The sequence below is a fragment of the Simochromis diagramma genome, unplaced genomic scaffold (assembly GCF_900408965.1).
Source record: "Simochromis diagramma unplaced genomic scaffold, fSimDia1.1 OVJJ01000753.1, whole genome shotgun sequence".
In the NCBI taxonomy this organism is placed as follows: Eukaryota; Metazoa; Chordata; class Actinopteri; order Cichliformes; family Cichlidae; genus Simochromis; species Simochromis diagramma.
The window spans coordinates 18,297,670-18,582,767 of NW_024387523.1; the positions used below are offsets into that span (position 1 = coordinate 18,297,670).

General features: G+C 41.5%; 15 protein-coding genes and 1 long non-coding RNA gene across 29 annotated transcripts in view; 6 read left to right on the forward strand and 10 right to left on the reverse strand.

The window, feature by feature from the left end:
* LOC120727181 overlaps window positions 1–1,957 on the reverse strand; it is a 10,317-nt gene extending 8,360 nt beyond the window's left edge. Inside the window, exon 1 of the mRNA XM_040021380.1 lies at window positions 274–1,957. Within this exon, the coding sequence (XP_039877314.1) occupies window positions 404–1,606 (1,203 nt within the window). The 5' untranslated portion in view covers window positions 1,607–1,957 and the 3' untranslated portion in view covers window positions 274–403. The remainder of the gene's footprint in view (window positions 1–273) is intronic.
* A 21,966-nt stretch (window positions 1,958–23,923) lies between these two features.
* Window positions 23,924–25,774, forward strand: LOC120726514 (E3 SUMO-protein ligase ZBED1-like). Its single transcript, XM_040020144.1, has 5 exons — window positions 23,924–24,214; window positions 24,315–24,862; window positions 25,002–25,146; window positions 25,256–25,487; window positions 25,589–25,774. Exons 1-5 carry the CDS (start codon window positions 24,030–24,032, stop codon window positions 25,772–25,774), a joined length of 1,296 nt encoding a protein of 431 aa, XP_039876078.1. The 5' UTR covers window positions 23,924–24,029.
* A 12,924-nt stretch (window positions 25,775–38,698) lies between these two features.
* Window positions 38,699–41,862, reverse strand: LOC120726515 (ubiquitin carboxyl-terminal hydrolase 37-like). The gene is made up of 10 exons (XM_040020145.1): window positions 41,813–41,862; window positions 41,581–41,712; window positions 41,366–41,489; window positions 41,129–41,280; window positions 40,924–41,023; window positions 40,707–40,783; window positions 40,421–40,529; window positions 39,753–39,810; window positions 39,426–39,583; window positions 38,699–39,339 (listed from the first exon to the last, which is right to left on the reverse strand). Exons 1-10 carry the CDS (start codon window positions 41,860–41,862, stop codon window positions 39,334–39,336), a joined length of 966 nt encoding a protein of 321 aa, XP_039876079.1. The 3' UTR covers window positions 38,699–39,333.
* Window positions 41,863–48,543: 6,681 nt separating this feature from the next.
* Window positions 48,544–55,517, reverse strand: LOC120726365 (ubiquitin carboxyl-terminal hydrolase 37-like). Of its 2 annotated transcripts, XM_040019880.1 has the most exons (18): window positions 55,375–55,515; window positions 55,098–55,275; window positions 54,919–55,003; window positions 53,329–53,409; window positions 53,075–53,130; window positions 52,704–52,776; window positions 52,511–52,594; window positions 51,954–52,009; window positions 51,653–51,709; window positions 51,421–51,552; window positions 51,206–51,329; window positions 50,969–51,120; window positions 50,764–50,863; window positions 50,547–50,623; window positions 50,261–50,369; window positions 49,593–49,650; window positions 49,266–49,423; window positions 48,545–49,179 (listed from the first exon to the last, which is right to left on the reverse strand). In XM_040019880.1, exons 3-18 carry the CDS (start codon window positions 54,952–54,954, stop codon window positions 49,174–49,176), a joined length of 1,359 nt encoding a protein of 452 aa, XP_039875814.1. In that variant the 5' UTR covers window positions 54,955–55,003; window positions 55,098–55,275; window positions 55,375–55,515; the 3' UTR covers window positions 48,545–49,173. The 2 variants fall into 2 exon arrangements, with proteins under 2 accessions (XP_039875815.1, XP_039875814.1); XM_040019881.1 differs by lacking the exons at window positions 51,954–52,009; window positions 52,511–52,594; window positions 52,704–52,776 and having other exon boundaries at window positions 48,544–49,179; window positions 55,375–55,517.
* A 9,966-nt stretch (window positions 55,518–65,483) lies between these two features.
* On the forward strand, window positions 65,484–76,836 carry jtb (jumping translocation breakpoint). 2 transcript variants are annotated; one of them, XM_040020927.1, is made up of 6 exons: window positions 65,484–65,695; window positions 66,049–66,303; window positions 66,384–66,436; window positions 68,376–68,458; window positions 73,801–73,880; window positions 75,375–76,836. In XM_040020927.1, the coding sequence occupies exons 2-6, from the start codon at window positions 66,215–66,217 to the stop codon at window positions 75,529–75,531; spliced, it is 462 nt and encodes a 153-aa protein (XP_039876861.1). In that variant the 5' UTR covers window positions 65,484–65,695; window positions 66,049–66,214; the 3' UTR covers window positions 75,532–76,836. The 2 variants fall into 2 exon arrangements, with proteins under 2 accessions (XP_039876861.1, XP_039876860.1); XM_040020926.1 differs by having other exon boundaries at window positions 65,485–65,695; window positions 68,373–68,458.
* Window positions 76,837–82,682: 5,846 nt separating this feature from the next.
* LOC120726902 (gastrula zinc finger protein XlCGF7.1-like) lies at window positions 82,683–95,555 on the reverse strand. 2 transcript variants are annotated; one of them, XM_040020924.1, is made up of 2 exons: window positions 95,237–95,555; window positions 82,683–83,980 (listed from the first exon to the last, which is right to left on the reverse strand). In XM_040020924.1, the coding sequence occupies exons 1-2, from the start codon at window positions 95,274–95,276 to the stop codon at window positions 83,022–83,024; spliced, it is 999 nt and encodes a 332-aa protein (XP_039876858.1). In that variant the 5' UTR covers window positions 95,277–95,555; the 3' UTR covers window positions 82,683–83,021. The 2 variants fall into 2 exon arrangements, with proteins under 2 accessions (XP_039876858.1, XP_039876859.1); XM_040020925.1 differs by lacking the exon at window positions 95,237–95,555 and adding an exon at window positions 89,064–89,228.
* A 3,071-nt stretch (window positions 95,556–98,626) lies between these two features.
* LOC120726551 (regulating synaptic membrane exocytosis protein 2-like) lies at window positions 98,627–153,384 on the forward strand. 5 transcript variants are annotated; one of them, XM_040020209.1, is made up of 37 exons: window positions 98,627–99,447; window positions 104,519–104,551; window positions 104,689–104,790; window positions 105,048–105,258; window positions 108,594–108,763; window positions 109,797–109,977; window positions 110,645–110,879; window positions 111,129–111,410; window positions 120,199–120,266; window positions 120,385–120,504; window positions 120,620–120,719; window positions 120,827–120,950; window positions 121,053–121,099; window positions 121,212–121,300; window positions 121,386–121,421; window positions 122,204–122,334; window positions 122,477–122,648; window positions 125,368–125,527; window positions 128,080–128,148; window positions 128,400–128,535; window positions 130,222–130,329; window positions 131,907–131,954; window positions 132,068–132,133; window positions 132,226–132,285; window positions 138,468–138,577; window positions 142,452–142,877; window positions 143,045–143,086; window positions 144,400–144,426; window positions 144,616–144,638; window positions 144,730–144,827; window positions 146,302–146,448; window positions 146,617–146,798; window positions 147,218–147,353; window positions 148,061–148,173; window positions 148,384–148,485; window positions 149,651–149,790; window positions 152,631–153,384. In XM_040020209.1, the coding sequence occupies exons 1-37, from the start codon at window positions 99,293–99,295 to the stop codon at window positions 152,817–152,819; spliced, it is 4,638 nt and encodes a 1,545-aa protein (XP_039876143.1). In that variant the 5' UTR covers window positions 98,627–99,292; the 3' UTR covers window positions 152,820–153,384. The 5 variants fall into 5 exon arrangements, with proteins under 5 accessions (XP_039876143.1, XP_039876145.1, XP_039876144.1 ...); XM_040020211.1 differs by lacking the exons at window positions 104,519–104,551; window positions 104,689–104,790 and having other exon boundaries at window positions 98,629–99,447; XM_040020210.1 differs by lacking the exons at window positions 130,222–130,329; window positions 131,907–131,954; window positions 132,068–132,133; window positions 132,226–132,285 and adding an exon at window positions 137,299–137,448 and having other exon boundaries at window positions 98,632–99,447.
* Window positions 153,385–157,542: 4,158 nt separating this feature from the next.
* lrp12 (low density lipoprotein receptor-related protein 12) lies at window positions 157,543–166,381 on the reverse strand. The gene is made up of 11 exons (XM_040020215.1): window positions 165,809–166,381; window positions 163,746–163,802; window positions 163,511–163,646; window positions 163,176–163,378; window positions 162,838–163,085; window positions 162,031–162,180; window positions 161,731–161,952; window positions 161,377–161,643; window positions 160,621–160,823; window positions 160,409–160,541; window positions 157,543–160,207 (listed from the first exon to the last, which is right to left on the reverse strand). The coding sequence occupies exons 1-11, from the start codon at window positions 165,861–165,863 to the stop codon at window positions 159,278–159,280; spliced, it is 2,604 nt and encodes an 867-aa protein (XP_039876149.1). The 5' UTR covers window positions 165,864–166,381; the 3' UTR covers window positions 157,543–159,277.
* A 6,988-nt stretch (window positions 166,382–173,369) lies between these two features.
* On the forward strand, window positions 173,370–182,006 carry bop1 (BOP1 ribosomal biogenesis factor). Of its 2 annotated transcripts, none has more exons than XM_040021027.1 (16): window positions 173,370–173,538; window positions 174,428–174,616; window positions 174,740–174,817; window positions 176,094–176,248; window positions 176,328–176,445; window positions 176,605–176,706; window positions 176,786–176,998; window positions 177,116–177,277; window positions 177,368–177,448; window positions 177,527–177,596; window positions 178,284–178,416; window positions 179,167–179,353; window positions 179,448–179,739; window positions 179,903–179,987; window positions 181,365–181,477; window positions 181,522–181,610. In XM_040021027.1, the coding sequence occupies exons 1-15, from the start codon at window positions 173,473–173,475 to the stop codon at window positions 181,474–181,476; spliced, it is 2,043 nt and encodes a 680-aa protein (XP_039876961.1). In that variant the 5' UTR covers window positions 173,370–173,472; the 3' UTR covers window position 181,477; window positions 181,522–181,610. The 2 variants fall into 2 exon arrangements, with proteins under 2 accessions (XP_039876961.1, XP_039876960.1); XM_040021026.1 differs by having other exon boundaries at window positions 173,371–173,538; window positions 181,365–181,472; window positions 181,592–182,006.
* Window positions 182,007–182,381: 375 nt separating this feature from the next.
* Window positions 182,382–189,150, forward strand: wdyhv1 (WDYHV motif containing 1). 2 transcript variants are annotated; one of them, XM_040021029.1, is made up of 6 exons: window positions 182,382–182,813; window positions 186,390–186,489; window positions 188,127–188,177; window positions 188,269–188,414; window positions 188,498–188,599; window positions 188,711–189,150. In XM_040021029.1, exons 1-6 carry the CDS (start codon window positions 182,758–182,760, stop codon window positions 188,781–188,783), a joined length of 528 nt encoding a protein of 175 aa, XP_039876963.1. In that variant the 5' UTR covers window positions 182,382–182,757; the 3' UTR covers window positions 188,784–189,150. The 2 variants fall into 2 exon arrangements, with proteins under 2 accessions (XP_039876963.1, XP_039876962.1); XM_040021028.1 differs by having other exon boundaries at window positions 182,401–182,813; window positions 188,498–188,622.
* A 6,051-nt stretch (window positions 189,151–195,201) lies between these two features.
* On the forward strand, window positions 195,202–203,703 carry hsf1 (heat shock transcription factor 1). Of its 3 annotated transcripts, none has more exons than XM_040020983.1 (15): window positions 195,202–195,581; window positions 197,632–197,740; window positions 198,648–198,784; window positions 199,063–199,187; window positions 199,260–199,335; window positions 199,504–199,565; window positions 199,874–199,946; window positions 200,124–200,242; window positions 200,323–200,504; window positions 200,580–200,733; window positions 201,374–201,445; window positions 201,926–202,031; window positions 202,120–202,173; window positions 202,279–202,324; window positions 202,410–203,703. In XM_040020983.1, exons 1-15 carry the CDS (start codon window positions 195,462–195,464, stop codon window positions 202,577–202,579), a joined length of 1,605 nt encoding a protein of 534 aa, XP_039876917.1. In that variant the 5' UTR covers window positions 195,202–195,461; the 3' UTR covers window positions 202,580–203,703. The 3 variants fall into 3 exon arrangements, with proteins under 3 accessions (XP_039876917.1, XP_039876919.1, XP_039876920.1); XM_040020985.1 differs by having other exon boundaries at window positions 200,583–200,733; XM_040020986.1 differs by lacking the exon at window positions 201,374–201,445 and having other exon boundaries at window positions 195,203–195,581.
* A 2,373-nt stretch (window positions 203,704–206,076) lies between these two features.
* si:ch211-80h18.1 (uncharacterized protein LOC555593 homolog) lies at window positions 206,077–221,479 on the reverse strand. The gene is made up of 25 exons (XM_040019976.1): window positions 221,181–221,479; window positions 220,399–220,428; window positions 219,739–219,798; window positions 218,293–218,346; window positions 217,083–217,124; window positions 216,925–216,954; window positions 214,873–214,929; window positions 214,734–214,781; window positions 214,571–214,615; window positions 212,123–212,164; window positions 211,900–211,935; window positions 211,774–211,824; window positions 211,459–211,575; window positions 211,301–211,351; window positions 211,062–211,088; window positions 210,921–210,959; window positions 209,615–209,665; window positions 209,172–209,213; window positions 209,057–209,089; window positions 208,900–208,959; window positions 208,582–208,647; window positions 208,459–208,494; window positions 207,608–207,643; window positions 206,905–206,949; window positions 206,077–206,430 (listed from the first exon to the last, which is right to left on the reverse strand). Exons 9-25 carry the CDS (start codon window positions 214,575–214,577, stop codon window positions 206,396–206,398), a joined length of 774 nt encoding a protein of 257 aa, XP_039875910.1. The 5' UTR covers window positions 214,578–214,615; window positions 214,734–214,781; window positions 214,873–214,929; window positions 216,925–216,954; window positions 217,083–217,124; window positions 218,293–218,346; window positions 219,739–219,798; window positions 220,399–220,428; window positions 221,181–221,479; the 3' UTR covers window positions 206,077–206,395.
* Window positions 221,480–222,523: 1,044 nt separating this feature from the next.
* LOC120726414 lies at window positions 222,524–223,682 on the reverse strand. The gene is made up of 3 exons (XR_005694319.1): window positions 223,600–223,682; window positions 222,648–222,712; window positions 222,524–222,564 (listed from the first exon to the last, which is right to left on the reverse strand). It is a non-coding gene; the product is annotated as an uncharacterized LOC120726414 (long non-coding RNA).
* Window positions 223,683–231,393: 7,711 nt separating this feature from the next.
* LOC120727061 (myb-like protein X) lies at window positions 231,394–242,556 on the reverse strand. 2 transcript variants are annotated; one of them, XM_040021195.1, is made up of 16 exons: window positions 242,435–242,555; window positions 241,560–241,618; window positions 241,286–241,303; window positions 241,075–241,107; window positions 240,962–240,997; window positions 240,817–240,846; window positions 240,693–240,722; window positions 240,513–240,554; window positions 237,415–237,444; window positions 237,258–237,308; window positions 237,134–237,166; window positions 236,930–236,950; window positions 233,752–234,501; window positions 233,389–233,445; window positions 233,200–233,249; window positions 231,394–231,789 (listed from the first exon to the last, which is right to left on the reverse strand). In XM_040021195.1, the coding sequence occupies exons 1-15, from the start codon at window positions 242,443–242,445 to the stop codon at window positions 233,239–233,241; spliced, it is 1,212 nt and encodes a 403-aa protein (XP_039877129.1). In that variant the 5' UTR covers window positions 242,446–242,555; the 3' UTR covers window positions 231,394–231,789; window positions 233,200–233,238. The 2 variants fall into 2 exon arrangements, with proteins under 2 accessions (XP_039877129.1, XP_039877130.1); XM_040021196.1 differs by lacking the exon at window positions 236,930–236,950 and having other exon boundaries at window positions 242,435–242,556.
* An 11,807-nt stretch (window positions 242,557–254,363) lies between these two features.
* On the reverse strand, window positions 254,364–261,761 carry si:ch211-133n4.6 (uncharacterized protein LOC797776 homolog). The gene is made up of 9 exons (XM_040021539.1): window positions 261,570–261,761; window positions 260,616–260,677; window positions 260,490–260,516; window positions 260,358–260,390; window positions 259,674–259,706; window positions 258,935–258,967; window positions 258,707–258,739; window positions 255,962–256,003; window positions 254,364–255,694 (listed from the first exon to the last, which is right to left on the reverse strand). The coding sequence occupies exons 1-9, from the start codon at window positions 261,578–261,580 to the stop codon at window positions 255,465–255,467; spliced, it is 504 nt and encodes a 167-aa protein (XP_039877473.1). The 5' UTR covers window positions 261,581–261,761; the 3' UTR covers window positions 254,364–255,464.
* Window positions 261,762–277,461: 15,700 nt separating this feature from the next.
* Window positions 277,462–285,098, reverse strand: part of rnmt (RNA (guanine-7-) methyltransferase) — an 8,504-nt gene continuing 867 nt past the window's right edge. For both annotated transcript variants that reach the window (XM_040020716.1, XM_040020718.1), the window contains 10 exons: window positions 284,933–285,070; window positions 283,844–283,973; window positions 282,190–282,315; window positions 280,338–280,453; window positions 280,011–280,192; window positions 279,321–279,485; window positions 279,108–279,225; window positions 278,479–278,577; window positions 278,096–278,129; window positions 277,462–277,920 (listed from right to left, as the gene is read on the reverse strand). In XM_040020716.1, the coding sequence (XP_039876650.1) occupies window positions 277,883–277,920; window positions 278,096–278,129; window positions 278,479–278,577; window positions 279,108–279,225; window positions 279,321–279,485; window positions 280,011–280,192; window positions 280,338–280,453; window positions 282,190–282,315; window positions 283,844–283,973; window positions 284,933–285,070 (1,146 nt within the window). In that variant the 3' untranslated portion in view covers window positions 277,462–277,882. The remainder of the gene's footprint in view (window positions 277,921–278,095; window positions 278,130–278,478; window positions 278,578–279,107; window positions 279,226–279,320; window positions 279,486–280,010; window positions 280,193–280,337; window positions 280,454–282,189; window positions 282,316–283,843; window positions 283,974–284,932; window positions 285,071–285,098) is intronic.

Sequence of the window (285,098 nt, forward strand, 5' to 3'; positions counted from 1 at the left end):
AGCTACGTGCACGGGTGAGTGATCGAGTGATACTCACACCGAAGCACTGTAGTCAGCTTTATTTATAACATACCAAGAGACAGTTGCACAGCATTTCCTGTTTTTCAAGCTTACTTAGTATGTGTGTGTGTGTGTGTGTGTGTGTGTGTGTGTGTGTGACAGGATGTAATGGCATGTGATACAAAAATATATGAACATCTTAATACATTTGAAAGCTTTATAACGGAGGTATCTTTTAATAATAGACATCTGCAGTTTAAACGCAAAAGTTACTTCTATCATTCCCTGCTGTTGTTCAAATATTTTGCATCTTATCAACTTCTAGTCACTTGCGGGTAGATTTTCAACTAGAGTGTCATTTAGCAAAGTTAAATGTTCAACATTATAAATTCTTTTTCCTTATTTATATGTCGTCCTCTTCTTCCTCAGAGTCTGTGTCACTTTCATTGTTTTTAAGGAGCATCATAGTCTCTGGTGGGGATGTGACATGGGGAGTTATGGCTGTTGCGATAAGTCTGTTTATCAGTGCTCTGATACAAGGTATGCAACAGCATCCGCACAAGGTGAGTATAGCTGTGAATACTGCTACGGATACCAGGATTGATGACACCAAACTCCGATATTTCCCAAACATGTTCATCCAGTTGTCCCACGTAGAAGTGTCAACTCCAGAATGCTCCTTCATTTTCTCGTTGGTGATGGGAAAGATTCTGTCCCATTTTGTGCAGTTCTTGTCTTGAATGTTGGTATGGTTCATTACAGCTGTCAGGCAGTTTTCTTCCATAGGTGCAGGTACCACTCTCAGTATTGGTCTTGGTCCTAGGCAGACCATGCAGTCATCACTAGCATCTTGAGCTGCTTGTTCTGCCAGTAATAACCAGTTATTTGAGTGTCCTGTGATCCCTGTGGTGACTCGGAACCAGTCGTCTGGCTTTAGTTTTGGTCCCACTATTATGGCGGTTTTCATCGTTTTTGAGAGTGGGCCTGCAGATAAAGCCGGGCTTCCGTTTGGTTCGTCTTCTTCCTGTGGCGCCTCTGTGGATGATGGGACCATGCCTTTCATTATGTTATTGCATATTGTCACGAAGTGATGTGGATCCTTTCCGCTCTTGTAGATAAATAGGGTCAGGTGGTAGCAGTTAGAGCTACTTGCCAGCGTTGGAACCAGGTGGGTTCTTTTCTGTGATTTTGGTGGCTTCTCCAGCAATGGGTTGTTCAGCGTGTGGAAGTTGAGGATCAGGTGTTCGGCTGTCTTCGTCAAGTTCATTTGCTTTGAAAGGTTTCTTGCTGATTCTTGCAGTTGACTGCTTTGATATGGCGTCCAATCATTTCCAGTATAAGTGAAAACGGTGTCCCATCCTGGGTTGTTTCCGTCTGAACTGGATAGGTACCAGTCGTAGCCTTTCCAGGCTTCGGCTTTGTATCCTCCTACGTAGAATGAGTTAAAAGGTATCCATACGGTAGAGGTGAAGCTTGTCTTGTTGTAACACAGGTAGAGGTCGTCTGTTTTCTTTGCCTGTCCGTCTGTGTCATTACAAGGGTTGAACCCGTGTGTCTGGGAGACAACCAGCAGGCTCAGAAGAGCTGGTAATAGCATGTTGGTCATCTTGATTGGATGATTTTCCCTTGGGTGAGCGTCTCTTCTTCTTGACCTTGTGTCTCTCTCTCAAGACCCCCAGTGAGTAGACCCCGGCCAGAGAGGTGGGTTCACGAGTGTTGCCACCTGATCACCCTACCCCCCACCGGGCGAACACAAAGAGGTCTGGAGGAGACTAGGGTCTATGCTTTAGATAGGCTCTACCCTTTTGGTGTGACTTTGATGAATCCACGAAGGTCGTTCAGCAATTTTGCATGCCGTGGGCGTGGTGATCAGGACCTGGTAGGGGCCTTCCCACCTGGGAGTGCTCCAGTTTTTTCTTTGGAGTATTTTGATCAGGATCCAGTCGCCTGGTTTCAACCTGGAAGAGACTGGAGAAGAATCTGAAACTGACCTCTTTGTGTCTTTGACATATCATGCATGTTCTAATATACTCTTTTGCTGAGGCTTCAAAATCTTTTGAGTAGAATTGTTTAATTCGTTGAGTAGAATTGTTTACGCTGCCGCTTTGTGCAAAGATTTAGGTCATGTCATGATATCGTCTTGTAATATTGTTCCGTCTTTTAACCAGGAGGATTTTTCATTTTTTGATGCTGCTTTTTGTTCGTCTTTCAAAACATCTATTGATATCAGAGGGCAGGGGGTTAATGTAAAAGCGTCTGCTTCTTTTCCTGCTGCCTCTTTTGCTGCCTTATCTGCAAAGTTATTCCCTCTAGTAATGGCTGAATTATCTTTCTGATGTGCAGCGCATTTGCATAGAGCTAGGTGTTTTGGCAACATAATTACTTCTAAAAGCTTTTTCAAAAGTTCACCATGTTGTACTGGGGTCCCTGTGGATGTTACCATTCCTCTGTTCTGCCAGATTTTAGCAAAATGGTGTACTGCGGCAAAGACATACTGGCTGTCTGTGTGGATGTTTACATCCTTATCTTTGTGTAATTCACAGGCTCTGATTACCGCTATTAGCTCGGCACTTTGTGCTGAGTATGAGGAGGTTAATGGCTGTGCTTCAATGACTGTATCTATTGTTGTCACAGCATAACCTACACAGTTTCGGCCAGTGTTGTCTTTACTTGCGGACCCATCTACAAAAATATCTAAAAAGGATGGTTGTGGTGTGCTATATATATCGGCACGTGGTTTCGTTTCCTCGTCTAGCTTGTGAAGGCAGCTATGTGAGTCACCATCTATTTCTGCAGGAAGCAATGTGCTTGGGTTAAGCTGGCCGCACTTCTCTATGGTGATGTGCGATTGTGATAGCAAAATACCTACGTATGATAATTGTCTTGCATGTGTCAGATATGATAAGTTTGCTTGCAGCAGTATTGAGGTGACTGCATGTGGTACTTTGACTATTAAAGGGTGACCCAATATAATGTCTGCTGACTTTTTCACTGCCTCTGCTGCAGCCGCACAGGCTTGCACGCAAGTGGGGAGACCAGAGGCTACACAATCAAGTTTGCAGGAATAAAATGCCAATGGTCGTTGTTTATCCCCAAAGGCTTGTGTCAGTACAGCTTTCATATATCCAGAGCTGCCATCCACATGTAAATAGAATGGTTTGTCATAGTCTGGCAATGCTAGGACAGTGCTGGTTTGTAATGCTGATTTCAGATCATGAAATGATTTTTCAGCGTCAGGTGTCCATGTCAGTTTGTCTCTTAAGGCTAGATTTTTCCCATATATTAAGTCTTGTAGGGGTTGGACTCTGAGAGCATATTCTGGAATCCAACTTCTGCAAAAGTTGCAGAGACCAAGGAAGCTCATCATTTGCTGCTTTGTTAGTGGTTTTGGGTTTTCTTGTACTGCTGTTTTTCGGCTGTCTAACAGTTTGCGGCCTTGTCCTGTCAGTTCATGACCTAGATATATGACCTTTGACTGCCACAGCTGCAGCTTGTGTTGTGAAACTTTGTGACCCTGCTGTGCTAGGTGATATAGCACGGTGAGGGTGTTTGCCTTGCAGTCTGCCTGCGTGTTTTCGGTCACCAGAATATCATCTACATATAGTAGGAACTTTCCTGGAGCAGGCAGAGTGCAAGTAGACATTGAGTGCTTAAGAGCTTCCGCATATAGTGTTGGACTATTTTGAAAACCTTGTGGTAAGCGTGTGTATGTGTATTTCCTTATTCATTGCTAGACAGCTCCCTGTGCTGTCTTCTATGCAGCTTCTGCTCTAAAAACAAATAAATAAAAATGTGTAACTCGCTCATTAGCTTAGTAGTGTCCACATATTTAAATCAGCTTCTCAATCTTGTAGCTTTAGCTGTTATCTACAGGGTTTGGCTTATTAGTTGTCGTTATAAATGTGCTCTACATCTCAGTAATATTTATCTAGGATAAATGACAAGTTTTCAAGCAGGTTAAGTGCCTCTATGCACCTAATTGGTTTAGATATTTCCTTTATTTTCTTCATCTCATATGTCATTATACTGAGTTTGAGCAAACCTTAAGCTTGATGCAGACTACTTCATAACAATTATCCATCTCACATCATACTGACTAGGATACTTCTTGTCATTAATATTATATTTTTATTAATAGTGTCATCTTTTTCTTTCTATATAATGACAACAGTATATTACAACATTTTATCAGTGTAAATCACTATACTACTACTGAGCCAATTTAATAGTTTAGGATCATCTTACTCAGCAAACAGATAATTTAGAATTCATCCAATCCGTACAAATTTGCTTTTTCTCTGAACAGGTTTGTGCCTACTTTTTAGACTGGTCTTCTGTTTGCCTCATCTCAGATCCAACCTTCAGTCACATTCATTTTCTCTGTTGCCTGTCGAACCAAGTAATTTATTATTATTTTTGTTTCTATATTTTATTTTGTATCCATCAAGGGCTCTGGGTGGGCTGCAGTCCCACCCGTCATCCAGGCTGGAGACATTTACCTTTTCACACACTTTCCTTGGCTGAACAATGAGACAGCCTTAATCTACCTTATGCATCTCTCTTTTTATAGAAAAGGTTTTCATGTGAATGATTTCCTTTTATTTATTTTATATAATCTGGGCATGATCATCATGCCAACTATATTTCATTGTTTAGTTCTGTTTGTAAGGTTCCTCTTAAAACAGTTACTGCAGAGGGACTGCAAACCATTTGGTTTCAGCGGGTGGCTTCTTAGCCTGTTTGTTCTGCTTTTCTTTTCTTTTCTTTTTTTCTTGGTTAGTTCAGTTAGTTTAGTTTAGTTAGTTCAGGTTTTGTGGGTTTGTTTCCCATGGTTATTTTTTTTTATTTTATTTTATTAATACTGCCAACACACACTGTGGGGCTTGGTGGTACTAGGGTTGGAGGAGGTTATTGAGGCAGCCTTCTACCCTGAGCTAAACTCAGGGCGGCCCCAATTTTATGCGATGAAGCGCAACCTTTTCTCTTCCCCACCACACAATACCTCACAGGAAAACAGAAGAGTAGTACAGAGACCTAGAGTCTCTATTCAAAGGCGTACTTACTCTTTACACACATACATTACGCGCTTAAAAAAAACCTGCTTTTACTCGACACTCCTTCCCTTATTAAAGTTTTTAGCGGGTGCGATCCACACAGGAAATGCAATCCCGTCTTATAGGTTACTTTCTAACCTGCCCTTGTTAAAGTGTTTAGCGGGTGCGATCCACACAGGAAGTGCAATCCCGTCTTATAGGTTACTTCCGAACCTTCGGTCCACACAGGACCTCTCTTAGTATCCACACAGGATTCTCTTATTATCCACACAGGATTCTCTTATTATCCACACAGGACTCTCTTATTATCCACACAGGATTCTACGGTCATGAGTGTCGTTCTAAAGTCGATTTATTCTAAACGCATGATGTTCATGACTGTGTTATATTCACCTTCAAAGTAGCGCTGTGTTCTTTCCCGGTGTAATCGAGTCCTGCCGCCGTGAAGCCTGTCTAAGACACTGGCCAGTAGACGAATTTTTACGACTCTGGGCTTTCCTCGTCTTCCTGGAAGCGAGCGTTTACAGTGCAGGCGATCACAACGTCAGGATCCGATGACTCCGTCTGTGGACAGTTAGATGATATAATAATATCAGTCAACTCTCCGGCTCGGAGGACCAATTAAATGTCAGTGGTGTGTGACATTTTTAAATACGATGAAGGAATACAAGACAGTCAAAAGGAGTTTTATAGAGCTACGTGCACGGGTGAGTGATCGAGTGATACTCACACCGAAGCACTGTAGTCAGCTTTATTTATAACATACCAAGAGACAGTTGCACAGCATTTCCTGTTTTTCAAGCTTACTTAGTATGTGTGTGTGTGTGTGTGTGTGTGTGTGTGTGTGTGTGTGTGTGTGTGACAGGATGTAATGGCATGTGATACAAAAATATATGAACATCTTAATACATTTGAAAGCTTTATAACGGAGGTATCTTTTAATAATAGACATCTGCAGTTTAAACGCAAAAGTTACTTCTATCAGAAACCGTGACCTAGGACAAGCTGATGGCATAAGATGTAAGTACAACTCCTCCGGTTTCATATGCAAAAAAAATTATTGCGCAAGCTTACGTGGTTGCAGTGCTACCGGGATTTAAAAGTAGTTGCGCAAAACGGAGCGTGCCCGCTCCGACCGGTTTTAAAGGGTTAAAGCCTGGAAGTACTGACCTTACTTTGAGTTTGATTCCGTAAAAAGTGACAAAAACATTAGCTGCTCACTGCATGGGAAGAAAACATTCTTTTTACAGCGAAACTCCCCCCCCTCCCCTAAACTTCCGAGCAAGCACTGAGTACGCTGCCAGATCCTTCCACTGACTGCTGCGACACACCTGCACCAGGGCAAACCTCCGCCTGCCCCACTCCTGCTATACAGGTGAAATAGAGCAAATAGAGAAATAGAGCAACAGGATCGCTGAGTCTTTGATTTTATTTATTTTCTGCTGTGTTTTACTTGCATCTATTTGAAAGAGTGAGTGTAAATGGCCTGCATTTGTATAGCGCTTTTCTAGTCCTTAAGGACCACAAAGCGCTTTACACTACATTCAGTCATTCACACACAGGTGATAGCAAGCTACATTGCAGCCACAGCTGCCCTGGGGCGCACTGACAGAAGGCGAGGCTGCCGGCCACAGGCGCCACCGGGCCCTCTGACCACCACCAGTAGGCAAACATGGGGTTAGTATCTTGCCCAAGGATATTTGGCATGCAGCCTGGGATCGAACCACCGACCTTCTGATTAGTGGCTGACCTGCTCTGCCACCTGAGCTACAGGTGTGTAACTGGTGTGATTCTGCGTTGTGTCTGATAAAAAAGGTAAAAGAAAGAAAGGCCTCCAAGTAAATAACTTGCCCACTCCAGCTCCTCTCCCACAGGGGAATTGTAGAAAAGGGCTGGCATTTATTTTTACATTAACTGCTTATAGTCACAAACATTCATGTAAAAATAATACTCCTGACATTTTACTTCTACAGTAAATTCAGTGGGATCCAAATAATACAGGCTGATCCTGCCACGATTTGTTTCCCCGGTTCAAATCACGGACTAACAGTATCCCACAGTTGTTATTTTTTTGAACCCATTTTGCACAGAGAGGCATATTTTGAGAAATGTACTGATGCAATGTTGAATATTATTACACAGAAAAAAAACCACTACACGTAAATAATTACACCGTGACGCCTCTGCATTTCTAAATTGAGAGACAGTAACTGGTGTGTATGTAAGCGTGTAAACCTGAAGATAGAGACAAAATACTGATACTGTTAATCTGACTATCTCCCATTCTGCAATTCTCTCATGTAAACATAAAGTGCGCACAGTGTGACATGAAAAAAGGCACATACCTTTGATGTTGAGTGACGGGCTTTGTTTCCTCGTCCACAGTATACACACAAAAACGGTTAAAAGAATTCCGTTTTCGAGTGATTCGAACGCCGTTTACATGCTGACGTAAGGCCCAAAAGCATAGAAAACAGCTGCGTTTTCAAAATACCCGTGAAGTATGGATGTAGCGTAAAAGAGTTGGGAGATTATTTATTACTACCTGTAATTTATTGCGTTTACTTGCATTTGCTTAATTGTTTACTAAATGTTTAAGGTGTGAATAAATCGCAGTGGAGTTTGAAAACAAACTATGGGTGTGTGTGTGGTGGAGGATGTGGTGTGTGGGGCGCGAACATTTTCCTTGTAAAGCAAAGGGGGGCCCAGAAAAAAAATTTGGGAACCACTGCTTTAAACGGGTAAAATGAAGTGGCAAACCACTCGGCTTTATGATGTGAGCTACAAGACTACTCTGATGGGCAAAGTTAAGTGGCAAACCGTCATGCCACTTAAATTGGTGGCTGGAATTACTCTGTGACAGCAGAAATGTGCATAAAACTACTTACGGTAGACGTTTTGCCAAGTAGGATGGTTTGGTCAGAACACCGTGCAGCATTTAACCCTTTAAGACCTACCATAGACCAAGTCCGCCAGAGCTTATATATATTTTTCATGCTGTAGTGCCATTTTTGGGAGCATTTCAAGTTGCTATACATCAATATAACCATTATAGCCAAATTTTAATAATATGTCTGCATTAAGTGCATAGAAATTACATAAAGTGCAAGAAAGTGCAATAAACTACAAAAAATTGAAATGTTTTTTTTTTTAACATATTTCTAGTTAGAGAAATTTAAGAGGCTTATCCCTCAAAACTGTAAATACAAAAAAGTTGCACAAATAGTTTCCCACCACAGGAAATTTATTTTGAGTGTCTTCATGTTTTATTTTTGAAATACACCAATTTTTATACACTGCAGGAAAAACGAAAACAAATATTATAGTCCAATTTGCAAAAAGCAGCATATGCATCAAAATAAATTATTTCCAGCAGTGCAATTTGAGTTCTAAGCATCCCAGACACGACACAGAAAGTCATAAAGTCAAACATAACTAAAACACCAGTAGGCTCATGAGGCCCTGATGGTAAAAACTACCAAAAATTCTTTAAAATGACGTCACTTCCGGTTTCGGGGCAGGTAATGCATAGTTCACGCTGACGTCTATTGTAACTAGGAAGTGGTATGAACGCTGATCGGATCGGCAAGCGTGTTTCTGGAATATTATGTTTTTGTTGCTGCAAGTGCTTTTTATATTTTGGAGCCGTGGGAGCGGCCATGTTTTTTTGCACACAATGCATTCTGGGACGATGACATGTATTGGTTGTTTTCAGTATAGGTGCTTTCGTTCAGCTAACCTGTTTTGTTTTTTAAAGTGTAGCAACGGTATTAATTAACTTGCCTTTTAGTGACCTGGTTACAACTTGGTAGACCAGCACTATCCGGTCTTTGACTCTGACGTCAGAAGCGGTTTTGGATATGGGCGACATGGGCGGTTGCCCAGGGTGGCATCGTGGTAGGGGGGCGGAATCTCGGGCATCGGCAAAAAAAGAAAAAAAAATTGCTCTGTGGTGGAGCACTGGATGGCTCCACTCACACCCAGTTCTCAGGAAGTGTTATTGCTGTGTTTTTGGAGGGAAAAGTGTTCAGTTGTGTGGTGATGAGTAATAAACGAGGAGTGTTAATCGAGAGCTCTCATGTTGTCTGTGTTTACCTCCACAGCTCGTGCTCATGCTGCCCCGACATCATGCCAGCGCATTTTGGGACTGTCATAGGCACCGATCGGTTTTCTATTGCCCATTTGCTAGGAGTAAGGGCGCCCTCTATTTGCGAGGCGCGCCTGCTGCTTGCAGCCGGGGCGGCGGGGGATTCTCTGGCTGGCTGGAGCAGCATCTAATAACCAACTCGCAAAATAAAACAAAATAAAAAAAACCCAACAAACACGAAAACACCAGACATAATGATACAGACTTATAATTTGCACCGATGTTTTTTCAAAATTCTGTATGTGATAAGTGAGCGCGAGAGCCCTCGGTGCGCCTGCTCGCTGCTGAAGACAAAGTAAACTTTATTGTCATCTCCGCTATATACAGTACAGTATATAGAGAGATGAGAAGAAGAGGCTCCAGTTACAGCAGTGCAAGTAAACAAACAATATATATAAGGAGAGTAAGAAAATAAATATACACTTTAGGACCAGGGGTAAAGGGATCAATAACAATTTAAAATTTATATTTTACAGTTTGATGATTTAAAGTTTCACACACAACCTGTCGAAAGGGGAGGGGGACCGGCTGCTTCCCAATAGAGCACATTTCATTTATAATGTTGTAAATCCAAGTCCATTATCTATTCATGATTTGAACCCTGGGTTGTGTAAAATCCCAGAAATAAACCCTAGACAAAGCGAATCTGTGGACTAACGTGTAGGTCTATTAGGTTATGTTGTGGTGATCCTCATGTTAGGGAATGGGTGTTCATACTGGAGTGCAAAATTAAAACCAATGGAAGATGGACAAGAAAAGTTCAAAGCCATCAGGGGTTCAGTTTTCAGTCATCCTTCCCTGTTACTTCATCCTACTCTCTTGCATGTTAAGCACTTTGGTACACCACTGGGTTTTAAATGTGCTATATAAATAAAGTTTGTTGTTGTTGTTGTTGTAATATATACAGATCACTCAGTTCTAAATATCAAGGATTAACAGAGGTGATTATAAATAAATATCAAGAAAATTGACAAGAATATTACAGAGTAGAAAAGAGCGTGTGCATAAGTAGAGGGAGTGTTCGCCCAGAGCGCCAAACAGGCTAGGACTGCCACTGTGTGATGTTATTAGCCATGTCTGGGCCCAAACTCCGCTGCAGGTCCCAAAATCAAATGATCACTACAGCATTAATGAGAGTTGAAAAACTGTCTAAATTTGTTCATCTGTAATAAAATGATCAGTGTGGCTGGTATATAATGATGTGCTACGTGATCGCTAGCGCAGCAAAGCTATGTTAGCATAACATAAACAGTAAAGCTGGAGGACGAACGCTAACGAACGGAGGACTTTTTTCCACTCAATCTAAGTTAATGTGAGGGTTCCCAATGGTTAGGGGCAAATGCAATCGCATGGCAGGATGCTGTAAACGGACCAAACGTCAGTCAGGAGAACTACCGAGATAATCCATCCACGATACAAGATTAGTCATTAATATACAGAGATCCGATTACTTTTTTCAAGTAATGAGTAAAGTGAATGTCACCTACAAGCATACTTTAACTGCTAAAATTAAATGGCAAATCGTACTACTTTTGCTAATCTGAGCTAGAAGCATACTTTAATAGCTAAATTTAAGTGGCGAACCATCCTACCTTTGTGAATATGAGCTAGAAACATACTCTGTCAGGTAAAATTAAGTGCCAAACCATGCTACCTTTGTGAATGTTACCTACAAGCATACTTTAACGCAGAGGTTCCCAAAGTGTGGTGCGGTATGAAAAAAAAAAAAAAAAAACACTTGGACACTGCTAGCATAATTGACAGGTTTTTGACGGGGCTCCCGCACAAACGCAAAGCAGGAGATGAAGCATCGCCAAATATGTTTCCAAACCAACTTCATTCCAAGCCAAATACTAGAAATTATGATGAAGCATATCTTCCCTTTGACTTCACCTGGACAAGTGCCAAGGTAGGTCTCTGCAACAGAATTAGTTTCCCTTGCGTCGGGAGCACACGTTGGGCTCTCCAAATCACGGACAAACAGAATCCCACATTCTTGATTTATAGTTCACAAACACTTCATGTAATAAATAAATACTCCTGACATTTTACTTCTACAGTAAAGTTACAGTGGGATCCAAATAATATCAGGCTGATCCTGCCACGATTTGTTTCCCCGGTTCAAATCACGGACTAACAGTATCCCACAGTTGTTTATTTTTTTGAACCCATTTTGCACAGAGAGGCATATTTTGAGAAATGTACTGATAGCAATGTTGAATATTATTACACAGAAAAAAAACCCAACTACACGTAAAATAATTACACCGTGACGCCTCTGCATTTCTAAATTGAGAGACAGTAACTGTGTGTGTATGTAAGCGTGTAAAACCTGAAGATAGAGACAAAATACTGATACTGTTAATCTGACTATCTCCCATTCTGCAATTCATCTCATGTAAACAATAACGTGGCGCACAGTGTGACATGAAAAAAGGCACATACCTTTGATGTTGAGTGACGGGCTTTGTATTCCTCGTCCACACGTAAACGTAAAAAACGGTGTTTTAAAAAGAAATTCCGTTTTCGGTGATTCGAAACGCCGTTTACATGCTGACGTAAGGCCCAAAAGCATAGAAACAGCTGCGTTTTCAAAAATACCCGTTGAAGTATGGATGTAGCGTAAAAGAGTTGGGAGATTATTTTATTACTACCTGTAATTTATTGCAGTTTACTTGCATTTGCTTAATTGTTTACTAAATGTTTAAGGTGTGAAATAAATCGCAGTGGAGTTTGAAAACAAACTATGGGTGTGTGTGGTTGGAGGATGTGTGTGTGGGGCGCGAACATTTTCCTTGTAAAGCAAAGGGGGGCCCAGAAAAAAAAATTTTGGGAACCACTGCTTTAACGGGTAAAATGAAGTGGCAAACCATCCTGGCTTTATGAATGTGAGCTACAAGCATACTCTGATGGGCAAAGTTAAGTGGCAAACCGTCATGCCTACTTAAATTGGTGCTGGAATTACTCTGTGACAGCAGAAATGTGCATAAACTACTTACGGTAGGACGTTTTGCCAAAGTAGGATGGTTTGTCAGAACACCGTGCAGCATTTAACCCTTTAAGACCTACCATAGAACCAAGTCCGCCAGAGCTTATATTATATTTTTCATGCTGTAGTGCCATTTTGGGAGCATTTCAAGTTGCTATACATCAATATAACCATTATAGCCCAAATTTTAATAATATGTCTGCATTAAGTGCATAGAAATTACATAAAGTGCAAGAAAGTGCAATAAACTACAAAAAATTGAAAATTGTTTTTGTTTTTTTAACATATATTTCTAGTTAGAGAATTTAAGAGGCTTATCCCTCAAAACTGTAAATACAAAAAAGTTGCACAAAATAGTTTCCCACCACAGGAAATTTATTTTGAGTGTCTTCATAGTTTTATTTTTGAAATACACCAATTTTTATACACTGCAGGAAAAACGAAAACAAATATTATAGTCCAAATTTGCAAAAAAGCAGCATATGCATCAAAATAAATTATTTCCAGCAGTGCAATTTGAGTTCTAAGCATCCCAGACACGACACAGAAAGTCATAAAGTCAAACATAACTTTTAAAAACACCAGTATAGGCTCATGAGGCCCTGATGGTAAAAAACTACCAAAAATTCTTTAAAATGACGTCACTTCCGGTTTCGGGGCAGGTAATGCGATAGTTCACGCTGACGTCTATTGTAACTAGGAAGTGGTATGAACAGCTGATCGGATCGGCAAAGCGTGTTTCTGGAATATTATGTTTTTGTTGCTGCAAGTGCTTTTTATGCAGTTTCTGCAAAGCTATAAGTGGAAGGAAACCGTGACCTAGGACAAGCTGATGGCATAAGATGTAAGTACAACTCCTCCGGTTTCATATGCAAAAAAAATTATTGCGCAAGCTTACGTGGTTGCAGTGCTACCGGGATTTAAAAGTAGTTGCGCAAAACGGAGCGTGCCCGCTCCGACCGGTTTTAAAGGGTTAAAGCCTGGAAGTACTGACCTTACTTTGAGTTTGATTCCGTAAAAAGTGACAAAAACATTAGCTGCTCACTGCATGGGAAGAAAACATTCTTTTTACAGCGAAACTCCCCCCCCTCCCCTAAACTTCCGAGCAAGCACTGAGTACGCTGCCAGATCCTTCCACTGACTGCTGCGACACACCTGCACCAGGGCAAACCTCCGCCTGCCCCACTCCTGCTATACAGGTGAAATAGAGCAAATAGAGAAATAGAGCAACAGGATCGCTGAGTCTTTGATTTTATTTATTTTCTGCTGTGTTTTACTTGCATCTATTTGAAAGAGTGAGTGTAAATGGCCTGCATTTGTATAGCGCTTTTCTAGTCCTTAAGGACCACAAAGCGCTTTACACTACATTCAGTCATTCACACACAGGTGATAGCAAGCTACATTGCAGCCACAGCTGCCCTGGGGCGCACTGACAGAGGCGAGGCTGCCGGCCACAGGCGCCACCGGGCCCTCTGACCACCACCAGTAGGCAAACATGGGGTTAGTATCTTGCCCAAGGATATTTGGCATGCAGCCTGGGATCGAACCACCGACCTTCTGATTAGTGGCTGACCTGCTCTGCCACCTGAGCTACAGGTGTGTAACTGGTGTGATTCTGCGTTGTGTCTGATAAAAAAGGTAAAAGAAAGAAAGGCCTCCAAGTAAATAACTTGCCCACTCCAGCTCCTCTCCCACAGGGGAATTGTAGAAAAGGGCTGGCATTTATTTTTACATTAAACATAAAGTATGCATTTACATGTAACATATTTGACATAAGATTAAAAAAAAACAACAACATGAAATCCAATATACCTGATAAAAAAGGTAAAAGAAAGAAAGGCCTCCAAGTAAATAACTTGCCCACTCCAGCTCCTCTCCCACAGGGGAATTGTAGAAAAGGGCTGGCATTTATTTTTACATTAAACATAAAGTATGCATTTACATGTAACATATTTGACATAAGATAAAAAAAAAACAACAACATGAAATCCAATATACCTGATAAAAAAGGTAAAAGAAAGAAAGGCCTCCAAGTAAATAATTTGCCCACTCCAGCTTCTACAACCAAATACAAACAGTGGGGAAGAGGGTTAGCTCAACCCACCACAACTTCCAAGCTAGCAAGGAGTATATATTCATGCTAGCATTTAGGGCGCCTAAAACACATTTATGATACACACACACTACACACTTATAACATCTAACAAAAAACAGGCTTAATAATGACAATAATTGAACTAAAATCGCAATCAGAAACATCGGGGTGGCTAAATATGAATTATATATGTGTTTTAAAGGGTTGGAAAGAAATGACACCCACCTCTCCCACAGGGGAATTGTAGAAAAGGGGAGAGGCCAAAGGGGTACACTGTATTTCTAGGGTTGCACCAAAGAAGAAGAAGAAAAGAATGAGGAGGGGCTCTAGCTGATAATGAACATAACTACAGTCTTGGAGGTCCTAAAAGTCAGGTATAAAAGGAACAGTTTGGGGGTTTAGAACTCATTTTGTGTAATTATAACAAGATGTGATTTATGACCCTGTTACATTCACCCCCCAAGAATTACACAAAATCCTAAAGAGTACACAAAAAAATAAAATAAAATGTATAAATACACCCACAACAACAGATACAGTGGCCTCAAACAAATTCACATCACATATCCAATGAATTAGATCAGCAACATAGCTTCCTCCAAGGAGGATAAGAGACCTGAGACCCGCTCGGTCTCAGGTCTCAGGACACACAATAGACAAAATGAGGTGCCATTTACACCACACAAAACAGGCCATAATATCTATGGGCGTCACCATCAGACTGCACAGACTGACAAAATACAATCAACTCTGTGCCTCTATTATTCTTTACCAAAAACAATAGCAATGGACAACATACAGCAATAAACAAATTCACACATCAATAACCGCTGCTTGAACAGGTTCAACACCAAGGAGTGTTTCGAGTTAAACCATTGATTCAATCAAGCGCCGAACTGGTTTAATGATTCTACCAAAACGTGTGGTATGTCCCTGATCCAAGTCCACATCTTCGGGTTCAAGAGAATGAAAACTATGGGATCCAGCAGAGGAGTCTGGGGAGGCTCCATCACCAGCCAGCCCACCAAGATCAGGAGCACCCATCATAGGAGGGGTCTCATGAACGCCATCTTCGACTGGGTCAGCGGTGGATTGCTGATGGATCCATGATAGTGTGCGGTCATCACACTCGCCAATGCTGGAGACGGAATCCACAGTACGGGTGGCAGGAGGTACGCTCCTGTGTCCCCAAAAGATGTCACAGACCCATCCAGGTCAGACTCAGGGGGGCCACTGACAACGGTCACAGCAGGATGTGCAGCATCGTCGTTCAATGTTGTGTCCAAGGGCAAAAAGTTAACTTGAAGGAGCAGGTTGCGATGCACCACACGCTCATGACCTTCTTTGTCTCTGATACGGCAGATGTGAAGAGCAGGATCCAAGTCGACTACCGTGTACACAACAGGTCCCCATTTGTCAGAGAGCTTCCTTTTTCCTCTGACTCCCTTGTTTGCCAACAACACCTGGTCCCCTAGTGAAAGAGGCAGACCCTTCACCTTTCTGTTGTACTGGTCAGACTGGTATCTCTGCTCCATCGTGATGTACTCCTCGGCTTGGAGCATGGCAGAGCACAGGTCATCCATCAGTGACTTGACATAGATATCATAGTCACAAATGGTGTCATCATGAAGGACATCCCGAAACATGAGGTCATCTGGCAACCTTGGGACCCTCCCAAACATCAGGTAGAATGGCGCAAAGCCGGAGGTCTCGTGTGCCATACAGTTATACACAAACGCCATGAACTGTATCATCTGCGGCCATTTCTGCTTACATCTGGGGGGGAGGGACCGTAACATGTTTCCAAGGGTGCGATTAAATCTCTCTGTGGTACCATTACCCATGGGGTGGTATGGTGAAGTGTGGGATTTGGCAACGCCACCCAAAACCAGAAGCTCTGCAAGCAGCTCACTCTCAAAACTAGCTCCCTGGTCAGAGTGAATGCGCTGAGGGAAGCCATGCACACAGAAAAATCCATCCCAGAGCTTTTTAGCAACTCTCTTAGCTGTCTGATCCGGGCATTGGAATGCATGTGCTAATTTTATGAAGTGGTCAGTAATCACAAGGACATCCACAGACTTGTTGTTGCTGTCCTCAGCGACCAGAAGTCAATGCACACAGGTTCCAGTGGAGCACAGGTCTTAATGCTTTCTAACGGGGCCCTAGCTGCTGGCTCTGGGGTCTTGCTGAGAACACACCTGCAGCAATTTCTCACATGATCGCGCACATCCTTCTCCATATCATTCCTAGAAGAAACGCTGACGAGCCAAGGAGAGTGTGCGAGGTTGACCTTGATGACCAGCATTGTCGTGTATGCCAGACAGCACCACTTGTTTTAGGGAGTCAGGTACCACAAACTGGAATCTCTTGTGTTTGGCCAGTGGGTCCCTCACAACTCTGTAGAGGATACCATTGAGGAATGTGAGCTAATCCCATTGTTTCAGGAGCAGCAACGTATGTTGGTGCTCTGACAAATGGGGACCTGTTGGGTCTGCGCTTACGCTCAACATAGCGGGCTACTCTGGAGATTACAGGATCCCCTGTTTTATGAGACAGGAGATCAGCATGGGACAGCGCATGAGAGACATCACAGTCAGGTGGACTAATGGAGGTCAGGTGACCAGCGAGGGATGTTGCATGCTGGCGAGAAGCAGACTCCCACTCACAGAGGGAAGACACGTCATCAGTTGACAGAGACACATCAAGCACAGCAGAGGGTGGAGCACTGCGTATCGATTGAGGTTGACAGGTCAAACGGAAGGCATCTTGGACACTGGCATCTTTCACATCACTGATTTGCTCTAGCAGCTCAAAGTTGGGCTCCGACAGGAGGTGCTGGGCCAAAGGCCTCACAAATGGTTCCCTGCTCAGGGTGTCTGCCATGATGTTCAGCTTTCCGGGAGCATATTTGATCTCAAAGCAGTATGGTGCAAGCTTAGAGACCCAACGCTGTTCACAGGCATCCAGCTTTGGCTTAGTCAGAATGTATGTGAGAGGATTGTTATCAGTCCAGACAGTGAACCGGTGACCCTTGAGCCAGTGGCTGAACTTATCGCACACAGCCCACTTCAGAGCCAAAAATTCAAGCCGGTGTGCTGGGTATTTGGCCTGACTGCGGCTGAGAGACTTACTAGCAAAGGCTATAGGTCTTGCTCTCTCCTCACCAGCTGGCACCTGGGATAATACAGCACCCAGCCCATCCATGGAAGCATCAGTTGAAAGGATGAATGGCCTCTCAAAATCAGGATGTGCCAGCACCGCACAGCTGAGGAGTGCACCTTTGAGTCCCTCAAATGCCTTCTCGCAAGCAGGAGTCCAGTCTTGAGGGGTGAGCTTACGAAAGGTTCCAGGTTTCCGACTCCCATGGCAGCCTTTAGTCCTCTTCTGACCGGCAGTTAGAGCAAAGAGTGGCTTTGCAATACGAGAGCACCCTGGAATGGAATGCTGGTAAAAGATCACCATGCCAAGGAAGGATCTCACTTTCCTCTGAAAAGGGGTGCGACCGTCACCATCCATAAGCTCAGTCTTCTGAAAACTGGCGATAACCCTCACTTTATCCCGATCAACCGAGACACCACCAGCATCCACGACATGACCCAAAAACCTCACAGAGCGTCTGAGAAAGTGACATTTTTTCTGCGTCAGCTTCAGATTGCTAGTCCTCAGGCGAGAGAAAACAATCTTGAGACGTTTTAGGGCCTCCTCTTCTGAAGGTGCAAACACCAGCAGGTCATCAAGATAACACAGGAGGCTGGAAAAGTTCAAGTCACCAAAGATGCTGAGCATCATCCGCATAAAAGATGCTGGGCTGTTGCATAGACCCTGGGGAAGTCTTGGCCTGTACTCATACAGGCCAAGAGGTGCAGTGAAAGCCATGTACCGTCTGTCAGACTCATGGAGGGGAATGTTGTAGAACCTGGATGTGAGGTCCATGGTGCTGAAGAAAGCATTCCCACCAAGGGCAGCAAGGCAGTCAGCCTGAGGAGGCAGTGGGTGAGCATCCTTAACGGTTTTGGCATTGAGCCAGCGGAAGTCAGTGCATATTCTCAAGTCACCTGACTTCTTCCAAACCATTACCAGTGGTGCGGCGTATTCGCTGGTGGACTTACTGATGATGCCTTTCATCTCCATGTCTGACAGCACCTCTCGCAACTTATGATAGTGAGCCGGGGGTACTCTGTGATAGGGAAGCCTGAAAGGGTGGTCGTCAGTGAGGTGGATATGATGGACAAAGTCTTTCACCTCACCACAGTCCAGTTTGTCTCTAGAGAACACATCTTGGTAAGTCAACACAAGCCCCACCAATTTCCTCTTCCACCCATCTGACACTTCACAGCCCCCAATGTCAATATCAGCCAACCCAGCGTCTTTGAGTAGCTGTGCAGAGTCAGGCACGGAGTCTGATGAGGGAGGAAAACTGGTATGCTGGTCAGTCAGAGTCTCGCAGAGACCTTGAGTGATGGGCAGGTCCTCTACAGCAATACAAGGAAAGACATCCGCAATCTTAGCATTGCGACGAAGTGTCACAGGGCTCTCTGTTGGGTTAAGGACTTTCATAGGGACCCAACGATCTCCCCACATGGGTGTTATAATGCGCCCCACCATTATATTCTTTGGAGTGGAACGGGCTGACGTGGGTTCCACAACGGCAGTACTTTCTGGAGACACAAGGGCAGAAGCTGGCAGCTTTCCCCAAACTACATATTCTTTTTGTGTCACGAGAGTGACACTCTTCCGCAACCTGACTGTACCTACTTTATCTGGCAACACAGGAGCAGACCACCGTGAGATACAACTCAGCAACTGCAGGAAGTCTTCACAATCATTGCCAGTGTAATTGGAGTTAATAAGCTCCCAGTAATTTGTATCAGCCTTCATCTTCTGAATGATGGGCCGGATCACATTGCTCCCCACAATGAGTTCATCTTTTTTTGCCCAGGAACCGCAAACGTTGGCACAAGCAACCTAGACCCATATATTTCCAAATCACAGATGCATTTGGGTTGTGTGAGAAGGCCACCGCAACCAACCAGCACCACATTTTCAGAGACCTGCTGCGGAATCAGAGCAACACCAGCAGCTCTTAGCTTGTTATCAGCCTCTTCACTTAGTGTGCATGACATACTTCCTGAATCAAGCATGCCTGTTAAGGAGCACCGGCCACTGATGGACACTGGGGTGTAAAACAACTCACTAGCCCTGCCAACTCTTTGTGAACCCATAATAACAGTCTTCTCATCAGAGAGGCCACTACAGCAGTTAACATATATGGTTTCTGGATCTGTTGCATTTGTGAGGGTTTCATTAACACTGCCCATGCTACCCCTCTTGTTACATGGGCTGGCTAGTTTAAAGCAGCATTGGTGGGAGGAGGGACTGAAATGCTTGGTTTCTGGCGCAACTGTGGGCATTCACGCCTCATGTGTCCAGGGTCAAAGCAGCTGTGGCATAGCTTGTACAGCCTACAATGCACATGGGTTGTGTGTTCATGTGAGCCACACACTCTACAAGAAGCACGATAAGCACTGCAGTGCCCATGGGAATGACCCGTGGGTTGTGGGCACCTAGGACCAGTGGCTAGTGATGCAGTGCACATGGACAGAACCTTGTCAAACAGTGCTACCATCTGTTGAACATCTGGCTCAGCTGGAGGAGGGCCGGAAACTGGCAAAGATGGGAGCATGACATGAGGAGTCGAGGGAGGACAAGCCGAGGGCTGCTGAACACATACCATGTCACCAGAAGAGAGAGGCTGACATGTGTCTGCAGAGGGAACAGAGGGCATAGGGTACGAGGCTGGCTCATGTGTTACTGGGACTGCTTGAGCACTACTGGAGTGGGGCTGGCTGTTAACAGTAACAGGGCTCAGATGTGGGATAGACAGACATGCTGTATTATGAGACAAAACACTGTCTTACTTTCCTCACATAGTTGTCCAGACGGTTCTGAACCTCAGCCGCAGTCCATTCCTCAGGAGCCTTCAGTTGAAAAGACAAGGCAAGACTGTGATCAGGACAGTGATTAATGAACATCGAAACAACCTCACCACTGGGGTCCTCTACCAGTTTGCCACGCCTGCGGAGACACTCATCAGCAGCGTCAATAGACTTGTTCAACTGGATCCAGTAATCCATGGCATTCTCACCTGGTCGTGGCACAGTACTGTAGAAATCTTTCATGGGCAGGCTGGAATATGTCAAGTCGCTGAAGTTAGACCTCAGTATGTCAAACACAGGAGTGATAAGATCATTCCCATTCAACTCAGGGCGGCAACGAAGTGACACCTTGACCACATCTCTGGCTTTATAAACTAGTTTTAAAAAGAGACTTTTTCATTTGATTACATTTTACATGTTCTGGACACTCGGGTAAAGAGAGGGGCTGAGCTGTCAATTGATCACCACCTGGTGGTGAGTTGGATCAGGTGGCGGGGGAGGACGCTGGACAGACCTGGTGCACCTAAACGCGTAGTGAGGGTGTGCTGGGAACGTCTAGCAGAGGCCCCAGTCCGCGAGATCTTCAACGCACACCTCCGGCAGAGCTTCAACAGCATTCCGAGGGAGACTAGGGACATTGAGTCCGAATGGACCATGTTCAGCATCTCCATTGCCGAAGCTGCTGCATTGAGCTGCGGCCGCAAGGTGGTTGGTGCCTGCCGTGGCGGTAATCCCCGAACCAAATGGTGGACACCAGAGGTCAAGGGAGCCACCAGGCTGAAGAAGGAGTCCTATCGGGCTTGGTTAGCCTGTGGGACTCCGGAGGCAGCCGACAGGTATCGACAGGCCAAGCGGAATGCGGCTCGGGCAGTGGCTGAAGCAAAAACTCGGGTGTTGGAGGCGTTCAGAGAGGCCATGGAAAAAGACTTTTGGACTGCCTCGAAGAGATTCTGGCAAACCGTCAGGCGTCTCAGGAGGGGAAAGCAGTGCTCCACCTGCACTGTGTATAGTGCTGGCGGAGCGCTGCTGACGTCGACTGAGAAAATTGTCAGGCGGTGGAAGGAATACTTCGAGGACCTCCTTAATCCCACTGACACGTCTTCCGAGGAGGAAGCAGAGTCTGGGGATGAGGGGAATGACCCGCCAATTTCCGGGGGCGAGGTCACTGAGGCAGTTAAACAACTCCTTGGTGGCAGAGCCCCTGGTGTTGATGAGGTCCGCCCCGAGTTCCTGAAGGCTCTGGACGTTGTAGGGCTGTCCTGGTTGACACGCCTCTGCAATGTTGCGTGGAGATCAGGGGCAGTACCTGTGGACTGGCAGACCGGGGTGGTGGTCCCCATCTTTAAGAAGGGAGACCGGAGGGTGTGTTCCAACTACAGGGGGATCACACTCCTCAGCCTCCCTGGGAAAGTCTATGCCAGGGTGCTGGAAAGGAGAGTTCGTCCGCTAGTCGAACCTCGGATACAGGAGGAACAATGCGGTTTTCGTCCTGGTCGCGGAACACTGGACCAGCTCTTTATCCTCTCGAGGATACTTGAGGGTGCATGGGAGTTTGCCCAACCAGTCTACATGTGTTTTGTGGACTTGGAGAAGGCATTCGACCGTGTCCCTCGGGGTGTCCTGTGGGAGGTGTTGCGGGAGTATCGGGTGTCTGGCCCATTGTTACGGGCCATTCGATCCCTATACAACCGTTGCAAGAGCTTGGTTCGCATTGCCGGCAATAAGTCGGACTCGTTCCCGGTGGGTGATGGGCTCCGCCAGGGCTGCCCTTTGTCTCCGGTTCTGTTCATAATTTTTATGGACAGGATTTCTAGGTGCAGCCAAGTGGCGGAGGGCTTTCGCTTTGGTGGCCTCAGAATCTCATCTCTGATTTTTGCGGATTATGTGGTTCTGTTGGCTTCATCGGGTGAGGGCCTCCAGCTCGCACTGGAACGGTTCGCAGCCGAGTGTGAAGCAGCGGGAATGAGGATCAGCACCTCCAAATCTGAGGCCATGGTTCTCAGCCGGAAAAGGGTGGAGTGCCCACTCCGGGTCGGGGATGAGTTCCTGCCCCAAGTGGAGGAGTTCAAGTATCTCGGGGTCTTGTTTGCGAGTGATGGGAGAAGGGAGCCGGAGATCGACAGACGGATTGGGGCTGCAGCTGCAGTAATGCAGACGCTGCACCAGTCCGTCGTGGTGAAGAGGGAGCTGAGTGTAAAAGTGAAGCTCTCAATTTACCGGTCGATCTACGTCCCTACCCTCACCTATGGCCACGAGCTGTGGGTAGTGACCGAAAGAACGAGATCGCGGATACAAGCGGCAGAAATGAGCTTCCTCCGAAGGGTGGCTGGCCTCTCCCTTAGAGATAGGGTGAGAAGTTCGGCCATCCGGGAGGGGCTCAGAGTAGAGCCGCTGCTGCTCCACATCGAAAGGAGCCAGCTGAGGTGGTTCGGGCATCTGACAAGGATGCCCCCTGGGCGTCTCCTGGGTGAGGTGTTCCAGGCATGTCCCACCGGGAGGAGGCCCCGGGGCAGACCCAGGACACGCTGGAGAGATTATATCTCTTAGATGGCCTGGGAACGCCTTGGTGTTCCCCCGGATAAGCTGGAGGAGGTGGCTGGGGAGAGGGAGGTCTGGGCCTCTTTGCTTAGGCTGCTGCCCCCGCGACCCGGCCTCGGATAAAGCGGATGAAGATGGATGGATGGATGGACATTTTATATGATGGATTATGCAGAAAAAGTAGAATTGGGCTGAAAGATCTATCGCTTTATTACCTATTCAGGTTGTAAATCATGTTTTTAAAACGTAACTTAGTAACTAATTACTTTTGAAAATAAGTAATCAGTAAAGTAACGGGATTACTGGTTTGAGACTGGATGTAGGATTGTACATTTCCGGTAGTTTTACTTTGCGGTCAATCGCTACTACGAAGATTTACTCCAAAATCATGTCCAAAACTCGAAAACGGAAAGATCGCGTTAAGTTACAAAGAGCAGAAGGTGGGAACACTCACCACTGTTGTGTCATAAAAAATCTAATGATCAATTTAAAGAGTTTAGATCTATCAGTTGTTTACATCACTCAACACAAGCAGAACTGCATTACTGCATGCAGAAGACACATCGTCCACATTCAGAAGCACATCTCTGTATAGTGACTGGTCTTGTGATTTAAACAGGCAAATGTTCAGCATTCAAACTACAGGTGAAAAATAGTCAAACCAGATGTTTCCCCCGTTATGTTAATATCAGCTAGTCAAGTACACACCTACACAACATGTTAACAAACCGTGAAAAAAAGCCACACAAAAAATGGATGATTGCTGGTAAGGGTTTCTATACATTAGTATTTACGAAGGGTATGTTGTGACTAGGGATGGGTATCGAAAACCGGTTCTTGTTGAGAACCGGTTCCCACTGTTTCAATTCCTTGGAATCATTTGCCATTTTTAAAAACGATTCCCTTATCGATTCCAGTCGCCCCGAATGACGTCATCACGTTGAGTAGCTTCTTTTACCCAGTAGGAAACATGGCGCTTGAGCGGCACAAACGCTCAAAAGTTTGGTTACACTTTATGAGAAAGGATGACAACAGGGCAACGTGCAATACTTGCAAAGTAGAGATTTCATCAAAAGGAGGAAACACTACGAACATGCAAAAGCATTTGCTCAAAAAACACGCGATTGCTTTCAACGAATGTCGTGTTTTTGATCCGGCGTCCTCTCCCGTTAATACTGCAGGTAACTAATCAATTAGCATTGCATATTATGTTAGCGCGATTTACCTTATTACAAAACCTGCTATTACTGTGCGTTGCATTTAGATAACCATGATGAGAGAGACTGGCTCAGATGCTGGCAGTTCTCGCTGCAGTCTACGGGTGGCGTCTCCTTTCACAGAGGCAGGGAAAAGTAAAATGACACAGGCCAGGATAGACGAATGTCACCGAGCAGTGACTAAGTTTGTTGTAAAAGGCTTGCACCCTTTTGCCACAGTAGATGCCCCCGAGTTTCGGTAAGTGAATGTTTAATTGTAGGCTAAGTCAGGGAATGTCAAAGTTGCATGTTCTCCTCTTACCAGATGTTTCACCCGTTTCCATTTCTCTATCTTTTAGAGAAATGATAAAGACTCTGAACCCTAAGTACAAAGCCCCAAACAGAGACAGTTTAACCAACCACTTGATCCCTGCTTGGTATGCAGTCGAAAAGGCAAATCTGATTTCTCAGCTGAAACATGTGTTGAAGGCAGCCATCACTGCAGATGGATGGACAAGTTTTAGTCAAGATCATTACCTCACAGTAACGCTGCATTATGTCAGGAATGGCCAGACTCATGAAAAAGTCCTCAAAACCAAACCAGTGTACCAGGCACAGACAGGGACAGCTGTAGCAGAGGAGATTGATGAGATCTTGGAGGAGTATGGTATCAAAGACAAGGTTGTGGCAGCCACTGTTGATAATGCGGCCAACATGGATGTAGCTGTCAAAAAGCTACAAATTCTCAAGTTTCCATGCTTTGCACACACCCTGAACCTTGGAGCTCAGAAGCTCTACAACTGTCCTGCCATTTCCAACTGGGCGGCAAGAATTCGCTCTGTGATTGTATGGATGAAGAGGTCCCACATGGCAAAAGTGGTCCTGAAGGAGAAGCAAGAGTTGCTCAGTAAGCATAGTAAATATTTTTTAAGATTGCGTATATTATAATCATTAGATCATGATCAAATTAAATTTATAAACTAAGATATGTGGGACCATATCGGACCTTACATTAGCATTTAAGTTGTGAACGTGTTACCCCTCAGAGCTGCCCAAGCATATGCTGCTCCTAGATGTAAAGACCAGATGGAATTCTTTGTATTTGATGATGGAGAGATTCTGCGAGCAGTTTCCTGCCATCCAGGCTGCAGCCATCGATCCACGGATAAGAAAGTCCATAGAAAAGGAAAGGTGAGTGGTATTGAAAAATAATGATAATATGGCTTAATTTGGACTCAGGTTTTATTTTGTTTGTTTTATGCAACATATCTGTTGTATTTTTGCTTTGTTGATATTGCAGACTGGCTAAAATGGGCAATGATGACTTAAGAAAAGCAGAGGAGTTTGTGGTACTCATGCAGAAGCACTACACCTCCACACTAGCAGTGTCCAGTGACAAAAGTCCGACCTGTGGTGAGATTTTGCCCATCCTGCAAAAGCTACAGCAACACTACACCGTACAAGAAGATGACTCTGCCTTCACAAGGAGCATAAAGGACAACATTTGGAAAGATCTTTCCAAACGATACCAGGTAGAATTGATGATTTATTTATTTATCATAAATAAAATAACAGTTATAAATACTGAAGGATTGTCATGATGTCACATTTTCCTCCCTCTTAAAAATTTAAGGACGCTGATATCAAGAACTTCCTGGAGGAGGCCACCATCTTGGACCCCCGATTTAAATCCAAAGTGGAGAAGGATGAAGTCTGGCACAGGATCAGGGAAGCAGCAATTGCAGCAAAGACAGAGGCAGGTGCAGATGAGGTATTTCAATATGATGGTGTCTTTGATCCAAGATGGCGGCGCACGTAGTTGCAGCAGCTCAGTGTTCTGATGCAATGATCGGGGACCATTCTTAATTTCGTTGTTCTCGTGACAATGACAATAAAGTTTCTGATTCTGATTCACTGTAGCACATTTCCATTGTGAGAGTGAGACCTTTCATCTATGGATCTGCGGTACTTAGTTTGATTTGTTTGTTTATTTGCCACTTTCTACTCAAACACCTGGAGCAAGGAGACACACAGGGAGAGTTGTTCGAAGATGAGGATGAAGAAGACTATGTAAGTTTAGTTCATTGTGATAATAATTTAAATGTCATGGATTGTTCATGTTTTGCTTAATTTTTTATCATGTCCATTTAATTTCAGGCGCCACCAGTAAAGCAAAAAAAAAAAAAAAAAAACGGCCTTGGAGGAACTCTTTGAAGAAGAGGACAACGAGCTGCAGTCATTCCAACAACGGCATCCCGTTCTTTCCCTGGCCCAGAGAGTGGATCAGGAGATCCAGCTGTATAGAAGCCTAACCCCCATCCCCTGCAAGGATAACACCGCCCTATGGTGGTGGAGAAAGAGAGAGACTCTGCCCCTGCTGTCAGCACTGGCTGAAAGGTTTCTGTGTGTTCAGGCATCCTCCACCCTGTCTGAGAGGGTGTTCTCCACAGCTGGAGAGACCATAAGTCCAGAAAGATCACGTATCCTTCCTGAAAAAGCAGATATGCTTATATTTCTGCAAAAGAATTTTTAATTCTCCATAGTTGATGGATGCAGAATTACACAGTGCACAGTTCCATTGGACTTGAGTTGATTGTATTTTTTGCTGGCTGATATAGTTTTATTTTTGAGTGCCCAGCTCATATATATACTTTTAAAAAGGAGAGTGTGAATGTTACTGGAGTTTCTTGTGTAATTGCCACTGAATAATTTATGTTATACTTTGTTATTGCTCTAACAGAATATTTATTTTATTATTATTTTACATTTACAACTTTTTTTTTCCTGGGTTCTCGTGGCACCCCATCGAGGAGCAGTAGGCTGTGGATCGCTTAAGATCTCACTCTTGGGTTTGTAAGGTCATGCTACTTCTACATTTCTGTCTTGTTCAAAGATAAGATATAAAACAAAGTTCAAAGCTAATCGACCTGTGTGTTCTCCTCTTTTTAAAAATAAGAATCGATAAGAGAATCAATAAAGAATCAAATCGTTAAACAGAATCGATAATGGAATCGGAATCGTGAAAATCTTATCAATACCCATCCCTAGTTGTGACTTACCTTCCAAATTACAGTGGTCCCTCGCTATAACGTGGTTCACCTTTCACCTCGCTGTTTCGCAGATTTTTTAGCGCAAGTTTGCATGCTTATTTTTTTTTTTTTTTTTTATTTTTTTTAACTTTTTATTTTATTTATTTGAACAACTCACCTGTCCATTACGCATACAGTTTCTTCAGAATAACAGAATACAAAGAGAGTCACAAACTCAAGACAGTGAAATTAGAAAGAGAAAGGAACAAACAAATATATATATATGTATAAAAATATAAATACATATAGAATAATAATTAGAAAAATAAGATAAAGTAAAACAAAAGAAAAAAAAAGGAAACATGCCTGTGGTGTCAAACATTTCCATCGTTCATTTCACTTTTCTTTTTTTTTTTGTATGCCCATCTTCATTCAGTTCAGTCTTTTTTTTCCCTTCCGTTGTACGTCAACCATTTTCCCCAGTCCTTCAAAAAGCGTTCTTCCTTTAATTTCAGTTTATATGTAAGGTTCTCCATCTCCATAATGTCCTCCACAATTGCTACCCACTGCTGCTTTCCTGGTGTTTCTGTCTCAAGCCAGTTTTTGGTGATGGCCTTCTTTGCTGCCAAAAGAAGAATCTTAGCCAGGTAACGATCCTTTACATCTACAGTACCTTCCAAGTACCCTAGATACAAAACAAGGCAGGTTCTAGGAATTATATAACCTAATACATCACAGAGAGCCGAGTGAATTTTAACCCAGAAAGTGTGAATTTTTCTGCATTTCCAGAAAATGTGTGTATGGTCTGGTTCATCCCATCCACACAGCCTCCAACATTGTTGTTGTGTATTGGTTTGTTTATTTTTAATCTTAGGTGTAATAAAATAGAGAATTTGATTTTTCCAGATGAATTCTCTCCACCTCAATGAGCGAGTTGTATTCTTATGTTCTTTCCATGTTTCATACCACACCCTCTCAGTGATTTCTTCACTCAGCTCTCTTTCCCATTTTACTTTAACATATACAGTTGATTCCTGTCTTGATTCCATCAAACATTTGTATAGGGTAGACACTGTTTTTGGAATAACACTTTTATATGCCAGTATAATTATTTTTATAATAGGATGGATTTTGTCTTCCTCTATTTTTATGTTTTTATTAAAGTAATCTGTCACCTGTAAGTATCTGTAAAAATCCTTGTTTTTTAAGTTGTATTCCCGTTTTAATTCTTCAAAACTTTTAATTTCTCCTGTTTTGATTAATAAACAAATTGCTGTGATTCCCTTTTCATTCCAATTTTTAAAACCAAGATCAAATTTTCCTGGTCTAAATTCTTCATCGAAGGCTATCCATTTTAGCAAACCAAGCTTTTTGCCAATCCTGAACTCCTTTACTGTATCATACCACACATTTAATGTAAAGGATATTATCGGGTTCCTATCTTGGTCTTTAGTTACGTATTCAGGGATCTTTTTTATACCCATGTTTGTTTGAATTGGGACATTGAGTGTGGAGAGCTCCACATCCTGCCAGCGAGCCCCGTAATCATCACTACACCAATATGTTATCTGGCGTATCTGTGCAGCACGAAAATATTCTTTTAAATTAGGAAGTGACATTCCTCCTTTCTCCTTAGTAAGCTGTAAAGTAGTGTATCGTACCCTTGGCCGCTTGCCTTCCCAGACAAATCTAGATATATACTTATCCCATTCTGAGAATTGGGTTTGAGGTATGCTTATCGGAAGAGAGAGGAATAAATATAGCAATCGTGGTAAGATATTCATCTTTATCACATTTATCCTGTCACTAAATCCTAACGAATATGTATTCCATCTTTCCATATCCTGCCTTATCCTGTTATTTATATGTCCATAGTTACTTTGATATAGTTTGGCATAGTTTTTGGTTATATTTATACCTAAATATTTAAGGGTTTTTGCCTCCCACTTTATTTCCCATTCCTTAAGATTTTGAGTTGGTATACAATTAAACATTAGAACTTGAGTTTTAAGTATATTTACTTTGTAGCCAGAAAGCGTACCAAATTTTCCTAACATTTCTGTAAGCTGCATAAAAGAGTTTGTGGGGTTTTTGAGGGCTATCAACACGTCATCAGCAAACAGACTAATTACATGCTCTTGTCTATTGATTTCTATTCCTGTTATTAGGGAGTCTTGTCTAATCATTTGTACCAATGGCTCAATATACAAGGCAAATAAGGTTGGACTCAAACAGCAACCCTGTCTAGTTCCTCTCTCTAGTTGGAATGTCTTTGTCAATGAGCCGTTAACTTTTAGTCTTGCAGTCGGTTTGTCATAGAGAGATTTAATGCATTGGATTGATTTCGTAGTGAACCCGAACTTTGCCATGGTTAGGTACAGGAAGTCCCAGCTGACTCGATCAAAGGCTTTTTCTGCGTCTAAACTTATCAATGCAGCCGGTATCTTGTCTTTATGTATTTGGTGTATGATGTGTAGGGTCCTTCTAATATTGTCTTGTGCCTGTCTATTTTTGACAAAACCTGCTTGGTCCTCATCTATCAGGTCTGGTATAAACGACTGGAGCCTATTTGATAGGATTGTAGTATAGATTTTATAATCAACATTCAACACCGATATAGGCCTGTAATTTTGGCAGTATTCTCTTTGTTTTTGTGGTTTTGGCAGCACCGTGATAATTGCCTCCCTCCAAGAGGGGGGAATCACATGTTTAGTGTGAGTCCAATTAAGAGTCTGGTGGAGTAAGGGTATCAAGTCTTTTCCACATTTCTTGTACCATTCGGCAGGAAACCCATCACTGCCTGGTGCCTTGTTTGTTCGTAATTTTCCAATCGCTTTCTGAATCTCCTCTATCGTTATTGGTGCTGTCATGCGATCATTTTGTATTGTTCCAATAGAGGGTAGATCTAAGGAGTCTAAAAATGTTTTAATATCATTTAGGCCATTATTAGTAGGTGCATTTTGTAGATACAGGTCCTTATAATAATCGGTAAAGATACTTTCTATCTCTTCTAGGTTATGTGTCATTTGTTCTGTCTTAGAATTATACAATTTGTTGACTGTTGTTTCTGCCTGTTGTTTTTTTAAACGTCTTGCCAATAGCCGTGCAGCTTTAGGGCCTGATTCATAGTAGCTCTGTTTTACATATCTTGCTTTTACTTCCATTTCATATAAGAGTAAATTATTAATTTTCTTCTTAATATCTTTCATTTGTTGTTGTATCTTGACATCTACCTTGCGTTTGTGTTTATTCTCCAATTGTGACAATTCATCCACATATTCATTATATTGCTTCATTCTTTCTCTTTTAAGGTTACTTGATATTGCGATTAGTTTCCCACGTATAACTGCCTTCAAACAGTCCCATAGAATAATTGGATCGGTTTCACCATTGTCATTTTCTTCTAAATAAGTTTTGACATCTTTTTGTATTTGTTCTACCACAGATTTATTGCTTAATAGCCCCACATTTAATCTCCATATTGTGTTTTTTGGTCTACCTTTAAGATAGATTTTTAAGTAGATAGCACTATGGTCCGACACATCTGCCACTCCAATCCAACAATCTGTTATTATATCTCTATTCCCTTTTTGCATAAAGAAGTAGTCTATTCTTGAATATACATAATGTGTTGCTGAATGACGACTATAATTCCTCTGTAGCGGATGCAAAGCTCTCCAGACATCAAAATAGTTAGTGTTAGAATTTTTATTTTTCTTCAGGCTGGTTGTGTCCAAGTCACTATCTAATATCACATTAAAATCTCCTCCACATATGCATATACCTTGTGCTTCTAGCACAAGAATATCAAAAATCAATTTAAAGAATTCCTTATTACTTTCAGGGGGGGCATACACATTCATCAATGTGACCATTGTTTGATTAATCACACCCTTGACAATGACATATCTACCTTCCTTATCCTTTATTTCTTTGTGAGATTGAAACTTAAGGGAATTAGTTATGAGAATTGCAACCCCTCTTTTCCTAGAGTTTGTATGAGAGCTGTAAAAGGTGTTTTTGAACCCAAATTTCCTCAATTTTTCGTGTTCTATTTTTGATAAATGAGTTTCTTGTAGGAAAGTTATCTGTGTCTTCTCCTTTTTCAGTTTAGTCATAATCTTGGCTCTTTTAACTGGGTTACAGATTCCATTAACATTTAAGGACATACACTTTATTTCTTCATGTGCAGTGAGCATTATCCTTTTGTGATCTACCGGCTATCTTTTGAGACCCCCACAGGCACTCCATTGAACCCTTGTTTAAACAAAACATTTTCATCAACAAGTTACAACTTAGTTTAACTATGTACAGATAAGAGGACTTCAATAAAGCGGTACCAGCCACCTTCCCCACCTGTTGTTCCTCTCTTTGTTTTTGGGGGGTATGTCTCTCATATTGAAAGGGCCCCCCTCCAGTAATGAGATATGACTCACGAAAGATTGTCACACTCATACTAGTCATTACTGTGTCCATCCCTAGCCAACTTTGTGTTTCCATATAATCCTACCAGACACACCGTGAATCCATCTTGTTGTTATACGTCTCCTTATACGCCTCTCATGCATGGTTATCATTATACTGAAATTCTTGAAGTGTCTCTCGAGCTCGCCTGCTAGCCACCCCAGCATACGTGGGCCGGACCGGTTTCCATGTCGCTGCCCCGATTGACAGACATCCCTCGGTGCTCTCTCTCTCCCGGCTGTTTATCCCTTTTTCCACGTTGTATCCTCTTGCTTGCAGGTCGTTAGCAGCCTCCTCCGCGTTGCCGTAAGTTTTCACTCCATTTGGCAAGGCAAGGCAAGGCAAGTTTATTTGTATAGCACAATTCAACAACAAGGTGATTCAAAGTGCTTTACAGAGACATTAGAAACAAAAACAAATAAAAAGCATGATTTAAAATTGATTAAAACAAGCAAACAAACAAACTAATTAACAAACAAACAAAACAGTATATAAAATCAAAACAGATAAAATCAGTAGTTAAATGTAAGTTTTGAAATTTAAGCTTAACAGTGTGGATTTGGTGCTTTATTCAAATGCAGCTGAGAACAGGTGAGTCTTCAACCTGGATTTAAATAAACTGAGTGTTTCAGCTGATCTGAGGCTTTCTGGGAGTTTGTTCCAGATATAAGGAGCATAAAAGCTGAATGCAGCTTCTCCGTGTCTGGTTCTGACTCTGGGAACTGATAAAAGACCAGATCCAGATGACCTGAGGGATCTGGAAGGTTCATACTGGGTCAGGAGGTCACTGATGTATTTTGGTCCTAAACCATTCAGAGCTTTATAGACCAGCATCAGAACTTTAAAGTCTATCCTCTGACGGACAGGCAGCCAGTGTAAAGACCTCAGAGCTGGACTGATGTGGTCCACTTTTTTGGTCTTAGTGAGGACTCGAGCAGCCGAGTTCTGAATGAGCTGTAGTTGTCTGACTGATTTTTTAGGTAGACCTGTAAAGATGCTGTTACAGTAATCAAGCCTACTAAAGATGAATGCATGGACTAGTTTTTCCAGGTCCTGTTGAGACATCAGATCTTTTATCCTTGATATATTCTTGAGGTGATAGTAAGCTGACTTTGTTATTGTCTTAATGTGTTTTTCTAAGTTCAGGTCTGCATCCATCACTACACCCAAATTTCTCACCTGGTTTGTGGTTTTTAGGTGTATAGATTGAAGTTCTCTGGTGACCTGTAATCGTTTTTCTTTGGCGCCAAAGACTGTTACCTCAGTTTTGTTTTTGTTTAGCTGGAGAAAATTATGGCACAGCCAGTCATTAATTTCCTCAATGCATTTACCAAGAGCCTGTACAGGGCCTCGGTCTCCTGGTGACATTGTGATATATATTTGTGTGTCATCTGCATAGCTATGATAGTTTATTTTGTTGTTCTTTATAATCTGTGCCAGTGGGAGCATGTAAATGTTAAACAGAAGGGGTCCCAAGATGGAACCTTGGGGAACTCCACATGTGATACTTGTCTGCTCAGATGTGAAGTTACCTATTGATACAAAGTATTTCCTGTTTTCTAAGTATGTTTTGAACCAGTTTAGTACAGTTCCTGAAAGACCTGCCCAGTTCTCCAGTCGTTTGAGTAATATGTTGTGGTCAACTGTATCAAATGCTGCACTGAGATCCAGTAAAACTAGGACTGACATTTTTCCACTGTCTGTATTCAGACATATGTCATTGAACACTTTGGTCAGAGCGGTTTCAGTGCTGTGATTCTGTCTAAAACCTGACTGGAAGGCATCGTAGCAGTTATTCTGTTTTAAGAAGTAACTGAGCTGTTGAGAAACTGCTTTTTCAATGATCTTACTTAAAAATGGGAGATTTGAGATCGGCCTGTAGTTGTTCATTTGTGTCTTGTCAAGATAGACACAAATGGCCAGTGGATTCGCATCTTGCTGAGAGGAGTCTGGAAGCGGATGCCTTCTTTCTTTAGTATCTTTTTGATATTCACGTACGCTTTACGTTCTTGCACCATTCTCGCCGAGTAGTCGTGGTCAAAATAAACCCTGCTTCCGTCCAGAGTGACTATTTTCTTTTCCCATGCCTTTTTAAGTATCATCTCTTTAGTTGTGAATTGTTGGAAATTGACAACGACTGACCTTGGGGGGAGACCCGCTGCCGGTTTCGGGGTTAATGCTCGGTGTGCGCGTTGAATCTGGAGGTTGATGTTAATATTAAGCTCCTCTCTGAGCCAGGCTTCCAGAAACTGGGCCAGCGATTCTGCCTTAGATTCGGCTCCCTCTTGTATTCCGTAGATCCGCAGATTGTTACGTCTGGATCGCAGTTCCAAGTCATCCAATTTGGTCATCATCGTTTTTTGTTCTCTCATTAGTTCTGTCAGGGTTTGATTGGCCTCGTGGCTCCACGTCTCTATTTCTTCCGTGCGCGTCAGCGCAGCTTCTAATTTCCCTTCTTGTTCTTTAAGTTCTGTAGTCATGCTCTTAAACTTCTGGTCGATGTCTTCTTTGAATTTAGACAGTTCGTGTCTCATTTGGCCAGTAATTTCTTCTTTGAACGTCGTGAAGTCTGATTTCAATTCATTTTGGAGTGATTGAATTTGTTTGCTAATACAATCCAGTCCGTTTTGAAACGCGGCCATATTAGCTTCAGGTGCTAGCTTGTGCTCGTTGTTCGGATGTTTTATGTCTTTACCTTGGGTGTCCGTAGTTTTTTTTATTCTTTGCTTTTGTTGTCCCTCCGCTCATCTTCCAAAGTTGTTTTGTCTCACGCTTCAATTCGTGTTTTAGCGGAGTTTATCTACTTGGCTTACAAGAGATCTGTACTTATGCGACCATACTGCTCTACCGCCACACCGGAAGCCCCTTATTTATTTATTTATTTTTTACATCACATTGTGTCCTGATCGCTGCAGACGATCTCCTCCGTGACGTCTCTCCTGTACAGTACAGAATCGCTGCATCGATTGCTAGCAGTGTGACTCTGAAGTGCAGTGGATGTCGACGAAATGTTTTGCACTGTCAAAAAATAAAATTGGCTACTTGATTTCACATATCGCTGGTTATTTTTAGAACATAACACCCGCGATAAATGAGGGACAGCTGTTTACAAATACTGAGAAATATAACATTTGAATCCCTTTTCTCTTTTGCTCTGAGGCGCGGGGAAAAATATCGACAAGTCGATGAACATAATTTACAGATATATTGGGTAAATGCCCAAGACATCTATAGAAATGTTAATCGCGGCTTGATTCATTCACTTTCTTAACTTGTTTTGGACCGTAAACAAAGAGCGAATAGGACACCGGAAACAAATCTCCCCTGAGGAGTTTCCGCACCGGAAGTAGCATATGCTAACGTGCACATAGTCTTTTTTTTTTCTTTTTTTTTTAACGTGCTCATAGTCTATCACCTGATTTCAACAGCAGCTGATGTACGCCGTGTCCCAATTAACACTTGTGCTCCCCTTCGGGGCAGCTCCGGACCCCGGGGGTCCCAGAGTACCCCTGGGTCGCATTTCACAGGCCGCGCATCAGGGTTGGCTCCCGCGCCCCGTACACCCATGTTTCCCTCCCTGAATGCCACTCCCGTTTCAATTTTTCTCCTAGTTTCAGGCAGGCTCTATCATGTTCGTCCATGGGAGGCCGCTGTTAAGTATGCCTTCATAGCATCCCACCAAGTAGCCAATGTAGTGTCCTCTCGATTATTTGTCTGTTTGTAAAATTGTATTTCATCACTTATCAATTTAATAAACCCAGAGTCTTTAATTAAGGACACATTTAAATGCCATCTGCGGCTTTCAGGAATCTGTAAAATATTTCCAAGACATAGAAAAATTGGCACATGGTCCGAGAATACTATATTACCAATACTTGAATCTATAGAGTTATTCACTAAGGCTTCAGAAATAAGAAAGTAGTCGATTCTAGTATAAACATTATGAGGCGGAGAGTAAAAGGAATATTCCCTGCCTTCTGGATGCATTGTCCGCCAAATATCATTCAGACCTAAATCTGAGGTCATCTGCCTTATGGCAACTACAGATTTACTCTCTGTGCCTCTCCTAGGAAGTGATCTATCTAGGTCTTGATCCAGTATTTGATTAAAATCTCCTCCTACCACTATTTGTGCACCTCCTAATTCCAAAAGATACTGTGACAGGTTGTGAAAAAAGGCGCATTAGGTGCATAGATATTACATAAAATTATTGGTGTGTCCAGTAGTTGTCCATCAACCAATATAAATCTACCTTCCTTATCTGTTATTACTTTTGTTTCAGTAAAGCTAACTGCTTTATGAATCAGAACAGACACTCCCCTACTTTTACCAGTTCCAGGACTGGAAAAGACTTTACCTACCCAGGAACATTTAAGTTTTAAGGCTTCTGACTTACACATGTGCATTTCTTGAATAAAGGCTATATCAACTCTTGATAACTTTAGATATGTTAATATTTTCTTCCTCTTAATCCCGTTATTCAACCCCTTAACATTCCAGCTGGCTATTTTGAAATCTGTCTGTCTATCCATCTTATATGTTGTCTCCTTGACCTGGAGACAACATATAAGATGACACCGCCATGGACCTCAACCTGCAGGCTTTGTGTTACCTGTTTCTTTATACAGGAGCATGTAGGGGTGGACTGCCTTTTTATTTGATTACCCTTTTCTCATGTTTTTCTTAGTTAGGGAGATAAGACATTGTCACTTGGTTTTATTCTTTTCATAAATAAGTTTTGTACATCCTTTAGATACGGTCCCTTTTGTTTGTTGTTTTGGGGTCCACCCCGAAGCTATAGTTTGCTCCTTTCCTTTGTTAGAATTCAATCACTGTGAAAAATAATCACCATCAAAATTGTACTGGTTGTGTGATGTGCTGCTTGGGGTCAGACAGGGGTGGATCACCCTTATATTATGGTCTGGCCACCCTTAGAAAGGCCATAACACTAACTAAAATGAAAATTAAAACTAGACTTATAACTGGCTGGTGTCCTTACCAGTGACCTTGGGTCTGAACTGTGGGCTCCTCTTTCCAGGTGTTCGTACTGCCTGAGTGGGACCAAGATGTGCTGTCTTGCCTCTTTTGGGTTTTCTGCATGTTTCTGGCTCAACATGCAAGTATCCACTTCTTGACGTTCGCTGTTGGTTGCAGCCACTTGAGGTTTTTGGGCTCATTTGGGTTCTCAACACTGGGTGACTTTGATGGGAGTGAAAGCATCCTCACAACATAAATCACCACACTACCTGCTTTTGTTTCAGATTTTTTCTTTATCCTTGTTAACATGTTTGGGTACTGGGTTTACCTGTAATGCATTTTGTGCTCCAAAAGCTGTTATTTTGTGCAGCTGTGCTCCAAAAGCTGTTAGCATGACCTTTTTTATCATTAGATTGTGCCACACCAGCATCTGAGAGAAAAGCTTTGAGTTTGATTTTGTGTTTTGCAGGCACTCAGGAGAATAAGTCATGATGTTTCTTGTGTTTGTCATGTTAGTATCTCAGTGCTTGTCAATCACCAGTCAACAGTGTCACCACTGTGAACAACATCCTTCGACTGTTCGAGCCAAAACCTTGGAGAAGTCCCTGCAGCCGCTTCAAAACTCATCACTGAGCTCGATCTCTCTTTTAACACGCTGGAGACAACAATGAAAGATGACTTTCTTTCACATGCTGCTTTGAGGGCTTTGTTCGTGAATAACAACAGAATCAAAACCATCTATGAAGAGACATTTCACCCGCTGATTAATTTGGAGAAACTGGACTTCCACAAACCAGTTGGAGACTTTGTCTTCTGGATGGTTTCAGAACCTGATTTCTCTCCACTATTTCAATCTTTTGGGAAACAAATATACAACACTGGGTCCGGGAAACCTTTTCCTGCCACTGAGGAGCTTGAAGACCCTCCATTTTTGAGGAGCTTTCCTTCAGTCTGTCAGTGAAAGGGATTTTGTTGAACCTTGAAACTGCCGTGACCCTGTCCAAAGGCCAGCTGGCCACCTGGCCGGGTCAGTCATGGATATTCACAAATACCCCATAGTACTGGTGGAAAAGACATATCGAGGGAAAATCCATGTTCAGACCATGTTCAGTGTGTCGTGACACTTGCACGATGGAAGAACACACCCACTTGTTGGTGCCAGAAGAGCCACTGAGAAATTATTGTTTTAGCTGGCTCATTACAAGTCGATGGCTGCTCACCTGGAATAGGATAAAACTCTGGAGCGAATAATTGCCCGATTTTACTGGCCAGGAAACTGTTTTAGACTTAGAGCTTTTTATTGTCATTGTGCAGTTTCTTGCACAGTGAAATTGGGTAAGTGGAGAGCATAGAGCCGCTGTATCTGTGCGCACCACCATCTTGCATTTTTTGCATGTTTGGATATGCGCTGATGGTGTGCGTCCAGTGGTGTCAGCTGGTGAACCAGCTGGTCATTCAAAAAGCACCTTTATGCCCCTCACCATTAATGGAGGTCCCATTTGAGCGCATTGGCATGGACCTCATTTTATCGATGAGAAAAAGAAAGTCTTTAGTTCAGCTGTTGTTAACTGATCTTGACTTTGTTAATTAAACATTGCAAACCTGCCTTCAGTGTGTCCTCTACATGAGGTCATTTAGTACACCGCAGCACGGTGAGTTTTTTTGAGCTGATGAAGTTCAGCCAAAACAGGAAACTTGCAGCAGGAGACAGCAACTTGTTAAAATGTTCTAAAAGGTACAATCAAAGATTTTCACCCTACAGGGTTGTCAATGATCCAAGGATAAATGTCTAATTTGGTCAAAATTTTATAAGCCATTTCTGGAGAGACTGCAGTGGAAATGTTGTCACTTTTGGACTTTGCTACCTGCAGCTAAACATTTGCAGCTAAATCATTTATTTAAAAGCAGAAGCTGCAACTGATCGAGGGAATATTTGTCTGAAAACTTAAACTGAACTCCAAGGGTACCATTGCTCCAGCTCACCATCTTTACCTGAGTGAATCAGTTTGTTGAACAATCTAAATGATTCAGAAACTTCTGTGACATCAACTTAACTAAGGCTCATTACAAATTTCACAAAACACTACTGAATACTTTTAATATTTTTTTATTAGTTATTTTTGTTTTTGTTGTTATTTTGATTTTAATAAAACAAAATAAAATAAAGAATTAAATCATTTCTTTGTTTTTTTAAATTTAATTTATTTTACAAATAAATTAATAATAATATTAATAATAACAACAACAAATTAGTGCTGTCAGCGTTAACGTCATTAGGTAAAATGACGTTTACGCTGACAGCACTAATTTGTTGTTCCCAGAGAGCAAGCCAAACACTGGTCCAGAAAAGGACGATCTCTAGTAGATTTTGTTTTAACCTCCTAGGACCTGGTGTCCACATATGTAGACATAACATTTTGGGTTGTCTAGACCAAAATACAAAATTTTGCTCTTCAAAAACCTGATATCCACTTATGAGGGAGGACATTACACTGCCGCTGTTCAATCGAAATTTAAAATGAATGTCCTCATATGTGGATCTCATTCTTTTGAGAAACAAAAAAAAGATAGTCCGAATCTGATGTCTTTGTTTTTACCTTCATCAGGTCCCAATCAACCTAAATGGCACAGAGAAATTAAAAATGCATGCCATGAAAGTTCAGGTCTTAGGAGGTTAAAAATGTCCCTGCTGATGAGACCAGTGAATGTGGGGCGACGGTGGCAAGAAAAAACTCCCTCCTGGAGGAAGAAATCTTGGGAGGACCAGGCTCTCTGGCAGGACCCTTCCTCCTGAGGGCAATACTTACCTATACTTGTCCTCCACTGTGCGATGGTGGGCTGGGACGACTGCTTTTCCTTCTCAGCATGATGATGACCTTAACTTCCTTCCTTCCTTCCATTTCCTGTTTCAGAACTGAGAATGAAGACAAAACTGGTTAACAAGGTAACAGGACATTTAAAAATTCTCTCACTTCAGGATGAGATGCTGTGTCTTCTTACGTTTCTCTTGTAAAACAGGATGTAGGCCGACTGCTGCTGTTCCTCACAAACTGCAGATCCAGTTGTGTGGAGCACCTGTGCGTCATTATAGGTGAGCCAGCGATCTGATGTAGAGTGCTGACTCTCCTCGGGATGGACAGAACTACAGATGTAGTGTCCTGAAATCACATTAAGACAAATGAATCCAACTTCTGGAAGTCAACTGATTCAAGCAAACAGTGATTTTGACTTAGTGCTTCTTAGAACATCAAAAGCTTTTGTGTGTGAGTCCTTCACTGAAAAGTACCAAGTTTTCATTTTCTGTTTGTCACAAGTCTGTTGTTTTACCTGACTCTGTGCCTCCATAATGACTGATGACGCTGACAAGACTATAACAGCCACCACCCTGAGAAGGAACAAATCCAAAGAGTGTTAGTTTCATAAAGTCTCACATCAGTGCCATAATTAAGCTGATTTGCTGAGGCTAAGTCCACACTAATGCGTTTTCGTTTGAAATCACATCCTTTTCTCTCCGCTTTGACCTCCCGTCCACACCGAGACGGCGTTTTCCTCAAGGAAAAACACAGCATCTTGAAAACGCTCTCAAAAACGCATACATTTCAAAACGGAGTTGTCCCGTCGCAGTGTGGACACTCGAAAACGCAGACTTTCTAAAACGATGACGCATTTTAGTCATGTGATGCAGTCATGCGAGCAATTAAACAAAGATAAGCCGAGTGCATTATACAGCAGTTGTTTTGATTGCTCTCAACTTTGACAGCCCTAAAAAAGATTAATATCAGTTTGTACATGCTCCGGATAGCTTTTCTTCAAATTCTGTAATTCTCACTCACTTTTGCGCATGCGCAGGACTGGAACGTAAGCGTTTTCGGCCGTTTCAATGCAGACGCACAACTATTTGAAAATGACTGAAAACGCTAGTGTGGACACGGAGTTTTCAAATCTATCCGGGCTAGTGTGGACGTAGCCTGAGACGTTCTGCAGTCTGTTTTTACCTGATTGGATGACACCACCAAGTCCCTCTGCAGCCTGACGGGGTCATCCACCTTCTGAATTTTGTAGGTTTGTGTAAAGCCAAACCTCTTCAGATGCAAGATCAGAACTCTGGCAGAAAAGAAAAAAAACACAAACAAGGTAGAAAATAAGAAGAATGAGTGTCAAACACAAACAGAAGATGGGAGAAAACGACTGCTCAAATATTGTCTCGAAAAACTCTGATATTTGATGCGCCACAGTTTGGAAACCTGGTCAGTCGATCAATTCTGATGTGACCTTACTCACCTTGGCAGTGTATCAAAAGACGACTTCAGTTCTGAGGCCGTCCCTCCACAATCACAGCGAAATTCTATTTCTTGTTCCTGAACAACAGCACAGAGAAAACAGGCTTTATGGTAGAAAGAAATCTCAACATATGCACACACACATGCACACAAACACTAACAAAAAAGGTGTGTTAAGATCGCTGATACGACAACTCTATTGGAATTTGTGATCTTACCTTCAAGTATGTCTCTAACATGTTTATAATAGACCCCTCTGGAACAAGGTCAAGAGACAAGCTGGTGAATTCCTCTTGCTGTGATGATTGGTGACCACAGCTACACATTTCAGGAGTAACGTAGTTAAAGTAAAGATCAGGTACGTGGAAAAGAGGTATATGAAAATATTGCAACCAGCTCTGCGTTTCTGAAAGACAGGCTTACCTCTTGCATGTCCTCATGTTTTCCATTTTAAAAATGTGATGGTCTTCTACTGGGCAGGTATAACTTTGGCCCAGGAGAGCTGCGTTCCTCTCCAGGTGAGGTGTGAGCCTTTTGACCTCATTGAGGAATAATGTTAGGAATTCATGAGCGTCCTGAAAGAAAAGCAGAGAGATTTAAAACAGTACATCAAAATCAGAAGGTAAAGCAAAAAACGAAATGTCCAAATAGCTGACGCACTTTCTGTGCACTGCCGGTGTATTCAGGAGCTTGATTGCTGAATGCCTTCTTAAAAGCTCTTAGGTGGTGATCTTTAAGGCCATAATCTGTTGACTCGTGACAGTCCCTGACATCAATAAGCCTTCTGTAGAAAGGAAGGGTAAACAGACATTTCTGCTGTTAGATCTCTTTGTTCTTCAGGTTTTTGAAGAAAGTAGAAGGTTGACGTAGCACACCTTAAGAGCTGAGCTTCTGGATCTGTGCTCCACAAAACCTCCTGACGCCTGATGTCTCTTATGAACTCCTCAATGTTGAGGAGGCTCTGCAGGCAGGAGTTCATGTAGCAGGTGTTTCCGATGTTTGGAAACCTGACACACACGCGCAACGTTTACAGTATCAGTGTAAAATAATTCATTTTCTCCACTTTGACAAAGTGAGCTTTGGTCTTTGTGCACCACGTGTACTCACCCGAAGCGGTCTATAGTCCCAGTTTGACTTTTATTTTTTCCCCACCGCATGCTACACTGCTCCAAAAAGGTAAAAACACAAACACAAAATTAGGAAAGATGTCAAGATTCTGAGCAGTGCATGTGCATGTATGCATGAGCTTTGAAGTTGAAACATTTTGGAGGACGTCCAAAAGTATTAAAAAAGATGTAAATACACAAGGTGGAAGAAAAATGCCAATGAAAGGGAAATAAAACAGCTCCAACTAAACCACTGCTATAAATATCTCCAGCAGCATTAAAGAGTGGCGCATTTCTTTACCTCTGATGAGACGTAGAAGGAATTTCCTTCTCTGCCACGTTTTGTTTGTGTAATTTCTGTTTAGAAACAAGAAAACCAACATCAGTAATGGCATAAAACAAACATACCAAGGGAGTCTCTCCATGAAAAGTGTCCAGTTAGAAAATTTGGTATTATTTCATATTATTTATCACTTTAGTGAGCTGTCAGCTCATGAAGCAGATATATGGGAATATCTTTAAATAAAATAAAAACAATTTATTCATGCTTTAAATTGAGTTTTAAAGTTTGTCCTATGAAATACAAAATCCTTCATTTGGTTCTGATCAAAATTCAGTTTTTACAGAAATCATCCATCAAGCTTCATTAAAAGATTCAAAAATGCTTATTTACCATAAAAAATACATGTTCAGCCATGTTCAGTGTGTCGTGACCCTTGCACGTGGAGAACACACCCACTTGTTGTGCCAGAGAGCCACTGAGAAATTATTGTTTAGCGTGGCTCATTACAAGTCGATGGCTGTCACCTGGATAGGATAAAACTCTGGAGCGAATAATTGCCCGATTTTCTGGCCAGGAAACTGTTTTAGACTTAGAGCTTTTTATTGTCATTGTGCAGTTTCTTGCACAGTGAAATTGGGTAAGTGGAGAGCATAGAGCCGCTGTATCTGTGCGCACCACCATCTTGCTTTTTTGCATGTTTGGATATGCGCGATGGTGTGCGTCCAGTGTGTCAGCTGGTGAACCAGCTGGTCATTCAAAAAGCACCTTTATGCCCCTCACCATTAATGGAGGTCCCATTTGAGCGCATTGGCATGGACCTCATTTTATCGATGAGAAAAGAAAGTCTTTAGTTCAGCTGTTGTTAACTGATCTTGACTTTGTTAATTAAACATTGCAAACCTGCCTTCAGTGTGTCCTCTACATGAGTCATTAGTACACCCGCAGCACGGTGAGTTTTTTTGAGCTGTGAAGTTCAGCCAAACAGGAAACTTGCAGCGGAGACCAACTTGTTAATGTTTAAAAAGGTACATAAGATTTTCACCCTACAGGGTTGTCAATGATCCAAGGATAATGTCTAATTTGGTCAAAATTTTATAAGCCATTTCTGGAGAGACTGCAGTGGAATGTTGTCACTTTTGGACTTTGCTACCTGCAGCTAAACATTTGCAGCTAAATCATTTATTTAAAAGCAGAAGCTGCAACTGATCGAGGGAATATTTGTCTGAAACTTAAACTGAACTCCAGGGTACCATTGCTCAGCTCACCATCTTTACCTGAGTGAATCAGTTGTTGAACATCTAAATGATTCAGAAACTTCTGTGACATCAACTTAACAGGCTCTTACAAATTTCACAAACACTACTGAATACTTTTATATTTTTTTATTAGTTATTTTGTTTTTGTTGTTATTTGATTTTAATAAAACAAAATAAAATAAAGATAAATCATTTCTTTGTTTTTTTATTAATTTATTTTCAAATAAATTAATAATAAATAAAATAAACAACAAATTAGTGCTGTCAGCGTAACGTCATTGGTAAATGACGTTTACCTGACAGCACTAATTTGTTGTTCCAGGGCAAGCCAACACTGGTCCAGAAAAGGACGATCTCTAGTAGATTTTGTTTTAACCTCCTAGGACCTGGTGTCCACATATGTGACATAACATTTGGGTTGTGTCTGTCAATTGTCTTCAAACCTGATATCCACTTATGGGAGGCATTACACTGCCCTGTTCAATCGAAATTAAAATGAATGTCCTCATATGTGGATCTCATTCTTTGAGAAACAAAAAAAGTAGTCCGAATCTGATGTCTTTGTTTTTACTTCATCAGGTCCCAATCAACCAATGGCACAGAGAAATTAAAAATGCATGCCATGAAAGTTCAGGTCTTAGGAGGTTAAAAATGTCCCTGCTGATGAGACCAGTGAATGTGGGGCGACGGTGGCAAGAAAAAACTCCCTCCTGGAGGAAGATCTTGGAGGACCAGGCTCTCTGGGAGGACCCTTCCTCCTGAGGGCATACTTACCTATACTTGTCCTCCCGTGTGCGATGGTGGGCTGGGACGACTGCTTTTCCTTCTCAGCATGATGATGACCTTAACTTCCTTCCTTCCTTCCATTTCCTGTTTCAGAACTGAGAATGAAGACAAAACTGGTTAACAAGGTAACAGGACATTTAAAAATTCTCTCACTTCAGGATGGATGCTGTGTCTTCTTACGTTTCTCTTGTAAACAGGATGTAGGCCGCTGCTGCTGTTCCTCACAAACTGCAGATCCGTTTGTGGAGCACCTGTGCGTCATTATAGGTGGCCAGCGATCTGATGTAGAGTGCTGCTCTCCCTGGGATGGACAGAACTACAGATGTAGTGTCCTGAAATCACATTAAGACAAATGATCCAACTTCTGGAAGTCAACTGATTCAAGCAAACAGTGATTTTGACTTATGCTTCTTAGAACTCAAAAGCTTTTGTGTGTGAGTCCTTCACTGAAAAGTACAAGTTTTCATTTTCTGTTTGTCACAAGTCTGTTGTTTTACCTGCCTCTGTGCCTCCATAATGACGATGACGCTGACAAGACTATAACAGCCACCACCCTGAGAAGGAACAATCCAAAGAGTGTTAGTTTTAAGTCTCACATCAGTGCCTAATTAAGCTGATTGCTGGGCAACGTCCACCCTAATGCGTTTTCGTTTGAAACACATCTTTTCTCTCCGCTTGACCTCCCGTCCACACCGAGACGGCGTTTTCCTCAAGGAAAACACACCCTGAATGCCAATCCCGTTTCAATTTTTCTCCTAGTTTCAGGCAACAGGCTCTATCATGTTTCGTCCATGGGAGGCCGCTGTTAAGTATGCCTTCATAGCATCCCACCAAGTAGCCAATGTAGTGTCCTCTCGATTATTTGTCTGTTTGTAAAATTGTATTTCATCACTTATCATTTAATAAACCCAGAGTCTTTAATTAAGGACACATTTAAATGCCATCTGCGGCTTTCAGGAATCTGTAAAATATTTCCAAGACATAGAAAAATTGGCACATGGTCCGAGAATACTATATTACCAATACTTGAATCTATAGAGTTATTCACTAAGGCTTCAGAACATAAGAAAGTAGTCGATTCTAGTATAAACATTATGAGGCGGAGAGTAAAAGGATATTCCCTGCCTTCTGGATGCATTGGTCCGCCAAATATCATTCAGACCTAAATCTGAGGTCATCTGCCTTATGGCAACTACAGATTTACTCTCTGTGCCTCTCCTAGGAAGTGATCTATCTAGGTCTTGATCCAGTATTTGATTAAAATCTCCTCCTACCACTATTTGTGCACCTCCTAATTCCAAAAGATACTGTGACAGGTTGTGAAAAAAAGGCGCATTAGGTGCATAGATATTACATAAAATTATTGGTGTGTCCAGTAGTTGTCCATCAACCAATATAAATCTACCTTCCTTATCTGTTATTACTTTTGTTTCAGTAAAGCTAACTGCTTTATGAATCAGAACAGACACTCCCCTACTTTTACCAGTTCCAGGACTGGAAAAGACTTTACCTACCCAGGAACATTTAAGTTTTAAGGCTTCTGACTTACACATGTGCATTTCTTGAATAAAGGCTATATCAACTCTTGATAACTTTAGATATGTTAATATTTTCTTCCTCTTAATCCCGTTATTCAACCCCTTAACATTCCAGCTGGCTATTTTGAAATCTGTCTGTCTATCCATCTTATATGTTGTCTCCTTGACCTGGAGACAACATATAAGATGACAACCGCCATGGACCTCAACCTGCAGGCTTTGTGTTACCTGTTTCTTTATACAGGAGCATGTAGGGGTGGACTGCCTTTTATTTGATTACCCTTTTCTCATGTTTTTCTTAGTTAGGGAGATAAGACATTGTCACTTGGTTTTATTCTTTTCATAAATAAGTTTTGTACATCCTTTAGATACGGTCCCTTTTGTTTGTTGTTTTGGGGTCCACCCCGAAGCTATAGTTTGCTCCTTTCCTTTGTTAGAATTCAATCACTGTGAAAAATAATCACCATCAAAATTGTACTGGTTGTGTGATGTGCTGCTTGGGGTCAGACAGGGGTGGATCACCCTTATATTATGGTCTGGCCACCCTTAGAAAGGCCATAACACTAACTAAAATGAAAATTAAAACTAGACTTATAACTGGCTGGTGTCCTTACCAGTGACCTTGGGTCTGAACTGTGGGCTCCTCTTTCCAGGTGTTCGTACTGCCTGAGTGGGACCAAGATGTGCTGTCTTGCCTCTTTTGGGTTTTCTGCATGTTTCTGGCTCAACATGCAAGTATCCACTTCTTGACGTTCGCTGTTGGTTGCAGCCACTTGAGGTTTTTGGGCTCATTTGGGTTCTCAACACTGGGTGACTTTGATGGGAGTGAAAGCATCCTCACAACATAAATCACCACACTACCTGCTTTTGTTTCAGATTTTTTCTTTATCCTTGTTAACATGTTTGGGTACTGGGTTTACCTGTAATGCATTTTGTGCTCCAAAAGCTGTTATTTTGTGCAGCTGTGCTCCAAAAGCTGTTAGCATGACCTTTTTATCATTAGATTGTGCCACACCAGCATCTGAGAGAAAAGCTTTGAGTTTGATTTTGTGTTTTGCAGGCACTCAGGAGAATAAGTCATGATGTTTCTTGTGTTTGTCATGTTAGTATCTCAGTGCTTGTCAATCACCAGTCAACAGTGTCACCACTGTGAACAACATCCTTCGACTGTTCGAGCCAAAACCTTGGAGAAGTCCCTGCAGCCGCTTCAAAACTCATCACTGAGCTCGATCTCTCTTTTAACACGCTGGAGACAACAATGAAAGATGACTTTCTTTCACTATGCTGCTTTGAGGGCTTTGTTCGTGAATAACAACAGAATCAAAACCATCCATGAAGAGACATTTCACCCGCTGATTAATTTGGAGAAACTGGACTTCCACAAACCAGTTGGAGACTTTGTCTTCTGGATGGTTTCAGAACCTGATTTCTCTCCACTATTTCAATCTTTTGGGAAACAAATATACAACACTGGGTCCGGGAAACCTTTTCCTGCCACTGAGGAGCTTGAAGACCCTCCATTTTTGAGGAGCTTTCCTTCAGTCTGTCAGTGAAAGGGATTTTGTTGAACCTTGAAACTGCCGTGACCCTGTCCAAAGACCAGCTGGCCACCTGGCCGGGTCAGTCATGGATATTCACAAATACCCCATAGTACTGGTGGAAAAGACATATCGAGGGAAAATCCATGTTCAGACCATGTTCAGTGTGTCGTGACACTTGCACGATGGAAGAACACACCCACTTGTTGGTGCCAGAAGAGCCACTGAGAAATTATTGTTTTAGCTGGCTCATTACAAGTCGATGGCTGCTCACCTGGAATAGGATAAAACTCTGGAGCGAATAATTGCCCGATTTTACTGGCCAGGAAACTGTTTTAGACTTAGAGCTTTTTATTGTCATTGTGCAGTTTCTTGCACAGTGAAATTGGGTAAGTGGAGAGCATAGAGCCGCTGTATCTGTGCGCACCACCATCTTGCATTTTTTGCATGTTTGGATATGCGCTGATGGTGTGCGTCCAGTGGTGTCAGCTGGTGAACCAGCTGGTCATTCAAAAAGCACCTTTATGCCCCTCACCATTAATGGAGGTCCCATTTGAGCGCATTGGCATGGACCTCATTTTATCGATGAGAAAAAGAAAGTCTTTAGTTCAGCTGTTGTTAACTGATCTTGACTTTGTTAATTAAACATTGCAAACCTGCCTTCAGTGTGTCCTCTACATGAGGTCATTTAGTACACCGCAGCACGGTGAGTTTTTTTGAGCTGATGAAGTTCAGCCAAAACAGGAAACTTGCAGCAGGAGACAGCAACTTGTTAAAATGTTCTAAAAGGTACAATCAAAGATTTTCACCCTACAGGGTTGTCAATGATCCAAGGATAAATGTCTAATTTGGTCAAAATTTTATAAGCCATTTCTGGAGAGACTGCAGTGGAAATGTTGTCACTTTTGGACTTTGCTACCTGCAGCTAAACATTTGCAGCTAAATCATTTATTTAAAAGCAGAAGCTGCAACTGATCGAGGGAATATTTGTCTGAAAACTTAAACTGAACTCCAAGGGTACCATTGCTCCAGCTCACCATCTTTACCTGAGTGAATCAGTTTGTTGAACAATCTAAATGATTCAGAAACTTCTGTGACATCAACTTAACTAAGGCTCATTACAAATTTCACAAAACACTACTGAATACTTTTAATATTTTTTTATTAGTTATTTTTGTTTTTGTTGTTATTTTGATTTTAATAAAACAAAATAAAATAAAGAATTAAATCATTTCTTTGTTTTTTTAAATTTAATTTATTTTACAAATAAATTAATAATAATATTAATAATAACAACAACAAATTAGTGCTGTCAGCGTTAACGTCATTAGGTAAAATGACGTTTACGCTGACAGCACTAATTTGTTGTTCCCAGAGAGCAAGCCAAACACTGGTCCAGAAAAGGACGATCTCTAGTAGATTTTGTTTTAACCTCCTAGGACCTGGTGTCCACATATGTAGACATAACATTTTGGGTTGTCTAGACCAAAATACAAAATTTTGCTCTTCAAAAACCTGATATCCACTTATGAGGGAGGACATTACACTGCCGCTGTTCAATCGAAATTTAAAATGAATGTCCTCATATGTGGATCTCATTCTTTTGAGAAACAAAAAAAGATAGTCCGAATCTGATGTCTTTGTTTTTACCTTCATCAGGTCCCAATCAACCTAAATGGCACAGAGAAATTAAAAATGCATGCCATGAAAGTTCAGGTCTTAGGAGGTTAAAAATGTCCCTGCTGATGAGACCAGTGAATGTGGGGCGACGGTGGCAAGAAAAAACTCCCTCCTGGAGGAAGAAATCTTGGGAGGACCAGGCTCTCTGGCAGGACCCTTCCTCCTGAGGGCAATACTTACCTATACTTGTCCTCCAGTGTGCGATGGTGGGCTGGGACGACTGCTTTTCCTTCTCAGCATGATGATGACCTTAACTTCCTTCCTTCCTTCCATTTCCTGTTTCAGAACTGAGAATGAAGACAAAACTGGTTAACAAGGTAACAGGACATTTAAAAATTCTCTCACTTCAGGATGAGATGCTGTGTCTTCTTACGTTTCTCTTGTAAAACAGGATGTAGGCCGACTGCTGCTGTTCCTCACAAACTGCAGATCCAGTTGTGTGGAGCACCTGTGCGTCATTATAGGTGAGCCAGCGATCTGATGTAGAGTGCTGACTCTCCTCGGGATGGACAGAACTACAGATGTAGTGTCCTGAAATCACATTAAGACAAATGAATCCAACTTCTGGAAGTCAACTGATTCAAGCAAACAGTGATTTTGACTTAGTGCTTCTTAGAACATCAAAAGCTTTTGTGTGTGAGTCCTTCACTGAAAAGTACCAAGTTTTCATTTTCTGTTTGTCACAAGTCTGTTGTTTTACCTGACTCTGTGCCTCCATAATGACTGATGACGCTGACAAGACTATAACAGCCACCACCCTGAGAAGGAACAAATCCAAAGAGTGTTAGTTTCATAAAGTCTCACATCAGTGCCATAATTAAGCTGATTTGCTGAGGCTACGTCCACACTAATGCGTTTTCGTTTGAAATCACATCCTTTTCTCTCCGCTTTGACCTCCCGTCCACACCGAGACGGCGTTTTCCTCAAGGAAAAACACAGCATCTTGAAAACGCTCTCAAAAACGCATACATTTCAAAACGGAGTTGTCCCGTCGCAGTGTGGACACTCGAAAACGCAGACTTTCTAAAACGATGACGCATTTTAGTCATGTGATGCAGTCATGCGAGCAATTAAACAAAGATAAGCCGAGTGCATTATACAGCAGTTGTTTTGATTGCTCTCAACTTTGACAGCCCTAAAAAAGATTAATATCAGTTTGTACATGCTCCGGATAGCTTTTCTTCAAATTCTGTAATTCTCACTCACTTTTGCGCATGCGCAGGACTGGAACGTAAGCGTTTTCGGCCGTTTCAATGCAGACGCACAACTATTTGAAAATGACTGAAAACGCTAGTGTGGACACGGAGTTTTCAAATCTATCCGGGCTAGTGTGGACGTAGCCTGAGACGTTCTGCAGTCTGTTTTTACCTGATTGGATGACACCACCAAGTCCCTCTGCAGCCTGACGGGGTCATCCACCTTCTGAATGTTGTAGGTTTGTGTAAAGCCAAACCTCTTCAGATGCAAGATCAGAACTCTGGCAGAAAAGAAAAAAAACACAAACAAGGTAGAAAATAAGAAGAATGAGTGTCAAACACAAACAGAAGATGGGAGAAAACGACTGCTCAAATATTGTCTCGAAAAACTCTGATATTTGATGCGCCACAGTTTGGAAACCTGGTCAGTCGATCAATTCTGATGTGACCTTACTCACCTTGGCAGTGTATCAAAAGACGACTTCAGTTCTGAGGCCGTCCCTCCACAATCACAGCGAAATTCTATTTCTTGTTCCTGAACAACAGCACAGAGAAAACAGGCTTTATGGTAGAAAGAAATCTCAACATATGCACACACACATGCACACAAACACTAACAAAAAAGGTGTGTTAAGATCGCTGATACGACAACTCTATTGGAATTTGTGATCTTACCTTCAAGTATGTCTCTAACATGTTTATAATAGACCCCTCTGGAACAAGGTCAAGAGACAAGCTGGTGAATTCCTCTTGCTGTGATGATTGGTGACCACAGCTACACATTTCAGGAGTAACGTAGTTAAAGTAAAGATCAGGTACGTGGAAAAGAGGTATATGAAAATATTGCAACCAGCTCTGCGTTTCTGAAAGACAGGCTTACCTCTTGCATGTCCTCATGTTTTCCATTTTAAAAATGTGATGGTCTTCTACTGGGCAGGTATAACTTTGGCCCAGGAGAGCTGCGTTCCTCTCCAGGTGAGGTGTGAGCCTTTTGACCTCATTGAGGAATAATGTTAGGAATTCATGAGCGTCCTGAAAGAAAAGCAGAGAGATTTAAAACAGTACATCAAAATCAGAAGGTAAAGCAAAAAACGAAATGTCCAAATAGCTGACGCACTTTCTGTGCACTGCCGGTGTATTCAGGAGCTTGATTGCTGAATGCCTTCTTAAAAGCTCTTAGGTGGTGATCTTTAAGGCCATAATCTGTTGACTCGTGACAGTCCCTGACATCAATAAGCCTTCTGTAGAAAGGAAGGGTAAACAGACATTTCTGCTGTTAGATCTCTTTGTTCTTCAGGTTTTTGAAGAAAGTAGAAGGTTGACGTAGCACACCTTAAGAGCTGAGCTTCTGGATCTGTGCTCCACAAAACCTCCTGACGCCTGATGTCTCTTATGAACTCCTCAATGTTGAGGAGGCTCTGCAGGCAGGAGTTCATGTAGCAGGTGTTTCCGATGTTTGGAAACCTGACACACACGCGCAACGTTTACAGTATCAGTGTAAAATAATTCATTTTCTCCACTTTGACAAAGTGAGCTTTGGTCTTTGTGCACCACGTGTACTCACCCGAAGCGGTCTATAGTCCCAGTTTGACTTTTTATTTTTTCCCCACCGCATGCTACACTGCTCCAAAAAGGTAAAAACACAAACACAAAATTAGGAAAGATGTCAAGATTCTGAGCAGTGCATGTGCATGTATGCATGAGCTTTGAAGTTGAAACATTTTGGAGGACGTCCAAAAGTATTAAAAAAGATGTAAATACACAAGGTGGAAGAAAAATGCCAATGAAAGGGAAATAAAACAGCTCCAACTAAACCACTGCTATAAATATCTCCAGCAGCATTAAAGAGTGGCGCATTTCTTTACCTCTGATGAGACGTAGAAGGAATTTCCTTCTCTGCCACGTTTTGTTTGTGTAATTTCTGTTTAGAAACAAGAAAACCAACATCAGTAATGGCATAAAACAAACATACCAAGGGAGTCTCTCCATGAAAAGTGTCCAGTTAGAAAATTTGGTATTATTTCATATTATTTATCACTTTAGTGAGCTGTCAGCTCATGAAGCAGATATATGGGAATATCTTTAAATAAAATAAAAACAATTTATTCATGCTTTAAATTGAGTTTTAAAGTTTGTCCTATGAAATACAAAATCCTTCATTTGGTTCTGATCAAAATTCAGTTTTTACAGAAATCATCCATCAAGCTTCATTAAAAGATTCAAAAATGCTTATTTACCATAAAAATATTTAGAGAAACATCCTGCAAGTCTCTTCAAACTTACCTTTCTGTGAAAAAAAAAAACGTTTAAACATCTTTGAACTTAATTTGAGGACATAGATGTGCTAAATTGCTCTTAATTCTTCGCATTTAACTGTGATGAGTAAATGCTTGATGACAGTGACTCTTTCCATAAAACATACCTTCCAGAATTTAAAAAGAAACCAGCGACACTTTTTTTGTGTCTTCACAGTGTTGCTCTCTGCCTCTGCATCGCTGTCAGTTTGCTGCAGAGGACGAACAAACATAAGTTTATTAAAAAAGTAAAGTCACTTTAAATTAACAAGTGCAATTTAAAGAGAATGTGCATTTCATATGTTTTGTGTAAAAGCAAACCGAGGAACAGCAGAGGTGTCTCCATTTTCTCTTCTTCTTTTGACCATTTTCAGCAACACAAGCATCCGGGATGCTGATGAGGACAAAAGTGTAAATGTTATTTTTCAAAGTGGAAATTTTTAACAAGGAGTACATGCTGGAGATTGCAGATAAAAATTAATAACTGTAATGGAACAAAATCATGTATTTTGTACATTTACACTCTACATTTTCCAACGCTAATCTCTGAATCAATATAAATTATAGACAAGACTAGAAGTAGTAAAAAAGATGTAAATACAAAACACCAATAAAAGGGAAATAAAACAGCTCCAACTAAACCACTGCTATAAATATCTCCAGCAGCATTAAAGAGTGGCGCATTTCTTTACCTCTGATGAGACGTAGAAGGAATTTCCTTCTCTGCCACGTTTTGTTTGTGTGATTTCTGTTTAGAAACAAGAAAACCAACATCAGTAATGGCATAAAACAAAGTATATGGTAAGAAAATACAATATCCTTCATTTGGATTCAAAATTCAGTTTTTACAGAAATCATCCAAGAAGCTTCCTTAAAAGTTTCAAAAATGCTTATTTACCATAAGAAAACATTCAGAGAAAGGTGCTGCGAGTCTCTTCAAACTTACCTTTCGGTGAAAAAGTAGTTTAAACATCTTTGGACTTGATGTGATCGCAGCGAAAATCTCCTCAGCTTTGCAAAAGTTCAACTGAAAACAAGCAGTCAAAGGTTGTATATTTATAAACTTTCAGCATAGAACGTTCATACCCTGAACAGCAAACATCAGCATTATGATGTATGGGGCTCATTTGCATATTTTGGAACGTATGCTCATTTGAACTGTATGGCACTCGTCTCCAAGCAACTGCTACAAAATACAGGTCAAGTCAAGTGGCTTTTATTGTCATTTTAACCACGTGCAGAGGTACTGTACAGAGTGAAATGAGACCGCGTTCCTCCGAGACCCTGGTGCTATATATGACATATACGGACAAACCCAGGACTACATAAAGTGCAGTGTGCAAAAACTGCAAAAATAAACAAGACAAAACAGTGCAAAACTAGACAGAACAGGACGATACAGACACAAGACAATGGAAATGTGCAAAATGCTGAGTATTGTGCAAAAGTAACTTGGTGTTTGTATGTATGTGTATGAGTGTGAGTGTGAGATACTGCAGATAAGTGCTTGGTAGTGACATGTGTGAAGGTGTGCGCGTGCCAGTGCAGTCACTGAGTGTTCAGGGGTCTGACGGCTTGTGGGAAGAAACTTTTCCGTAGTTTGGTAGCGAGGGCCCGGATGTTCTGGGACCTCTTTCCAGAAGGCAGCAGGGTGAAGAGTGTGTTTGAAGGCTGTGTGGGGTCCTCCAGCAAGCGGGTGTTATAAGGAGGGGAGAGGGACTCCAATGATCTTCTCAGCTGCTCTCACAATCCGTTGTAGGGTACTGCGATCTAATACGCTGCAGTTACCATACCAGACAGTGATGCAGCTACTTAGGATGCTCTTGTTAGTCCCACTGTAAAAGGTGGTGAGAATGGATGGTGGGAGATGGGCTTTCCTCAGCTTCTGCTTGAAGTAGAGACGCTGCTGGGCCTTCTTGGTTATGGAGCTGGTGTTGAGGGAGCAGGAGAGGTTCTCCGCCAGGTGGACACCAAGAAATCTGGTGCTCTTGACGACCTCCACAGAGGATCCATTCATGTTAAGTGGGCAGTGATCCCACTGTGCTCTCCTGAAGTCAACAATCTCTTTTGTTTTGTCCACGTTCAGAGACAGGTTGTTGACTCTACACCTCTACAGATGGCCCGCAGTGCAACCCTTCAGCTTCCTACTAGATTCACCTATATACAAATTTAAAGACCTAGGAGACTTACTTCTCGTCACAGAGTTGTAGCATTCACAAGATTTTCAGAAAACTTGAACTCAAGGTCAAGGTCACTGATATTCAAACTGACCCCAGAACTTTAGTAGATGCACCAATGGTATCAATTCAAAATCCTACGCTTCTCGTTCCATTTTTATTTCACTATCTGTAACTAAGACAAATAAACAGTATTTGGGACACAAGTCACTATTAAAGTGGTTAGTGAGACTCCACATCTGATAACAGTATAATACACTGCTTATTTATGTAAAATTGTCATCAATAAATGTGTTCAAAACAGAAGCTACACTGGCTTTAAAAGTTTTTGTTAACTCTGACTACCTGTCTGCTCTTACCTGTTTCCTTTGCTCTCTGCTGTCTTCATCCTCCATCCAACTCTACAGCTATTGATAGGGATGACATGATGAAACTGAAGGGTGTCTGGGCACCGAAAAAAGAAAAGAAGAGAGATTGGATTAGGCTGCAGCTGGCGTGCCATTCTCTCACTTCAGGATGAGATGCTGTGTCTTCTTACGTTAATCTTGTAAAACAGGATGTAGGCCGAGTGCTGCTGTTCCTCACAAGCTGCAGATCCAGTTGTGTGCAGCACCTGTGCGTCATTATAGGTGAGCCAAGGATCTGATGTAGAGTGTGGACTCTCCTCGGGATGGACAGAATTACAGATGCAGCAGCTGTTTCCGATGTATGGAAACCTGACACACAAACAAAAGTTTACAGTATCAGTGTAAAATAATTCATTTTGTCCAGGTTGAGAAGGTGAGCTTTGGTCCTTGTGCACCACGTGTACTCACCTGAAGCCGTCTGTAGTCTGAATTTTATTTTCCATTATTTATCCACCGCCCAAATGTTTCACTACGCTACTGCAAAAAGGTAAAAACACAAACACACAATTAGACACTGAGCACTGGATGTGCATGCATGCATGAGCTTTGAAGTTTAAACTTTTTTTTTTATCATCAACAATTTTTATTTATTTCATTTTAAACTTCAATAACAGAGCTTAAGGATAACTACATAAATAAATAGTTTAAAAAACAAACAAACAAAAACAAAACAACAACAAAACACAACAACAACAAAAAAACAAAACAAAGGGAAGTTATCCTATTCTTTCTTCGCACACCAATTCCCACACCACCACTCTGTCATTACTCCTCTGTTCTTCAAGTTACAGAAAGCCAGCTTGTAAAGGGGGACCAAATACAATCATATTGATGCAATTTGTCTAAAAGGTTATTAAGAATGCAAAGCTGCAATTTGTGCCGTCAAACCCCAATGTTAAGACGTCGTCGCATGCTAAAGTCAGTGACCATGGCTATGCTAGCACTGAAGCTGCCAACGTGGGCTTAAACAAGCGAGAACAGGGAGCAGACTCGGCGCCGCCAACTCCATCAAAACAACCGCCAGAGGAGAAAAGAACAAAATCTTCAGAGAAGGAAGATGATATCTCCAATAAAACTATTTTTGAAGCCATTATGGGACTTGACAAAAAATTTGAAGCACAACTGTAGGATATCAAGGAACAAAACAGACAAAGTGCAGCTATGGTTGCCAGCTTGGCTAAGGCTGTAGACAGGGCCGTGCAGAGAGGTTTAAAGGGGCGGGTGCTCAAAGTTAAAAAGGGGCACATTGAAACAGGGTGAATAACAACAACATACATTCACCAAGAATCTAATATGGGCAACAAGGCAAAGCAAACGTAGCCGATGGTTTACCTGATGGGTACAATGTTGCTGTTGAGGGGTTGCTGTGGATAGTGCTGGAGGGCAGGGCTGTGTTGATCTGAGACTGTAGACATTAAAAAGTCCATAGGAGAGATGGTAGCTGATTAAACAAGTGTCATGAGATAATAACAAAATGCAAAGATTGGTGACAGCGCTTGGAACCATAAGGCAACAAAAAACTGTGAGAAATAATTTAGGCTCTGCCTGTGAATCACTCTTTGCTTCTCTTCTTCCTTCCATCCCATCATTTCATATATCACTCTCAACTTGCTGTCTATCTGAGAACAAGGCACAACTTGCTATTGCAATAAACTATAATCTAATTATCCACACCTAACAACTCTTGCACTTAATCTATAATAAAATGATGACAGAAAAATGTTATAGCCCTGCCTTTAGTAGCCTCACACAGCTCCTACTGTTTCCTCCTCATGTCCTTACCAGGCATGTCTGGACAATGTTATATCATGAGTAATAATTTAAAAAAATCCATTTACATAAAACAAACACATGCACGCACACACAGTGACATTTTAGACCTTCTTCAGAATACTGTACTATGGGCATCCATGGTGCTGATCCAGAATCCTTACATTATTATTTATTACTAGAGCTACAATAATAAAGCAATGAGGAGGGGGAAGTAATAAATATGAAATAATGTCATTATGATGATTCCATTTGTTTCACTATCCACTCTGTGCAGGGCAAAGCTTATTGCATTTTTAAACTGTAGAGATACAATAATTTTACTGCTGTAAAATCCAAATTTTGTCTTATTTAAAATATAAATCTAATATAATCTGCTTCTCGGGGCGATCGTGGCTCAAGAGTTGGAAGTTCGCCTTGTAATAGGAAGGTTGCCGGTTCGAGCAACGCTGTTGCACACACAGCACGCTCGTTTGTTTCAGTTCGTTCGTTGCAACAAGACAGCTTACCAACGTGTACGTAATAAGCTGATACTCCTGTGTGCTACACACTACAGTGTACGCTGTACACCTACTTACTGGTTTTGTCGCATCAGTCTGTGTCTCTGAGTTAACTTGTGTTTCTCCTACAGCTCCGGACCGCAACAAATGCGCGTGCTCTTTGTGAGCTCGTTCCCGGCTCGTAACCAGCGCGTTCTGCCGTCAAGGGCGATCATTGGTTAAATGTGATCATGTGACTGATGCAAGCCAGATCCTTTTATTTAGCAAAACTGTGATTAATAGTTAAATATTATTGTTGAGGGGCACAGACAGGACTCCGCACGCAGGCACACATTAAAAATAATAATAATAATTTTTTTTAAAAAGTTGCCTCAACAAAAGGGCACTTTGGGCACCCATCGGGAAAGGGGCGGGTGCTCAAGCCCCTCTAGCCCCCCCCCTCTGCACGTGCCTGGCTGTAGAGTTTAATGCTGCAGAGATAGTTGATTGCAAACTGAAAGTTGTTAAACTGGCAAATGCGAATGAACTGCTGCTTAAAGAAAACGAAGACTTGAAAAGAAGAGTGAGAGAACAAGAGCGCTACCGAATGAGGTGGTGCCTAAAACTGAAAGGGGTGAAGGAAGACAAAGACGAAAACATTAGAGTGAAGGTTTTGCAAACGCTTCAGAAGATTGCCCCTGACTTGAACTTAGAAGAGGCCGTTGATATTGTCCACCGCTTAGGGAAACGAGTTGATGGCAGAAACAGAAACATCATTATTCTATTCACACAGAGGCGAATTAAAGAAGAATTGTGGAGGCGCACCAAAGATTCTTCAACCTGCAAGCAAGAAGGCATCAGCTTCGCAGAGATGTTGCCGCAGGAGGACATACAAGATCGACAGCGCCTATGGCCTCTGGTGGAGGAAGCAAGACGTGCGGGTAAACGAGCCTACTTTCGTGGTCCATATGCCTTCATTGATGGACGCAAAGTTGAGGAAAGACAGGAGAACTAAAAATGACAAAACTGAAATAGTGGAAACTTGTTCTGAGGAGCTCAGCATTTAGTACTTTTTTTCTTTTTTCTCACGTGGTGAGTGATATTCTGTCTATAGTTCATGTTGAATGTTAACATTTGTTTTGGTTCTTTAAATGTTAGGGGTTTAAGAGAATCTGTTAAAAGAAAAACCTTATTTTTGTACTGCAAAGGTAAAAAATCAAACTGTATTTTTCTACAAGAGACTCATTCTTGTACTACAACGGACTGACTTGAATGGTCATTGGTTGATTGCTGTAATGAGAGTTGAAAGTTTGTTTTTCATTTTAGTCAACGTTTATGGATATAATAATGAAAGTCAAAATAAAATTATGTTAGAAGATTTAACTCTAAATATTTTTGAACTTAAAGGTCGATACCCTACAGAATACATTTTAATGGGTGGTGATTGGAATATGACTCCTGATGAATGGACTGATAGATGGCCCTCAAGGACAGGTAGACCACAAAAAAATAACCTAATTATAGATTTTTTGATAAATAACAACTTGACAGATATTTGGAGAGTAAGAAATCCAGGAATTAAGAGCTTTTCCTGGTTTAAACCAAATGGAGCTTGTAAATCTAGAATAGACTATTGGCTAGGAAGTGACATCATTCTTAGCCACACTGTAAAGGTTGTGATGTCAAATGCACCTCTATCTGATCATTGCTTTATTGAACTGTGCTTAGAATCGGAAATTAGACAATCAAATAAAAGAACTTATTGGAAGTTCAATGCCAAACTTTTACAAAATGAAGACTACTGCAACATAGTCAAAAAAAATTATAAAAGATATTATGGCTGATCAAATAAATGTAGGATATATCAGTAAATGGGAATTCATTAAATTCAAAATTAGAGAATTTAGTATTCAATTCAGTAAAAACATAAGTACGCCTGTGATTTTGAGTGCGATTACGTCGCCGCCACGTGACGACGGCTGTCCCAATTCGAAGTGTACTTCAAATTTTTTATTAACAATTGGAACAATACAGTCACAAACAACATAACACAATATAGTGAAAATGAACTCTCGTGGAGGATAAATAAAAAAAGAACACAGTCAATACAACAAAACTAACAGCAAGGATATGGGGGGAGGGGGCTAGACGAAAATTCACAGTATTAACGGGGAAGAATTAAAAAAAGAGCACAGGTTGATACACAATAGAGGTAATGATCAAAACAGTAGCAAATGGGAAATGTCATCATAGATTGTGGCAAATCTGCTTGACTTCAGTTTTTTAAGTGACATGAAATAATGTTTGAAGTCATTGATGAACCATGTAAAGGATGGTTTTCTATTCCTCCATTTACAACAATGTATATGGTATTTACCTAACAGGATGACAATGTTGATCACAGTAGAGACAGATGGATGTTGTTTAGCCATATAGAAAATAATATCAGAAACATTAAACTGGGGAATATCGTTGCATACTCCAAAGCTGTGTCCCAAAACGTCGGCTGCATCCTCCGGAGGCCGCATTTGAAGGCTGATTACGTCACAGCCAGGCGACGAAGGCTGTCCCAATTCGTCGACTCCTTCAAATCCGGCCGACAAATGCGTCTGTCACTACCCGATCCGTACCCGCATGCGCAAATCTTACACTTCCTCTCTTTGCCAACATTGCGACATTCAATATATTTGGCATTCCAAGATGGCCGAGTAAGTACACGCTTACTGCCGAGCTTAGCAAATGTAACCTTATAATACGGTAACAATGTGTTTAAAATAAACTGGATTAAACAATTTTTCAGGAACCCAACCTCAATTTGGAACTTTATTCCCAATTATATTTTCTCAAAAATTGGTGGTCTTAACTTTCTTTTGCGTTGTAATTACAATATCGATAAAATCCCTTTAAAACTATCCAACTTTCATAAACAAATGCTTCTTTCCTGGTCATTGATTTATAAACACAATTTTTCTCCACATAGATACTATATTTGGAACAATAGAGACATTTTATACAAACATAAATCTGTGTTTTTAAGTAATTGGTTTGATAATGGGATTCATCGTGTTGCACAACTTATAAATCCAGCTGGAGGTTTACTCTCTTACTCAGAATTTTTGAATACATATGGTCTTCCTATTCCACCAAAGGAATATGCCATAGTGTTTGATGCTATCCCTGCTGGGGTCTTAATGTTGTTTAGAAATCTTGTTGTTAGTGATTGGACCCCTTTACCACTGGATCCTGCTGTTACTTATGTCGGTCAGGTGTGTTTCCCTTCTGTAAGGAGGAAAAACAACCGTGAAATACGAACTTTGTTTCAAAAAGACAGAACTTGTGTCCCAACAGCTGTCGCCTACTGGAATAACTTATACCAGGACCTGGAATGGGAGAAGATTTGGACCTTACCGTCGAAATTTCTATTAAATAACAAAGTAAAGGAAATATCTTTTAAAGTTATTCATCGTTTTTACCCAACTAGGTCTTTTCTTGTACATTATAAAAAGGACATTGATGTTAACTGTACATTTTGTAATTGTGTGAAGGAAGATATTTCTCATTTATTTTGGTCATGCTTATACACGAATCTTTTCTGGCAAGAATTTTGTGTTTTTGTTGTTTCCTTTATCCTTTCTGAGTTCTCTCTTTGTTACGAGAAAATATTGTTTGGTTTCTTTAAGTACCCCATGCACAGGGCAAACGAATTTTATTTGATTAACTTATTGATATTATTGGCTAAATTTCATATACATAAGTCGAAATTTTCTAACGCAAAACCATCCTTTCGGTGCTTTTTAAATGAAACCAAACAATATGTTAAAACCATACAACATTCTCAAAATCAAAAAGCTGTCAAAACCGTAAACCTATGTTCCCTGTTCAATATCATGTGATTCTATAATAGACTGTGTCTATTTTGCTTTTTTATACGAACCCCCTGACATTGTGTTTGCTATTTTGTATTTGTATATCTGTATTTTGTGCTTTGTCAATTAATAAGAAAAAAAAAACAACCTTATAATACAGTAGCAACACTGTGTCAACTCAGACCTTAGAAGCTTTTACGGTATTTAAGCCAGAAAAGGACTGATTTTGATCAATTAAGAGACAAAATGTCACAGCGTGACAATAAAAGACCCTCGTCTAGCTCCAAGACGAAGCAACTGCTAAAGGCTAATGCTAGCCAAACAACCGGGTCGGTAAACCCACTGCTTGACAACTGCCATGACTATACGGCTCTTTCACTACCTCTCCCAATAACTGAGGACGTAATGGACGAGTTTCCACCTCTACCCGTCTCACCCAGGCAGTCTCCGGCACCAAAGAAAGCGATGCATTCAAAGGGAGATAGCGTGGATATTGTTGAAACTCTATCAAAGCTAATAAACGAAAGAATGGATAACCTTGCACTACAGATTGACGGGATCAGAAAAACTGTGGACTTTGCATGTGAAGAGATAAAAGATGTCAAATGCAGAGTGGGCACATTGGAGCAGAAAATCTCCAAAGAGGAAGAGCTTATGGATAAAAACCAGCAAAGAATCACAGATCTCGAGCGATATTCCAGACGGTGGAACCTCAGGCTGTTTGGTGTCAAAGAAGAGCAACAGGAGGATACATGGAAAGTTGCTGTTGAGATTTGTCTGGCTACGTTGCCTGAATGTAAAAACCAACTTTATGACACCATTGACACCGTACATCGGGTCAGCTCCAAACGCCCAAACAACACCAGTCCCAGACCTATTATCATCCAGTTCATCTCCCGCAGAACCAGAGATAGCCTGTGGAAAGCAGCCAAGACATCTCCATTCTTAAAGGAAAACCGGGACTTGAAGTTTGCTGAGGACCTTTCCAGAGAGGAGAGGGAGCGCCGGAGCAAGTTGTGGCCCATTATCGAGAAGGCTTGCAGAGAAAATAAAAAGGCCTATTACGTCGGATGCCGGGGTTTTGTTAATGGGACAGAAGTTTTCCCGTCTTCAGAATGAGAGGTGAATATGGGGGAAGCTAAGGAATAGAAAAGACCCTACAATGTTGCACAGTTGCTTGGACTTGGTTGGCTGTTTTTCATTGATCCTTCTGGTGTTTTGGATCATTAAGTCTATGCCTCATTTATAGTGTGAGGACACTTTAAGTTTCAGCACCTGAGTTGTATCCTAAAAAATATTTCGTGTATTTCTGCCGAGTTATTTTCATCCTTGCAATGCTCGGTCCCTTAGTGAGGTTTATTTTTTGTTAAGCACATAATATTGGTTCTTTAAATTTCTAGCTGTTTATTTTTTGTTTTCTTAATTGTCATTTTCTATTGTTTCCCTAAATGCCAGGGGGTTGAGACAGATCTTTAAACGTAAAGCCTTATTTTTGTTTGCTAAGAAATATAAAAGTCATTTTTGTTTTTTCCAAGAAAGCCATTCTGTATCTGCTGATGTGAACTTCTGGAAGTCTCAGTGGGGTAACGATGTTTGGTATTCGCACGGCACAGAGAGGGCAGCTGGGGTCACAACTCTCAAAGGTAGCTTCGAAGGTATTGTTCTACATTCAGATTGCGACTCTTTGGGTCATTATATTTGTCTGGTAGTAGAATACAATCACTCCATTTTCATAATTGTCAATTTATATGGCTATAATACCAAACCTGAAAATGATAATTTAATTGACTCTTTAGATACAAGGATTAGTTTTTGGCTCTCTAAATATCCCAGTTCAAACTTAATAATTGGAGGAGATTTTAATGTTTCACTAAATGACACTATAGATAGATGGCCACCAGCACAACATTTTAGGAATAATTTGAGATTGGAAACATTTATGGATAAATTTAATGTAACTGATATTTGGAGAGACAAATTTCCTGATGATATATCATTTACCTGGAGTAACCGTTCTGGTTCAAGGAAATCGCGTATTGATTTCTGGTTAATATCAAGTAGTCTATCAGAGGACAGTGTCACGGTCAATATCCTTACAACTCCACTTACGGATCATAGAGCAATATATATTAACCTGCAACTCTTTCCTACTATTGCAATTAATAGATCCTCATATTGGAAATTAAATAGCTCGCTTTTGAGCCATACAATTGTAAAATCTGAAATTACACGACTGTTAAAACACTTTATACACAAGGCTAATATTGAGAATTCCTATAGCACAAACTGGGAAATTTTTAAATTTGAGACGAGTAAAATGTTGAGACAGTATGGGGCAAAAATAGCTAAGTCAAGGGCAGCAGAAGAAGAAAATCTAATTGTTCAAATTTCCGCAATATATCAACTCCCACCAGACGAGGTCTCGGAGGAGGATAGATTACATCTTAGGTCCTTTCAATCTAAACTGGATGAGATTTACCGCCAGAAAGCTGAAGGAGCTTTCGTTCGTTCAAGAAAAAGATGGATAGAGGAGGGAGAGCAGAATTCTGCTTATTTTTTCCGCTTAGAAAAACATAGATCTAAAACCAATACTATTCATGAATTGAATATAAATGGTACGGTCAGTGATGATGCAAAAATTATCTCTCAGTTTTGTTGTAATTTCTACTCAAAGTTGTATGAATCCAATTATAACGCAAAGGTCGCTACCCAATTTATTGACTCTGTAAACAATGTTGAAATGATTAAAAGTGCTGATAGGCTTTTTTGTGACAGTCCAATTACTGAAAAAGAGATATTGACATCTATTGAATTTCTTAAAAACAACAAATCTCCAGGCACAGATGGGCTGGTGGCTGAATTCTATAAATCATTTTCTTCTCAGCTTGCACCCTTTTTGTTGCAGGTTTATAATGAAAGTATTGAAAGGGGAACTCTTCCTCCCACAGCCTTACTCAAGGACTTATTACTTTAATTCCCAAACCTAAGAAGGACCTACTTTTTATAGACAACTGAAGACCAATAAGCCTCCTAAATAATGATTATAAAATATTAGCTCTATTGCTAGCTAGAAGAATTAAATATATTTTGGACGATATTGTAGACGAGACAAAGTCTGGTTTTATGACAAACAGGCACATCTCCAATAATATTAGACTCGTCTTGGATATTCTGGACTACTCAGCATTAATATCTGATGACTCATTTATCCTTCTCCTGGACTTCTATAAAGCCTTTGACTCAATTGAGCATGAATTTATATTTCTTACACTTCAGAAATTTGGTTTTGGTGATATCTTCTGCAGAGCTATCAAAACTCTGTATTCCAATGCTAATAGTTCTATTAGAATGAAAAATGGCACCACTTCTCGTTTTAGTCTTAATCAAGGTGTACGCCAAGGTTGCCCGATTAGCCCTTATCTTTTTTTACTTTGCTCTTATTGGAATTTCTTTGTCAGTGACATTAACTGGAAAAGAGTATGGACAATTCCTAACAAGTATCTGGTAACGAATAAAGTGAAGGAAGTCTCATTTAAAATACTGCATAAATTTTATCCTGCTAATCATTACATGACAAAGTTCAAAAGGGACATAAATGTGAACTGTGGATTTTGTGGAAGCCATCCTGAGACTGTGCAACACCTCTTCTGGATCTGTTCATACGCTAGAACATTTTGGAAAGACTTCAGTAGATTCATTGCTGGACATCTCTATAAAGACTTTACTGTGAAATGGGAAAATGTTGTATTTTGTTTCTTTCGAAGGCAAAAAAAGAAGATGTTTACTTTATAATAAACTTGTTAGTTATCTTAGCTAAATTTTATTTTCACAAATGCAAATACAGTAAAAAAAAAACCTAATTTTAAACATTACTATAATGATGTTTTATGTTACATAAAATTGATTAGTGGATCACTTAACAAAAAGGCTATGAAAACTATTACTATTTGTAGTAATTACAAATTATTTGAATGTTTGTAATTCTTTGTATTACACCCCCTGGCATATGTTAATTTTGTTCTGATTGTATACATGTTCTGTATACTGTTTCTTAATAAAGTTTAATATTAAAAAAAAAAAAAAAAAAAAAAAGGATGGGTAGAGAATGATGACGTTTAAATCTACGTGTAGTTTCTAGCAAAACAGGATGAGGCTGCGCCTGCACTCTGCCCTTCAAAATAACGGTTCCTAAATCACATAAAGGGTTTAAGAGACAATAGGACATAAATAAAGACAAAAAGTGTTAAAATAATCTTTACAGTCCGTAAACTTTATTTAAAAAACCTAGCGAAAAATGTTTAGTGCGTTTCTCCCGGGGCACATGCATGCATATATATTATTGTATTTACATGAATATAACAGACGCTTTTCCTGGGAGCATTTTATCCTTGCGGGTAGTGAACTCTGTGGCGGAAGTGCTGCCTGTGAGTGTCGTGGTTAACTTGTCTGTGTGAATCCGGTAACAACAATCGATGGACTTCAGCTGCTCGCCGCCAACTCTGCGCTTTATTTAACAGCAGTGTCGAATCATCGGCGGTTCTGATGTTTAGGCTCCTCTTCTCTGCTTCCCTGCGTTGAGTCCAATATGGCGGGTGTTTTTTTTAAGAGATCGCGGTGAGTAGAGGCTAACGGTATTGCTAACGTGTTAGCAACTTGTTAGCATTAGCAGACTGATCAATACAAAGAAAATCACGTTGTAAGCCGCTTAAAGTCTGTGATATTAGCTCTTTTTTAAGTTATTGATGGGTTATTAATGATCAGCTGAGTGAAATATTGCTGTGTCTGTGTTAATGAATCTGCTCATTACTCATTTATTGATTAGGTTTGTTGCTGTTTTATTGGATGATTAATTTTATCATCCAGTCAAATAGTAATTAGGCTGTGTACTCTTATACTAAATACACTGAACTGTGATCATCTGCACTCTGATTATCGATTAGCAAAGTGACATATGTTTGTTTTTTCAGCTCTCAATAGCGTGGAGCCTTAAGGCTTTGATCAATGTGAGCATCATGGTAAAAGACTGACTACAGCTTGGACTGATAGCACTCGGCCACGAATCATAATTTTTCAATAACCGGTCAGGAAGCGGACAGCGTGGCGACGGCGTTGTGGTGCTGGGGCAGCAGACTGATGGAGGGTGACTGTCGGATCCCCGTCGCCTGCTGCCGCCCACGCGTCCTTGTACTGCATGCCCTGTTCTGGGGTCTTGTGTCACTCAGGTAAGTTCAGAGGTCATCCAAACCTGCAGGCAGCACTGTGGTAAAGTCATATGACTTTCAAAAATGTTCATGTGTTTCAGGGTGTTCGGAGCAGCTCTGCTGAGTGAGGAGAAATCTATAGGAACAGTTACAGGTATGTCTCAAACTCTTGTCATCTGTTTTTAGAGCTATGTTTTGTTAGCTTGCTTTAAAAAAAAAAATGCAGTTATTGTTCTTTCTGTATTAAAGTCAAGCCCATAATTATTCATTCCCTGGGCAAATTCTGACTTAAAGTTACTGTTATTCAACCAGCATGTGTTTTTTTTCTTTTACCAGAAATGACACAGGCTTCTCCTAAAATATTAAAATATAATAAGACAAGTGGCATCATTGTAGAAAAAAATATTTCTCAGCTTTTATTTACAAAAAGTGTTGCGTCTAAAATTATTCATACCCTTCACAACTGTCACAGTCTCTGGGAAAATCCAAAGTTCTATACTATTCCAAATAGTCCAAGCACTTATAAAGCATCCTAATTACCCTGATTAATTGGGAATAGATGTTTTAATCAACTCAACAGGTGAAAAACAGCAGCTCTCTGCAGTTGGCTTGTGGATAGTCATTGCTAAGACAAAGGAGCTCAGTAAGGACCAGGGGCTGTGCATTCTGGCTGCTCACAAGGCAGGAAAGGGCTACAAGGCCATATATAAATGTTTTCAAGTTCCAGTGGCTACAGTATAAATTATTATTAAAAAATACAAGATGTTCTGCACTGTGGAAAATCACAGAGGATATGGTCGGAAGCCAAGTGACACCTGTGCTGGCCAGGAGGATAGTGAGAGAGGTGAAAAAGAATCCAAGGCTCACTACCAAGATCATCCTGGTGAATCTGTGCTCTGCTGGTGGTTGTTGATCAATGGTCATGAGAATTTGCATAATTAAGATTAATGAACTGACCTCCCAGCCCATTGTTCCTTCAGTGGGCTGGCTTCAGTCATTATGCAAATGTACTGTTTATAAGATTGGGGAAACCTGCAGTCAGCTGAGACTGAAGAAGTCACTTGGATGAGTGACGAAACGTTTCTCCCACTGAAAACGCTACGTCCAGATGAACAGAATCAACTTCTAGAGAGACCAAGGATAATGCCACTTCTCCAGAGAGACATACAAAAGCCTGCATGGCTAAATGCTCATCTGGACAAAGAAGAAGACTTCTGGTCTTCTGTGTTAGATGAAACAAAAATTGGATTGTTTGGCCACAATGATGTTTCCTTAATTTGGTTTGTTTATTTGTTTGTTTGTTTTTAAAAAGATCAGAAGCCTTCAACCCTTAGAACCCCATCCCCGCTGTAAAACATGGACCTAATGCTTTAGAGCTCTTTTTCAGGCCATGTACCAGGCAACCTAATCCGGGGCTCTAGACTGCGACCAATTTGGTCACACACAATTTCTCAATCGTGTGACAAAAAAAAATCCTACATCGTAACAGTGCGACCAGCCGTTTGAGGAAAAAAAAGATTCCGCACAAAGACGTAAAGACAGCGTGGACCATATGTATCAGAATCAGTGAGATGTCGGGTGAGAAAGCCGACATCTCACTGATTCTGATGTGCCAGGTCCGCGCTGTGTGTTGTCTTTTTATGCACTAGACCAGGGGTTGGCAACCTTTCTGATGACGAGTGCCTTCTAAAATTTCCTCAGAAGTCAATGTGCTATATGATTGCATTAGCAATAAATTTTATAACACTCTATATGAACAGTTACACACTAGAATCTGGTAGTAATAATTATGGGCTTGACTGTATACCTCGCTGAGCTAACCAGAAATCCCATTTGTTCTATGTGTATCCCTAAATGGATTCCTCCTGCCTCTTCCTTCTTTGTTAACAGCATAAAGTGTGGCTTTAATTAAAGATTTCTTTTTTTAAAGAACTGTTGAAGAACTCATTCTGTGGAAACAAAGTCATGTCATGTGACAGGTTCACTAGTTTTAATCCAACAGCAATAATAATAATAATAATAATAATTTCACTTCCAGGTACACACAGAAAGTATATGCAGCCAATAACATATTGTTGTTGTCCTGGCAGCAGTTAAGCCTGAGGCCGCCCCCTGCTGGCTGTTGGAGGAGTTTGTGGTGACGGAGGCGTGCGTGCGCTGCAGCGACTTCAATACTGTGAGTCATTTCAGTGCCACATAGGGCAGCGTCAACTCTCAGGTCACCACTGTTCAGAAATCAGCTGATCAAGTCATCGGACAGGCAGATGAAGTTATCTGGCAGATGGTCATGTGTTTTGTTTTGTTTTTTGTGGGGTTTTTTTGTTTTGTTTCAATTATTTATTTATTTTATTTTACTTTAAAATACATTTTTATTTATTTATTTTTTAAATAGTTACCTAAAGCCCTTTTTCCATTAGTACCTACCTGATTGGCTGCTCAGTGGCATCATGAGTCAGGAGAGTCTTAGGCTACGTTCACACTGCAGGCGAAAGCGCATCAAGTCTGACTTTTTTGACCCTATGCGACCCATATCCGATCATAGTATGACATTGTGAACAGCACAAATCCGATATTTTCAAATCCGATCTGGGTCACTTCCGTATGTGTACTGTATTTGATGTTTTAGAAAGCGACTGCTGTTTGAATGAATGAATCAAGGCTTTATTGGCCACATGCAGGTTGCTCCGCAGTAGAATTGAACCCCCCCCCCCCCCCCCAACTTACACACACAACACAGACATCACATGGGAATACAGGTCGGAGATCGGCAGCATTACAGAAAAACACTGAAAAAGTACACAACAATGGGAAAGTAGAAGAGGAAAAAGAGACCTCTACTCATGCTGGGCTCCTGGGAGGACAGCATGAGAAAAGGAAACAAAAAAACTCCTCTGCACAGAAAGCACATAAATGTCCACAGTACAACATTATGGAACACGTGACTCAGTGCGTATCAGTGTATGTGTATGTGTGTGCGTATCCTTAGTTCAGCTGAGACAGTGTCCTCCGCCCTATCAGGCTAAGGAAACAGTCTGCCAGCCAACCCAGGTGGCCTTGCATGGAGTGGGAAGAACAGTCAACACACAGTCGTTATCAGGGAGTTTTTGTTCGGCTCCAGCCTTGAGCCTGCAGCTGGCGCCGAGGAGGTATCCGCATTATGATGTTGATGTTGTTGATTTTTCTTTTATGCGAGCAGCTCAGGAGAATTTCAAAGCTGTTCTTTAACACTCCGACACTGGTCTCTCAATCTCCCGTTGGAGAACCGCGAGCTTCCCCATGATGGTATTAAACTTCCGTTCCGTGGTGTTGTCGTTCTTTTGCTCAGATAGCCAATTCTGAGAACTCACGACTGCAGTGAGCTGCTCTACAATGTAATCCAACTTTCGCTCAAAGGTGTCATTTTGAGCAGGCCTCTCCTTGATGTAACCCAGTATATGCTCGGAGGTGTTATTCTGAGTATTCACGGCAGCTGTAAGTGTCTCCAAGGTCTTAACCATGCCGCTTTCAATGAGCCCGTTCTGAGAAGTCGCGCCTCGTCCCATCGTTTCAATCCCAGCGGGCAGCCTTGGGGGGGGGTTGAACAGCCGGTTCCGCTCTCTTAATTCTCCGATAAGCCAGGCCCAAGCCAGCTCCGATTAGCAAGAACCCTGTTATCATGGTTCCGAATAGGTAGATATCTTCAGCGTCCTTGATCGACAGTCCCGCCAGGCACACGACCCTCCATTTCTGCCACCCGTCCATCGTGTATCCGGCAGGGAAAGTCCCTCCAGGGCATGAGTCGTTTGGTACCGGGCCGCGAGAGTTGAGGCTCAGGTGTGAAATGTATGGTTTTCAGGGTTTTTATCGGTTTTCAGCGTTATTTTGTTATCGTTTTTATCGTTTACTCGGTTTTCCTTGGTCTTTTCACGTGTGCTATGAATAAATTTTCTTTTTTTCGGTACCGGTACTAGTTTTATTTTGTTGTATTTATCCGCGACACCTTAAAGGCCGGTCCTTGAAAATATTGTCGGGCATAAACCGGTCCGTGGCGCAAAAAAGGTTGGGGACCGCTGCTCTTAATTGTTGTGACACATGTTCGAAATGCAGAGAGGTGCGCTCGATTTGCCACACGGAGCAGCGCGAGAGTAAAACACGAGGGAGGGGCTAATAATCGGCTCAGTCATTTTTAATGATCGTTGAAAGCCCAGATCGTAATCAAGATTAAAATTCTGACAGAAATCTGCAACTATCCTTTGAAGCACCGCTCCTCTCTAAAACAGCAACAAGGACAATTATTAGGCCATATGTAAATAACAAAATTACGTTTCCCAATTTTCCTTCAAGTTATAAAGTTAAGTCTGGAACAAGTCTTTATATTAAGGGCCATCAGTCAAACAATACTGTTTGGTCTGGGTCTAAACGGAGCACGTTGTGTGTGACGTCTTCTTTTGCGCATGCGGGACGCTTGGAGGGTTCACACTAGAGTGCGTTTGCTGTCACATTTTATTTGTAGTGTGAAGGAGTGTGAGGATTTCATAAAAAAATCTGAATTAAGCATTAAGACCTGCAGTGTGAACGTAGCCTTATTCAAGAAAATCATACCAACCTCTTTTTGAAACCTGGCAATGAGAGAAATGGCTACAAAAAACGCTGTGCTCCCCTGAGTCTGATGAAAAGCCACAAACCAAGTAGCAGGCCTCGATGTCTACCTTTGTTGTAGTGTTCGTGTTACATATTAATTACATCACGGGAAGCGTGGACGCAATGCTATGTAGGGCTGCCACTATTAGTCGACTAGTCACGATTACGTCGACTATCATATTCGTTTAATAGTCGACGCGTCGTTTGAAGCTTTGTAAGATCACAAAAGCCGCAGAAGTAGTAGGATTTAAGAGTGTAATAACGGATTGAAACAGAAGATGGCAGCACTGCATGTACAAGGATGCCAGCTGCCGTTAAACCCCGAAGAAGAAGCTCTGTCCCAGAATTCATAGCGCAGCCCAGCTCAGTTTCCAACAATGGCGGCAGCTAGTTAGTTTTGATATTACTCTTATTATTCTTTCTGGGTCACAAAATACACGTTTAACATATTTTCAGACGAGAATGTAGCTGTATAAACCTCAAATATCTGCTCAGTTTATCAAGACACCACATACTTTCAAAAGCGCTCCGACATTTTCGGAGATGTCTGTTACCCACTAGCTCGATAGCGAGCCGGGGGCAAGGCTCACTAGAGCCCGTGAGAAGACCGGACTCCCGGCAAATCGTTTTCAAACCCACCGCTGTCTTTCACTACTCAGGTTAAACATGATACAGGGCTCTAGAGTGCGACCAATTTGGTCGCAAATACGACCAAATTTTTCAGTGGTGCGACTAAAAAAAAATATTTGGTTGCACCTGTGCGACCAACTGTTCGGGTGGCAAAAAAAAAAAAAAAAAATCTGCAACCTTCCCTGTGGTCAACAACAGACACGCATTATGCCCCTATCGTGGACTAAACCAATCAGAGATAGTAAGGGGCGGGACCTCTCTGACTGGCCGTGGTCCAGTTGAAAGTGCAGGTGGAAGTGGGAGGTGAGTAGCTTGAATAAAGCGATATCAATTCATTAAATCCTGAATCGACTTTTAAATATAACTGTGTTTTGCCAGAAACGCCAGACTCAGATTAAAGCTCACAAAACCATTTCAACAACAACCAAACAGCAAATGAGAGCAGGTACACGGATTCCACACAAAGACGTAAACACAGAACGGACCGACGCATCAGAATCAGCTTTGTCTTTCTCGGCTTTCTCACCCAACGGCCTGTAGACGGACACGCTGTCGGAGCTTAGCCATTCTGATGCGTCCGGTCCGCGCTGTGTTTACGTCTTTTTGCGCTGATTCTGAGCTGCAGGTTTTGTCTCTCCAACCAAAATTCACCGAGCCAGCAGCAAAAGAAGCAGCAAACTGCGCTTCACATTTGATCAATGTCGTCATGAATTTTGCTGTTTTGCTTCCACGACTATTAAAATCACACTTCATGCACAGCTAGCTCTCTCTCTCTCTCTCTCTCTCTCTGTACTTCAAGAACAGTTTCCCGTCTCCAATCTCTGTTTTCTGTATTATTCATTCGCTTATTACCCACCAGTCTACCGCTGTTTACAGCACTGTGGCTGCTGTCTTTTTCTTTTCTTTTTTTCACTTAAATGACCTCGGACAAGAAAGCCTATTTTTTTCTGTTGTTCAATACTGAAGAAATTTAAACTTTATATGCAGAACATTGTAGAATATTTTTAAGGTTATCTGCTATAAAAAGCCAGACCAGGAAAATCTCCTTCATGTTTTTCTGTGTTTTATTCTCAGTTACTTTCACACAAAGGCATCTGCTGTGATGTTCACAATTCTGATGAAGTCAGTACTGATAAATGATCAGAATTATAATATTTCTGACTGTCTGAGGCTAAGTTGAATCGAATCGGGACTTTGAAAACCGGAATCGAATGGATTATAGAAATCAGTGATGATACCCAGCCCTAGTGAGCCGCCTAGCCACGACAGAAGTGGATGTAGCTGTAATAGGAAAAGAACTATTGCTAACTTTTCTGTTAAGTTAAGGCCTGATCCTTCTGAAATTCATAGCCAGTGCTCGGACACGGTGTCATCAATCTTTGAATGTTGAAAAAGCACAGTGTATCCAGAAAAACACATTATATTATATAAATTATTATAAAATTTGTGTGCGCCTAACTTTTGTACCGGTACACCTAACTTTAAAAAGTTAGGCGTACCGGTACGCCCATGACAAAAAGTTAGTCTAGAGCCCTGTGATATATAAGTCACTTAGATAACTTAAAAATGTTATTGTTTGGCTTTTTTCAGTATTTTATTTGTTCCTGAGTAAATCGGTTTGGCTGAGATTAAAGTTATAGTTTTTACACAGCTGAATAAACGTCAAGCAGACAGCTGATTATCAGAAGTGTGAAATGCTCGAGAATATACTCCGGTGTCCTGTTATATTTTAGATAGCAAGAAGTTTATTAAACTTCACCAAAACAATCTGCAAATTTCATTAAAATTTAACAAACTATCATCTTGTCTTTATTTTGCATGCTGGTGCAATAAGCTGTACGTTTTACTTCCAATGGATGCATGATCTGCATGATTCGACTAATCGCAAAAATAATCGGTGACTAGTCGACTATCAAAATCATCGTTTGTGGCAGCCCTAATGCTATGTTGAAAACACATATTGGGTTCTACTCGATTGCAATGGAAAACCAGCCAATCAGAGTTGTGTTTTGGTGACTCCATCCGAATGGGTACTAATGAAAAATGGGCTTTTGGGTGAATCAAAGTAAAAATTAGACACCTCCACATGAGTTTTTTCCATCATATTTAAAATGTAACTTTAAATACATAAGCACAGATCAATCTTCTCTGTTTTCTGAAGCATCATCTAATTGGCCGTGTGTGTGTGTGTGTGTGTGTGTGTGTGTGTGTGTGTGTGTGTGTGTGTGTGTGTGTGTGTGTGTGTGTGTGTGTGTGTGTGTGTGTCAGAAGTCGCAGTTGGCCTGCAGACTGACAGGCTATGTAGAGCGAGTGAACTGCAGCCAGTCCAGCAGAGAGGAGTACAAAAGGTGAGTCTGGGTCCTGATTAACCAGACAGGCGACATGTATCATTCAAAATCATGATGAATGCAAGCAACAGGTGGGAGGACTAAAATCTGAGCAGCTGATCATTCAATTAAAGGAAATACTCTAATGGATGACAGCAAGCAAACAATAAAGGTCGCCAACCTTCATCATCAAAAGAGCCATTTTAGCCCCTCCGACCAAATAGTGGGAGGAAAACAAAGCAGTGAGTGTGGTAACAAACAGACGGATATAATTCAGAGAGGATAAAACATATACTTTTAATACAAGAATAAGATGTTTTAATAATAAGAAGAGCTTTTTTACTTTTTAGAGGTGAAAAAAATAATACTGGCATGTGCAGGCATACCTTTAAACAAAACCTAAATTTAACCTCTTAAGACCCGAACTCTTCCACGGCATGTTGTCTTGTGTAGTTAGTGTGTAGTGTAGTCGATAGTTTTGTTTTGTGTGTCAGAACAATGAGACGACTGCTGAATGTCACAGTTGCTGCAAAAAAGCCACCAAAGGCAGACTGCAGTGTAAACGCTGTCTGCCTTTGGTGGAAAAGGCAGACAGCAACATGAGTGATACACCTCTTTTTTTTTTTCTTTTTTTAAATTGACATTTTGGAATCACTATACAATACCATCAACTTCAGCAATTTGTCAGTATATATATGTGTGTGTGTGTGTGTGTGTGTGTGTGTGTGTGTGTGTGTGTGTGTATGTGTGTATATATACATACACACACACACACTTTTTTTTTTTTTTTTTGATTAAACCTCTTGTTGTCAGACCTGCAGAGTTTTGGTATGTGGTGTTCTCCTCTGTCTTAATTTGGACCGAAAATATTTTTTGGATTGGTACAACTAATTTGTGTGCCTTTGTGTGCCACCTAATTGTTCTGTTAATAGTTTTAAATGGTTATATAAAAACTGCCTGAGGCCTTGGCTGCATTTTTAGGTAAATAGCTGCATATAACTTTGTTTTTTCCAAAACCTGTGCATAATTTTAAAAAAATTACAATTTCTATTGTTACGACTATTTGCATTTGCAAGTTATGAAAATGATTCATTGAACATTCTTCTTTTTGGTTTTTACAGTGAAAAATATAACTTTTTTTTCCTACTCTGATTTGATCTTTTTTTTGTCTTAATTTAGATCAATCGTGCTAATACAGTATGTCAAAATGAAATAACTGTAAATTCAGACATTTGAAATTGTGCTGAAAAGAATGATTCCAAACAAGACAAATCAAAAATAGTCAAAAATGGCCAATTATACCCTAGACCCCAGAGAGTTAATTGCTATAGTCATTTATGGACTAGGCTACACATGGTTCATGAATAACTTTCACATCACATCAGAATATTTTGAACCCTTTATGGACTCATCAGCTAATAGATGAGCATGCACCTCAGCCATAGATTAATCGTCACTACAGGAACTGACGTTATTCCAATGAAGGTACTAATTTTTCTTCCTCCTCCTATTCAGCTGCCGCTCTGTTCTCATGGAAGAACATCTGTTCTGGAAGTTTGAGGCGGCCATGTTGGCTCTGACAACTCTCTTCGCCGTCCTCGTTGTCATCCGCCAGCGACGACTTGACCGCCTTGCCTCTGAGAAGGTCCGTCGCCAGATTGAGTCCATCTAGGATACCTGGACAAGAACTATGACTGTAGTGGTGTCTTAACAGTAGAGGGCAAATGGACCTGCAGAGACTGTTTTCACACTTAACTCTAAATTTGAAACAAATATAGGAAACAGAAAGTCTTGGCACAGAAACAAGGATGGCTGACATGCCCTGCCCTAAGAAATATGATAAACAGGAACCAGTCAAGTCAAGGGGTGGAGTCATGTCCGCGACATCATTAGAATTAATGAGATTGGAGAAGATGGATTGCGGCTATTGTTTCTGCTTCCTGTTTTCAATGCCATGGTAACCAGCAGCTCTCACCTTCTTCTTTTTTTTTTCTTCCTTTTTTCTGGTTGTTTGGTTCTTTGCTAAAATGTTTGGATCAATAAAGTTAGGGGATGAGAATTGATAAGAATTTTGCAATTCTGATTCCATTATTAATATCACTTATAAATTCGTTTCCTTATCGATTCCTTTATCCATTCTCTTTGGCTCCACTTTGTGAGTCACCACCATCTCTAAGCAGCATATCAAAGACACTGCAGTCACCCAAAATTATTACATGCTCAGATGTCAAATGTGTGTGCATGTTGCAGGTGTTTCCTCTCATTGTTTTGATCAGTGTTAGGGTCAATACTCAGTCATTCTTGCTCATATTACACAGAACCCTTTTATTTTAAAAGTAATGCAGTACGTTACTTAATTACACCCAGGAGAAAGACATTTGTTATACTACTCGTTACGTTACTGTCATGTTAGTCTGTAAAATAATCTGCAACACACTGTATCATAATTAGCAATACAAACCTGAGGCTACAGCCTGACACACTAACACAAATCCCTATCCTAATGTGGACAGCACAAAGCAAAGATGAAAACCTTAAAGGTTTTCACAAAGAGACCTTAAAGTGATTCTACTTTAGAAACATGAACCAGTAAAAACGGAGGCTGCAAGTTGTGTGGGCTGGGGTCAGCATTTACTCAGCTTTAACATCACTCGGGGTTCTTGTTAGCTTAGTGTTAGCATGCTGCCGAAGTTTTGTTAACGGTATAATGCAGTTGTTTCTGTCCTGAAGTGGTCTCCACTTTACCATCACGCTCTCATCCTTTGAGAACTGGTTCTCGATTCACATCCCTAAATAAAGTTATTCAGTACTTAATTTAATGCAGCAGAGTTCTGGTCCTTTCTTTGAAGCTTCACATCCTGTGTAGCTGGATGGGCAGGGCCTTTGACATGAATGTGGAGTTGGTAGTTGATCAATAGATATTTAAAGTGGAAATATGAAATTTGCTAATCTAAATAAAACATTTTCCGTTTTTGTTTGTTCTGTTTTTGTCTATATTTGTTTGGGAGTTTGTAAAGAGGAGTGGCTTTGTGTTCAGTAACAGAAGTAGACACATGTTAATGTGAGAAAGGTCATAGCCTCCTCATCCTCAATACACACACAGCTGACAGTTTGTTTTTTAAACATTTTCAGATTTCTTTTTCTCCAAATAATAATAGGAAAAACTATCCATCCATCCACTTCCACTTATTTAATTAATGGTCACAAGAGGCTGAAACCTTTCCCAGCCATAGGGCAGTGTATCCCTGGACAGCTCACCATTCTGTGCCAGGGCTAACAACAAGACCCATTCACACCTATGGGCAATTTAGAATTACCAGTTCACCCTCTAACTGGATATCTTTGGACTATTTAAGGATGCTAGAGCCGGCTGTGATCCTTTCTGGTTTTTTATTATTATTGTGCACAATCACGGGTTTATGCATCCAGTGGGACCTTGCTGTGGCTGATGCTGAAGCAAGAATTCTTCTCTTTGCTGTCGTAGGGATTTGGCTCAGCAATCTACTAGGGGTGCAACGATACACAAAATTCACGGTTCGGTTCGATACTTTGGTGTCACGGTTCGATATTTTTTCGATACAAAAAAAATGTTCATGCCTTTTTAATTTGTCATTTATTAAAATTATAAATATATATTTTAACTCAAAAGTACAGTTTTTAAATTTAACCCTAACCCTTGTGCGCGTTTTTTATTTTGACAGCGAATGCGCACCTGCGGACCACTTATGTGCAGCCCTGGTTATTTAGCTCGTCATATTGCAGCCACAGAAATTCTTTTGTCCATGAAACCATAAAGCTGCACTTTCTTTTTGCCTTATAGTCTGATTTGTCATAACTTCTCCGTTTTGTGGTAAGCTTTTCTTTGGCTGTCACTTCTTCACCCCGACCTGTCTTATTTGGCTCAGCAGAACTAAAATATATATCCTGCTGCTTTTACACACGGACTCACATAAGCTCAGCGATTCTCTGCGCGATCAACCTCTCACATGTTTAAGCTTGCTGCCGGAGATTTCACTTGTCATGTTTGCATAGTAAGCTAACGATTAATAAGACGATGTCAGAGGAATTGGTGCACAAATTATCATCACTCACAGATCAGTGCTGTCGCTCTCTATACACAGTTCGCACGATTGCAAAGTGAAAGCAAAAAAACAAGCGCAAATTCAAACGCGATTTCAATATGTCACATATTGACAGTGGCTCACCGATGCCAATGACATAATTACCCAGCTACATTTCTGAAAGAATGCAAAAGCATTGACATATATTTTCCTTCCTACAATAGCCCGACGGGCAGGGTAGCCCGTCTGAAAAAAATCGCTAGCCCCAGGACGTCGGGCTAGCGATTTTGCGAGCCCTGTATCTGATTGAGGAATTACTCATCTTTGGAAAAGAGAGTTTATTACAGAGAAATGTCTCTTTCCAAAATAAAAGCTATACTATCCGCTTCTTCTGGGCTATATTCTCAGCAGCATAAGGAGAATCATGTGCTAACAGCTGTCTAAATGACTCGGCTAAAGTTAGTAGCATGCTTGTTGTTTTTGTCTTTGCACTAGGATGTCGGCGTAAATGTGCAGTCATATTCGTTGTGTTCCCACTAGTGCTTTCAGGTTAATCTCGTTGAAATGACCTTAACCCCACAACACGGCAAATCTCCGTTAACGAGCTACCGCCGATCGCCCCGTGCATGGGGCTAGACGGCCAACACGTTAACGAGCTAACTGCGCTAACACACTAGTTCCCACCCATGTAATTAAGCATTGCGTGGCACATCCAACATACTGTTTTACTTTAGTCCATGACTCGCTTACCTTCAGGGTCATACGTCACATGAAAACCAAAATAATTCCAAACGCCAGATCTGAATGAGAGTGGGGGAGGTCCATCTTGCAAGGAGAGCTTAACTTCTGTCTTGCTAGCTTGCCCTGCGCTCTTCCTTCTGACTATGCTGTCTGTGTTGAGCGCTCAGTGGATCTGCGCTCGACAGTGCAGCCTAGGCGGAGTAGTCGAACGCAGATTCACTGAGCGCTCAACACAGACAGCATCGTCAGAAGGAAAGTTGATAAAATAAATTACAAATGTTGTATTGTTTGATACATATGCGTACCGAACCGAAAGCACTGTATCGAACGGTTCAATATCGATACGAATATCGTTGCACCCCTACAATCTACATCTGCATCAAGTATCCTTCACAAATATAATTAAAACAATCCCAAAAGTTCATTCTGCTCATCTTGAAGTAGCGTTTTAAGTGGGAGAAACGTTTTGTCACTCGTCCAAGTGACTTCAGTCTTAGCTGACTGCTGGTTTCCCCAGCCTTATAAATATCACATTGAAATATCACATAATGAGCGAAACTAGCACCACTGATTAACAATGGGCCATGGGGTCAGTTTAATGATCATTAATATGCAAATTTTCTTGATTATAAATAAATGGCTGCAAGTACCATACACAGAGAGTTGGGAAATGGTTGCAATCAAAGCATTGTAAAATAGTGAAAGATGTACCCTTAGGCCTTCTCTCCTGGATCACCTGGAGCATTCTTTAGGCACCTTCCCATCTTTGACAAATGTCCAGCTAGGATAACCACATTTACTCAGGGCTTCTTGATATGAAGTTCTTCTGCTTCCCTAGCTTTCTCTGTGGGGATGGTGTTCTCTGTGTTGTAGCGTCCTGATGACACTCAATTGGCCGACGTTTAACCAGTGGTGCTAGTTTTGGTCGTTATGCAAATTTAATCTTTATGAGTTTGGCATAGAAATAAAGAATTCTGTCTTTAAATAATGAATTGTAGAATACATTCTGCATTTGTAATTCATTTTTGAATTCTAATTTAATAAACAGATTTTTAAAATGCTTTTTAAAAACTTCATTTCAGAAAACATTTTTGAATTCCAATTCAATAAACTTCATTTCAAAAACCTTTTTCGAATTCCAATTTAATAAAGTGATTTTCAAAATTCTTTTTAAATTACCAATTCCACTCATTTCAAAATCCATTTGCCTTTCCTGTTGGCTTAGGGATTAACCTTTGGATTAGCAACTTCAACTTCCGTTGCCTACTGGTGGTGGTCAGAGGGCCCGGTGGCGCCAGTGTCTGGCAGCCTCGCCTCTGTCAGTGCGCCCCAGGGTGGCTGTGGCTACAATGTAGCTTGCCATCACCAGTGTGTGAATGGGTGAATGACTGAATGTACTGTAAAGCACTTTGGGGTCCTTAGGGACTAAGTAAAGCACTATACAAATACAGGCCATTTACCATTTTCATCTCTCCAGACATTACACACAGACCCTTTTTGCCCACCAGGTGTCAGTTCTCTATGCTTCTTTTCCCTCTTTGGCCCTCTGTCCCCCTTTAACGGGTGGACCATATATAAGATGACTGCTGTGTTTGGGCAATTGTCATAACATGAAAATAACAGACTATTACTAAGGCTAATTCTCAGATCACCCATTCTGGTTGTTTCCGGCTTTAACCTTTGTGCTCAGACTAGAACCTCTGTCTGAGGGGCTTTTGACATTCTTTACAGTTAAACAACTAATCTTCCGGGATGGGCGATTCTCTGCGCTCTTCTCCTCTTCCTTCTTCAAACCTCAGGGGTTAGAATATAGTGATGTGTTGGCCGCGAACCAAACGGCTCTTAGAGCCGACTCTTTGAAGTGAACCACACAAGTGGTTTTTTTTTTTTTTTTTTTTTTTCTCCTTTCTCTCACTCTCTCTCTCTCTCACTTTTTTTTCGCTTCACGCCGCACATAAGCCTTGTGTTTGCGCTGGGCAGAAGGGGGAGGGGCGGTAGTTACAATCGCAATCTGGTTGTTCAGTCTGACGTCACTAGCCGTGTCTGGGTCTAAACTCCGCTGCAGGTCCATATATCAAACGATCACTGTGGCATTACTGAGAGTTGAAAAACTTTCATCTTTAATAAAATGATCAGCGTTCTGCTCTACCAGGTGTAACAATTGAGTTTAACATCCAGGCATCCATGAAAACGTTATTTATGACATTTAAGGGAGTTAGAAGTTAGCAGGGAGTTAGCTCGCTAGCTTCTATCTAAATACAATATAGCATGTCCTGACTGCGGGGCTTTGGAAACAAATTAAAACGTACAGCTCTGTTATCACTTCCAGCATAAATGAATACAGAAAACTAAACAGCAGTGACGTTTGTAGGGTTACTGAAGTTGGGCTAGCTGGTATATAATGATGTGCTACGTGACCGCTAGCGACACAGCTATGTTAGCATAATATAAACAAGCTAACTTTTTTTCCACTCGATAAAAGTTACAGTGAGTGTTCTCGGTGGTCAGGAACAAATGTAATCGCATGGCAGGATGCTGTAAAAGGACCAAACTTCAGCCAGGAGAACAACTGAGATAATGCATCCACAATACGAGGTTAGTCATTCATATACTGCTGCATGGGCTGGGCTGTAGTTACAGCCTAAGGTTTTAAAAACTGAGCTTAAATAAATGATTAGCGGCAATAAAAGCCAAGGGAGGTCAACAGTGATCACTGACTGTTTTAGGAGCTTTTTGAGATCAAATAGAAGAAAATACATAACATTAAACATGTTTACAACACAAAAGCCATATTAAACGCAGACTACTTTAGACCCGGAAGTAGGATTCGTCGCGTCATCACTGAACAACCGGATAGCACAGGAACAGAGCGGGAGGGAGAGAGAGAGAAAGAGAGCCAGGGACAACAACATTAGAAAGGTATAGTAATCATCCACAACTATTTTCAGTTGCGGATGATAAAGGATTCAGAAAGTTTATTCATGCAGGCCCATATGACAGAGAATATGCATCTTCTTTTTGTTTTCATATTTTAATTTATTTATTGTGTTGTGGTTTGCAGTGTTTTGTGTTGTTTCACTTTAAATTTGTAAAAAGAAAAAGCTGAAAATTTAAATAGTTAAAAGTTGAAATGTGAATAGTTGATTTTTGTATTATATGATTTATTTATTACATTTTCTGTGGAGTGAATAAATAAAAGTATATTTACGGTGGCCCGTAGAGACAAAGCACATACAAACTTCAAATCACGTACGAACTCTGAAGCACGTACAAACTCCAAAACACGTAAAAACTCCAAAACACGCAAAAAATCCAAAACACTTAAAAACACGTACAAACTCCGAAGCACGTACAAACTCCAAAACACGTAAAAACTCAGAAGCACATAAAAACTCAAAACACGTACAAAAGACAACAGAAGTGCTCCAGGATGCTGGGCGCAGTGTTGAGCTTTTGTTACCTGGTGGCTACACAAGCCAGCAAGTACCAACGACCGGATTTGGTGTGTGGTAATAACAGGTAAATGAACTTTTTTTTTTTTATTATTTGACTATATATGAATGCTTGTGTATAAATACACAAACAATACACACATGCTTTCAATTGTGTACTTTAAGTGATGTAGGTAGCTCTGTTTTGGAAGTTCAGTTCATGCTAGAAATGTGTTTTGGAGTTTGTACGTGTTTTGTCTCTAGGGGCCACCGCATATATTTATATATAAACATATATAAATAAAACCACTTTCTTTTTTTACCTTAGTAATTCCTTTTGTGCATAATTTTATATTATTGTTAATAATAAATTAATTAAAGCAACAAAACAACCTGAAGAGCCGGTTCGGAGCCGAAAGAGCCGGGAAACAGGAAAGGGAAATGGATTTTGAAATGCAGTTTATTAAAGTGCAATTGAAAAAAAGATTTTTGAAATGCAGTTTATTAAAGTGCAATTGAAAAAAAGATTTTTGAAATGCAGTTTATTAAAGTGCAATTCGAAAATGTTTTTTGAAATGAAGACTTAAAAAGCATTTTAAAAATCAGTTTATTAAATTGGAATTCAAAAATGAATTTACAAATGCAGATTTTGTTCTACAATTCATTATTTAAGCACAGAATCATTTATTTCGATGCGCGTGGCTCTTGTGGTCCTCCATACCACACAAAACACAGCTCTAACAAAACTACTAAAGATGGATCACGTTTCACCACAAACTACGGGAACTCTACTTTCAAGACATTTGATCTTTGAAGTCTAAAACAACTTAAAAGATCAAATATCTTCTCTTTCACTAAAAGCCATATTCTGGCCACCTATGGAGGTTTTGCTTTATTCTCTCTCTCATTTGATGCCAATAGGGTTTCCATCACTCTGTGGTACTTTTAGAAAGAGATGCTGGGTACACAAGCACTACCAGTCCAGTGCTTAGAGGGCGAGGCATCAGAATTTGGTTTCTGGATGGTCTACGGTTTGCAGAACGACAGACACGCTGATGGTCTTGCATGTGATGCTTCCGAGTAAATGTTTTGTGACAGAAGCCACAGCTGAAACTTTTCTCACCAGTGTGGATCTTCATGTGAGTCTTCAAGTTTGTTTTACGACTGAATGTTTTATTGCACTCTGGGCAGCTGTAGGGTTTCTCTCCTGTGTGAATGCTCAGGTGCTGTTTCAAACTGCCACTGTGTGTGAAGGTTTTACTACAAAACGGGCAACTGAATGGTTTCTCGCCCGTGTGAGTCCTCAAGTGGTTCATTAGAGTAGTCTTGTCTTTAAAACCTCGGCCACACTCAGAACAGCTAAACGGTTTCTTCTCTGTGTGAATCCCCACGTGTCTGTGCAGGTTTCCACTGTCAACAAATCTTTTCCCACACTGAGAGCAGATGAAGGGTTTCTCTCCAGTGTGGGTTCTCAGGTGCCTGTTAAGATTTCTGCGATGACCAAATTTTCTCCCACACACAAAGCAGTTGAATGGTTTCTCATCATTGTCACATTGCATCTGAGGCAGTGCAGGTTCACAGGGCTGCTCACAGTCGGCATCACTGACATCTGTGTCTGAAGTCTTCTCATCAGGCTGCAGATATGGATCAGGATCTGGCCATCCGACAGAATCTTTAATGTCTTCAGTCTGGCTGTGATGAGGCTGTAAAGATCCAGGTTTTTCTTCATCCTCTTCACTTTTAACAGGGAGAGCACTAAAGGTGAACTGGGTGATATTGACTTCCTCCTGCTCCTCTTTAATGCTTGGGTCCTCCTGGTCCAGACTGGAGCTCCACTCTTGCCCCTCTTCTTCACCAACAATCACTTTTCGGATGCCTGGAGGTAAACCTGAAACACAGATATTGATATTGAGCTTGCGTTATCTTTAAACTACAAGTATTTTTATACATTGACAGTTTATTGGAGTTTGACTCTCTAGTTAGAAATAAAGAGATGATTGCTTTACATACTAATAGCATATGAAATTGACTTGAGAAGGTTTCACATCATGAGATTTCATAAGCATACATTACACAAGGCTAATATGTCAAAGGAGTTAAAGAAGAAGAACAATCATCTGGTTTGGTCAAGAGAAGCAGACGGTTACACAAAACTGTACCAACAGGATAACATCCACACCAGGTGAGCAGCAGAAGACCAACACATAGCCTAAGCTAAAACTAGAGTTTACTGTCAAACACAGCAATAACGCTGATCATATTGCAGCTACACCACAAACTGAAACTCATTTCATCAAGAGTAGGAATCAGATTGTGTTACTGTTCATATATCACATAAGTCCAGTCAGAGACCAGTTTGTTCTGACATCTCCGGTATCAGAGATGTAAGATTATTATTATTGTGCCTGTTTATGATTATTGCTGGTTGTAAACACAGGGGAAAAAAACAATTTTGGAGACTGCCTCAAAGAGATCCTGGCAAACCGGCACTGTATGTAGTGCCGGTGGAGCACTGCTGACTTTGAGAAAATTGTCGGGTGGTGGAAGGAATACTTGGGTGGACTTCCTTAATTCCACTGGCACATCTTCCGTGGAGAAAGCAGAGTCTGGTGACGAGGGGGATGTATGGGCAGAACTTGTGCCATCAGAAACTTAATTTGAATAAGTTAAATTCAAATTTGAATTGCTCAGATTGAATCTGAATTGTAACTTAAATACCGTAATTGTCGGGCTATAAGCCGCTACTTTTTGCACCAGCTTTGAACCCTGCGGCTTTTAGTCAGGTGCGGCTTTTCTATGGATTGTCCATGATTTTTGTGATATCGTAAGACGATTTGTTTTGTTTGTTCCGCTGTTGTACGGCACTACGTTGCTTGGCGGAAGGATCGGGGTTCAAGAGTGGTATGTTGGTCACATGTCCATCCGCCAGGCAACATAGTGCCGTACAAGTAGCGCGAAAAACAAACTTCAAAGTAGCGCTACGCGTTCAGCGGGAGTCGTGGATGATGAGCGGCGATAAACTTGCGAAAAGCAAGTTATGCTCAACTCCACCGGTGGATTCTGACAGCGTGGAAAAGTGTGAAAGCAGCCACGATCACCAACGGATTTCGAAGGGCTGGACTGCTGCATGATGAAGAGGAGGACACCGCCACGGCCCTTCTGAGGGTGTTCGACTCTGACACTGACAACGAGGATTTCTTTGGTTTTGAAAGTGACAACGAAGGAAAGAAGCTGAGAGTGGATGACGAAGCCATCCTGAGCCTATTCGTTTCCGACACTGGAGAAGAGGACTTTGGTGGTTTTAGTGCGCAGGAAGATGGTGGTGAATGACTGACTTTTCTTCTTGTTAAAGCCGTGTCACTGCACCTGAGCCTAAAAGGTAGTCCGAATCTATTTTTCTGGTGTGCTGTAGGTTAGTGTTATGTACTACATTTGTTACTCATTTATGAAGCACAGCACATGTGCAAGTATGTACCCATAACTTGTTTTTCAAAATATTAATAAAAGGGGTGTGTCTCCAAACAGCCATCTCTTTCCTGACAATTCGCTTTGTGCATATTCTCTTACATATGATAAGTCAACATTGAAACACCTGCGGCTTTTGGTCAGGTGCGGCTAATGTATGTACAAAACAGGATTTTCCCCTGATTTTAGCTTGTGCGGCTAATATTCAGGTGCGCTTTGTAGTCCGGGAAATACGGTAAATGCTTTTTAAAACTAAATTTGAATTAGCCTAATTTGACATTCAATATATTGGTTTAAAAAAAGACTGTCATTAAATTGAATTTTATATTTTGAAAATGAATTAATTTGCTTTGAAACTGTATTTTATCCTTTAAAAAGTAGCTCTCGAATAATTTCAGTTTCACTTCTCACTATTATGTTTCAGTTCTACAATTCAATTTCAGTTCCAAAATTCAGTTTTTTCGGACTTAATCTGGTTCCGGTTAATAGAACTCCATTTTACCAGCTTGTTACTGATGGGAATCTACAGCATCTTGAGCTGGATTAAGACCTCAGAAGTCATTCGTCATGTCGATTGACCTGCAGATAAACTCTCAGGTTGATAATAAATGTATTACATGTATAAGAACATGTTAACAAATGATAGCCGTACAGCAACTTTTATGCTTATTGTAGCTGTTAGCTAAAAACGCTAATTTAGCGTAGTTTGCCCTGGGTTCAGCTTTGACGAACAAATATGATTCCAAAGTTGTCATCTTGTACCTTCTAAGAGTCCTGTATGCTTGAGGAAACCGCTACAGTAGGGAAACATGCAAAAGAATGTCCAAACCATTGTATTTTAGGTTTATTCATGTATTACACAGCATCCCAACTCTCTAGCTAACCTAATAACTACACTAATCCGGATAAATTTGAAAACGTTTCAATTGTTTTAATCCATATTGAAAATGCTACATTCCTGTACTGCGCATGCGTGAAACGTAAGACAATTTGACCTGCATCATTTCCGTCTGCTGTTTATTTACTTTCCGGTAAGATGTCGAGGAAAAATACTTTATCCGGAGCTTTCTGGAGCATGTACAAATTGATATTAATCTAATAGGGCTGTCCAAATTGAGAGCAAACAAAACAACTGCTGTAAAATGCCGTCCGCCATCTTAGTTGAATTGGTCACATGACTGCATCATATGACAAAAATACATCATCATATTCGAAAGACTGTTTTTGCAGTCCACACTGACGCGAAAACAGCATTTTTCAAATTTATCCACTTTGGAGAGCATTTTCAAAAACCTCAGCTTTCCTTGACCAAAAACGCCATCTCATTGTTGACGGAAAGCCAAAACAGAGAGAAAAAGATGCATTTTCAAACGAAAACCTATTAGTGCGGAAATGGCTTGAGGCAGTTCAACAACTCCTTGGCGGCAGAGCCTCTGGGGTGGATGAGGTCCGCCCTGAGGGGGTGGTACCTGTGGATTGGCAGACCGGGGTGGTGGTAGTGCCTGTCCACATTCTCATGCTTTTCAGCCTCTTTATTCTTATGCTTGCTGTTTCACAAACAAACGGCTGCAGCTTTGCAGCTTGCAGCCACACACACACACACACACACACACACACACACACACACACACACACACACACACACACCAGCAACAATGACAGGGCCCAATACAGACTTTAAGCTGGTGAGACATGATTGCGGCTGCCATGCAGGTGCATCTGGCTTCCCTGCAGCAGCACTGCAGATCACTCCCCACCACATATTCCATTGCCCAACTGAGCCCCCCCATTTGAGTTTACTCCAAAGATTTTTGTACTTTTGTTGTGCTTTTCTTTCTATTCTGACTTCTCTGTTATGGAAAAATATTGTTTGGCTTTTTTTTTGGATTACCCTGCAAATAGGACAAACAAATTTTATTTGATTAATTTACTAATCTTACTGGCTAAATTTCGTATACATAAATCCACTTTTTCTAATGCAAAACTGTTTTTTCAATGATTTATAAATGAAACCAGACAATATTTTAAAAATGTACAGCATTCTCATAATATAAAAGCAATTAAAACTATAAACTTATGCTCCTCGTGGAGCTCATCGTGGACTACAGGAGGAATGCTGACCCACATCCACCCATCTACATTAAGGGGACGGCTGTGGAGCGTGTGAGCAGCTTCAAGTTCCTGGGAGTCCACATCTCCGAGGATCTCATCTGGATGATCAACTGCTCCAAGCTGGTCAAGAAGGCTCACCAGCGCCTCTTCTTCTTGAGGACTCTGAGGAAGAACCACCTGTCCTCAGACATCCTGGTGAACTTCTATCGTTGCACCATCACATGGACTCTTCGCCCTCCTGCCCTCTGGGAGGCGCTACAGGAGCCTCCGGACTAAGACCACCAGGTACCGGAACAGCTTCTTCCCCACAGCTGTCAGACTCCTGAACTCTGCCTCCTGACATCTGACCCACGTTAAAACATGGACTGAACATACACACACCCACAACCACCCACCCACACACCCACACACACACACACACACACACACACAAAATGGACAACTGTACCCTCAAACACACAATAATAACATGGACTGAACCACCACTCACAACCACTAGCACTTTATATAGCCTCTTAACTGCACTACTGTATAGTTCTGTGTAAATAATCATACGATCATTTTTAATTCTATAACTGTTTACAACTTGCATAGTTCCCATTTCTGTATAGCTGTATATCTCGTATTTCTGTAAAGTTCTTTATTTCATATTCTGTATAGTTTTTTTTTCATATTTATATCCTGTTCATAGCCTGTACATAGCTTGTACTCACTACAGCCTGTACATACTTGTAGCATATTCATAACATACTTCATACTGTGTACATATTACATACCGTAATAGACCCATTTCTGTAATATACTTACATATCTCTATTATTGCTAATATATATTGTAATATATCTATATCATGGCTAAAGCACTTCTGGATGGCTGCAAACTGCATTTCGTTGCCCTGTACCTGTGCATGTGCAATGACAATAAAGTTTAATTCTATTCTATTCCTTGTTTGGTATCTTCTTAGACTGTGTCTAATTGTTATTACACGAAACACTCTGTAACACTGTCTTCTGCTCGTTTAATTCTGAAATGTTTGAACTGCTAATTAAGACCGAGAACCCCCCACCACACAAAAGTACGCATATTGAGAAACGGCTCCGGATTAACAAGAATGCGAGTATGTACTTGTGTACTTGAGAAACGCCCAGTGAAATGCAGAAAGCACAGAAACTGATAACTGCTGGCACCAGGACCGATGCTGTCAGAACAGCGTCAGGAACTGTTTCAGTTAAGATCTAACGTTCTGCAGTCCTCCGCTCTCCTCCTAGTACGCTATGTACGCAAGTAGGAGCTAAGAGGAAGTGACGTAAAATAAGAGAAAGGAAAAGCTGAAATTAGCACGATGCTAACGTTAGCTTAGCAGCTCCGTTTCTAGCAACAGGAATTAAACTAACCTCCTCTTCTCGCCTCCATTTCCGCTTTTAATTCCACATCCGGCGGTTAACTATGTCAGTCCCCGTCTATTCTGTCCACAGAACCGAACTCTGGAGGACTTTCTGGCTCTGCGGTTCAATCTGCTAACGGAGGGTGGGTCAAGTCCTCTGAAGTGTCAGTTACTACTTCCGGGACACTTTTAAAAATAAAGCTACAATGACGCGAAATAAAAGTATATTTCCGGCGTGATTACAACAACTGGTACATCATACTGCAAAAATTGGTCAAATGCAGTATCACTGATACCAAGTACAATGCTAATACTTTTTACTTATGAAAGTAAAGGGTTATTATATTCAGATATTTTCATACTCACATGTTTGATGTTTTTTTTCTTGGTTGCATAAAATATCTTTTATTCCTTGCTTGCTTTTGTTCTGTTTATTTTATATTTCCATTCTATTCCTCTACTTTGGTTTCTGTGTTTCTTTAACTCCTCTATGTTTCCTTACAGACTGTCATGTCTCTATATTTTGTCTTCTGTCTATGTCAACTTTGTGTATGTTTGTTACCTTGTATGTTATATTAAGTTTTGCGTTCCCTTACTTGTTACTCTTGATTTGTCCGTGCTGTCTCCACCCCTAATTAGCCTCCTGTGTATAGAGATTGAAAATGTGACGTCATTTCCGGGGTAAAACCGCAAAGGATTGTAGGTACGACTGGCAAGCGGTACTAGCGCACGCAGGCTTTCACATGAAAACAGTCACACAGCGATAAAAAGAAACACAAAGAATGGCAAGAAGCTGTAGTATTATTAACTGCAATAGCCGGTCGCATGACAGCCATGGGAAGCCAACGGGTAAAGAGATCAGTCTTTATCGAATTCCGTCGTGGAAGAGAAATTGTTCAAGCCATGTTTCCGAAGTAACAAAGAGCCGACGGATGGCCTGGATTGCAGCCATTCAAAGACCAAATATAACGTTCCAGAGCACTCCAGCTCACATGTTAGTCTGCTCCAAGCATTTCCACAAAGGTAAGTCTTCTGTTATAGTTATTACGTAATTAATCATAACATCATTGTTGATGTAAGTTACAAATAAGTCTTATATTGATTTGAATTAAATTTGTTGCGCTATGCTGCTTTGTTCACTGTGGCTTTGCGGGCTAATATTTGTTGTGTTTTGTAGGAAAACCAGAATACAAAATGCTGGAATGCGATCCAGACTGGACACCCTCTATCATCCTGGGTCATACCAAGTTTAAAGCTGCTACCACAGCGAGATTTGATCAGTTAAGAGAGAGAGCAATATCGAAACAGCCACGAAAAGTCTCTCCCTGGCACTGTGTCACTGCTCAGTGCCAAGCGGGGATCTGTTATGACTCGGCCTTTCCAGCCAGCAGCTCCAACTTCCTTCTGGAGCGTCATCCGCATATCGCGGGTTTCTGTCACAGCGATAGCCAGCTGCCATGCTCGAGTGGTAGACTGGGTTCCCCTGGCATATTGCCCGCGTTTGCCAGCTTACACGCCAGTCTGACCTCGCTGCGGCGAGTGACAATTCTCCAGCCTAGTGTAGCCTATTCTGTCTGGCGTGTTGCCCACAGTGCGCTGTTCACATGGCCAGCAGGCCTCCAGTCATTGCTTGAGTGGGGCGGATTCTTCACTGTGACTGCAGCTTAAGCTGCTGCAGGCGATGTTTCCCTGGCGTATTGCCCGCGCTTCGCCGGTTTACGCGCCAGCCGGCCCTCGCTGTGTCAGCTGCTCAGCCAGCGAGTGTGTGTTCTCCGGCCTCTTTAGCCAGTCCCTGTCTGGCATATGAGCTGCTGCGGCTGCTGCGTCTTGCCGCGCTTCGCCGGCTTGCACGCCAGCCGGTCCTCGCTGTGTCTGATGCCTCAGCCAGCGAGTGAGTGTTCCCCAGCCTGCGAGGCTGGCTCCCTGTCTGGTGTTGCCCGCTTCTTGCAGGGTTGCGCGGCCAGTGGGGTCCCCACTAAGCGGCTCGGTGAGCTAACTCTCCTCACTCTGCTCCTGGGATTCCAGGTTCGGGCCAGCTGGGGATCCTTGGTGAGCGTGCACACGGGCTCGTCCTTGAGGCGACTTTTGTTGTGATTTGGCGCTATATAAATAAAATTGAACTGAATTGAATTGAATAGCCGACCACCCGTGCTTTCTGGTGTGCTTACTGCGTGCCGCGGGTTTACACGTTTGTCAGACCTTGCTGTGTCTGACACTTCGGCCAGTGAGTGAGAGCTCCCCAGTCTGCTATGCTGGCTTCCTGTCTGGTGCTTTGCCTTTGTGTCACGGGCTTACACGATCAGCACGGGAATGCTCAGTGAGCTGGGACTTTGTGTCTGACCTCGAGTGCGTGGTGACGGTGCTTGGAGTAGACCCTCGGGTCATCGCCTTGCTCAGCCCTCCACTCCAGCAGGCTAGTCTGCCAGCCCCCCTCCCTGTCTGTCGACAGCAAGGGGCGGCTTCGGCTTTGAGGATGGACAGGGCACATCCCTAGCCCTAGGGGTGGCTGTAGCTCAGGTGGTAGAGCAGGTCATCTACTGGTCGGAAGGTTGGTGGTTCGATTCCTAGCTTCCCCTAGTCTGCATGCCAAATATCCTTGGGCAAGATACTAACCCCAAATTGCTCTCCGATGCATCCATCGGAGTATGAATGTGTGTGAATGTTAGCTATAAAGCACTTAGAAAAATGTGCATGTGCGAATGGGTGTGAATGGGTGAATGCACAAGTTGTGTAAAGCGCTTTGAGTGCTCAGATGAGTAGAAAAGCTATATGCTATGAGGCCATATATAAGAACCAGTCCATTTACCATTTCTGTGGTGAGTGAGAGTTCTCCAGCCTGTAGCGCTGTCTGGCATTGCTCGCATGTCGTAGGCCTATGCGACCGGCGGGATGCTGCAAGGCAGCTTGGTGTGTTGCGCTCTCTGGCAGTCTGCCTGAGTGTGTCTATTGGTACGTTGTCATTGAGTCCCAGCACCTTCACTCTCGGCAGTTCGGTTACACTGTTTCCTCGCAGAGTGTCTTACAAAGTTACCCCGTACATATGGAATATGTAACGGTATGGAGAGATAGTCTCGATATGCTAGAGAACGTACGGTTACGGAGTAATCTTGGTTCTCTTACTATCTCTCCACTGTCAGGCTGCTCGGAGACACGTTCCGATCAAACTATCACCGGTGTCATGTCTGCACAGCTGCTTTATACGTGAGCTGTGGGGTGTGGCCGGGCGAGTCTGAGTGTCTTAAAGAAGTATCCACACGCCACGACCAAGGGCGGGGGGGTCGTACCCGTACATATGAAATATGTAACGGTGTGGAGAGAGTCTCTCATTAAGAGAACCAAGGTTACACCGTAACCGTACGTTCCTACCCTCTTGAGGAAAAGAGGGTTGGAAAATGGTCATAGACTTAGGAAAAGAGAAATGCTGTGCGCAATGAATTTGAACTAGTCTCCTTAACAATGTGACGCTAGATGTCCACCATATTGAAACTACAATATGCACTACAAAATATGCATCTTACTTTGCCACAGGGTGTTCAAACCCCATTGTTTTATGGGAGTTATATAAATAAAACAGGCTGCAAAAAATATCCCTTTGAATCAAAGGCTTGGATTTTAAAGGGGAAGGAACGGCAGTTTGCATGAATGGCTAAAAGTTCTTATTGCTGAACTCTCTAAACTCTTCACTCACTCCTCATGCTGAGTATTTAGAGCAGGGGTCGGCAACCCTGGGCATGCGTTCCAGCTGGGTTAACTGATGTCACTACCATGGCTGGACTGGCCATCGGGACATCTGGCCATCAGGCATGGGCTAATGGTGATTTTTTGTTTTTAAATGCCAATGGGTTTTTTTTCTGGTTTTTTTTGTAACGGTATAAACAATAAAAGGGGATGGACTGGCCAGATGCTGGCCGATGTGTAAAAATAACTCAGTTGTTTGGTGGTGGCTATGGCAGAGCTTCCACTGAGGCCAGCGGGTGGATGAAGGAAAGGGGAGGCAGAAGGAGAGACTCGAGGCGGCTGCTGGTCCGAGTGTCAGGTGAACTGAACTTCAGGTAAGAAGACTGCAGTTTGTCTGGGTCAGATATAAACCAAATTTAGGTGTAGTTTATTTTTGTTGTGCTGACTTTTGTACAGTCAGCTACTGTTACTGCTACTGTTAGTTAGTACGTTACTGCGTACTAACTAGCATGAGTTTCTATACAGCTGGGTGGGTGCTGTGATGCGATTACTGATAGTGAACTTGATTTCATTCATAAGGTTAGTTTGGTAGACTTGCCAACCGTCCCATAAAGAATGGAATCGTCCCATATTCAAGGAAAATATTATTCATTTCGTACTGAGCCGAAAAGGGACACAGTTTGTCCCGTACTTCAGCTAGAATCGATAAAAGACACAAAGCTGGAGTTGTTCTGCGTCTTTACGCTGTCAGCTGCCTCTTCTTCTCTCATTCTCTCCCCCATCCTCTCCTGTTGCTACTTCAATCATGAAACTGATCAATGATCAGCTGATCGGTATTTCTGACACAAGTCCCCTCTCTCTTGTTTATCGCCCACTTTGCGCCAGAAAGAGGAAACCAGCGGATGTCGCGCTAAACAACAGCAGCATGTTTAAGCTTGATCAGCTGTTGATAGAATTTATTTAATATTAATTTCTAGTATCAGCTGATGTTTGCTGGAGCCACAGCTGTAAAAGCTGCTGGTCATTATGTCGGTTTGGTTATCTGGTGAGGGGGAAACCAGGAGATGTCCTTACTGGATCATCAGAGCTGAACAGGTGATGGAGAAACAGGGTTACCTTTAAGGTGGCATTAATGAGTTGAAGGGAAGTTATGAACTGTTTCTGAGAGACAAATAACACCAGGATCATTTTCCAAGTAGCTGACAGCTGGTAACTGTGCAGTGACAGGTCTAGCAAAGTTTTGCCAGGGGGGCCAGGAAGGGTATTAACAGGGAAAGGGGGGCACAAAGAAATACTTTTCTTTCTTATTCTCATTTAAAATGTCTAGCTTTTAATAAATAATTATCTGAATCTTACAACCAAAGTTTTCATCTGATGTAAAATGTATAGAAATCATACATATACCAACAAGACAGTGTACATCACTGTCACAAAAGCATTTGTTTTCATTCAAATGCTTTATGGCTTTTCCTATAATACCTGATGGGCTGGGCTTTTGTCAAAATGTGTGTAACTTAATATAGGCCGTTATTAAATTGATTGCTAATGCAATCATATGGTACATTGACCTCCGAGGAAATTTTAGATGGCACTCATCATCAGAAAGGTTGCTGACCCCTGATTTAGAGCAAGCAATAACACAGTTGTCAAGGGGCCTGGGAACCAGTACATGGGAGTGGACCCAAATGCAGACACAATCGAGACAGCAATTTTAACAAAGCTTTACTGAGTACACAGGGATTCAAAAATCATGGAATGTGGGAACATAGCGAAAGTCTCTGCTGGAAAAGCACTGAAACAGAGGGAGAGAGAGAGATTGGATACAAAGCGAGGAAAGAGCTGTACTGGGCAAACCCCAAAAAGTTAATTCTGTTCATCTGGACATAGCGTTTTAAGTGGGAGAAACGTTTAGTCACTCATCCAAGTGACTTCTTCCATCTCAGCCGAGTGGAAGTTTCCTCAACCTTATAAACAGTACATTTGCACAATGACTGAAATTCACCACCACTGGTGAACAATGGGCTGTGAGGTCAGTTCATTAGTATGCAAATAGGATTCTAAGATTTTTTGATGAAATACAATAACCCCAATTTTATCTGAATTTAGAAGCAGAAAACTAGAGGTCATACTGGTCTTTATGGCTTTTAGACATTCCTGCAGTTTAACGAACTGGTGTGTGTTATCTGGATTTATGGATAGATAAAGTTGGATATAATCTCCATACGAGTGAAACTGTATGGTATGCCATCTAATGATACTGCCTAAGGGAAGCATGAATAACGTAAACAGAATTGGTCCAAGTGGAACTCCATAATTAACCTTAGTGTGTAAAAAGGACTCAGCATTTACATTTAGATAAGATAACATAAGAATCTATAGCCTATCACAATATAATGCATTTTCGGTAAATTCAGTGAATAGTTTATATAATCACCACATCAAAAGTACTATTTCTCATATACATTTAAATGAAATGATCAGTAATGAAATAAATATGGGCCTTACCTGGCATTATCCTATAGCAACACACACTAGATGACTCCATGCGGTCACGCAGGTGCTTTCCTCAGGCCTCCAGCTAACATTACTGCTCTTGTATGGTTGTTAGGAAACTAGCCTGTCTGCAAACGACAACTGCAGATGTCCAGTCTGTGGAGTGCACAGTTAAGCTCATAAAGGTATATGTTGTTCAGCTCCTCCACATATCTGTTGTTGTTTGGTGGGTGGCGACTATACCATGGAAAGTATTGCAAATCATCATCTAAAGCAGGGGTGGCCAACTCCAGGCCTTGAGAGCTGGTGTCCTGCAGGTTTTAGATGTGTAAATGGCTAAATTACCTCCTTAACATTTCTTGAAGTTCTCCAGAGGCCTGGTAATGAACTAATCATTTGATTCAGGTGTGTTGACCCAGGGTGATATCTAAAACCTGAAGGACACTGGCTCTCGAGGCCTGGAGTTTGCCACCCCGGATCTAAAGCAATGGAAAAATATTGCAGTAAACGGTAATTTTTGCAACAGCACAAAATACATGAGTATAATCGTCTATCATCTAATATATTTTCGTCATTTGCACAGCCCTGATTCAACCACAATCTGTCAATCTGAAGACCCTTCACACACTGGTGCCAGTTCACTTGCCCGTTCTGTGAGAAAGGGTTCTTGCACATGACTCTGCAAATGGCCATCCACATGGTGAAAAGCAATTGCAGGGCATGCAACAAATATTTCACTTGACTGTCAGGCTTAAAACAGCAAAAGTGCTGCGGTGAGCAGCTGGAGCTGGACAATGGTCGAACAGACTGTGCAGACCAAGAACCCAGAGAAAAAAACATTTTCCTGCCATGAGTGTGAGAACAGCCTGAAATATCACATGAGGAATCAGACTGGAGAGAAGCAAATCAAACTCCATTTGTGAGAAAGGTTTCACAGTGAATGCAGTACTGAACAAACATCTGACTACTCAATCATTTGTTAAACCCTTCAGTTACCACTTTTGCAGTGAGGAAGATATCTGGAAAGACATATTACTCAGCACACAGATTATTTCTTAATCTGCAGAAAACTCTTCATATAGTCTCAAACATAAAGTGACATATCCAGTGGCTGAAGCTGAGCTGCAGGAAGGAAGGTTCACACAAGACTGACTTCATACATGAGTCTATAGAATAAACCACAGGCAAAAAAGAGATACAGGAACATATGGAAGGCAAGAAGGACGTGCGGAATAAACTGAGACCAAGAACAGACACAACTGGCCAGTAAGCAGACTGAACATTCTTATGTGGTTTGTAGTGACACATTTGGTTCATTTGCAGTTCACTTGGATTTTTATCTGTGTGAAAACAAACCTAACCATGGGTAAAAGCTACAAGTTTACAAACTTGTAGGTCTGAAAACACCCTTAGATTCCAAACAGGAAACAGAGTTCCTCAGTCTCAGTTTCCCTCTGAGATTATCTGATTCTGAACGTTTTTATTTCTTTATGGGGGAAAAGTAAAAGTTGACCTGGCTTTTAGACCACACTGAGGAAGTGAATATGCTGCTGAGCCTCTTTCAGCGGAGTGTTTGGAGTTTGGAGTGTTCAGATAAATGTTCAAAATTCCAGGGTAATTCTGAATAGTCATTCATCTCTAAAATTCTTTAGAAAGCTTTTTCACTTGATCCAGAGTGCACCAGATGTAGTGAGATATTCATTCCCAGCTTATTTGTGAAAACATGAAGCTGACTTAGCAAATGGAATGATCAAAAATGCAGCTGTCCATCAGATGGCACTCTGTTGCAGATTCAGAATACCTTAATAATCCCTAAAGAAATTACATAAATTATGTTTATCTCAGATTATAATTACTGATCAGTTCCTGATTAATTTATATTCAAACAGCTGTTAGTGTTTGAATAAGAATAAAATGTGTATGTTTTTCTGTCATATACTCATAGACTTAGGGTGTGATTTGTAAAAACAGGGAGCACTGGGATTGGTTTAGTGGACTTTCAGTGGGAGTAGTGTTTCATCGCTCTAGGTGATGTCTTCAGTCTCTAAACCACAGTGCTCCCTTGTACTCTGTACCTGTCACAGCATATTGCTGTTGATAAACCTAGCACAAAAAGTAAGGACATTTGTCTTTGGCTGATTACTTCTTTGTTGTAACAATGCTTCTTGGCAACACATTTTATATTGTTGGAACACAACAATAAACAAGAGTAAATCAGCTGTTTGACTCTAGTAAAGAAGTTTTTCATGGGCTCAGGCCACATACTCAACTCTGCGACGCAACCCACAAATGCATTTTCCTTAAAAAAGTGGCACCATTTAAGGGGAAATAAACAGGCTTTCCAACAATATAGGATTTATTGCGTTTCACAGAAGCATTGTTACGATAAAGTAATAAACAAACAAACAAAATTACCTTGCTTTTGGTGCTAACTTTAAAATAATTAAGAACAAATACAGAATAATTAGGATTATTATAACTTTAATCATAAACAGCTTTGGCATGGACACTGTAACATATTTTTCTTTAAATAATATGCACAGTACTCTTCACATTTTCTTCTTTAGGCACATAAAACCCAGTCAATCATAATGCCAGCGTTGGCATACAGAAAATATTTATGCCAACATTTGAACACAAAAAGAACACAACACAATTTGGAAAGTACGGGCAGGGCGGCGCCCATCGGCAGCAGACTTTCCAGGTTGGCAGTTCATTATGCTGCCGGGTCGTTATCGCATATTTATTAACTTGTGAATAATGACTGACTGTCAGATTAGGGTTGACCTGTCTAAACAGCTGTACCTTCACGCAATGCCAATGAACAGTGAATTTCCTTAGACTCTTTTCACTGCAAATTCCTGCATGATGCCTCTTTTTAAAATTTAATTACCGTAGTTTTCACGCAGAAACAGCAGCACCTATAGCTTAATAGATATCACTTAGCTTAAAAATCACAAGTTAATGTCTTAGATAATATAATATATACTTTGACATAACTTGTGTTACATAGCACTACAGTCTTTTCGATTCGATTACACTGTATTATCGTTTATAATTATGTCTGTTAGAATTCACAGACGGCCTGTATTTCATGAATTCTACACTTTCTACTTTAAATTTAAAGTGGTGTATTTTTAATTTGTTTTAATGCGCTCTTACTGTAGCGTAGAGCTGCCACCCAGGCAAAAGAAAAATAGAGCTATATCACGTTATAACCTGAAAAGTTTGTTTTTCTAACGTTATACTTTTCATGTTTGTTCAATATACTATCAGTACAATATACTTTTCACGTTTGAACAACATAATCACTTTATTAAAGTATACATAATTATCACGTTTTAGCAAAAACATTTTAGGTTCTTACAATATCAATATTATAACGTACTAACGCTTTCTTTTGTCTGAGTGGCAGCTCTACGCTGTACCATTATTCTTTCACATTATTAAATATGTTTGTTATCGATCCATCAGTTGACTGGGTGACTGACTGATGACGCTGTTTGTAGCTTCCTCTGCAGCTCTATCTTTAGCTCCTCCCCCCCGCCCGACCAGCTGATCTTTGTTGTAGTACGTCACGTCGTGCCCCCCTCCCTCCCCGTCACGTGAAGATTTATTTATTTTCTCCTCCTCGCCCCTGCGCCTGTTATCGCCGAGAAGCACCGTACAACCACAGCGGGACACCGCGACCACAGAAGGCCAAGTATTAGGGCCGCAGGGCCGGGAGGAGCGGGACGGAACCGCCGCTGACCCCGGAGGCGACATGACTGCGGAGTAGCGAGCAAAAGGACGCCGCTGCGCCTGCTGGTGAGCCGGAGGAGGAGGAGGATGGTGGTGAATGGTGGATGGTCTGATGGAGGTGCAGCTGCAGGTGGAGCGGCTCCTCGAGCCTTCGCCGCGGCAGCAGAGCCGCTGAACGCACCTGGAGCTGGACAAAATAATGTGAACACTCTGCAGCTCCCTGGCCTTCGTCGTTAACATCATCATTTATGATTATGATGACGGGATCCAGTCTCGTGGCTCTGGCCTGACCGACGCTACCTTCTCTTCCAGCGGCCCACAGACACAATGTCCGGGCCGGCTGGACCGGCACTGGCCGCGGAGCCTGGGCTTGGGCCGGAGCTGCCGGACCTGAGCCACCTGACGGAGGAGGAGCGCAGCATCATCCTGTCGGTGATGGAGAGGCAGAAGGAGGAGGAGACGAAGGAAAAGAGCATGCTCAAGTAAGATTATTGATTATGGAATCAGCTGGTGTTCAGAGAAAATAAAAGCATCAGTGAGCATTTTAATTAAAAAAACCCAGCAGCTGCAGCAGGAAGGTTTAACAGGAAGTTGACCTCTCCAGATCGTCAGTGGCAGAAGCAGACTGCAGGTGTTCAGGCAGCAACGGAAGAAAAAAAGTGAAGATAAAATAAAGTAAAGATTTAAAAGCTGCTCGTAAATTTGGCGTTTACTTAAAAACAAAACCGATTAAACTAATCAGAAATGGTTATACCCACACAGCACGCTGGTCTGGCCCGGATCACCGGCACTGCTGGCTGACGTCTGGCATGCTGAGTGGTATGTCATCCAGATATGGGCCAGGCCTGGCATAGTTGTCACTGTTTAAGTGATGGCATGCTGTATCTGGCTCGATTGTGGTTTGGTTTATGTGGCCCAGGCTCATAGAAAACGGGTCTGGCCCAGATCTATCATCAAGCTGGCACTTCTGACTGACTGGTGTCATGGCAGGGTGTATTCCAACCAGATGTGGGCCAAGTCTGGCACTGATGGCACTATTCATGTTCCTAATTTCCTATTTTAGTTTGAAGACCCAAATCCCATGTTGCAAACATTTCAAATGCAGGTTTGACAGGTTTGTGAGTGTACACTTTATCCAAAACCTAGTGAAGGTTTACTCATGTTTACCACTGGGTGGCTGTAGCTCAGGAGGTAGAGCAGGTCACCTACTGATCGGAAGGTTAGTGGTTCAATCTCCCTAGCTTCTCCTATCTGCATGTCAAGAGTGTGAATGTGTATTAATGTAGTTAGGACGTACTCAGTTGATAGAAAGGATGTGATTGAGTGAATGTGGCATGTTGTGTTCAGTGCCTACCGTAATCCGGCAGAGTAGAAAAGCACTTTATAAGAATCGTTCTTCATGTTACTTTGCAGTATTATGTTCCGGCACGTTGTTATTACATGGCTTGATTAAGGTACACATTAGGCTTACATCTAGTGCCAGAGCTGAAACTGTTCTGGGTCAGTACAGGACCACCAGTTTGTCTGCAACTGGCCTTGTGCGGGCCATCATTCTTTGCGGTATGTGGGCCATGTGTAAGCACATTGTGCGGGCCAGATCTGGGCCATACCAATTTTGCTATGTGGGTATTAGAATAACTGCTTAATGCAATCATTAATCTAATTCACTGCCCTATAAAATTTTGCTGTATGTCAGGTTAGGCTGATTGATGAACTGTTTCACTGATCACTTTTAATTGGGTTGATATTGAGCTCACAGAGAAGAAGCTGTTTCTAAGTTTCATTTGAGGGACCTGTACTGATTGGCAGAGAACAACAGATCCTTCAGGTGAGAACAAGGATGTGATTGGGAGGGCAGAGAGTGGCCAGCTATCTTCTGAGCTGTGCTCATTGATCTGCTGAAGCTGTGATATAAATATGCCAGAAGATGCTACTGCTAATCTTTTAGCGTGCTGGCATAAAGATTAGCAGTAGCATCTTTTGACCCAGGTTGTTTTTCCTGAGCATTGTCAGGAAGTGACATAATTGCTCTGCCTCTTTGGTGTTTTCTGAGATGTTTTAGAATGAAATTAAACTTCTTTACACCAAAATAAAGGGGAACCATGTGAAGGTCACTGGGAAATATTTTTAGTGATCAAACTGGTCTGAATGTGGTGCACAGACTGAAGTGAGTTAGAACTTTCTGCTGAAAGCAGTCAGTATTTAAGGAATGAATACTCCCCCTTCACAGAGCAACACAGTCCACTGAAATGTCTTCATTTTTGACATAATAATAAAATCAAATAGGCTGGTGATCTGCATATTAAACAGAGGTTCATTGGTTCATTCAGCAGATCAGTTTCACCAGTAACTGGAAAATGTTTTTGTAATGATCAATCAGCCTTTTATTGTGTTAATTATTATAGACTGGTTCTCATAGTGGTGAAGAGAGAGCTGAGCATAAAAGCAAATCTCTCAATTTACCGGTCGATCTACGTCCCTACCCTCACCTATGGTCATGAGCTGTAGGTAGTGACCGAAAGAATGAGATCGCGGATACAAGCGGCGGAAATGAGCTTCCTCCGAAGGGTGGCTGGACTCTCCCTTAGAGATAGGGTGAGAAGTTCAGCCATCCGGGAGGGGCTCAGAGTAGAGCCGCTGCTCCTCCACATCGGAAGGAGCCAGCTGAGGTGATTCAGGCATCTGACAAGGATGCCCCCTGGGCGCCTCCTGGAGGAGGTGTTCCGGCAGACCCAGCATCCATTTACCATAAATGCATCCTTGAAGAGTTGTTTGTAATTTTTGTGTCTCCTCACACATCAGAGTGTTGTCCTGATCTACATACAGTAAATGTTTATACATTCACTCGAGAAGGTCACCAGATAAATGTGAAAGCTCATCAGATAATAGATGAATAATTTTAAGTCACTTTTTTATTACATGTTGAAATTTTTTGGTATCTTTGCTCAAATCCTTCATGACGTGTTTTTAATGTAAAATCTTCCAAATGAACTGCGGCCATCTCAGTGTGGTTCATCCTGTTCGAGGAGGTTTTGATGAGACAGCGGTGGCAGACTGAGCTAATTGAGACAGGCTTGGTATGAGTACAGATCCTACAGAATGAGGACTGGCGTGTTCAGTTTGATTGTGCAGGGTGCAGATGGAGCTGGTTTTCACTGTTTCTCTGTACAGTGCTGTGCTGCAGTAGAATAAGTAGTGTCTGTCAGAATTTTTCCCAGAATGCTTTGCTGTATTTCTGGTGGATATTGTAGGTTTTACAGGCTTGCTGATTCTTAACAGTCTGTCTCTCGAGTTTACTGTAACTGCAGACTAAATCCAGTTATCCCATTAGTGTGGGTGTTGCTTGGTGGATGAGGGGGTTTGTGGTTTAACAGGGATCAGAGCATCTGGTGGTTTTGGGCCGTCTGAGGACTGTAGCTATCTGTGAGGTGCTGTAACCACGTGTGGCCTCCGGATGTCACTGCAGAGTCACTGAGGTCAAAGGGTTTCAAAGCAGTCTTCGTGAACACATCTGACACAGTTTTATTTTAGTCTGTTTAAAATGTTTAGTTTGTGTGGGCCCTTTCATCAGTGAAGTCAAACCGAGCATCTTACTGTCCTCACTGTGTGTTGGATGTTTATTTTCTTTTGTTTTTTTAAGCCCCTACATTGCCTGTCACTTACTGCCTATCCCAAGCATGATTAGCTTTGAAAGTTTTGTTTGTTTGTTTTGCTTTTTTGTTTGTGGTTTGTTTGGTGTGTGTCACAAGTATGAGCCAATCAGCAATGACTTCTATGTAAACATTGCTGTGTTAAAGAGATGGCACACACTGTAGACCAGCTGCCAACCTTTCAGGGCAGGACAGGGCAGACATCGCAACACTTTCATGATTTTATTGCCAGCATGTGATTAGACCATAGATCACAGACCTCCCGACTCTCAGCTCGCGGACTCTTATGGAGCTGCTGTGACATCATGTCAGGCCTTGGCCAAGCCTGCATCATGACTGTTGACCGTGTGCATTTACTTATTTTATTGTTTCATTCATATTTTGTTCATTTTGCTTTTATGTTTGATTTTCAGTTAAGAACTGGTGAAGTGACAGGAAGACTAATAAAATCATTTCAATGAATCCTTTGTTTGTTTGCTCGGTTTGTTTACCTTTATGGTTGGCCAAACCAACAAACAAACTGTTTCAGCTGTGTGTGCTACTGGGTGAGTTGTTGCATTCTGACGCATTCTGGTGGTGGCAGAGGAGAACTGAATTAATCCCGTTTCAGCATCTCGATGTCTCATTCTGTTTCTGCTTATTTGAAGTAGAGCCCTGTGTGGGACTGTTTTTTTTTGTTTTGTTTGTTTTTTTAAAATCCCTCTTCCTCTGAATTTCTGACCATTACCACCCACTCCCGCTGTCCGTCTGTGTCCAATCCTGCCCGCACCCACAGACTTATTGATATTCATAGCTTTCACATGACGTCAGAGCTACTAGGACTCACCCTCCTTGAGGGCAAAACAGTACTTCAGTCCTTTGCCCTCCAGCCATCCATCAAACGTCCGCACGTTTAACTTAAACAAAATGCCATTTAGTTTCTGTGCTATCAGATGCACTAATCAGCATTTATTTACAGCTGCCAGAAGGATGTAGAGTGTGGCATGTGAGTACATCTGCTAGCCGTGCCTTACAGCCCAAATCCCACCAATACCTGCTTCTCCACAGCAACTCAGGCTGTCAGTGCAGCTCATTTAAACTGTCTTAATATTTAACTAAAATTGGAAAAATGCTCAACTATACTGTTAGAACATGATAATAATGTGACAAATTAATACTACCAGAACTTTTCTGACACTACACTGTAAATGTACGAGTCAACAAAATATAAGATTTACATGTGGTAGTTCGTTTAAGCGAACTATGTAGCACTTACCTTTGCTTTAACAATAAACAGTTTCTTTTTCTTCACCTCCTACACATTGCATTATTTACCTAGATCAGAAGTACCTGTAGCTTTTGAAAGCTTTCGTCCTGGCAGCAGCAGAGGGTGAGGGATTCTCTACAAGATGCATGTAGATGTTATCGAACTGGAGCCTTTATGAGAGGCATCGCCACTTTCAGGGATTTAAATAAAGTGTCTCTCCATGTCTTCATTTTTCTTCAATCAATTGATTATCCAGTTAATCTTGGGTTGAGACAGGTGAAAAAAACAACACTTTTGTCCTGCAGTACTATCAACTGTAATGTCTTGCCCACTGGGGTAGTGAGTTGGTCACGTGAACCACATTATAAACACGCTATGATTAATGCATGTGTATGTGGCACTTTATGTCCAGCGCTTTACTTTCTCTATTTTATAACTTTTCCAAATATCCATCTTTCCACTCGTTTCTAAAACCCACCACTCCTGCGAGATTTGCGTTGGGTGGGATCCCAGTCCCAATGCAGGGCTCTAATTTAAAGCTTCAGTTTCAGTTTGTTTCTGTTATGATTTTGTTTTTATATTATTTCATGATTAATTATATCACTGACATCATCATCATCATCATCATCGTTATCATCGCCATGTCTATGTCTGCAGGGAGCAGGAGGAAGTGAAACCTCCCTCGTCCTCGTAAGTACCTCATCTCCCAGAGTGCACTCCCTTAGCCACGCCTCTTTTCCTCAATAAGCTATTTCTTGTGTCCCACGCTGCCCCTCCCACCCACTGATGTGCTTCCTGTCAGCTGACTGTGTGTATTACCTGGACAGGTGGAATCCATTCTCAGGGTTCAGTCAGTTGGTCAGTAACGTTGCCACCAACGTGTCCGAAGTTCTGCAGGTTAAAAGTCCAACAGACAACGAGCTGCAGATGTGAGTAAACCCAGAGGCTTACCTGAGCACAGGTGTTTGTGTCTCACCTGAGCCTCAGTTCAGGTAGACACCTGATGCTGTGTTTATTCATCATGTCGCAGTCTGACACTGAAGGTCCAAATCCAATCGTACATGCCTGGCTTCGCCTCTTTAATGAACCAAACAAGGACCAGCTCACTGGTCCTTTAGACTTCAGTACAAGTTTAGCATATGTCACCCTCTGACCTCTCCTCTCTCTAAAAACCTCCTCCTCACAGGAAGTTACATCAGCAGTTTGAGATGTATAAAGACCACATGAAGAAGCTGGGTGAGGAGTCTCCAGAGGCTCAGACAGCGCGGGCAGAGTCTCCAACCTGTGGGATCTGTCGCAAGACCAAGTTTGCCGATGGCTGTGGCCGAGCATGCTGCTACTGCCAGAGTCGTTTCTGCGGCCGCTGTGGGGGGCGTGTCTCCTTGAGAGCCAATAAGGTTGGTCTATGAGTGCATTTTTGCTGTGGACATTGCTGAATATCTGGGGTCATTTTCAGTTTAATTATTTTTTTCAGTGACAGTTTAACAACTCTAGATCGTCTGAAATGAAACGATTAAATGTCAGACTGTTAGCTTTGATTTGATTGACACAGGCTGGATACTGTGCATAAAAGCAGCAGCAATTCATAAATGGCAAATGAAATGTTTATACAGCCATGGTCTGGATGCGTTTGGTATTGTCCCTCAGGTAGCTCTGCTTTGATACGGTAAAATGGAAATGTTACTTAAGATCAGACTCATAAGATAGACAAAGTTTCAGCACCACTGTCACTGCTTTGAGTCATCTGCCCACTTATGTATAAATCAAGATTGCTACCATCAACTATCACAACTGTGCCCTGTACTACAAACATGCCCTGTACTCACCCTAACACTGGAGATCAGGATAAGTGTTCACACGAAGCTGATTATCAACTCAGCATTTAACCTGTGCATTCACATGAAAGGGATGGTGCTGCAGCATCGCATCAATCTAAAAGGGGCATTTTGCAGGTCACGGGACTCTTCTTCCACAGAAAATGATCCCTATGAGTGCCACCTACTCTAGACATGTTCTAGCTGGTGATTAAATATTTTTAAAGAATCTAAAAACAGAATTCAATACAAATTTGATACGAGGTCAGCAGGTGCAGTGCAGGTGTTTTGTTTTAGGATCAGATTTTAATGCTTTGAATCTTCCTACCAAGCTATTCTCGACTCTGTGGCACCATTAAAAACCAGGCAGCTCAAGGCTAAAACCGAGCCTTGGTTTAATGACACCACTCGGGCTGTGAGGAGGCAGTGTTGTAGAGCTGAACGCAGATGGAAGAGGGACAAACTGCAGGTGTCTCTTCAAATCTTAAAGGACTGCTGGTGTCTCTATCAGGATACAGTCAAGGAGGCTAAAAGGGAATACTTTTAATGCAAGACAATTTCCTCCAACAGTCATAATCCACGTGTGTTATTTAACTCCATCAACTTAGTTTTAAATGCTCCACAAAGTGGCTGTTTGGAGGCCTCTCATAAACTATCTAAGGATTTTGTGTTGGGTTTTTTTATTAATGAGAAGATAGCAGCTACGTGGGCTCTCATCTCTGCCCCTGAATCTGACCCCTCCGTCTCGATCCCTTGCTCTGCTGTTTTTGACCAGTTTGAGCCTGTAACTCTTTCTTTTTTAGAGGATGTGGTTGGTCATCTGAGGCCCTCTTTTTCTCCAAATGATCCTGTCCCTCGACATTTTTTTAAAAAGATTTTGCCTCGCACAGACTGTTCTTACTATTATAAACAGCCGTTTAATGTCTGGTGTAGTCCCTGCTTATTTTAAGCAGGAAGTAGTACAACCCCTTCTTAAGAAACCCGCCCTGGACCACACTGTATTGACTAACCACAGGCCTATCTCCAAGCTGACTTTACTGTCTAAAATCTTAGAGAAAATTGTACATTCCCAATTGATTGATTTAAGAAAAAATGAGAATAGTATCCTGAGTCAGCACTCTTAAAGGTTTTTAATGATATCTTCCCTACTTGTGATTCTGGTAATCATGTTGTTCTTGTCCTCCTTGACCTAACAGCTGCTTTTGACTCTGTAGACCACAACATTTTACTGTCTCGTTTACACTGTCTTGCAGGCATTCGTGGTACTACTTTGAACACAGCACCCATGCTATCTTGCATAGATAGAGCGCTTTAGGTTGAAGTTGTAAAATGTTGCTTATCTTTCTGATCAAACTTAGTGTTAACTTTTTAGGGTATGAGTCCTTTTCTGCGGCTCTTCAGTTTGGGGTCCCGCAGGGCTCAATTCTAGAGCCTCTGCTTTTTTCATCATATTTACAACCCTTGGGAACCATCCTTAAAAAGCATGGAATTTCCTTCCACTGTTATGCTGATAACTGCCAGATTTATCTGCCTCTGAAGCAGAAAGATGCCTTCTCTATTAAACCACTTCTGGCATGTCTAGAAGATATTAAAACTTGGATGCCCCTAAACCTTTAAAAATGTAATTCAAGCAAAATCGAGGAGATTGTGTTTGGTCCTTGCGGACCTAGTGATCCCTCCGCTATTGATTTGGGACCCCCGGCATTTTAAACTTGTTGTTACTAATTTGGGTTTTAAGATGGACAACGACTTTAAATTGGACACTCAAATTAGGGCTACTGTCAAGTCCAGTTTTTATCATTTAAGGTGCTTGGCAAAGGTAAGACCTATTTTATCCAGGCCACATTTTGAAACAGTAAGCCATGCTTTTATTTCATCTCATTTGGATTACTGTAATGCACTGTATTTTGTAGTAAGTCTGTGTCTTCTCTTTCGTCTGCAGCTGGTTTAAAATGCTGCTGCACGACTTTTAACCCAGAATTCGCAAAAGAGAGCACATAACTCCCATTATGGCTTCACTCCATTGGCTGCCTGCCTTTAATCTAATGTGCTGATTTATAATTTTAATTTAATTCTAATTAGTATTTTATATTTTTTAAGTTATTCAATGTATTGTTTCTTAGGCATGTCAAGTGTACGGGACTTTGTTTTCAGCTGGGAGTTGTCTGAAAGTGCCTTATAAATAAATTGCTTGCTTATAGAACAATAAAGTGTTGTTAAATTGTTTGCTGACAACAGGAAAAACTTAGCTCTGTGAACCTGACTGGCTCTCTGGCGGCTGGTCCCTCTGACTTCTCCCCTCCTGCCGCACATGAACCAGCTGACTGACCATATGACTCATTTTCTCATTCATGAAGCCAGAGCAGACAGAAACATAAGAGCAGACATTGTAGCTATATCTTATTCAGTATTTGATTAAAATTACTTTTTTCTCCCCTCCTGTTTCTACGGTAAATATCATGTCAGCACTGCTGCATCTTCATATTCCAGCTCCTCTGGATTAAATGGAAGCTCTACTCTTCATTTACCCGTTGCCACACATTGCTATGGTGAATTCTGATACCAGGATTCACCATGGCAGGAAAATCTAAGTACAGAGAAAACCTATCCGTTTTTCTCAATATGTAAGTTGTGTAAAAAGATAAACTTACAGGAAATTTAACAGAATGTATTAAACTGAAAGACTAGAAGTTCATTTTCAATAAAAGCAACTCATTTATCAACATCCACTAATGACATAATTGCATCATCTCTGGAAAATATGTGAAGTTGTGCATCTTTGGTTGTTTGGAACTCAGGAGACACCACATGATCTGTAAAGCATGCCAACTATCACATCAGGAGGAAAACCAGCCAATCAGGCAACAGCAGCCTCTTACATGCGTTTATAGTAAACAAACTTGGTGTGTGTGTTTCAGGTGATGTGGGTGTGCAATGTGTGCAGGAAGCAGCAGGAGTTTCTCACTCGGTCAGGGGACTTTTCCCCTGAAATGCTATCCATCAATTACAGCTTACACGGGGCTCCCCACCCACCTACACATGGGCCACTGGGTGCCACGGGGCCCTTGAGTAATGGTGCAGCAGAATGGTGGGTATTATTCATTGTTTATATTATTTATCATTTTTTTGTTCCTGAGGCCATTTAACTGTCAGCTGTGCCTGCATGCTTCTCATTTAAATTTAAACTTTTAATTAGTGAGATTGTTTTTAATTAGAGAGTGACCTCCATCTCTCTCACACACACACACACACACACACACACACACACACACACACACACACACACACACACACACACACACACACACACACATCCTGTAATCAAATTAACAGATTAATAATCTGGTACCTTGCAGAGGATTACTGCTGGCGCTAAATACAGCATGCAGGCTAACAGCAGTGATGTCATTTCCTGTATTGCGGGGATTGGAGAGGGGGAGGGCCTTCCGGTGTGATCCATGTCAGTCATAAACTTGCTGAGCGTGTCAAGGTGTTGGTCAATATGAAGCTTCAAACCTCCTAGGAGAGCTGTAAAAACTTTAATTAAATGTGTATGTGGTTGCACTCAGACTGACTGCATGTAAGTACACATCTCAGCTTCTTTATGCTCCCTGTTGATACAGATTCAAACTTTGCTGATCAGAAATCGGATTCACTTTCACTGTTAGTAGGTTTAACCAGTGCTTTGATATTTTGATGCTTGTGAACACTGCATGTTGTCTGGAGCTGCTGGAGAAAAGTTTTAATGTTTCTATGCTGCATCGATGTCTGCTGCTGGTTCTGGTTTTGGTAACAGAATTTAACTCAGAGTTGAGATTTTATGGCCGTAAACATAGAACAGGAGTCAAAATGTAGTTTTCCTTAAACAATGAGTTTATTATTGCAGTGAAGACCTTTTTAAAAAGTTGACAGTACAGGTGAAAAAGCCTTGAAACAGGTCGATAAAAAGGAAGTCTGAACAGGAAGAACTTCATATACTGCTACTAGTAGTAATGCTATTAACAATAGACTCCTCAGTTCTTAAAGCTTTGGTTCTGAGTAGAGTGTGGGTATATATGTATCAGCTGGCTGACAATCTGCTCCTCCTCCACTCTCACTGGATCACACTCTGTGACTGACAGGAGGCAGAGCCCCTCGGGATTGTACTATAATGGCAGGAGGAGCAGGATGCCTAGCTCACCATCGGACCTTGCTGTGAACAACCGTTCTCGATCGCCACACTGCTGTCATGGTTACGGAGAGGAAGAGCTACAGGCGCACAGGCAACCAATAAGAGATAGGCGAGGTCGCTGGTACTCACAGGTGAGTCTGACAGGTGAAATTCATTTATTTGCTCACATTTCTTGTAAATTATTTGATCTGATGCGGGAAGCTGTTTAATAATTTATTTTCTTTAGAAATGAAAGATGAAATGCAACAAAGAAAATGGAGTAGTTGTAGCACAGGTGGTTGACCAGGTCTGCTAGTGTAAAGGTTGAACTGCGTTCCAAATAACTTTTGGGAAAGTTGCTCTCCAGTGCATCCATCAGAGTGTGAATGTGTGTGAATATTAGATAGAAAGCACTGCATAGTATTAAAAAAGTGCTTGTATGAATGGGAGAATGAGGCATATAGCGCTTTTCATTCTGTTTGAGGACTTTATACAACATGCCACTGACACCCATTCATTAAATTCATTCATACGATTGTCTTTGTTACATGGACTGGTTGTCATATAGCACTTTTCTGCACTCCCCGAGTACACAACGTGTTATAAAAGAACCATGCTGTTTGCCAAAAGCAATTAATTAAATGTTTTAACTATTTTTCACTAGTTTAATAGTTTTTTCTTAATGATTTAATTAATTTCATTTATTGATGGTTAAGTCGTGCTATGAATGACAGTTGAGCTGTGATAAACATAGCAGACTTCAGGGCTTACCAAACTGATGATGATGATAATGTTCACCTTTCTCACCTCCTGGCTCAGGATCACCCTCTAGACCAACGTCAGGATGAGCTTGAGCTACGGCGACAACAGGAAGTGGAGTTTCAGGCACGGTACCGTAGTGACCCAAACCTTGCCCGATACCCAGTGAAGACACAACCAAGTGAAGAAACCATGAGGATGTTAGCTCAGGTAGGCAGGGTCCGCCACCAGCGCCGCCACAGTGATGTTTCCCTGGCAACCCCAGAGCCTGACCACCTGACCATGAGGCATTCAGGTAAGGGCATGTCCGCCCATCTACTCACATCTTATTTTGTCTCTGTCAGTGCGCCCCAGGGCAGCTGTGGCTACAATGTAGCTTGCCATCACCAGTGTGTGAATGTGTGTGTGAATGGGTGAATGACTGAATGTAATGTAAAGCGCTTTGGGGTCCTTAGGGACTAGAAAAGCGCTATACAAATGCAGGCCATTTACAATTTACCATTTATTAGCAGGCTGTGATCGGTTTTACTCGTTTCATTCTCAGCTCTTCGTCAGAATCTGCCTCTGGAATTGGTCAAATCTGGAGGTCAGAGGTCATACTCTGTGGACCGTGCAACCACTCACATAAGCCCAACATATTCCCGTCACAGCCCATTATCACAACAACTACTGGACCCAAGCTCAACCCTGAAGAGGAAGCCAGCCACTGAGAATGTAGCACAGAGGAGTCGGCATGTAGGGAAGATGCACGTGATTGGCAGCTTTAGCAGCTCAGAGGAGGATCTTGTTACCACACCTGAGTACACTAGCGCTGACGAGCCTGACAGTAAGTGGCTACATGCTAACAGCCAGTCAATCATTTTTCTTACATGTGTGCACATTGCTTGAGAGTTGTTTGTCGCACTGGATATGATACAGCCACTGGTCACGAGAGAGAAAAGTGTATTCTCTGACCCGTGATCAAGTGGTTATTTTTTTATTCAAAATATTTTTATTCAGTATTTGTGGATATAGTTTACAAAGAAAAAAAGAAGACGGAAAACACAAGCTGTTTACAATGAATACTAAACAGAACTTCTCATGTTGGAACATTGTTTTCCTCTCGACGTGAAAAAAGAAAAAAAACTAAAAGAGGGAAAAAACCACACAGAAGTTAGCTATACCATCACTACAGCTACATTACAGCTTTGCCTGATAGTTGCAAATTAAGGAGCTTGTCCAGTAAATTAGCAGCTGGAGCTTCTGGAAAATTGGAGAGGTGGGATTGCAAAAAATTTCTGAGTTGTAAGTATCTAAAAAAGTGAGTTTTGGGAGGACTGTATTTTCCTGCCAGCTGATCAAATGATGCTAGTTTATTATATATAAAGAGATCTTTAAAGCAAATAATACCTGCTCTAAACCAGACCTGGAACAAGTTGTCCAAAGTTGGGGGGAGGAATAGGTGGTTTGAAAGGATGGGGCTTTGAAGTGAAAAATTATTAAGATTGAAATGTCTCCTTAACTGTGCCCACACCCTGAGGGAGTGCCGAATTATCGGATTAGATGTAAAGTTGTCAATGGATAAAGGAAGAGAAGAACCCAGAAAGGAGGCAAGAGAAATACCCTGAGTTGAGTCTAATTCCATTGCCAGCCAGCTGGTGGGGCCCACACCCTCCCCAGACTGTAACCAGTAGGTCAGGGACCGAATATTGGCAGCCCAATAGTAAAAGCGGAAGTTGGGGAGTGCCAGACCCCCTTCAATCTTAGGTTTCTGTAAATGCATCTTAGCTACTCGAGATCGTTTACCCTTCCAAATATAAGAGGAGATTATAGAATCTAGAGTTATAAAGAAAGACTTGGGGATGAAGACTGGTAAAGATTGAAATAAGTATGAGAATTTAGGAAGGATATTAATTTTAATTGAATTAATTCATCCGACCAGAGTTGTGTTCAGGGGTGACCACTGTTGAAGGCTTTGTTTGACATTCTTCAATAGTGTAAAAATGTTGGCTTTAAGAAGTTGTTTATACTTTCTTGTAATTGTAATACCCAGGTAGGTGAACTGCTCTTTGATGGGGAAACCCGACAAATCTATTGGAAACGCTTCTTCATTTAGTAGACAAAGTTTGCTCTTGGACAGATTTAATTTATAACCAGAGACTGAAACACGTGAGTAGTGACAATATAGACGGTAGGGAAGTATTTGGATTTGAAATAAAAAGCAATAAATCGTCAGCATAGAGAGAGACTTGGTGTTCAGTTTGACCTCTTTGTATACTCTGGACAAGTTTACTGCTTCGAAAAAACATTTCTAAGGGTTCAATAGCTAGATCAAATAACAATAACAACTGGCTAAGGGGGCAACCCTGACGTGTGCCTCGTTTAAGTTAGAATGGTTTTGATTTCTGGCTATTAGTGCAAACAGACGCAACAGGGGACAAGTATAGGTACTTGATCCATGAGATGAAGTTGGGACCCAACCCAAATCTTTCCAGCACAGCAAATAGATAGTTCCATTCTACACGGTCAAATGCTTTTTCCGCATCAAGGGAAAGAACACATTCTGGAGTGTCCTTGGACGGCGTGTGCAGGATATTAAGAAGGCGTCGGATGTTGAAAAAGGGGTGGCGCCCTTTAACAAAGCCAGACTGATCTTCAGATATGACTGCTGGCAGGACCCTTTCCAACCTGTGGGCCAGCGCTTTAGCTAGGATCTTAAAGTCCACATCAAAAGCGAAATTGGCCTGTATGATGCACAGTTTGCCCTGTGTGAATGCTTCAGATAGAACCGAGTGGAGTAGAGGTACGAGCTGTGGGGCAAATGATTTGAAAAATTCTACCAAAAAGCCGTCTGGGCCAGGGGACTTCCCTGACTGTAGAGAGAAAATTGCAGCGCTAATCTCTTCTTTGGAAAATGGCGCATCCAAGATCTCTCTGTGGGTGTCTGCCAGCTCAGGAAAGTCCAAGCTTTTAAGAAAATTTGTAATTAGTGAGTGGTTGGTGGGAGATTCAGAGGAATAAAGCTTCATATACGGTGGTTAGCACTGTTGCCGCACAGCAAGAAGGTCCTGAGTTCAATTCCACCATCAGGCCGGGGTCTTTCTGTGTGGAGTTTGCATGTTCTCCCCGTGTTTGCGTGGGTTCTCTCCGGGTACTCCGGCTTCCTCCCACCGTCCAAAGACATGCAGCTTGTGGGGATAGGTTAATTGGATAATCCAAATTGCCACTAGGTGTGAATGTGCAAGTGAATGTGAGTGTGAATGGTTGTCTGTCCCTATGTGTTAGCCCTGCGACAGACTGGCGACCTGTCCAGGGTGTACCCCGCCTTTCGCCCTATGACAGCTGGGATAGGCTCCAGCGCCCCCCGCGACCCTGAAAAGGATAAGCGGAAGCGAATGGATGGATGGATGGATGGATGGATAATATTCCCTGAATGCGTCATTGATTTTGGCATGATCAGTAACGAGCACGTCATCTGAGTTAATGGCAGTTATACACTGACGTGGCTTTACACCCCTTATTTGGTCAGCTAGGAGTTTGCCTGATTTCACTCCATGCACAAAAAATGTACTCTTAAAGAGTTGCCTCTCCACAGCATGAGTTGAAAGAAGTTCAAATTTGGTTTGGAGTTCAGTACGTTTCTTGAAGATCTCAGAGTCCTTATTGTGTGCATAGTGATGGACTAAGTCTTTTGTTTTATCGGCTAATTCTTGCCCTTCTTTTAAGTTTACCCTCTTCATATTAGCTGTGTATGAAATAATCTGTCCTCGGAGATAGGCCTTCATTGAGTCCCAAACTAAAAGGCTAGAAATATTTGGGGAAAGGTGTGATGGATGTTAGAGAAAAAAGAATACTCCCTGTCAGTTGGATGCAGATGTCACCAAATATCCCTAATCCCAAGTAGAAAGAAAGGAATGAATGTGCGAGGCTGACCCGTGATCAAGTGGTTGTTGAAGGATACTGGTTGTCACTGAGTGAAATCGGTCACAAGGAAGGGGCTGCATAAAAAACCTTTGTCATTGTTGCTTTGGACAAAAGCAACTACACAACACAACTCTATGTGTGTGTGTGTGTGTGTGTGTGTGTGTGTGTGTGTGTGTGTGTGTGTGTGTGTGTGTGTGTGTGTGTGTGTGTGTAAGCTATTTTGAAACAAAAAAAAGACACTTTTTATCCATAACAGCAAATGAACTGTACAACAGAAAATGCAAATGCTATTTATGGTCTCCTCACAACAATGATAAGAAAAATAAACTAAGCCAATATGGCATGTCGGTTAATACAGAGACACACATGTTAATATGATCTCTGGTCTCCCACTCAGTGACAGGTCTCCGAGTGTCCAGCATTCACACAGCTACCTGAGGACACTCGTGACAGAAAATCTGCTCACACAGATATGTAGAGCCAAATACTGTCAATAAGGCCTCTGCAATGTTCTGAAGACAGTTAAACTTGTCAGGTAGTGATGTCCAGCAGGTGAAAATGCAGCTCCATGAACACGCACGGCTGTGGATTCCAGCTGTTTGTTGCATTAACTGGCATTAACTCAGCCAGTTAATGCGAGACAAATCTAGCTGCTCATTATAGATTTCTGGTTTGTTCAGAAAATAAAACATTGGTCCATAAACCTGAAAGTCCCAAAAATGCATTGTCTCGAGTCTACGGATGTATCCGTGTATCTCTGTGGTGTTGATGCTGTGCTGAGCGGAAAGCTCCTGAAGCTTTTGAAGTGTTGGAATGTGGAAAGCTAACAACGTCCCTCTCACCAGTAGGCTAAGTTATTTTTAGCCAATTACAAGTTGAATCTGGTAGTTGGGGTTGTTGGCTAAGATACCATCATTAAGAAGAGACACAACTAATGTGTCTATGCGAGCTGATTTGCGATGTGCACCGCTGGCGCGGCCATTTATTTTTTGATGCACCTTCTCAGATTAATTCACTGCGTGTCGTGCACAGGGCTGGACTGGGACAAAAAAAACAGCCCGGCTTGACTAAAGACCGGCCCACCAGGTATTAAAGCCATAAAGCCTTTGAATGAAAACAAACGCTGTTGTGACAGTGATTTACAGTCTTGTTGGTATATGTATAGATTTCTATACATTTTATGTCAGATAAAAACTTTGGTTGTAAGCTTCAGAAAACTATTTAATAACAGCCAGACATTTTAAATGAGAATAAGAAAGTATTTCTTTGTGCCCCCCTCTCCCTGTTAATGCCCTACCTGGCCCCCTGGCAAAACTTTGCTAGATCCGCCCCTGCACAGTTACCAGCTGTCAGCTACATAGAAAAGGATCCTGGTGTTATTTGTCTCTCAGAAACAGTTCATAACTTCCCTTCAACCCATTCATGTCACCTAAAAGGTAAACCTGTTTCTCCATCACCTGTTCAGCTCTGATGATTCAGTAAGGACATCTCCTGGTTTCATCTTCAGGTTTCCCTCTCACCAGATAACCAAACCATATCATGACCAGCAGGTTTTACAGCTGTGGCTCCAGCAAACATCAGCTGATACTAGAAATTAATATTAAATAAATTCTAACAACAGCTGATCAAACGTGCTGCTGTTGTTTAGCGCGACATCCGCTGGTTTCCGCTTTCTGGCGCAAAGTGGGTGATAAACAAACAAGAGAGAAAAGCCGATCAGCTGATCATTGATCAGTTTCATGATTAAAGTAGCAACAGTAGAGGGAGGGGGAGAGAATGAGAGAAGAAGAGGCAGCTGTGCAGCGTAACGACAGAATAAATCCACCTTTGTGTCTTTTTCCATCCTAGACAAACTGCGTCCCTTCTCAGCTCAACACGAAACGCGTAATAATTTCTCTGAATGCGGGACGATTCCGTCTTTTTACGGGACGGTTGGCAACTCTACTAACTAATCTTATGAATAAAATAAAGTTCACTATCAGTAACATCATAGCACCGACCCAGCTGTATAGAAACTCCGTCATGCTAGCTAGTACGCAGTACGAGTTATTGTAACTGACTGTAAAAAGTCAGCACAACGAAAATAAACTGCACCTAAACTTGGTTTATATCTAACCCAGATAGACTGCAGTCATAACTTCTTACCTGAAGTTCAGTTCACTTCAGTTCACAGTTCACCTGACACTTGGACCGGCGGCCGCCTCGGGTCTCTGCTTCATTGTTTATACCGTTACAAAAAAAAAAAATCATCGGCCCATCGAGCAAATGCCCGGTATGCCCGATGGCCAGTCCAGCTATGGTTGTGCCATCAGTTAACCCTTCGCGTGCCAACTGTGGCACGCGTGCCTAGGGTTGCCGACCCCTGCTCTAGAAAGTTTTGAGGATGGAATAACAATGATATAATTTCTGTTCCTTTGAAGGGTTCTCTGTGATTTGGTCATTATATTATTATATTGATTAAATTGTACTTTTTAGGGTCTGTGTTCTGGCTCTGAAGAGGTCCAGAAGGGGTTGCTCTCTGTTATTAAAGCTCCTGTGACTCTGACCTGTGCTGTAGTGAAAAGTGATGGCCCCTCTCAGGAAATCAGACATCATGCTGACAAGTTAATCTGTTGCATTTATGTTACTGGGCCACAAATCACCTGGTCAGAGATCATGAGCTCTGATTCGCTCATATGACTTTTGGCTCCTCCCCTTAAATCTTGAAGAGACTAAGTAACACAGAATCTCTGCTACCGTCACTCTGAGAACACCTAGACCAAAACAAAAACCAGCACATTCGCCACCAAAATTGATGGTTCCATTCCTGGAGAACTCTGAAAGATCCTGGAGACATCGTTTGACAATCTGATCCAGATTAGAGCGCATGAGACTGCCGCTCTAGTGCTGTCGGACCTCCAAATCACCATCTTTGCTCTACTTCAATAGGATTAAAAGAGGAGAGTCTGGATTATCAAGAGTCACTGCAGAGACGTAAGAATAGAAGCTCAGACTGCAGGAGAGAACGCCACGCTAGACTAACCTGCTCGTGTGTGACCACACAATACAGCGGGGTCCTTAACCAGCAGACTGTTTATGCTGCTGAGCTAGACTTCTGGTGATTACCTGCAAAATTTCTGGATTTTTGGGCATCTGTTTCAGCAACTCTAATCTGGTGGAAAGGTGGGGGAAAGGGGGTGGGGTTAATGTAGCAGTAGTCCCCCAAAGTTGATCCCCTCTATCAATTTCGGGTCTTCTCCAAACTAACTGTAAGTACTGAAGGCACAAACATGCACTTGACAATTGGACTCCAATAATCTCATTACTGACAGGAATGAACTGCTCTGCAACCTGCAGGCAGTACTCGGGACAAACAACACACAGAAACCCAGTGAGGAGGAGGAGAGGCTGCTACATGGATTACAGGTTCTTTCTCATCTTCCTCTTGCTCACCTGAAGCCTCCTCCTTGTCCTTCATGGCGTCCAGGCGGACCTGTGAGTGAAGCATTTGAAAGCTATGTAACTTGGAGAACTATGATTACAAGTACACACATCAACATGTTTTGACATTTTGTTTGAGATAAATATGACCTTTCAGTGATCTGGTGTTACTGTTCTGATTTGGCTGTTCTGATTAGTTTTGTCAAGTATCTTCAGGCATTCAGACTATAGCATGTCTGTCCACATATGCAGCACAGCTTCACATGAAGACCAGGAGGAACATTCAGAGAGGAAATGTGAAGATGATGCAGCTGCATTTCACTGCTGAAGATTGAAATAAAAGCAGAAGGAGCCTCATACAGCACAAAGGAGGAAATCCATTCTGTGCTCGGGTCCATGGGTTCATTTTACAAAGGATTCTTTTCAAAACAATGCTGGTGATGTTTGAAACTAAATTAATTTTTTATCTATCCATTGTTGAATTTGTTCAGGTTTATTAACCAGTCATTTTTAGTGCCTCTGTTTTAACGACTAATGAAGAGTCCGTGCATCCATAATTCACAAGAATCGATTGTGCTCCTAGAGGATTGTTCAGATTTTAGTGAAACTTCTTATGGTCACATAATGGCCAATGGCCATAATTACTCAAGGTCATATTGTTCTTTTCACAGACAAAATCTGTGAACTGTGATGGATGGTGAACCAGGTGAGCTGCTACATGATTGACATCCTGGTTTGCTTAAAACCAGCTCTGCTTAATGTGAAGAGTTGCTGCTTTAACAGTTTAAATCAAATTTTGATTATTTTGAGGGATGGGCTGTTTACAGCCGCATCATTTTGTTCTGCTCATCCAGAACCGAGAATTGACGTGTAAGTAAGTGTGGTTACAGCAGGTTAACTGTTCTTCCTATTCTTCCTGTTGATGATCCATAATTGGTGCCAAAAACCTCAGCTTGTTGAGCAGCTGATTGATAACGTTATTCAGCAATTTTCATGTTGGTGTTAATGTACATAGAGGATGTGTGTGTAGGTTACATGCAGGTCATGAGGAGTCTAAGGAGCTTGGAAAAAACCTCAACTGGACCTAAAGTTCTTTGAAGACGTTTCATTTGAGAGGCTTCTTCATTTCTAAAACCAAACGGTGGAGAGTCCAAGGTGATGTTGGGCAACTGGTAAAATTTATCGACCATCAACGATAGGCTGAGCCTTTCGCTGATCGTTTATACAAGAGCGATTTATTTATTTATTTGCCCAAGAGTAACTTTGCTAATAATATTGGTTAAAGTTAAGAGAAGCAGTCAAGGGAAAAAAATAATAGGGCTGTTTTAACGGCACCGTCTTCCAGCTATGAGCAAATGCACCCTCCTCAGAGTGTGCCCAAATGCTGCAATTCATTTACTCAAACTCATAACAGAAAGAAAGAAAGGCAGTAGCCTATGTTCAGAAAAAAACCAAACATTTTATTTAATTAAAAACCCCACAATGGTTGGAAGGAAAACAAAGAGAAACTGGCTTTGTTTTGCCACTATAACTTTGTTTACACATTCCAGTGTTTATCTGTCGTACATGCTCGACCAAACAACAAACACAAAATTAAACAAAAAGTATGTTAAAAATCAAAATGTCTCTTCCAGCAAACATAGCTTTAAGTCTTTTGTTTGATTTGGCGCATCTCAAATGAATAGATAAATGAATAGTCCAAAAAGTAGAAAAGAAAGGTAAGGAAGGTAAAATATTCCCTCTAAATAAAATGTATAAATTCTAAATGTACAAATCACTCCATGCACGAATATATTGCTCTCCCCATCAAAAAGTCTGCCCCTGCGCAAATATATCATCTATCGTCGGTTATTGGTCCTACCTTAGTCCCAGGTATTAAAACCCTAGAGCGGGGTTGTCCCTTAGAAGGGTCGTTAATGAGGCATTTACCATGTGCCTCATCACATGAGGCAAGGTGTAAAGAAAGGCGTGGCTCAGTATGACTGGGAAGGCTCTCAGAATGCATTGTAGATAGCAGACGGTGTAATAAGCCATCCTCTCTGTTCAAAGATGGTCATTCACAGTGAACATAGATGGCCTCTTTTACTCCTTTCAAATATCTGTCTTCTCACTCAAAAATGTGATCGTTGGCATCCTCAAAAGATTGACCCCCACAAAAGTTCTTCCTGTGTAGATTTTGCAGGTTCACATTGTGCATTTGTGGCTTCTCTCTGGATACTCCCACTTCCTCCTACAATCCAAAGACGTGTGTATGTGTTTTAAAAACACCTTTAACCTCTTCTGGTTGCTAGGAGACATGGACAGTAGTCAGTGGTGGGATCATGGTTCCTGGCATGGCGAGCCTGCTCCCATGTCTATGGTGAGTTGACGCCCTGCCTTGTCAGTAATCCATCAAACAAATCCTGTTCTGAATGCGGAACTGTTGTTGGTTGCTGTTATTGCCTAGTAACCATGTGTTTCCCATTGTGAATCATCAGCAGCCAGTCACATGGCAACCCTCCAAGGATGGAGAGCGTCTGATTGGTCGAATTCTACTGAACAAGAGGATGAAGGACGGAATTGTTCCTGCAGATACAGGAGCACTGCTGGGACTCAAGGTGGCCTTCTTTTGCTTTGTTCTACTGCCTTTTCTTTTTACTATTTCTTTCGCTATTCTTCTCTTCTCTTCATTCTCCTCTTTTGATAATACAGTTTGGTGCTGTGTGTTTGCAGGTTGTCGGTGGAAAGATGACAGAGTCTGGTCGTCTCTGTGCTTTCATCACTAAGGTGAAGAAAGGTAGTCTGGCTGATACTGTGGGTCACCTGAGACCAGGTAAACACACTGATTTTCCTGATAGGTCTTAGTTACTTTGTTCACTGAGTTAGAGGTTGCTAAAACTGAATTAGATGGACTCTACAATGTTATCTTTTCTTCTTTAGGAGATCAGGTTCTGGAGTGGAACGGTCGGGTTCTTCAAGGAGCCACATTTAATGAGGTCTACAACATCATCCTGGACTCCAAACAAGAACCACAGGTGGAGCTGGTGGTGTGTCGACCAATAGGGTGGGTCTCTGATCAAGCTGAGAGGCAGAAAATATTTCTGAGGTTGTTCTCTTCTCTTAGGACATCATAGTAACAGATTGTTGCTGATTCTATGTTCTTCAGAGATGTTTCCAGATCAGTAGAGAGTGCCCATGTCCAGCTGAACTCCAGTGAGTCTATAAAAAAACAAAAACTACATCTGTCCTGTTCATTAAGAACTTCCATAGATCTGATAGTGGACAAAGTTCCTGCTGACTCAGAATTGGTCTATTTAATGTTCAGGTTCCAGTTCCTTTGACTCTCAGAAAGTTGGCCCATCCATCTCTGTCACATCTCCAATGAGCCCCAGTGTTCTGTCTGGACAGGTCTCGGTAAGTTTACCCAGCATGCACTGCATCGTAACACAGCCACTCAGCAGTCAGTTAATAGCATTTCCATGGTGATGTGTGTTTTCAGACTGTGGACAGGCAACCTCTGGTTCCCCGGATTCAGGTAAAAGTTGAAAAGGACGGCGTGTGCATGTTCATCTTTATTTACTCTGTAGTGTAGTCTTTTAGGCTGTAGATAAATGTATCACAGAAGAAGCAGAACAAAGTACTCCAAGTTTCTGGTTTTAGTGGTTCTGAGGGTATCCATTGTTGTTCTAAATGATTCAGCTTATGTGGCTAGAGACAGTTCTAAAATGTGCCTTGTAGTTAAAGTACTTTGAGCGGTCGGTAAGAGTAAAAAAGTGTAGTATAAATATGAGAACTTTACAGTATAGTTCTGTTAGCACTGTTCTTGTCTGTAGGGTCCTTTGCTCTTCCAAAGAATTTTGCCTCCTTTAGCTGTGTTCCATAACTATTTTTCAATATGTATTCATGCTAAGGCTCCCCTGCAGTTTTGTGATTCTGTTTTGTACCTCTACTTTTTGCTTTGTAAAAACTCTCTAAGGTTCCTTCCAGGGGTCCTGACTCTGTTGCTGTTCCTTGGGGTTCCATTACAGTTATGGGTTGATACAATTTTCTTCATGTCCCCTTTTGGTTATCATCTTACTGGGTTTTCTGGGTTTTCTGTAGCAATCACCTGGTGTTTCACTGGGCTCAGCTGGTAATTGGTTATATTGTCTGTTTGAATTTGTAGGTGCTTTTGTTCTGCTCTGCTAACAAAACTTTTCTGCAGGGTATCTCCTGCTGATGACTGGAGCTTCTTTTCTTTGGTCCTTTTTTGTTGTTCTCCAGGCTTCTTCTGTATTACTATGGTGTCCTAATGATGATGTTGTGGGTATTCTACAGGTGAAGCTATGGTATGATAAAGTCGGCCACCAACTGATTGTCACCGTTCTTGGAGCCAAAGAACTTCCTGCTCGGGATGACGGCCGACCCCGGAACCCATACGTCAAGATCTATTTCCTGCCAGATAGAAGGTGAAAAAGCAATCAAAGACCAGTATTTTATGGCTCAGAGGTTCCTTGAAAAGTAAAACTGTAGAACTTCTGATATCCTTTAAAACCAGTAGTGGACTATTCTCTGTGATTGGCTGTTAGTTGTACCTTCCTCCTTTAACAGTGATAAGAGTAAGCGGAGGACAAAGACAGTGAAGAAGTCATTGGAACCTCGGTGGAACCAAACCTTCATGTACTCTCCGGTCCATCGACGTGAGTTCAGAGAGCGAATGCTTGAGCTGACAGTCTGGGACCAGGCTCGAGTCCGAGAGGAGGAGAGCCAGTTCTTGGGAGAGGTGAGAATCCATGAACAATACAGAACAATGGAGAGGATATGGGGAAAACTCATTAAACTAAGAACCTTTAACAGTTCAGTTCTGACCTACTCTGCCTTGCCTTGACATCACATCCATCACCTGTTCAGTAGGGATGGGTATCGTTTAGGTTTTATCCGATACCGGTGCCAAACCGGTACTTTTGAAATGGTGCCAGTGCTTAAACGGTGCTCGAACCGGTGCTTAAAGAATGGAGAACACACACTTTGTCCAAAAACCTCTCATGTTTAGCTGTTTTTAAGTAAAAAGATAACAATGTTAGCCTTTTCTGCAGCTATAAGGTTCAAGGTTCTTTATTTGTCACATGCATAGTTATACAAGTATAACACACAGTGAAATGTAACCTGACATGCTCCTCGACATGTGCAAAAATGGGGGGGTAGAGGAAGAACATTTTATTTATTTATTTATATATATATATATATATATATATATATATATATATATATATATATATATATATATATATATATATATATATATATATATATATATATATATATATGGTATAGAATAGAATTCAACTTTATTGTCATTGCACAGGTACAGGGCAACGAAATGCAGTTTGCATCCATCCAGAAGTGCTTTAGCCGTGATATAGATATATTACAATATATATTAGCAATAATATAGATATGTAAGTATATTACAGAAATGGGTCTATTATGGTATGTTATAATGTACACGATATGAAGTATGTTATGAATATTCTATAACTATAAGTATGTACAGGCTATGAACAGGATATAAATATGAAAAACTATACAGAAATCTGAGATATACAGTTATACAGAAATGTGAACTATGCAAGTTATAAACAGTTGTAGGATTAAAAATTATCGTATGTACAGAATGATACAGTAGTGCAGTTAAGATAAGTGAGATATGTGGATAATTTCTACAGAGGCTATATAAAGTGCTAGTGGTTGTGAGTGGTGTTCAGTCCATATTATTATTGTGTCTTTGAGGGTACGGTTGTCCATTGTGTGTGTGTGTGTGTGTGTAGGTGGTTGTGGGTGTGTGTATGTTCAGTCCATGTTTTAACGTGGGTCAGATGTCAGGAGGCAGAGTTCAGGAGTCTGACAGCTGTGGGGAAGAAGCTGTTCCGGTACCTGGTGGTCTTAGTCCGGAGGCTCCTGTAGCGCCTCCCAGAGGGCAGGAGGGTGAAGAGTCCATGTGATGGGTGACTGGGGTCTTTGATGATTTTCCCAGCCCTTTTCAGACACCGCTTCCTGTAGATGTCCTTTATGGCAAGAAGTGGTGCTCCGGCGATGCGCTGGGCAGTTTTCACGACCCTCTGCAACGCCTTCCGGTCCGAGGCAGAGCAGTTCCCGTACCAGACTGTTATACAGTTGGTCAGGATGCTCTCGATGGTGCAACGATAGAAGTTCACCAAGATGTCTGAGGACAGGTGGTTCTTCCTCAGAGTCCTCAAGAAGAAGAGGCGCTGGTGAGCCTTCTTGACCAGCTTGGAGCAGTTGGTCGTCCAGATGAGATCCTCGGAGATGTGGACTCCCAGGAACTTGAAGCTGCTCACACGCTCCACAGCCGTCCCCTTAATGTAGATGGGTGGATGTGGGTCAGCATTCCTCCTGTAGTCCACGATGAGCTCCTTGGTCTTCTCAGTGTTAAGCAGAAGGTTGTTTCTGTCGCACCACTCAGCCAGACGATAGGCTAACGTGGTTAGCCTACTCAATGTAAATTACACACAAACAACATTAAGCTATTCACCCAGAGAAGAACGGCTGCTGCTGCCATCATCATCAACCGATAACAGGCACCACACCCGCAGTAGATGTGCTCGGTGTGAGGTCTTGCAGCAAGCTATCAAATACGGTGCATTTCTCAACTTTTAAGAAAACGCTATGCGTCGCCAGGTGTTTCATCAGATTCGAGGTGTTACCTCCTTTGCACAGTATCACCTTAAAGCACTTGTTGCAGGCTGCTGAGTTTGTATTTTTTGCTGTGAAGTACAGCCAGACTTTTGACCACTTTGCCTTGGGCATTTTTAATCTGTAGCTCTGCTCTGAAAGAACGTATGTACCTGGGCCCGCCTACTATCCTGGGAAAGGTAAAATGATTGGCTAGAATCCAAAGTGTATGACATTTCAGGAAAAAAGCACCGAAATGTGCGCTGCTTTTCGGTCTGGTTACTACCATTTATGTTAGATAATAATGGCACCGGATACCGTTATCCATTCCTACTGTTCAGTCCTGCAGTAATTATTCAGTTTTTATTGAACTATAGATCCCTAGCACTGGTTCATCTTATTGCAGCCTACATATCAAAATACCAATAAATGATGCATGTTGCTAGGCAACCCAGTGTGACTTGTTGTCTTACATTACTTATTGGGGTCAGAATAACGTCCTCTGCAGTTCTGAATATAAGTGATCGTGATTTTTTTTTTTCTTGTCCCACACACCCCTAAATTCACAGATGATTAAACACATTTTCGGAAAAGTCATGAAGTCTGAGATGATGGAATTTTAATTTAACAGAATTTGAAAATTCCAAGGGGTCAAAGTGACCCCCTTTGTGATTCTAGTGTTAATTAGCACTGAAAATGCTAAAACAGGTCCATGTGTTTGTTCCCAGTTCTTTATTTGTTCTCCTTTCTACATACTCTGTATATTCTTAGTGTTCTCTGTATGTTTTGCATCCATTCTCCTGAGTCAGATCCTGATAGAGATGGAGTCGGCTCTGCTCGACGATCAGCCTCACTGGTACAAACTGCAGCTTCATGACGGTTCCTCGCTGCCACTGCCCAAAGCCTCCCCCTACCTGCAGAGGAGGGGACTGCAAGCTGAGCACACACACAGCAGCAGGAGGCTGCAGAGTAAGACTCACACACACACACACACACACACACACACACACACACACACACACACACACACACACACACACACACACACACACACACACACAATAAACCTGTGTCACAACCTCACACAACAACATGTTATTTGATGGATCATTTGGAGGGATGCTCTCCTCTGCTGGGACTGGTAATTTCACTGTAGTTGATATATGCTCTGATCACTGGAAAATGAGTCGGTTGCTAAAGTTTTGTTCAAACTGGTTTACCATGTTATAGAGTCAGAGGAGAAAGGTGAACGCTGAGATTTGTTGCGAAAAATTGACAAGAGTCAAATGAGTGAAGGAGTCCAAAACTTGACATTCATCTTTTTGCAGACTTAATGGAGAGTCCAGCCTCTGGTTGCTGAAACCCTCTAATATGTCTATCAATGGTAGCCTTTGTTTCTGTTGATAGTCAGCGGGTAGTAGCAAAGAAAAAGGGAGAAAAAACCTCGTTATACAGTCACTTTGCTTCACTAACACGATGGTCTCTGCTTGCCACGTTGCTGCTGGGCTCTTCCTACGTGTATGCCCCTGAAGTCAATTGTAGAAGAGCTCAAAATGAAAGAATGTTGGATTGGGCTTATTTCATCAGTGAATGTTTAGTCCAACAACCTAACAACCAGTCACAGCAGAGCAGGCCTCTGGCAGATCCAATCCAACACCAGTCCTCTCATTCATTTCTTTATTTGTTTATTATGCTTTATTGTTAACGTCTTCTTCTTCTTCTTTTGTTTCATTTGTTTTTCTTTATTTTAAATCATCCACAACGCTTTGCTAGACAAAGGTCATTACTATAACTCAGGTAAAAACGTGCGCCCGTGTGTGTGCGTGTGTGTGTGTGTGTGTGTGTGTGTGTGTGTGTGTGTGTGTGTGTGTGTGTGCATGCACGAGTGAGCTTCTGACCCTCTGTTGCTAATGCTGACCTCTATGGCATTTCCCTGTGTGATGCTAAGCTATCCATTTCAAGTGCTATTTAGTATTTATAGTTTTAATAAGTCATTGATTGATAATTGCTGCACAAATATAGCCCTGCCTGATCATATCATAGTGATGCAATTAAATGTTATTTTACCAGGCAGAAAGCTCTCATGAAAGATATTATGTAGCCAAATCATGGGAGACGTAGTTCTTGAAATATCTGTACCTCAGCTACTCAAAACTTGATGATTAGGGTTGAGGGACTAGAACAGAACTAGCTGCCTGGATCCTGGAATGATTGATTAGAGCGAGTGCATCCAGAAGGTTATTGGGTTCCATATAATACTTGAAGACATGTCAAACTGTGCATGAAAAGGTTCTGGACAGACTGTTCAATGGATTATTGGTAAATCTCTCAAGGGAGTTCTGGATCTTCTTGTGGGAGATCTTTGATGTTGTACCAGGAGGAGTCAATTGGACGTTCTAGGTGTAGGATGTTGAATATATGAACATATGGTCAGCCCAATTCAACTTCTTAAAACAAAAAAACAACAAGTAAGACACAGTTTTATGAGGAGTTTTATGGTTGGAAATCCTCAGGTGAACAGCTACAATGACCTAACCAGTGGTACATATCAGATAGCTGGTCAAAATGTTGCTTAATTTCGAAGGCAGATTTTTTTTTTTTTTGTCAGTATTGCCATTGTAACCTGTAACTGTGTTTTAGTTCAATTACCCTGTGAGATGGATTTCATTTATGATATTGATAGCACTGTATGGCCCCGTGGAACAAAATATGACCCATCGCTGATCTGGAGTTCACAACAGAAAAATAAATCAGAGAACAGAAGTGATCACTGCATCATTTCTATAACAGTGATGCAGTTGTTATGTCCAGCTTTATTTCTGCAGAGAGACTCATGTTAAAGTCGTGAGCATGGACTCCTCAGGACGGAGGAGGTCAGTGCTGCTCAAATTCCCACAGGTGTTCTATCGCTCTTTATATTTTTCTTCCAGCTGATCTTTGCTGGATGGGTTTTATTGCTCCACATTTCTCTTTAAAAGATGAGAGCAAGTGACACACTCATCTCTACTTTCCTCCTTGGATCTTTTGTTTGGATGTTTTTATGCTTTAACAGGAAGTTGACTTCATTTTGGTACACTGATACACACTCATGATGCCATCTATAAATGTTCTCTTTCTAGTACCTTAATCTCTCATGCAGCCACCTATCATCAAACTCTGACCACTCTGCTTCACTTTTGGGACTAATGCAGAAATCTTATTTGTGTATAAACATGCTGGCCTTTGTGTGGCCAGAAAATTATTAATTTCAGCATTCAGTCCGATACTCTGACTGCTGCTAAATTTCACGCATTTGTTAAAGGCTGATGTGGATGTGGATGAAAAGGTTCTGGTCAAGGAGTTGTAAAAGGTTTAAGGGAGTCTGTGTGTAATATCAGATGAATGTGTCTTTTATTGCTCCTGCGTTAACTGGTTTGTCCTCTGGCTGTTCGGTCTGGAGTGTTAGATTTGTTGACCTTCTTGTAGAAGATTACAGATGAGCTGCTTACAGGCTTAAATGTCCTCCCTCTCTCCATCTGCAGGGTCTCAGAGGATCAGTGACAGCGAGTTTTCAGATTATGACTGTGAAGACGGCATTGGGGTGATATCAGGTAAACTCCATATCCCATCATTCACTGCAGTCTCATTTTAAAGGATACAGGAGAGAATACTAGCTGGCTCAAGTGGATTAAAAACATGCTGCTGTAAGACAATGGGAATCTAATCATTTTATAAGTTCCTCAAACTGCTTAAGGTAAACCATTTGAGGATTATGACATAAATGTGACTGCATAACTTGAGATTACAAAATAACTGAGTCAGGGTTGATGGTTGAACTCCTGCTCTGTTTCTCTGTGTGCAGACTACAGACAGAATGGGCGCGAATTCCATAGCTCCACCCTCTCAGTGCCAGAGCAAGTGATTTCTCCCAATCACTGCTCCCGTTCCGACATGGTCAGAATGAGGTCACGGTCACCGAGCCAGCCGCCTCCTCACAGGTAAGTATCTGTGTGTTGGGGATTTGAGATGGGCCCAAAACATGACAACAGAAGAAGAAACTAAAAAAGGTACCTGAAGAGCTAAAATTAGAAAAGCAAGATGGGACGTGAGGGTAGAAAGGGAAAGATGCCACCAGAGAAGATTTGGGAGCACAGCAAGTTGATGCTTTAATCTGCAATCAAACTACAGTATTTGTCTTATCATGTACGTCAAAAGATTCTTGCATGTGAGAGCTTATTGGAGATAATTTATTGTGAGTTTATTGGTCTTTCCCCATAAAGTTATAAATATGTATTTCCATCTTTCTCTATCCTTATTGCGCTTATCCAAAAGAGTGACTATATGCAAATATTAAGTTTGTAATAAGTAACACCGTGTTTAGGCTATTAAAACTCAGCTGTTCTCAAGCGATATCGAGTCTGATGAAGTGCCTCAGACTTTGTCCAGGTGATCATTTACTGTGTGCAGCATTATCTTATAGTGCATATGTCCTATTTGTATCCCTTGGAAATCACTGCTCCAACAGGTAACAGCACCTGTGCAGTATGTTTGCATGAGTCAAAATGCTGTGGAAATAATGCCAGTGTTTTTATATTATCAGCGGCTGTGGATCGGGTTGAGCAGGTTGTCGAGCAATCGAAAGGTTGGTGGTTCATTCCCCAGCTACTCCAGTCGGTTGAAATTTCCTTGTAAATTATAAATGAAGTGGTTCTTATGACGTGCTTTCTACCTACTATTCAGACTGCAGTGATCGCGTCAGAATGTTCCAGCATCTTGCCCGAGGCGCTTTGGCATGCAGGCTAGAGCAGACAGGGATCAACCACCAACCTTACAATTATTAGATGATCTGCTCTACCTCTCAAGCTACAGCCAACCTGAAGTCCAAATGTTCAGCAAATGTTGCACTATATGAATGTGTGTGTGAGACTGGATGAATGAGACTTGTAATAGAAAGTGCTCTGAGTGCTCAAATTGAGTATAAATGCACTACATAAGTACCAGTCCATTATCAAATAGAAGCCTAATAAACTCAAAACATTAGTAGCTAAATCCATATTGTTCAAGAGGAAGGAATATATAGTGCTCCTATGACTACAGAATTTTTGACTGGATAAAACTAGCTTGATCAAGACGGATTCTACCAAGTACTTTGGCTCTCATAACTCTTTCAGCATTTTCCAAAAATCCAGACTGTCCTTGATATCATTCAGACTGTTGGTCACCTCAGGGACTTCGACCATGTGTGGAGAATGTGTTAACATCATTCCCTGTTGTTTAGATGTTTTCTAAGAAAGCTAATAATCTTTGCATTGTCCGCGGCTGTTTCACACTCTAGAATTGTAGCACCATCCAAAATTGCTCTCATGTCTACATTAGCAAAGCTAAAGTTATGTTGGTCTGGCATGATGGCAGCTGTAAAACTCACACGAGTTGTTATCTTCCCTTTCCTGGCAGTTTCTTTTGCTATGCATTTTTTTGTCACTGGTTTACTGCTTTAAAAGTGTAATCATTAGTATTCAAGGTTTAATATGACTCACAGGTTTTTATCTTGAACTTTGAACTTGAATTTTTAAACAAATAAGCTTTTGAAGCCAGACAGGAAGTGGTCTTCCTAAAGGCATCATCCTCATTTTATCCGGACTTTTCTGTTCTTGCCATTCTGACCTTTGACATCTGGTTGCCAGCAATAACCCTCTTTACCCGTTATATCGGGAGGACGCGGTGCGGCTGCTGCGGGGCTCCAAACTGAGCCGAGCATTCTCTGATGCCAGCCAATACAGCACCCCGAACAGGTAACTATGGTAACACTAGGGATGGGTATCGTTTAGGTTTTATCCGATACCAGTACCAAACCGGTATTTTTGAAACGGTGCCGGTGCTTAAAGAATGGAGAACACACACTTTGTCCAAAAACCTCTCTTAGCTGTTTTTTTGTAAAAAGATAACAATGTTAGCCTTTTCTGTAGCTATAGGGGATTTATGACATCACTCTTGGCTGGAAGCAGTGCTTAAACAATGGAAAAAAAACCCCACAAATTTTATCCAAAAACCTCTCATGTTTAGCTGTTTCCCTCTTTTTCTTTGGTCATTTTAGCCTTTTTTGGCCAGGGTGAAGGGAGTATCTGCCATCAAACAAGAAGACAGCCGCATGTAACTACGACGGTGTTTGCTAGTTCACCTTACATGCATTAATGTAATAACGTGGTTAGCCTACTGCTGCCGTCATCATCCGTCATCATTTCTGCTACACTGGCAGGGCTAGGGGCCAGGACTCTACTCTTCGGGTTCTTGGGGGATGTTGCTAACTCCAGGTCCGATAACAGGCACCACACCCGCAGTAGATGTGCTCGGTGTGAGGTCTTGCAGCAAGCTATCAAATACGGTGCATTTTTCGGCTTTAAAACCCCCCGCTATGCGTCGCCAGTTGTTTTATCAGATTCGAGGTGTTACCTCCTTTGCACAGTTATCACCCTAAAGCACTTGTTGCAGGCTGCTGAGTTTGCATCTTTTGCTGTGAAGTACAGCCAGACTTTTGACCGCTTCACTTTGGGCATTTTTAATCTGTAGCTCTGCTCTAAAAGAATGTACATACCTGGGCCCGCCTACTATCCTTGGAAAGGTAAAATGATTGGCTAGAATCCAAAGTGTGTGACATCTCAGGGGAAAAAAGCACCGAAATAAAGCACCAAAATGTGCGCTGCTTTTCGGTCTGGTTACTACAGTTTATGTCAGAACCGATACCAGTACCCATCCCTAGGTAACACATAGGAACATGCCCAATGTGAGTCATCTGGACATCAGCTAATCAGCATGCACCCTGCATCATGTAATATTGTTTATCTGCAAACTGATAATGAATAACCAGTAAACATGGTGTCGGACTGCAGCAGGTGTGTCAGAGTCAGGTAAACCCCACCTGTCTGCTGCTGCTGAACAGGTTTGAATCAGGAAACAGGTTGCATACTTGATTGGACATCTGATCCTTTTACAGGTTTTAGAAGTAGATTTAGTGCTTTTCTTTGATGTTTTACTACTAGTTGTTCTGCTTCTGGCTACAGTAGCAGTTAGATCTTGTTGGAGTAAATTAATTTACTGGGTGATGTACTGGGTTACAGAGATATTTTTGTGCTGCAGCATTTAGTTCTGCTTTTGAACTGGTTTTGACATTACAGCTTAGAGTTGTAGTATTGCTTATACTGCCTATATTGATTGTAATAGTAGTTATGGTCCAGGTTATAATAAGTATTTAGTTTTAGTGTCCCTGTAGAGCACTTAGTGGTACAGTTAATAGTACTGGTTGTAGAACAGCAGTTGTACTGGTCTGACTGGTTCTCTGACTGGACACTGCTTCTCCCTGTGTACTTACAAGGCCATTGAGGAGGATGTCGCTTGCCAACTCACTTGATTCCCATGACAGGTACTTCTCTATTAGAATTCCAGTAGTGGCAGTAGTCATAGTACCAACAGTAAAAGCAATGATCTAAGAAAGTGGGGTATTTTTCTGTCTTGTAATCCTTTTCTGTGTGTAAGATATTTTAATGGCCCTAACCACAGCTGGACAAACCACATCATCAATGGGAGCTGTGATGACTACAGGTGAGCCTTGGAAATTAGGATGTAGTGTTAGAGGTTGATGGCAGGTTCAGACTCATCATGTTTTGCAGTTCTGACGTCTTTCTGTTCTTCAGTCAGGACTTCATCCCTGATTTTCCCTATGAGCCTGACACCTACGATGAGGAACTACTGAGGTAAATGGATGAACATTTAAACAGTTTGACTATTAGAAAGGTGGACATTCAGACCAGTAGTTGTGGCAGTAAAGAACAGATGTATTAAATTCAGATCATTTTTTTAAATACATCACTTTATATTTTTAGGTAAAACTATACAAGAGATTAAAACCCTACAATCAGATGATCTCCTGTGAGCAGCACTTGGCAACAGTGGAGAATGAAGAACTAATTTAAAGATGTCAAACTTTTCATCATGGGCAACACATAGCCCACTTTGATCTTCAGTGGGCCGGACCACTGAAATTCGCCTTACTATGTAATAATGTAATAAACTTAACTACACATTTTATCCCTGAGATATTTTAATGTAAGAAAAGGGATTCAAATTTCAAGAACAAATCTCAGTTTTTCTACATTTATAAAAAAAATAGTAAATGAAAGAATTCTGTCAACACGACTGTTAGGGCTTAAATTGTAAGATAAATGTGTAAAATAAAAGAAAAAGTTCTGGGACCTCATTGCCCAGATTGATGGAATGGAAACATTTTGTTAATTGACAGACTCAAACAGACAAAATACAGCTAATGTCCAAAATTTATGTCCTTCTTCACATTTTTGAAAGCCACCCAGCGGGCCTGATTTGAGTCTTTGGCGAGCTGATTTAGCATACAGCCCTAACTGTAAGCTTTATTATGAAGGAAAGTTTTGAGTCTTATCTTAAAAGTAAATGGGGGGCCTGTTTCCCTAATCCAAACCTGGTCCTAGGCCTGATGGCTACCCCTTCCTGAGCCTGGTTCTGTTTAAGTTTTCTTCTTGTCAAAAGGGAGGTTTTCTTTCCCACTGTTGCCAAGTGTTTGCTCACCAGGCATTGTCTGGTTATTAGGGTTTCTCTCTAATATTGCAGCATCTCAACCTTACAGCATAAAGCACCTTAAGCCAACTGTTGTGAATTGACACTTTATACAGTGTCATGAAAAAGTATCAGCCCCTGATTTCTTTTTAGGAGTTACTGTTGCTCAAGAGGTAGAGCAGGCAATCTACTAATCAATATTGGTGGCTCTGTCCCAGGATTCTCCAGTCTGCATGCCAAATATCCTTGGGCAAGACACAGACACCAAAGTTGCTCTCTGATGTGTTCATCGGTGTGTGAATGTTAGATAGAAAGCACAGGAAAAAAAGTGCTTGTGTGAAAGGGTGTGAATGAAGCAAGTTATATAATGTACTTTGAGGGGGGTGGGGATATTTGTCAGACTTAAATATCCCAGATCAAACAATTTTCCTCCACTAAACCTCATAACTGCTTACCTTGGCAGCAAGAATTGCATGAGCAGTGAGTCTTTTATATCACTGTGAAAGAATCTTAGCCCACACTGCTTTGCTGAATTGTTTTAGGTCAACAACATTGGAGGATTTTCCAGCATGAACAGCCTGTTCAAGTTCAGAGCATCTTAATCTCATTTAAATGAGATTTAATGTCCTATAGGATTTTCTGGTAGAGAGCAGAATTCATGGTTCCATCAATTACAACAAGTTGTACAGGTCCTGAAACAACAAAGCAGCAGATCATTACACTACCGCCACCATGTTAGCTTTATGTCACATGTAACATGACTCAAACCTTCCAAAAAAGTTCAGCTTTTGTGTCATCGATTCACAGAATGTTTTCCCAGAAATCTTAAGGATCATCATGATGTTTTTCGGGGAAATGTCAAATGAACATTTGTGCTCTGATGACGCAGTGCAATGACTTTCAGGACATAAATGCTAAATTTCTATGATGTATGTCAGGACAAGATCCGCAGTGCAATTAAAACTTGACTTGGTTTATTTACATTATGAGAGTAGTTATGTTTATGATGTAGCTGTCTTCTTACCCACTGGTTTCTGGAGTCCACATTTGGACTCAACTTTAACCTGCTTTTATTTTGTGATTTTTGTTTTATTTTTGTTGGTCTTTTTGGTTCATATTTCAAGGATGAAGTGCTCATTTATAAACTAATTCTAGCTAGCTCGGTTATCTAGCTGCATTCAAAGACTGTACAGGAGCATCACTTAGACCAGTGGTGTCCAAACTTTTTTCACTGAGGGCCACATACATAAAAATATAGGAGGGGCTGGGACACTTACTAGAAATTAGGTATATAACCTTAACTTTAGTGTATTAATTAATTAATTAATTAATTAATTAATTAATTATTAAATCACTTAAAAGTGGTCAAATGTGTTATATTGTTGAATATAATTAAAGACAAAACTGCCTTCATCACAGCTTTCCATAAATGGATCTTTATTGATTTATTCAGAAAAAGCTTTGGTAGCTCATTCTCAGAACAGCAGCCTCAGATTTCTTCTTAGACGGAAGATTTACAGCACAGAGAAAAAAACAATAAAGGGGAAAATGGGACGAGTACATTTCAAGTTTGTTATTTAAGTTATTAGGCTTAGCAACACACCTATTAACGTTCGTTTGAAATGATTATCAACATTAACAGACTGAACTGGACTTAATAACAGGAGTCCATATAATTTTAGTAAATTATTCTGGTGAGTATCAGCTGCGCCGGGTATGTAAATCGGGCCATCCAGCTGCGGTGCTGATCGCCACTCGTGGCAAAAATCCAGACAAATGTCACTTGATCAAGAAGCAGATCTGCATCAGATGAGATCAGCTGACTACGTGTGCGTGCGCTGTGCACAGTGGTGTGTACTCTTAGTGTTAAAAAACGCATATAAGAAAGTGGTCTGCAAAAGCAGGGTAGTGACAGAATTGATGCGCATTATTGATATTTGAAGCATGTGTACCTGCACATTAACACACGGGTACTGTGGAATATATTTTTACTCACCTAAAGTGCTCGTGCTCTCGTCCACTCCCCGCAAAACAATTAGCAGCTGTGCGGTGTCTGTGGCGTCGGTGCTCTCATCACATGCGATGGAGTAAAAATCAAAAGCACAGCTTTATCAGACAGTTGCAGTTTAATGCTGGCTGACAAGTCTTCAGTGCGTCGCACAAGTGTATCTCTGGACATGCTGACGTTGTTGAAGTCCTGCACTTTTTCTGGGCACATTATTTCGGTGACTTTAACGAGGCAGTGTTTTATGAGGTCTCCATCTGAAAAAGGCTTGCCATGTCTTGCGATGAGTTGGGCGACCTCATAGCTGGCTGTTGGAGCCTTTTCCTGGACAATTTGAGCACGAAAAAAATACTGTTGCTGACCCTGCAGGAGAGCTACCCTTTGCTTTAATATCTGCTCTCGCTCAGCACCAGTGTCGGATGCAAAGGCCTGATGTTTGGTTTCATAATGACGTCGTACATTATACTCTTTCATAACTGCCACAGTTTCAGTGCAGATCAAACAGACACTTCCCCTTGGATTCTTTGAAGAAATATTCACTCTCCCACCGTGTCTGAAATTTTCTGCACTCACTTTCTACCTTTCGCTTCTTTGGTTCTGCCATGTTTAGTAACTTGGGTTAAGTTTCTTCTGTGATTGTGAAGACACTTCACCCGTTGTCTACTGGTGGTGGTCAGAGGGCCCGGTGGCGCCAGTGTCCGGCAGCCTCGCCTCTGTCGGTGCGCCCCAGGGTGGCTGTGGCTACAATGTAGCTTGCCATCGTGTGTGTGTGTGTGTGTGTGTGTGTGTGTGTGTGTGTGAATGGGTGGATGACTGGATATGTAAAGCGCTTTGGGGTCCTTAGGGACTAGTAAAGCGCCATATAAATACAGGCCATTTACCATTTACCATTGTCCTTTTTGGTGGAGCAACTGCCTTGATCAACAGTAGCTCCTCCTGGTGTTAAAACTAAGAAGTGCAATCAAAGGAGCTTGCAAAGAAAAGCGTCTGGACTTCTTTAAGTTGCTTGAAGACGTTTCACCTCTCATCCGAGAAGATTCTTCAGGTCATCTGACTACGATGACCTGGATGACTGAGAACCTTCACAGACTAAGAAGTGCAATACACTCAAGCAAAAGTTGAAGTGCGGGCCATAGTCTATTCTATATATAAAATTACTTGTGGGCCAATTAAAAATGGACCGCGGGCCAGAGTTTGGACACCCCTGACTTAGACATAGATACCTGTTAATTACTAAGATCAAAGATCAAAATAAAATCCTAGAATTTCACCAAATGTGGGGCTGAAACTTCTTAGACAGTCTGTTATTACATTAACCTTGCAGCAGCCATATTATTGGTCAGATAATACAATTTAAAAATGCTCCAAAAGGCTCCAACATCACAAACATGGTCCAGAGTCCAGTTCAGAGACTGATTTGCTGAGATGACGTCTAGCAGGGAGCTAGCAGCTACAGCCATCTGTGTCGCCATCCACCTGTTAGTCAAAGAGGCCACGCCACTAATAATGGAAATTTTAAGCCAGTTTAAACGGGTGAGTTATGAAAACATCCTCCTCATATGAAGGGGTTATGAAGGGGAAAATTATCTATACAGACCAGACCAGTTTTTGTATCAGGCTGTAATCATGTTTATTTCTGCTGTAAAGTTTTAATACGGGAGGACTGACTCACTGCTGGAGCCTCTGTTGGACCTCAAAGGAACTGCAGGTTTTGATATTTATTTTAGTGCTTTGTTGCTAAACTTACCATCAATGCTAACATCTCCCACAATAATTATTTTATCTAAAGTGATTGCCCTCATTAATTCAAATTAAAAGTAAGTAAGGGGCAAGCAGAAGATAAGCAAAAGCAAATAAAACTTTTTAAAAATATTTTCTAGTTCAGGTGTAAGAGACTTAAGAATGAAAGGCTGCTGACACTGTGTAGAGCAGTTGTAGGGAACACTGTTTTTCTACTGTCTCACTGAAGCCCTCTGGGAAATTCAGTGCCAAATAAAAGAATCCTCTTCTCTGGTGGCATTTCATCAGCCTTCAGTGCCTTATACTTCATGACTCCCAGTCCACCACATGTGACAAAGATCTGGTCGTCAGCGCGACGTGGATAACTGACCTGTCCTGCAGCTGCAGTGGTTGTCATAGTAATCTAGGTGACAGTTATCATGGTGATGTGCAGGTACAGTCGTGGGATGGACCGGAGAGATTACTACAGCCGATCTCGTTCAGCCGACCGACCCATCTACACACGCTCACACTCAACCGATCGATCTGACTCCACACACATGAGGTCTGGACGGTCTGCTCCCCCCTCACCTGCCCTGATCAGGTGACCCTCAGCCATCCAATTAGAAAGCAGCTCCATCTCCATGTTTGGGGCATGTTTTTTTTTTTTTTTTTTTAAATTTGGTTGGTTGTTTGTTTTAGACAAGCATGAATTCTGACTCAATGGTGACCACTACAGTTTTATTTTTCGCCTTTATTTTACCCCCACCATATGTCCCAGTGACATCACCAACACCTGAACATTTCATATTTGACCGCAGCTTTTATATTCTGATTGTTTTGTTTTATTTTGGGTGGCAAGTTAGTCTGTGTTGTTGTTGTTCATTTGTTTGCTGGTTGTGTTGCATGTGCTTCTAAAGAATTTCTGTTCACTTTCTGACACCTAACTGTTGGATGTTCAGTTTCCTCCAAACTGGGCTTGGCACTCAGGCGTATTGCCTGCAACATACAAGTACCAAATTTAAGCAGGGAGGTTTCTGTCTGCGATCACAGTGCTGCCTCTATCACAGCTCTGAACACACCCAGTGGCAGCTGATGTTGGTCAGCTGTATGTATCTGTATTTCACAGAGACAGATTTGTTTGTAACGTCTAAGAGACATTAGAGCTACAAACAGGTTTTCAGCAGTGATGGGGCCTTGCACTCTTTGTTTCAAGTGTGAATTCTTTCTGTTCATGTTATAATTTTTTTCCAACAGTTATACAGAATTAATGACGTCCAAAGGTTTACATTCCTACCTGGTTGTGTGATGTACAGGTATGCTTCAGGATACTGTAACATCACAGTTGGGTGTGGCTGCATGTGCAAGAAGAGTCCACTCTAACTTTTGCTTGTTACTGCTTCTCAAGCAAAAACATCTGGAGTGACTGCAGACTTTTCATTAACTGACTGAATACAGTGCCAGACTAAATGCTGATCAAACTCTATCTGTGACTATGGAGGGAACCTCAAACTGACTGTCATCCCTGACATCTGACCTTAAATCTCTCCTGTCAGGATGGCGGTTTGATTGTTTAATTTCTTTCTCTTCTTCTTTTTAAGAATTTATTTATGTTTTCATCAGGGCTAATGCTGGAGGCGGTTCCACCTTGACAAGCCCAACGGGGACGCCTATTTGTGGTCGCCGAGGACGCCAGCTACCTGCTGTCCCCCCCAAAGGAGCTCTCGACAGAAGTGCGTATACTTGAGATATTAGTCAAACAGCACCTCCAAGCATCTCTGAACCAATCAGCTGATGGACCCACCACCATCCACCTACAACAAACCTGTGTTTTATACAAAGGCAAACCTGCAGACTTATTAAAAAAATAGAGAAAAATAGAGGTTTTACAAATTTCAAGATGAGGTCTGAGATAATTTCCTAATGGGTATAAATATGAATGAAGTGTAACTTCTTTCACACAAAATAAATAATGAATACTGCAAATGGTGCCTAGTCCAATCACAGACAGATGACGATGATAAAAGTGGATAAAAATTGTAGCACTTTTGCAAATGAGACAAGTCGTGAATGCTGCAGTAATTGATGAGAGTTATGACTTCAGACTGGTAAAATTCAGGTCTGTGTTTTGTGTTTTCAGCAAAGTGAAAGAGACTCAGCAGCAGATCAGAATTAAGTAGATCAACATCTAGCCATTGTGGCAATGAAGGACCCAACAACAGTAGCATTGCAGTTTAACACATTGAGTCCAAATGGACCATGTTTAGCACCTCCATTGCTGAAGCTGCTGTACTGAACTGCGGCCGCAAGGTGGTTGATGCCTGTCGTGGTGGTAACCCTGAACCAAGTGGTGAACACCAGAAGTGAAGGGAGCCACCAGGCTAAAGAATGAGGCCTAACAGGCTTGGTTAGCCTGTGGGACTTCATAGGCAGACCAAGCAGAAAGTGGGTCGGGCAGTGGCTGAAGCAAAAACATGGGTGTAGGAGAAGTTCGGAGAGGAAAAAGATTTTGGAGTGCCTCGAAGAGAGAAACCTGCACTCCGTATTGTGTGGGTGGAGCCCTGCTGACTTTGACTGAGAAGATTGTCAGGTGGTAGAAGGAATACTTTAACGACCTCCTTAATCCCACTGGCACATCTTCCGTGGCAGAAGCACAGTCTGGGGACGAGGGGGATGACTCATCTATCTCCGGGGTGAGGTCACTGAGGCAGTTAAACAACTCCATGGTTGCACGGCCCCTGGAGGGGGGTTGAGGTTTGCCCTGAGTTCCTGAAAGTTCTGGATGTTGTAGGGCTGTCTTGGTTGACATACCTCTACAATGTTGCATTGTGGAGAAACGTTGCATGGAGATCAGGGGCCTCTGGATTGTCAGACCAGGGCGGCGGTTCTCATCTTTAAGAAGGGGGACCGGAGGGTGCGTTCCAACTATAGGTGGATCACACTCCTCAGCCTCTCTGGGATATTTTATGGTAGGGTGCTGCTGTTAGTCGAACCTCGGAAACAGGAGGAACAATGTGGTTTTTGTCCTGGTCATGGAAGAAGGCATTCAACCGTGTCCATCGGAGTGTGGCAGAAGGCTTTCACTTGGGTGGTCTCAGAATCTCATCTCTGCTTTTCACAGAGGATGTAGTTCTGTTGGCCTCATCAGGTGATGGCCTCCAGCTCGCACTGGAACAGTTCGCAGCCAAGTTTGAAGCGGTGGGAATGAGAATGAGCACCTCCAAATCGGAGGCCATGATCCTCAGCCATAAAAGGGTGGAGTGCCCAGTCCGAGTCAAGGACGAGTTTCTACACCAAGTGGAGGAGTTTGAGTATCTCAGGGTCTTGTTCATGAGTGATGGGAGACGGGAGCTTGAGATCAACAGATAAATTGGTGTCAATTATCACTCAGTTTTGAATATATGTAGACATTGAGGGTTCTCGGGAGGGTCTGTGCTGACACCGGTTGCTATCTGGCAGAGGGTCGTTGGTACCATCCCACTCCCATGTTCCCATGTTCCCACTTCAGAACAGCACACAATCGCCATCTGGGATATGTGTGCATGAGGGTGGGAATGCATGTTTGTGTCTGAGTGTGCCTGTTTGTCTACGTCTGTGTGTCAAGTCGGGTCTTAGACTAGACTCTGTCATCATGCTCTTCTGTGTTCTGTGGTCTTTTGGTGTTGCTGCTCGGTGGATTCAGTCTTTTTAAGAAAGTTTTTGCCTGACTGGTTCATTTGGGTATTTCAGCCTAACAATGTCCTCCTTCACTTACACTGGCATGTATTTGAACCTCATGTTGAAAGTTTTAGTGAAAGAATACAAATTCAATCCAATTCAACTCCAGATCTTCATTAACTTAATTAATTTCATACAATTATACAGGCAGGGCCTCATATTTCAATATTTTCATATTTACAGTGAAAAATGTAAATCAAACACTTTAAATCAACAAGATATTCTGTCTACATTATTTGTTATAGATAAATTAGGGAACAGGTCTCACCTGGTGATGAAACAGCTTGTCAGCTTCCTCACTTACTTTTGAGCCTCTGAAAATGGAGAACTGTGTATAAAGATAGCTGTAGAAAACCTAAATAGTTAATCCACAACTGCTTAAATTAAAGCTGAGAGTCTGCACTGTGGTTGCATACAATATAGACAAAAGCTACAAAAACTGTCTCACATAAATTATGACTCTACCTATATGTGTTATATTAAATGCCTAGAGACACAAGCTGGGAAATCCCAAACCCATTAAAAAGAAACCAGAGCAAATATTCAGGGTTTGACAAAATGCTGATAGCAACTGTTTGTTTTCAGTCTCTTCTCTGGTTTTGTTAAATACCTGCACCCTATCCTTCCATGAGCTATCTAAACTGAATTTTGCACATTTACTGACACAGAACAACAGCAGTAAGCTAATGAATTGATTGTTACTTAAAAAACGTAATTAACTGATTCAAAAGGTTTTGAATTCTGTGTCACAGAAAAGTTCAAGCATGAGATGCTGGCAGTAAAGAATTTTTGTCATTTTAATAAAATAATATTTGTAAAATACTTATAGAAAAGAATAGAATAGAATATAACAGTGGTTTCCTATCTATGTCAGATGATTAATTGAATAAATTCATTGAGATTTTTGCTTTAGCTATGAGTGTTCACTGGTTTCTGGGACAAATAATGAAAATGACATAGTTAGGAGTCAGTAAGCACCCGCATATGGACCACTGAGGGTCATAGCTATCTAACATGGATTTGTTTGTTTTTTAGACTCTGTGCAGACAGGTAATGAACTGAAAGTTTACCTACTTATAGTAACTCCTTAATAACAAGCCCTCTGTAGTGGTAGTAATTTAGTGATTCAGTGGCACTGCTGATAAAAGATGAGTGCTGAGATGTGTAAATAAAAACTTGACTAGCTCTTCACATTACTGTTCCACAGTCAGGAACTTTCCAGTGAAATAAAGACTAATTTCACCTTACCTTAAAGTCCTGTGAATACAGAATATAAATCAGTCAGATGAACAAAAATAAAGGATAACAACCCCAGTTAATGTAGACCACCTCATGACAAAAACAGCACATTGTTTTGAATTATTTTAAAATTGTGGCTACAAAACTATTCCAATAAATAGTGTATAGCAGTGCACGCTCCAACCAAAAGTTCCTGGACCCTCAGAGTGTTCAAAGTATCATTGTTGGGGGCATAAACATTGTCTCTCCCGCACTTCTCTCTGACCCAAGCTCCTTTACTGGAAACTACTATAACAGGATTCCACAAAGGTTCTTGGGGGACAATTCCTCTGGTGAAAGCATGTTAGTACTGAGAGATGTAGTCCCTTGACCAGGTCCAGGTTTCTGTGCCGGGATTGGCTCAGGTTTCAGCCTGCATAATAATAGAGAAATTCAACATGACTGAGTTCCTTCAAGTGGTAGTGAATATGTATGCTACCATCAGGATCTGCATCCATCCAGCAGAACCCACCCTCTAAGAACAGGTGTTAGAGGGTGGATACCGTTTGAGTAGGTCACTCCTGTGATTTCGCTTCTGGAAAAGGTCGTGTGGTCATTCATCATGTCATTGTTTTCATTCTTCTCACAGCTTTTTTTTTTCCCCCCCATCAGCTTTGACCATGACTGCAGCTCCAGCAACAGCAACTAAAATCCCTCCACATCATCACCCCCCTGCCCCTGTCCATAAACAACACTTTCCCTCTGTCAGTCAACAACCTCCTCTTATAAGGGTCCAAGCCCCGCCTCCCCCACTCACCCAACCCCAGCCACTTCCTGCACCTGTGCTCCCACCTGTAGTTACAGCAGCACCACCACTATTTTTACCCACACCGGTACCTGTTCCTGTACCCACAGCTTTACCCACAACTGTACCTACAACTGCACAAACAACTCCACTGGTAGCTCCACCTCCCCCTGCTCCACCCCCTGCACCTGCTCCAGTTCAGCCTCCACCTCCTGAACCCACCCTACCCCCTCCAACTCCAACGCCTTCCCCTTCACCCGCCCCATCACCAGTCCCACCCCCACAGACTCCAGGTGTGTACATCAGGTTTAACATTCAATGCATCTCCAATAGAACAGAACAATTAGCGTGATTCTTCTAGTCAGATGTCTGTCAGACATTCTTTATCATAATCATTACTTATTGATTCATGTGTTCATGTTGTTTACATAACGCCATCACATATTACCCTGCATGTCAGAGCCGGATAGGCGCTCAGCAACACCAGGAGGAACCAGAAAAGGCAAGTCCAGTCACTGGTGGATCTAATGAAGTGTCAGGTGATCCTCACCATGTAAACTATGAGGGTTTGTAAGAAGATAAGTATAGCCGCAGCATTTAGGTGATGAAAATTTATAGTTTTGTGTGGAGAAAGAGAGAGGGGGGTTTTAAGCTCAGGCTAGGATCCATCACGAGCATCTTATGATGATTCAAATTTTAAACATTTATCTCCAGTCAGAAACAGATTTTCTTGGTAACTGCCCCCAAAGGCTCAGTAAAACCAACAGATGATGTCTGTGTAGGTTCTCAGTCATCCAATTCATTGTAGTGTAAGGAGCTTGAAAAGCAAGCAGCCTCTTTAGTTCTAAAAATCAAATAGAGAGTCCCTGGTGTTTAAACCCTAGTTTTACACTCTGTTTTCTTTGTATTATTGTAGGGGTTTACTTTACAATATAAAGCAGGTAACTGTTGATGTAACTGTTTTGATTTGGCATAATATAAATAAAATGGAAATGAGTTGAATATTGGGGGCTGTTGAGAGAGTCAATGACCCACTATTAGTCCTGTCCTCCTTCTTATTTTGGTTCCTCCCTTGGGTGTTAATGACCCATGTCTTTTTATTAACACCTTGGCTCATGTGATGAGGTAAATTCTTAATAGTGTGTCAGCAATTCTCTTAAGGGACAACAACCCCTGCTAGGGTTAAATAGCTGCGACTCTCCACCGTTTGGTTTTTAGAACCAAAGAAGCCTCTTGGATGAGAGGTGACACATCCACATGAAACTTAAAGAAGACAAGAACAGATGATAAATTTCAGATTTGTAACCTGCTCAAAATGTTGCTGTTCAGGTGTGTTTATATCACTGCGGTTTGGTGCTGGTTTGGATGGGTCATCTGACTAGAGTATGAGCATTAGTGTAGCCTGACCAATCACCTCTCTTTGTCCGCACTATGCAGAGGTCACATGGGAGGACCAACAGAAGAAAACAGCCAATGGTATTATGCCCACCTTAAGCCACACCCACATATAGAAATGTAGTGTTTAGCTCGTGTTATCTAGTTAGTTATCTAGTTAGACTGAAGTGGATTGGTTTTGGATTTGGTTTTTAGACTCATTCACCCATTTGCGCAAGCACTTTTGAATCCTCAGTGTAGAAAAGCTCTATATAAGAACCAGACTAATCCATGTATTCATAAAGCACTCCACCAGCCATCTGTCCACCCATTCATCTGTTTTTCCATCCATCTAGTCTTCTGTCAATCTATCCAGCTCTGTGTGCTTTGAGGAGTTTGTGGTTTCTCGTTGATATTCTTCTGTTTCCATCTTTTTATAAGGGGAGATGTTACCAACCAGCAGAGAAGGTACACACACTTTCTGTCAGCTTCATCTTTTTTTCTGACCTGCTGTGAATTGAAACTAACTTCTGTGCTGTCAGAAATCAGCAGCCTGAAGCTGTCCGAACAGAGAAAAAAGTGAAATCTATTGTCATTTCCTGCTATCACACATTACCAACCTAGACTATGACTAATGCTGCTCTTCTGTCTCTACAGGTGTACTGAAGGACCCTTCAAAGGTAAACAAACATTACACCACTTTTATTTATATATATGTGTGTACATTACGTGTGTGCCACAGCTTGCTTACCTCTTCTCCTCCATCTATAGATGAAGGACAATCTCTCCTTTAAGTCATCAGACAGTGATGTCAGTGATGTCTCAGCTATGTCCAACGCCTCTGACACTCAATCTGTCCACAAGATCGGGTAAGCAGGAATCCATTCTTGGATGACAAGAGAGAATAAAGTGTCCATGATTTCTAGACAGAATCTCAGCTTCTGATTGGTTGGAGCACAATGGTATTTCTGGCTCCCGTTTCTCTGACCTTTCAGTGGAAGTCTTAGCTTTCTGAATCCATGCAGGGATTTCAGTAATATGTAAGGGTTTGCTCTGCAGCTGCTCTCTGTGGGCACACATTTCTCTGAATCTTTTCATCAGATTATGAATCACAGATGATGGCATCCAATGTTTTATTGCTCTCTTCTAATGTGGGGTTGTAGGGTTTTTTTCTCAAAGTAATAATATATTTTTAACGGTAAGGTGTTGACTTTGTCTACTGATCAGAAAGATATCTAAAGCAACATGAAAATTCACTTTTATGAAACAGAGGGCAAAAGGAAAAGAAAATGGCAACAAACAAGTATTTTTTTAAATATGTTTGTGGCTTTTAGGTAAAAGTATTTAGAACATATTCCATCTTTGTGCTGTTTCACTTAGTAAACTGTTTACTGCTAGATGCCAGCTTGTTTCTTCCACTGTGCAGGTCACAAACTGCACAGTGTATGTCCTGCTGCAGGTGGGTCTAGGGCATACCCCCAAGTAGACACAGAAACTGTATTTTGTCTGAAAGAATTGCTGTGTATTTAAGTCAGCACACTTAAAATGTTCACCTCTTTATCTGCTCTCAGACAGGAATTGAAATTTTTACTTTCTACCAGACTCCATTTATAAGAACAGAAGGTTTAGCTCATAGGGCAGGTGACCCTCTTTGTCTATTGCTGCATCTGCTGATTATTCAGTTTGTGTTAATGTGTGAATTTGGTGTTAATGGGTCAGTGTGGATTAGAATCCCTGTTAAAAACACAAAAATTCACACAAAATGACCAGAAATGTTTTCTGTGAGGTCAGATTGCTGGTTTTAAGATTGTCAGATTGCTAAATAGAGTCTAGCGGATTGTATTTGTTAATACATGTAGTTTCTCAAAATTTTGAGTATTGTCACAAATGGAAATGAAATATTAAGTTGACATGTGTTTCAAATATCACCTACATGATTGTTGGAGTCAGAAAGGAATAATACAGAGTAAACTATATTAAAATCAACCGCTCACTCTCATCCTGTGTACAATCACAGTTCACGTTCATAAGCATGTGTCCTGTAAATCCTCCCACAACACATCATTCTGAATGTTTAACTCTGCTGCTGGTTTCAAATCAGTGAAAATACATAATGCTTAGTCCCGTTTTTGTTAGCATGTGTTACCTTCACCATGGGGTGGTTGTAGCTCAGAAGGTGGAGTAGGTCACCTACTTATTGGAAGGTTGTTATATACGGTAAAGCACTTTGAGTGCTCAGGTAAAGTAGAAAAGCACTACATAAGAACCAGTCCATTTACCATTTACCATTCTGCATGATTCTGTCTGCATGCTACTCTTCTCTTCTCATATTGGCTGCCACAGTCTGATTGAATGTCTGGAGGGCCAGTCAGCAGAGCTGGGGGTGGGCTCGCAGGGAACAGAGGAAATAGTGGGGGCATCAGAAGGCGGGAATACACTGCAGAAGAGCAACTCAGTGGAAGAAGGGGAGGAGGAGCCTGAGCCTTCAAAGTAAGAAATTAACAGATGACCTCCTGTTGGAATCAGTTGTCATAGCAACAGCTGCCTCACTACCCATTTCCTTTTCCTCTCTGTGCTATTGTGATGTGTTTGTGCCCTGCCTCTTGTGTTTTGGCCCTTTTCCCTCACTTATTATTGTGGTGGTCCTTCCTCCTGCAGGGTGTCTGCAGCTGCCACTCCTCTCACCAAGTCGTCAAGTGTCGGTGGTGAGATTTGCTCATTGGGGAGAAACGATGATGACGATGATGACAAGAAGCGACGCTCAAGCTTCGGTGCAAGGATGATGGGGATGGTTGGACTTGGAAAGAAGAGTCAGAGTGCCTCCCAGCTCAACCCAGAGGGTCAGTCCTAGTTTAACCATTAAAAAATATAACCTCAATTCTTGCTGTTTTTCTTTTATTTCATGGACTCTGCCATAAACAAAGTTTTCTCTGAATTGAATCTTCAGACATACAGTGTGTTTTAGCCAAACTGGGAATCTGAGTAGCATTGCAAGAGTGTCTCAATAAAAACTCACTATCAGAATGAAAATCCAAAGAGGAACATCAGCCAAAAAATAAACTATGACCAAATGAGTTAGGTACTAACAAGCAACTGAGCAAACATATTACGGAACCAGTTGAACCAGTGAAAACAGAACAGAACAGAACCAATATGAGTCACAGAGCACCCTGTCCAGGGCTCTGATTAGTCTCTGGCTGTTTATGCTCTTGTAACAACTTATTCTGCTTCTTTTCTCTTTCTTCTTCCATCCTTACAGAGGAAGAGAAGAAGAAGAAGGTGGTGAGACTTCCCGTTCAGAGAAGTGTAGAAACCGGTTTGGCCATCGAGTTTAAAGCTCGTTTCACCAGACAGCCGAGTCGAGACCCAGATGCCGAGGACCCAAAACCTGGAGCGTACGAATCACTCCTCTTTCTACTCTTTTTATCTTGTATTCTCTGTTTAGTTAAACTTTATTCATACAGCACTCATTTAAAGCAAGGGTTTTCCTAAGGTACTTTATGATAGCAATAATCTGTGATAGCAGAGGGAAAAACTCAACAATGACACAACCCCCTGTGAACAATCACTTGGTAACAGCAGGGAAGAAAAACCACATTTTAACAGGAAGAAACCTCTAACAGAACCAGGTTCGGGGAGAGGCAGCCATCTGCTATGACCTTTTGGAGTGAAGGGAGGACAAAAGACAAACTAAGGGAGAGGGAAGACTAAATATGATGTGCTGCACCTGTGCTATATAAACACAGAGGAGCTAGAACAAAGTGGAATGAAGGCTTCTTGTTTTCACTCAGTATTGTTTAGATGAAAGAAGGTAGTTCTACATAGTTACAGTTCTACTTCTACTTTTTTCTCTCTGAACTTTGAATTTAGTTTTTTCTGAGTGCAATTTTTAACCTCCTTTTTAAATTGCTCATTTAGTCACCCCCTCCGTTTTTAGTCTTCCCCTTCACCCTTTTCCCTATTTTTTTCTACCCCTCAATCTGTCAATCCCCTTTAATGTGTATTTATTCTCACATTGAACTTAAACACTTCCCATTTCCCTGGGGTTGCCATCTAACATGTCGGATATTTTCTTTTTCTTTTTTTCTTTCTGTCTGGTCAGGCTTATATTTCCAGGAGTAAAACTTGCATCAGACAAACAGTTCACTGGTTTCCTTGAAGGATTAGGCCCCGCCCAGCTGGCTGGACGGCAGACATTGGCCACGCCCCCCATGGGTTAGCATGAATAAAAATGTCATTGTTTTTATGTATTTCAACCTACCAACATACAAACTCATTAATTCAGATTTATGTAATCTGGACATATGTGTGTGTGTTAATAAATCATATTAAAAAACATTAAAATACAATACCACTTTCTGCCCATGAAAGCGTGCGGTTGTGTTTCAGTAAAATCTCTCCTCTGATTGGCTTTCTTTTGGTTAGGTGACATCCAGATCGGGATGGTGTACAGGAAGGAGCGTCTGGACGTGGAGGTTATCCGAGCCCGGGGGCTTGTGGGTAAACAAGGCAACAAGAACACTCCAGGTGACAAAGCTATACACAATGCACACTTGACTACAAATACACTCTACCTAGTACACTCTAGTGTAAGAACGTGAACTTAATCAGTTCCTCCATGCTGCTCTCAGCTCTCTCCTCCCTCGTGTATTGTATCTCATTCAGTCTCTCATCCAGATGAGAGCTGCTTTGTTACAACCTGAATTCTGTCTTCCAGCTGAGCTGTACAAAGAGCAAAAGATCCCAAACATGATTTACTCTCAGAACCTGACCTTTCACATACTCAAGCTCCGCATTAACTGTGTTACTTGTGGAAATGCTCACAATGCCATTGTTTACAAGGTGTTTATTAAAGTCAGTGTTAAATGTAAAGTCAGAACCTATATTAATCTGAGATACTTGGAGCATTGTGACAGATCTGAGAGAAGAAACTCCATGAACCTGAGCTGTGGTGATGCAGAGATGTGTGACTACACTTTTATTATGGACTCATTTCTGATTAATAAATCTGAAATAGTTTAGAAATATATACATTTTTTGGAGGTGTCTTGTATTGTGGCTCATGCAGTGCTGGAGTTCTTCATTCTTCCTCAAAGATGAACTGCTTTCTGCTCCTCATTAATAATATAAGGGCTTAGCTGAAAGCTAGCACAACTACTTGTGTTGTGCTAACAAGTATTAGGGCTTTTCAGTTTTACACATCACCAGAAAATTAAAACCTCTTCGATGCTTTAATTTTCTCAGTAGCGCTCATTACTTTCATGTAATTTTTGGTCGCAAGTTTCTGTGTCAAGGTAATTCTTTTAATGTTTCTTCCAACTTTTCCAATGTGGAATTATTGAACAGCATACATCTTTAATATATTTTGGATTTTTAATAATCCACACAGACAGAAAATTGCATCTTAGGAAGTTGCAACTCAACCAAATGCTTTTGTTAGCCATCATTACGCTTCTAGCATAATTCTGGATGCATATTTGGCTGCTCATCTTTGCAGAATTCCCTTAAATTAGCTGGTTTCCTGGCACAGGCTCGACCTTTAAGCGAAGTCCACAAATTTTCACACTTGAATACTACTGCACACAACCATCGCAGTACAAAGGTTTAGTAGTCATGGGTTATGATCTGTGAAACAGCTCGGTTGTGTGTGCGTGTGCGTGTGTGCGTGTGTGCGTGTGTGTGTGTTTTGCAGCTCCTTATGTGAAGGTGTATCTAATGGATAATGGAAAGTGTCTGTTGAAGAGAAGAACTCGTCTGGCAAGGAAAACCCTTGACCCTCTTTATCAGCAACAGCTGCAGTTTGAAGAAAACCCTGAGGGCAAAGTTCTACAGGTAATTATATATGTACTGATACTGCAGGATGCCAGACAGCTGGACAGCACAGGATTACAGGACCCTGAGATCAGGGCCTGCAGCCCTTCTTTTGTTGCTCCAGCCTCTACACAAAGAGGCTGAAGCAACTCCACTCCTCCTCTGGCTAGCAGTCATAGCAATGTGTGTATGAAGAGGAATCTAGGATAGAATGTGGGTGGGGGGTTCTGAACGTCCAAGTTGAGTGGAGGAGGGGGTGTTAAGATTAATACTATTTGAGGAGGGACAACAGAGGGTTCACTACTGTTGAAAAACAGATTCAGTTCACTGGCTCTGTCCAGACTGCCCCCGCAGCTGCTGATCACTTTGAGGCCGGTAATCAACTTCATCCCCCTCCACATGCCTTTGATGTTATTCAGTTGGCGTTTGGTCTCCCTGTATGTATATTTACACCTTCTCCGCCCTGCTTTCAGTTCATACTATGTGCTTTTCGAGTAATCCTTGTTCCCAGAATTGAAGACCATCTACTTTGGCCTTCATTTCACTGGCGATCCTGCACTCTGGATACTCCTTCTGATGTCTTACCTGCACTCAAAGCTCCATTCATATTACTAATGAGACCACCTGCTTTGGCACAACAGTGCAGCAATCATAAGTCAGAGCAAAAGCTGCCCCCCAGGGAGAGAGAGATGTGGTGTTTAGAGAAAATGCATCTCAGCTGTTCCAATACTCCCGACACTTGATCACTAAAGGTTTTCGCTCAGGGAGCAGTTGTCCTTCTCTCCTGGATCACCACATTTACTCAAGGCCTTCTTGATATGATCTTCTTCTGGCCACCGCATCTGTGGGGATGGTGTTTAGTCTGTGCTCTAGTGTCCTGATCACACTCAGTTTGTGCTCAAGTGGATGATGAGTACTGATCTGTATGTAATGGATTACATTACACAATAACTTTTAAATTTCCCTTATTACTGATGGAAATCTCACAGTCTAAGCTGGCTAGCCTGTCATTTTCATATCCTCCATGGTGAACTTGATGTGTTTGTCCACTGAGGTTAACATAATCAGTGAATTATGGTACATCCTGAGATTTGATTTTAACCCAGGTGTATTCCACATACCTGAACTAATTACTTTGTCGTGTTCCAGGGTAGGATAACAGAGCCCTCTTTTATATTTCCCCCATATAAAAGTTGGCCACAATAGATGAAATTGGGTAACTCATGGCATACCCATGTTTTTGCCTGTAGTAGTGAACATTGTATGTGACAATAACAACTGCTTCAGTCACCATCTTCCTGTAACCACTACCTGGGTCTCACTTCAGGGTTTCATAAGTATTTTTATCACAGTGAGTAGTGACAAAATTTTCACATGATAGTCTTTCAAGTTTAGCTAAACTGTGCACCAACCCATATCTGCTGGTAGGATGATAATTTTGTCATTACTTCCCCTCCTCCGTGCTGATGTTGGATGCTGGGGGCTTTGCATTGCTGAGACAGGCCGAAACTTTCGTCCACATCTGTAATATTGTTGCTTCGAATTGCTAATTCTGTGGCTGTGATCAGTTCCACTAGGGGGATTTGTCTTGGCATCACAGCAAAGTTCAAATCTTTTGCAAGGATGTTTTTCTCCGCTTGTGTGAGTTGTCAAATTGACCAGATTTTGATAACATTTTTTGTCAGAAATTGACAAATCTTTCACTGATTTGTCCACACCCTCAGTGTGGCATCCTTCTCTCTTCTGGCCGCTGAGGACATTCTGTGCTAGACGAGCCTTCTCAGTGAATTCAAACACCTTTCGAAGGGTATTCTCTAGAAGCATAGTAAGTCTTTGTCGGCTCTACTCCCCTTTTGATTTTAGCATGTTGATGGTAAAATCAGAATCAGAATACTTTATTGAATCCTAGGGGAAATTATTTAAAAAATGTTTGTCTTACCCATTCATTGAGCAGCTGGCCTTCTGGTGTATTTTTGTTGCTTTTGTAGCTCAGAGGCTCTTAACTGAAGATCTAATTTGCAAACTTTTAGAAGTAATCCTGTTTTGTCTGCATCTGAGGCCGAATCCTAGGTGGTTTCTGTATTCAGCCATCTTACATGCTGTTTGCTTGTGCTCGGGTACTAGCTTTAGGCAATCCTTGCCAAAGTGCGTTAGAATGTCTCAGTGAACAAACACATCAAGTTCACCAGGATATGGTAACCTCAGAGCCACATGAAAAATAACAAGTTAGCCTTCTTAGACTTTGAGATCAGTAACGGGGGATATTTAGGTTGATGTGTACCATAATCACAGAGCAAACACCGTCCCCACAGATACAGTGGCCAGGGAAGCAGAAGAAAATCATTTCAAAAAGGCCCCAAGTAAATGTGATTATCCCAGCTGGACATTTGTCAAAGCTGGGAAGGCTTTAAAGAATGCTCCAGGCAAATCAGAAGAGAAGGACAACTTCTGCCTAAGTGAAAACCTTTAGTGATCCCGTACTGCAGTCAGCTGAGACGGAAGAAGTCACAAGTCTAGATAAACAAAATCAGCCTTTTGGGAGGTTTAAAAAGAACATGGGGACCGAGATCATGAGGACTTTGAGAACAGAGGAAACCTACTGGTATCCGTGGTTCATAAAAACTGACTCGGTGTCTCGAGTCAGGTTCTTCATTGTTGTAGATATTAATCGTATCTTTCTGAGGTTCATTAGATAATGAACCTCAGAAAGATACGGTTAATATCTACAACAATGAAGAAAACAGCAAAGAAAAAAAATTATGGAAAATGCTGCAACACTCACAGTGTCATCTACAAAGAAAAAAAACACACCTTCATGTGTGTGATGTCACTAAGGATCTCCTCCTCTCCTCTCTCTGCAGATCATCGTCTGGGGTGACTACGGTCGGATGGACCATAAATCATTCATGGGCGCTGCCCAGATTCTATTGGATGATCTGGACCTGTCCAATATGGTAATTGGCTGGTTCAAACTGTTTCCTGCCACCTCATTAGTGGATCCTGCGTTGGCGCCGTTGACCAATAAGGAGACAGAAGGTAGCAAGTCTTAGCATCAGGAGGCATGGCTGATTGGTCATAGACACGTTACAGGATTGGCCCTAAAACAAAGTCTCAGAATCCTCTGCTGCTGCATGCTGCATGATGACATCACAGAGATGACAATTCATGATGATGTCACTAGGACGATGAGGAAGGTGCTATTCCTGATCCACCCACTGCGGGGGGAGACACTCAACAAAGGATGCTGGGTAAAGAAAGGAGTGGCCATGTGACCTCCAGCTGCCAGCTAATCACAGCAGCTCCTTGGAAGTCATACTGTTAAAGACACGTCAGGAACCCACAAGATTGAGTTATGTGATAGTATTCATGGAGACACAGGAACATAGAGGGGGCTTCTTTATGTTTATGCATGGAATGACAAAAACATTAGAACATAAACTCCATCGAAGAAAAACACCACACCAACCAGTAAAATCATGAAAACGTGAAAACAAAAGAACATGAGAACCACAAACATGACAACATGTGAGAGCATGAAAATATGTAAGACCATGCCAGACTGTGAGAACATGAGAATGTTGTCTAAAACTTCAAAATAAAGATTCTTAAACAATCTCTGTGTTTCTGTTTAGGACATTATGATCAAGTTAGGTACATAACTCTGGTTTTACAAGGTTCTGGTGATATTACTGAGAACACTGGTTCTGTGATTTTTACAAAGGTGACTGGATCTGTGAGCTTCTACACATTAAAATGTTTTGGGGTCTTTAAAAGTTCGCCTGTAGCTGACTCACTATTTCTGAAGCAAGAGTTCATTAGGTTCTACAAGTTCTATTGCACCGCTGACCCTGGTGTTTCTAAAAGATCCTACTACTCTATGGGTAAATGCTACATAAACTGGTTCTTAAATGCTTTTCTACTGTACTTGAGCAATCAAAGCGCTTTCTGCAACATGCCCCATTCACACAAGCACTTTTTTCTTTGCTTGATTGCTTTCTATCTAACATTCACACGCCAATGCATCAGAGAGCAACTTGGGGTTAGTATCTTGCCCAATGATATTTGGCATGCAGACTAGAGCAGCCAATGATTGACTCACCTTCCAATTAGCAGGTGAGCTATAACCCATGTCTGTTATCTTTTCTGTATTCTCTCTGTTTACCTGTATGCAAAGTCATGGAGATGCAAAGTCATGATTTTTGGCTCCCTGGTGTTTGACTCTGATTAAAAGACTGGGTCAGCGTTCTCCATTTGGTGAACTGTTGTTGTGTTTTAGCTATGTATAAATAAAACTGAACTGAATAGATAGCTGGAGTAGGAGTTCAGGTTTGGATCCAGTTGCATCCGGGTGAAGGATTTAAAGCATCGTGGGATGAGAGCCTTTACTGGTTAGCAAAACCGATTCTCACTGTGTTGCTATACACCTCTTGTGGTCTGATTTCACTAGCCACTTCTGGATCCAAACATGATATGTCATGTTCTGACTGAGGGATTTACATAAAAAAACTAAAACGGGCAACTCGACTAAAATTTCTGGCAAAAAAAATGAAGACCGAAACTAAACAATGTTTGTAGGATTACTTAATTTCGGGTACCTGGAATATAATGCTGTGCTACCTGGTGACTAGCTACAAAGTAATGGTACTTATTCAAATCTTAGAAAGCGTCGTAGTCGTTCCTTTCTGAAGTGTTCAAATATTTTGTGTCTGGCAAATCTTGAGCCCATGGGCTGTAGTAGCATCATAAGGTTTTAGAAGTTACACAGTGGGGCCAAACCTGACAGGGGGCAGATCACACCTACTGAAAAAGTGATCCCTTACAGGCTCTGTTGCTTATGGCCCAGGATGGTTCTGAAATCACTCCACACTTTGTTAACATTGTTAATGAAGTTGCAGCTGAAGATTTTCTGCTTGGTGTTGCAATGTCCTATTAGGACAAGTTTGTGTTTCAGAGGTTCTTGTCTGTGTGTTTGGGCCTCCAGTGAACTTCAGTGTTGAAGCTTCCATCCTCCTTAATGCACACGGCACAGTCCAGAAGCGGCAAACTGTTATCCTTTGCAGAGGTGGGAAGTAACAAAGGACAAATACTTCATTACTGTAGCAACATAAGTACAATTTTCAGTTATCTCTACTTCAGTAGTTTTTACTGACTACTTTTTACTTATCAAACTAAGGAGGACTGCTGCAGGTTAGTGCAAGATAAACTGGTTAGTTTACTGTACTGTGATAGGTTTAAAGTAAAGAACAGTGACAATGAAACCACAGCCACCGTGCACCGAGTTAGGTGACAACAAATGTAGCGGAGATTCAAAAAGAATAGAAATAAAAATTATTGTGAGTTGTGATTCCTTTACCCACACCGAGCTGTTACAACCAATTTCAGGGTTCCCCCGTCTTTAGCCCCTGACTGTACACATTTTCCTATTTAGAGGCAAAGTTATCCTCTACAGTGTTGGCAACAGAAAATAGATATATAGTTTTTATTATCATTCTTTTTCCTCAGACTCAGGCTGAGCATAATCGGAATGAAAAAAGTTCGACTAAAGTTTCTTTTCCATCTACTGATAATATTTTATCACTATGTTAGCACAAGATTCAGTTAGCTTTGCACAGAAATAGAAACATACTCGTTTTTACTTTCTTACTCTGAGTACATTTCAAAGCCTGTACGTTTTTACTTTTACTTACTAAAGTAAAGAAGTTAAATCAGTACTTCAACTTTTACTGCTGTATTTTTAACAGTAGTATTTGTACTTCTACTTGAGCACAGAATATCTGTACTGTTGGTGAAGCCAGTAGAGGTGTGATGGGGCATGTTCACCACAAGCTTAGGTCTCAGACAAATCATATATGATCCAGCATTTTTCAAAGAATGCAAACTTTAGCTGCCAGAAAGGGGTAGATTTCCGATCACTGATCTCTCTGTGGATTTGCTGCACGGAGGATGTAACGTCTATGATAAGCACTGAGGTTTGTGTCCTTGTCAGGATTTCCAGGTTAGGAAAAGTGGAACAGAAGATATTCAAATACATCTCTCCACAGCTGCTGATAAATTGTACAAAAACAAGAAACAGTTTGTTAAAAACATTTCCAGGTGAATTTCACAACTGGTTTATCAGTGATATCAGTGAAAAATGACTGATAAGCGGAACTGGAATATATAGTTTATAATTTCAACAATGTACTATATACAATGAGATGTGGTGTGTTTCTTATGTGATCTTTAACAGGGTGTTACAACACAACACTACAACGGTACTCATACTTTACCAGACTTTTAAAAGCTAGGTGTGCAGTTCCTAATTTAAATGCATTCATTCTTTAGATTCAGAAATCTAAGCAATCAGATTTTAAAGATAAATAATAATAAACAAAATGAAATCAATAGTGTCCTCTTCAATCTTGGCAGAGGGCAGTAATATAAATAATGAGAGAACTGACAGCTATTATTTTAATCACCCTGTTCTTTTAACTAGAAGTATCAGAAAAGTAATGTGACATCTGGACTGATGTTTGCAGACAGTATTTTAATCACAAGTTTAAAGGCTGCAGTCGTTGCACACACTGTGTATAAAATATAAATATTTTGATGCGCACCACACTTCTAGTACTCTGTAGTATTGTAGTGAGGCACTTGGAAAGTGGTTGTAGGTGATTCATTTGATACTGCTAACAGTGGTTATGAGTGGGACTGATTCCCTATAACTAATGACTGGTTGGGCCATCCATAGCAGCAACAACTGCAATCAAGTGTCTGCTGTTTATACCTGCAATCTCATTCTTTTTGTCACTACCCAGAGCTTGTGACCATAGGTAAGGGTAGTAATATAGATTGACGAGTAAATCAAAATTCGCTTCTCTTCACTACAAAAGATCAATACAGCAGCCACGTCGCTGCGGACACTGCCCCCAATCCAGTGGTAGCTCTCACACTTCATTCTCCACTCTTTTGTGACCATGACCCCAAGATACTTCAACTCTGCCACCTGGGAAATTAACTCGTACCTGACCTGGACTCCTGGGCACTCCTAGACTTGGACAAGGAGGTGCTGATTCTCATTCCCACTACTTCACATTCGGATGCGAACTGCTCCAGCTCAAGCTGCAGGTCACCTGCTTGATGAAACCAACAGAACCACATCATCTGCAAAAAGCATAGATAAAATCCCAAGGCAAATGAAACGGAGACCACTGTCCACCATCTGGCAAAACCAGATATTCTGTTCAATAAAAACTATGAACAGTATTGGTGACAAAGGGCAGAGTCCACTGAATCCACATGGACTGTGTCCCCAGGCTCCCTTGGAATGCAATCAAAGCTTTTTGGAGGTAGGAGTCTTAGGGGCCTCTGCTAGGTGTTGCCAGTGCACTCTCACTATGCATTTGGATACACCACATCAGTTCAGGATGTTCCCCTACCTGATCCAAGTCAACACCAAGTACCGATCTGTTGACAGCTCAGCACCTGTGTTCAATCAATTGAATTCATTTCACTTTGATCTGTGGCAAAATGCAGTGATTTAAGCTTTAATGATTAAATTGATTCAGTTTCACAGCTCTAACGTCACCTTACAAATAAACAGCGTGCACTGAGCATGCACTCAGTCATAAAATAGTGAAATAATAAAATTTTTCTAAATAAAATTGATACTGTATTTGACACATCTGACAGGAGCTAAGTTCACTTGCTTGCTCTGAATTACCTACTTTTTTTTCACCTTTACCTTTATGTTCGTTCATGTGGAAAGCTGAGCAAAATAAAGAGAATACAAGAGACACTGGAGGTGAACCTTTAATGTTTAGTGCAGTTTATCAGTTTTTAACTACAAAGAAAAACACGAAATGGCCAAATTCATGCAGGCCAGAAAACAGCAAAACCACAACAACAAGAATAATAACTACAACAATAATAACCACATCATGAATAATAATAATAATAATAATAATAATAAATATACATAGTCACACACACACACAAGGTCAGCTGAGTACCAAAAACTGTAACAAACATCAGAAATGGCTTCAGTCTAGGAATAGTGACGACGGGCGGGGCTACGAAACCTTTATAATTCAGGTAAGTCTGACTCGAGTTCTGATCCTCCGCTGTACCAAACCCTTCAGGTCCCATGTGAGCTGTAAACACTGACCTTTGACTTTCCTTTTCTTTGAACTGGACATGAGGGTCACATAATTTAGGTCTGGTTCTAAAATCAAACTCAACTGTTGAACATGTCACATTGTGCTTTACCGTCAATAGCCAATGAACATTCACCTACTCAAAACACCAAATATTTGACCTAATCATCCAGCGTCTCTTGAATAGGATGAAGTGTTAGGGTCACATTAATAAAAAAAAGTGTCCATTTTTAGATTAAAGTTGAAATGTAAGCTCAAACTTGAAATAGTATTTTAAATTTTAAATAGTCAAAATGTGGAGATTACAGTTATTTCAAGCCAAAAAACTGCCACGGCTCCCATATCCTCTATAAAATGGCTTGTGTAGATAAGTTAGTGAAACAAACAGATGATCCGTCTTATTGTGTTTTGTGATACAACCATTGGTATCTTTGCATCTGTCCATTGCCAGCCATTTCATTTTGCACAAATCCGACCCACTCTTTCAAGTTTGTGTATTTTTTTCCTTCTGACCAGATGCAGCTTTCTGGCACCATCTCTTCAGTGTCATTTTGTTTATGAGCTAAAAGAGAAACAAGTTTCTATAATGAAAATCGATTCTGAAGTCATTTCACTAACTCAGCTACACAAGGCATTTTGTAGAGGGTATAGAAGCCGTGGCAGTTTGTATTGAAAATGTGATTTCCACGTTTTGACTGTTCTCAAAATTACAAGTTTATTATCTAAATAATCAATAATATATATATATATATATATATATATATATATGTTTTTGCCTAATGTGGCCCTAATATTCCTTCGTACTTGGCACCACTCTCAAGTGACTGCAGGCGACAGGAGAACCTGTTGAACTCAGCTCTTCCTCAGTTTGTGTGCAGTACCAAAGGAAATAACCTGAACTCTGATGTCAGTGACTGAAATAAGGACCAATGAGAGTAAAGGAAATGCCAACTGAACTTTTTTGGGGGAGGGCTATATGTGGCCTGGCCTTAGAAGAAGCGTTTGGCTGCCTCCAACAGTCAATGACCCTCTCCTGCTTGGGAGCTCTACAATTCAGTCGTACCATAAGGTTGGGCAGTGCCTTAACAGACAGACCGGGAAACAGAGGGACTGTTTTTAAAGTCGTACCAAATAAAATTCAATTTGTGACATCACTCAGTTTGTTTACCTTTGACATCACAGATCCAGCTAGGGTGCTATAATATAATAATCCCACCCCTCTGAGTGTCTGAGGAGTGAGTTGTGTGGCATTGTGCAGTGCTATCCTGTCAGTTAGCATGTTGTTAACATGCTAACTAACAGGCTTACAGCTGCACTTAGTGTAGTTAGAACACTGAAGGAGTAGGGCTAGCGTTAGCCTTTCAGTTAGCCTGTTAGCACAGCAGCAGCAGCTCATCATCACTGCTCTCTGTTTTGCCAGTCGCTTCCAGGCAAGCATCAGGGATCTGAGCTGTGTGGACCATTCCGCAGTGTTCACAGGGGCCATCCCGCCCTCCTCGACCACTGTTCCCATTGTGATGGCGGGGGGCATGGTTCACGGTGGAGGAGGGGTATGACTCGAGCAGAGGTTGTCGGATGTCGCTGACAAGCAAGGACGAGGAAGAGGAGTCTGAGTCAGAGATGGGGATCAGGAGCTCCACATCTTCGTCTTCCTCTCCACTCCCCCGTCGCTCTGTGACTTCAACCCCACCTCTTCCTGTCTCCAGCTGGTGCAGTGGGCTATGATTGGTCCAGGTCTGGCTTTGCTGGTTCTGACTTGTTCTTGTCAGATTTCTAGCTAAGCGGTGCAGGTTTTGGGCCAGGCGCTGCAGGGCAGAGGCAGCTGGGGCAGGGAGGTCAGAGGTGTCACTGTGACATTCGGGATCTGGACTGGAGGTTACTATAGTGACAGGGCTGGATGGGGGCAGGGCCTCTCTAGGCCTGCCATTGTCTCGGCCAGATGTCAGGGTCACAGAAGGTGTCACCGAAAGCACAGCCTCTACAGCGGAGGGAGGCGGGGTCTTCTGGGGGAGGGGTGCAACAGGTCCACCCACTGCACTGATGCCTCGCCCTCGCTCGCCCTCAGTGTCTGTGTCATCCGAGTCTGGAGACAACAGGTCTGAGCCGGAGCTTCCGGTGCTGCCAGTGCCAGCGCTGTCCTCCAGGTCTGCAGAGACCAGAGCCAAAGAACCTGAGCGCCGGGACCGTGAGAAATTAAAGAGGCGACGCCACAGGTTGCTACGACGACCTGAGGAAGGCAGCCTGAGGGATGTGAAGCCAAGCTGAGAGCGGACCGCCAGACGAAGATTTTCCAGGACAGAAGCCTGAGGATAGAGACGAGAGAACCAGTTCAAACTGGATCTACCTGAAGTCCCTGAGGACCACATAGAGTCACCTTTAAAAAGGTGGTATTTAACCTCCATTTGACCTTGGACCTAACCATATGATCATTTTTCAGTGTACAGAGAGAGTGTGCGCAAAAACTTTAATCAGGAGCTTCCTGCTATGTGAGATAAGAACTGTACCTGGCTCCCTGAGCACACTGGGAAATCCTCCACAGGTGGGATCAGTCCCTGCGCAATCAGCTGACCATAAGAGGGCGGGGCTTCCCTCCTCAGCAGCTCCGCCTCCACTCTGGACAGCTGGGTCTCAAATGACCTGGAACAACCAATCACAAGCCTTGACTCACAATGAGTTCAGAAGCACGAGGTGAACAGAAATGTGTTGACTTTCTTACCTGCGTTCAAACATGCGCAGAGAGTACAGCTTGCATGTGCAACCAAGGGCAATGACCAATAAGAGGCCACAGATGAGGCTGCCAATGACGGCAGCTGTGATGACTCGTGTGGGAACAATGACAGGACAACTCTCCTCGTCGCTGCCATCCCCACAGTCATCCTGTGCGTCACAAACCCACGACTCAAACACACAGCGATTATTCTGAAGGGATCAGACACACAGGGATCAGTCAGAGGTTAAAGTGTTCTAGTCTTCTGTAACTGGATGTTAAACATGCCTTTCTCTGTATTAGACAGAATGGCACACACCGAAAGTCAAATGTGGGAAATGTGACTTGGACTCCACAAAGCTGTCCTGATGCTGCCTTAATGCGATCGGCCTCAAACCGAGATGTGTTTGGAGTTATTTGGTTAGCATTTCTAATGTTTTAGCTGTGATGTCAGGCGTTTGGAAGGCATTTGTAAACTACATCTATTCAATTTTATTTATACAGCGCCAAATCACAAAAACAGTCGCCTGAAGGCTCTCTATATTATAAGGTAGACCCGAAAATAATGCATACAGAGAAAAACCCAACAATCATCTACAAAAAGTTGAATATGGAACCTGCTTTAAACAAAGTTCACCTCCAGTTTATTGTGTGAGTGAGATCATATGTCTGTGATGATTCACAGGACCACCCTACTGCTTCTCATTTGATTTGAATCGTTAAAGACTAAAGTCAGAACACACCAGTCTGGTCTTACCATCGTACCTTACAGTGGAAGTTTCCTGGCTGACAGAAGAAGCAGTTCTTCTCATCAGAACCATTGGGGCAGCGGTTCTGGTAGTTGCAGCGGTCCGACCGAGGGTAACAGGCTCCGTTTCTGGAGCAGGGGAACTCATCCTCCTGACAAGAGGAGCAGTTTAGCTCATCCCGACCGTTGGGGCAGTGCCAGTACCCATCGCAGCGCTGCTGCTCGGTGTAACAGCCCCAGTTCCCCCCGCATGGAACCTCCCAGGGCAGGCAGAACCCATCCACCTAAAAACCGGACCACAAAGACTACTTAATCAAGAACAATAGAACAGAACACGGCCACCTGCACAACACCTCAAAAATCAAACACACCTGGTAGGTGACGTTGAAGCCTCTGGCCGCATTGATCTTGTCAGCGTAGAAGTGAACTCGGAGCTGACCGGATGATGAAACTACAGCGACCGGCGCTCTGGAGTCAAAGGCAGTCAGCACCCTGAGGAGGCGACGGGGGTTCTCCTCCAGCCCGTCATAGACTTTGACATAGTCGCCATAGCCAGTCCCATCAAGTTTAAAATCTGTGAACCTTAGAATAACCTGCAGGAGAAGACAGGAACAACATCAGGAATGTTGATGTCCTTTGCTACCCAAACACACTCAGGGATCAGAGGTTACCTTTCGGTGGTCTCCAGTGTCAATCAGCCAGGTGCAGTTACTTCCTGGAGGGTAGAAATCAGGATAGTTTGGAGAGCTGAAAGAACCATAGAAGTTCCTCAACAACTCGCCACAGGTGGGAACATCACAGTCTATCTCATCGCCAAGGTCCTGAAAGAGACGTTGTGACACACCAAGTTGAGGACATGGTCAGCAGTCCGGCCCAAGGAACCCCTGAAGTGGATTGTTGTGTCCTTTGGAGACCAGGCAGAGTCCCGATCACCTGAGCTCTAAAGCACTGGGTTAAATCTTCAACATAAGGTGCTCCTTCTCATAGATGTAACGACTTGTAGCAATATGTTGTGTAAACACAGCATTAGTACAATACTAATACCTCGTAAGATATAAACAGCTATATTCATATTAAACATGCTTACAATCCTAACGCCATAGCTCGCATTCTGCTCATCTTTAGCTCTGACATGATGTCTGCATCATAAAGAGAACATTTCATAAACTCCAACAGATCAGCTGAAGTTACACTCACGATAGCAGAGCAGCACAGGCGTACCACAAACTATGGGTGACTTAACGGACCTTTATAAATCTGTTAGATCTGAGTCAGCAGAACTCTTTGTGGTGATTAGCCCACATGTGCTGTGAGTGGTGCACCCGAGGATATGCATTGGGCGAATGGTAGGAGTACCGGTTCGGTACTCCGGCTGCCTGTTATTGTTTGACACATTAATGTAAGTCACATAAGCAGCAGCGGCAAGTGGACGAGGAACATTTGAGCAGTTGCAATGGGTCACCTAGGTGGCGTGTTACCTGGCAGTCTATGCTACCGTCGCAGCGCAGGCTGTGGGGCAGGCAGGTGTAGATGCGGGTGTAGCGAGACAGGCAGGGGAACTGGTTCAGGCTGCAGGGCTGGAAGGAGAACGGCGAGTCCACACACATCTCCTCATCTGAATTGTCGCCGCATTCGTCCATCGAGTTACAGCGCCACCAGTCTGGGATGCACTTCCCATTTGAGCAGTGGAACTGGTCCACATCACAGCTGGATGCCAGCGGCTTACCTGCACACACAGCAAATCTTACTTGTTTCCCATCCAGAGCATCAGCCTCTACTCCAGTTACATCACCAATAGCACACAGTGTTTCCTCACCGCTTATGTATGACAGTCTGAAGCCCTTTCCCGTCAGGCTGTCATCCGAGTGGAAGTGGATCCACAAATGGTCCTGAGAGGAGATGTAGGGTGGTGGCAAGGAAGAGCCACAAACCCGGAGTCCGTCCAGGTTCCTGTAGCTGCTGATGGACATCCAGTCTGAGGTGCAGCGATGGGAACCCTGTAGGTCAAAGTCCTGGAAGCTGCAAAGACAGAACAGGGAGGGCATTGTGAGAGCAAAGATGGGGTTAAAATGAGGATGTGGTTGTTGCTTTTCACTATGTGCCCTGATGTGGGTGTGGCAGCTCTAACTATGGAGACAGTAAGTGTAGTACCTGATGGTGATGGCATCTCCAGGTCGCGCCCTGATATTCCAGCTGCAGTTCAGTCGGGCTGGATACTGGAAGGGCCATCCGGGGCTGGTGATTATACCGCTGGATGCCCGTAGGAGCTCTGCCACATCACTGCAGGCTGGGGGGGCAGGGTTGGACTGTTAGTGTGACACTGTGTTTGTGGGTGTGTGTGTGCCATTAGTGCTGCCCTGATGTCTAGATGTGACTGTGACCTCACCATTAGAAATCCCTGACACATAGACATTTTCATTCCTCTGAGAGACAGCAATGCATCCTGGGGGAAAATCACAACAACACATGGTTAGAAGTGATGTCATATTGATAACAGTCTGACGTACAGCTGATGAACCGCTGGATAATGCTGTTCCTTATTCTGTTAGTTTTTGTCTTTATGGATCTGAAACGTCTGCCTGAAGGTAGATGTTGAAACAGTACATGACCAGAATGTTATGGGCCTGGAAGGAATTTGTTAATCTTCCTGAGAAAAGAGGAGGAGAGGATATCTGACGATCTGCTAGGCAACCTGTACAGCCCTGCGTAGTGCTCTCTTCTGTGCTCCTGTGCAGCTGGAAAACCATGCAAGGAGACAGTATGCCAGGTGATCACCCTGATTCATGAGCAGCTTATTTGTATATGTTTAGATCATGGACTCAGATTATCCCCCTTGAAGATCAGATAAGGACGTTTGCAGTCAGTTTACAATCATATTGTGAAGCTTTGAATGTTTTTGCTGCAGCCATCTTGCTGTTTTAAAACAGAGTGAGAGCTGGAGCTTACTGTGAAACTGCCCCATTATTGGCTAATGACCTGTCAATCAGTCATTAGTATATCCTTAGTAATCAGGACTTCATATTTAAATCACTCAAACAAATGACTGAGCCCCTAAACTAATCGGGAACGTGTCTACGGAGGTCAGGGGTCAGGTTTCACACAGACTACAGTAAAGAACTACAGGTACTTGGCCTTGGTGATCATTAGAAAAAAAGAATGCAGGTTTGCTTTTCACATCCACAAGCTTTAGGCATTGTTTATCCTGTCTGTGGTCTTAACACAGTGTTCTACATCCAGCAAGTTCCTATTAAAAGTTACATGTAAAAAAGAAAAAGTTAAACAGGATGGACAAAACGCTGAAGGAAGATAGCAGATGATACTTCATGGGAGGATTCTATTTTGAAAATTTGGCATCTTAAAGACTGCTCAATCTTGCAGGGTCAAATAGCTGTCCAATGCTCAACATTGTTAATTTTCAACAATTGATAATCAAATGTTACAAGTTTGACCACCGGGGGTGCTGTTTTGCCAGTTTTAGTGTAGTTGTGTCATAAAGCAGTCTGAGGTCAGGTGTTGCAGGGGTTACAGCTGTTAAGGAAAAAGGATCAGACTTCCTGTCCTTTCTGTGGTATCTGTTCTCCTACAGACTAAAGAAGAGCTTGCCAGTCAACTGGTGATTCTTATTGGTGGTAAGTGCTAGCCCTGTGGTGGACAGGACCTAGTCAGGCGTACCTGCGTGTCATTCTGACTCCAGCCCAAAGTGGTTAAGAGAAGATGATCCCTGTTAAGATGATCCCTGTTAAGATACTTGTGAAGCCCTGATCACTTACATAGACCGTTTCATTATCATGATTGTTATTATTACTGAACCATGCTCAACATCTTCAAGCTTTAATAGAAACTGATTAATATCTTCCAACTGCTATGGCTACTATTACTACACAGAAAAAAGGAGTAATGGCTGTAGTGACACCTGTCAACAGATCACAGCAGACCGAATGTAAAGTAATCTGTAAGAGCCATTTGCAGCTGTCACTACTAGATGGTCTGTCCTTCCACATCTGCCTCTCCATTGTACTTCCGCTTTCTCTACTGGTGGATTTGGAGCAGATTGGATGCTGCAGTAACGCACTGTGGGGCCCTGAGCACACACTGATATAGCAAGATCTGTACTGTGAAATATTACAGATTCAGGTCCAGGTTTTTGGGACATAAAATCTGGGTGACAGTTAATCCTGGAAGGCTATTAACTTAGATTGGTAAGTGCCCACAATCACTTCCTGCCACATGTCTATGTTAAACATTAAATTAAGTAACACTAGCTTGTAATACTTTGTCCTTGTATGGTTACAGGTGTACAGCTCTGCCCTTCTGCAGTCTTCCAGACGCACTTTATTCAGGACAAAGTAGGTTTTCAGAAAAGGGGGGAAGTCTTAAAGAGACAGGACCCGGCGTCATCAGAACAAAACGTAAGTGTACACACCTGACAACAGGTCAGTCTGCACTTACCTGTGAGGAGGAGCAGGCAAACCACACCCTGCCTGCAGTCTGTTCTGAGGGCCATGCTAACCCTGATGTTATGATGAAGATAATGGTGAAGAGTCCAAGGTCACAGAGCTGAGCGCTGCATGTCAGCTGTTAGCAGACCTCGGCTCCGAACCGAGCGGCTACCGAGGATAACGGATCTCACCGATAAACCCGGCATTCAATTAACACAGACACGAGCCGCTAAACGGGACGTTAACAAGGTTGGTCCGCATCCTGCGAAGAACCTCGGTTAGCTCGCAAACAAAGAGCCGCTAGCTGCCGACTAACAGGCTGACGCTAAGAACACCGGCCCGTTAGCTTCAACATGCTAACGGGACAGAGTCATCCGACCCGGAGCGGGGGGCCCGAACCGGGTCAATCCGAGCTCACGGGACCGGCACCGAGTCAGCAGCAGTAGTGTCGATCTGATAGTATGTGTGAGCGCATTTCCGTGCGAAGCTGTTAGCTTTTAGCTTCCGTCGAGCCGAACAACAACAACAGACCGCAGAGAGAATCCCCGCCCCTTTGACAGTGGCGTCACTAACATGGCCCCGCCGTTTTTGTCATTTGTTGGTTTATGTGAACTTCCTGTTTCCTGAAGATGCCAAAGCACTTCATTAATCAAAGAGCCGAACGTCCTTCATATGTTCACTACATGTATGTATATATATATATATATATCTGCGTCACACTCTGCGCCTGTGTAACTGAACCGGTTCATCTAAAGCGCTTTTCTACTGCACTTGAGCACTCAATATGCCTTAATAATGAATCAGTCATCAATATATTAGGACAGAGAACACGACTCCATCAGTGATTGATTAGCAGCTCAGATTCAAATCTCCAGTCTCAATCTTTGTAGCTGAGAGACTGAGTGGACAGTCTGATTGTAATCTGATCAGGAAATGAGAACATTTCATGTGAAATAAAATCACACACACAGACACCCATTTTCATGTGCAGACTCGTGTTATGGGATTTATTATATGAAAAGTGGAGCTGTACAAGAATTGAAGTACCCCAATGGAAGGATGCAGGATGACGGACTCAGCGGATTTTCTTCCTGAGTGAAGACAGAGTGAAGTGAGGGCCTTAGCCTTTGATTTCAGCAACTGTTAACTAATGTAAACATAAAGAAAAGCTTCAGTGACTGTCAGATCAGATTTATTGTGTTTTGGATGACTGTATATCCTGGTTTAAATGCTTTGACTTATTGACATATTAACACCTGGACACAAACAGCTAAAAAGAAACATGGTCTGACTCCTACCTAAATATATAAAGAGTAACTGAAGGTTAAATGCAGCTAACATGTCCTGTTTTAAGCCACACACCTCCCCTCCACTGCATCTCAGCCACCATCGCTCTGGCAGTAAGGGCGCTAGAGCCAGAGTAGGGGAGAGGCGAGGTGGAACAACCTATTTTGTTGGGGGGGAATATCTATACTTTTGTTGTTAAAATATTACCTCTCAACCAAGTACTGTATGGTTTTTATATTTTTAACAGTGTGTCACACAAACAGCAAATATTGTCCAAAAAAAAGTAAGAAATCTTTGGGGGATGCTTTGATTCATTTTGGGGGTGCTGAAGAACATCCAGGTGCTAAAAACGCCACTGGCTGAGAACCAGTGTCATGGCCTTTAAAGTTCTGGCATTTATTTCGTGGAAAAATATAAACAAAAACCAACCCAATAATTTCCTACAACTTAAACATAAACAAAAGTTAACTTAATCTGATTTAACAAGTTCTAAAAGTGGTCAAAAATCCTTTTAAACCCTCTCGTTGTCCCATCTGACATTTGGCAACTAAAACATTTCCACTACACCCCTCCAGGTTTCTCTTAATCCCTTAACTATTGGAAGGGTCCAGAAGTTAACAAACTAATCACTTTTACAAACCCTTTCCAAAAGCAAAATTAATTACAAATTTACATAGCAAAGCTAGGTAAGCATAGTCTTATTGTTATAACAAACAGAACTTTTTAACAAATGTGTATTTTATTGCAGGGAATAGGTAAAGTTAAAGTTTAACAACAAACACTGAGCCTCACTTTTGATATTCGCAGACAACATGAAAGAACGGGGATTCAAACACTGTCATGCAGCCTTTTCTATTAAAATACCTCATATAGCACTCAATCTGGAACCTGAACACAGCGAAATATCTTCATTTTTAACATATTTATGGCTGTGATGAACCAGCATCTCTCTCATGTGTTTTAGTACCTGTGACATGACGGTCATGAGTCTGCACACAGACGTCGTGTTGAACAGATGGTGCTGTGGTGAGGTCAGAATAACTAAGAGCTCATTACACTCAAAACTGAGACTTTTTTGTCTGATTGTAAACACCCTTGAAAGTTACATGTTGCTACTAGGGGCGTCATAGTGGAGGCAAAAGTGATGCTCAGATAAAGACACCCAAGTAGCCAAAGGAAGGAGGCAGCCGCAAGTCTCTCTCTTAAGCATGTAACACAAGATGAGCTCATACAGTGGCAATTAAATGTTTTTAAACAGCAAGTAGCTTTTATTGGTGTGGTTTGCTTTAAGGTGGATTTAAAACTTTGCATTATTTTCTAAACAGAAAAGAGTTCCGTTTATTTCAATATATAACACAGAAAACCAAGACATAATTTTTTCAATAATCTTGGAGTGGCCAAAAAGATGTGACAGGCCGTGACATCACAGTCAACACAAGTCCATAAAGCCAGGTGAAACTGCACACTGGACAAGCACATTTCTCACCTACAGTCACGAGCAATTCACTGGATGAACTTTTGTTCTGCTACCCTCAGTCGTATCTGAATATCTGATTCATTGTAACACTGTAGCTTTGTTTTAAATGTCAAAAATGAGCAACCCGACAGGAAAACCAGAATTTGTGTGCACTCTGCCAAAAAGTACACTGGATGACCTTATTCAGGTTAGGGAAGTCTTCCAAAACACCCTGTCTGAAAATGAACTTTTAAAAGAGGATACAAAGTCAGCCAGGCAGCAAATCAAACAGCTGATGCCCCAAATTTCACTGATGCGTGCCAAGCTGGACCAATATGAGATCCAAGCTGGAGAACTCACCGATGAATCAGTGTCATGCAAAGTGGAAATGAGCAGTGCCACCAAAGAAAAAGGGGATCAGACTTGTCCAGGTCAGGAAAAGTCCAGAAACTTTGAAGTTGAGATGAACCATCTGAAAGAGCAGCTTCAGCAGAGGGACAGCAAAATCCTGATCCTGAAACAGGAGAAGGACAGTCTGTCTGCCGAGCTCGCACAGCTTCAGAAAGACAAGAAACCAGAGTTTGTGTGCACTCTGCCAAAAAGTGCACTGGACGACCTTATTCATGTTAGGATAGCCTTCCCACAAACTCTGTCTGAAAATCAGCTTTTAAAAGAGGATTCATAGACAGCCAAAGAGCAAATCAAACAGGTGATGGCACAAATTTCACTGATGCGTGCTAAACTGGACCAATATGAGATCCAACCTGGAGTAGAAAAAGAAGAACAGACTTGTTCAGGTCAGGAAAAGACCATCACCTTTGACCGTGAGATGAACTGTCTGAAAGAGCAGCTTCGGCAAAGGGACAGTGAAATCCTGATCCTGAAACAGGAGACGGAAAGTCTGTCTGCTGAGCTCGCACAGCTTCAGAAACACAAGGCCTCTCTGAAAGAAACTATGTGGAATGAGAAAACACATATAGAGAGAATCTGGAGCAGGAGAAGACAGTCTGTGAGGAAGAAAATAAGAAAGTCCCGGAAGAGCAGAAAGTGGTGAAGGACACAAAAGAAATGCCGAAAAAACTGGATGAGCAGACAAAAGAATTTGCGGAGGCTAAGACAAAGACAGTAGAGACTCCAACCCCAGAATTGTCCTCATCAGAAGTCTGATAAACGTCCTTGTGTATCAGAGCGCAGAGAAGAGCGGTTTCAAAACACCACCAACAGATGACCAAGTGGAAAAAGCACTCGAAAAACAGACAAACTACTGAACTCGCAAACAAACAGTGCGAAGAAGCAAAAAAAGCGCTGAATGGGGGAAAGGTTGTGTGTCAACAGAGTGATAAAGTTGGTGGTTTCACAGGCCATAGAAAAAGTCTCCTCTAAATACAAGCTCTTCACAGAGCGCCTCACTCTTGACTGCATCAGCGATCGCCTGATTGAGAAAATCTGGCCTGAAATTGAGCTAAAACATTTGGATCTATCCCAAAATGGCGGAAAACTCTAGACAAGGCCATTCTCAAGGATCTTTGCAAGACACACAACTGCAAGGAAAAATATTTGATTTTTAATCTGAGGGAACAGCTTGATAATATTACCGTCCAACCTTCACCAAAAAGCTGTTGTCGTTACCAAGAAGAGTCCTCAGTGTCTCTAAAAACAGGGAAGAGTACAAGGAAGTGGTGAAAAATGTCACTAAAGATCTGGTAATGCACGCTATGAGCCAAGAAAATGAAGCGACAACATGGCATCCAGGAACATCAGATTTTATTATAATTTTGTCCATAAACTACAAAATGTCCTTAGAGAACATTGAACAACTCAGCCTGACAGTATACAATGAACTCCATGACAGGTGGGATTCTCCAGTACTCTTAATGAAGTCAAGCAACCCAGTGGTTGACGAAGCAATCGTCAAAACCTTCAAAAACCATGCCATGTGATTGTGTGACAAAACTCTTAAATTGGCTTAAAATATTCATTTAAATTGGGCATCTAAATTTAATTTTAAAACCAGAGTGGTTAAAAATAACCCCTCTTCTTCTCCCAACTTCCTTCCCTCATCACCAACTGGCTGAGGCAGATGGCCACCCCATCCCAGAGTCTGGTTGGCTCTCTTTTAAAAGTGAGTTTTTCCTTCCCACTGCCACCAAAGTGCTTGCTCTAGGGGGTTGGAGTTTTTGTGCATTATTGTATGGTCTTAACCTTACAATATAAAGCACCATGAGGGAAGTGTTATTGGAGTTTGGTGCTGTTACTTAACTCAAAATGTCAAATTTGACATTTTGAGTTAAGTAACAGCACCAAACCACAAAATAAAAAAAATAAAAAAATTAATAATAAAAAAGATCAAATAAAAAATGAATTTGTTAGCTGGTTACAGTTGTTTAAATATTCTATTTCCGTGTTCCAGATCCCCAGAATTTTCTGTCTGCCAGTGTGTCATGCAGTTTTCAAGATTAAAGACCTTGGCAAAGAAAAGAAAAGTTCCCCACTCCAGCTCTTGGAAATGCACATAACCTTCATCAGTGGTGGTCCTAGCCTGTTTGGCGCCCTGGGTGAACACTCCCTCTGGCGTTCTTGTCAATTTTCTTGATATTTATTTATAATCCCCTCTGTTAATCCTTGATATTTATAATTGAGTGATCTGTATATATTAGTGCTATTTCTTAAATGTTTAAAATCTCTAACCTAATGTATTGTTTGGAGTTTAGTCTGTTACTGGTACTATTTTTACAATTTCTTCTTGGAACAACTGTAACTGTAACCCACATAATTTTCTTAGGCATTAATAAAGTATTCTGATTCTGATTGTTTCAGGATGACCTGCCATTATCCAATGACACATCTGCTTACCTGTATCTTTTGCTGGTTTCTCCTCCTCTTCTTTTCTCTTTTTTCTAAACTGAGCACCTGATGGCTTTGAACTTTTCTTGTCCATCTTCCATTGGTTTTAATTTTGCACTCCAGTATGAACACCCATCCCTCAACCCGAGGCTCACCACAACATAATCTAACAGACCTACACCTTAGTTCACAGATTCACTTTGTCTAGGGTTTATTTCTGGGATTTCGCACAACCCAGGAATCAAATCATGAATACATAATGGGCTAGGATTGATATGGAATGCCAGGACTGCCATAATAAATTAATTAAACACACCATTAAATAATTAATTAAATGTGCCAATATCTAATTAAAATTGGAAATAATTAATTAAAATGGGAAATAATTAATTAAAGAAATATTATTGACACATTTAATTAATTATTTAATGGTGTATTTAATTAATTCATTATGTCAGTCCTGGCGTTACAGCACTATGAATGAAATGTGCTCTATTTGGAAGCAGCCGGTCCCCCTCCCCTTTCCACGGGTTGTGTGCGAGACTTTAAATCATCAGACTGTAAATTTTAAATTGTTACTGATCCCTTTACCCCTGGTCCTAGAGTGTATATTGCTGATTTTCTAACACTGGAAAATAACTCAAAATGTTAGAAATATTCCAGTGTTAGAAAACCAGCACTGCTCAGTGTTAGCCATTGTTAATCTTCAAAACGGACTAGGTTACTTTTAAACATATAACACTGTCAAAAGTGTTAATTTAACACTCAACAGTGTTGTATTTAATCTGATTGTGATCATTTTTGATCTGACTCAGTGGTGCTGGCTTCTCTCCCGGACACATCTTTCCTTTACATGCGGGTCACTGATGTAGAATAGAATAGAATAGAATAGAATAGAACTTTATTCATCTCTATGGGAAGGTCAATTTATTGTTCATTCTTGAGGATGTGGTTTCTGTGTCTGTTCTTCCCATCCTCACATACAGCTCAACTTTAAAAGCAGTGCAGCTGCATGGTTGCAGATGTTTGTTCCCTATTGTGATGGCTGCAGTTACAGCCACAGATATTGGGTAATATCTGCCAAACATCACAGTGCTGCAATAGAGACTTATACATAACACTACACTAATATTTTGCTTTTCTTTAAACATAGGATTCAATTTACAGGATAGTAAAGAATTGTTTTGGTTTAGAATTTATTTATTTATACAATAACGTGATCCTGTATTCTAAAATAAATGCACATATTTTACTTTACATTGTTATGTGTATGATTTAGCCTTTATTTGTTTTCTGAGTTACCTGGGTGGCAGTTCTTCTAGTCCCTTGGTTGATGAGCTAAGAGTTGGAAAAGGAGCGGAGCAAGCCTATATGGAGACTTGCAAACTGGGTCATATTACTCATATTTTCCTCACATCGCCCAGTCCTAATTTCTAGCACACACTACAACAGGCAATAGAGTATAGTATACAGAAACATCTGTGCTGAGGAATGGCCTGGAAGTCCCAAGGTCAAAATGGGAGATGCCAGCTAAGGTGGTCGAGAATGACTGAGCTAAGATCCTGTGGGACTTCCAGATACGGACAAAGTGGTGGTGGCTAACCAGCGGGACGTAGTCATACAAGCGAACCCTCCCGATTTTTCCGGGAGAATCCCGAATTTCAGTGCCCGTCCCGAAAATCTCCCGGTGTCACCATTCTACCGAATTTCTCCCGATTTTCCACCCGGACAACAAAATTGAAAAACCATATCCCAGATTGGCCCAGCTAATTCCAGCTTCCAACTACTACTACTACTGCAGCAACTTAGTTTTAATATTATCCTTATTACTCTTTCTGGGTCGCAAAATGAACTATTAAGATATTTTCAGGCCAGAATGTAGCTGCGTAAACTTCAAATATCTGAGCCGGGGAGAACAGCAAGCTCCCCGGCAGAGGTCGTGTCACTGTAACTATGACTTTCTGCCAGAAGCTCGAGGCGTCACCAGCAGGCCCCGCCCTCGAGCTGTGACACGTGACCTCTAACCTTCGGTTTCACGTGGTTGAATCGAGGAGGATAGAAACGCGTGGAGCGACCGGAGAGGAGCGATGAAGAAAGCAGGGGGGAAAACAGCGTTGAAGAGGAGTAAAGAAGAGGATGAGGAGCAGAACCAGGTGATCCACACACACAGGAAGAAAGTGATGAAGATCTGGTAACATGCTAGTAACGAGCTAGCATGCTAACACGGGGCAGGCTGCTGTTTAGCCCTCAGAGCAGACACAGAGCCATGAGACCGGACCGGGGCGTTGCTGCTTCTATAATAAACACAGAACTGTCCTCTGTGCACATGTGTGATGTCAGTCTCGGGTTAGGGCTCCGTTATAATGTCGGAGTTTTAAAAGGAAGACCTCCTCAACTCAGATTTTAACTCGCATTGTCGGATCAACCTCACCGACCCAGAGCTAACGATCCAACATGGAAGCAGTGACGTAAATGGCAGTAAAACTGTGACGGAACGAGTCAAAGGAGCTTGCAAAGAAAAGCGTCTGGACTTCTTTAAGTTGCTTGAAGACGTTTCACCTCTCATCCGAGAAGCTTCTTCAGTTCTATTTGACCATTTCACCTTAGAACTGAAGAAGCTTCTCGGATGAGAGGTGAAACGTCTTCAAGCAACTTAAAGAAGTCCAGACGCTTTTCTTTCCAAGCTCCTTTGACTAAGATCACCTGGATGACTGAGGACCTTCACAGACATACTGTGACGGAACGAGCACTGCAGCAGGTAGTGTGTCAGAGTACATGTGTACGGTTAGGGTTGCACAGAGTGACGTCAATCCTGAGTAGAGTACATAAGTTTATCCTGATTTGACATGTTTTGCTTTTAGTTGCTGGTTATTGTTTGATTTAAGTGTGTGTGATCACTCACAGAATCATTAGCACAGGCTATTAGCTTGTGCGAATGATTCGTAGGTTTTATTTTTCTGCTCTTTAATTACACTCTTCTTGGAAATGTCAGCAAAAAACTGATGGTTTTTTAATTGAGTAATTCTGGGTTTTCCTTCTCAGATCTTCAACTTTAACAGGAAACCTGCTGATGAAGATAAGGATGATGATTTATCAGATAGCGAGGACAGTGTCTACTCAGGACTGGAGGATTCTGGGAGTGACTCTGAGGAGGAAGAGGGATCTGATGACGAGGAGGAAGAGGGATCTGATGACGAGGAGGAAGAGGGATCTGATGACGATGACGACAAGGTAAAGTGTAAGCAGATAAGAGGGGTTTTAACTCTGTGTTGGTCTGACTGCTGATTGGTTGCTGTTAAAAGTGTCCTCAGTGTTCTGCTGCAGAACATCACCTGAACTTTGTTCCATCTGTAGATGAAGGAAAAAAAAGAGGGAGAAGTGAGTGAAGAAAAGAAGAAAGATGAGTATGAACACGATTCTTCAGATGAAGAGGTGATCTAAACTTATTCATTTGTGTGCTTGTCATTACTTTTCTTATGCTTGTCTGGTGTATTGTATGCAATTTTAGCCACATGTACACTAATAAAAAGCTGGGAGATTTTTGCTCCTGGTGAAGCTCAGAGTTCTCTGTTTCACCCGATGTTGACCTTTATTAGCCTGAAAAAGCTGTGATGAGAATCAACATCCAAAGTCATGGTCTTCAGTCAGAAAAGGGTGGAGTACCCACTGTGGGTACTGCAGTTTGTGTGTGTGGCTAGGTCTGTGTCTCTGGCTCACTGAGCCTCGGTCCCTCTGGGACATTGTTTTTTGGGAGGGGGGCGGGCAGGCATTCCACTCCCTGTTGTTTCACGTTGGTCATTGGAGGGGGGCTCTCTGTTGCACGGTGGGGGCTCCCCCAGGTGTCGTGCCGTTCTCAAGGGGTCTGGGAGTAAGGGCCCACCCATAGCTTGTGCTGGGTGGCCATCCACCCGCTGCCTCTGGCCCCTGTCACACCTACCCTTGACTGTGGGAGCTCTGTCCATAGTTCCTTGGTTGGAGTACGGTTGTCATCGGAATGTGTGGCCTTGGGTCTTCAGCGGCTTTCTTCTGTCTTTTACCAACCTGGCCTTGACCTAACATAATATCCATAAAAATAATGCTATTAATACTAAAAGAAAAAAGATTAACAAGAGAGTCTTCAGAGAATCCATAGTGCTGTTTTTGTAAAAACAAATGTATTTGGTACAACAACGCATTCGGATCATGCCTGCCAGACAGGACCGGTGTTTTACCAAAACAAAAAAAATTATGTCCTTCCTGCACATTAAACACTGCTTTATTCAATAGCTCTAACATTAGCAACATCCTGTCTCAGAGTGATGCTGAAAAACTAGTTCATGCATTTATTATTTCTAGGTTGGACGACTGTAATTCATTATTATCAGGATGTCCTAAAAACTCCCTGAAAAGCCTTCAATCGTTCCAAAATGCTACAGTAAGAAAACTTACAGGGACTAAAAAGAGAGAGTATATTTCTCCCGTACTGGCTTCTCCTCTTTGGCTCCTGTTAAATCCATAATCAAATTTAACATAATCAACATTTGCCTTGTGATATATGTGAGCATAACTAAGACAAACCCCTGTCAGCGTTCCTGTTAAAGTGGCTACAATACAACATGTTTTGTACAGGATACATGTTTCTTTACACATGTTCTGATTGGTGCATTTGCTTCTTTTATGTTCCCCTCTCCATCCTGTGGTGGTTTCTCATGCTCACATTGTTCTTCAGGATATCAGGAACACAGTGGGGAACATTCCTATGGAGTGGTACAAAGACTTCCCTCACATTGGGTACAATCTGGATGGGAAAAAAATCTACAAGCCAATAAGGAACAAGGATGAGCTTGATGACTTCTTGGATAAGATGGAGAACCCGGAGTACTGGTGAGCAGTTAGCATGATGCTAACTTCTTCATAGGTTTGATAGGGAATGCTGATGAAGCTAACAGGTTGCTGTCTGCAGGAGAACGGTGCATGACAAGCAGACAGGAAGTGACGTCGTGCTGTCCGATGATCAGGTGGAGCTGGTGAACCGTCTGCAGAGAGGACAGTTTGGAGATGTCAACTTCAATGAGTACGAGGTATGCCCTCACAGAGTGACACTGGGGTTCACTAGCCTCGCATTTACCTGCTTGATCCACCCTTTAGTAACCACATGTCCCAGACCAGCTAGAAGAAGTGAGTGTGGCTTAAAAATGTAGAACACGCTGGCTACCTGTCTCTTTACCCCTCTTCCGCAGCCAATGGTAGAATTCTTCAGCAGCGACGTGATGATTCATCCCGTCACCAACAGACCTGCAGACAAACGCAGCTTTATCCCCTCGCTCACAGAGAAGGAGAAGGTAATGCACCTGACTCAGTTGGCTTACCTGGCTGTTCTCAGCTGTCTGTAACTCACCTGTCTGACTTGCCTGTCTGCAGGTGTCCAAACTGGTCCATGCCATAAAAATGGGTTGGATCAAACCCAGGCGGGTAGAGGATGATGGCAGGGGGCGGTATTACAACTTGTGGGCCAGCGAAGACTCTTCCATTCTGGCCAGACATAAGATGCACCTGCCCGCCCCCAAAATCCCTTTACCTGGTCACCATGAGTCCTACAACCCACCACCCGAGTATCTGTTTACTGACGAGGAGGTTTGTCAATGTGTTGCCTCACCTGGTTTCTGTTCAGAGGATAGATAGAACTGCATTCAAAGACACATTTTTCTTCCCCCCCGTCTGTCTGTCCTCACTTGCCTCACCTGTCTGCAGCGAGCACTGTGGGAGCAACAGGATCCAGCAGACAGAAAGTTGCCGTTTGTTCCAAGGAAGTACTCGAGCCTCCGTCAGGTTCCAGCATTTTCTCATTTCATCCACGAGAGGTTTGAGCGCTGCCTGGACCTTTATCTGTGCCCACGACAGAGGAAGATGAGGGTAACCTTTCTCAGTCTGTCCTACTACCTAAAGCTGGAGCTGCCCTTTTAGGCATGCGGTTTAAATAATTTCCTGTTTGTCTGCATGTAGGTGAATGTGAATCCAGAGGATCTGATTCCCCAACTTCCCAAACCAAAGGACCTTCAGCCATTTCCCACCACACGGTCGCTGGTACAGCACACACACCTGAACACATGCACACAAACAAAGTGGTGAACCCTTTCTCACATCTTTTATCTGTGTGTTCAGGTCTATCGAGGTCACAGCGGTCTGGTTCGCTCTATCAGTGTGTCTCCATCGGGACAGTGGCTTGCCTCAGGTAACCTCAGCTTGTCCCACTCACACATCAATAGAAACTGTTGACATCATGACTGAGTGGTGTAAAGCTCACAGTGAGAGTCAAGTGTTTGATCCCAGGCAGGGTTATTGACCGACCAGTCTACACACCTGCACCACAGAGTGTGTAAACGATGCAGGCAGCTTCATTGATTGAGTCTCAAGATGAGCATTCTGTTGTTACTGTTTTAAAACCAGACATGATGACAGTTCCACACAGAGACCTCAGCCTGATAATCTCAAATTGTGTCTGTGCACAAAGCAGCTTTATTCTGTGTGGTCTTATCCATTTACACTTTCCTTGGTGTATTTATTGGAAAGGCGGAGTCCAGTCGTCTTTGAATTAGTATCTGGAAATAAGTATTTGATTCAGGAGTCTGTGTTTTGTAAAGACCGACTGTACTGCCACAGAGTATCCATGATAATGCTTTCCAGTTTCCACGACTCTGTCTTTGAAATTCTTCCTAAAAACAACCTGTTTTGGATATTTTTTTTTTTTTTTTTTAACTCCATATTCATTTTTATCTTCTTTTCTTTGAGTTTTCTGTGTTGTGGTCAGAGCACTTCCTGAAAACCCAGTTTGAAGGTGATGTTTAAATAAAACATGCATCCTTTGGATGAGTTCATTGAGTGTGGGCGGGACTGTAATCTCTCTCCTCCCTGTTCACAGGAAGTGATGATGGCTCTGTCAGATTCTGGGAGGTCTGTTCGTCTCGTTGTATGAAGACGGTCCAGGTGGGCGGAGCTGTGAAGAGCGTTGCCTGGAACCCAAATCCGTCTGTCTGTTTTCTGGCTGTTGCCCTGTGAGCACCTCTCTGTCTCTCTCTCTCTTTCTCCGTCTGCCTGTGACATTCAGTTTTATTTGTATAGCACAACATCACAACAGCATTTGCTTCATGGTGCTGTACATTCTAAGGTAAAGATCCTACAGCAGCAGTGGGGGCAACTCCAAGTCCTGCAGGTTTTAGATATTACCCTGGGTCAGCACACCTGAATCACATGATTAGTTCGTTCTCAAGCCTCTGGAGAATTTAGCCATTTGAATCAACTGTGTTGGATCAAGGACACATCTAAAACCTGCAGGACACTGGCCTTCGAGGCCTGGAGTTGCCCACCCCTGTCCTACAGTAATACAAAGAATATCCCATCAATCACATAACCCCTGGAGCGAGATGGGGATAAATATGTCATATGAGGAAGAGAGCATGTATTAATAATTTAATTCAGTGATTTCTAACGATGGTTTTTTGTTGTTGTGGACATCCAACTTTATGAGCACGATTGCGGCGTAACTAAGGAAGGATTCAGGGTCACCTGATCCAGACCTAACTATATGCTTTATCAAGAAGAAAACTTTTAAGCCTAATGTTAAAAGTAGAGTGTTTCTCTCTCCTGATTCCAAACTGGGAGCTGGTTCCACAGAGGGAGATCTGAAAGCTTAAGGCTCTGGCTCCCATTATACTTTTAAATACTCTAGAAACAAGCAGGATTTTAAACTCTTCCCTCCTCTCCCACTGATGTGATCCTGTCCCTCTGTTTCTCTCTGGTTTCAGGGACTCTGTGGTCTTGATCCTGTCTCCCTCTCTGGCAGATAAACAGGTCATCTTGTCGTCAGAACGACTCCTCAGTGCCCAGCAGGAGGGGGAGGAGCCAGCAGAAGGAAATGGGTCTGTTGTCTGGAGCGAGGCTGAGGGGGAAGAGCTAAACCAGGGGCTCCGCCTCAAAATCCAACACCCCAAAGTGAGAAAACCACCTGATTGGTTGATTTATTCATTTGTTTTTAAACCCCCCCACTCTGATCCACATCTGGCCTAATCGCTGTTGATCTCTGCAGGCTGTTCACCAGGTGGTGTGGCATGCTAAAGGAGACTACCTAGCATCAGTGATGCCAGATAACACAAGCCACCTGCAGGTGTATATCCACCAGCTGAGCCGGAGGCGGAGTCAGAACCCCTTCAGCAGGAACAAAGGCCTGGTCCAGTGCGTATCCTTCCACCCAATCAGGCCCTATTTCTTTGTGGCCACACAGCGCTCGATCCGCATCTACAACCTCGTCAAACAAGAAATGACTAAAAAACTCCAAACCAACTCCAAGTGGATCTCCAGCATGGCTGTCCATCCAGGAGGTAACCACACCCCAGTCCCCCACACACAAGTCTTAAAGGCTCCAATAAACCCGCCGCAATGGTCGTTTCGCTCACCGCAGTCGCTTCGTCCTAAAGTCATCTGTATTTATACGAGCAGTATTCTCTTCACAGCTGTCCCACCTGTCTGTTCGTGTGTCTGCAGGTGATCATGTGATCTGTGGGAGTTATGACTGTAAGCTGAGCTGGTTTGACCTCGATCTGTCAACTAAACCCTACAAGATGCTCCGGTACGTACCTGCCAGTCACTCTGATCATCTGAGTTTAACCCTTTTAGACATGAGCTGTCAACATTACCACTTTGTTAATTGTTACAATGGAAGCAATGTCTTGGTCAGCTACAGGTGACCTTGAGTGCTCCTGTCTTCATTCAGACCTGATCTCCAGAATGGGGGGTCAGGGTTTCTTCAAATGGTGGCTGTACTTAGTAACTCTCAAGGTTACAAATATTGCAGGTTTATGCAGTCCCCTACAGAAGGTGGTGTTGTTAGAGTGATTATCTAACACAGCTAGACTAGACTTTGTCAGAAGTTATAAATTAAGTAGATTCACAGACAGCTGCATCAATGCTGAGTAAAGGGAAAGCACAGGTGGGTTAAGAGTTAACAAGTGAATATTTTTAAGATTAATTACAGATTTGGAGGTTTACTGCTCTTTACACACCTAAATTTAACAAGTGTTTTGTGAGTTTGAGTTGTCCTGGGTAATTACCATCACTGTTTATGCTCTCTTTATGTTAGACACTATACAGCTGGTATGAAAGTGGAATTCAGTGCATGAATCTAAAATAATTCATATCTGCTACATTTGATGTGCCTAACTCTGACAATGAAACCACAACCACTGCGCAACAGTCACACAAGCTGTGACATTGTGATTTTCATAACAGTCACAGCTTGTGTGACTGTTATGAAAATCACAATGTCACATGTATAGACCTAAGCACTCAGCTGGCAGATGATACTACAGTTTTCCTCAAAAGGTCAGAACAAATCCCTCTTGTCATCAATAAAATCCACATATTTTCTGAAGTGTCTGGTTTACATTTAAACCCTAAGAAAAGTGTGAATTACTCTATTCAGAACTGCCATGTAGTTTATTTGTATGGTATCCCGGTTTTAAAATGATTATAGCTCTTTATTTCATTTTATAATGCTCCCTCTTGTGTTCAGCTTGTATTTTTCACATTTTATACATTGCTGCCAACAGAATTTTGCATAGCCAGAGCTGATTTGTACATAAAGCAGCATTGTTTAAATTGACAAAAACAAAAGATCTGCAGTGCCTTCACAGCCCAGCAGGTGCAGCAGTTCAGGAAATGAGATTTCAGTCAGACGTGCACCAGGAAGGTGAGGAGTTTAAATCCTGCTGAGCAAACAAAGACCTTACCTGAGTCTCACCTCAAACAAATCAGAGCTGTGATTGGTTCAGAGTGGTCTCAAAGCATGTGTACTCAATCATGACGCTGACATTGGTGTGTCATCATTGATTGTAGAATACTACATATTGATCAGATGTTGTTTTCTTTTGTTTGTTTGTTTGTTTGTTTGTTTGTTTGTTTGTTTTTAATCATTTATCATGTGGTATGGATCACCTTCTCTCTGCAGACACCATAAGAAAGCAGTGAGGGGTGTGGCCTATCACAGACTGTACCCGCTGTTTGCCTCGGCGTCTGATGATGGCTCAGTGATAGTCTGTCACGGGACTGTTTACAAGTAATATATACACACACACACACACACACACACACACACACACACACACACACACACACACACACACTTATTTTTCCTCCTCTCAGTTACACTCTAACCCCTCCTTGCTACCTCCACAGTGACCTTTTGCAGAATCCACTCATCGTCCCAGTGAAAGTCCTCAGAGGTCATGTGATGACTCATGATCTTGGTGTTCTGGATGTGACCTTTCACCCCACGCAACCCTGGGTCTTCTCCTCTGGCGCTGATGCTACTATCTGCCTCTTCACATAGCAACATGCTTAGCAACCACAGATGCCGTTTTTCTAATGTTTTTACTTTCAGACACAATGTCTTAACATGTGACACCATGAGTCCTTGCCTCACTGGTCTCCTTGCTGTGGTGTCAGTTCCTTTTTGAATAAACTGAACTGTTTTTGAGTGTGTGTGTGTGTATGCTGTCAGTCTGGTGAAAGGAGCTGATATTGATCAGCAGTGTGACATCCCTTTCCTGTCTAGGGCCATTAAAGATTAATAAAAAGATGCATAATTGGCTATTTGTGGGTGATCGATCAGGTTTAAGATGTTAAGTTCAGATATCATGACAGCCATATTTACAGAGTTAGCTGAGGAGCCTGGACCCCCTGTGAACTCTGCCCATCTCACCACAGTTATTCTAGTTTTAGATTTGCTCGTTAGCTTGTTTTGAATTAGTTTCTGGAGTGATGATCCAGATCTGTCTGGGTTTTATTTATATTTCAGTGAGAAAATTTCACTCATGTAGTTTTTAGTTCACCGTATAATCAATTTGATATGAAGAGATTTGTTCAGTTCAGTTTGATAAAGTATTTTATCAAAAAGCTAATTAAAGCTTGCGAAATTTGCAGTGCAGATGTTTACAAAAATTAAAATTTCTAAGAGATTTAATGAAAAACAAGTCTTTTCTGATGATTTATGGTGCTGAGCAGAAGGATAACTCCTGAGTGAATGGGGACTGTATACTGCTAAAGTAGTGATTCTCTGAAAATCTAAGCTAGCTAACAGGTTCAGAGGTCAGTTTGTTTCTCTCATAGTGCTTTGCTGTAAACGGTGTTCTCCTTTCATGAAGAATGCAGCGTCTCTAATGTAGGAGGTAACTAAGGAAGCACTGAAGCTAATTTCTTGTGGCGGCAGCGAAGTGAAATTAGCAGTTGGACCCCAGTCTTACTGTTACTTTGTCGATGCTTTTAATTTGAAAGTCCCCTTTCCTTAGCGGATTTGGCGTCAGTCCGTTTCCCTTGGAACTCTTTCAGTGTAACACCCGATCATGAATCGGAGACTCGTTCCGACGCGCGAGGACTGCGTGTACACGAGCTGCTACTGGTGAGTCCCGACATACCTGCAACAGGTGACGTGCAGGCTCTGTGTCAGAACATTACTTTGCTCCTGAGAATTGTAAACACACGTCTGGTCAAAGCAGCTGCAACTACAATGATTGGCTAGTTCAGATTTCCGTTTAATTTTTAGAGCAGTTTCTTTAAATTTGTCAGTGAGAGAATAAAAATCACAAGATCATTGTAAGGAATAATAATCCTCCTTTAAACAGTGTTAATATCAGGTTATCAACAAACATACAACCGAATTGTATCGAGGCTTCGAAAAAATCTGAAACCCATGTCCACAGTGACATCTGCTGGTCAGTTTGACTATCGCCCCATCTTGTTTAAAGGCCCTTTCATTTATTTTTTATTTTTTTACAGGTCAGTGATCAAACCTTTATCAAATCAAGTATTTTCAAGTATTTATTTATTTATAGTCATTGTCAAAGAACAATGAAATTGCGTTTGGGGCTTCCGTACAACCCGTAAAATAAATAAATAAATAAATAAATAAATAAATATGATTGTTTCCTGCAGTAAATTGCTATGGTAACATACAAATCCACACATTCATTATCAATTTAAATTAAGAATGAATACAAGAATCATACTAACAACTTTCTTCTTATATGTGTATCTGCTGCTGTGTGTTAGTTGCAGAGCTATTGCTGAGGTAAAAGACAATCAGCTGACTCCTAGCTGTTTGGGCTCCTGGTAGGCTGCTTCTTCTAAGATGGGCTGTGACTTCTTGGGCTTCTTTAAGAGAGCCAGCTGATCTTTGACGTCTTTAGCCTGAGTCCTGGCCAAATGCAGCTCCTTCCGCAGCTTGTTGATTTCAGCTATCAGAGTCATGTTTCCTTCATGATTTTGGTGTAGACCTTTTCGTGCTCCTCTGCAGATTTGACCAGCCTCATTTTGAGGCCATTTACTGTCCTCTCCTGTTGCTCACACTGGTGACGCAGCGCCTTCTGAACAGTATCATCTGCATTGGTTCTCTCCATCCTTTCAGTCTGCTGGACATATCGAGCGTATAGCATCTGTATGTTGTCCTTCAGGGTTTTAGGCTCCTGGATGAAGCCGACACAGTTGTCCAGGTCTGATTTCAAATTTGAAATCTTTGACCTTCTGACTCTCTTTGCACATCTCTTTGTCTCTGGTCTTCAGTTTGAGCTTCAGCTCAGAGACGGTGAGCTTCAGCTGAGCATTGCTCTTGTCGGTTTGTATCAGCTCTTCCTCCAGCTGACTGATCCGCTCCTTCTTCACACTGATGTCATGTTGCAGAGGCTCAGTTTTCTGCTTTTCAGCTGGAATTCAAGAACAAACTTCTCCAGTTCCTGATTCTTTCTCTCCTTGTCCTGACTGGTCTTTTCATGTCCAGAGATCTGCCTCTTCAGGTCTTCAATGTCACTTTCCAGGGAGCGGATCAGCCCAAGCAGCCTCTGCCGCTCTTGCTTCAGTTTGTTTATATCGGCGCTCCTGATCTGATATGAAAGGCCCTTTCATATCGGACGTGGCGTGTGCTGCGCTCACTGCTAACTAGAGTGAAGGACCCAAAATATGAACATTTGCATCCTCGAAAGAGTGACCTTTGTCCTCTTAGATGCCGAGTCTTGTCCTGTGGAGGTGGCTCTTCTGTGTTGTGCCATGCGTTTATGAAGTGGCTGTTTGGTCTCTCCAATATAGAGGTCTGGGCATTCCTCGCTACACTGTACAGCATACACTACATTGTTAAGTTTGTGTTTAGGAGTTTTGTCTTTGGGATGAATTAGTTTTTGTTTGAGTGTGTTGCTGGGTCTGAAGTAAACTGGGATGTCATGCTTGGAGAAGACTCTCTGGAGTTTTTCTGATACACCGGCTACGTAGGGAATGACAATGTTGTTGCATTTTTCTTTCTTATCCTCCCTAGCTGGTGCCTGATCTTCTTTTCTGTGCATCTTTGCAGACTTGATGAAAGCCCAATTAGAATAACCGCTTGTTTTAATAGCTTCATTAACATGTGTGTGTTCCTTCTTTTTCCCTTCAGGCTTAGAGGGAACATTTTCTCCCCGGTGGTGTAGGGTCCTGATTACTCCAAGTTTGTGTTCCAGAGGGTGGTGGGAGTCAAAGAGGAGGTATTGGTCCGTGTGTGTGGGCTTCCGGTAAACTTCAATGTTGAGGTTTCCATTCTCTTCAATGCGCACGGCGCAGTCCAGGAAAGGCAAACAGTTGTCCTTTGTGTCTTCCCTGGTGGACTTGATGTTTGTATCCACAGTGTTTATGTAAGCAGTGAACGATTCCACTTCTTGTGTTTTGATTTTGACCCAGGTGTCGTCTATATATCGGTACCAGTGGCTGGATACTCTCCCTTTAAAAGAGCCAAGAGCCTTCCTTTCCACTTCCTCCATGTAAAGGTTGGCTACAATGGGTGACACCGGGGAGGTCATGGCACAGCCATGTTTTTGCCTGTAGAAACCCTCGTTGTATTTAAAATATGTGGTGGTAAGGCAGAAGTCTAACAGTGTGCAAATCTGATCGGGGGTGAAGTTGGTCCTGTCTTCCAAGGAGCTGTCTTCTTGTAGTCGTTTTCTGACAGTCTTCACGGCCTCCATGGTGGGTATGCATGTGAAGAGAGAGACTACATCAAAGGACACCATGGTTTCATCTGGGTCCAGGGTAAGTTTCTGGACCTTGTCGGTGGAGTTCTTGATGTGATATGGGGTGGTCCCCACCAGAGGTGCTAAGATGGTAGCTAGGTGTTTTGAAATGTTGTAAGTAGCTGAGTTTATGCTGCTAACAATGGGTCTGAGTGGGACACCTTCTTTGTGGATCTTAGGAAGTCCATAAATACAGGGTATGGCATCCCCTGGGTATAGGCGATGATATAAAGGGCGGTCAATGATTTTGTCCTTTTCAAGGTCTTGAAGGCAAGCTATAACTTTCTTTTTGTGGCTGCTTGTGGGGTCTCGCTTTAAGGCTTCGTAGGTATTTTTGTCACTGAGGAGAGTAGTGATCTTTGTGTGGTAATCTGTTGTGTTTAGGACCACGGTGCACCTTCCTTTGTCAGCTGGTAATATGGTGATGTTGTGGTCTTTGCTCAGGGAAGCGACGGCCTTCTTTTCTTGTATTGTGAGGTTAGACGGAGGAACTTTGGCACTGGAGAGGGTGGCTGAAACTTTCATCTTGATTTGCTCTGCTTCTGTTTGTGATAATTTATTAATCCGTATGGCGGTTTCTGTGGCTGTGATGAGGTCCACTGTGGGCAACTGTTGAGGAGAAATGGCAAAATGGAGTCCTTTGGCTAGCACTTTCTTTTCAGGTTCAGTGAGATTCTGAAAAGTCTGAAAAGTTCTTCATCCCTTTTTCCTGACTGTCCTCAGGTGTGTGTTTTTCTCTGTGTTGTGTAGGTTCTGGCTGAGGAGTGAATGTTTTTGATAGCAATGTGTGGAATTGGAATTGGAGTTAAAGACTTGGTGAAACATTTTCTATTAGCCATCAATAAAAACGATCAGATGGATCAGCAGGACACACTAATCCTTCAGAACTTTCAGGAAGCCCTACAGGCTGACTGTCTGTTGCCCTTCTGTCTGTTCTTGTTCTGCAGTGAAGAAAATGTCTGGAAACTCTGTGACTATGTCAGAAAACAGAGAACCGCACCGCTGGAACATCTGTTTGTGATCTTCATCTCCAATGAGACGAGAACGGTGAGAACCAAATGCCAGTATAATGTCAGATTTAAAATGAAGATGATGGATTTTGTAATTGTATCATCAGATCTGCTGCTCTATGTCAATTAATCACCGTCTGGTGGTGAGTTGGAGCAGGTGGTGGGGAAACATTTTATTACAGCGATTGGAACATGCTTGTAGGTATTAAACATAATGCGCAGCAGTGGTTTGAATCATATCTATATAATAGATTCCAATTTGTTTATGTACATGGACAGTCCTCTCCACAGACGTCGCCAAGATTAATTATGGAGTTCCACGGGGTTATGTGATAGGAACATTAAAAGGCATAGCACATATTTTCACTGCTATGCAGATCACACCTAACTTTATCTACCCATGAAGCCAGATAAAACAGACCAATTAGTTAAACTGCAGGAATGTCTTAAAGACCTGGATGACCTCTAACTTTTCAGCTTCTGAATTTAGATAAAACTGAGCTCATTGTACTTGCCCTATTAATAGAAATATGGTATCTAACAATATGCTTACTCTGGTTGGCATTACCTTGGTCTCCAACACTGTGAGGAATCTTGGAGTCATTTTTGACCAGGATATATCCTTCAGCATGCATATTAAACCAATACGTAGGACTGCTGTCTTGCACTTCAAGAAGTGGCTAAACTAGCTGCTAAATGTCATGATCTAGAGTCCAGATTGACGCAACAGCATACGGATACACGGAATTCCTGAGGGGTCTGGAAGAAACGACAGCATAGGATTTGTGACAAACTTTTTTGGTCATTGCTGAAGATTGCCAAGAATGTAAACACACACAGTGAAAGGGCCCACTGAGCTATTATTGTTTGCTTCCTGGAGTACCAGTTTAAAAAGCACATAATATGGCAGGCATAGAAACAAAAAGTAACATATGAAGGTCTTAAGTTAATCACGACTATACCAAAGAAATACAGAAAAAGAGGAAACCGGTCTGAGAGGTTATGAAGAAACTATTATTGTATATACTTTACAATATAAAGTGCCTTCAGGCAAATGTTGTTGGGATTTGTCACTATATAAATGAAACTGAATGAAATACGTGTCCTTCAAAGAGTTGCTGGGCTCTCTCTTAGAGATAGAGTTTGGTTATTCGTGAGGGACTCAGAATACAGCCAACTGCTCCTCCACATTGAAATGAGCCAGTTTGAGGTAGTCCGGGCATCCTGCAAGGATGCCTCCTGGATAACTCCCAGGTGAGTTATTCTGCGCATGAAATGCTAGGAGGAGGCAAATTACATTTCAGAGCTGGGTTAGAAACATCTCAGTGCCCCCCTGGATAAGCTAAAGGAGGTGGCTTGGGTGAGGGCTTCTCTGTTCAGACTGCCGCACCGTGACCCGAATGCGGATAAGTGGCAGAAAATGGATTAAAGGATGGTTCTGTGAAACACCTGTCATGCTCTTTTAGACATCTGCCATTTAAGTTTTACATATATAGCACCAAATCGCAAAAACAAAAGGTGCCTCCAAACAAAAGGTGCTTTATATTCTTAGGTAAAGACCCTACAATAACACATGAACTAAAAAACTAAAAACATCCACTTGGTTTTTTAGGTTTTTTGAAACATCTCAGGTGAGGTTCTAAAGCTGATGTTCTGTATTTGTTCTCCTTTGAGGTTCCTCTGTGGAAGCAGAAGTCTGGACACGGAGACCTGCCGGTTATCTGGGTTTGTGATGTCACTGTTAATACTGTGAGAGCACAGACATAAACACAAATGATGTCAAAATGACATTAAAGATAACATCGTTGTGTTTCAGGACTACCATGTGATCCTGCTGCAGGCAGATCAATCGGACTCTCTAGTGTATGATCTGGATTCAACGCTCTCGTTTCCCTGCAGCCTGAAGCTCTACGCTGCCCAAGCCTTACGCTCAGAGAGTGACATCAGACCAGAATACCACAGGTAAGACACAGCTGAGCATCATGACAGGAAACTACACACACCTGAGTGACATCATAGTTACAATTTCCCCTTCTGTCTGCCAGGAAGTTTCGTGTGGTTCCTGCTGACAGCTTCCTGTTGAACTTCGCATCTGATCGATCTCACATGAGGAACTCTGATGGATCGTGGAAGATGCCTCCCCCTACGTACGCCCCTATATGCACTGCAGGTCACATGACTTCCCAGTTATTAGCGTGTGTAATCGCGTGTACCATGTAGTTATGATGTCATCATACTGGGCTGCGTTTTCCCCTCAGAGTGCCAGATGAACCTAGATGGTTTCATCAACATGGACCCTGCCATCGGCTGGGGTGTGGTCTTCAGCCTTAACCACTTCCTGCAGAGATACATTGGAAGCACCTCATCAGCCTCATCCTCTTCTTCATCAGCAGCAAGATCGTCGTAGTTGTGGTTTTGAGGGTTTTTTTTCGATTGTGGGCTCCAGATGTTTGAAGTGGAATGAAGAGTCCTCCTGCCAGCTGCTGTCCCACATGACCATGTGAAACAAAATTGGTTCTTGTAACTGTGTAAATTCACCGTTGTCCCACCCCCTTATAAAATGCAAGATATTTTGATAGTTGTTCAGCCAAAAACCATCGATGTACATATGAACATATTGATCATTTGATGACTTATTGGTGAACTTGTTGATCAGAAGAGTGCTTTCACCCCGATCAATAAAACTCTCCATAATGTCTTTGAGCATCTTCAATTCACTGTTAGAATTTAAAAATAAGGAAACACTAGTAGGGTTCTGTTTGTTTGGGGTACAGTTGGTATGTTTGGTTTAACATGATTGTCAGTTTCCAGAAATAACATCAGAGGTTTTTGACATCTGCTGCGCCGTTGTCGGGTAGACTAGTGCAGGATTTAGGGACAGCGTTGATGTAGTTCATCACTTGGACTGCTACAACAAAAATCAGAAGTCAAGGTTGGTTATCATTCGGTTTTCAACAAGATCAGCTTGCAACCAGATCTGGAGAAAAGCTAAAAACTACACCTTCCTGAAGAAAAAACTACCTGAGAGTCACTGAAGATGTCCTCTGCTGACAGAGCACTGCAAGGAAAGAAGGAAAAAGAGCTCACTTTGCCGGGGTCCGTGTGATTATTGAGGGAAAGGAGGTGCACCCACTTCGCCTGAGGCTCAAGCAGCACCTGCGCTGATGAGGTATAAAGTTACAGATGTCACATAAGGGATTATCTACAATTTTGAGGTTCAGGCTAAAAGTTGTTAATGTCAGTACTATGTTCACTAAGGGAAGTAAACTATTCATTATTTTGTGTTAAGGCCACATTGTCTATATCAATTTTTTTCTCTCATTGTCAGGTGTTTAAGAGACACTGTTAAGCGTAAAGCTTTGTTTTTGTTTGCAAATCAACAGAATACTGTCTTTTTTTTATTTATCAAGAATCACACTCTGTTTAAAAGGATACTGCTTTTTGGAAAACGCAATGGGACAATGACCTATGGTTTTCAAATGGATCAGAAAGACCGGCAGGAGTTATTACTCTTAAGAACAAATCTAATGGAGGGGGTAACTCTAGCCGGACAAAAACATCTTATTGGATTATTTGCTGATGATGTCATTGTTTTCTTACGAGATCCTGACAAGTGTTTGATGCAACTATTCCATACCTTCGAACACTTATGGGGCTACAAAATTAATGTATCCAAAACACAAATTCTATCATTCAACTATACACCTTCTCAAAAGATTAGAGATGAATATAAACTAAAGTGGCACTTGAATACCATGAAATATTTGGGCATGACCTTTACAAAATCATTTTCTGCTATGTTTGACACAAACTACAATCAGGTGGAGGGTAACAAAAAAGACTTCGAACGGTGGTCAACAATACCTACAAATTTTTTACTCTAGAATCCAAATAATAAAGATGAACGTTCTCCCAAGATTGCTTTACATGTTTCAATCACTCCCACTTTCTATACCTCAAAGTAAATTTAAAATATGGGATAAGATGATGTCAAGGTTTATATGGGATGGGAAGAAGCCCAGAACAAGGTTAACAACATTTCAACTCCCGAAGTGTAAGGGAGGGATGGCTTTGCCTAACCTAAGGGAATACTTTTACGCAGCCCAATTTAGACCAGATTATGAGGCACGGTGGAAGGAAATTGAGAAAGAAATTGAGGGACACAAAATTCAAATTTTTTTCTCTGACAAACAATTAATGACCTCTTACAAAAGTAGAATGAATCAAATTGTGAAATTTATATTAGACATATGGCACACAGTAATAGAAAAACATCAGTTAAAAGAACAATTATTTTTGCTGAGATGGTTTAGACATGATAAAAAATTTAAGCCGGGACAATTGGACCAAACATTCAAACGATGGGAGTTAAAAGGGATTACAGCAGTTTTTACTCCAATGAAAAATGGAACACTAATGAGTTTCCAACAACTAAAAAATAAATACAAATTGGAAAATAGAGATTTTTTTTTAGATATCTGCAAGTAAGGGACTATTGTGTAAAGCAAATAAAGACTGACTGGCTTGAAAAACCATTGGGTGTTATTGGACTAGTAAAAAATTGCTATGAACATAAACAATTCAAAGCAATTTCCACCTTCTATAGATCTTTAGAAGAAGATAGACAGGACACAACCTTTTACCTTAAAAAGAAATGGGAAGCTGAACTGGCCATAACTATAACAGAGAAGGAATGGGTTAGTATGTGTGAAATACAACACAGCACAACGAATTCGCCGTTGTGGAGGGAATTTTGCTGGAAAAATTTGACGCGTTTTTTCATTACATCCAAAATAAAAAGTAAACAGATCTCAAGTCCACAGAAATGTTGGAGACTGTGTGGAGAAACACAAGCAGATCATTCACATGTATCCTGGAAGTGCATAAAAATTAAAAAGTATTGGGAAGACCTTAAAATGACCATAGATAATGTTCTGGGTTATGCACTCCTAAACACCTGTCAAGTGATGTACCTTGGAAACATAAAGGAACAGATACAAAAGGAGGACTTATATCTGGTAAAAATAATTCTAGCCGGAACTAAAAAAGCAATCACAAAGAAGTGGTTACACCCAGACCCTCCTACTCTGCAAGATTGGATTAGGATTGTAGAGGGTATCTCAGAGATGGAAAAAAATCACATTCAATATTAGACTGATGGGATGTAAAGATAGACAGTGGAGGAAGTGGAAAGCATTCCGAAGTGGCACCAAAAACACACCATAAAAAGAAATTTGCATGTGATAGGTGGAAAAAGAAATGTAAACTCCAGACTGCATATATGTTCGTTTGTTTGTAATTTTCTTTACTGTATCGTTTTCAATGTCAACTAAAACTAAGAAAAATTAAAGTTGAAAAAAAAAAAAGAAGAACAAATTTAATGAGAATGTTATACACTCTGAAGTATACCCCAGTAGGTCATTATGTGTTAGAATTTACCATCAGTGTTGATAACGTCTTTCTTCTTGCCAATCTATACAGTTTTAACTCTAAGTCAGAAAAATACTTTTTGTTGGATGCCCCAGAAACATGCTTTTTGTTCTGATTATCAAATACCCTAATCTTCTGTTATTAGTGTGAGGTGACTTTAATATAATAGATCCTTCCTTAGACAGATGCCCACCTTGCTCAAATAACTCTGCTATAAATACATTTATGCAAAAAATTCATTTAATAGACATTTGGAGAGTTAAAACCCCTAAAGCCAAACTGTATACATGGAATGATAAATCCAGCTCTTCTAAATCCTGTATTGATTTCTGGTTAGTCCCTAATTGCTTAGATAAGAATAACATAATAGTCAATATAATGCCAGCTCCACTTACAGAACACAAAGCGGTATCACTTCAGGTTTCTTTAAGTCTTCATGCTGCCCAAGCGCGTAGGAGCTGCTACTAGAAACGTAATAATTCCCTTCTAAAACATGAGACAGGGATTGAAGATATTCTGTTATTGATTAAATGTTTCTGGGATAAATCCCTAGCCAGTCATGTTTACTGTCAAAACTGGGAGCTTTTCAAATTTGAAGCCGCTAAATATTTAAGTGAGTATGGCTTTTCAACAGCAAAACAAAGGAAAACTGAAGGAATTAATGTAGTTACAAGGATAACTGCTCCAGAACCTATCGGAAGATGATGAGATTGATTTAGTTTTGCAACAGAATAAATTAAATGACATTTATAAATTGAATGCAGGGGGCTTTATGAGATCAAGGAGATAGATGGTGGTTAGAAGAAGGCAAACAACACTCATCTTATTTTTTTAAACTAGAGAAATCTCTGTTTGGAGACTTAATATTGTTCCAAATTTTATAAAGCTTTATACAAGTCAGATTATAATGAGAGTGCTGCTCTGAACAACTCTCTGATTCGCAAACTATAAAGGAAGATAAGACGAACTTCTGCGATAGGCCAATACCTGTTGGTGAAGTTCTACCTGCTATTCAACGTCTTAAACTTAATAATTCCCCAGAAACAGATGACTTAATCTCTGAATTCTACATTACTTTTGCAGATCAACTAGGCCCATTTCCTCTTAATGTGTACACTGAAAGACTCATAAATCAGTCCGTCCAACCCTCCACTTTATCAGAAGGTCTGTTAACACTGATTCAAAAGCTAAAGAAGGATCCTGTTTATTTTGACAACTGGAGACTGATCTGCCTTCTTAACGATGAGTATTAGATCCAGCTCAGATCTTTGCCAAAAGACTGAAAGCTGTTTTGAATTATATTACTGATGAAACTCAGACTGGCTTTATGGCTAACAGACACATATCCAACAACATTAGACTTATTCTTGACCTCATTGATTATGCAGATTTTTGTAGGGTTGATAGTTTTATCTTATTTATAGATTTCTGTAAAGCGTTCAATACTATTGAACAGTTTTATTTTTCAGGCTTTGGGCAAATTTGGTTTTGGCCCTTATGTTCAGAATGCTATTTAAATAATGTACAAAAATGCTAATTGTTCCATCAAATTACATGCAGGTACATCCTTTAGGTTTAAGTTGAACCGTAGTATCAGGCGAGGTTGCCCCATCTCCCTATATTTGTTTCTCATCTGTGCTCAGCTCCTCTCTGACTATATTAAACGTAGTCCCCTGAAAGGCATTACAATTGCAAAAAAGAAAAATTCATTAGTCAGCTTACTGATGATGCCACCCTCTTTTTAAAAAGTGCTTCACAGGTGCAGATAGACATTAACACAACTGATGCTTTTTCTGTAGCTTCAGCACTCCACTTAAACATCGGTAAATGTGAACTGCTTGCCCTCAGAAACTCTACCAGTCCCTCTATTGCTGGCATTCCAGTGAAAGAGTCGATCACTTACCTTGGTAATTAATAAAAGTCAAACCACCAGATACTTCTTCAATTTCAATCCAGTTTGACATAAAACACAACAAAAAACTAAATTCTTGGCTCCAACAGGATTTATCTCTGAAAGGCAGAGTTTTACACACCAAAGCGGAGGGATTATCTCGATTGACTTATGCTGCTTTGTCTCTTGATGTAAATAAAGAAACCCTGGTGGATATTGACAGACTCCTTTATAAGAATACAATACATTATATTAAGGGAGCAGTTTATCCAACTCATACCAACATGGTGGCATAAACTTTCTTGACTTTTCTACAGTAAACAATGTGTTTAAAGTAAACTGGATCAAACAATTTCTCAGGAACCCAACATCAATTTGGAACTTTATTCCAAATTAAAAAATAAAAAAATAAATTTTAGTCTTTGTTTTATTTTGTAATTACAGTATTGATAAAATCCCCTTAAAACTGTCCAACTTTGCCAACGACCAGATGCTTCTTTCCTGGTCGTTGCTTTATAAACACAACTTTTCTCTGCACAGATACTATATTTGGAACTATATCTATATGTAGATATAGATATAGATAAAGATATATATCTATATCTACATATAGATAGATATAGATACACACATACATATCCTGTTACCTCTGTTACACAGATCTATTTTCCCACTATAAAGAAGAAAAACAACCCTGGCATAAGACAGAACTTGTGTCCCAATGGCTGTTGTTTACTGGAATAATTTATACTAGGACCTGGAATGGAAGAAAATTTGGACCATACCATTGAAATTCCTGTTAACCAAGAAATTAAAGGAAATATCTTTTAAAATTATTCATAGTTTTTAACCCACCAGAACCTTTCTTGTACGATATAAAAAGACATTGATGCTAACTGTTTTTTTTTTTTAACTGTCAGAAGAAAGATATTTCTCTCTTATTTTGATCCTACTTATGCGCTAATCTTTTCTGGCAAGATGTTTGTGCTTTTGTTGTTTCTTTTATCTTATCTTTGTTACGGAAAAATATTGTTTGGCTTTTTTGATTGCCCTGCAAATAGGTCAAACACATTTCATTTGATTAATTTACTGATCTTAATGGCTAAATTTCATATACATGAATCCAAAATTTCTAATGCAAAACCGTCTTTTCAATGCTTTATAAATGAAACCAGACAATATTTTAAAACTATACAACATTCTCATAATATAAAAGCAATAAAACTATAAATTTATGCTCCTTGTTTGGTATCTTGTGATTAGCCTGTGTCTAATTGTTATTACACGAAACCCCCTGACATTGTCTTTTGCTCATTTATATCTGTAATGTTTGAATTGCTAATGAAGTTAAAATAATAATAATAATAATAATCCGCCTTACTGCACATCACATCACAGCGCGACAGAGCGTTAGGGTTACGTATTGTGCTGACGCCATCAGACCGCGCTGGGCAGCTATCTGCGCAGTTGTGTTTTATCGGATTTGCGGAGTTGTCGCTGCTCTAAGTGAAATAAAGTTCAGGACGTCTGTTTGCAGCCCCGCGGGGAACTCTGAGTTCAGCAGCGGGACCAAACCGGCACGGTCCGAGTCAGATCAAGGACCCGAGTCGTATTTCGTTGTTTTCTTTCTGACGCAGCTAGCAGTTAGCGTCGTTAGCTCAGGTGTGTGCTCGATTTTCGTCTCTCAGATGGAATATCCCGGAGGAGGGGGGGCGGTGCTGAGCAGCGGGAACGTCCCGGCCTTCCTGACCAAATTGTGGACCCTGGTGGAGGACCCGGACACCGACCCGCTCATCTGTTGGAGTCCGGTACGCACGTTAATAGCTAACAGCTAACGCAGACAAGTTTAACTTTAATTACACTGCAGAAACAGACACAACTTTATTTAAACTGGAATGCAGACAGGTTTGTTGACAAACTTTATTTACTGACTAAGGAAAAGAGGTCAGCTCAGTTAGCTTGGCTTCAGTGAGCTATTAAGGCTAACAGATCTCACGTCAGAGGTCAAATGATTTCAGACATCATCAGCTAGTCAGTAAATGATCAGTTGACGGTTGTTTTTCTGACAAACTGATCCCAGCAGCTGTTTTGGTGATTGGCATAAAGCCTGAATTCAAATAAGCTGATGTCACTGTAGTGTCATAGCCCACACATTGTACAGCTGCAGGTGTTAACTACCAGTTGCACTGAAATCAGTCACTTATCACCAAGAGGTCTCCATCTTTATTTTCCTGATTTTTAGTTGTTGTTTTTTTTTGTTTATTTGTTTTTTTTAAATTGCATAACTAATAGGCTCCGCCCACAGCTGAAGGTCATGTAACACCAGATTAAAGATTCTCAAGTGTAATTTCCTAGTGTAGTTTAAAAAGGAAAATGAACCTTTAATCCATGGTTTTCATTACTGCCACACGCCCACCTAGATGGCAAAAACAATACTGCGGTCCTTTGCTCTCCAGCCTCCCTGTGAACGTCTCCTAGTTTAACTAGAAACCAAAGTGCCAGATAGTTGCTGTGCTATCAGATGCAGTAATCAACATTTATTTACAACTGCCAGAGAGGAGTTTTGATTATGGCACCAACATGTAAGCACACCTCCTAACTCTTACTGGCTACATCTGCTTTTCACAACAACCCTGGCTGTGCAGTGCAGGAATGATTTACCTGGCATTAGAAAAATACTCGGTCAACTTTACTGTTATGACATGATATTATTGTGACAAATTAATACTACCTGAACTTTTCTGGAACTACACTGTAAATATCCAAGTCAACAAAATGTAAGATTTACATTTGGTAGTTTGTGTTTAACCCTTTCACGCACAGTGCTCACTACAGTGGACACCTATTCAAAGGCTGTTTTCTTGTATTTGTGTCAGAGTTGATGGTATACTTGCACATAAACCACTACACTGGACACTGATGTGTCACCCCATACCCTGCCACCCATTCCAAATGTCCACCTAAGTGGACATGTAAAAAACTATTTGAAAAATACATGTTTAAGAAATGAAGTTACAAGATATTTTTTTCATGCCTAAAGATCATTAAAAATACTTAAGAAAAAAAAAAATCCTGATTGAGGTTGTCATAATTAAGCTAGCTATGTAGTGCTTACTTTTGCTTTAACAACAAACATTTTCTTGTTCTTCACCTCCTTTACATAAAGCTTCCGCAGCAGGATATGGATCACAAGTCCCCAAAATGAATGGGTTCTCTTTATATCGTTGTTTTTCTTCCATGGATAGATGATCCAAATAAAGAGTTCACTTTCATCTGCAGTGTGTGTGTGTGTGTGTGTGTGTGTGTGTGTGTGTGTGTGTGTTCTGTTTAAATAAGAGTTCCAATCAGTAATCTATTCATCAGTGCCTGATGTGCAAAAAAACCAAAATGTTGAAATAATCAATAAACTGTGAGCTGGTCAGACACAGTCTGCAGGAGAGCAGACAGCTGAGATTAAAGTGTTAGCAGTGTGCTCTGACTTTCAGATCTATTCCTGGAGATTCCTGAGAGCGTAAGAGCGTATATAGTCTCTGTTTTTATCGGTTGATTATAAGGTAAATGGAGTGGTTCTTATACATTCCTTAAAACTCAAGTACTCAAAGTGCTTTATACACCATGTCTCATTTACACACATTCATGCGACACTTTTTTCAACCTGCGCGCTTTCTGTCGAACAGTCACACACTAATGAACGCATCGAAGAGCACCCGGACCTCAGGGTTCAGTATGTTGCCCAAGGAATGGAGCAGAGAGGAATTAAACCACTAACCTTCTGATTAACAGATGACCTGCTTTGCATCCTGAATCACAGCCACCACAATAATACAGATTCTTTTTCTCTTTCTCTTGTTGTATAAGAGTGGTACCAGTTTCCATGTGTTCGACCAGGGGCGGTTTTCCAAAGAAGTTCTGCCAAAGTTCTTCAAGCACAACAACATGGCCTCTTTTATCCGCCAACTCAACATGTGTGAGTAACCAGCAAGGAATCATCAGTGTGTTAGCCCCACCTCTGGATGGTAGCTTGTTCAGAGGTGGGGCTATCACCACTGGGGTTTTTTTTTTTTCATTGATTTATTTTTTTGGGAAAGAAGATTCATCCAATCAGGTGTGCTTTGTAAAGAAACATTGAGATATGAGCGAAATGTCTGGTGTTTAGCGGGTTTTCTTTGCTGCTGTAATTATCATAGCAGCAACAACCAGTCATCACAAGGCAAGGTAGCCTGCAGTTAACATAGCAGTTAATGAGAAGATAGCAGTTAATGAGCTAAGCCAGTGGTCCCCAACCTTTGTTGCGCCACGGACTAGTTTATGTCCGACAATATTTTCACGGACTGGTTTTAAAGGTGTTGTGGATAAATACAACAAATAAAACGAGTATCGGTACCCCCCCAAAAAGAACATTTATTCATAACACATGGGAAAAGACCGAGGGAAACAGAGTTAACGATAAAAACGGATAAAAACCACAAATTTCACACCTGAGCCTCAACTCTTATGGTCCGGTACCAAACGACTCACAGACCGGTACTGGTCTGTGCGCTGGAGGTACCGGTTTGTGTATATCAATTGATCGTTCATCATGACGATCTTTGTGCATGAGCAACTTCTTTTTCTCCATGTCACTGAAGAAGTGCTAGTTGACTGGTATGCTGAAAAGCTGAACTTTTCTCAACACTCAGCAGAACCATCTTTATAAAAAGTAGGATAGAAGAAAAGGACAGGCCCACCTGTGCATGCTCCACTTCTAGCACTGTGCATGCAAAGGCATCTGGACTATGGAAGAGCCAGAAAGAGCAGCTGTGATATTAGCGAGTGTAGCATTGTATTGATGGTGTCCACATCCTTTATTGATGGTGTAATGGTACTTCTCTCAGATGGTTTCCGTAAGGTGGTGCACATCGAGCAGGGTGGTCTGGTGAAACCAGAGAGAGATGACACAGAGTTTCAGCACCCATTCTTCATCAGAGGACAAGAACATCTGCTGGAGAACATCAAACGCAAAGTCACCAACGTATGTAGTGCCTCACACACCAGAGAATACCTAAAAATGCAGACAGGTGATAGACTAAAGGCAGACTCTGCAGGACTTCCTCTGAAAGGTGATGATTCAGAGTGCTGTGTGACATCACAGGATACAGCTAATCAATCATAAATACTTTGTATAGCCCCCTTAATGTGGGGTCAGAGTGGCCTTTAATCTATCGCTGTGCATGTGGTACTACGAACTCAGAACCCAATCTGACCTGTCCTGTCCATCTCCTTGGTAACGGTATGCTGTGATTGGAACAGGTGTCATCAGTGCGTCAGGATGATGCGAAAATCTCTGCAGAGGAAGTGAATAAGATCCTGAACGATGTCCAGTTGATGAAGGGAAAACAAGAAACCATCGACTCCAGGATCGTCACAATGAAACAGTAAGTACCAAACCAGAATCGGGGCTAGAAACCACTCGGCAGTGTTGACTAAAGGCTGATTTTGTATTTCAGTGAGAACGAGGCTCTGTGGAGAGAGGTGGCCAGTCTGAGACAGAAACACACTCAGCAGCAGAAAGTTGTCAACAAGGTACCTGTTCTCACTGTCCACACCTTTCCAATTAGCAGAACTCTATAAGAATACACCTGATGTGATCCCTCTAAAAATATGAAAACCTCAGGGGAGAGTGATGCCACATAGTTGTCAGACATTATCTTAACATTAATGAACTCTTTGTCTGTCTTTCTCTCTCTTCAGCTCATACAGTTCCTGGTGTCTCTCATTCAGTCCAACAGACTGCTAGGAGTCAAGAGGAAGATGCAAGTGTTTTTTTGATACCATAGATAATACAACAAATGCTACACTGTACACCACAAAATGTTACAATTGTGACTTAGACACTAGATAATTTCAAAGTGCAGATTGGATGCTGTGAGATTTTCTCTGCTAAGAACATTTTCAAGCAAATGTTCCCAGGTGATAAAATGAGGATCCAACTGCCCAAATTTCAGACTTTTGCTTTTATTTTGAAGTACCAGTTCCATTTCCCTCTCATACCTGACCTTAAATTCAGTTTCGTCTGTACATGTTTTGCATTTTCGTTTATTCATTTTAACTCTCTCTGCAGTCCTCTGATGCTCAACGACTCTGGCAACACCCACTCAATGCCCAAATATAGCCGTCCCTTCTCATTGGAGCAGGTAACTTGTCTCTGATTTACATCTTTCACTCAGACCTGCACAGTCAGCAGTGATTATCTTTCAGAGTGACATTAGCTGATTGTCTAGCTTTAGCTTTGAAAACTAGACTCTTCAAATCTACCTGTGCAGATCTTTGTCCTTACTTGGTCACTTGTGATTTTGTGTTTTTCATTTCAGGCTGCAGCCAATCTCTTCTCAGCTGACACCTCTGTGACTTCAGGACCCATCATTTCTGACATCACAGACATGGCCACATCTGGTTCAGATGAATTGGCTAGTGATTGGACGGACCAAGGGTGAGTACTGATCAGATTAGTCCTGCTTAGTCAGTAAGTGATTGATCCTTCAGAAGTCAGAGTGCATAACCTCCTTGCAGAGAGAGCCAATCAGTCGATATCAAAGAGGAGCCGTCCAGTCCGGAGGTGGAGGTGTGTCCTGTTCTGGAGGAAGTGGCTGCACCAGTGGACACGCCCCTCTCCCCCACCACCTTCATTAACTCCATCCTAGAGGAGAATGAGCCACCCACCCCAGTCACCTCCACGAGCAGTGCTCCCACTGGTAGACATTAAGTTTGTGGTTAGCAGTTTGATTCCTGTTCAGAGCATTTCTGGTAAATAAAAATCTTTCTCTCAGCAGCCAGTCCCATTGTGGTGATGAGCCCCGTCTCCACTGGCCCCCTGTCTTCTGCCTCATCCACCCAATCACTCACCTCTGTTACCACAGCAAACACAGCCCCCAGCACAACAGCACCTCAGAAGAAATGTCAAGCCATCGCCTGTATTGACAGGTAAGTGTGACTACACCAGTATGCAGTTGTGAAACATTCATAGAGACTTCTAATAGAGTTAGTACCACCTGCGATGAACAACTATGAGTGTTTACCAAGAGTTAGCCCAAGTATTTCCCCAACAGTGGCCCTGCTCTGACTAAAGCTGAAACTGTGTTCGAGGTTGCAAAGAGCTGCCCAACAAACGGTCTCAGTAGACTGTCTATTAAACTGTCCTCAGTCCACCCTTACGCTGGGGAAGCCGTCACCCTTTGCTGACAGCTTCCCCAGCTTCTCTCCAGAAACTGCCCCAACAAACACCTGCAGCTTCCCTGAACAGCTGCCCCACCCCCTGCATCCGTCACCTTGACATTCTGAGTGTCTTTCTGAAAAGTGGCTTCTCAGACAGGATACTGAAAGTGTTCTGCTGAATGCAGATTGCAAGCTTGTGTCAGGAGTGTGCGAGTTAGACCTCAGTCTGAAGTTTGTGCTACAAGTTTAGGAACCTCCTCCTATTCAGCCCACTTGAATGGCAAGTGCAGCGCTGCCTTATCTGAAAGCCTCTTAACTAACCATGGTGTGGTTTCAGTTTGTCTTACATTTTAGGTGATGGTCCTGTTGCAGGACAAATGTGTCATTAAAACCCCTGTGCTTCCTTCAGACCACGCCCCCTTCCCTCTGCAGGTGGACTCCCACCTGATGTTTGGCGGTTCCTCTCAGCACAACCTGACAAGTGAATCACTAACTCTACAAACAATTATTGATTTGTAAATATTTGTAAAGTTTTGAAGTCTTCTGGTGACATTCTGCATTTTCTTCTTGTCAAATGTGTGAGGTCCAGATCAGCTTCTTTAGCTGATCAGATGTCAGAGGTCATGAGATAGTTAATTGATTATATTTGGTCAATATTAAGTGCAGAAGTAAGCAATCCGGTCAACAGGTCAAAAAAGGTTTCTTAGGTGGCTCACAGCAGGAAATGTTTCAGGCATGTTCTGACTACAGGAAATACTGTGTGTGGCCAGGGTGAGGGGTGGAGCCTTTGCATAAGATTATTAACAGCAGAGAACTGGCAGGTTCAAACTGAGCTCACCTGTATGGAACAGTTGACATGCAGATCATGTATTTATTTGGATCTCTGCAGACATAAAGGAAAATGTAGAATTACGGCAGACATGCGACCTAACATCAGACCTGTCTCACCTGTGTGCCTCAGGTCTGAGCTTTTGGATCATGTGGATAGTATCGACAGCGGCTTAGAGAACCTGCAGAACATACTCAACACACAGACGTTCTCCTTCGATACAGTTCCATTTATTGAGGTTAGTCTGACTTCTTGTTACCACCTCACATTATTATCACTTGTGTTTGTGTGTCACTAACTGTGTGTGCGTGTGTGTGTGTGCTTAGTTTTTCAGTTCATCTGGCTCGCCTGCAGACTTTGACCTCGACAGTTTGGACAACGTGAGTTGCAAATTTCACATTCTTTGGTCTGCTATTTGAAAAATAAGAGCGTACTGTTGCCGATGATGTCAGACCTGTCTCACTGATGTTACCGTTTCCCACTAGCTGCTGTCTGATGAAGCTCCTAAGGGAAGTGAAGAAAGCGGAACGGGTGAGTCATGCCTTCAGTAAGTTGCTGCTCCATCCACCTGTCTGTTGTCATGTCATGACACTGTGCTGCTCTCTGATTGGTGCAGGAAAGCAGCTGGTTCAGTATACACCTGTCCAAACGTCTGAATCTGACAGTGGGGCCGACCTGCCAGCGCTGCTGGAGTTGGAAACTGAGCCATTTCTCAGCTCTGACCCCCACACCGAGGACCCAGGCATCACCTTGTTGAACCACGCCAATCTGGACTCCAACCTCTGACCTCTCGAGTAACCATAGCAATGTGACACCTGAGCACTGACTCAGTTGCAGCAATAGATGAGAACAGTCGATAGGTCAAAGGTTGTGTTTTTATTACACAGATGTTATTGATATTAATCTGTCTTCTTCTTCTACTCTTGTTCTTTTCTTCTTTGTTGAAGCTTAAATGGAAGCCTTTGTTGCTGTTGAATGCGTTTTGCATGTTGAAGTCAGATTTTATGGTCGTCTTTATTTTCTTGTGTAAAATAGATTGAAAAGAATCAGAATATTTTTGGAGTTTTATCAACAAGTGCTGTGCGACCTGACTGACTGCCCACCCATATGAAAGAGCCATGTGGATCAGTGTTATTTCTCATTAGTTTGTTTCCATCAGTTTATATTACTATTATATTCAGTTTGTTCCCGAAACATGAGTTCACATCACTGCTCACTGCTGTGTCCCCATGTTTCAGAAATAATGCAGAGACATGTCTGAGATGGTATGAGCGCCTTTTTTGACTTGTATATTAGAGATGCTTTGGATCAGGTTTGAGATTCTTGTCTGCAGAAGCTTCATGGATGGAACTCTGAAGGTAACCAAATGATGGTCCGTGCTGCCAATTGTGTTTGTGTTTGCAAGGCCAGTTTAAGGAAACTTTGTTTGAATTTGTCGGGGTTGCACGTTGTTAGGTCATCAGACACAGGGTTAACATTCCTCACAGCTTCACTTGGTTAAAGTTTAAACAAAGGCCGAGATCTTAACCACATCTCAGGCTCAGTGCTGTGATACAGGGCTCATCTGTGATGTCTTCATTCTTACTGAGCAGCTTTTCTGTATGCTAAGTCACCTGTGGCTCACCTGAACCAGTCGTCTCTTTGATGGCTAAGAAACACCTGAAGTCCTGAGGATATTTTATTGGTCACATGGTCAGAGCTGAACAAACAGAAAGCTCCCTTCAGTATTAACACATCTGTTAATATAGTACAATTATATTTAAGGCAAGTGGTAAATCCACCCGAGTCCTCCAGGCTAACATGATGGCGCTCCACGTGTAGAGAGGACAAAGACGGGGTCAAAGGGCAGATGAAATGTTGATGTATTCTGACTGTAAAATTTTGATTCAATAAAATGTTTTTAAACAGCAGCATGTGAATGAATGACTGGTTGATTTAAATCAAACTGTGAGGATGTCATAAGGTTGGTAATACAAAGTGAAGTGAATGTGTGAGTAAACTAAATCACCACGTTAACTGATGCTGAACAGATCACCTGGTCAGGAGCAGGTAAAGTTCAGAGTTTCAGTTTAACATCAACTATGTTTATTTCCAGCATGTTTTCAGCCTGATAGATTATCTGTTAGGAAACCATGTTTTATAGTAAGCGCTACTTTTCGAACAACAGTCAGTGAAGCTCAGCTGTAAAGTTAGCTCAGACCTTTTACCCCCTGCAGCTACTAGAATAGAACACACACAAAAAATATCTTTTCAGTCAGTCAAAATTAATTTGATTTCCATGTTTGCTATATCTGGCTGTGGAACAGGAAGCTTAAATGTATCAGTCCAGATCCAGTTTAAAGCATAGCTTTTTTAAAATGTGCATATGTCTTTCACATTTGCACATTCTTTGACATACACAGCAGCACTGTGAGAAAATGATGTAAATAAATTTGGTGAACATTTACTTCATCAAGAGGGAGGAAGGTACTCACAGATGGACTGTATTGTATGCAGAGACTGCAATCTAAAAGGTGGTGAGAGGTGGTGTTAGAGGAGAATGTAGTTAGACATATGATGGTAATGTGTAGGATGCCCACTTTGAGCAGTTTGGATACAGAGAGGTGAGGTAAGATTGGGCACGTGCAGAGGAGGAAGAATGGATACACTGGACAAAGGAGGATGAAGATGGAGCTGCTAGGCACAAGGAGAATAGAAAGACCTCAGAGGAGGTTCATGGATGTAGAGAGGGAGGACTGTTGTGACAGAGGAGAATGCTGGGATAAGAGGACATGGAGGCAGATAATCTGCTGTTAAGACCCCTGGAGCAACTGAAATAAGAATACAGCAAATTCATAGTTAAAATTTAAATAATTAAAGGTTCATTTTACTGTTCTCTGGGATAAATTCTAAGGATAATAAGTTTCAGTAGCATAGAGAGTAGTGTTGGCAAAAGTACAGACATGGTTTAAAAATAATATTCTGGTAAAAGTTAAAGAAATGATTCAATGTCTTTACTCAAGTAAAAGTAACAAAGAAATTCTGCAACGCTAACTGAACCTTGTGCTATAATAATACAATAAAATCATATTAGTTAGATGGAAATGCAAACTTAATTTCAGTCTAAATTCTAATAAAAACAATTCTAATAAATGTACTCAGGTTGAATCAATTATGTAAGTAAGTAAGTAAAGTTTTATTTATATAGCACGTTTCTAGATAAAAGATCACAAAGTGCTTCACAAGGTATAAAACAAAAAAAGTCAAAAGTTAACAAAACGCAATTCTAAAAAGATCCACAGATCTTAATTTCTGAGGAAGAGCGTTCCACAGTCTGGCGGCCACAGTGGCAAAAGCTCTATCTCCCTTGGTTTTCATCCTTATATGCTGAATAACAAGCAGGCCCTGATCACAAGACCTCAGGGACCTACTAGGGACATAGGGCTGTAAAAGGTCAATGATGTAGGCTGGTGCTTGTCCTTGAAGAGCTTTAAATGTCAGAACCAGTATCTTAAAATGGACTCTGAATTCAGCGGGGAGCCAGTGCAGCTGTATAAGCAATGGTGTTACATGAGAGTACTTAGATGTTTTTGTCAGAATCCCTGCTGCAGCATTTTGGACAATCTGCAGACGCTCCAGGGAGTTTTTGTTTACACATGTAAACAGTGAATTACAGTAGTCCAATTGCGATGAAATGAATGCATGAATAACAATCTCCAGTTCAGAATGAGATACTATAGGGCTCAATTTAGAAATGTTTCTTAAATGATAGAAGCAGGATGTAGAACATGAGCAGAGGAGGAGGAGAATTTACAATCGCCTAGATTGTAGAGGGTGACTTTGCCTCCAAACCTAAACAGGAAGATGAGTAAAGCAAATGGTTACAGTGGGATGAAGAACGTCTGGTGTTGTGGTGTTGTTCACGGGTCTAAAATCCTGTACCATTCATCTACCCTTACCTGGGCCCATAAAGACGGGAAGTATTGGCATATTCCATGATGACTGATATGGGATGATCACACTGGCCTCCAGTAATCCGTTTATAGTGTCGTACTGGGGTCACCAGACCAGACCTTCACCAGGGTTCAGGGTGATGTGGACCCGGGCTGTGTCAACTAGACGGACATCATGTGGCGTGGTGGTCCAGATAGCAGAAGAAATGGAGTCTAAGAAACCTGGGGTTGTTCTTATTTTCTTCAATCAGTGATGAATAATAAGATTTATTCAGAGCTCACAAAATCCAGGACGACAGTTTAGTGACCAGTTTGGGCAAAAGACAAATTCTCAGTTTTGATGATCAACAAACACATTTATTACAGAATTTTTAAACCATGTTTTACAATGAACATGTCACTTCCTTTTTGTCATCAGATCAAATCTGAATCAGCACACTGTTGAGACTAATTTTCTTTACTTTCCCTCCATGATTCTCTAAGACAAAATAAATGTCTATAAACCGACATTTTTAAATATTAAAAAAACAAACAAACAAAAAAACACCTGCTGCCATTCACTGGAGGGGCCTACAGCTAGTGGGAGGGGTCAGATTTCATTGGCCGTGCTGATTGGTCGGTACACTGGAAACGGTAACGCAGGAAGCGAACTCGCGGTTTGATGTGGAAGTCAGCAGGTATCCTCCAGTTCCACATTTTCTGTACCTGAACGAGAAACTAAGATTCAGTGAAAAGCTTCACATGAGAACAATAAAAATAAAAACATTCCAAACAGACATATTAATTAACACACGTTTTCAACATGTTCCAGCATGTGTTTGCAAAGCTTCTCTGTTGCATGCTACAATAGACGGTTTAAATAATGGATCATATTTTGGATCATTTTTATACCCTCTGGTATGAGTTAAAACACATAATGAATTTATGTGGGGGTTTTTACTATCTGGATCTGGAGGGACAGATCTAACACATCCAGCACTGATGCTGCAGGGTTTTCATGACCCTGACATAAGGTTCTTTTAAACAAATATCAGTTTCAGGGTTTGATGAACATTGAATACAAAGAAAGTGTAAACTAAACAGGAAAGATCAGACTGCTCAGGACATCTTCAGTGATAGAGAAAATGTATTAAATGAAATATTGTAAAGATTCGAGTCAAGAGTGTGATGATAACAAACCTTCAGGACCCTGACCAGATGGGTTGTACTGTTCAGTAACTGAACCTGCAGAGAACAAGCAGAACCAAGAAAAGAGAAAGAACAAGCCTTCAGCACCTGATCTCATATCAGATACAAACAGCAAAATATCCTTTAACCAAAAAATGGGACCCCAAACCGCATCCAGCACACCTTTGAACCTTCTGGGGCACAGATGCAAAGGAGAAAGTACACTTGGAGGGAAGAATTCTCTTCATCCAATCTGCAATTTATTTATTTATTTATTTATTTTTTACAAAAATACTGATATTAACAACCAAAGAAGAAACTTATCTTAGCATTAACCCAGGCTTGAAAAGCTTAAGCCCCTCCCCCTGAAGAAACTATGCAATCATTAGTCAGTGGTCTGATATACTAGATGTTTTTACCCTGAGGATGACAAAGATTTCTTACTTATTACCTCTGATGCTTTTACACAAAAATCACAAATACAGAATCCCCCCAATGTGTGTGTTTTTAACTACTTGGTAAGATTACAATTCCCCACTAGTACATAGAAGCCATGGAATACATGGAATTTTCCAATATGGTGGCAATGTGGAAAAGAGCATATGCAGTCTTAGTCCTCTAGAGGGCATAGGTTTCCACGTGGCATACAGGCTCTGTCCGTATTTCAGGTATGTGTTCTAAACCTTTTAAAGCTGTGAACATTTTTAAGACTTACCAGCCATCTGTGTGTGATCTGTCACAGCTGGAGGACCTGCAAAAGGAAAAAACGACACACACATTGTGTATTCAGTGGGTGTTGACACACCCACAAAGAGACACAGACCTACAGCAGAATAAGAGCAGACACTCTGAAACATGAACTCAATCCCAGTCAGTCACAAACACTAAACCTCACAACTTGATCTTCTCCTGCGTTTGAATGTGAGTTTATTAACGGGAATGAGCCAGAACCTCGTGATAGACCACATGACACTGATCTACACCTTTCTCAGCGATGCTGCTTTGTTTCATGCTCACACTTTAAACTGCCTGCTTTGTAAAGTTCTCACCCTTCAGAGTGTCTGTGAGGGTTCTCAGTCACCCAGGTCATCGTAATGGAAGGAGCTTGGAAAGAGAAGCGTCTGGACAGTGGGATACTCCCACTGGGTTTAAATCTGGGACTCTCCACCATTTGACCCTTAGAACTGAAGAAGCTTCTCGGATGAGAGGTGAAACGTCTTCAAGCAACTTAAAGAAGTCCAGACGCTTTTCTTTCCAAGCTCCTTAGACCTCACCCTTCAGAGGCGACAAAGGACATCTAGGTTTTTTTTTAAACAGCATCAATAAACAAAGATCAAAGAAATGATCAAAACATGATCAATAAACTTTTTTTTTTTTACTTTAAGCCCCCCTACAAAACCATAAGTAAACACCATAGCCCTTGGAACTTCGATTAATTGCAGGCTCCCTCTAAGTGTATAAAGAGCATGTTGTATACTTGGCTGTGTGACAACCCTTGTGAGTTAGGGCAAGTTGCTGGAATTGGACTGTTTTTTTTTAGGTGGGAATAGGTATAGTAGAACTTACTAGAGTCGAGAAGCCTTCCTGTATGATCTGTTGCAACTGAAACACACAGAACATACATCTGACCTTTGACCTCTCACCTGTCTGCTAATTAACTGTTAGTATATTGAAGGGAGATGGACATACCTGTATCTGTCCCAGAGAAGTCTGCTGTCATGGTAACCAGATCTGTGTGAGGGTGAATGCCTGAAACTGAATAAAGCAGAGGAGAATCAGACAGGAAAACGTAAACCCAGATATACAGACAAATGTACAGACAGGTGTACAGAAGCAGACAGATGCAAAGGCTGACCTACAGAAAGACAGGCAGATGTACAGATAGATTTACAGTCAGGCAGACAGAAAGACAGATGTAGAGACAGACGGCCATACACAAAGATATGCACACAAATGCACAAAGAGAACCAGGGACAACTGTAAAGACAAATGTAAAGATATGTGTACCTGGGTTATGTGTCTGTGTGACATCGGCAGACGCAGTTTGGATCATAATGGATGGAGACTCTGTAACACATGATCATGTGACAGAAAGTGGATAACCCCCCTCCCCCACACCGGATTATGAACCAATGAGCTTCATAGTCATAGTAAGTAGTAGTACCTGTGACATCATGCCCGAATCCAAGACCTGAAGCTAGAAATAACAGAACACAGAGCTTCATCCATTACTAACACTGTTTATCAGTAGACAGATTTTTTTGATCTGTTCACCTCACCTGTGAGATTGACGTTAATCCTGGTTACTGACTCTGCACCACCTGATGACATCATCAGCACATTTCTATTTATCACTTTATTTCACTGATCATTTAAAATACAATCCTGATTCCAGATTAACGACTGGATAAGGTGACTCAGGTGTGGTTTCCAGTTATTCTGCACTTTGGCTGTTATCCTGTACTTCCTGTACGCCTTGTCTTTGACTGAAAATTGTATAACTTAAAATGTGAGGCTATTTTTGTAGTGTTCAAACCATTTAAAGAGCTTCATGTTGAGCAGTACCACTCCCTGACCTGGTGACGTGAACATTACATACTCCGGATTTTTAGCTTCTTTTAGCTCATAATGTTAACAGTTTACTAGTCTAACGATGGAACAATGGAGACACTGAATTCCAACATATAATCTGGTATAAATAATTAGCTTGATTAGACTGTACCTGTGAGATCAGTATAAAGATCGCTGAAGGAAACCAGTTTTTCTGTCTCTGCTGCAGAAACACAAACAGCAAAGTTAAACTGCAGAAACAAATGTTGGCGATGAAGGTGGTGTGAGGAGTATCTAAGGGGGCGATCTGAGCCAGGAATCCTTGTGAACCCACTATCTGACTTTTCAACAAATGTCTTATGTTCACCTGTGTTCAAATGAAGAATCACTAAATTAATACAGAGGGCTTTTGCTTTTTGAAGATGAGGTAGTACTGTTGTTTTTTTCAGAACATGACCATTATCTTACACCAGGGCCAAGCTGAGAATCAGCACCTCCTTCTCTGAAGCCATGGTCCTCTGCGAGAAGATGGTGGATTACTCCCTCCGTGTTGCTGCTCCAAGTGAGGAAGTTAAGTATTTCAGGATCTTAATCTTGAGTGATGATTGAGATGGACCAGTGGATGAGTGCAATTGCAGTTCTCTTCCACGTATCCTTATCACGGTAACAGGGGGGCATTCACACTTTAGCATCACCTATTAACTTAATCCCACTAATTGCATATCTTTGAACTGTGGGAAGAAGCGTGGGAAAAATATACAACCAGCCAAATGGTGGAGTCGAATGCAGGCAACAGTGCTAACCACCATAATACTGTGCTGGCCAGTAAGTAACATTCACAGATCATTTTCTGTGGAGCAAGAGTCACGAGACTTTTGTGATTGATCAGATACAGCCAACACTACCACTTTTATGTAAACATGCAGGGGAAACCCTGGGCTAATGTGACAGATAGTAAGTTTCATGTGAACGTTTATCCTGATCATAAATCTTATGGTAAGTGAATCCAGATAAGGGAAAGATACGTTGCTTCATAGCAACTGATCACAGTCAAGTAAGGCGGGTCTTTAATGTATTTCTTTTGTTTTTCTTTTTTCCCCCCTTCACATATGACCTGTTGGAGTTTTTTCTTTTAAATTTTGCCTTTTGCATACGCAGAGTGTATGAATAATGCCCGTTTCCGATTAAAGATGGGATTTTCTTCTTCCTTTTTTGGGGTCCTCTGTTCCATGATTCATTTATTTATGAGAAAATCAAAGAAGTAATATATCTCATCTGGCCTGTGAGAGACTCTTAATTCTCAGGGAGGAACTGGAAGATACTGTTGAGGAGAATAATGTGTGGAGCTTAGCCTGCTGCTACCGTGAATGGACAAATCATCGAGGTGGGTGACAGATGGATAGTCTGGTCTACTCAGGTGTGTTCTGTTGCAGATCTGAATGTTTTTATCGAAGTGAACTAAAATGGTGAACGCTTACCTCCATTTGTGTCTGTCAACAGGGTCTGTCGACCGTTTCCTAAACAACACAAAGTAAATTCAGAAAATCAAACAATAATTAAATAGTTGAAGGTATTTTTATATGCAGTAAATTTAAGAGCATGAAGCTCTGAGGAATTACCATCAGTATCAGCTGAATCAGCTGCATCTGTGAGGACAAATACAGCACCAATATGAAATATGGTCAACAGATAATGAAGGATCGGGACCCATGATATTTTCCTTAGTTCAGGTGCCAGATAATGTGTCTTTTTTTTAAATTTGAGTTTAGAAAAAAAGAAACAACATTGAAAAGTCTACAGTGGAGCTGATGTAAAGTTTAAAACCTTTGGGATTACATTTATGCTAGTGTGAGATCACCTTTCTGGTCTCTGAGAGCTTCAATGTGTGTTGAGGATGAAGACACTGCCCCTGAAAAGGAAAAAGATGCTGTTTTACTTTACTAAATAAGAGATGAAGGTAAACTTCAGAGTAAAAGTTAATCTGGTTTTCAGAGTAAAAGTCTTTCCTCTCACAACCTGCAGAGTGGGAGGAGCCAGAGACAGAGCTGGGTAATGATTGGTCAGGTCCTGAACTCAGGAAAGTTTGATCTGGTCCTGGCTGATCAACGTTGGTATCAGAATGATGAACAAGATCTTCAATACCAGGAAACAGGAGGTAGGAAAGATTAACAAGCAAGGAAAGGAAACAGCAGAGATACAAACACAGATGCTGTGTTTGAACTGCCACTAGCAGCTACATAATGCTTTTGGCTGAATAAAAACAATTGGACAGTTCAAAAACATCATGTGATATATTTGGATGACGTTAGTGGGGGAGGAGTCTGTACTCACCTGCAAGTGAGTTCAGACTGTTCTGATCTGCATGTGGAGTTGCTGTCACACCTGAACCAAAAGAAAAACATCAACCAGCGTGATTTGTCCAATTTCAGACATTATTAAATGAAGAGGAAGTCATACCTGAAGGCTCCAGGTGAGAGGGTGCTGTCATGTTACCTGTGATAATTCAGAAACAAAAAGCAAAACAATAATTAACACCAATATCAAACAATCAAAAAAGAACAAACAAACAACAACAACAACAAACCCTAAATCACATCAGAGCCCTTTTCCCAGCTTTAGTAGTCATGGTTAAGTTCACTAATCAAAGAATCACTTTAAGTGTTTCAGAAAGAAATCAAACCTGGGATGTTAACGTGACCATCTGGACCGAAAGCATCACCACCTAAAAACACAGAAACATTCCACTACAATAAAATACAGAATTATGTTTATTGTGTTTCTTCTTGGCTCAGACATCTGACAGGTATACTGCAAAGCGACATTAATGGCTTTTTATCTGTGTCTTGTCTTTATATCTCATGAAAGAGGCTCTCTTTTTATATGAAAATATCACCTGATCAGCAAAATGTTATATTCAGAGTTTTGGTTTGAATCAACCACATTGTCACTGTTTATTTTTATTTATTTTAATTATTTCCAGCATGTTTTGAGTGTAATATAGATTCTCTGCCGTGGGAATATGTTTTATATGTGTGGTAAATCATACCATACTCACCGAATGAAGCACAAGCTGTGCACCACATTGTCACAAGAATGTGTTCATGTGATTATTTAGAAAATGTGTGAATATTGTTCTACTTGATTGTGATTTCCTGCTAAGTCTCATCGACGCCAAGAACACCTGTTCAACCAATCACATTCATTCACTCTGATCTGATTTCCATGTCTCCTTCATTAGGCTGTGGGACAGGAAGCCTTTTTTTTATATATATAATTGTTTATTTTATTTTATTTTCACTTGCTACACACGGGACAGACATGACTGGGGGAAAGAAAAGGGAGAATGAAAGAGAGGTAGGGGAAGAGCGAACAGCGGGGAAGAGGGATGGTGATAAAGGGCAAAAAACAAAACAAACAAAACAAACAGACAAAAAATACATATATCAAACAAGCAAAAAAAGGAGAGCAATATAATAAACAACATCATCGCAATAATCTATGTGAATATAACAGTAAATACTAAATATTGAATATTACTGTGCAGCACGTAAGCTCGACAGCGCACAGTGTGCTTTGAGGTAGGAGCCAAAAAGAGTGTAGTTTGTGTGTGTGAGCACCCGTGTGTACACCTGTGAGTGTGAGAGCGCTTGTATTCAAAAAGTTCCTTCATGTAATGATCTGCTAGAGGGTGTGGGGGTAGCGGGGGTGTGTGAAGACTCCAAACCTCCCTCCACCCGCTCATATGTAGTGTTGATGATTGTGTGTTCTAAGGTGCATTTAAAACCCAGGAGGGCATGGAGCTACCTGCCAGAGAGCAGCAGGTAGCAGGAAGCCTTAATAGATCCAATTTTAGATCTCACAACTAAGGTGCAGCTGTCACCGAGATGTATTTTGTTTTTTTCTTTATAATTGGTCTTATTCTGATTTTAGTGTTTATTTGTGAGTGTGGTTCTGATTATATTTGCATGATTTTATTCTGATATTTGTATTGCATGTTTTTAGTGTTTGTTTTTTTTTGCATGATATTGTTTTAATCCACTGGGGACTCTGGACAGTTAGCAAATAGCAGGCATCTGTTGAGGTGTGGGTGTGGCCTATCAGCTGGGGAAAGGACTTGTTTAAAGAAAGTTGGCTGAGCAAGGGGAAGGGCCAGATATGACATGGCTATTAGCCAGGTCAGACGATGGTTCTGGCCAGTATGTTTATTTACAGGGCGAAGCAGCGAGCGAGAGACTCGAGTGCGGAGTGCAAGCTGGGTTGTGATGTGGGGTGCCCAGTGGAGGGATGAGGTGGTCCCCACTTCAGAAGAGGAATTCCTCTCTTTAACTTTTACATATAAGGAACATTGGTATTGGGTTGTAGGACAATTGAATTGCTGGACTGTGTGGGATTTTACTGTGCAAAGAACATTTTATTGTAGTTTTAAGAATTGTTTTTATTTGTTCTTGGGGGATTTTAGGGTACCAAGAACATTTTATTGCATACGTTTTTTAGAATTTTGTTTGCTTATATTCCTGCTTTCCACCTCCATGAATAAACTTTTTCTTGTTAGACTTGTAGTCTCTGTGCCCTGGGAATCTGATCCCCTTTTATTTAAAGAACTTCCTGTAACACAATTTGGCTCACCAGTTAGTCTACAGAATAAACAGCAGCATTGACCATACTCATAGGTAAAATAATTAGCTGTCATTAAAATATTTTACTGCTCTGTGACATACATCCCCATCTTGCTCTATGTGATATTTTTATATTCTTCCTTGACATTTTAATCATCATCATCCTCACCATCATCATCTGATAATGTGTCACTCACAAATGACCATGACCTGTGAAATAACCCATTTTGTCTGAGGGCTCTCAGGGAGTGAAGCAGAGAGCCTGGCCTAACAAAGAAGACTAATAATCTGATAATCATTATCTCTGACTGGGGTTTAAGGTTTTATTGAGCCCGCTACTGCAGAGAAAGCCTGTTTGTGTTGAAACTCGCCACATCCCTCTGTGAGTCAGAGCTGGAGCAAAAGACCAAAAGAGTCGGTGTGTATCTGGAATGACCTCAGATTTTATCATCAAATCAAGCTTCAGATTTAAGAAAATTATTGGTTTGTAAAATGAGAGCAGCTGAACTTACCCATCATGCCAAGCAGGAAGTCATGGCTAGATGGCTCTATGGATCCTAAAGGAGAAAAAGTCAATGACAGCTGCTGAGAGAGTCCTCCTTAAAGCACTTAAAAATCTGACTTGGATCTGATGAAGTAAAAGTGATGTCACAGACACCTCACCTGGACACTCACCTGTAAGACCCAGGTGAGAAACGTCACCCTGAAAGAATCCCACAGCATCTGGAAAAGAGAGTTGAACTTAATGTCTCTGAGCTTCTTAAAAAATAGGTTTCACCTGTCTCCCTTGTAGCCCCTCTCCATACCGCGTTACCTGTCTGACTGCCAACTCCACCCCCTCCTCCTCCATTCAGGAGCTTCTGTCCATTACCTCGAAAAAACAAAACAAAACAAAACAAGAATTGATAATTTTTTGAAGAGATTGTAAGATCTTTCGCCTGGACTTCTTTAAGTTGCTTGAAGATGTTTCACCTCTCATCCGAGAAGCTTATTCTGTTCTAGAGTCAAATGGTGGAGAGTCCCAGATTCAAGCCCTGTGGGTGTTTCCCCATGAGAGGGACAATGGCACCTAAAGGACAAAGGTCACTCTTTCGAGGATGCCAATGCCATCTATGTCCACTGTGAACGACCATCCTTGAACAGAGGCGGTGGGTTACGACATCAACTGTCTACCATCTATAATCCAGATCGCTTCCCAGACGCCTTAACGCCCACTCACGTCCTTGGCCATTTGACCTCAGGAAATCACATAATAGAGATTGAAAATGTGACGTCATTCAGGGGTAAAACCGCAAAGAATTCTGGGAACTCGTGGCAAGAGGTACTAGCGCACGCAGGCTTTCAATTGAAATCAGTTATACAGCGATAAAAAGAAACACAAAAAATGTCAAGAAGCTGTTGTATTATTAACTGCAATAGCCGGTCGCATGTCAGCCACGGGAAGCCGACGGGTAAAGAGATCGGTTGTTATCGGATTACATCGTTGAAGAGAAATTGTTCGAGCCATGTTTCCGAAGTAACAAAGAGGTGACGGGTTGCAGCCATTCAAAGACAAAATATAACGTCCCAGAACACTCCAGCTCACATGTTAGTCTGCTCCAAGCATTTACACAAAGGTCAGTGTTTTTTAGTAGTTAATACGTCATTTTTCTTAACATAATTGGTGATATAGGTTACAAGCAAGTCTGGCGCTGAACAGAAATTGTCGCGCTATGCTCCTTTGTTTATTGTGCATAAATAGTGAATTGTCCTGACACAATATTGTGTTTCGCTTCTGTTATTATGGTACATTGACAAAAACATATACTTTTATTCACAGGGTAAAACAGTTTTTTTGTATCACTAATTGCCCATTACGATTACAGCATACAATATTATTGTCACTGCTACATTTCTGTAATGCTACCAGAAATTATTTCCACTACTAATTAATTACCGTTGAGCTCAAAGGTCCTATTAATAAACGGTTAACGAATGTGTATTTATGAAGACGATTTGTGAGACTGGTAAACTTATGATACGTACGATGGTCTTTACTTTCTACACGGTGCATTTCAAGGTCCTGTACCCATCCGTCGGTAAACTGTACCTGGGCTTGTTGCAGTGACCTGAAGTTACTAAACTTCACGAGTGTATGCACTCACTCCAAGAAGCGTATAATTATAAATATGAGCATGGTGAAAGTTGGGCAGCACGTATTTTGTCCCTCTGTGTGCTCGTAAGGGTCTGACCCTTTCACTGGTTTGATTTTTTTCCTCGTATCTTTTCTTTGACTTTTCATCGAGTCTGTCTTTGTACGGACCGGCATTTTTCTCCTTCGTTTTGTACATACCTTTTTGGGGGGCAAAGAAAAAGCAAGAATTTATTGGAACCGGAGAATGAACGTTTTGCGGTGCTGCAAATGCTTGCATTTGATGCGATACTTGGATTGTTTTGCCACGAGTTCCCGGCATGCAATGCGCGAAAGTCACGTGGTCTGTCAATCTCTATAGGATGGAGCTTGGTTTCACAATGAGCTCACCAAAAACCTTGGCTGATTGTGACCTACACCCGTTTTCACACCTTGGTTCGTGTGATTAGGTAGAGGATCAATAGGGGGTCTGTTGTCCTTCTTGGGGGGACACTCCCACAGGGCTTAAATCTGGGGCTCTCCACCATTTGACCCAAGAACTGAAGAAGCTTCTCGGATGAGAGGTGAAACCTCTTCAAGGAAACTTAAAGAAGTCCAGATGCTTTTCTTTCCAAGCTCCTTAGACTACAATGAACTGAGAATCTTCACAGACATATTGAAAGGTCTTCAACTCATTGATGTTTAATCAATGATCTATTGATTGGTCTCTGTTTGAGGGATTTGAAAGCTACTTACTGTTGGTCTCTGAGCCAGCTCCTGCAGAACCTGCAGACAAAGACCAGGTTTAAAGATGTGAAGCTTTCTATGCTAAAGGGCTCGTACAGTCAGCTGTTGTGCTGAGCTTAATGAATCAATAATTCTCAAAATGCCAGCAGAGTAATAATTGGACTTACCATTTGTTTCTGTGTGAGATAAAGCAGAGGAATGCTTGTCTCCTTAAAACACAGAAATCATCGATTAACACACCTTCTCATTTAATGGACTTTCTTTATTTTTACTATTTTTGCCTTGTAGATACACACTGAAGACATCAAATATGTGAAGCAAGATATATGGAATTATTAAGCAAAGAAAAAAATGATAAATAACTCTAAATATGTCTTATAGTTTAGATTCCTTTGTTTTGTTGACAGTGCTGCAAACCCTTGGCCTTCTCTCAGTGAGCTTCATGAGTAGTCACCTGATATGGGTTTCACTTCACAGGTGTGCCTCGTCAGGGTTTATTTGTGGCATTTATTGCCTTCTTAATGGGGTTGGGACATTCAGTCATGTTATGCAGCACCTCAGATTAGAGCCCAGGTAAATGCCACAGTTCCAGTAGCAGACACATCTCTACATCAACTGTTCAGAGGAGACTGTACAAATGAGGTCTTTATGGTCAAAAAGCTGCTAAGAAACCACTACTAAGGAAAAGCAACAAGCAGAAAAGATTTGTTTCAGGTCATGAAACACAAGGAATGGACATCAGATGCGTAGAAATCTGCTTTCCTTTGATGAGTCCAAATTTTAGATCTTTAGTTCCACCCGCTGTGAAAGGATGGTCTCTACTACTACTACATGGTTACCACCATGAAGGAAGAGGTGCGATGGTGTGGTGGTGAACCGACCAAAATGACTCCAAGACCGCAGCAACGACTCATTCAAGAGGTCATAAGACCCCAGAACAACTTTCAAAGAACTTCAGGCTTCACGTGCCACAGTTAAGGTTCATGACTCTACAAGACGGGGAAAAAAGAGAGTTCTGAGATGAAAACCTCTGCTCACAAATACTGTGGATTAATGAGACAAAAGTTGAACCTTTTGGAAAGGTGTATGTCCAGTACATCTGGCATAAAAGTAACAGAATTTCAGAGAATGAACATCATGCCAACAGTAAAATATGATGCCGGTATTGTTTCCCCCTTAATGATAAACACCTTAATTCTTGTGTTTACGTTTTTGTAATGTCATGATGCCATTTGACGATGATTTCAGTGTTTTGACATGAAGTTTTGTTCCATCCAAATGGATACAGGCCGCAAATAGTTATTGACTGCACCCTGTTTGTTCTTCAAAATAAAAGTCCACATATCTGCCATTTTTTAAAAAGCCCAGGCTGTTTACCTGCAGAATGGATCAAAGCTGTGGAGACATCAGAGATCTCAGCTGCTGCAGAACCTGTAACAACAGGAGCAGTTTTAGCTTCTAAATACAAAAAAAGTAAAATGGTCAGATGTTCAAAGCCCTTACAGACCGTGCAATGAACTTATGTCTTGAGCACAGGAAGCATTGTCTAACACTTCCATGTGAGATTGTTTCCAGTAATGGTGGCCAAGTGTGTATCAGAGCAAGACAAAGAGATCCTGGCCATGAATTCTGAGTAGAAAAAAATAACTGGTGTTGCAATATTAGTATTGAAAAATCCCAACACAGGATTGTAGAGAACCACTGATGGTGAGTACAGCCCAATTACATTCTGGATGATGGTGAAATGGTGTGGCCATGCGATTGGATTGTGGGAGATCTCTGAAGGGCTGAGTCAAGCTATTCCTTGGGATTCAGATGTTTTATTAGTCCTACCAGGGTAGTAGATGGGTAGTTGTGCTTTAAAGCACTGCTTTGAAGGGACACACACCACCTTACAGGCTCTGCTTTTTGGGTCACAAGGAACATTAAAAGACAATTCAGACTGGACTTCTGTCATTCTACAACAGGAAGACTTTATTTTGTTTTATTAATTTCATTTAATTTCATTTCTCCTTTTATTTTGTTTGTTTTACACCTATGAAGAGCAGGTGTTATTTTCCAGGTTGTGTGACTGTGTACTGTGTATTGTTTATGAGCTTTCCTAAGGTAACAGGGTCCCAGTTGTTCACTTCAGTGATGACTTTTTTCCTGAGACCCTAAAATCAAAACCTCCTTCCAAACCTACGTAGATATTTGGAGTCTGTGTTGAAATTGATATTGCAGTACAATAAGAGGTGGCTGTAGCTCAGGAGATAGAGCAGGTCACCTACTAATAGGGAGGTTGGTCGTTTGAGCCTTGTCTGCTCCAGTCTGCATGCAAATACAGGCCAAAGACATTTGCCAAGATATTAACCCCACTTGAGAGCAACCAAGAGTATAAATATGTGTGAATGTTAGATAGAAACACTTACATAGGAATAGCATAAGTAAAAAGTGCTTATGAGAATGGATGAATGGGACAAGTTGTAGAACCTGCTTTGTGCTCAGAGTAGAAAAACGCTATAGAATCCATCTAATCTTTACTGGTCCTGAGTAGAGGCACTACACTGTATTGATGTAGCAAAATGACTGGATAGTTCAACCGTTGTAAAGAGGTTGGAGTGTAACATGTCTCTTAAAAGTATTAAATTGCCACACAGATTTCTGTGCGGTCCTTTAAGTAGGGAGTGTTTCCACTGATGAGACTGTAACCTAACAAAAGTCAGAGAAGTGATCAGAGCAGAGTGACTGAAATCTGATTACCATTCAAATCAAACATTTTACTGTCTAAGATGTTCATATTTGTCATCGCGTTTCTCTCTGGATGAGATTCACCTGGTTTACCTGCTGAGCTTCCGGCTGTTCCTTCATGTGTTCTTCCCCCTGCTGTTTGACCACTGGAAGCTGAAAATAAACATCATTTTTAAACAAGTATATTTGCTCTCAGACTGAAGAGTTAGAATGGAAGTAGAATAGAAGGCAGAGCCTTCAGCTTTCAGGCCCCTCTTCTGTGAAACCAGCAACCAGTTTGGATTCAGGAGACAGACACCCTGTCTATTTTTAAGATTAGGCTTAAAACTTTCCTCTTTGATAATGGATATAGTCAGGTGAGCCTGACTGCTAGTTATGTTATAATAGCCTCAGATTGCTGGGGGCTTCCCATGATGCAGTTTCTGGGATTTGACGTTGAGTGTTTTTTCTAATGATAACTGTCAGGGTGTACAGCAGGCTCTGAGAAAAACAGTAAACCGTCATGAATTTTCAACTCTTACTTATTTTGTTTCGTGAACCTTAGTTTAACAACTAAATGTCAGAGAAGCTCTGTTTTCTATGACTACACAAGGTCCCAAAGCCAAAAGCCTAACACAGAACAGAGAAATATCAGTAATATTTCAATCAAATAAGAGAATGTCTCTCAATAAAGTTGGGATAGACTCTGATAAGCTATCAGTTCTGTACTTTTCTCTAACATCTTCAAGAAACTATACATTTAGTTGAACTTACCACTTAGATCCTGAATGTCAGAGGAGACACCTGCAGAGAAAATACACCTGAGTCAAACCACGCATGTCACCAAAAACTCATCTTCATGTTTTCTTGCTGAAAAACACATTTATAATCTTTACTTCCATAAAAAAGAAGCACGATTTTATCATCAAACATTTACATTTCTTCCTCAATATTCGCTTGTGTGAAATACAAAAACTAAATATTATTTTTCAGTACTTTCTAACATAATGGTGATTTCATATTTCTTTTAAAAATGAACAGTCTGGGAGCGCTAGTTTGGCTCAATGCATGGAGCGGGCAACCACATGCCATACTACTGAGAGCTGGCCTGGGTTTGAGTCCGACCCGCGGCCACATGCCTTCTTCCTTCTCTCTCTGCTCCTGCCTTCCTGTCTTCTCTTCACTGTGTTTATCAAATAAAGCTAAAAAATGAACAGGCAGTAGATTATTACAGTTAGCTGAAATTAGACTGTACACAGCTACATATGAATATAAGAAACACAAACTAAGAGTTTTAGTCTCTCAAAGACTGCAGAGACTTCACTGCTTGTGTTTAGTAACATATTTGCTACTTTTGCTTTTGCAGAGTTTGTCCTGTACGTGATGCCGTGGTTCTGGACATCCTGCAGTAACCTGAGGAGCTCAGGAAGTGGACTAGACCCATTCAGGGTAATCCTGGTCTGAAAAGCAGCCAGTTAATCTGGATTAAACCTGAGACCAGTTGGAACAAACAAAAAAACTATTCAGGAAGGAAAAACCTGATCAGGTCTACTCACCTGAACCCCCAGCAGCCCCCACTGCCACCACCGTTGCCGTGGTGGTCCGCTGCCCACCAAATGCTCCTGCAGGAGGGGGAGGAGCAAACTGTCAGGTGTTCGGCATGAATGAAGCTTGTGTTTCCAGATATTATTATAAACCTAAAGGCATCATTTGAGATTCATTCTGTGACACATTTAGATAAGACTGAAAAACATATATTACACACAGACTTTTAAAGAGATGTTTATAAGGTTCTCACGTCACGTTCATTTAAACAACAGTCTGATGTTTGAACTTTTCATTTCTTTGTGTTTATGCAGGTTTATAAGATAATACTACAGGGCAAAGGTCACAGTGTGTTTTGCCTCTCACCCTCAATCTTATCTTGACTCTTGGAGTCATCATCATCTGGAAAGAGAAGACATCCAACATTTATGTCTAATTAGAAGTTTTAAACAAATGTCACACTTCTCTGTTTTAGTGTCTTTTTATTTCTGCTCTGACTTTTGACCTCTGACTCCTCCTACCTTTCCCCTATGCGCGTATGTCACCTAGCTTAGCATTAACACATGTGCTGCACTCACTGCTTCACTAAGATTTATGATTTCTAATATTTCATTTACTGGACAGAGGCCACGCATCCTACAGGAGTTACACTGAAATTAATTCAGTCAAACACAAACAAATTAACAATAAACAAAGAAAACCTATATTATCTTGACCTGGATGTAGTGGTTTGTGTCAGTAAAAACATTTTAGTACAAAAATGAGAGATAGGTGATGTTCTGAGGACTGAGTACTGTGAAAAAGCTGTTGGATTTTGTCATTTTTCCCTCAAAAACAGCAAACACCACCTTCTCCAAACCTTCACTGTCAGCCCTATAGTCTCACACCCACTCTACTTTGAACAGGGACCCGAAGAGGGGTCATTGAGAATGTCTCACACACATTTACTCACCCAAACAAACCCCAAGAACCAACACCAGGTAATATTTGGCAAACACTGATTACCTAAGGTTATGTCATGGTTATATAGTGTTTCATTAATAAAGAAAGAATCTCACTGCCTGAAGAGTTATTTTAAAAAGCTTTGTGACTGAAATGTGTGACATGTTTGTGTCTTTATGATAAGTTTAAACCGGTTTGAAAAGATCACAGACGATGATGCTGTTGTTCACTCTGAGGTTTGTGTGAGGGTCAGGTTCCATTCGTGTGACCTCAGTTTGGTTTCATTTTGTCATCAGTATAAACTCTGAGTTTATGCTTCATGAACAATTTGACACGAATCTGCTTTTCACAATAAAAGCTGGCTTCTCTCACACACACAAGGCCTACCCTCCTCCTCCTCGGACACCTCCCCCTCCTCTGTGGCCTCAACCTCCACCTCCTCCTGCTCCTTCTCTGGAAGACACACAGAAAGTCTTCTCTCCAAACAGAAATAATAAAATGAAATAAGATACAAAACATAGCTTCTCTTTTTTTACCCTCCAAGGGAGCGGTAGAAACTGCTGTTGTCAAAAAGACGGCCATGGACATGATCAATAGATTTCTGTTGTGACAGAGGAGATTAATCAGTACTGACCAACACTGTCAGAATCAGCCTCACATACACTCATCAATAAGATACAGGGACAATAAAATAATCAGCACCAATAAACCTCATCAATGATCATTAGTAATGAGTCCATTTCTGCTGAAATCAATCAATACACAAATCAATACCACCACCACCACGTGGAATGACGATGGCTGAACTCTGATTGGATCAAAAAACAAGAAACTTTTTTAGTGATCTGATTGGACAAATGAGCTGACAGTCAAAAACAGTCAGTAATAATCTGCATCCAGTCAGGATGAAGTAATACCAATGATTTCAACTACATGAAGCCCAGCAGAACTGCAAAAGTACTAAAGTATTACAACACCGACATGCAGCAGTGTTTGTTGTATAGTGCAGTTATAGTAGCACTAGCACAAGTCATATGAGTAACAGCAGTCTTCACAGTATAAAGTGTATTATTATTAGTAGTAGTTGTAATAGTAGACTATTAATACTACTGCAGTAAAAATGCGGTGGTATTATTAGTGTTAGCAGTATAATGGTTGTGGCAATAGAAGCAGTTTAAAATGCAGTAGCATTAGTAGTTTTATCAATGTTAAGTGCATTATTATTATTATTATTATTAATATTATTAATACTATTGTTAGTAGCAGTAGTATCAAAAGTATATAGTGCAGTAGAAACAGTTTTGGTAGTACAAGCACAGGAGGATAACAGTATAACAAGAATAAAATGAAGGAGTAGTCATCAACAGCTTTGTGTAGAGCAGTATTATTATTTTAAAATGCAGTAATATTAGTAGTATCACTCATGCTGGTATCTTTAGCAGTACATAGAGTAACATTTGTAGTAATAGTAGTATTGCAAATACTCACGCTGGCAGCATGTTGCTGTGTGACAGGTGTGTGCTGAGCTAAAGAGACGCACCTGAAGAGCTGCAGCTCCTCCTTCAAACACTCGTATTTATACTCAGACAGGAAGGGAGGGGCTGCTCATGCTATCTATGAAAATACTGCAAATACGACTGAGACTAAAACTACTAGATCATGTACTGGTTCTTATATGAATGTTACTTTCCTGGTCCTCACTGGCCCTGAAATCCATCCCATTTTGCACTGGAGTAGGGTTCACCAGCAGGTGACCCATCCTAACCAGGTGATGTTCAGGTCTGCCCCTGGAGGTTACCTTAGATTAGACAGGTAGAAATTGTTGCTAACTTCCAGTCAAACGTATTGATTACACAATCAAGTGAAAACAAGTGAACTGTAACTACTGTGACTCGTGTGACCTGCTGGTCACCTGTTACCTGCAAAACCCACCTTCAAATCACTCCACTACATCTCAGGCTTGTTAGTTACTCTGAAGTCTGTGTTTGTGTTAACTGGCAGCCATAATGAGCCAATCAGAGCTTTGTAGGCAGGGTTAAGAGCAGGAATGACATCATCCAGGGACACACGTCTGATCTGGGAGGATGTGTCATTCAATTTCGGATTCAATTATGAGTAGCTCAAAAAAAATTACGACTAGCTCTGACATCATGTAGGAATCAAAAGCTGATTGGCCAAACCAGCTACCTTCACCCTGACGCATAATGAACCATTCATCCATCCATTTTCCTCCACATATTCAACTCATGGTGAACCAAAAAAATTGTTATTCCACCCTGTCAATGTGTCACAAGGACGACAGAGATTCTGTCGTTAGTGTCTGTGCTTATTGCATCGTAATCATTATTACACAGGGAAACTCCTCTGTTAAAGAGGAGCAGTAAAAACATGCCATGACCTGGATTTTCAGCCTATTGTGGTCATGAACGCAAAACAATAAATTAAAGACATTAAACGGCTTTAAAAAGTCAGGGACCAATGTGCATCTCAAATCATTTTAAAGCAGCTGTGTTTTCTGTTTGTTTTCTATGTACAAATAAAGAAATGATAAAACTTTCCACAACTATAGACACTTTACAAAACCTTAAAGGCCATATAACCTTCAACCCCCCTTCTCCCAGGGTTTCAGCTTTCAACTCTAATTAATTTCTTGGTTAAAACAGACTTGTATTGTTGGACTGAAAGATGAGAGTGGTCTCTCTGCTGCCAAGCTGAGCTGAGACCCCGGCTGACCTGCAGTCTTACAGTTTTTCACCACCTCTAAGACACTTTTCAGAAACCATCCACTCTGTTCTTAAAACTGAACACAAATACAGATTTTGTATTCTGATTCTGAACACAATAGCTTTATCTGTTTTTAAGATCATACAGCCCCCCTTTGATTCAAGGCAGAAATGCAGCAGACAAAAAAAAGTTTAAAAAGCGAGGTTCAATCTGGTCTCCTCTGTGAGCCCAGCTGTAGTTTGTAGAGGAAGTCCCTTTTAATGCAGATTTCTGGAAAAAAGCGGTATTAGTTTTTCACCGATGATAAGACACATTTTTAGAAACCTTTATACAAATAATATCAGATTTATGAAAGCACATTAAAAACAAAATCTCCTCAAACAAAGAAGCCATCAGCTCAACCATACAGAGTCTGTGAGAAACAGACAGACAGTTCTTAAACTGATTTTATATCACTGCATGTTGTTGTCCACAGCATGTCTTTTGTTTTTTCTTCCTCTCCCCCAACTGGTTGTGGGAGATGGCTGCCCCTCCATAGCCTGCTGGAAGTATTTTTTTCTGTTAAAAGGGCATTTTTTTCTTCCCACTGTCGCCAAAGTGCTTCGTATTAGGGGATCTTATGACTGTTGGGTTTTTCTCTGTATGTATTATAGTAGGGTCTACCTTACAATATAAAGCACCTTGAGGCAACTGTTGAAATGTTGACCTGAGCTTCATCTGAATGACTGAGCCCCTGTCTTCACCACCAAGCCTCAGCCCAGACAAACAGAGCCAATGGCTACACCATCACAGACCAGTACCTTGTCCATATCACTGCACTTGCCACATGATCTACTTGTTAGTCTCCCTGACCCTAAGTTCCTTAAAGTCCTTCAACTGGGGCAGCAAATAATGCCCGACCTAGAGTTGGGCATTATCAAGTTTTTCTACAACCAATTACTAGAGGAAAAAATCAGAGACAAGCTCCTGTGGAGACTCTCCACCATGTAGTTATCCCCAGAAATCCTGTTCATGAAAGTTGTGAGCACACATAGTGGTGGCGTTTCAGTTTCTTCATTTTTTTCTCTATAGAAGTTAGCTTTGTGTTGATGAACACTGTTGGATGATGAAGGAATGCAAGATCTGAAAGTCACATTGCATTTCCTAAGTCACATATAGGCGTACTAAAAATTCTCTAATACCCTGTGTATTTTTAGACATAACTGTTCACCATGTTTACATGGATTTTATAATATTTGTTCTTCTGATGTGTGCCTATGTCCAGAAGAGTGCATTATAACCACTGAACAGTTAGTCTTGTGTTGAAGAGTACCGACCCTGAAGTCGGAGCTACTCCACAAACAGGGTCTCTGGAAATTACTAGTTCCTACCATGCAGACAAAAAAAAAAACGGGGGGGGACTTCCTGTAAGTCTTATAAGGTCTTGTTCTTCCCATCCAAACAAGCCTATATGAACTATAAGGCTACAGGGGCTCCCTTCCTCACAGGGACCTCTGCAGACCTGTTCACAGAGCATGTCGGAGGAGACAGTGGATGGTGGAAACTGTGGACTATATGAACACTGAAAACCTATCGCTGCAGGGAGGATGTAGGAGTTACCCATCTTCCTTAATGAATCTCATGCACGACGGCCACAGAAACTCTTTACACAACCTTTGCAATCCTTGGATTATTGGAGACAGATATAATTAAAATGCCTGCTACATGTCCCATTACTGTTCTTGATCTTTTCATCTTCTCTCTTCCCCCTCTTCATTTTCTTTCTCTTGTTTCCATACATGAACAGCTTCAACCGTCTGCCACTCCTGCTACTTTTTGACTGAGAAGAGTCTCAATTTAAAAAGAAGAAGAAGAAGAAGAAGAAGAAGAAGAAGAAGAAGAAGAAGAAAGAAAGAAATACATTTAAGGTTTTGAAGATAAATATTTCAGTTGTAGAGCTCATGAACTTCAAACAACATGTTTTCCAAACTGGACTCTGAGTCACTAACTTACAAGATGATACTGGTCCTGATGGAATCTGATAGTCATAATGTGAATAACCTGCTGAGAGATAAGAACTGGATGGATTTCTGTCTGAAATGCTGGAGATCAACTTTCATTTAGAAAGAGAGCAGTTTGTTTTTTCATCTTCTCAGCTTGAAGTCTCTTTCTGTGTTCAGGCTCAGAGGATGTATAGAAAGGAGGCTTTATTGAAGCGATACAGAGCTGCAGAGAAAAGCTGCCAACATTCCTTCGAACTACATCTGTGACCTTCTCCTCCTCCTCCTGTGAAACTGACTCCATTCATTTATTTTTTTGTGTGCATGAACACAGCAAGACAGTACAAACAAGCCTCATTCCAAAAATGTTGCAGGAAACAGACATCACATCGCCTTATCCTGAAGTGACATGAAGCTGTAACAGTGTAAACTGCTCCCACCTTGTGGACAAATGACTTCTCGAGCCTGAAAACTACAATTCTGAATAAAAGCAGCAGGACATCTGCAGCTCTTCTAACACTTTCCCACTGAAACATGGAACAACTGGGTCTGCACAATGAAGATATTTGGTAGAGGTCACTGGCAATCCTCTCACATCATGTCTTGCCTTAGTTTCTCTGATTGGGTTCACACTCTGTCAGCCCAAATTCAGGGAATAAAGATAAATATATTAATAATAAAACAGTGGGAAAAGTTAAATTGATCCACAGAGGATCTACTTGTTTAATACTCTGCAAAATTTTTATTTAAACGTTCGATTTTGGGATATTTTGCTTCAGTGTATCAAAGTTTTTAAAGGTTTATCCATTTTTTGGATTCTAGGGTCATGGCAGGTGGTACCTGTCCCAGCTGTGATAGGGTGAAAAGTGGGGTACACCTGCATAGGCATTGGACTATGACAGGGGTTTCTGTGAAAAAATATTATTATTATTGTGACTACTATTAATATTTATCATGAAAATCAAATGTATCAGTATTTAAATACTTTTAATAAACTTTAATAAGTCTTCACAAGCTTTTTCTCCTGTCTGCAGTGACATTAAGCAGCTTTGAACTGATACAAGCTCAGCACAAGCAATACTCACTAGAACACACTAGAACACACTAGAACATATTAGGACTAGGGTTCTATTGGATCCATGATTTCATTTTTACACATTTTTGTATCTATGCATAAAAACAAAGCTGACCTCCTACTTCATGGGAGGTGTGAGCATCACAGCAGATGACTTTGTGTCAAAGTAACTAAGGATAAAACACAGAAAAACATGAAGGAGATTTTCCTGGCCTGGCTTTTTATAACCATCTTAAAAGTAGAACAAAAAGGGAAGAAAACTGCGAATCAGCATACGAACATTACCTGATGCTGCTGAAATGAAGCAGGGCCAAGTTAAAGAGGTTTTATTAGAGAGATAGTAAGCATTTTGCAATTTGGCAAGATTTGTAAAAGTTTAAATTTCTTCAGGATTGAACAGCAGATCATTTATGAAAAAACAAACAAACAGAGGCTGACAGCACTATACACAACGGTAGACGGTGCGTAACAAGCAAGCTAATAATGCAGAAAACTGAGATTTTTAGTACAAGAGAAGGAAAATGAAGTACAGAAAGAGCTGTGTAGGAAGTGTGATTTTATTGTGGTGGAAGCAAGAATACCAAAGTAAGAGGGAATGATCTGTTTTAACTGTTTGACGGTTGTTGAAATAGTTTTGTGACCTTTAACCTGAGATTAACCTGTGTTTGTGGCAAAATATATCTATATTTAAAAATGGATTCAGCCTTTAATGAATCAATATCACATTATTCAAACTAAAATCAATTTGAATCAGGGAAATCAATTTTTCAAACCCAACTTTAACTAGGGGACAGAGAACAGAGTTTATTATAACTTATTATATGTTATTAAGGAACACAGAATTATTGTGTGGTCCAGAGAGTTTCTGATAAAAAAACAACAACAACAAAAACAAGCAGGAAATGCAATTGCTGTGTTACTGTGTGTTTTCTCATTCTCTCTCTCTCTCTCTCTCTCTCTGTCATACACATACATACACACACACACACACACACACACATGAAGTTTATTTCCAAATCACAGTGAAAATGTGTTCCACAGAAATATGCATACAGTTAAAAAAAAAAAAAATTAAAGCAAAATAATGAAGAAGGAAATAGGACAACACTGAGAGGACGTTAAAGAAAAGCTGGTGTGTACAGGCAGGCGTTTAAAGGTTGTGGACTGAACTGACTGAACTGATTTAAAGTGAGAGGAACCTCCGATACAGAGTCGGAGATGAAACGAAACTTTCCCTCCACCTTTGTTTTAATTCTGAACTGTGAAGCCTGTCAAAGTGGCTGACTCCTTGGTCTGTTGGATGCAGAAGAAGGGGTTAAAAGTCACATCGGAGCAGGTATCGCATAGGTACAGCAACATGACAGAGCTGAAGCTGTAGTTTATCTCCTGAGTCTGAGTCAATGTGACAGAACCCAATGACCTTCTGTGCTTTTATTTTGAAGTGAGCTTCCTGTTGTCTGTGGGAATCAGGGCAGAACAAGACTTTGAATCCATCTGCTGTAGGACATCCTGAAACTAGAACCAACTTGGAGCTGGGCTGGACTCTGGGATCAGGTCCAGAAGAGGAATTAGGGGCACTTTAAGCTATAGTCTAGGTCCAGCTTGGTTCTGAATGACTGGAGCTCACCTGCACCTTTGATCCTGATGTCTGACTGAAACTAAGAGCTGTGGGACCATCGAGCAACAGGAAGCCGGTGAGACCGCAGAAACTCCACAGCCAAAGTTTCCATCTGTGACCAACAACGATGCACTCCACCATGCGGGTCAAACTGATCTTCATCACACATACTCATCATCAGTGTGAACACTCAAAACCTACACACACACACACACACACACACACACACACACACACACACACACACACACAGGTGTGGCAGGATCTATTGAGTTGCCCCCTGCTGTTGGCCTCTGTCCTGACCCCATTAACCAATCACAGGTTGAAACAAACACCCTTTATCTGGCAGGAAATGCCCCCCTACCCCTCTCTTCTTCTTTGGTATGTGCGACTCCTCTTAGGACCTGCAGGTCACCTTTCATTCATCATCACAAAGAAACTTCATCTCAGGAATCAGTGTTCCACACCAGTAACCGTGGCCCTCGGAAGCCTGACTTTTCCGTCTCCCACACACCTCGCCAGGCTGTCTTAAAATGTCAGTATCCACAGGCCTCACTGCTGCAAATAGGAAATAAATAAACAGACTACCAGGTGAGACAGACAAAATACAGCTTCAGAAACAGGTGAAACCAAAACATGATACAAGGTGAAACAGATGGAAGTGAGCAAGCTCCCATACTACGAGGTCCCACATAGCCAAAGTCTCTTTCTGTTTTCTAGATTTAGCCTAACATCAGCGGTTGGGATGAACGGTCACATGAAGCTGGTTATCAACTCATCAAGTTAACCAGGATTTAACCTTTATGTTTACAAGAAGGGATGGGGCTGGCACCGTCAGAGGCTTGTACTACAAAGAAGGGCTTCATCTTATCCAGCTAACTTCAGGTTTAACCCTGGATTCTCTGTGCTGTGAAGGTGGTCCATTCTTACCTGGGTGTATCGCCATGGTAACTTATGCTGTCAAATTAGAGATCAATACAAATTTGTTCTTTGATTATATTTTTTCTACTGGCAGCAAACAATTTTACAACAGTTTTATATGTCCTGTTTTAGTATCAGCTGTTAATGCTTATAGAAATAAGCATTAACAGCTGATACTAAAACAGGACATCTACACTGCACCTGCTGACCTCATATGAAATCTGTACTAAGTTTGAATTCTATTTTAAGATTTAATCTTTATTCTCAAACAATAAACAGCAGTGAGTCTGCAGCTGAGAGGAAAAGAACCGAGACTTTCAGGAGCAAGCTATGGGTTGGGCTGCGGCACAGGAAGCTTTATTGTTTCTATGAATAAATTTTCACAAAAAAGTCTCACAGATCTAATGTGCAGCAATCACCTCAGCAGCATGTTTAGTCTGCTTTATTTATTTGTAGCACTTTGTGCCACAAATCACCAGTCATTATACTTTAGGGCTATAACAGCAGCATATAAAGGTATGGTAGAGGGTGTGAATAGTGCTGAGGTGCTGCAGAGAGCAGCCTGAGGAATGTGGCCATGCAGCTAACTCCGGTCTGACTGCTCATTCCCAGCCACACGAAATTCCTTACAAGTCAGTAAAGGTGATGTCAAACTGTTTCCGTGCAGAAGATTTAACAACAGTTAAGCTAAGATCTTACTGATGGTTCCCGTGGCTTACAGCTAGAGGAGACAGGGATCGATCCTCCAACCTTCTCACCGGTGGCCACCCTGCTCTACCACATGAGCCATCAGTTATTTTTCTAAATAATGAGTAAAGCATACACTTGTTGGTCCTTCCCGATCTCAGTTCTGCTCCAGCTTCTGAACAATAACGTCACATTTTATGATAAAAATGTGAGACTGAAATCAAGTCATTACTGGTTCAGAGAAGCATGCTGACTGTTGGAAGAAAGAGTCGATGAGGTTTCGACAATTCAAACTTTATTAGCAGTTCCTCTGTATACACCACTGACTGGTTTTTCACGTCCTTAAAAACATTCTCTGTAAATTAAAGAGGGACTTATGTACATGTTAATGTGTGAAATCAGACACACAAAACAGATCTGAGCTCAGCAGCTGATTTAATATTTCTGCAGACAAGAAGCTGGAAAGAGAGACACATGGCAGAAAAGAAGACAGTCAGCAGGTGAAAGACATTTCTTTTTTTTATCTGAGAAAACCAAAGAAGCCAGAGGTTAAAACAGACACTGCTAGAAAATGGGGAGAGGAAACAACAGTTGGCTGAACGTTGAAATTCATGCAGTTTAGGTTGTTGAAGTCATGGCAGCTGGATTCCACTGTGGAGGCTGTGGGCTTGGCTCTGTCAGGAAACAGCACAGAAAACCTCGGTTCACTTCATACCGCTTCACTGCTCAGTGACTGATTCAAGTCTATCTGGGATGGACTCTTCACAGTAACAATTATTACATATGGCCTGCAGCCACTCCACTCCCTTTTTCCTTCTCTATCAGGTGCTCATTCTCCTCCTATCCCTGTATCCTCCTCTGTCACATCAGCCCTCTGCATGCCCCAATTTACTACACCCACAAACCTCCTCTGAGGTCTTCCTCTTTTCTTCCTATAGCTTCATCTTCATCATCCTTTATCCGATATATCCACTCTCTCATTGATTTCTAGTCCATCCTGCTCATCCTAATATCTTTAACTCCAAACCATCCATCACAGCAGGTCTCACTACTATCTTCTAAACCTTCCCTTTCATTGCTGCTGCTATGCTCTGTCACAAATCGCCCCTGATGTTTGTCTCGACCCTATCTGCACTCTCTTCTTCACCTTTCTTTGGACCACTAAGCCCAGGTATTTAAACTCATCTGCCTTCACCGTCTGTATTCCTTACATGTCTCCCTCTCATTCACATGTATTCTTGCCTTGCTTTTACTCACTTTCCTTCTCTCTCCAGAGGCATACCTGGAGAGTAGAGGCTCAAGGATAGCAGGTGGAGGATTGCATTGGGAGGTCCATGCTCTCATCCCTTAGCCTGTCCATCACCACAGTAAACAAGAAGGGCTCAGGGCAGACCTGATGTAATCCCACCCCTACCTTGAACTCACCTGTCACCCTCTGTCCTCATAAATGTCCTGCACCACCATCCTTCCCTACACATACTTCCTCATGCAGTACCATAGCTACTCTCAGCAGCTGGTGATCCACAAAGACACAGCGAACACCAACCTTCTCTATAGTCCTCTCCATCAACACTCTCAAAGCAAACATCACATCTATAGAAGCTGCAAACAGTCACACTTTCGTGAAAACAAAATTTAAAAAAATGTTCCTTGAATTGGTGAAAAACGAGTCAGAGGTCTCCAAATGATGTCAGTAGAAAAGTAAAGTTTTTTTCTAATCTGTACACATTATTTTTGGAGTCAAAGGAAGTTAAATTTAGTACTAGTATAACTAGTATAAGACGCACCCAGCACTTAGATTCTAATGAGCATTTAATAACGTTAGATTGACTACATGAAAGAAATGACACATTATTGTTGAAAATGCACTTATTTTTCTCAAGATATGTCACCATCTGGTTTGTTAATGTATGGTTCCTTTAGCATGAACATTTTCAGGATCTACTCCTATGTTTTATAGGAAAAGGATACTCTGGGCTTTGGAGAACTTAAATAGGTCCCATGAAAACTAAGACTGTGTTTTCCTATAATCTGTGATTATGGAGAGGTTTGTCTCCATCAGTGAAAACAATATGGTATGGTACCTGCAGTTGCTGAGCTCCCACAGCTCAGAGGCGAAGCATCTAACTGGTAGCTACAAGAAAACACAGATGTTCATTTTTACTTCAACAAGATGTAAAACACTTCATGTTTCCGCTTTGTGCTTCTCAGAGAAGAAGTAGATTTGACTCTGTCTGAAATGTGATTGGCTGCGGATGTGATATGAAATTTACCCTGTTTGGTGACGGGGGTGGCATCATCTGATTGGTCCAGTTCACCAGCAGGTGTTGCTGTAACAAGAATAAGAATTAAGAACCTGTGGCTCCCTTCATCTGAACTTTTAGTCTTATTGTCTGCTTCCTCTAATCCCAGTTGAGATTTTCAAATGAAACTCATCTAATATCTGTGTGAATGTTTTCCTTCATTAGCATCTTAAATCTTTGTCTATTAATGACTTCAAATTCTTTAAGTTGGTCTTTGAACTCTTCAAGAGTGTTTTCGTTGTCAGCCTCTGATTTTTCACTCTGGATTTTCTGATTGTTGTTTGGGACCACATGAATTTGTGACATAAATCACACCAGTTCATCATTTTTTACCTTCAGTGGAGTCCAGACCATCATCAATTTCATCAGGTTCTTCAGTATCTGCATTTTCAGATTCATCCTTGAAATCCTCCTCCTCCTCTTCCTCCTCCTTTATCTCTTGCTCCTCCTCATTTCCTTCCTCCAGTTCCTCCCGCTGCTCCTCCTTCTCATCCATATCTTCCTCTTTCTCTTCATTTTCATTCTCTAACTCTTCCTTCTCCTCTTCTGCCTCATCCTCCTCTTTATCCCCATCTAGCTCTTTCTCTTCATTTTCCTTCTCTAGCTCCTCCTCCTCTGGCTCGTCCTCCTTCTTATCCTCCTCTAGCTCATCCTCCTCCTCTTTCTCCTCCTCTAGCTCATCCTGCTTATCCTCCCCTAGCTCATCCTGATTATCGTTCTCTTTTTCCTCCTTCTCCTCCTCCACTTCTTTGAACTCCTCCTCATTCTCCTCTTCTGTTTCTTCCTCCTCAGCCTCTTTCTCCTTCTCCTCTATCTCCACCATGTCTTCAATCTCACTGTTATTCATTTGGCTGTCTTCTTCAGCTGGAGTTTCCTCTTTGCTGTCCTCTTCTATGATAGGCACCACCTCCCCCCCCTCCTCCTCCTCACTGGCATCTTTTTCACTCGTTTCATCTCCCTTCTCCTTCACTTCCTGCTCTTCATCACTCAATGCCTCCCCCTCATCTTCTTTGTCACCATTAGGTGCTGGCTCAGACTCCGTGCTGGTGTCGGCGCTGTTTTCGGGCACAGACTCTGCAGTCTCTGTGGATTGCAGATAATAATTATGTCTGTGATGAACATGAGGAATAAGCTCATTGTCCTACAACTGTGCTTACACAGAAAGTAAAAAAAAACTTTGTTATGAATCATGGATTCTGCTTCAATAAGAGCTGTAACACTCCTCATCATTTAACACACTTCCTGAGGACGTCACCCAAAGGTTGGAAGGAGGACACATGCTGAACTGGTTTTGCTTCACGCTGCACTCCCTCATTTCTTAATGATTGACAGACCTGATGATCATCCCACCAGGTAATGTGTGCCAGCTCTGAGTTGTTAATTGCTCAGATATACTCATATTAATAATCATCATATTAATAAATTAATAAATGAGATTTTTATTGCTGACTTCCTAAAATTGACGAGACTGCCATTTGGCTTAGAAGTAAAGTGAACCTTGACATGCACATTTCTGTGGCTGACATATCAATGACATAGTCGGCACAGACCAGGACCCCTTCAGAATTTTACTTGTTAACAACTTTCCAGCAGCTACAGATGCACTACACTACTCAAGTTTGTTAAATGGGAAAAAGTGTGGTTCTTATACAGCACTTTTCTACTCTACTGGAACACTCAAAGTGCTTTAGTCAACGCATATTGTTGGGGAGTAACGGAATCCATGTACCAGCTTTACGTTTTTAAATACAAAATATGAGTAACTGTTTTCCGTTACAGTTACTGCTTAAATAGGTGATAATTAGAACACAGTTACTTTGTTGAAATAAATGGATTACACGGCAGTCATTACCTGTTTCATATGTTAGGCTATCCCCTCTCTAATTTTGGTAATTCCACGCATTGTCCTAAACCCAAACAAAGCACGCAATAAGAAGCTCTAATGTACGTGTCCTGTTAATGTTGGTGGTGTCAGTTACACAGTGGACCTGGAGCCAGCACAACCGAACCAGCAGTGCACGGGCAGGAATGCATTTCTTACTTGGAAATTCCGACACCACTTCACGTTTAAAGAAGAAAGGAATGGGTGAAATCTGAGCGTTCAATGCAACCCATATGGAAAAGATATATATAAATCTTATAAAGTTTGTATCTGTCTTGTGTGAAACTTGTATGAAAAGCATACAAGAGTGAAAACAGATATAAGATCCCTTGAAGAATATAAGTTTTTACTATTTCTTTTTCATATGGGAAACTCTGTTTGCCAACAACCAAACTGCTCTCAGCGTCAAAAGACTTCAACCTAAAGAAACATCTGGAAGTAAGTTCGTTTTTAAAAACTGATGTTAGCATACTGCAACTACCTTGTAGTATATTTGATGTACTATTGCTGTGTGATTTATTACTATTACTGAAGGCTGCATTACAACCTGCTAGCTGCAAATAATCATGTACAGCTCTGAAAGCAGACAGAAAGAAAACATATTACTGATACAGACTTTTCTTTTTCTATATGAGATCACTGCAAAAAGTGCAGCCTTGCCTAATGTCCACCCTACTGTTACTCATCTTATATTAGGATTTAAAAATCTAGTTGATATTGCTTTCAGAACTGCACATGATTACTTCCAGTTAGCAGGCTGTTAATGCTATCCATCAAGTCTAACAGTCTGCAGTCTATGAATTAACCTCAGCTAATGGCAGCTAACAATGTTAGCTGGGTGGCAAGTAGCCTTTAGTAATAGTAATAAATCACACAGCAATAGTACATTCATGTAGTTGTAAAAAGCATGACAACATATCAAGTAATCCATAATGTTGAGAATACTTTACGGATATTGAGTAACTTAATGGAATATGTCACAAACTACATTTTGGGCCATGTATTCTGTAATCTGTAATCTTTTCAAATGTCCACATTTGAAAAGTAACTTTCCCAACACTCAACACAACTTATTCACCCATTCACATCCATTCTTACAAACTCTCGTTTCTATGTCTAAGCGCTTTCACAGCCAAATTAATGAATACAGGAGTAGTTTGGAGTAGCTTTTCTTATGATGATAAACTACTTTTCTGTTAAAATATCTTACACAAGTTAAAAATAGTAGCATATACAATTACAATACAGTAGTTACTTCAGAACAGTTTGAAATTAAAAAACACAAAGAGTCAAAGGAGGTTAAACAGAGACGTGTGAAGCATGTCCTGCTTTTAGGAGGAACAGTCTTTATTGCTGACTGTTATCATCCCTTTAACGCTTTGGTGTCTATCACATTGATTTTCTATTTGTTCCTCATTCCTCCAGTGTGCTATTTTTAAAAACCAAACCACACCCTAACCTTGTGTTTCAGTCTCCTCTGAAGGATCAGAAACAAAGGTAAAAATGTTTTTCCTTGTATGTTTTTAGAAAATTTAACTTCCTTCATCTCTCAGCTTGCGTACTTGCTCTCAGTCTCAGTCCATCAAGTTTAAGAAAGTTTAAGAAAACTAAAGACAAGAAAATATTTACCATTTGACTGTTCTGCAGCATCTATGGAGATAAACATGTGTAAAGACGTGTACAAAGTAGATTCTTTGTGCTTTGTGACATTTTAAGCAACATTTCAAAACTAGCTCCTTCCTGCATGCTTAAGCCAAACCCACCAACAAATATGAAGAGATTTCCATGCTTTACTGGGTTGTAGTCAGCTGGACAGAGAGGTGAAAACATTACCTTCAGTTTCTTCAGGAGAATCTTTAACTTCACCTGAGCAAGATATAAATAGAACTTGAGTGATGCTTTGTGTGTGTTTCATCATTTGTGTCTCAGCATGAAACAACAGACTGTCTCCTCTCACCTTCATTGCTGTCAGCTGTAACATCAGCTTCATCACTGATGTCTGAACCACCTTACATGAAAGAAACAGAGTAAGAACAAAATCTGGGTAATTATTTGATTAATTCAGACTTCAAAGTGGATTTTAAGTTAAAATCAGCTTTATTACACTCACTGACCTGGTGGCTCAGTGGCATCAACTGAAGGAGCTGAAACACACAGAATGTTAAATGGACTGATTCTTGTATAGAGCCTTTCTACTCTCCTGGAACCCCTTAAAACATTCACATGTTCACATAAACATGCTCATCCTTAAGTGCTTTGTATTGAATATTCACACACATTCATAATGCGAATGGAGAGCAACTTGGGATTAGTATCTTGGCCAAGGATATTTGGCATAGAGACTGGAGCAGCCAGGGATCAAGCCACTGACCTTCCCATTAGTAGATGATCTGCTCTACCTCCTGCTACAGCAGTCCCATAGACAGATAGGTGAACACACACACAGTAATTAATGAGTTAAAAAAAAAAAACTCAGGTAAAAAAAAACAAACCCTTTCATCCCAGCAGGAGGTCTAGCCTTTCAAGCTTGAGTCCTCTACCAGAGGCCTTGGAGCTTGAGGGTCCTGCACAGTATCGTTCCTGTACCTAGGTTTGCACTCTTCTGGACAGAGATCTCAGATGTTGTTCCTGGGATCTGCTGGATCCACTTGCCTAGCTTTGATGTCAATGTACAGAGTGCTCTGATTACCACTGAGACCACAGTTACCTTCACCCTTCACATCTTCTAGAGTTCAGCCCAACTTTTTGTGTTCCTTCTTCCTGATGTTGCTTTTATTTCATATAGCTACATCTGATTATAGCCATCTCCATCTGCTTCCTGCTTCTGCTTCCTCTGCGCTCTATTTATGCACTGCCTGCTGGCATCTTACAGTGGCTTGCAAAAGTATTCGGCCCCCTTGAACTTTCCCCACATTTTGTCACATTACAGCCACAAACATGAATCAATTTTATTGGAATTCCACGTGAAAGACCAACACAAAGTGGTGCACACGTGAGAAGTGGAACGAAAATCATACATGATTCCAAACATTTTTTACAAATAAATAACTGCAAAGTGGGGTGTGCGTAATTATTCAGCCCCCTTTGGTCTGAGTGCAGTCAGTTGCCCATAGACATTGCCTGACAAGTGCTAATGACTAAATAGAGTGCGCCTGTGTGTAGTCTAATGTCAGTACAAATACAGCTGCTCTGTGACGGCCTCAGAGGTTGTCTAAGAGAATATTGGTAAATGGACCTGTTCTTATATAGCGCTTTTCTACTCTTCTGAGCACTCAAAGCACTTTACACAACTTGTGCATTCACACAAGCATATTGTTCTAAGTAACATTCACACTCCGATGGATGCATCGGAGAACAATTTGGGGTTAATATCTTGCCCAAGGATATTTGGCATGCGGACTAGGTGAAGCCAGGAATCGAACCACCAACCTTCCGATCAGTAGATGACATGCCTGAGCTACAGCCACCCAATATTGGGAGCAACAACACCATGATGTCCAAAGAACACAGCAGACAGGTCAGGGATAAAGTTATTGAGAAATTTAAAGCAGGCTTAGGCTACAAAAAGATTTCCCAAGCCTTGAACATCCCACGGAGCACTGTTCAAGCGATCATTCAGAAATGGAAGGAGTATGGCACAACTGTAAACCTACCAAGACAAGGCCGTCCACCTAAACTCACAGGCCGAACAAAGAGAGCGCTGATCAGAAATGCAGCCAAGAGGCCCATGGTGACTCTGGACGAGCTGCAGAGATCTACAGCTCAGGTGGGGGAATCTGTCCATAGGACAACTATTATGGGCGACCGTGGCTCAGGGGGTTGGGAATCGCATCTGTAACCGGAAGGTCGCCGGTTCGATCCCCGGGCTCTCTGTCCTGGTCGTTGTGTCCCTGGGCAAGATACTTCACCCTACTTGCCTGCTGGTGTTGGCCAGAGGGGCCGATGGCGCAATATGGCAGCCTCGCTTCTGTCAGTCTGCCCCAGGGCAGCTGTGGCTACAACTGTAGCTGCCTCCACCAGTGTATGAATGTGAGCATGAATGAATAGTGGTATTGTAAAGCGCTTTGGGTGCCTTGAAAAGCGCTATATAAATCCAATCCATTATTATTATTATTATTAGTCGTGCACTGCACAAAGTTGGCCTTTATGGAAGAGTGGCAAGAAGAAAACCATTGTTAACAGAAAACCATAAGAAGTCCTGTTTGCAGTTTGCCACAAGCCATGTGGGGGACACAGCAAACATGTGGAAGAAGGTGCTCTGGTCAGATGAGACCAAAATGGAACTTTTTGGCCAAAATGCAAAACGCTATGTGTGGCGGAAAACTAACACTGCACATCACTCTGAACACACCATCCCCACTGTCAAATATGATGGTGGCAGGATCATGCTCTGGGGGGGCTTCTCTTCAGCAGGGACAGGGAAGCTGGTCAGAGTTGATGGGAAGATGGATGGAGCCAAATACAGGGCAATCTTGGAAGAAAACCTCTTGGAGTCTGCAAAAGACTTGAGACTGGGGCGGAGGTTCACCTTCCAGCAGGACAACGACCCTAAACATGAAGCCAGGGCAACAATGGAGTGGTTTAAAACAAAACATATCCATGTGTTAGAATGGCCCAGTCAAAGTCCAGATCTAAATCCAATTGAGAATCTGTGGCAAGATCTGAAAACTGCTGTTCACAAACGCTGTCCATCTAATCTGACTGAGCTGGAGCTGTTTTGCAAAGAAGAATGGGCAAAGATTTCAGTCTGTAGATGTGCAAAGCTGGTAGAGACAGACCCTAAAAGACTGGCAGCTGTAATTGCAGCAAAAGGTGGTTCTACAAAGTATTGACTCAGGGAGCTGAATAATTACGCACACCCCACTTTACAGTTATTTATTTGTAAAAAATGTTTGGAATCATGTATGATTTTCGTTCCACTTCTCACGTGTGCACCACTTTGTGTTGGTCTTTCACGTGGAATTCCAATAAAATTGATTCATGTTTGTGGCTGTAATGTGACAAAATGTGGAAAAGTTCAAGGGGGCCGAATACTTTTGTGTGCCCCGCTGTGATGTGCAGGATTGGGCATATAAAGCCTCTGTCACAGCTCTACGCTGAGCCAGAGGATCAGTCAGCTGCGTTTGTGTCTGACCAGATGTGCAGATGCTCATTCCTCCTTCTTTGTCTGGACATAAAACAGTAGACCTGCTCCTAAAAACCTTCATCTCACCTTCATCGCTGTCAGTCATGGCAACACCTTCATCGCTGACATCTGAATCAATATACAGAAAAAACATGGTAGAGTTTGGATTAAGCGATGCAATGATGAACTGAATCACAGCTGTAATCTGGATAAGATTTATTTTAAATTAAGAATGAAAAAAAAAATTACACTCCAGGCTCCACTGACCTGGTGACCCAGTGGCATCAACTGAAGGAGCTGAAGCACAGAGAGAGAGAGAGGAAGCGAAGGACAGGTGAGCACACGGACAGGTAAGCAAACAGCTACGCAGAAAGATGAATAGAAAAGTTACCTTCAGTTTGCTCTTCACTTTCATGAACATCTGAGGAAACAGAAAAAGAATTATGTGTGTGTGTGTGTGTGTGTGTGTGTGTGTGTGTGTGTGTGTGTGTCTAGTGTGAAGTGTAAACAATGTGAAGTGTGTGTTGTATTGTTACCTGGCTCTGTTGTGACAGGTTCACTTGTCCTGCCACCTAAAAACAAAATCAACAGAATAAACAATAGTGTGTGTGTGTGTGTGCGTGTGTGCATGTGTGTGTGTGTGCACTACCATTCAGGTGCTCCAACAGAGGCAGAATTCTCTCTGGAACAGAAAAAAAAAAACCCACTTTCATATATCGACCTCTGAGGTCTGTAGGTGGTACTCCAGCCACCACTCACCACCTCGGACACAGACTGAACACTGATTTAAATTGAATTGTTTTTGAAACGGCAGGATCAAAGGTCAAATCTTTAACTAATGCAAGCAACCTTATATTTACCATCTTCTGAGTTTCTCTCTGGAAGGAAAAGAAATGATGACATCAGACACACTGACCACATGTTTCACATCAAACATGCCACATGTAAAATCATAACTGATGACTACGGGCTTTTAATACTAATGACCCTTAATTAGGTCACTACAGTTAATACAATCTGTAAAATAAATCTGTAAAAACACTTGAATTGTTAAATAATTATAATTTCATATGAAATTACAGACTGATAAACGTGATTGATTAATGATATGATGATAATGATGTCATGGCTTACTCTGGACTGGAGCTGCAAGTGAAACAGCAACAAGCACAAAGAGCAGCAACACAGTTGACCTGCAAAACACACACACACACACACACACACACACACACACACACACACACACACACACACACACACACACAAAATTTTCAATCCAAAGTGTTGCAAAGTGTGATTTGACTGCAGCCTGTTTGCATAATTTGACTATCTTGGTAAAAACATGAAGAACAAAAGCTTTTCGATGAATCGGTTGCTGTGGTTTTGACATGTTTTCGATGTTTTTGCTAATAGTCTAAATGGAAATTCAAAGCTAAACGTAAATCTGAACCCAGAATAGGGACAGATTTATCAGGAAATCTAATCAAAAACCATGATTTTAGGACTTCTCTCTCAACACAACTACAGGAAAGAAACTAAAGAACATGAAGTGATGAATGCCAGGTGATCAATCTCAGGTTAAATGACTGGGCTCCTTTGTGTCTCCTCCTCAGAAACACACAAAGCATCTATTCTTTACCAACATATAGCGAGCCAGCGCGGAGAACCTTTAAGGATCAGTGTGTTACTGTCGGTGAGAGGAAACAGGATTTATTCAGCCAGCAAACAACCGAACACGGCCTGAACTCAGACAGCAGCACCACACAGAGCCAGACTTCACGCTGTAGTTTACTTTGAAATTATTTCACCTCTCTGTGTTACTGTACAATGTGAATCAGATCAAAGGTTGAAAAGGAGCTCTTGAAAAACTCTGAGTCATCAGCTTCATGATTTTTTCCAGGCAGAGAGCAGGAGTGCCTCTTGAGCTTTGTGAAACCATTTAAAGCGGTTCAAAGTTTGAAGACAGTCTTGACCCAGCAGGCTCATTTGTAGCTAAAGAATGAACTCACCGCTGCAGCATGTCGGTAATCCGCAGGTTGATGGAAGCTCTGATCAGGTGAAACTTAAGTGTATTTAAACTCGACTGAAAGAGAGCAGCAGCTTTTTATACTCCTCCTCTCCTCTTCCTCCTCCTCCTCCTCCTCTGCTCCCTCCTCCGATCACCTGGGCATCTGCACAGACTCACTTTGAGCTTCTTTAAAAGTGCCCTGTTTACATTCAGAGCACAGAATTAAATCCAAATTATTCTAGACCCTGTGGTGAATCAGCACGAAAAGCAAAGAGATGCAGGGTTAGAACAGAACAGCATTCACTTATTGTTCATAATGAAACCAAAGTGGTGGTCTCAGAGCTTCTGCTTCCTGTGTGTTTTCCTTTAAATGACCCTTGGCCTCTCGCCCCAGCATGACTTTGTTCATCATTAAACTGAACTCCAGTTAATGAAGACTTTAACTCGTTTCTCCTTGCAGAATGTTTTTTCATGTTTTCTCAACTTCAACTCCTCGTGCTTTCGTCTGATCAGCATTAAATTACTCTGAGCTGATCGTTATCGCAGCACCAACGTTTGAAACGTAACGCTGAGACAAAGCATTGTAACCACGTCTAACTGTTCCACCAGGAAATGTACAGAGATGTGTGTGTGAGCATGTGTGTGTCTGGAATGAATATGTCCTCAGACATGAACCGGTTGGACCACAAAAACAAAGAGCGTCTTCTTTTCCTCTTCACGTCTGTATTGTTGATCTTTTGTTTTTAGATTTTTTATGAATCTGTATATTCATTTCTGGCCTCAGGAAGTCGCATGATAAGGTGGGGCCAGGTTTCACAATGAGCTCACTCGAAACCCTGGCTGATTGGGACCCACACCCAGTTTCACACCTTGGGTCAGGGGATTAGAGGATCATCAGGGGATCCTTTTGTCCCTCTGTGGGGGGATACTCCCACTAGGTTTAAATCTGGGACTCACCACCATTTGACCTTAGAACTGAAGAAGCTTCTCGGATGAGAGGTGAAACGTCTTCAAGCAACTTAAAGAAGTTTCTTTGCAAGCTCCTTTGACTATGAATCTGTATAGAAACTATTTTTTTGGCTGGACTGGTACTTGTATAGTAAGTGTCTAAGCAAGGTATCTTACATTCACGCACACTCAGAGTTCAGTAGTTGCCCTAGCTGGAGATCAAACTACGAACCTTTCAATTGTTAGATGACCTGCTCTCCCTCTATCCAAAAGTTGTTTTATAATTTTAAATGGTTACAATGAGTTCTGAGTTCCAGTGTTCAAAAGAAGTGAAAGAATGAACTTGTTTGACTTTGAGACACTCCTTGTAAGCTTTAACATGACCACTGTTGCAGCATGAAAGAGTGCTAGCTCTGTTAAAATTCATTCTTGTATTTTGCTCGTTTGTGTTGTTGTGTTTGCACATCTCTGTTGCTTGTGGGGCTCGCACACAAGAATTTCACTCGCATGTGCTGTGCCAGTGTGCCTGCACATGTGATGTGACAATAAAAGTGATTTGATTTGATTTGATAAAACAAAGAGCAGGCGCTCACAGTGTGGGTGAACAAATATAGGTATCCTGCAGTGCTGATTATGCAAACATGATGTCAGAGTAGCTGACTACAGATTTGGCAATAACTGTGTGGTAGGCGTGGTCTCTGTGGAAACATTTTATTTACTGTGAATTATCCTCATGAGTCATGAATTCATCCATGCAGCCAGCCAGTCACACTTCTGGAACCTAGTTGCACCAGATTCCAGACGAGCTTACAGTCAGCACACCAGGACTGAAAAAAAATGTGAGCTTTTTAATTCAGAAACTTTCTAGTGAAAACTGGGTCTAATTAAGCAGAAACATTCCAACTTTGATGGAGCAGCTCCTATTTCTAGAAATCTGGCCAAATATATAATTACACAGGGTACAGGCTTCATTCTTAATACTGACAATGGTTTGCCCAATCAAATCTCTTACCACAACTGGCTCCTTACCTAACTTCCCGGTGTACTTGTGTACTTTGTACAACAGACTGTAGTGTTGAAGTGGTTGAAAAGCTGAAAAGCTGAGAGAAAGAAAGAAACTAGAAACAGATGCAGAAACATGTAACTTTAGCAGCTGCATAGTCAACAGTAGCACCAACAACAACTAATATAAAGCCCTTGCCATCACAAGAGGCAGCTGTTGCTAACATTAGCTATGAAGAAGTGCTGGATGAGGAACAGCAGTCCCAATAAAAGAGTGAGGAAAAGACAGAGGAAGATATAATTAATATGGTAAGAAAATAGATGAAGGGACATAATTAGGAAGAAAGAAATTCATATAAAATAAATGGCCAATAGCACTCTAGCCAGGCTGACAAAAAGTCAGAACACCATTGAGAGAACCATTCTTTTAACATTAACTAGAAATGGCTTCACAAATAAAATTTTAAGCATTAGAGAAAACTCATAACAATCTCACAGACACAACATAATGTACAGCTGCTTTCAATGCCATTGATATTTATTTAGATTTTTTTTTCTCCAGTTGATCTTTCTGTCACACACTGTTTCAGGTTTAATTAAAATTCTTTGATTTATTGTTGTTCATGGTTCTGCTTGTGCTTTAATAGTTTCTGTTCTTCCTCTGTATTCTACGTTTCACATCTAGTCTCCTTTGTCTTAATGTTCATTTGTCTCCTCATTTCTAGTTTCCCAGGTTCTAGTTTCCTACACTCTTAGATCTTAGTTTCTAGTTTCCTGTGTTAGGTTTTTGTTTCCTCTCTTAGTTTACCCCTCTTGTGTTCTGAGTCCAGCAATTGGGTCCTCGTCCTGCCTGCCACAGCACTAACCCTGCCACAGCACTAACCCTGACACTTCTGATCTAACTTCAGTAATTCCTTCCTCCAAACCATCAACATGTCTGTTAGACCCCTACCTTTATCAGCCCTACCATTAATTAATGCTTCAATCTTAAATATGATCAATGTACCTCTATTAATCGGCTAAGTACCGCAGGCCTTCAAGCTAGCAGTAGTTAGAATAGCTAAAGTCATTGTAGCACTTTGGCCACCCTTTCCAGCGCAACACCTTGACACACAGCAGATGAATGTGTTTTCTCTTTCACACTTTTTATTCTTATTTTTGTGACTCTACATTTAATCGGCGTGTTCACTCAGCTCAACTCTTGCCCATCCGACACTTTCTCTGCCTTGGACAGATCCGCCTTCTCCAGGCCCCCAGCAGCTGCTAAAATAAGGAGAAAAAAAACATTCTGTTAGTAAAGACCCTGCAATAATACAGAGAAAACCCCAACGATCATTTGACCCTCTACCAGCAAGCACTTTGGCAACAGTGAGGAGCGAAAAACTCCCTTTTAACAAAGAGGAACCTGACAGTGTTAGTCATGTACAGTAAAATACAGGGGTGAAAGTCTGATTTGAGCATAGTCAGATTTATTTATTGAAGTTAAAAAGAGAAGATTTTTTTTATATTTGTGTTGTTTCTTTGAACTTCAACCTTTGTTTAGTGGCCACGATGAGCTTTGAAAATTAAAACAGAAAACCAAAAATCTGGCTTTTCAGATTCAGTCGAGTTCAACTGAGGACAAAAAACAGCGAAACACAAAGAAAGCCATAAATCTGCTACTGCAGACTGTGTATCTGTGTATGTGTGTGGGCGTGTCTGTGTGTATCTGTGTGTGTATATTTATTTGTGTGTGTGTGTGTGTGTGTGTGCAAGGGCATGCTAACAGCCTCTAATGAGCTCTGTGTTCACTTCACTTTGATAATCAACTGAACAGCACCAGAAACTGTTTTAAACCAAACAATGAAGTTCAAATAAACTTTATTAACACACCATGTTTGTTCCAAAATGAAACAAGAATGTAATTAACCAGATTAATTGTAAATAAATCCATGTATGTTTTATTGGTATCAGGTCATAGTGTCACTGACATCCTGATTGACACATTAAATATATTAAATATTACATTAAATGATAAATGTGCACGTGAACTGTTTACTCACATTACAGGCAGAGCTGCACATCCTCAATCTTTTCAGGATCTGGGGGTTTGACTGGAAAGTTCCATCAGGCACCTGAGTTCCTTGGTCTCCACCCCTGGGTGGAGCCATCATCCCTCCTGCAGTCCTGCACACCTTAGGCTGATTCTGGGTAATCAGGTTGAGGATTTAAGCTCCACTGAGCCTCTTCTTCAACACCAGTTTGTCAATGACCTCGCATTGTTTTCCAGGACCTTCTTTGCCACTGCCTTCAACCCCCAGATCTCCTCGGATTATCCTCGCATTCTGGGGCAATACAAAGGACCTCACCTGCCTGCCCTCCGGCCACCACTCACCACCTTGGACACAGCAGAACTCAGGTCAGCCAGCCTTTGCCACTACTCACCTGGATCCTCACCACCTCTCCCTCAAAGCCAAGGTTACCCCAACTATCCATAAGCATTATCAGTCATAACCACCTCTGCTAAATACCCTATGCTTGCCCCCTTCTTAACCCCGTTCTTTTTTTCTTCCCAGACGCACTCCGTCCCCGTCGCTACCTGCCAATTCCCCGTTCACCCCACTGACCCACGGCCACACCATTAGCAACACTTTGCCACAAATTCACCTGTTGATCTAATAAACAAACACTGTAAAACGTGCGAGCCGTCTCTGTTGTGGTTATCTGCGTTTGAGTCCAATTTAGCTATCGGCCTGTGGCCATTGTGACAAATCTCACCTAAAAACCAAATGTTTTGGTAGTGACCTCTGAACTTTTCCAAGTCAAAGACTGATCATGTTTCAGAAATATGTTAAACAATGCCAGCTTTACAAAATGGAAGGTATTACTTTGAAGATGAAGCTTCATACTGTCTGTGTCATGAAGTCTTCCTGCTGGGAAGCACCAAATAAAGTACACTAAATGAACACCAAATAAGACCTGTTTATGGTAACATGTTAATGCAAGGTGTCCAAATCCAATATAAGTAAAGTAAGCACTGACAGACAGGTAGAACTGAGTTGTTTCTGTGCCAATAAAGGTCAGTTTGTTTCATGTATTTGGATTTCAGCAGGAGCCTGTAGGCATTATCTCTGGCTCTCTTCCACAGCATGTCGTTTGTCATGTCTTCCTTCTCTCACCCCAACCGGTCACTCCCTAAGCCTGGTTTTTCCAAAGGTTCTTTCCTGTTAAAAGGGAGGTTTCCTTTCCCACTGTCGCCAAAGTGCTTACTGATAGGGGGTCATATGATTGTTGGGTTTTTCTCTTCATGTAGTATTTTAGGGTCTACCTTAAAATATAGGCTGTGGTGCACCACTAGAGAGCTCCACTCACACCCAGTGTTGAGGAAGTGTGTTGCTGTGTTTTGTGGCGCAATGTGTTCAGTTGATATGAGGAGAGTAATAAAGCAGGAGTGAGAACTAAGAGCTCCGTGTCGTCTGTGCTTACCTCCACATTGGTGGCTCCAGACTCGAACATGCTACAGGTCAAGGATGACGCCAGCTCCGCTCTGGATGCATCAGCAGCCGTCGGTCCACCACCTCCTGCTGCAGCTGCTTTTGCTGTGGCGCTGAAGCTGCCGGACTTTTGGCTCCACGATCCCCCGTCGTGGTTCGTGCATGTGGAGGCTCAGTTTGCCCTTCACGGCATCTCGGCTGATGACACGAAGTATCACCATGTGGTGGCCTCGCTGGACCCGCTAGCCACCCGTCGCGCGATGACCCTCCTCTGGGACCCACCCGCTCAAGGGAAATACGCTGTCCTTAAGGAGCTGCTTCTTTGGCATATGCCCTCTCCGACACAGAGCGTTCTCTCCTTCTCAGGCCTGGGTGGTGGCACGGCTCTGGAGCTCATGGAAAACATGCTGTCCTTACTCGGACCGGATGATGGAGGATACCTCTTCGCCCACCTCTTCCTCCGACAGCTGCCGACTGCCGTGAGAGCCTTTCACCTCTGTATATTACTGTACATGACTAACACTGTCAGGTTCCTTTCTGTTAAAAGGGAGTTTTTTCCTCCTCACTGTTGACAAAGTGCTAGAGGGTCAAATGATCGTTGGGGTTTTCTCTGTATTATTGCAGGGTGAACAGTCCGTGTTGGGGGGGTGTGGGGTCTTTGAGGATGGAGGCAGCTCTCCTCTGGACTCTGCAATGGCAGATGCTCTGCAGAGAGGGCAGTGGAGTTCTGATGATCTTCTCTGCGGTTGTTATCAGTCTCTGCAGGCGTTTGCGGTCCATAGCAGTAGTGCTGCCGTACCATGCAGTGATGCAGCTGGTCAGTGTGCTCTCCACAATGCAGCTGTAGAACCTGCTGAGGATCTTGGCCGACATACCAAATTTCCTCACCCTCCTCAGGAAATACAGCCGCTGCTGAGCCTTCTTGACCAGCTGTGTGGTGTTCAGTGTCCAGGTGAGGTCCTCAAAAATGTAGACGCCCAGGTACCTAAAGCTGCTCACCCGTTCCACTTCAAGGCAGCGGATAGACAGCGGTGGGTGAGGCCTCCTCTTCTTCCTCGTGTCCACTATAATCTCCTTTGTCTTGTCAGTGTTGAGGGTGAGGTTGTTGTCCTCACACCAGACCGGCCACCTCTCTCCTATAAGCCGCTTCGTCCCCTCCAGTGATGCGACCGACCATTGCAGTGTCGTCCGCGAACTTCAAAATTATGTTTTCTTTGTTGGAGGCGACACAGTCGTGGGTGTACAGGGTGTAGAGGATGGGGCTGAGGACGCAACCTTGTGGGATGCCAGTGTTTGTAATAATGCTGGCTGAAGTCCTGTTGCCGATCCTGACAGACTGAGGCCTCTCAGTCAAAACGTCCTGTAGCCAGTCACATAGGGCGGGGTGCAGGCCGAGTGTTGCCAGCTTGTGAGTGAGTTTGTGTGGGATAACAGTATTGAAAGCGGCGCTGTAATCATCAAAAAGTACCCTGAGTCTTTGTTTTACAGGTGGGAGAATGAATAGTGAAGGGCAGCAGCGATAGTGTCTGACGTGGACCTATTGGACCGGTAGGCATACTGCAGGAGGTCCAGAGTGTCTGTGATGTTGCTCAGGATGTAGGCCAGCACCACTCTCTCAAAACACTTCACAATGATTGGAGTGAGTGCAACTGGTCTATAGTCGTTCAGTCAGGTGGCTGGGCTTTTCTTGGGGAGAGGGATGATGGTTGTGGTCTTGAAGCATGTGGGGACAGTGTTCTGACTGAGGGAGAGGTTGAAGATGGAGGTAAGAACCTCCGCCATCTCATTGGCACATGATTTAAGAGCCCATCCCGGGATGTTGTCTGGTCCTGCTGCCTTGTGGGGGTTGATCCTCCTCAGGGCTTTGTGCACCTGGTCTATTGTGACCGCTGGTGGGGGTGGGTAGTCTGGGGGTTCTGGCAGGTCTGGAAGACATGGGGGGTCGGGGATGTCTGGGGGGTCTGAAGGGTCTGGGAGGTCTCGAAGCGGGTGTAGAATGCATTGAGATCATCCAGAAGACTGCCTGTAGAGCTGATGGTGCTGGTGCTGGTGGTGACCTTATACTCTGTGATGTGCTGCAGACCTTGCCACATCCGCCTGGGGTCAGCAGAAGAGTAGAAGCCATCCAGCTTCTCTCTATATTTCCGATGCCCATAGGACTCCATTGCGTTCACTGTATGACGGGCCGTACAGGGTTATTAAACCGGGCCATAAACATTTCCTTTTGGACTTTGGAGGTCGGCAGGAGGTTGTCTCTGTTGAAACACTTAAGCCTGCGCATGTTCTGCAGGATGATCAGGTGGTTCCAGCCCAGGCCCCCCGCCGCGGCCGCCCACCTACCACCAGGCTGATGGATTCTGTTTTTTCCTTTAGGAGAACCCCACACTCACACCCAGTGTTGAGGAAGTGTGTTGCTGTGTTTTGTGGCGCGATATGTTCAGTTGATGTGAGGAGAGTAATAAAGCAGGAGTGAGAACTAAGAGCTCCATGTCATCTGTGCTTACCTCCACAAGGTGACGGTTGTTGTGATTTGGCACTGTATATATAAAATTTAATTCAACTGAAGAGCTAAGAAAAATATCTTACATGTAGCAAGTGAAAAGAAAACATGTTAGAACCAACACAGGAAACAGATGTGTCAGGTAGAGTGGTCAGAGGCTGCCCAATGAGAGAACCAAAAACAGAGCGCATAGGAGAGAAGCATGTACAGTGGGGCAAAAAAGTATTTAGTCAGCCACCGATTGTGCAAGTTCCCCCACTTAAAATGATGACAGAGGTCAGTAATTTGCACCAGAGGTACACTTCAACTGTGACAGACAGAATGTGAAAAAAAAAAAAATCCATGAATCCACATGGTAGGATTTGTAAAGAATTTATTCGTAAATCAGGGGGGAAAATAAGTATTTGGTCAATAACAAAAATACAACTCAATACTTTGTAACATAACCTTTGTTGGCAATAACAGAGGTCAAACGTTTACTATAGGTCTTTACCAGGTTTGCACACACAGTAGCTGGTATTTTGGCCCATTCCTCCATGCAGATCTTCTCGAGAGCAGTGATGTTTTGGGGCTGTCGCCGAGCAACACGGACTTTCAACTGCCGCCACAGATTTTCTATGGGGTTGAGGTCTGGAGACTGGCTAGGCCACTCCAGGACTTTCATATGCTTCTTACGGAGCCACTCCTTTGTTGCCCGGGCGGTGTGTTTTGGATCATTGTCATGTTGGAAGACCCAGCCTCGTTTCATCTTCAAAGTTCTCACTGATGGAGAGAGGTTTTGGCTCAAAATCTCACGATACATGGCCCCATTCATTCTGTCCTTAACACGGATCAGTCGTCCTGTCCCCTTGGCAGAAAAACAGCCCCATAGCATGATGTTTCCACCCCCATGCTTCACAGTAGGTATGGTGTTCTTGGGATGCAACTCAGTATTCTTCTTCCTCCAAACACGACAAGTTGAGTTTATACCAAAAAGTTCTACTTTGGTTTCATCTGACCACATGACATTCTCCCAATCCTCTGCTGTATCATCCATGTGCTCTCTGGCAAACTTCAGACGGGCCTGGACATGCACTGGCTTCAGCAGCGGAACACGTCTGGCACTGCGGGATTTGATTCCCTGCCGTTGTAGTGTGTTACTGATGGTGACCTTTCTTACTTTGGTCCCAGCTCTCTGCAGGTCATTCACCAGGTCCCCCCGTGTGGTTCTGGGATCTTTGCTCACCGTTCTCATGATCATTTTGACCCCACGGGATGAGATCTTGCGTGGAGCCCCAGATCGAGGGAGATTATCAGTGGTCTTGTATGTCTTCCATTTTCTGATGATTGCTCCCACAGTTGATTTTTTCACACCAAGCTGCTTGCCTATTGTAGATTCACTCTTCCCAGTCTGGTGCAGGTCTACAATACTTTTCCTGGTGTCCTTCGAAAGCTTCTTTGGTCTTGGCCATGGCGGAGTTTGGAGTCTGACTGTTTGAGGCTGTGGACAGGTGTCTTTTATACAGATGATGAGTTCAAACAGGTGCCATTCATACAGGTAACGAGTGGGGGACAGAAAAGCTTCTTACAGAAGACGTTACAGGTCTGTGAGAGCCAGAGATTTTCCTTGTTTGAGGTGACCAAATACTTATTTTCCACCCTAATTTACGAATAAATTCTTTACAAATCCTACCATGTGAATTCATGGATTTTTTTTTTCACATTCTGTCTCTCACAGTTGAAGTGTACCTCTGGTGCAAATTACTGACCTCTGTCATCATTTTAAGTGGGGGAACTTGCACAATCGGTGGCTGACTAAATACTTTTTTGCCCCACTGTATAGCTCAGAGAGGACCTACAGAAACAAAGCCTTCAGTCAAGGAATCCAAAGGCTGAGAGACCAACGGGAATCAAAGCGATGAAGAGAGACAGGAAGACAGAAAGGAAACAAAAAACAACTTTTGTCACTTTCCAAAGACTCCTTCTGTCTGTCCTCAGTAGTTCATAGTGAATCTGGAAAATTTGCAGCTCTGTCCTCCTGAGCTGTTCTCAGAAAAATTATTTATTAGATTTATTCTAGTGATCTCGAGGCTGCAGACAGTATAACTGTGAATTATTCTGGTGCATTAAATTTCTTTCACCTTTAAGTTTTGGAATTTTGATTTTAGTTTTGATGTCAGATATCTGTGTAAACTTATTTTGTGCTGTTTGCTGTGGGTACTTGTGTGTATTAATAGTCTGTATAAACACTGCTGATTGTACTGCTGTGTGTCTTAGCCAAGACCCACTTATCAAGAGATTTTTAATCTCCGGAGATAAAAAAAAAAAAAAAAAACCAAACAAACAAAAAAAACTGAGTCTTGTAACTGAGAAGCCTGAGTGTGTTTTGAACACCCTGTAGATCTGAAATGATGTTAGAAACCCGGATCACAGCCAGACTCTCCCTGTCTGTTGCTACCTTCACTGATAACACACTGCAAGCATGTGGAGAGGCTATTGATTCGTTTCTGCAGCAACAACCATCAAGCAAACAAGCATGTTTAAAAACCAGCACACAGACACACAGTGTAAACCCCCATTTGCCACGTGAGACTCCCTGAATCCTTCCATTTTCATTTTTCCTCCCCTGGGAGGTGCTGCAGGTCGCCTCAGGGACTGTATGAAAGAGGTAATATCTTGTTAAACAACCCATGAGTACAAACCATGAACCTCTGATATATGTATATACATATAACTGCAGAACATACCACACTTTAATTATTTTCTATTTCCTTGTGTCTCATGGGGAATGTCCCTCCTCCAATGAGTTCCCTTTTTAGCTCTGATAAATGGTTGACTGATTATAATACAGTGCTTTTCTGCGACTGAGCACACTACACAACTTGCCTCATTCACACAAACACTTTTTGCTATGCTTTTTCAATGTAAGTGTTACTCCTATAGATGCATCAGGGATCAACTTGGGGCTAAGTATTTTGCCAAAGGAGATGTGGTATGTAGAGCAGCCAAGGATCGAACCACCTTCCAATTAGCAGATGACCTGCTCTACCTCCTGAACATGCCACCAGTAACACTGTGAGGAACACCTCTTCAGGATTTTTTTATGTCTGGTAACTCAATACATAACATAAATATATAAAACTAAAATTACTTGTTAAATAATCATCTTTGCTTTCAACTCTAATAGGGTGATACCGTACAATGAGGTCATTAAGATAAAATGATTATTGAAGACCTTGTATGTAATGAGAAGGATTTTAAATTTGATTGTGACTGTGGATTTAACAGGGAGCTAATGAACAAAAGACATTATAGGAGAAATATGCTCTCTCTTTCTAGTCCCTGTTAGTACTCTTGCTGCAGCTGTAGCTGCAGATTTTGGATCAACTGAAGGCTTTTCAGGGAGATTTCTATGACATACTGATAATAATGTGCTACAATAGCCCAGTAGCCTAGAAGTAATAAATGCATGAACTTCTAATTTTAGAAATATAAACACAATAAAGCAGACTTACCTATTTATTTAATATGCGCATTGAAGGACATATTCTGGTCACAAATGACTCCAAGATTCCTCACCGTGTTACTGGAGGCCAAGGTAATGCTATCCAGAGTAAGTATTTGGTTAGGTACTATATTTCTGAGAGGGCTAGGTACAATATCCTCAGTTTTAATTGCATTTAGAAGCAAAAAAATATGAGGTCACCCAGGTCTTTACATCTTTAAAATATTTCTGTAGTTAAACTAATCGGTATGTGTTATCTGGCTTCATGGATAAATAAAGTTGGGTATCATCGGCATAGCAGTGAAAATTTATGCCATGCCTTCTAATGATACTGCCTAAGGGAAGCATGTATAATGTAAACAGAATTGATCCTAGCACAGAACCCTGTGGAACACCATAATTAACCTTAGTGTGTGAAGAGGACTCTCCATTTACATGCACAAATTGGAGTCTGTTAGATAAACCACTGTAGCACAGTACCTATAATAGCTACAGCATCACAAGGTCCACAGTTCATGTTCAGTTTAACTTTATTTAAATCTGATAAATGAAACAATCAAAAGAAATTCCCATCACAAATGTTTAAATGTTTCAGGAACACACATATAAAAGAAAGAATAAAAACAGCAAAGAGCAGGTTTAATACTCCGAGGTCTGCTTGATCCAGGGGTCAAAGCTAATGAAATACATTAGGGCCAAAGATAAAACTTGGTCTGACACTTCATGGTTGACCTGCTGTGGTTCTTAAATGCTTCCACTTTGCAATAACAGTAGTACATTACAGATGACACAGAACATCTAAAGGGAAGAAATTCTGACTTGTTGCAAATGTGGTATCCTGATGTAGTGGCATACTTAAATTCAGTTCTTTGGAATGAGCCATTCTTTCACAAATGTTTGTAAAGGCAGACTGCATGGCTAGATGTTAGATTACATACACCTGTGATAACGGAATTGAAAACACCTGAATTAAAAAGATGAAGATTTTCACACCTGCTGTGTTCATTCCAGTTAAATTGATCTCTGTTTCGTTTTCCTCCTTACACAGAGTAAACATACAGTCAATCTAGCACCTAGCCGTAAAATTAATCCAAGTTCCCCATGTTAATCACTGGGCAAGAACCCAAAACCTTCTTCCTGTTCTTACATTTCTTGCTCCTGCCCCAAACATCTGGCAGACAAGCAGACTGCCAAGGTTGTCACGCGGTTTGACAAATTTTGGTTTGCTCTGAATTTTTTCTGTGTGAAAAGAAAAGACATCGTGTCTTTTGTGTATTTGTTTTTTGTAAGCCAAATTTTTACAACTTCTGATTCAGAGCACAATAATAATGTTAAATATTTTAAAACACCTTAAGAGCCTAAGTGGACCAATACTTTTTTTCCGTGGAGTTTACCTGTAGTATATAATGAATATGACCCCTGGATTCTGGACAGCAGTTTCACTCAACCCTGGAATAAATCAATGGCTTGGTGATTCTAGCGAATTGAAGGTAAATGTCAACCTGCTGTGAGTGTTCAGGTGAGTTCATGTGTGGTATGAGTCTGCGTTAATCATGTGACAGATCTGTGTGCGTTTGGGTTTTATTTGGTTTAACATTGTGTTCTAACTGTGACTGGTGATGTTCTATATCTGGCGGCGGTTGTTCCTGGATCGTCTCTTAGACGTTCGGCTCCTCACCGGGGTTTTGGGCTGAGGGATGATGGGCTGAGGGATTACCAGCTGAGGGATTACTGGCTGTGGTGGGAGGGCGGGGCTTTCAATGGCATGGTCGGGACTCTGGTGGTTGAGGGCGGAGTTCCGCGGTTTAGCCAAACGAGAGCTGGACTTTTTCTTCCCTGATTCTTCAGAGTCATCTGTAAAAGGAAAACAAAAACAAAAAAACAAAGTTTGAAACTGTTTCAAGAAAAAGAAGGCGTACAACTTCACAGAAAAAAAATTCTGCTCAACTGATACTAAAAAAACAATCAGAAAGAAGTTTCAAAAGTCACAAAGTTTTCACCTCCAATGGACTCTGGCTGCTGGGTAAACAAGTTAGATATTAATTTATTTGCTAACGTATTGGTGGTTCACAATATGAAAACTGTTCTTTGGTCTAGAGAATCAGAGTATTATTGTCTCACCATCTTCCTCTTCCACACTGTTTGGAGCAGCTACAGCAGGTTCTGCAATCAATCAATCAATTAATTAATCAATCAAGCAATCAATCATCTTTTAATTTCAGCTGATGAATTCAAAATCCAGCAGTTATCCATGCAGTCTGCATATCCAGACATTTGTAAAAGAATGGCTGGTTCCAAAGATGTCACTGAATTTAAGTATAGCACAGAAGGTTGACCAGTACTTTGTCCATATAATATATATATATATATATATATAGGGGCATACCAGGTGCCTTTATATGATTGATTACTGGAACTGAAAATAAAAAGCATACACTTACATGTACAGTACTTATTTTTAAAAGTTTTTACATTGTAGCTACAAACTGAAGACATCAAATATATGAAGCAAGATATATGGAATAATGTAGCAAAGAAAAAATTGATGAATAACTGAAGAATCCTCAAAGTAGCCACCCTTTGCATTGATTACTTCTTTGCACACTCTTGGCCTTCTCTCAATGGGCTTTATGGTGCAGTCACCTGAAATAGTTTTCACCACACAGGTGAGCCTTTTCAGGGTTCATTTGTGGAATTTCTTGCCGCCTTAACACTGTTAGGGACCATCAGTTGTGTTGTGCAGACGTCAGCTTGGTACACAGCTGACAGCCCTATTTGAAAACTGTTAGAATTCAAATTATGGCAAGGACCAATCAGCTAAGTAAAGAAATGTGACAGTTACTTTAAGAACACAAGGTCAATCGGTCGGGAAAATTGCTAAAACTTTGAATGTATTCCCAAGTGCAATCGCAAAAAACATCAATCACTACGATGAAACTGGCACACATGAGGACTGCCCCAGCAAGACCAAGAGTCACCCCTGCTGCTGAGGATAAATGTATCCAAGTCATCATCCCCAGAAATCACAAAATACCAGCACCTCTAGTTCCAGTAGCATACACATCTGTACATCAACTCTTCAGAGGAGACTGCATGAATTAGGCCTTTATGGGGACATAGCTGCTGAGAATCCACTATTAATGAAAAGAAACAAGCTAAAGAGATAGGGATGGGTACTGGTGTCCGGTGCCATGATGGCACCGGTTCTGACATAAACGGTAGTAACCAGACCGAAAAGCAGCGCACATTTCGGTGCTTTATTTCGGTGCTTTTTTTTCCTGAGCTGTGATACACTTCTAGCCAATCATTTTACGTTTCTGAGGATAGTAGGCGGGTCCAGGTACGTACGTTCTTTTAGAGCAGAGCTACAGATTAAAAATGTCCAAGGCGAAGCGGTCAAAAGTCTGGCTGTACTTCACAGCAAAATATGCAAACTCAGCAGCCTGCAACAAGTGCTTTAAGCTGATACTGTAATACTGTCAAAGGAGGTAACACCTCAAATCCAATGAAACACCTGGTGACGCATAGCGTTTTTTTTTAAAAGCCAAGAAATGCGCTGTATTTGATAGCTTGCTGCGAGACCTCACACCGTGCACATCTACCTCGGGTGTGGTGCCTGTTATCGGACCCGGAGTTAGCAACATCCCCAAAAACACGAAGAGGAGAGTCCTGGCCCCTAGCCCTGCCAGTGTAGCAGAAATGATGACGGATGATGATGCAGCAGCAGCAGCCGTTCTTCTCTGCGTGAGTAGCTTAATGTTGTTCGTGTGTAATTTATGTTGAGTAGGCTAACCACGTTATTACATTAATGCAGGTAAGGTGAACTAGCAAACATCATCATAGCTACATGCGGCTGTCTTCTTGTTTGATGGCAGATACTCCCTTCACCCTGGCCAAAAAGGCTAAAATGACCAAAGAAAAAGTGGAAAACAGTTAAACATGAGAGGTTTTTGGATAAAGTTTGTGTTTTTTCCATTGTTTAAGCACTGCTTCCAGCCAAGAGTGATACCATATATGCCCTATAGCTGCAGAAAAGGCTAACATTGTTATCTTTTTACAAAAACCAGCTGAACATGAGAGGTTTTTGGACCAATTTTGTGTTCTCCATTCTTTAAGCAAAGAGATTTGTTTGGGTCAAGAAACACTAAGGAGATTTGGTAGAACAGGATTAGACCAGTGAAAATCTGTGCTTTGGTCTGATGAGTCTAAATTTAAGATATCTGTGTCCACCTGTATCTCTGGGAACTCCTTCAAGACTTTTGAAAAACAATTTCAGGTGAAGACCTCATGAAGCTCAACAAGAGAATGCTAAGAGTGTGCAAAGAAGTAATCAAAGCAAAGAGCGGCTATTTTGAAGAATCTAAAATATAAAACATGTTTTCAGTTATTTCACACTTTTTTGTTTACAACTTAATTCCATATATGTTCATTCATAGTTTTGATGCCTTTGGTGAGAATCTACATCGTAAATAGTCATGAAAATAAAGAAAAACCATTAAATTAGAAGTTTTGCCCAAACCTTTGACCAGTAGTGTATGTGCAATGAAACCAGGGAGCTATGGGTTACTGTCCCTTTTTGTATCACTACATGAGGCAGATTATTATGTTTCTTACATAAATAGCCGGGCACCAAATCACCTCATAAACTGCCAAATCTGATTCTGATTCTGCTTGCAGTAAATCCTGTTGTCTCTCCTCCTAATCTCCTCCTGCCACTAGGTGGAGCTGTATTCCCTGGGGTGTGTTACCTATGAATAATTAATGTTATTGTACATCACTTTTGGCTCTGATTAGTCAGAAGGTATGTTTCTCGAACACTAACTCAACCTCTGATCCAAAGCAAGTTAAGGTAAAAATCGTTCTCACTGTCTGCTGCCTGTGAACTTGAGCTGCTGACGTCTGAAACACATTGACACACAGAAAAAAACATTAAACAGGTAAATAGGTGAGATACAGCATCAGGTCTGACCAACCACCTTACAGTACTATTGTCATGTAATCATGAATGTCAGGAGCAAAACATCTGTGAGGAGTTCACGTGATGATTGTCGCCTTATATCTTCATCATCACTATCATGATCATTGTGTACCTACCTGAAGGTCCTCCTCCGTAATAATGTGATTCATCTGGAATCAGAACAGAATTTTGTGTTAGATGTGTTTTGGTCTTGATTTAACTTCAACTTGTTATTTCTAGTCAGAAATCTCCAGTTCCAGTGCTTAACCTTCAGATCAAATATGCTTCAAACAATGAGGTCAGTTTATGTTTTTGAGACAGAAGCTCATGCTGCAGACTGCTTTGTTCTAATCTTACATGTCTATATCAGACAGAGGTTCTGCCAGCATGTTGTTCAGTCCTTCTGTTTGTGAGGGAGAGCCAATCAAAAGGAAGTCGTCTCAAAGGGAGAGGGGTTACATAAGCTTATTTTAGACATATGATAAAGTGATGAAACATGATTTACTGTGACATGTTACTGTTCCAGTAACTTTTAGATACACCTGAGAATGACCTGCTGAAGCAATTTTAAACTATTGCTCACATCAGTTGTTAAATGTCAGAGAAGCACAGGACAATGAGCTCAGGCCTGTGCCTGAGCTCATAGTTCTGTGGAGAACTATGAGCTCAGGTGTACTATGAAGGCAGTTCAGTATACTCAGTATACTTTCTGTTGTCTAGATTCACTCACCCTAACATTGTCGATCAGGATACACAAAGTTGGTGGAGTCTGACCATTTCTGTTCTCACCGAGACTTTAACACTCCGTACACTGATATCATGAGCTTAAAGGTGTTTTCCAGCTGTGTCTGAGTTCAAAATAACAGAGATTCTTACCAGGGTGATCAGGAGAGATGGCGTTTATGCTCTCTGAAACAACAACAACACTTCATTCAGAAAATCTTCAACAGAAATGATGCCGACGATCAGCCCTGCTGGGGGGCACTAATTCTGCCATGTTTGTATCAGGTATGTCTCAGTTTCATGGATGTGCTCCACGTGAGCAGAAAAGTAATTCAAGGTTTCACTTGACAGTTTTTAAGCAGTCAGGGTTAGACTTTGTGTTTGCACACCTGTTCCCTGATTCATCACCTGTCTCTACATGCATTCTCTTCCACTTAACCTTATCAGGGTCATGAGGGAGCCTATTCCAGCTGTCATTGTGTGAGAGGCAATATAAACCCTGGACAGGTCGCCAATCTGTTTCAGGACTAACACATAGAGGCGGACAACCATTCGCACTCACATTCCCACAATCATCAATAAACCCCACTAACTGCATGTCTTTGGACTGTAGGAGGAAGCTGGAGTATCCAGAGAGACAAACATGGGGAAAACATGCAAACTCCACACAGAAACTCAGGAGTCAAACTCAGGACCCTCTTGCTGTGAGGCAAGAGTGCTAACCACCACCTCCTGGTGTTACAATATTTAAAATAATAAATATTCTTCATATAAAACCAAAGAACTGAGCCATTTTATTCGAGAAATTATTCACACCCGAACCCCACACATACTAACCTGTAGGAGCTTCATCAGATGTAGAATCTTTGTCTGACAGAGAGAGGTAAAATATTATACATGTGAGACAAAAACAGGTGAGATAGTACAGAGATGAAATGGAGACAGGTGAGAAAGCACGGAGGTATTTACCTGTCGATGTGGCATGTATTCCAGCATCTGCAAAGTGAAGAAACACTTTCATGAGGACAGGCAGGTTCATCAGTGACATTTTACTCAGATTGTCATTCAGAAGAGACAGATGACTTTTAACCCCACCGCTGGAGTCGATGTCTCCCTCAACCAGCACGATGAACAGAGAGAACAGAAGAACAACGTTCCTGCAACAAAAATACAACATTCAGTTTGACTTCCTGAGGCAAAAAAGGCATTTAAGCCTCATTTTGGTGCAAAGTCAGAAACCTTTAAATCTGGGATGAATCTGTTTAAGTTTCACATCAGTGTGACCTCTGAAATTTAATGCTTCAAAATAACTGGCTTAAAAACTGCCCTGATTTGTTTTGAAGGTGGCACTGGGGATAAACGAGTCTGATTCTGCTGTTTTCATTGTTTTTACTGGGATCAGATTAGCTTCAGGAAAAATATACATGTATTGATTTAACATTTGAAGAACAAAAACACAAATCAGGGATATTTTTTTCTTGCAGGTCAAACTAAGAAATGCATCTGTTTTAAGCTTTCAGCTGATCAGCTGTCAGACCATCATTATCTGTGATGTAACACGAGTGATTTGAATAAATTCTTTAAATGCTTGTTTTAAATTAAGCTAACTGTAATTCAGTTTTCTTTAGAGCAGTAAAAAGTTTATAAGCTCAGCTTTTACAATTAAAATGAAAACAAAAAACAAAAAAAAATTTTAAACTCATTTTCAATATAATATTTTTTAATGTAAATTTTATAACACATGCTTTTATTTTGGATGTACAGGTGCAGAAAAAATGTTTCATTCTTGCATTCTGAAATTTTAAAAAGCAATAAAAGTTGTTAACCCTGTTATACACTCTATATAATAATTACATGTTAATTTATATTAAAATTGTTTTATGTAATTTGTAGGAATGCAATTTCAAACTCAAAGAAGAACATTAACACAGAGTAATGAAGAGCTGAAACAAGCAGGAAGCTTCAAGAATATATCCTGATATTATTGATTAATGTTTCACTCTGTAGAATAAACAATAAAAACACACTGAGACGAGAGGATGGACGTACCTGTTGAGCATAGTGATGTGATGTCAGACAGGGGATCAGTACAGGTAGGCAGACGGTTGACTGTTTACAGTACTTCAGTGTTTCCCTGCAGGAATCGTCAGGTTCTGAGATTCTGCAGCAGTTTATATATCGACCTAAATGTCAGAGTGTGTGTGCGAGAGTTTCAGGTTACTGCGTTAAAGACAGGAAGAGGAAGACTCCCAACCAGGTGAGTTTTTCTGAATGTATGAGGACCATGAGTCTAACACTGGTGACCAAAACTCTGGAAATGTTGATTTGACTGAAATTTGACAACCTTTATTAATTCACATTATTTCAAAGAGACAGTGTGTTTGTGTGTGTGTGTGTGTGTGTGTGTGCGTGTGCGTGTGTGTGTGTGTGTGTGTGTGTGTGTGTGTGTGTGCGCGTGTGTGTGCGTGTGTGTGTGTGTGCGTGTGTGTGTGTGTGTGTGCGTGTGTGTGTGTGTGTGTGTGTGCGTGTGCGTGTGTGTGTGTGTGTGTGCGTGTGTGTGTGTGTGTGTGCGTGTGTGTGTGTGTGTAGAGAGAGAGAGAGTGAGAGACAGAGGGACACACACACTGGCCACATTTCACTCAGACACTGAGATCCTCCAGTAGAACCTGAACAATAGTGAGAGCAGAACAACAATGCTTCACTTGAAACCTGGCCCACTACAGACCAGGACCCCCTCAGTCTTGACCCACTACATATGAAAACCCCCTTAAATGTAACCCATTACAGACCAGGACCATCTTAAACCAAACCAACTATAGACAAGGAACCCCCTCAGACTTAACCCATTACAGTCCAAGACCTCCTCAATTCAATTCAGTTATCTGAGAAGCTTCTTCAGGTCTAACAGTTGATGTAAAGTCCCATTTCACCTCACTTCACTATTTCACCTTAAGTTGGCCTGTGATCATGTTGGTCATGTGAGCCATTAGGGTTACATGGATGCGGCAGTTTAATCATCTGGATAACCCTCTAATGTATCCACCACCCCCTCAAGTGTCCTCACAAGGACAGCTACAGAAACGTGTGTGTGTGTGTGTGTGTGTGTGTGTGTGTGTGTGTGTGTGTGTGTGTGTGTGTGTGTGTGTGTGTGTGTGTGTGTATGCGTGTGTGTGTGTGTGTGGTATTTGGCTATCAAAGGTTCTTCTGTCTGAAAATGTCTTTCTTTGTAAATGGAGACTTGGCTGAAGGGCTGAAGAGGCTTTTTAAAGCAGCACTGCTTCTTTCAGCCTCTGCTGCAGCTTTGAAACACTGTAAGGTCAGATTTACATGTTTATAGAGCCTCCATCCATTAATCAGTCCACCTATCCTTTCTTTTATTCATCTCTCCATCCTCTGTCTTTCTAACAGCATCCCACAGGAGAGAGGACGACCTGAAATAGAAAGGAGCTGTAGGAAGCACATTGTACTCTAAACACAGGCATATATCTGAGAATTAGTTTGAGCCACTTTAACCCAAATTTCGTGCATCAGAACCACTAGAAACCAGCAGAGACAGAAACTGATTGAAACTGTCACTAAAAGCCCAAATAAACCCTCACAGATGTCAATTCACACTCAGTTATTTATCTATACAAGTTGCACATAGCGACTTATCATGTGTAACCCACATGTGCTTAATCAGAAGTACCTGCCTATTATATTCATGGTATTCATTCGTTTTGTCTTTAAGGATTTGCTAGCTTAACATAGCTATTAGCTTAGCTCCTTATATTCCTTCGACCTGCAGGAATATACAGAAACTGTCATTGCCTATATCTCAAAGTGTACTGATGATGTCACAGCGACCAAGACTATCACTGTCTGGGCCAACCAGAAACCATGGCTCACAGGTGAGGTCTACAGGCTTCTGAGGGTGAGAAATGTGACCTACAGAGTCAGGGATGAGGTGAGCCTAAAAATAGCAAGGGTAAACCTGTCACGTGACATCAGAGAGATGAAAAGGCAGTACTACAGGACCATTTTAATTTCCAGTGATTGCAATTTTCAACTGCCCTTCACTCAGCCCTCACACATCGGGACACAAGAGACTCATATGTTAGAATGCTGTTCATAGACTTCAGTTCAGCATTCGACACGATCATTCCCCACCAACTCATTCACAAACTGGATCTGGTGGGGATCAGCACCTCACTTTATACATACATCCTAGGGGAGCCCCCGTATTCAGTGTTCTTATGCTGGAGGTGTTGCTGCCCACCCGGCTGCTGGTTTTCCTGACAGGAAGACCGCAAATTTGCCAATGACACAACTGTGGTAGGTCACATCAGCAACAACAGTTGTTCATTGCAGTTTTTTTCCAACTCAGGAGCATTGCTAAACTCAAAAATGTCATCTAAAGACCTGGAAACAGTTATCCATGCCTTCATATCATAGTCTTGGCTACTGTAACTCTCTCTATTTAGGCATCTGTCACTGAGGATTGTCCCGCTTGCAACTCATTCAAAATGCAGCCGCGAGGATCCTGACGGGGACCAGAAAGAGAGAGAATATTACTCCGATACTCTCCATGGCTCCATGGCTTGGCTCCTGGTTACATTTCAGATCTCCTTAGCCTGCACCTACCCACTGTAACTCTGTGTTCCTCCAGTCAGATGCTTTTATTGGTTGCACGCTCCCAGTTAAAATCTAGAGGTGACAGGGCTTTCTCCAATGCCGCTCCAAGACTCTGGAACAGTCTTCCCTCTTTTATAAAGTCCTCTTCCTATTTGGAAATCGGCAAAACAAATTTGAAGACCTACGTATTTTCAAAGGCTTTTGTATCTCTGTACCACTTTTATTCAGTTTTAGCTATTCCAGTGTTTTATCTCATTGGATGATATATGCATGTGTATATGTATACATATACTTTAAGTTCACGTATGTGTGCTTGTGTGTGAATGTGTATACTTTTGTATATGTATGTGCATGTACATATATATTTCTACAAACAAGTTTATATAAGAGTCTGCTTCTGCGTGTGTGTGTGTATATGGATGTCTCACATACATTTTTACAATGTTTTTTTATCTTATCTATTTTAATTCTTTTTTCATCTGATTATGTGGTGGCTGAGTGGTGCAGGGACAACAACCTTTCCCTGGATGTGGAGAAGACTAAGGAGATCATCACAGACTTCAGGAGAGTTTACACTCTGCACACCCCACTAACCATTAATGGTGCTGCTTTGGAGAGGGTGAGCAGCACCAACTTCCTGGGTGTGCACATCTCAGAAGGTCTCTCCTGGTCAAAGAACACGGCATCACTGGTCAGTAAAGCACAACAAGAACTCTAGTGCCTTCACAGAATAAAGAGCCTCCGGGCTAGAACCAGCAGACAGAGAGACAACTTCATCCATCAGGCTGTCAGGATGCTGAAAATTCTCTCCTGCTCTATCCCTTTTGAATGGCCACTCCCGAGAACCCTCAATGTCTAGATGTATTTAAAATTAAGAGGTGGACACCAGCACCAGAGGTGAGGCTGGATAAGCGGACCATCCTCTGAATGCCAGGCCCTTTATGTATGTGATCATTTTTTGCTTTTTTGCTGTTTTCTTTCCATGCAGAGTGTACAGTGGACGCTAATGTTTTGTCACTTTTTTGGAATCAAACTAAAAGTAATGTCAGTACTTCCAAGCTTTTCATGCTTTTGCAAAGATGCTTTCTTTCATTATCAGTAGTTCTCATCGCGCTGATTTATGTTCAAGTGGTCTCCTTTCTCATAAGTTTAATTCTATTTACTACCATAATGCTGTTAAATTGGGGTGCAACATCATCATAACTTGACAGACTGGCAGCTGCAGTCACGGAGAAACTTGTGTATCTCTGTTCGGGAATGGCAGATTGAGTGGGGATGCTGAGAGGTTCAGGGTTTACGTTACAAAACCACTGAGAGCCTGAAGTGTTCTTCAAAAAGTGTGCACTTTTTCAGTAAGTTAAATGTGTTTGTAAGCTAATCCATAACTAAGGTCCTTAGCTAGGTCATGAGACCTAGCTAGCTATCCAATATCTTCACTCATTGTAATAACTCCAAAACGAACTGATGAAAACAGTACAAATGTACTGAGTACCACAAAAGTACCACATGATATGCTGTCAGTGAAAGCTGCAGCTGTTTCATTGATAAAGTTAAAGACAAAAAGTCAAAGGGATTAATCATCAATGTAACTATGTTACTATATGTCAGCATTAACAGTACCTCAGTTTAGTGTTTCAGAAAGCTCCTGATCTCAGACCTGCAGAGCTTCTGTTTTAAACACTGAATGTAGTCGCATGAAGAGCACATGAGATTTTCTCTGACACAATTAAATAAAACCTGATGAAGGTCAAAGGTTGTCACTTGTATGGTGCGCTCAAAACTTGTGATCTGGAATTATATCACTGTTTTTTTTGCCAATATTGTGTTACTTACCATAAAGTAAAGAGTCATGGTGGTGAAGATGAAGAGTCCTGCTTGATCCCTGCGATGAGCTTCAGTCTTCCTGATGTTTCTGGAATGATGCCTTTCTCAGTGGGTCAACAGAACATCTGGCACAGGACAGGTGTGATGAAAGAAAGGGAAGAAGTTTCTCCAAACCCCTGGACCCACAAAACCCAGCTTGGTCTTCATGGTCCCCCTCACTAGTTTTCCCCCAGGGTGGATGTAGCTATCGATAATAATGTGCACTCTATTATTAAATGAAAAGAACAAATTACACTTCTATGAAACCTGCTGCTGTTGTTTTAATTTAAAGTTACCAGACTACAGAGTGCTCTGTGAGTGTAATAGATCTAAAACGGTTTAAATCTTCAGTTTTAAATCATCCTCACTCTCATGTTAAAATCTAAAAGGACCACATTACATTTTTGATATTAACAGTAACTCCGGGCCTCTGTGGAGTGTACTTTGTCTAAAAATGGAAAACAAAAACTAATGAGTGCCAAATCATTCTTCAGGCATGTGATTCTGGTAACCCCAGTGTTCTGGTCTTGCTTTCTTTGCTGCGAAGTCAAAGCTGCTGTCTTTGACACAGTAGACCACAATATTGTAATATCTCGATTAAATGATGTAGTGTCATGGTCCTGAGTCTGTGACTCAGTGGTTTTGGTTTTGGTTATTATTATCTTGTGTTTAAGGTTAATTCTTGTTTTCATGTTCTTTGGGGTTGGGTTTTGGTTATATTTTGAGCTCCTTCTGTTCTGTGTCTCTGTGCCTGCCCTGGTCCCATGTCTCTGTGTTTCCCCCTTAGTCTGTGTCTGTAAGTCCATTCTGTGCATTTCAATGTTTTACTTTGAAAGTCTGTGTCTCAGGTTAATGTATTCTGTTTCGTTTCCCTCAGTCTCGTCAGGTTTGATTGCTCCCCTTGTGTGTCTCATTTCCTTGTTACTGCCTTTTGGATTTAAGCCCTGTGTTCTGTGCTTAGTTTCGGGTCGTCGGTGTCTCATCCCTGGAACTGGAAGCTGTTTTTCTTCGTGTCTCAGTTTATCATTCCTCAGTTTAGTGTAATATTTTGTATCGCCGTTAAGTCTGCAATAAAGCAGTTATTTTTGAGTTTAGTTCTGTTTCTGTGAGTCTGCACTTGGGTCTTTTCCTGTCTGCACATAGCAATTACGTGGCATGTAGTGGGTATTGGATTAGGTCTTATTTGGTAAATAGAACTGTCAGCCTTCTCAGTTCCGAATCATCTTCTGCTTCTCTGTCATGCGGCGTCCCACATGGCTCAATTTTAGGGCCACTGCTGTTTTTACTGTATTTATTGCCTCTGGGTTCCATCCATGGGATCTCTTTTCATTGTTATGCTGATGACTGCTAAATTTATTTTTTCACCAAAGCAAAAGTTTAGCATCTCCATAAAACCTCTCTTGACATCTAGATGACATTAAAGCTTGGTTGGGTTTAACTTTTTAATTTATTTTTAATGAGGAGAGCACAAGGACAGACATAAAGAGGACAGATCAGGAGGGTCTGGTTGCTTGGCCAAAAGTAATACGTTTCAAACAAAAGGGGGAGACATAGAAGGGGGAGACACCACAGGAGGATTGGAGGACTGATGACACATGTGGTTTAAAGACTGTGATTTCCTTGAAGTTACCTCTGGCATCCACCACCTGGTTTGGAAATTGTAGTGGGGGACATAATTATTTTATCTCCTGCTGAAACTTTGTTCACTTACAAAGTAATACATAGGGATGTGGGATGTGTGCTGAGCCCCCTCCTCTTCACTCTGCTGACCCATGACTGCACTCCATCATATAGCTCCAACCTCTTCATCAAGTTTGCGGACGACACAACGGTGGTGGGTCTCATTAGCAACAGGGATGAGACCGACTACAGAAGTGAGGTGAGACGCCTGGCCACGTGGTGTGTTGACAACAATCTCTCTCTGAATGTGGAGAAGACGAAGGAGATTGTTGTGGACTTCAGGAGAATGCACACCCAACATGCTCCTCTGACCATTGACGGAGCGTCTGTGGAGAGAGTGAGCAGCACCAAGTTCTTGGGTGTGCACATCACAGAGGATCTCTCCTGGACGTACAACACCACAGCACTGGCCAAGAAATCACAGCAGCGTCTCTTCTTTCTCCGCAAACTAAGAAGAGCAGGAGCACCAGCCCCCATCATGTACACTTTCTACAGAGGCACCATCGAGAGCATCCTGTCGAGCTGCATCACTGTGTGGTTTGGAGCCTGCAATGCGTCCTGTCATAGAACCCTCCAACGCATAGTGAGGGCTGCAGAGAGGATCATTGGTGTCTCTCTCCCCTCCCTCCAGGACATTTACAGCACCCGTCTCACTAAAAAAGCCCTTTGCATAGCGGCTGATCCCACGCACCCAATGCAAAGCTTCTTCAAGCTGCTGCCGTCAGGGAGGAGACTGCGGAGTCTCCAGGCCAGGACCAGCAGACTGAAGGACAGCTTCATCCATCAGGCTGTCAGGAAGCTTAACTCCCTCCCGATTCTGCCCCCTCTCCCCTCTTCTCCTCCATGGTCTCACTGAACTCTGTCACACACACACACACACACACACACACACACACACACACACACACACACACACACACACACACACACACACACACTCTCTCTCTCTCTCTCTCTCTCTGACTCACCCACTGGCCTGCACCAGTTACCAGTCACTTTGTGGAGCATTGGACTGCCATTACCTCATAAGACTTTGTTGTTACACTATCTCTTACCGTATATTACTAAATCTCCATTTGCACTATTTGCTTATTTGCACTACTCTGCCTGGTTTACACTCAATGTCATTTACCCTTACTTGAATATTGTATATTGTATATTGCATAGCTTTCTTGTTATACGTAAAATTGTATTGTATTTATTTAAATTTTTACTTTTTAATTATTTTATTTGCATTTTTTAATCACTCTTTTATATTTAAATGTTCATTTGCTATTTCATCTAGGGTTTGAGAGTAACGAAATTTCTATTCTCTGTATGTCCTGTACATGTGGCAGAATTGACAAATAAAGTTGACTTGACTTGACTTGACTTGATAGTCTCTAATTTTTTGGTAATTACATTTTAATGGAGAGAGGCAGAATATCAGCCACAAATTCTTTAAAAAAAAAACAAATTACATGCTTCTCTGGTGTCCTGGATTGTGGATTACCTGACAGACCACAACATGTGTGTCTTCCACATTGTGGATCTGACAAGGTAATCAGTAACACAGGGGCACCACAAGGGACCGTCCTCTCCCCCTTCCTCTTCACCCTCTACACCACAGACTTCAGCCACTGCACAGAGAAATTCCATCTTCAGAGGTTTTCCGATGACTCTGTGGTGGTTGGATGCATCAGCAATGGTGATGAGTAAGAGTACCAGGCTGTGGTTGACTCCTTTGTCACGTGGTGCGAGCAGAATCATCTGTAGCTCAATGTGGCAAAGACCAAGGAATTGATTGTGGACTTTAGGAAGACCAGGAAAACCTTGACCCCTGTTTCAATCCACGGGGTCAATGCGGACATTGTGAAGGACTATAAATATTTTGGAGTATACAGATAATAAACTGGACTGGGTTAAAAACACCACTGCGTTTTACAGGAAGGGCCGGAGTCGTCTCTATTTTCTGAGGCAGCTGAGGTCCTTCAACATCTGTCAGACAATGTTCCGGATTTTCTATGAGTCTGTTGTGGCCAGTGCTGTCCTCTATGCTGTTGCATGCTGGGGCAAGAGATTCAGGGTCGCAGATGCCAACAGACTAAATAAACAGATCCGCAAGATCCGTAATGTTGTGGGGATGGAGCTGGACTGCCTTAGGTTGATGTCGGAGAGGCAGATGTCATTCAAGATAAAGACAATGTAGGATAATACCTGCCATCCACTCCATGACATGCTGGCTAGCCACAGGAGCATGTTCAGTGAGAGACTAAGATTACCAAAAAGCACCACTGAACGACACAGGAAATCATTCCTGCCCGTGGCCATCTCCCTGTACAACTCCTCCATCTAATACACTGTAAACACTGCAATAGTCACACCCTTTTTGCACACGCTGTTTCTACTCAGTAATATTCCGGTCAATATTATTGATATTTATTATATGTATTTTTTATCTGTCAATCCTTGATATTTATTATTGAGTGATTTGTTTATATTGTGCTATTTCTTAAATTTGTAAATCTGTAACATATTGTATGTTTAAATAGTTTAGTCTGTTTCTGTTACTGTATTGGAGCAACTGCAACCCACATAATTTCATTAGGATTAATAAAGTATTCTGATTCTGTTTCTGATTCCCTCACAGGAGAAAGCTTAGTGGGTGAGCAGGCAGCCACATGCCACATAGTCAGAATTCAGCAGCCTGGGTTTGAGTCTGACCTAAAGTCCTTTGCTGCATATCTTGTACCAAAAACATAATATTCGGAAGGCTCCTGGAGTCACAGGAGCACACAAACTCTGCCACTATGACAAGGTGTTTTTTTTTTTTTTTTAATTTTGTTATTTTTCTTATATCGTAGGGTCTTTACCTTATAATATGAAACACATTGAAGCGAATGCTGTTATGAATTGAGGCTATTTAAATAAAACTGAATTGCACTCAATTTCAGCTTTGGTAAACTCTACTGCTATCTGTATTTTCAATAGTCCTCATTAGATGTTTCCTGTGTATCAGACCTTTCTCCACATTCTCTCTCAGAAAACTGTCCCTCTTCTGTCTCATTGTGAGGTTACATGTCAACTCCTGGAGCTAGATGTTGGGGCTAACTTGTGTGTCACAGGACAAAAGCAGACTGACCTTATAAGGATGTGTGTTCTTTTCATTAAGGTGAAGAATTCAGACTGTTATTAGTCTCCTGGATTACTGCTAACTGATCTTTAAAGTTCAGGTGGATGACAGAGAGCCAGCACAGCAATAAGTCTCACCTCTCAGATCGCCATCAGCAGGATGAATTACAGGCATACCAGACAGGATCACTACATGAAACTGATCCCAGATCAGCTGATATAAACCCGAAGCACACTGTGTCTGTCTGCGTCAATTCATCCAACCTGAAAGTCATGTTCAAAACACAAGCTGCATCAGTAACACACATTAGCATAGACACAGGTTGATATGAGCTACTCAGTGAAGGTGACCTCTGACCTTTTACATGTGTCGTCATCACTTTGTGTGAAAATAAGTTTTGAATAGTGCATTCTCCGAGAGGCCAAGACGCTTTCACCACATCTGAATAAATTCCCTGTGGAATTTAAAAGTAGATGTTCCTGAGGTAGTTTATTCAAGAAAGAAAGCTCTATTGTCATATAATTTGCTGTGTGATAATCCATTAATATTGGATTGTGGGTAATTTTGTGTGGTTTGATCCAAAAAGGCTTGTGTGGACATTTGAACTGACCTCTGTTTGAAAACACATCTGATCTTTCTGATTCAGTCTTTGTGCACACGTTTCTCTGTAAACAAGCAGACAAAAGATTCAAATGTCACAATGACAGTTTTTTAAGGCAGTTTGTGTTTTCACGCTGCAACAAATACAAATGTCCGAAACATCACATCGTTGACGGAGGATGCCATGATAACAACTCTTCATAATAACAGCTAACAGCTCTTCATACAACCCTCACACATTCAATTCAATTCAATTTTATTTATATGGCGCTAAATCACAGCAACAGTCGCCTCAAGGCGCTTTATATTGTACAGTAGATCCAACAATAATAGATACAGAGAAAAAACCAACAATCATATGACCCCCTATGAGCAAGCACTTTGGTGACAGTGGAAAGGAAAAACTCCCTTTGAACAGGAAGAAACCTCCGGCAGAACCAGACTCAGGGAGGGGCGGGGCCATCTGCTGCGACTGGTTGGTGTGAGAGAAGGAAAACAGGATAAAGACATGCTGTGGAAGAGAGAGAGAGATTAAGAGGTATGAGTCAGTGCAGAGAGGTCTGTTAACACATAGTGAGTGAGAAAGGTGACTGGAAAGGAAAAACTCAATGCTTCATGGGAATCCCCCGGCAGCCTACGTCTATTGCAGCATAACTAAGGGAGGATTCAGGGTCACCTGGTCCAGCCCTAACTATATGCTTTAGCAAAAAGGAAAGTTTTAGCCTAATCTTGAAAGTAGAGATAGTGTCTGTCTCCTGAATCCAAACTGGAAGCTGGTTCCACAGAAGAGAGGCCTGAAAACTGAAGGCTCTGCCTCCCATTCTACTTTTAAATACTCTAGGAACAACAAGTAGGCCTGCAGAACGAGAGCAAAGTGCTCTAATAGGGTAATATGGTACTACAAGGTCATTAAGATAAGATGGGGCCTGATTATTTAAGACCTTGTATGTGAGGAGCAGGATTTTGAATTCACTTCTGGATTTAACAGGAAGCCAATGAAGGGAAGCCAAAACAGGAGAAATATGCTCTCTCTTTCTAGTCCCTGTCAGGACTCTTGCTGCAGCATTTTGGATTAGCTGAAGGCTTTTCAGTGAGTTTTTTGGACATCCTGATAATAATGAATTACAGTAGTCCAGCCTAAAAGTAACAAATGCATGAACTAGTTTTTCAGCATCACTCTGAGACAGGATATTTCTAATTTTAGAGATGTTGCGCAAATGGAAGAACGCAGTCTTACATATTTGTTTAATATGTGCATTGAAGGACGTGTCCTGGTCAAAAATGACTCCAAGGTTCCTCACAGCGTTACTGGAGGCCAAGGTAATGCCATCCAGAGTAAGAATCTGGTTAGATACCATATTTCTAGGCTTTTCAGGGCCGAGTACAATAACCTCAGTTTTATCTGAATTAAGAAGCAGAAAGTTAGCAGCCATCCAGGTCTTTATGTCTTTAAGACATTCCTGCAGTTTAACTAATTGGTGTGTGTTATCTGGCTTCATGGACAGATAGAGCTGGGTGTCATCTGCATAGCAGTGAAAATGTATGCTATGTCTTCTAATGATGCTGCCTAAGGGAAGCATGTATAATGTAAACAGAATTGGTCCTAGCACTGAACCCTGTGGAACTCCATAATTAACCTCAGTGTGTGAAGAGGACTCTCCATTTACATGAACAAACTGGAGTCTATTAGATAGATATGATACAAACCACTGCAGCACAGTACCTGTAATACCTACAGCATGTTCTAATCTAATAGGATATTATGGTCGACAGTATCGAACGCTGCACTGAGGTCTAGCAGGACAAGCACAGAGATGAGTCCACTGTCAGAGGCCATAAGAAGATCATTTGTAACCTTCACTAAAGCTGTTTCTGTGCTGTGATGAGCTCTGAAACCTGACTGAAACTCTTCAAATAACCATTCCTCTGCAGATGATCTGTTAGCTGTTTGACAACTACTCTTTCAAGGATTTTTGATATGAAAGGAAGGTTGGAGATTGGCCTATAATTAGCTAAGACTGCTGGGTCTAGAGATGCTTTTTGAGTAAAGGTTTAACTACAGCCAGCTTGAAGGCCTGTGGTACATAGCCGATCATTAGAGATAGGTTGATCATATTTAAGATCGAAGAATTAATTAATGGCAGGACTTCTTTGAGCAGTTTTGTAGGAATGGGGTCTAAAAGACAGGTTGATGGTTTGGACGAAGTAATTATTGAAGTTAACTCAGAAAGATCAATTGGAGAAAAAGAGTCTAACTTAACATCAATGGTACTAAGAGTAGCTGTAGATAATATTACATCTGTGGGATGATTATTGGTAATTTTTTCTCTAATGATAAAAATTTTATTTGTGAAGAAGTTCATGAAGTCATTACTAGTTAACGTTAAAGGGATGGTTGGCTCAAAAGAGCTCTGACTTTTTGTCAGCCTGGCTACAGTGCTGAAGAGAAGCCTGGGGTTGTTCTTATTTACTTCAATCAGTGATGAATAGTAAGATGTTCTGTCTTTGCGGAGGGCTTTCTTATAAAGCAGCAAACTATTTCTCCAGGCTAAATGATGATCTTCTAAATTTGTGACACGCCATTTCCTCTCCAGCTTACAAGTTATCTGCTTTAGGCTACATGTTTGAGAATTATACCACGGAGTCAGGTACTTCTTCTTTTTATTTAACATTAAAGTTTTTATTGATTTTGCAGTTTTTTTGGAAACGTATACTTAAACCTGTGTAATAGGGAAAGAAAGAAAAAACAAAAAACAAACAAGAAACACAAGAAAACTGCTGGTGTGCACCCGTCCCCCCCCTCCCCTTAAAAATCTAAGAGAAAGGAAAGAGAAACTAACAGCGGGTTCCAAGAGAAGAAACACAGAAACGGGCAAATAAAAATGACGGTAAAGTAACATTATTAACAACGTATTTGGACCGGTGGTCACAGTTAATAATCACTGAGATTATGATATTAGGGTCATGATTTCCTGTTTGCTTCAGATAGCTCCAAAAGTAGTCCCAATGTTTATCTTTGTCTTCTGTATCATTTTTAAGTTTATTCAGTATGGACTCATAGGAAGCAGTCTCTGCCATTGCTCTGATCCAGTCTTTTAGCTCAGGACGTACTGTAGTCTTCCAGTGCCGAAGGATAATCCTTGATGCGGTTACTAGTCCAAACATAACAACCGTGAAAATATTATTATAAATTCTTGGAATATGAGAACGGTCTCCTAACAAACACAATTCAGGAGTTAAGGGCATTTCTAATCCTGACCAACCTTTTAAAAGTGTGATGACTTCCTTCCAAAAAGGAGCTATAAGGGAACATTCCCAAAAACAATGTAGGAAAGTCCCCGCCTCAACTTTTGCATTTCCAACAGAGATTGTCAGGCATAAGCTTCATACGGTGTAATCTTGTTGGAGTATGATAATATCTATGCAAAATTTTATATTGTATGCATTTGCTCCTCGCCTCCTTAGCATAAATCCCATTTTCCACCAAAATCTCCATCCATTTTTCATTTGGAATTGGTGCATTTAAATCTTTCTGCCACAAAGTTTTAATATTCAAACATTCCCCACTTCTATTATCATTTACCAACCTATAAAAACATGATGCTGTGTGGCGCTCCTGAGGCATATTTATAAAATTTAGAACAAGATTTTCATGTCCCCTTCTGAACTTCGACGTCACACAGTGTCTAATATGCAAATATCTCCAAAAATTTTCCTTCCTACCTCTAGTCATACCTCTTACTCAATGTGCACTACCACTGATCACTTGCTCGTTATATTGCACCTGCTCCCTTATATGACATATATAATTTGTATATAACTTGTACATACCTGTGTTATTACATAACATTCCCTGTGTAGGCACCTCTTAAACTGTATTTTTTTTCTCCTTCTAAAGGAACTTTAATGTTTTCATTCTATTCTATTCATCGGTCTTTCATGAGCAGCATTCAGAGCCAACAGATCATTATCAGATATTTAAATTAATACTTTCATTTTCTAAGTAAATTCAAATTATATTAATCACATAACAAGATGTTTTAACTCTTTAACTCAATGGAGCTCCTAAGGACAATTGATTCTGAACAGCTGTGAAGGGTTCACTGCACCACCTACTGGAGGTTTGCAGTCACTACACCAGAGTTTGAAAAATACACAAAAAATTGTCACACCAGCTTTAGTGTTTAAATTTTAAGTTTTACAGAGTAAATATGTCCATATGGAACAACTCCAGCAGTAAAATGAGGCCAGCACAAAATGATAAGGCTGCAGACTGCTCTAAAACCTAATTTCATCATTTTTTTCTACTCTTGGACCTGTATGATGTCGTACAGAGGACACAGAAGATCCACCTGTTTTTTAAACCTGTATGTAAGGAGCAACCAACTGTCTTAAAAGCAGAGGTGCTAAAATTGCTTTTAACCTAGTGGACACAGCTATGCCCAATGTGAGATAAACTAGGACTATTTTGATCTGTGAATAATCAAAAGCTGCTCAAGAGAATATGTAGGTGAAAATGAGGAGAATCAGTCCCTTTCAGCATATGAGATGAGATGAGATGAGATGAGATGAGATAGCCTTTATTTGTCAGTTGCAGGTCTTTTGCCCACAACCGAGACCTTGCCGACCGTACATACAATACACAAACATCACATTGGGGAGACAGGTCAGGCTAGGTAGCGAGGAAAAAAACATCAAAATGTGTAACACAAAAGGATAATACAGGAATGCACAGATATCAACACACCATAGCACAATAAACACAGACAAGCAACATGGGAAAGAGTTCCAGTGTGTACATCTGATCTGGGACCGCTGCAATCTTTCGACTGCGCCTCCAGCTGACCCGATGTCCACACCAGAGGGGAGGTAAGCGTAATTTATGATTAAGCACTTTCTATGCTTCACTGTACATTTCAAATTTTTAAAAAGTATATATAGTTTCATTTTCTTTTGCGTAAACACCTCATGACATCATTGTACAGCTGGTTAAGCTTTGATTAAGAGTCCATGTAAGTATCATAAATAACTGCTGGATAACCGTATACAGGATACACATATATGCAGAGAAGTGTTCAAACGTTAACACAGCCTCGGTCCCATGATCACAGGTGCATAAAATCCAACACCTCCAGTCTGCCTTTGCAGACATTTGTGAAAGAACAGCTTGTTCCAAAGAGCTAACTGAATTTAAGTGTAGCACTATAACAAGATGCTGCTGTTGCAACAAGTCAGTTCAGTTTCGTCCGTCCTAAATGTTCTGGGAACAGCTGTAAGTGCTGTTATTGCAAAGTGGAACCATTTAGGACACAGCAGCTAAGCCATGATGTCTCAGACCACGTAAGTGGGTCACTGCATGCTGAGGCTCAAGTGTGTAAAGTCACAAACACTCCAAATCTCTTTTATTAACAACAGCACAAAAACTGCATCCCCGAAGTATATTTTAAACCTATTATTACTGAAGTTATTTCATTGCATTTGGATTATTATAATTCATTTTATGTGGGAGTCAGTCCGTCATTACTCTCACATCTGCAGCTGATTCAAAATGCTGCTGCACAACTTTTAGAAGGAACTTGCAAAAGAGAGCAGAAGTCAGCTGACCAGCTGCTTCTGGAAGTATTGAGATCCAGGAAGAAGCTCAGAGAGAGCAGGGAGTTCTCTGTTGTTGCTCCTAAATTATGGAATAACTTGCCCTTGTACATTAGAGAGACCCCTTCACTGCCAAATTTTATAACATGTCTTACAACCCACTTTTATTCTTTGGCTTTCTACCCCAGCAAGACTCCGTTTTTCTCTTAGTTATCTTACCTTTTTAACTGGCTATCATTTGTATGTTATGCATTTTTATTATTCAGCTTCAGTGTGCAGTACTGTGTCGCTGTGGCTGTTATAAAGTGCTTTATGAATAAGTGTAGCTGTAAATGGCCCAGTACTTTCGTTCACATGTTATAGGTTCAGGTCCAGGTTTTTAGGTGAGAATAAACTGATCCTTAACACTTTGTTTTATCCACAATACTCAAATCTGTGCCTGTCATAAACTTAACAGAGGTTCAATGAATACCAGAGGTATCACAAAGGGGAAGGAAACGGGGTTTAATCTGCCAGTTACATTTTGCACTTTGGAAATGCAACAGAACAAATTTCAGAGTTACATCAGACAATGAAAAAACAAATTAAATTTTAAGCCAAACTAAAAGATTAACAAATCAAAAATAACCAATTTACCCATCAACATAAGTAGAGCTACAGTATAATAATCTGTTTGCATTAAATGGCTGTAAATTCTCTGTTTATTGTAACTATCCTGTAATCCAGGGAAATACACGCTTTTTTCCATAATTCAGAAGAACAAAACACAAAAAAGTTTGACAGAAGTTTTGTTTAATTTACAAACAAAACAATCATTTCTTATCAAAAATGACTTAAAGCAACAGAAACACAAATATGAGCTGAAGAACAGTGAGACAAACAGCAGCAGATGAGCGCAGCATCAGGACATCTTCTGGAACACAAACACCAGGTAGATACCTGCAGAGCAAAGACAGATGAGGGTTTTAGTGATCAACAGTTTGTAGATCAATGGGCCCACATATGAATACATATTTTAAAAGTAGATCGAAGACAACAATACTGAAATGTTTTTACAAGCATCAGTTTAAATGTGTCATGTAAACAGCTGATGGAGATGATCAGAAAGACTTACTGGTAGCTTCCCACTCAGATCTGCTCAGCGTTCCCTGCACACATGGAAATACAGACAAATGTTGTAAAACTGGGCCGAACACCTGAAACTGTTTTGGATTTTTTTTTTTTTTTTTAAACTGAGCTTTGAGCTTTGGGGGTAGACGTGGTCGCTCATCTACTAATGGAGAGGTTGGTTCTTCAATCGCATGCTATATATACACTTGGGCGAGATACTGAAACCGAAGCTGCTCCTGATGCATCCATGTGTTAATGTTAAAAAGTGCTTGAATGCATGTGTGTGAATGTGTGAATGAGACATGTGGCATAAAGCACTTGAGTGCTCGAGTAGAAAAGTGCTATAAAAACCGGTCCATTTAACATTTACCATCTGAGCACGCTTACCAGGGGAGTTCTGACGTCGGCTCGGTCACAGTGCTCTTTAGCATGACAGTATTCCTCTGCACTGTCTGAGGCTTGAAGACCATCCTCACTGGGAAATGGCTGAAAGCAAAACAAACTCTTAAAAAGACAGTAAGTGGTGACAGGTTAAAAGCAAAACCTGGACCTCTGAGCTACAGTGACAGATTCTGCTGGTTCTGATGTGTTTTCTTTATCCTCTGATCAAACACTACTATGAGATAAATTGTTCTACTTATCCACAAGACACAGGACCACACTAATGTTTATGTGGATTTATTGGAGCAAAATATCACCACACATCTAGCAAAACAGTAAAGCAGTGAACTTTTTTTTAACAAAGCAAACAAAAAAGAAAAAAAAACAGCTCATCCACTGTGTGCAGAGGAGTGAAGCTATTCTTAAGGCTTGAGAAGGTGAAATGCCTCACTGAAAGGATAAGTGGGTCCTTTCCTTTAATTTGTCACCATTTGGATCTGTGTCCAAAAATAACATGCTTAAATGTTGTGTTAACTCCATATCTAGTTTGTCTTCTGGTCACATCATTATTGTAAAAATAAGAAAGATGAACTGAGAAATCATAGTCAGTATTTCAGTTTTAATTAATATTCTACCTCCAGAGCCATCATCTTCATCATGAGGCTGCGATGATTCTCCTTCTTCACCTTCTCCTCAAAGAAATCAGCAAATCTTTGTTTCAGCACCAGCTGCATATTGTACTGCTTCGCCATGCTGGGACATAAGAAGTGGAAACAAATGTGATGTCATGAAATATTTTTATAGGAAATTCAGAGTACACAAGCAGATGTTACTGTGAGTACTCTTACTGTTCAAAGAGAGGAAAGTAGACGAGGAACTCTGGAACGTTGACGACTTCCTCGAGGTTAAAGTGATACTGACATCCGAACAGAGGGTAGGAACCTTTGGACTGAAAGGTCACTTTGAAAACCTCATTACCAAATGACAGCGAATCAGATGCCTCCAAACGTTTACTGTTGAGGGGGGCAAGGAAAAGAGTGAAGATGAAGCAGATACTGACTCAGTGATTCAGTCTTTACATCTGAACATTTCAAAATGTCTAATAGGGTCGGCTCAGCACAGCTTGACTCAGTTTTAAGGTTTTTCATTAGGTGGTCGTACCTGGCACCAGGTACTTTTTTAGTACCTATTTGGCTGAGGTTCAGGGCGATCTGAGGCGATCCAGCCTCAGATCCTTGCTGTAATGACCCCACGCACATTACATGGTACTCGTTTATAATGAAAAGTGACAAAGTCCGGTTGAGCCAAGCTACACAGAGAAGGTACTAATGGGAAAAGGCTATAAAAACTCCAAGTATTAAGCCTATCTTAATACTTGGAGTTTTCAAAGCTCCAACACCAGGTGGACAACCTGCTTCACCTAATAGGATCATGTGGCTTAGGTGAAGAAGGTTGTCCACCTGACATGTGGACAGATGTGACTATAAACAATTTACCATAAAAAAGCACCTTTCATTACACTTAATTGTTTATCTTACACAAGTTCAAAGGCATCTGGTGTTGTACCGATGAAGTACCCTCCAGGTTTAAGACGCTCACAGGCATTTCTCAGCATCATATTAGCCTTCTGCTCACTCTCAAATGAGTAATGATACACAAACTGACAGCTGCAGATGTCGAACATAAGCTCAGCATCATCCAGTTTCTCTGACAACAACTCCTGTAGGTAGAGATAAAAGGTCAGTAACAAATCAAACAATCCAGACTGAGAAACACCTCACTTTTATTTTCTTCTTAATTCTGATTTCATATATTCACTTTTATCACGGAATACTCGACTTATTTTTTGTGTGCTGCAGGTCTACCTTTGAACAGTCTGCTGTGATGAATTCAGCAGTGAAGATTTTCTCGTTACGGTGACTCTTTTTTTTCATCTCGTCATAACGAATCTGACATTGTTCCACAGAAACCCCTGCAATATCTGAAAATAAACATCTATGTTTAATCATCAAAAATCTCCAGCAACATGCAACAATTAATCTCAATTGTAATGCCTTTTGAGCTGAGGGGCAGTTATAGAGGCAAGAGATGATATGGGCCACCCTCCAGTCGATCCACCGCCCCCAGGAGGTACGGTTGCAGCTGGGTGCAGGGGTGGGTATTTTTCTATCCCCTCAGTTTGTTTCCAGTATGTTTTCAGTGGTGGATGAGAAGGTTCTGACTGTCGTTTGTGCTTATGAACTGAATAACAGTACATAAGCTTAGAGTATACAGCAGGGGTGTCCATCTCCAGGCCTCAGGGGTTGGTGTCCTTCAGGTTTAAGATCTCAACCTGGGTCAACACATCTGAATCAAATGATTAGTTCATTATCAGGCCTAACTGTGTTTATCAAGGACACATCTAAAACCTGGTACACGGCCTTCTTGGAATCATTGAGTGGATTGCTCCATTTCATGTGACATTTCATGTCAATGGCATCTGTAGAAATATATTTACTTAGAAAAAATTCTAAGTAAATATAAAACGCATTTTTTTTAATCCAATGTAAATAACACTGAACTGAACTGACGTGATGACCAGTTATAGAGGACCGAGAGCCAGTTACTTAAGTCAAAAGTGAAGCACAAGTATTAGCTCATACATAGGTGAGATTTTGTGCCAGGTGCTCTCATTTGATCTCTGTGATGTTTGACATAATTCATTTCAATTCAATGCCACCACTTTACTGCTATGGAGAGGTTTGTGTGCCCCAGTAGTCCCAGCAGCTATCCTTTTCTTTGTCCCCTGGTAGGTCTCTCCCAAGGCAAATTGGTCCTGGATGAAAGCAATTCATTGGACCCCCATGAGAAAAAAAAAGAGCAAGACACCTGAGTAACCTGCGCAAGATTGGGTTACTCCAGGGTTATTTCTCCTCACCCTGAAGCCAGGCTTGGTAGGGAGCTTGACAAAGAGCAACTGGTGGCCACGCCTTGGGCCCACTACCTGTAGCAGATACCGTCGGGGTCAGGTATATTGTGTGTCAGGTGGCAGTCAAGGGCGAGGGCCCTGATAGCCCGATACCCAGCTATCAAAGCTGGCTACAGGGATGTGGAACCTGTCCTCTCTGGTTTGGAAGGAGCCTGAGCTAGAGTGTGAGGTTTAGGGACACTGACTAGATATAGTTGGGGTCACGTCATTGCACAGTTTTGGGAACTGGAACCAGTGTCCCTGGAGAGAATCTGGACTCTGTCCCAGTCAGTGAGGGACGGCGCCTGCCTGCCTCTTTCTCTTACTGAGAAAGAGGCAGGCAGGCGGTGGGTATTTTTGTATGCCCTCAGTATTTTTGTATGCCCTCAGTATTTTTGTATGCCCTCAGTTTGCTCCTGTCCCCCGGGGGTTTTTGTGAGCGAGAGTGTTGTTTCCCTACGCCTTCAGATTGGGGAAAGGGTCCTGACTGTCGTCTGTGCTCATGTGAAGAACGACCCAGTCAAACAGAAGAGGGATGGATGGATGGATGGATGGATGGATGGATGGATGGAGGGAGGGTTGGCAGGCAGGTTTGATTTTACACAAAGCTAACATTGACTGTTTCAGGTTAAACAGCAGGATGAGGTGCGTCTTTAGAGGAAGATTTCACTGCTGGTCCTTTACAGTCCTTAAAGCTGTATAGGCATGAAAAGAGTCTGTAGAAATGTGATGTCAAGTTTCATAAACCATAAAAATCAATGAATCAATACCTGCACAGACCAGGTGATCGATTCCTCCTCTTCTCCACTTCAGTAGGTCTCCTCCTTTTCCACAACCAAGGTCCAACACAGACACCTGCTGAGATCCCGCCCCTCTTACCTGCTCCAAGATCTCACCTGTCAATAGAAAAAGACACTAAACTGTAAGAGGTGGTAAATATTTTATTTTTAAAGTTGCTTCCACACAAGGTGCTGCAAAAAGAAAATAGGTAAAATCAGAAAAAAATATAAATAATTATTAAATGGTGAAAGAATAAAAAGTAAAAAGTTTATAAAAATGGTATAAATACAGTCCAGTAGACTCGGAATAAAAATTATTCTTCCCCCAGTGTTGGACTGTAGCTGGTGATGGTAGTCCTAGTTCAGTTCAAGAGGATCACTCAGAGATCTGGTTCATGAGCAGAACCAGAATGACCAGCTCCAGCACACCATGGAGGAGAGACTCAGAGGAGGTGAAGGTAATAATTATTTATTATCATCACAAAGGATGACTTTTATTATTTACCTTAAAAAAAATAAAAACTAGGCTACACCTTTACTGAGAAGGTGGTTTGTGGCTCAGCTGCAATGGAGGGGTGGAGCAGCAGGTTCAAATAGAGGGGGGGTGTCCAAATAGTCCAAATAGCACACTCTAGTGTGATGGTGCATTCACTACCAGATACTTGAGCACACAAGACAAATTGCTCAGAAGGAATTGGCTGAAATGCTGAAAATGGGGGTAATAGAAGAGTCATACCAAAAGCAAAAAAAGACTACTAAAAATAAAACAATCACTCAACTTACAATACTGTCTGCGCAGGTCCTTTGTGTTACAGGATGGCAAATAGAAAAGTGTTCTTTTATAGTCTTTTTCTACTCGAGCACTCAAAGTGTTTCATATAACATGTCTCATCCATTCACACCAATCATAGACATAGAAAAAAGTGCTTGTAAGTGCATTTAATCTAACATTCATACACAGCGTCACACTCCCATGAAAGTCATGGTTCAGCATCTTGCCCAAGGACACCTTGGCACACAAACTGGAGCAGCCAGTTTTGGAATCAGCAGCCTTATGATTAGTAGATGACCTCCTAAACTACAGTCACCTCTATGTTCATACAAGGCACAGGTGAAACATAAAGGCAAACCTTTTTAAATAAAATAATCAGTCCCTTTCTCTGTTCGATAAAACTGTAGAAAATGGACGAGTTCTCTGGTCCATGTGAAAATAAAAACAATAAACTGGCTTCCTGTAAAAAGTTTACACCAGCCCCTTTGCAAGGTTTAACCATTTATTTTAGTTAAATCTATTAAATCTGTTTTTTAAAAGTTTCTGATCATTTATAAAACACTTTTTTTAAAGGATGAAGGTCATTAATCAGCATGAAGACAACAGGCTGCCAAATGAAACATAAAAGGCCAATAATCTGTATTAGTGACTGGTATTATCACTGCATTGTCATTTTGTTCTGATAATCAGCTTTCTAAATGTTGGATCTGATGTTTGGCCCCAGAGACAATTTATAGCAAAAAATAAACAAAAACAAAACGACGCTCTCATGTTATTATGCATGCGATTGCCGGATGGGTGTTAATTGCTTACAGATCACTATGGATATGTTAAAACTGAGGAAGTGTGGTGCGTTGATCAGAAGCCAGTTACCAATTAGAACACTCTTCAGCCAGTTGTTGAAGTTCCTCATGAAGAAGATTCGGCTTCTGCTACGAGCTGCCAGGCCAACTTCCTGCAGCTGGTTGTAGTGACTTGCCACCTTCACACCGTGATCAAGCACCTGAGAGATCAATTATAGGGATCACTAATAAGGATGACAGCCTCACAGCAGCTTTAATACCTGCTGATAAATATTTAGATTGTTTTTGTCTGCCTGATCTTTCAGAATTAACTTCAATAATAACTTCCTCCAAATCAACAACGTGTCAATCAAACCTCATTCCTACAAGACTGCTCAAAGAAGTCCAAAAATTATAAATCTTAAATATGATCAACCCATCTCTTCAAGCTGGCAGTAGTTAAACTGTTACTTAAAGCCACCACTTGACCTTTTATCTCAAACATTCTTGAAAGAGTAGATGTAAAACAGCTAACTGATCATCTGCAGAGGGATGGTTTAACTAAAAGTTTCAGTCAGGTTTCAGAGATCATCAGAGTACAGAAACAGCTTTAGTGAAAGTTACAAACTTTGTGTCTTATGGCCTCTGAGGGTGGACTCATTCTGTGCCTTTCCTGCTAGGCCTCAGTCCTTTATTCAATATTGTTGACAATAATATTTTATTACAACGATTAGAGCATGCTGTAGGTGTTAAAGGTACTGCGCTGTAGTGGTTTGAATCAATTCAATCTAAGAGTCCTCTTCACACACTAAGGTTAACTGATACTCTTAACATTATGCATGTTTTCCCTCAGGCAGTATCACAGAATAGCATAGAAAGTTCAGTCCAATTTTATTTTCATGCGCCAAATCACAGCAAAAGTTGCTTCAAGGTGCTTTATATTGTAAAGTACAGACCGTAAAACACTGAAGACATTTGAGTTTTTAAATATGTTAAGCTGTTCGCTGAGTTTACAAATGTTTTCCAAATTATCCTAAACTTCTAAACTATATTTTTTTTTAGCAAATAATCTTAAAAGTGCTGTCTGATCCTCTCACATCAAACCGAGACTTCATCTCACAACATGAAGAGCCTTCAGACAACTGCTTTAAAGAAATATAAAAAAAATGAACTTGACAACCTGCTTCTTGCTAGGTGACATCTTCTCTTCTTCATCTTCAACATGCTTCCTCTTCATCCCCGAGTTCTCTTCTTGCTGAGCTCCTCTGGTCTGTGTTGCCTCCTCCATCGTTTCTGTCTGACGAGACTGAAGCTCCATCTAAGAAAAAAAAGAGGAGGAGAGAGAA

Excerpts from the sequence above, each read along its gene's own strand:
- LOC120726514 (XM_040020144.1), top strand. The coding sequence starts at position 24,030 with ATGATGAGAGAGACTGGCTCAGATGCTGGCAGTTCTCGCTGCAGTCTA. Across the intron at positions 24,215-24,314 it reads GTAGATGCCCCCGAGTTTCG|AGAAATGATAAAGACTCTGA; the intron begins GTAAGTGAATGT and ends TCTATCTTTTAG. Across the intron at positions 25,147-25,255 it reads AAGTCCATAGAAAAGGAAAG|ACTGGCTAAAATGGGCAATG; the intron begins GTGAGTGGTATT and ends TTGATATTGCAG.
- LOC120726515 (XM_040020145.1), bottom strand. The coding sequence starts at position 41,862 with ATGCGGTGGGGAAAAAATAAAAGTCAAACTGGGACTATAGACCGCTTC. Across the intron at positions 40,530-40,706 it reads TCTTTTGATACACTGCCAAG|AGTTCTGATCTTGCATCTGA; the intron begins GTGAGTAAGGTC and ends CTTTTCTGCCAG. Across the intron at positions 39,811-40,420 it reads TGGTGGTGTCATCCAATCAG|GGTGGTGGCTGTTATAGTCT; the intron begins GTAAAAACAGAC and ends GTTCCTTCTCAG.
- LOC120726365 (XM_040019880.1), bottom strand. The coding sequence starts at position 54,954 with ATGGAGGATGAAGACAGCAGAGAGCAAAGGAAACAG. Across the intron at positions 51,710-51,953 it reads CCTTCTACGTCTCATCAGAG|TGTAGCATGCGGTGGGGAAA; the intron begins GTAAAGAAATGC and ends TTTTTGGAGCAG. Across the intron at positions 50,624-50,763 it reads TGTTAGAGACATACTTGAAG|GAACAAGAAATAGAATTTCG; the intron begins GTAAGATCACAA and ends GCTGTTGTTCAG.
- jtb (XM_040020926.1), top strand. The coding sequence starts at position 66,215 with ATGGAGGGTGACTGTCGGATCCCCGTCGCCTGCTGCCGCCCACGCGTC. Across the intron at positions 68,459-73,800 it reads GCTGCAGCGACTTCAATACT|AAGTCGCAGTTGGCCTGCAG; the intron begins GTGAGTCATTTC and ends TGTGTGTGTCAG. Across the intron at positions 73,881-75,374 it reads AGCAGAGAGGAGTACAAAAG|CTGCCGCTCTGTTCTCATGG; the intron begins GTGAGTCTGGGT and ends CCTCCTATTCAG.
- LOC120726902 (XM_040020924.1), bottom strand. The coding sequence starts at position 95,276 with ATGGAGTCATCTAGTGTGTGTTGCTATAGGATAATGCCAG. Across the intron at positions 83,981-95,236 it reads TTGCTATAGGATAATGCCAG|GTTTACCTCCAGGCATCCGA; the intron begins GTAAGGCCCATA and ends TCTGTGTTTCAG.
- LOC120726551 (XM_040020209.1), top strand. The coding sequence starts at position 99,293 with ATGTCCGGGCCGGCTGGACCGGCACTGGCCGCGGAGCCTGGGCTTGGG. Across the intron at positions 105,259-108,593 it reads TCTCCTTGAGAGCCAATAAG|GTGATGTGGGTGTGCAATGT; the intron begins GTTGGTCTATGA and ends TGTGTGTTTCAG. Across the intron at positions 144,639-144,729 it reads TACTGAAGGACCCTTCAAAG|ATGAAGGACAATCTCTCCTT; the intron begins GTAAACAAACAT and ends CTCCATCTATAG.
- lrp12 (XM_040020215.1), bottom strand. The coding sequence starts at position 165,863 with ATGGCCCTCAGAACAGACTGCAGGCAGGGTGTGGTTTGCCTGCTCCTC. Across the intron at positions 163,803-165,808 it reads TTGCCTGCTCCTCCTCACAG|GATGCATTGCTGTCTCTCAG; the intron begins GTAAGTGCAGAC and ends ATTTTCCCCCAG. Across the intron at positions 163,379-163,510 it reads GGAGATGCCATCACCATCAG|CTTCCAGGACTTTGACCTAC; the intron begins GTACTACACTTA and ends CTGTCTTTGCAG.
- bop1 (XM_040021026.1), top strand. The coding sequence starts at position 173,473 with ATGAAGAAAGCAGGGGGGAAAACAGCGTTGAAGAGGAGTAAAGAAGAG. Across the intron at positions 173,539-174,427 it reads AGGATGAGGAGCAGAACCAG|ATCTTCAACTTTAACAGGAA; the intron begins GTGATCCACACA and ends TTTCCTTCTCAG. Across the intron at positions 178,417-179,166 it reads TGTTTTCTGGCTGTTGCCCT|GGACTCTGTGGTCTTGATCC; the intron begins GTGAGCACCTCT and ends CTCTGGTTTCAG.
- wdyhv1 (XM_040021028.1), top strand. The coding sequence starts at position 182,758 with ATGAATCGGAGACTCGTTCCGACGCGCGAGGACTGCGTGTACACGAGC. Across the intron at positions 182,814-186,389 it reads GTGTACACGAGCTGCTACTG|TGAAGAAAATGTCTGGAAAC; the intron begins GTGAGTCCCGAC and ends CTTGTTCTGCAG. Across the intron at positions 188,178-188,268 it reads GAGACCTGCCGGTTATCTGG|GACTACCATGTGATCCTGCT; the intron begins GTTTGTGATGTC and ends GTTGTGTTTCAG.
- hsf1 (XM_040020983.1), top strand. The coding sequence starts at position 195,462 with ATGGAATATCCCGGAGGAGGGGGGGCGGTGCTGAGCAGCGGGAACGTC. Across the intron at positions 199,336-199,503 it reads AGCAGAAAGTTGTCAACAAG|CTCATACAGTTCCTGGTGTC; the intron begins GTACCTGTTCTC and ends CTCTCTCTTCAG. Across the intron at positions 201,446-201,925 it reads CTCTCAGCACAACCTGACAA|GTCTGAGCTTTTGGATCATG; the intron begins GTGAATCACTAA and ends TGTGTGCCTCAG.
- si:ch211-80h18.1 (XM_040019976.1), bottom strand. Across the intron at positions 209,090-209,171 it reads GATTAACGTCAATCTCACAG|CTTCAGGTCTTGGATTCGGG; the intron begins GTGAGGTGAACA and ends TGTTATTTCTAG. Across the intron at positions 206,950-207,607 it reads AGATCACACACAGATGGCTG|GTTCAGTTACTGAACAGTAC; the intron begins GTAAGTCTTAAA and ends TGTTCTCTGCAG.
- LOC120727061 (XM_040021195.1), bottom strand. Across the intron at positions 237,309-237,414 it reads TGATGCCACTGAGCCACCAG|GTGGTTCAGACATCAGTGAT; the intron begins GTCAGTGAGTGT and ends CTTTCATGTAAG. Across the intron at positions 233,446-233,751 it reads TGGTCTGGACTCCACTGAAG|CAACACCTGCTGGTGAACTG; the intron begins GTAAAAAATGAT and ends TTCTTGTTACAG.
- si:ch211-133n4.6 (XM_040021539.1), bottom strand. Across the intron at positions 260,517-260,615 it reads GGGAGACATCGACTCCAGCG|ATGCTGGAATACATGCCACA; the intron begins GTGGGGTTAAAA and ends TTCACTTTGCAG. Across the intron at positions 255,695-255,961 it reads CAGTGTGGAAGAGGAAGATG|ATGACTCTGAAGAATCAGGG; the intron begins GTGAGACAATAA and ends TTCCTTTTACAG.